This window comes from Chiloscyllium punctatum, chromosome 12, assembly GCF_047496795.1.
Source record: "Chiloscyllium punctatum isolate Juve2018m chromosome 12, sChiPun1.3, whole genome shotgun sequence".
Taxonomy (NCBI): Eukaryota; Metazoa; Chordata; class Chondrichthyes; order Orectolobiformes; family Hemiscylliidae; genus Chiloscyllium; species Chiloscyllium punctatum.
The window spans coordinates 20,827,621-21,046,351 of record NC_092750.1 but is presented as its reverse complement, the minus strand read 5'-3'; the positions used below and the strand labels follow the sequence as shown (position 1 = coordinate 21,046,351).

The window sequence follows — 218,731 nt, the reverse complement described above, 5'->3', positions numbered from 1 at the left end:
AGTTGTGATGGTATATCCAATTGCTTTAATCAGCATCCTCATCTCATCTGATTTACTCACAAGACTCCTTGCATTACCATAAATGCCATCCAACTTTGCTGAGCTCCCTTCTATGTTAATTTGACTATCAACAAAATTCTCTGCCTGCCAGACCACTTGTTTTTTTTTAACATTTGTCTGTCTATCACCCACTATTGCACCTACATTCCCTGTCCCATTTCCCTGCTAAATCAGTTTAAAACCCCACCAACATCATTAGTAAACTCCACGAGGTTCATTGACCCATTGTGGGTAAGCTATAAACTGTTGGATATGTACAGGTCCCACCCAATGATCTCTGAATTTACAGTCCTTCCTCCTGCATTAAAAATAAGCCACAAATTCAGTCGTCCTGTGCCTACACTTATGAGCACCCGGCACTGGAAGTAATTCAGAGATTGCAACCTTTAAAGTCCCGTTGTTCAATCGACTGCCTAATTCCCTAAATTCTTGTTGCAGAACTTGGTTCCTTTTTCTATCTATGTTGTTAGTACTAATGTGAACCGCGACCTCTGACTCGAGAGTGTGGTGCTGGAAAAGCACAGGAGGTCAGGCAGCATCCGAGGAGCAGGAGAATCAATGTTTCGGGCAAGAGCCCTTCATCAGGAATGAGGCTTGGGTGAGTGTCCAGCCTTCCCTTCAGAACGCTTGCAGCCTTTCAGCGACATCCATGACCAAGCCTCCGGAGGTAACAGAGGGAAGTATTTCTGCATCCACAGAAAAGCCTGTTTGTACCCCTCACTACTGAGTCTCCTCCCTCTGTAGCTCTTCCCCTCTGTTTGATCCCACTTTGTGTAGCTGAGCTGTGTCTGCGGGAATCACCATTCATATTTACCCATTGAAACAAAAAATTCTCGAGTGAGATACAATCTGGACTCTACTTGTCTCCCTTCTTCTGACTCATGGTAACCTATTCCTTCCCTGGTTGCTCTTCGTTCAGCTGCCCGGGTGACCACAGCTCAGCAAAACAACCCCCGTGTGAATATTTAACGTTTTTTCGACCTTGCTGACCCAGTTGCTCAAGGAAGGGAGTCTTAATTTCTCCTGGGTTTCCATTAGTTACACAACACGGGTTCAAGTCCCACCTGCTCCAGAATTGTGTAATAACATCTCTGAGCAGGTTGGTTAAAAATATCCAGACTGCTGCGTTTAATGATGGAGCTGCTCAGCGGGAAGACTGGAGACTCTCCTGGTTCATCTGCTGTCTCAGATGCAGAGCTCCCAATCGCTTCGCTGGAATTTGCATTTGCTTTGAAGGAGCTGGGACACCCTTGGTCTTTCGAAAGTGAATCTGATTAAGTGAAACAGGACACTGAAAACATCATCTGCAGTAATTTGCTCCTACTAAATGAAACAGAAAATGAATCAGGGAAAATTGTTTTTTTTTGCTGTTGTTGATTTCAAGGGGGTTTAAACTCACGGCAGGAAGTCCTGTTAGTGGTTTAAGATGGTGCTAAGTTAATTACAGTCAGTCAGTGTGTAAGACCTGTTTCATTTCAGACCTTTTTAGTTTGAATGAAATGTTGCAATTTGCAGCCGGACGCCCCCTGTTGGAATATGCGGTGTATTACCGGGTGAGACTGATTCTGCCTGAGAGCTTCATTTACTGGGACTGCAGTAAACCCAGGCTCATCTCTCAGGGCATGGACTCACTCTTCTGCCTGTCCTTTACTTTTGTAATTACATGCTTCACTTTACTTCTGGTAAAACACTTCTGGTCCTAATTAACGGGGGAGTCAGCAAAATGATGTTTGAAGTGAATGTCAGACGAGATTTCCAGATATTCAGTGGCAGCGCGGTCGGTTCAGGGGACTGGCGGAAATCCGAAAATCAAAAAGTTACTAAGACAGAATTGACTTTATATAACCAGTTACAACACAGCTGTAGAGGGCGGCTCGTTGGTCTAGGGGTATGATTCTCGCTTTGGGTGCGAGAGGTCCCGGGTTCAAATCCCGGACGAGCCCTGTTTTAGTTTCCTGTGATTGGTCTTGTTCTGAAATGGGGGGAGACTTTTGATATTTTTGCTGCTCTTTCGCGTAAATTCGGCTGAGATATGAGAATGAATGTTCAGAATCTTCGCGTTACTGCTAACATCCGCACTGTTAAAAGGAAAAGAAAGTGTGTCTGAACTAAATCTCCCAGATTTACGGAAAAGGAAGGGCTCGTCCGGGATTTGAACCCGGGACCTCTCGCACCCAAAGCGAGAATCATACCCCTAGACCAACGAGCCACTTGGATAGATGCAATGCAAAAGTACTACTTTATATGAAGTCAATTTCACAATTTGGGAAAGGATTCGTTTTCTTTTATCTTCTGTGGTCTCTGAGGGTGATTTCCTGATCCCTCGATTCTGGCTGGGTCGCAGTTACCGACATACCGACATTTTCCCGGAAAAGAAAAAAACAGGGCTCGTCCGGGATTTGAACCCGGGACCTCTCGCACCCAAAGCGAGAATCATACCCCTAGACCAACGAGCCATTCCTGACTGTATTGTGGAGAAATGGGATGATCTATATGGAGATTTCAAATTGTTTCAACATTCTGTTTTTTCTATTTTTATTTCACTGCACTGCTGCCATTCCCCAACTGCATTTTAATGACAACAGTCTCAAGATTTATTGAAGCATAGAGAATGCCAACGAGAATTTTTTTTTCTAGTTCCCTATTCTCAACTGTGGGTGAATGATGCAAAAATAAGAGAGTAAAGGAATAATTAAAAATTAAATACTCCTGGAATGAATATTATCATAGAATGGCTACAGCACATAAGGAGACCATTCAGTCTATGTGTTAGTGCTTGCTTGCATGATGCAAGAACACCTGTCTTTTCCTGCAGACTTCTTCACCAATATTATCTTTCTCTTTAGATAATGGTCCAAGCCGCTTTTGAAGGCTTCCACAAAATCTTGCTTCAACACATTCTTCGGCAGTGTGTTTCATATTGTATCGAGTTGCTGTGCAGATGGCAGTGAGCTTTTTGAGCAATCTTCAGATCAGTCAAGCAGAGAGTACCCCATCACACTTCCAACTTATGTCTTATAGATGGTGGATAGGTAATAGGGAGTCATAAAGGTAAAAACAATGACTGCAGATGCTGAAAATCAAATACTGGATTAGTGGTGCTGGAAGAGCACAGCAGTTCGGGCAGCATCCAACGAGCAGTGAAATCAACGTTTCGGGCAAAAGCCCTTCATCAGGAATAAAGGCAGTGAGCCTGAAGCATGGAGAGATAAGCTAGAGGAGGGTGGGGTGGGGAGAGAGTAGCATAGAGTACAATGGGTGAGTGGGGGAGGAGATGAAGGTGATAGGTCAAGGAGGAGAGGGTGGAGTGGATAGGTGGAAAAGAAGATAGGCAGGTCGGACAAGTCAAGGAGGCAATAACTGAGCTGGAAGTTTGAAACTAGGATGAGGTGGGGGAAGGGGAAATGAGGAAGCTGTTGAAGTCCACATTGATGCCCTGGGGTTGAAGTGTTCCGAGGCGCAAGATGAGGCGTTCTTCCTCCAGGCGTCTGGTGGTGAGGGAGCGGCGGTGAAGGAGGCCCAGGACCTCCATGTCCTCGGCAGAGTGGGAGGGGGAGTTGAAATGTTGGGCCACGGGGCGGTTTGGTTGATTGGTGCGGGTGTCTCGGAGATGTTCCCTAAAGCGCTCTGCTAGGAGGCGCCCAGTCTCCCCAATGTAGAGGAGACCGCATCGGGAGCAACGGATACAATAAATGATATTGGTGGATGTGCAGGTGAAACTTTGATGGATGTGGAAGGCTCCTTTAGGGCCTTGGATAGAGGTGAGGGAGGAGGTGTGGGCACAGGTTTTACAGTTCCTGCGGTGGCAGGGGAAAGTGCCAGAATGGGAGGGTGGGTCGTAGGGGGGTGTGGACCTGACCAGGTAGTCACGGAGGGAACGGTCTTTGCGGAAGGTGGAAAGGGGTGGGGAGGGAAATATATCCCTGGTGGTGGGGTCTTTTTGGAGGTGGCGGAAATGTCGGTGGATGATTTGGTTGATGCGAAGGTTTGTAGGGTGGAAGGTGAGCACCAGGGGCGTTCTGTCCTTGTTACGGTTGGAGGGGTGGGGTCTGAGGGCGGAGGTGCGGGATGTGGACGAGATGCGTTGGAGGGCATCTTTAACCACGTGGGAAGGGAAATTGCGGTCTCTAAAGAAGGAGGCCATCTGGTGTGTCCTATGGTGGAACTGGTCCTCCTGGGAGCAGATACGGCGGAGGCGGAGAAATTGGGAATACGGGATGGCATTTTTGCAAGAGATAGGGTGGGAAGAGGTGTAATCCAGGTAGCTATGGGAGTCAGTGGGTTTGTAAAAAATGTCAGTGTCAAGTCGGTCGTCACTAATGGAGATGGAGAGGTCCAGGAAGGGGAGCGAGGTGTCAGAGATAGTCCAGGTAAATTTAAGGTCAGGGTGGAATGTGTTGGTGAAGTTGCCCTACGACCCACCCTCCCATTCTGGCACTTTCCCCTGCCACCGCAGGAACTGTAAAACCTGTGCCCACACCTCCTCCCTCACCTCTATCCAAGGCCCTAAAGGAGCCTTCCACATCCATCAAAGTTTCACCTGCACATCCACCAATATCATTTATTGTATCTGTTGCTCCCGATGCGGTCTCCTCTACAGTGGGGAGACTGGGCGCCTCCTAGCAGAGCGCTTTAGGGAACATCTCCGAGACACCCGTACCAATCAACCAAACCACCCCGTGGCCCAACATTTCAACTCCCCCTCCCACTCTGCCGAGGACATGGAGGTCCTGGGCCTCCTTCACCGCTGCTCCCTCACCACCAGACGCCTGGAGGAAGAACGCCTCATCTTCCGCCTCGGAACACTTCAACCCCAGGGCATCAATGTGGACTTCAACAGCTTCCTCATTTCCCCTTCCCCCACCTCATCCTAGTTTCAAACTTCCAGCTCAGTTACTGCCTCCTTGACTTGTCCGACCTGCCTATCTTCTTTTCCACCTATCCACTCCACCCTCTCCTCCTTGACCTATCACCTTCATCTCCTCCCCCACTCACCCATTGTACTCTATGCTACTCTCTCCCCACCCCCACCCTCCTCTAGCTTATCTCTCCATGCTTCAGGCTCACTGCCTTTATTCCTGATGAAGGGCTTTTGCCCGAAACGTTGATTTCGCTGTTCGTTGGATGCTGCCTGAACTGCTGTGCTCTTCCAGCACCACTAATCCAATAGGGAGTCATAAGCTGTGTTACTTGCTGCAGAATTCCCAGCCTCTGACTTGATCTTGTAGCCACAGTATTTATATTAGTGGTCCAGTACAGTTTCTGGTACTGTAAATGATGACCCTAGAGTGTTGACAATGAGGTACTTTGTAATGAGAATACCGTTAGATTGGATTAGATGAAGATTTATTGTCATGCATATATGAAAATACTGTGAAAAGTGGTTCTTTGCATGTTATACACAAAGCGTCACCATGCTTTGGTGCCATCTTAAAGTACTGAATATGAAGCAAAATTTTACAGCAATTGAGTTCATCTTTCTCTCTTGTTCATCCTGCACTTCTCCTCTGGTCGCTGCTGACATTGGCTGGGGTCTGTGAAACAGGCTGTCGGTTCTCTATAATGGGCTTTGGGGTCTCGGTTATGGACATCTGCTACCCCAACTCCTGTGATCTGTGTCCGAGCTGGAGCCATGAAGCTGGGGATGCATATGCCCCCTCCAACCCATCCAATGCTCCTCCGAATGTTGCTGCCAATCCACTGTCTGTCCCTATTGCCAAGGCTTCTGCTCCTTCAGATGCCCGGGCCGACATTCGGACCTGGAGCCTTGGATCGGCCTGCGAGTCTGAGCTGAGGGAATTAGCCTGGGACCTATTTTTCGCTCAGTGGAGAACCCGGGCTGGGGGGTAGCCATGTCTGGCTCATCCTGGTGTTATGCTGCCAGACGCCTCCTCCTCCTCTGGGCTTTAAAGAAAACAAAGAAAAAAGGTACAAACGAGAAAAATATGTCATTACATATCAAAGAGAGACAGTTAGATTCTACAGATCCAGATCCATCTAGGCCTGTATCCTTGTTGAACCTAAAACATGCAAATGTAGGAAGTTATCCTGTATACACAAGTTACTGAATGAAAATGTGAGGACTGCAGATGCTGGAGATCAGAGTCGATAGTGTGATGAAGGGCTTATGCCCGAAACATTGATTCTCCTGCTCCTCAGATGCTGCCTGACCTGCCATGCTTTTCCAGCACTACACTCTTGACTACACAAATTACTTTCCAAATCTGCCTTTACATTATTACAATCCTATTCTATATTAAGATATTTTAATTCCAAAATTACAACTACTCCAATTTTTTCTGCAATTTTCTGCAATTCTATTCCCCTATATCTCTCCCACTAAGTGGTGGCTTGTGGAATACACACAGCAAAGTAATATAATGTCAATTATTTCTTAGCATTAGTCAAATAAGGAGACTTATTCTCAAAGGAACATGGATAATAAAGACTAATGTCCATTTAATTTGTCTTCCACCACCCCAGTAAAATCCCAATCAGTTGTTCACTAATCATAGCATCTCTATCAATTAGCTCACAACCGAACCAGAAATTACAAATAAAATATGGTGGTGGAATTTTCTGGGGGGCTATAAGTCCAAGAAAAAATCCTTTCTCCTTTAGTGCTGCAATTTGCACATCTTGCTAAAGATAGTTTATAATTTACATCCCACAGGGTAGTTTCCTGAAAATAGTTGATCTAATTTGTATTTAAGAGTGGTGATACAGCTTAGCGTGCTGAAAATGATTATCATCCTTGTTTAGAGTCAAATAGCAAAACTTGCACACAATTACTGCCAAGTTAGCATACAAAGATCTTTCATATCAATGCACTACTTACTGGAGTGAGCCACCAGGGCTTCCACTACATCCAGAATAATGCCATTGCCCAAAACAACATGATTTCATGTGCCTTTTAGCATTGTTTCCTCCATCTCATCCAGCTTCCCTCTTGAATAAATCCCAAAACACTTTCCTACTTATACACCTTCTTGTGTGCAAGCCCAACAGATAAAAGACATACCCGTTTATCTTTTCCTCTTCAACACTTCAAACATTCCTTTCAGTCAAAAACAAATTGTACTTTCTGCAAATTTGCTTATTTAACACACTGGGGACACCAAAGTCAAGTCAGGTGATCACTTTGAGGAACACCACAATTCAACCCATAAGTTTGACCCCAAGCTTCCCACCACATGTCACTTTAAATGTCTACGTCACTCTCTGGCTGGTCTCTAACTCTACACTCTTCCCATATAAGCTCAAGGAACAGCATCCCAACTATCAATAAGTTACTTCATAATTCCAAACTTGATATTGAGTTCAACAGTTAAGGATCATCACCATAGACCACTATATATCCAGACAATACCTGCTGTTGCCATTTGCACATTTTGATTTATTACATGTCCCAATACCATCTTTTTGTTGCCTTGCACCATTATTGCTTTTCATATCGGCTTGCATCCCTACGTTTCTTCTTCCTTTTCCTTTTTACTTCCCATGTACTTGCTTAGAACCTACCATATCGCTAAGAGTTTTTCCAGTACTAATGATACGTCATAAATCTGAAACACTAACTTTGTCTCTCCAAAAAATGCTGCCTGATTTCCACTATTTTCTGTTTCCTTTCTACACTTTTCTCGTTTCAATCTGCGTTACTGTACTGTTGGACCAAGTACAGCAACTGCTAGGCTACTGGAGCTTTATCACAGGACATTGCTGATGGTGTTGTCCTCAGTAATGACTAGTCTTTGGGAGTCAATTCAGCAACAATAACTTGAAACTCTTGTCCCAAGTACATTTCAGTTTGACAGAGGAAGGTGGGATTGAATCTGTATACAGGGTATTTTTAATCAATACATTACATATGACATTTAAAGTCATAATGAAGGATGGGAGAGCGTGAGGTTAGTGGTATACGTTATTAAAATTCTGATTGGAATACTTGGATTATGCGTTGTGTAGAAGATTTAGTGAATCCCTTGTGACATCGATATTTGTACTAGGAGACTTGGGGTTCAAAACTCCTAAAATAGAATTTAGCCTTTTTCCATTCTAAGTGATGTGGCTGAGTTGAAAGTCTTCCTGCAGCACAGGTGATTTCTAATGTAGGTGTATGAGTTCCTAAATTCAAAACCTAGAAATGGCTTTAAATCAAATTTAACTAATCAGTATGGCAGAGCCTCCCCTTTGCAAAATGTGTTGTAATACTAGGGCTGGATTATTAATCCAGAAACCCAGATAGCGATCAAAGTGGGGGGGGGGGGGGGGGTCTAGGTTGGAATTCAACATTGACAGATGGTGAAATTTGACTTCAATAAAAATTTGGAATTAAGAGACTGAGGATGACCATGAAATAATTGTCATTAAAAAAATTATCTAGTTCATTAATGCACTTTAGGGAAGCAAACTGTTGTCCTTACCAGGTCTGGCCTACATGTGACTCCAGACCCACAATGGTTGACTCTTAATTGTCCCACTGGTCAATTAAGGAGGGAAATAAATCCTCGCCTACTTCTTGTAAATAAAAAGCATTTGATTGCGTATTTAAAGCATAGTTCACACTGAGAAAGTAATCAAGTCGACATTTATTGAAAATTCATTACAGGAGCAGCTAATCATCAGTACACTATTGAGGAATAAATGTCACAAATGATAAAATTTACACTTGTTTCATCTTTACTCCATAAATTAGCATGAGTACAGCTGATGTGGAGACATGCATGTGAGTGGGGGTTCAGAACTAAATGGTTCCCATTCTGATTTATCACTGTTTAGGTCTGGAGAGTGTATCTAACTGAAGATTGGGAGAGGAGATCTGAGCTCTAATATTGTAATATGCAACTAAAATTATCAAAAGGATCTTCAATCATAGCCAAGCTGCAAAAGGATAACCTAAAACAATGTGAAAAAAACTTGTTGAGTCTAGGAGTATAATTATTTTGGTTCTTTTCACTTTACATTTAAAACAGTAGATATCAATGCAGTAAAGTGATTGAATTTTTCATGTTAATTTTTCCTCCCCACCCAAAACTTCTTTATTTCTTTTATATAGATAACGATTCATGCTGTGGTATGATTCAATGTGCATTTGCAGTCCACTGTTACCTTCTCCAGGTAAAAATGCTTCACTCATGAGTCCAGATTATGGATTTTATTAGATGTATTTTTAATTGCCCTGCTCAGATGTGTTATGACACATCTCTGAAGCAGGTAGAATTGAATTCGGTCCTCCTGTCTCAAGAGGTGGTGACGCTGCCATTGTGCTGCAAACGTCCTTTCTCTCTTTATCACTATTTAGCAAAGGAGTAGAGACATTGCAGCTGATCATATCTTCATTCACTAACTGGGAGGGAAAATGGCTATCACTATTTTGAACCTGAACCTAACCCCTACTACCCACTTTTCAGTTAACCTCTCAAAGGCTGGTGGATATAGCAGAGCAGAGGAGCACATAATCAGACAGTTCCCCTTAGTATGAACAAAAGAATTGTGGAATGGTCATACCACACAAAATGAAAACAAATGGAAAAAATGCATTTAATGATCATGGAAGACATCTAAGTTTGTCAGGTGACACCAACTGCATAGAAAAATCTCGAGTTGACACCTGCATTACCAGCTGGGACAATCAACTCAAATAAGCATTGTTACCATTGCTAAACTGAACGACCAGCAAACACTGGAGTATGCGCCTGCAGTCATCCGGATCTCTGAACCTACAAGCCACCAGAGTGTTTACCCAATGGGGAACAACAAAACATCTGGAACTTTTGTAACTGGCATGATCCCTTAAGGTCAGTGACATAAACCGTACCTTCTACCCCACAGTTGTATAAATCTGAAATGGATTTTCTCTTCTGTAAAAAGGATTTCTTTTGATTAAAAGTTTTTTTTGGCATCAGTATTGGCAGTATTTTAATACTTCTTCACATCGTATTATATGGCCCAGAGGCAAGTACAGAAAGATTTGAAATGAGATTAAACAGCAATTTGGCATGGCTGGATTGGGAATAAGAAGAACAGTAGTAGTGCAGGAGAAATGGGAAAAAAATAGACTACAGGTATCCCCACATTTATTTCTAAAAAATATTGTTGGGGTGGGGATGTAAGTGAAGAAAAATCTTTCTGGAAAGCTGCAAAGTGTCAGTTTTAACATCACATTTAGGAGGACTGGCAATGGCACAGCTGCCCAGGAATGCTACACTCTATCTGAACACTTGGCCAAAACACATTATGCTCACATACAGCAAAAACCCAAACTAGCAAAGCACAACATCCAGATTTCTGAAAGACAGACTTCCACCTTTTACAAACAAGATTAGTTGGCTGCAACAGAGACAGCCTGCTGGAATGCAATGTCACCAGTTCAAAACAGGCAGGGTTCAATATCACTCCTTTTGTCAGTTCAGAAGCACACCACTCAGGAAAAGATGAACATTAAGCCAATTTTTCAAAAGTAACAATGTCCAGTGTGTTTGCGTGGTTGAGTTTAACTGTCCAACAGCTTTAGGATGCTCTCTCTCTCCTTCAGTGCCTTCCACGCTTGATCCTTTTCTTTCTTTGTAGGTGTGCGTTTCTTCTGACGTGCTGCCATGATCTTTCGGAAAGCATCCATTACTTCATTGTCCGCTATTCTCACTCGCTGCCGTAGCTCCTGTTTTTTTAACTCCTCCTTGGCAAGCCTGTATTTTTTTTAAAAAGTCAGTAAGATTAGAAAGGAAGCTGAGGATATATGGATCAATACGCACGACTGCTTCTCTCATAACATGAGCTTAGTTATTTTCTAGGGGTGGGAGAAGGTGAAGGAGCTGTCTGGAAGCATGCTCATTAGACTCAATAAAATAACTTCTGAAGGTCTAATTCTCAAGGAGGAGACCTTTGAGAAGGAATTTCCCAAATAGTTCAAATGGATAATGGAGGTGATGATGTTTCAAAAGTCGTCAGGGAAAAACTCTCTACCACAAAGCATGAGCACATATTGCATGCAATTAATCTGCCTTCTCTGGTTCAACAGTAGAGCTGACTTGCTCCAGAACATCTGCTGCTTTATGTGTTGAAGTGACTTAAAGCATGTTTTTTCATAAGAAATGGTCCAATTAAAGAAACACCCAGGTGGGAGAAGACAAGGAAGTGGTCATCCGAATATTGCCCTCGTCCTTCCACTTGCACCACTGCTCCCTGACTCAGTGAAGAACACAACAGCCAATAGTTGAACAGGCATGAAATATTCAATGAAAACAAAATACTATGGATGCTGTAAATCTAAACTAATAACAAAAATCAAAATCCAGGGAATACTAAGCAAATTAAACTGCATTTGTGAAGAGAGAAAGAAATTGTCTTCTTATTTCAGGTCAATAAGCTTACACCAAAAGGTTCTGATTAAACTAAAAATCAACATGTGAGATGGTAACTCGGTTTCTTTCTCTATGTGTGTAGCTTGATCTGCTGAATATTTATACCATTTTCTCTTTTATTATGGAATATTTAATGACAGGTGCGATGGAAGCAGGTGTTAGATGTGTTAAATAAATGCCTGGTTCTGTCCTAGTTATCCCACAGTCCATGTCAGAGTTTACATTCCACCTGAGCATCTTCTCACTTATTCTAATCTAATTCTATCATCAAAACACACTATTCTTTTCTCCCTTATATGCAAAGAATATTGTTTCTTTTTATTTTTAATAGAGGGGATTGGCTCTAGAGTGGCAACATCTTTAAATACTTTTCTGTATCTCCGCAGCAGAAGTGCAGGTAATGTGTGCTTTCAGCCAATCAGAATCCATGCACTCAAATTCTCATTTAAACCTCTCCATCTCACAACCTCCTTTTCCTCTTTCAAACTCTTTCTTAAACTCTCTTTGACTAATCTGTTATTAAGTTCTGCCATCTCCTTCTTTATCCAGAGTCCACAGTTTTACCCTCATGTTTCTATATGTGACGATTATTGACGTTGAAGGAACAATATGAATGCAACTTGTTGTTGAAGGCTGCAGCAGCATGTTTTCAGTTTTCTTACAAAACCAACCTTCTTTAATCAAACTGATTCACCTGAGAGAGTAGTGTCTAAATAAAGAATCCATCACGTTAGATTGAAGGAACTGCTACCAGCCAGTTCTTTGAAGCAGATTTTTTTTTTCAATATTTCAACCCACTTGCCTTCCAAATCAGAACCAGTGCATTCACCCCACCTGAGAAGTTCCTGTTTCTTTGCTCGATTGTGTGTACTGATGGCTTTCAACTCAGCCTGCCGCTTGCGGAGTTCTGCCAGAACTTCATCTTCAGAGTCTTCAGTAGGTCGGTCCTCAGAGTCTAGCAGACCTTGAGCAATTAGTTCCTCCTTAATTCGTGCTTCTAGAGACTTTGTGTGAGGTACGCTGCAGCAGACACATTGAATATTTAATCCATCTTATTTAATAGATTATCAGAACAGTTGAACAATACATAGAAAGGACAAAACTGAAAATGTACATCAAGAAATTGGACAATTGGATTGATATTAAGCTCAAAGGAACAATCTCAGCTGAACAGCCAACATACAATATAACTGTCTGTCTGAAATTCTTTCATTTAACAGTAAGATCTGCTGAGGATCAAACCCTTATGATTAGAGTAGATTATCAGTTAAAAGTAGAAGTAAAAATGTTGACAGAACAAAATGTTTCAGTGATATTTCTCCCTCCAAATTATTTTGTAAGTGAGTGAAATGAGTCTTGTGGTGCGACAAGAGGTCAGAAGTGGATTGCTTGCCGATGCTTGAACAATGACTAGCATCGTTTTCGACTCCTCAGGTACTAAAACAGTCTGTGCCCATGTGCACTAAGATCTGGAAAAGATTCAGTCTAGGATAGATAAGTAGCAAATAACATTCACATCTCACCAAGCCAGCCAATGACCATCTCCAATGAGAGAGAATCTAACTATCATTCCACTGACATTTAATAGCAGTAACATTGCTTAATATCTGACTATCAATATCCGAAGTGTTACAATTGACTGGAAAATGATTTGGACCAGCCATATGAACACTATGACTGCAAGAGTAGGTAAGAAGCTAAGGACTCTGTGGTGAATGGCTCATCTCTTGACTCCCAAAGCCTGTGCACCATCTACAAGGCATAAGCATGATAGAGCATTCTCCACTTGCCTAGAAGAGTAAAGCTCCAACATGCTTTGAGAAGCTCAACACTTTGCAGAGCAAAGCAGTCACTTGATTGGCACCACCTTAGCAGTCACTTCCTCCACACAGTGACAGCAGAATGTGCTTTTCACATGATGCATTACAGCAACTCCCCAATGCTCCTTTGACAGCACCTTCCAAACAACCTCTACTGCCTAGAAGGAAAAGGTCTGCAGATGCATTGGGACGCTACCACTTGCAAACCACACAACTTCCTGACACGGAGCTGAGTCAAAATCCTAGAACACACTTCCAAACAGCACTCTGGGTGCAGCTACATCAAACGGATTATATGTGATTCAAGAAGTTGGCTCACTAGCACAATTAGTCCTGGCCAGCGATGTGTTGATCTTGTGAATGAATACATTTTAAAAAGCTACAAATAGGGAATCTGTCTTTATCCTAAATTGTTCATTAAATTACAGTTAAATGGTGACTAGCTTCCTATTATGAATTATTTTATACGACATTATATAATGCGAATGATAGTTGTCTCTCCCAACCTGTAATATTTCCTCCCATGGCATCAAAGAGCAAAGGATGCATTTCTGTAGATATTCTTAAATAGTTAAGAGCAACATTACTGTCCACAGAGCTCACCTGAAGGCCTTATTCTGACTTCGAGGGGAGGTGCTCGCTCCATCAGTACCAACATCTTTCCCAGTCATCTCTGGTATGGGAGAGTCTTCCATTGGTGAAATGATGTTCTCCTGAGAAAGAAGAAAAAGCAGAATAGGTCAGAAATGAAGATGATACAGGTCATGAAATTAATCCCTGAGGAAGTCAGAAGTCCTTTAAAAATAGTGGAACAAAATCAAAGAAAATCCTTTCACCTTGTATTACGTTTGAAAATTCACCAATTAAGAACATTAGGGTGACACAAATCATGAAGGATCAATTTCTTAAAATAAATTATCACTATGTTACAGCTTTCTCATTTCTTCAATGTTAAAACCAGGAAGAAGATTAAAAAGATTCAAATTATAACTTAGCCACCAGATGGTAGGGATGTTATAATTGACCTTAGCACTTCAAAGTTGACAAGATCTAAATTAGGCCTTTGGGTGCTGCAGGTTTGGATTTGACAGTGATTCTCTGCATTCTCAGTTGAATATTTCACCAAGAATTATCTTTTCGGTTATATTTGATTACTTTTATGAGACATTAGGAGGAAATTTACCATCTTTGGAACTTTACTCCAACAAAAAACAATATTTTCAGAACAGAATGGAGGACAAAAAAATTGGTTGATAAAAAGAAATAAAAAGCAAATCTTTCTAACTCCAACTTAGGTCTTTGTCACTCTTCACCACACCAGGATCAGTTCTGACAAAGGGTTGCACAAGATACATTAATCAACATTGCTTTGGCAAATTGCTGAACAACCTGCAGTATGTTGCCAGCATAACTTCTTTGGCTATTTTTTTAAAAAGTCATGCTTCTAATGATCTTTTGTCCAGTCCTGAGAGTGTATTGCTTAATCAACCACATTTCACACTGCAGAGCTAGCACAGCATGACCCCTACTCAAAAAATGGTTTTACTTTTGGATTCATGACCAATTCTTCAGTTTCATGGGGTGCGGACAGCTCTCCTTCTACCTCAGTGGACTCTCAAACAACTCAAGACCAATGAAGCAAAAGTAACAAACCACACCCAACCTTGAACTAACTCTAGCTGTTCAGTAGGTGAAAGTAGTGTGGAACTGAGATGTACAAAATTTAAGTTCAGTCATAGGTGGGGCAGGATGCATCTTAAATGAATCACTGCAAATTTACTTTTCTTCAACAGGAAAGATTTTTCAGATTCTAAATAAATCCGTATTTGCTGAACCACATACAGGTTTCTCATCTCACCTCCACCAAAGCCTGGAGTAATCTCTGAGTGAGGGGCCCAAAAGGAGATCCATCTTCAGGCTGATCGTGCTGCTCTTTCTTCAGCAAAGCATCCACATCTAACAGCAGTGATAACAAACAAAAAACATGATCTCAGTTACAACAAAAGTGAGCATTTATAGAGTAGCTTTAAAGTTAAGAAACCATGCACAGTCTTTCTCAAAGAGGTGAAAAGTAACAGATTGTAATAGATTAAAAGGATCTGATCATAAAACACAAAACACTGTCATTCCACTGTACTATTGAGGCAAATCTGAGGCTCTGCCATTCAGATAAGATATTAAATGTAGTCCCGTCTGTCCTCTGGACATAAAAGGCTTTATAAAAACAGAAAAGACTGCAGATGCTTTAAATAAGAAACAAAACCAGAAATTCCTGGCAAAGCTCAGCAGGTCTGGTGGCACCTGTGAAGAGAAATCCGAGTTAAGTGGGTTTGGGTTTGGTGGAAGGGTCACATTAACTCAAATGTCTCTTCGTAGGTGGTGCCAGACCTGCTGAGCTTTTCCAGCAACTTCTGTTTTTGGGTATAAAAGAACTCTATGGGAACTAATTCAAAGAACAGCAGTAGAATTAATCCAGCCTCCTGGCTAACGTATATCCTTCAAACAGCGTCATAAAAAGGTTTCCCAGTCAATGTTTGTGGATCTTTACTGTCTGCGAACAGGCAGCCTACACTAGTACAGTGCAGCCTACACTACAACAACGACCGGTTGTTAATATGCACTTCACTGACCATAATGTGTTTCAGGATGTCTGGGAGTTATGAAAGGGAATATGTAAATACAAGGGCCACATATCAAGAGCAGGGAAGGAGAGATTCAGTTGAATAGCTCTTTTTTGGTCAGGACAGACACACTGACTCTTCTTCAGTCCATTAAGATTTCTGACTTCTATGCTGAAGACGTCCATCAAATCTTCACTGCTCCACAGAAATCTAGGAAAATCTCTTCCATACCTTTTCTGAAACTTTCCTTCCCTTCTAATGTGTAGGCCCCAGAACTAGATTTAATACTCCAACTAGTGCCAATTAATGTTTTATATAGATTTAGAAATTTCCAGACTTTTGTACCAAGTACCTCTACCTATAAACCCATGCTTTATGACATGCTTTGTCACCCTCAATGATTTGTGCACAACCAACCCCCAATAGCTGCAAAGTTGCCACAGAAGGATACAAGGCTGAGGTGTGGTGAGGTTATCAAAGAATTTTTAGATGCGAGCAAGGAATTAACTATTGGAGTTAAGGGAATCAGTACAGATTCATAACAATGGGAGATGATGGGTGAATGGGACACATTGCAGGAAAAGATATGATTAGAATTTTAATCCAACTGTCCAGATATGTTATGACTCATGAAGCGGATGGAACTTTATGTAGTTTTAGAAAGCGTAGCATTGAGTCAGCAATAACTAGATGTTATGTGTTTTATTAAACTGTTTTCTCATCAGGAAGTCAGGGGAAAGCAGAAGGAAGCATAGATAGCAAGCTTTGAAGGTTGAGCCTGATTGCCAGTAATTGGGATGGGAATTATGTCAATCCCTGCTCAGCCAGATGCAGATCTTGTTCGTAGGCTTGACGCAGCAATTTTCCAGGAGGCCAGGAGCCTGCTCACAAAACAAAACAAGATAGAAGAGACATTTAACATCATCGACAACACCCTCACAGGCATAAAGTTCGCCAAGGAGGAAGAAACCGACAACAAACTCACATTCCTGGACTTCACAGTCGAAAGAAAGGACAACGGAGAACTACAAACCCGCGTATACAGAAAACCGACAAACACTGACCAAATACTTAACTACACCAGCAACCACCCCAACACACACAAACAAAGCTGTATCAGAACACTATTCCAACGAGCCACCACACACTGCAGCACAGACAAACTTCAGAAACAGAGGAGAACCACCTATACAATGTATTCAAGAAGAACAGATACTCAAAAAATACAGTGCACAGATTCCTCAAGAACAAACCACGACAAGCAGACCAAACACAGCCAGAAACCCTAACCACCTTACCATACATCAAAGAAGTTTCAGAAATGACAGCCAGACTACTAAGACCCCTCGGAATCCTAGTAGCACACAAACCCACCAACACTCTCAAACAAAAACTAACAAACTTAAAAAACCCAGTACAACCATGGACAAAACCAACATCATCTACAAAATTCCATGCAAGGACTGCCACAAACACTACATAGGACAAACAGGAAGAAAGTTAGCCACCAGGATACACGAATACCAGCTAGCCACAAAAAGACACAACCCTCTCTCCCTCGTAGCCCTACACCATTTCGACTGGGTCAACACATCTATCCTGGGACAGGCTAAGCAAAGACATGTCAGAGAATTCCTAGAGGCCTGGCACTCCAACCACAACGCCATAAACAAGCACATAGATCTAGATGACATCTATCAACCCCTCAGAAAATGAACAGGAAATGTCATCACCACAAACCCCAGGAACCCCATCCAGGAGAAAGATATAAATAAAAAGCAGGAGACAACAGCTTCGTTTCACCTGGAGGTCGCCACTGGTGATGTTACCTAGCCAGGTAATGAAACATCTGGATATCAAACCTACAGCTCAGTGAGCAAACCTACACCCTAAACCCAGAGCCTTTTAAATGTTGTAATTGTACCAGCCTCCACCACTTCCTCTGACAGCTCATTCCATACACGAACCACCCTTTGCGTGAAAATGCACCCCTTAAATCTTACATCTTTCCCTCTCACCTTAAACATATGCCCTCTAGTTTTGAACTCCCCTACCTGGGAAAAAGACTTGGCTATTCACCCTAGCCATGCCCCACATGGTTTTACAAATATCCATAGGTTATGGAATTACACTCCAATGGAATGTGCACAGAGTTGAATCGTTCCTCCTCAATCAATGTCATTCGCCTACGGTCATGTTAGGAGGTATAGTCGTGTTCGGAGGAATGGTAATGTTAGGAGAGCTGGGTGATTTGATCATTGCACTTTATTTTTAAAAAAAGAGCAGGGTTCTTCCCTCATGGGGGGGTTAGCTTCTGGACAGGTGCAGAAAGGGAAGGTGGAAACTGGTGTTTGAGCTAAACAATAGATGTACAATGAAGCCCTTGAAGATCTCTGAAAGTCTTTTGCTGCCTAATCTGCCACATGGATATTGGTTTATTAAACGGACAGTAGCTCATTGCAAGTTCACTTCACCTTTTGAGTCGAGTTCAGTCAAAGCTCCGAGCATGCCTTTCTTCTTCTCTGCTGCAGCTGCAGCACGGGCACCTTCCTTCTGCTCCTCGAGAAGGTCCTCCTGTGCCCATCGCTGGGAATAATGTTTCCCCAGGGGGGGGATCTGTGCAAACAGGAATGTAAGGCAAAGTGTTAGAGTTTAATATAAAGTAGTCATAGAGTTGTACAGCACAGAAACAGATTCTGTGGGCCAGATATCCTAAGATAATCTAGTCCCATTTGCCATCATTTGGTCCATATACCTCAAAATCCATCTTATTCATGTACCCATCCAGATGCCTTGTAAATGTTGTAATTGTATCAGCCTCCACCACTTCCTCTGACAGCTCATTCATACATGCACCACCCTCTGCGTGAAAATGTGCCCCTTAAATTTTATATCTTCCCCCTCTCACTTTAAACCTATGCCCTCTGGTTTTGAACTCCCCTATCCTGGTAAAAAGCCTTGGCTATTCAACCTATTCATGCCCCACATGATTTTACAAATCTCTGCAGGTACAGAATTACACTTTTATAGAAAGTGCAGAGTTGAACCGTTCCTCCTCAATCAGTGTCATTCGTCAATTGATCAGAGCTGTTAATATATAACATTCACAAGCTCATACTCCTGAACACATGTTGTGTGTTCAGCTGTGTTGCTTCACTATTCCTGTTTTTCTAATGAATACTCAATTGCCTCATTTCCTGTCCTGCTTTGGCAAAAGTAATTGAAAAATCATTCAAATTCACCTTTCAGCTCATTACACATAATGGATTCAAGGAGGCCTGTCAGCAGGATCCCAGCCTGCACACTCAGTTGGGAATAGTGTCCGAAAGAGAGACAGATAGATATCTCATTAAAGTACTTCATATGTGGTTTTGATGGGAGCTGATAACTGGGAACACCACTGGTTGCGAAGGATGTCAAACCACATTACTAATGAATACTAAATTCAGTTCCCTTATTTTTTGAGCTGATTATTGATTACACAATCAGCAAACAAAACAAAAAGAAAGAAATGGAAATGAAAGAAAGAATAGCAATATTGGTTTGTAATCACTTTTAAGCCAAGTTGGGATTTGTTGGTAAAACCTTTACATCTGGAATATCCTAATTCCTATTATGGAATGCTTGAAAACGTTACTAATCCCCTGTCTAGGAACAGTTACCCCCACATGAATAATAAAGTAGACAAACACATTCATATGTTTACCATACTCCCTCAAACAATATCTTTAAAGCGCCCCTCAAAATATTTCATCACCTTCAACCTGTTTCTGAAAATCTCTTTCAGTAGTGCTTTGGCCAACAACCCACTCTTTCCTGACCCTCTCTGTCTCCCTCTCACTTCATCTATGTTGGTCTTTCACCTTGTAATACTCTGCCTCATCTTCAGGGGGTTTCAGTAGATCCTCAAGGACACGGATCTCCTCATTGGTGATGTCAGCACAGTATGGTTCCACTGATGCCCAGAACCTGCAGAAGGTATGAGAAGATGTGAAGTTACTCATTGTTACTACAGAAAACTCACTTCTGGCATCCAGTAAATGTGAAGCTGTTGTCAACAAAGTTACTCAAAAATCAGTTTGCAGCAACTCATGACTTTAGATTCTGAACAAAAGGAGCTATAGAGTTTTGTCACTCTTCAATGTATCTATGTTCACTTGATAAAAGGTATCAAAAAACAGTGTCAAAAACAACAGCGAGAGACACAGAGCACAGAGGCGCATGGAATTTAATTAATTCCCATTAAAGTAAAACAGATTGTGGATGGTGCATGTGTGTGAATGAGAGAGAGAAGCAATTTCAGACTTTTACTTTTCCTTGCATTAATTTATCTCCCTCCAGGTAACTTGGAAAATAGTTTGCGGAGAGAGTTAGAGAGACAGAATATAAGCAGTAAATAATGTGAAGATGGGCAGACATACCAGTGCCTATTCCTGCAACATGTTCCTAAAGGAAATTAAATTCAATCAGGTCATACCTAACCTGCAGTTCCAATCTGACAAAGATACAGAATGGAATATGTGTTAAGTTCTGAGAGATCCTACCTGTTGGGGGCATCATTCTTTGGAATTCTGGGAACATCCAAGGGATCATCTGTAAATTCATATTCTTGAATTTTAGGCTGTAGGTTTTTTGACTTCGGGCGTCCAGGACCAGGTCCAGTTCCATGGCTGCCTTTTCCATCGATTTTCTGCTTTTTGGGTTTTCCGTGTTTCTGTGGTGTTCCATGCTCATGTTCCTTCCCAAATTTTAACAACCTCTTATCTCCTTTCTTATCCTGCCAGTCTGTGAGGATCTAAAATCAACAGTTTAAATGCTTTTGAAAGAGTGAAAACCATGTAACAGCTGGTGACATGGATTCAAATGAATTAACAATTTATCTACCTCAGTCAGAGAACACAAGTGGGTGGAAACTACAACTATCACAGTAGTGCATTTAAGAATCTTTTTCTGAAACTGGCGACAGGGCAAGTGATAATACCAACTTCAAAATGTAATGAGGGACAGACATAGACCATTTAGCCCTTTAAACCTTCAGTGAGATCATGATTGACATATTTCCGTTTCAAATTCCACATTCCCATCTAAACCCAATAATTTTTGGTTACCTTGGCTCATAAGAATCTATTGACCTCTACCTTAAAAACAATTAATGAACCCACCTCCATCCCTGTCCTAAAGGGTTATCCCTAATTTTAAAATAGTGTCCCCTAGTTCTGGATTCACCCATGAGAGGAAACATCCTTGTCAAGACCATTCAGCATCTTATAAACTTCAAGCAAATTGGCTCTCACTCTTCCAAACTCCAGTGGAAATAAACCCAACCTGTCTGACTTTTCCTTATAGGACAATGAATTTATTTGAGATATCAGCCTCCTCTGAACCATCTTTAGTGCAATCACATCTTTCCTTAAATAAGGGGACCAACTGCTCACAATATTCAAGATGCAGCCTCACTTTGTATAACTGAATCACAATATTCTTACTTTTATGTTCAATTGCTCTTATATGGAAGGATGGCATTCCTTCAGTCTTCTTAATCACTTGCTGTACCAGCGTTCTAATTTTCTGTGACTTATGCACTGGACCATCTAGAACACCCACTAGGGAGGCTGTGGCGTTCTGGTGATGTAATTGGATTAGTAATCCAAAGTCCAGGCAAATGAACATGAACTCAATTCTCACCATGGCAGATGTTGAAATTTTAATTCGAAACAAAGCTAACCCTAATGGCAACCAGTGTCGATTGATGTAAAACCCATCTGGTTCACAAGTGTCTTTCCGGAAAGAAAATCTGCCATCCTTACCCAGTCTGGCCTACACATGACTCCAGACACACTAATGTAGTTGTTTCTTAACTGTCCTCTGGGCAATAAATGACAGCCGAGGCAGTGAGGCCTATGTCCCATGGATAAGTAGAAAGAAAAGATCCTCTGCACTTTGGAATTCTGCGGTTGTTTTCCTTTTAAATAATACATATTTCATTCTTCTTGTCAAATTGTAAAATTTTCCAACATTATACTCCATCTGCTATATGTTTGAGTATTCACTTAACTTGTATTCTTCATTCTTTTACCTCATTCTTGTTATGCCATCTTTACATCATACATTGCTACCTTTGCATTATCTGAAAATTTAGCCTTTGGTCTCCAAATCTAATAAATCTAATCTAATCTAATAAAGTGTAAAATGCTGAGGGCCCAACACATTGTGGGACCCATTCACCACATTCTGCTAATCAAAAAAAAAGACCCATTTATGTACATTAACTGTTTTCTGTTAGCCAGCCAATCTTCTATTCACACCAGTATGTAACATTCTACATCATAAGCTCCTACGTTTACACGTTAACTGTTAATGTGACACCTTGTCAAATGCCTTCTGGATACCCAAGCATAGTACATGAACAGGCTCCCCTTTATCCACAGCACATGTTCATCCTCCAAAGAATTCCAATGAATTAGTTACACAAGATTTCCCTTCCACTAAAATGTACTGGCTCTGCACAGTAAACTTGAGTTTTTCCAAGTGCCCAGTTATAATGTCCTTACCAATCAATTTTAAAATGATACCCAGACAGACATTATGCTAACTGGCCTATAGTTTCCGATTTTCTCTCTCCCTCTCTTCTTGACATGATTTTTTTTTGCTTTTGTTCAGTTTGCTGGAAGCTTTCTAGAATCTAATTATTTTTGGAAACTACCACTTTTAAGACCTTAGGATGAAGTCCATCAGGACCCAGAGACTTATCAACCTGCAGCTCCATCCATTTGCTCAGTACTGCATTCTTAGCGTTGTATTTCCATCAAAGTACTCACTTACTTCAACCTTGTGATTTACTGGGGTATGCTTTTGTGTCCTCTACAGAGAAGACAGAAACAAAATAATTATTCATTACATCTGATATTTCTTTCTTATCAACCATTAACTCCAAATTCTCACCCTCTAGAAAAGTAACGCTTACTTTACTTTCTTTTTCTTTTCAATAGCTATTGAAACTCCTGCTGTCTGTTTTACATGTCTAGCTAGCTTCTTCTCATATTCCAATTTATTTGTCCCGATTAACCTTTGTCATACTCTGACTGTTTTAATATTCTGACCTGCTACTCATTTCATGCAATTATATACCTTTTCCTTATGTTTGAGGGCTTTCCTTAACTTTTTATTTAACCCCAAATGTTGGGTCTTCCCATTGCAACTTTTCTTTACAGAAGAAATATTCTGAGTATTCGTAAATACTCTTAAGTTTTTGCCATTGCTTCTTGACTGATTTATCCCCTAACCTAAATCCCAGTTCACTTCCACAATCTCAGATGTTCATGCCTTAATGATTCCATGCCTTCAAGACTTAGAGGAAAGTAGTGAATGTACTGTAGACAAGTTGCAGATGGCACATTAATAGTCGAAAAGTTGTGAGGAGGATACAAATACTTTACAGAGAAATTGATAGGTTATGCAAGTGGCAAAAAGTTAGCAAATGGAGTATAATGTTGGAAAATGCAAAGTTGTTCTTTTTGGAAGGAAGAATAAAAGAACAGAGTATAATTTAAGTAAGACCAAAAGAGGAAATCTGCAGAAAGCTGCAACACAAAAGTACTTGGCAGTACTCGTGGACAAAACACAACATGTTAGCACACAGATGCAGCAAGTAATCAGGAATGCTAATGGAATGATAGCCCTTATTTTAAGGGCTTAGAGTATAAGAATAAGGAAGCCTTACTACAACTGTGCAAGGTACTGGTGAAAGCACTTGTGGATTACTGTGAACTGTTTTGGTCCTCTTATTTAAGGAAACATATTATTTTATTGGAAGCAATTGAGAGAGGGTTCAACAGCATGTTCCTTAGTATTTAGGGTCTGTCTTTTGATCAAAAGTTAAACAGGTTGGGACTCTATTTACTGGAGTTTAGAAGAATAAGTGTGATTTCATTGAGACATGGTCTTAAAGGGCTTGACAGGGTCAATTTTGAGAAGACATTTCCTCTTATGGGTGATTCTAGGATCAGAGGGCAGGATCTCAGAGTAAAGGGACACCAGCTTAAGATTGAGATGAGGAGGAACTTCTTCCCCCAGAGGGTTATAAGTCTTTGGAACGCTTTCTCACAGGCTGCTGTGGAGGCAGAGTCCTTGTACATATTTAAGGCTGAGAAAGATAGATTGTCGATCAGAGGGGGACTCAAAGATTACAGGAGAAGAACAAAAAAAAGAGAATTGTCATATAATCCTATTGAATGGCAGAGCAGGCTCGAGTAGCTGAACAGCTTATTTCTGTTCCTTTTTTTATGGTTTTATACCCAAACGCTTGCCCTTACTTAGGTTTAAAATACTAGCCTAAGACCCATTCTTCTCTCTTTCAAATTGGATGTGATATTCAATCATATTTGATCACTACTGCCCATAGGAGCCATTATTCACATTACACAATACCCATTCTTGATGAAGGGCTCTTGCCCGAAATGTCGATTCTCCTGCTCCTCGGATGCTGCCTGACCTGCTGTGCTTTTCCAGCACCACATTCTCGACTCTGATCTCTAGAATCTGCAGTCCTTACTTTCTCCTTACACAATATCCAGTCTGGTATATTCGGCTCTCTAGTTGGTTCCAAAACATGCTGCTCTCAAAAGTATTCTATGAACTCATCATTGAGGGAGTACTATTGTCAATATTTTTTTCCAGATTATATGTGAGTAAAATTACTCAATTATTGTTGTCCCTTTTTCACAAGGTGCCAACATTTCTTCTTGTATATTTTGTTCTACATCAAAATTAATGGGTTGTTTTTGGGGTGGGGGTTGTTTTGAATTATTCCCACTAGTGATTTATTCCCCTTTACTGTTCCTCCATTAGAAGAACTATGGTGAGTTACCACTCCAGTCAATGCAGCCAAATAGCTTCATGCATCGTTCTTACCTGTGTTTCTGCCTCTAGTATGCGCAGTCGCCGACTCGCTGAGCTCAAGAGTGTTTCCAGCTCCAGCTGTAATGTGTCCAGCTCCTCGATTCCAATTCCATCATCCTCAGAGCGTGAGAGTACAGCTGCATAGCGGGGACACATCTTCACATGATCTACTGGCTTAAAATCATGGAACTGCAGTGGGCAGTCTTTTAGTTCACTCATCTTGAGCACGTAGAAAGTTTGTCTAATATCTGTAAAGAAAACTAACCTGATTCAAATTGTACATAGTATTTCTGAGAAATAAGAAACATAGCAAGTGCAAGGCTTATTACACACGTGCAAGAAATGAAGACTGTGAAAACTTCTCTAGTCTATCAGTGGACTGATGGCTTCCAAACAGATTTAAAAAGCAAGTACTATAATTGAAACAAGCTCTTCAAAATCATCCAGAAAAATCAGAGGGTCAACAAGTATCCCTTGGCGCAAGGCCACGATTTTTTTAAGTGATAGCATCATTAATGTGAAGTGCCATTAAAAATGTATTCAATATACCACCAATTTGTTTTTTGTTTATTCCAGTGACACCATTTATTTCCTGAGCATTTTGTCACTTCTTCTAGATGAGTTTTCTAGTCTATGAGTCATTTGAAATTATAAATACTAAACCAGTTTAACCATTTTCCTTTATTTACTCAAGATCTGCCTCTGCCTCAGGTTGGTAATGGCTGCAGATTCAGCTGCTTTCTGTTTATAAACCAACTATTCCACTATTTCAACTTTGGTATCTATAGTAAAATGCCTTTTATACAGAGCCACAGAATTGTTACCATTTAGGAGGCTGCCATTTGGCCCAGCATGTCTGTACTAGGTCTTCAAAGTGAACACCTCACCTAGTGCCATTCTACTGAATTTTCTCCAAACTCCTGCACATTCATCCTTTTCAAATAACAGTCTAATTCCATCTTTTAATGCTTTAATTGAATCTTCTCCAAAACACTCACAGGTAGTGTATTCTAGAGCCTAAACACTCATTGTGTGAAAAATGACTTCCTCATATCCCATTTGTTTTTTTAAATTAATGATTTTTTACCTGTACCCATTCACAAGTGGAAACATTCCTCCCTATTTACTTTTTCCAGGTCTCAAATGATTTTGAATACTTCAATATGATCTCCTCTCACTCCTCTCCAAGAGCTGCTCCAGTTTCTTCGATCTAACTTTCAAACTGAAAGTCCTCATCGTCCTCATTCCCAAAAACATTCTTTTTTGCAATCTCTCCTATAAGACAATCATTTCCATTTTTGTTGTTTGATCATTTTTGTGCTCATCAGGGTAAAGGATATAAACTGGAGCACTTTTTAATTATAATGAGAGACTTGAAGTGTCTTATATATACAGTTTCAGAGTAACACAGTAAATAACATAACCAAGATCCCCTTACTCTAACATCATGTTCTACTCTGAATTCACACATACAGTTTATGAACTCTGCTCTACAAGTGCAATTTTGTATTTCTGCTACAGTATTAAGAATTGGGATTGGCCAATTAATTTCATATTATGTCCTTACAGTTAGCTTTTAATTCATTGCTCTAGGCATGGATTTCAAACAGGTGGAAGGATAGTGACTTCACACCCAGGAGTACCTATTATTCAAAAAATAGCAGAACAATTTAAACGTCTGAAACTCTCATCAAATCATTTGACAAAAAAAAGTGTTAGTCGTTAATATGAAAGCGGACTTTTCAGGCGATAGTATCAAATTGCGCATATGATGTAATGCAAGTAATTTGGAAACCAGACTACACTGTAACAAAGAGCAATGGTGAGATTGCTGGATGATAATTGTATCATGGACTAAAATGTCATTCGGTTTTCCTCTTCTGTCATCTACTGAGAGCAGTAAGAAACTATTTTCTCTGTCCCACTATCTATCTGCCTGGCTTGCTATCATACACAGGAAGGCCAGGGCATTAGTGAAGATGTAAGATCAGTTTGTGTCAAGACCCCAATTTGCAAGTCCAGCTGCCAGTTCATCTTTTGCTAGTCTTGAAGTCAGCAATGGACCTGCTCCTCTTGCTTTAACCACTAGATTCCAACTGTGAAATAAAAGGTCTTTTTTTGTGTGTCCAGGTGCCCAGTGACCAAGACACAAACTACCTGTGATTTCAGGCTGCAATGCAATAAGGAGTAGTGTCTGTAGGTAGTTACGGTAACAGTCATTTGTTGCTAGATGCCGGCTCCCTTATATTTTCATCAGGACTTTGTTACATTTTACCTGGGAACTGGCTCCATCTGCGGCTTTGCCACTACTGGGAAGGAGGGGATGTCGAACATACAGTTGGTCACTCTTGTCGCAGATAGCCGAACAACCGTTTCAATCTCACCTCATCTAAGTTATCATATTAATAATAGAGCAAAGGGACAGCTACAGAATACACATTCTCCACAGTAGTACCATCTATTGCCGTCAATCACCCCCAACTCTCCCCACATTTTCTGTTACAGTGGCTCAGCCCACGTCCTTTTCCGGCGCTTTTGGACCAGCCCAATGTCACAAGCAGAGGAGGGGGGAAGGATATATAATACAACATTCGTTACATGCTTCTGCTAGGAAAGGCCAGCTGTTTAGATCAGTAATGTTTCAAATATTTGACTACATTTGTTTTTCAGCTGCATGTAAATAATATGAAAATAAAATTCATGCTTACGACAAGGTAAATGTTAAAAGTTCACCTAATCCATGGTGTGTGAAGTAGATACGACTTTGAGGGGTGTTAAATTAACAACTGTGTTCATTTGGGCTGCTTCAAAAGCTTAAGGAACAGGAAATAACGTTTTATTTGGTTAAACAAAGCTGAGTAACTTCTGTCAGTGATATCTGGTTGAAACTGCAACAAAGAAATGACGATGAAACATTAGAACGAGCGCCTATCGCCCCCTCCTCCACTTCGCAGTGTGGTACATCCTGCAGCGGGTTGGGGCGGGGTGAGCAGAGGCACGGCTGCGCACGCGCCGAGAACGTTTCCGCCTTCCGGGGAGACGATGGTAAGTGAATGGGGGGCAGCGCGGAGAGGGTCTCTGAATGGGATGGGGGCAAACGGCGGTGGGCACACTCCGGCTAGGAGTACGGTCAGGGGTGGCAGGGTTCGGGGTACGGGGTAAATAATTGGGAGCTCCGGAGTAACGGCTTCAAGCGGTACCAAGGCCCCACCCGTTCCCCGAGGACAGGGAAGAGCTCCACACCCAGCGCTTCCTGTCACTGAGCCAGGGCTGAACTGATTGATATCCGGACTGGGCCGGCTGCTGCACCGCGCTCTCTATATTGAATAGTCAACCGTGGTACTCTTCCTCTGCATTCCATTAGGAATGCCTTACATTCGGCATTCTTTGACCCAGTCGCGTCCCCGCATCCTCCTCAGTGGAGATGAGGAGGGGAAGGCATGTGGGCCTCTTTCTAGTTTTTGGTACCTGCCAAGTTGCTGATTCCTGATTGCAGCCAGTGTTTCTTGTCTGAGAACTTTTCACTTGGCTACCTTATTCCATGTTCTGTCAGTGGGGCTGCATGGCCTTGTCAAGGTTGTTTGCGGTTTAGTGTTTGGCTCTGCTTCTTTTACAGGACTGTATGTAGATGTAAAGTCTGTACTTTCCATTAAACTTGTACGAGTTTGAGGGAGCGCACACAATAGAAGTTATATTGTGCATTATGTTCTGTTACTTTTCAGCTATTACTGTATTCACATAACATGATGCTGCTTTTGGCAAAAAAATCCTATTAAAGTTGAATTATAATGAGTTAATTTTCTATTTCAAGTTCTAGGTGTGAATTCCTGAGTAATCAGACATGTTTCCCATATGAAGTGCATGCTTTACTTGTGTGGTAGCATGTTCAATTACTGGTGTTGCAATTAGAAGCTATGGCGGGGGAAAAAGTTTCTTTAAATTTTGTTAGAGCAGTTTGAGAAGTTGAATTTGATTTTCTTTTAAAAAATGGTAATAATGCTTATACTGATTTTAAAAAATACTGACTCCATTAGTTCATTAAAGGCCTTTGGGGAAGAACCTGTCACCCAAATTAACAAAGGAGTTCAAATCATATATGGTCAACAAATGGTATGATTCAGTTTACTTTTGGGTTTTCTCCCTTGGTGCTCAGTGTTTTCCACCATACATGTGTTGACTGTCTTGCTGGTCAGTGTTTTGTGACAGACGAGTTTAAAGTGGAGTGGGTGTGGTATATTTAGCAATTGTGCCTGAGCCTAGTTTACAAATAGGTGCTTGCTGTAGATTAACTAGAGCTACTCAAACCACTATTATTTATTTTCTGTGCTTTAACTATGATTAACTGGCTGTCCAGTATTGCTGTATAGTTTGGTTTACTTAATTTTATTTTTGTTCACCACTTACTGATAGTAGATATTGAGTATGGTTCTGGAAAAGCACAGCTAGTCAGGCAACATCCAAGGAGCAGGAGAATTGATGTTTCGGGCATAAGCCCTTCATCAAGAGTGAATGAAGTCTTAATGAAGGGCTTATGCCCAAAATGTTGATTCTCCTTCTCAGATGCTGCCTGACTGGCTATACTTTTCCAGCACCACACCCTTCGATTCTGATCTCCAGCATCTGCAGTCCTCACTTTCTCCTGATAGACTTTGCCAATTAGTTAAAAGGAGATAATGAAATGACATAGTCCACTATCCTGAGAGCTGTCATCCATGACACTGTACTTGTCCTAACAAATGTTTTGTCACGAAATAAATTTTAATGTACAGATTAAAATGGGATATTTCCAACATAGATGTAGTCCTTGCAATTGCCCAGATGGTCTTCTAAGCTTTATTACTTTGTTTATTTCTCCTTTCAAAAGGCAACACTCCGTCCGTACCTGAATGCAGTCCGTGCCACACTTCAAGCTGCACTCTGCTTGGAAAACTTCTCATCACAAGTTGTGGAGCGCCATAATAAACCTGAAGTGGAAGTGAGGTAGGGCATACTTGGTAGCTAAATATTTGGGTTAATTTTCAGTTTTCACTAAGCACCATCTGGGGAGTTGAGAGGGGCAAGAAAAAATTCAGTATAATTTTCTGTTTCTAGGGATAAATGTGAATATTTAGTTTTGGATTTTCTGTGGAAAGTGCAACAGAAAGCATATAATCTGCATATATATAAGCATATAAACTTTTAAGATGATTGCTAGCAATGCACTTATATGCAAAACAAATTTAGTGCTGGGGCACTAAATAATTGAAAAGCCCTTGGATGCATTCTAAGTATGGGATAATAATGCATGTTTCCTTGACCCATGATAGGAGCAGTAAAGAGCTGCTGTTGCAGCCCTTGATCATCAGCAGGAATGAGAAGGAGAAAGTCCTCATTGAGGGCTCAATAAATTCTGTACGAGTCAGCATTGCAATCAAACAGGTCAGTATCTCATTTGGCTTTTAGACTGTACTTGTTAGTAAGATTTGGAATTGGGTATGGGGAAAAGGGAGGAGTATGGTAGATGCTCAGTTAATGATCCGGTGCAGGTACAGTGGACTGATTGGCCCCCTTCTGCTAACCTGTGGAATAACATTTTCCATTCATTTCCTGGAGCAGAATTTTAGGTCAGCTCGTTAGATTAACACACAGATGGGATCCTGGCAAGTAATTCAGAAGAGTGGGTGGGAGTTAAGGTGGGAGTTAAATTAAAACATGAGAACTTGGAAAGCAGAGGAAACATAAGTTTATTAAGAAAGAAATATGTCCAGCAAGGCCAAATGGAATATATTATTAATGTTAGGATTCTTGAAAGTACAGAAGATCTGAGGGATCTTGGCGTGCAATTCCACAGATCCCTGAAGGTAGTAGGGCTGGTGGATAAGGCAGTCAAGAAGGCATATGCAATACTTTTTAATTAGTCAAGGGATAAAATACAAGTGCAGGGAAGTTATGCTGGAACTCTTTTAAAAGATGCTGGTTAGGCTACAACTGGAGTATGGTGTACAGTTCTGGTGATTAAATTACAGGAAGCATATGATTGCACTAAAGATATCACAAGAGATTTACTAGGATGCTTGGTTTTAGCAATTAGGAAAGATTAGACAGGCTCGAATTGGTTTCCTTTTGGAGCAGCAAAGGTTGAAATGGGACCTGAGAAACACAAGATTGAGGGTTGATAGAAAGGCACTTTATTAGTAGATTGGTCAATAACCATGGGAATGTAGATTTTAAAACAAGAGGATGAGAATGTACAAGGCATGGTTAGTAATTTGCAGATGGCACTAAAATAAGCAGTATTATGGACAGTGAGGAGGGTTATTGGAAACTGTGGCAGAACCAAAATCAGCTGGAGAAGTAGGCCAAGAAATGGCAAATGGAATTTACTATTGATATGTGTGCGCTCTTGCATTTTGGAAAATCAAATCAAGGTAGGAGTTTCATGGTGAATGGCAGGGCCTTAAGTGCAGTTGAACAGAGACCTTGGAGTTCAGGTGCATGGTTCTTTGAAAATGGAGTCACAGGTAGACAGGACAGTGAACAAGGCTTTTAGCACACTGGCCTTCATCAGTCAGGGCATCAAGTATAGAAGTTAGGAGAATATGTTGCAGTTGTACAGGACGTTGAGGTCGCACTTGGAGGATTGTGTTCAGTTTTGATCACTTTGCTATGAGAAGAATGTTATTAAACTGCAGTGAGTGCAGAAGAAATTTACAAGGATGTAGCCAGGACCTGAAGGTCTGAGTTATAGGGAGGTTGGACAAACTAAGTTTTTTTTTCTTTGAGTGCAGGAGACTGAGAGGGAATCTTATAAAAGTGTATAAGATCATGAGAGGCATCAATAGGGTGAATGCAGTGAGTCTTTTTCCCAGGGTTGAGGATTCGTGGACTAGAGGGGAAAGAATAGAATGGAACCTGAGCGGCAAATTTGTTTTTACAGAGGTGGTACACTTATGGAATAAGCTGTCAGCAGAAGTGGTTAAGGTGGTACATTAACAACATTTAAAAGGAATTTGTACAAATACATGGATAAGAAAGCTTGAGAAGGATATGGACCAAGTGCAGGGAAATTGGGTGAGTGTAAGTGGACACTTTGGATGGCATGGACCAGTTTGGCCAAAAGCCTATCTCCATACTGTAGGACTCTAACTGAGGCAGAATGCTGAGAGGAGAATTGAGGTTAATGGTTTTTTCATTCAGAACTGTTCCAGGAATCTAAAACTTACTGCCTGAAATAACATGGAGTCAGAACCTTTCAACATTTTAGTAGTTAGATACTCTCTTGCATTGCCACTACCTCTAGGGCTGTGAGCCAAAAGATGGAAAATGGGTTTGGTGTAGTCAGGTCTTTGGTGTGTACACAATGGGCCAAATGGCGTCCTGTGATGGTTAACATCTGAGCCGTGGTAGTCAGCGAAAATTGGCTTTAGGGAGACAAGGTGTTGATTTTCCAGCCTGTTACGAATGCTTCCTTTTATTTTTTTGGAGCAAAGTATGTCTTTATAAACATGTGGCATATTATTCCTATTTGTTTTAACGTACCAGATTTGAACTAGATTTTTGTCCCTTCTGCAGCATCCTACAAAATGTTTTCAGTGGGTGTGTTGGCAATTCCACATGTGCTACTGTGTGTGTTTATAAAAACTACCCTCAAAAGCATCACTACTTTAAAAGTGTACCTCCAGTCTTTGACTATAGAAAGGTTAGAAATTGTATCTGTTCAAGTTTTATTTTCATTTACAGGCAGATGAGATTGAAAAGATCCTTTGTCATAAGTTCATGAGATTTATGATGATGAGAGCAGAGAATTTCTTCATTCTCCGCAGGAAAGCTGTTGAGGTAATACCAATATATAGTTAAATGCAATTAACTGTTTAAGACTTATTTTTGCTGTACTTGTCTTTGATAGTGTTGAGGACCTGAGGGCACTTGGAGTCCACTGGTCTGTGGATACTCTGTGTTTGTCTTGTTCTCCATCTGTTCTCAGTGCCTCCCCTGTAGATTATAGTAATATTTTGGGTTGTAAGTCTGCTTGCTGAGCTGGTCGATTTGTTCTCAAATGTTTTGTCACCATGCTAGGTAACATCATCAGTGAGCCTCTGATGAAGCGCTGGCGTTCTGTCCCACTTGTTTATTTGTCTTGGTCTGTTGTGGTGAGTGACATCACTTCCAATTCTTTTTCTGAGAGGTTGGTAAATGGGGTCCAAATCGATGTTTGTTAATGGAGTTCCAGTTTGAATGCCGGGCCTCTAGAAATTACCGTGTCTTTGTTTAGCCTGTCCCAGGATGGATGTATTGTCTCTGTCGAACTGGTCTCCTTGTTCATCTGTGCGTATGGATACTAGTGATAGTTGGTCATGTCTTTTAGTGGCTATTTGGTGCTCATGTATCCCGGTGGCTAGTTTCCTGCCCATTTGTCCAAAGTAATGTATCTTGCCGTCTTTGCAGGGTATTTTTGAATATGACATTTGTTTTGCTGGTTGTTGGTACGAGGGTCCTTTAAATTCATCAGGAGCTGTTTATATGGTGATGGGTTTCTGTGGGCTGCCATGATGCCGAGTTGCTGGAGTAGTCTGGTCGTCATCTCTTTAATGTATTTTAATGTATGGCAGGGTGGCGAGAGACTCTGGGTGTGTTGTCATCTTGTTTAATCTGTTGTGAAGGAATGAGCGGACTACCCTCAGGTACCTGTTGTTCCTGAAAACTTTGTATAAGTGTTTTTCCTCAGCTTCTCGTAATCCCTGGGTGCTGCAATGTGTTGGCCCTCATTTACCAACCCCTCAGAAAAAGAACCGGAAGCGATATCACCCACCACAACAGACCAAGACAAATTCCTAGCAAGTAGGACAGAACATGAGTGCTTCATTGGAGGCTTGCTGATGATGTTACCTAGCATGGTGACAAAATGTCAGAACAAATCTATCAGCTTAGCAAGCAAACTTACAACCTGAACTACAAATCTTCACCAAAATCTTTTCCATGCTTCATTCGGGAGGTCCATGAATGCATCATACTATTTTACTCCATTTAGCATGATTATTTGGTCAAAAATCTAAATTCTAGTTTAATCAAAACATTGTGCGTATTATTGCTAGCAGATCCTCTTTCTTTCAGCCCCTGTTTGAAACTTAAAGAAATTCTATTGTCTTCTCTTGGACAATCCAGGGCCCCCATTGGTGATGTGTTAAGGTACTGAGAGAAAGGATGAGCAGGCATGTATCAAGAGATTTCAACCAGTCTGCTGGTTTGAGACAGACTTGGGCACCATTCTCTGCCTAGATCATGTCCTATGCACTATCAAAGCTTATAATTGAGACATCAAACTTCAATACTTTTATGTTAGATTATGAATGTTGCTGACAAGTGACATTTATAGCCCATCCCTAATTAACTCAAAAGTGATGAACAGTGTTCTGCTGCTACATTGCAGGTCCTGAAGGTACACCTTTTATCATATCTAAGGAGTTCATGGATTTTATATAAGGTAACACTGACTTAGAGAAGAACTTGTGACTGGTAGTGTCCTTGCACTTGCTGTCCATGGTCATGCGTGAATGGGTTTGTGAATGCTCTTGATGGCCATAAATTACCATATTACATCTTGTAGACAATGTCAAGTGCAACTGCAGCACATTGTTTGTGGAGGCAACAAATATTTGAGGGAGAAGTCTGCTTTGTCCTGGCCTGTGTTGAGTTTAACTATAGCTGAAGCTGTGCAAACCTGTATGAGTGGAAAGTATTCTGTCACTTTCCTGAGTTGTGCCTTGTAAATGGTGAAAGGACTTTAGAGTCAGAATACAAGTAACTTACCTTAGAATTTAGCAGAAGTGCTGAACTTTCAAATTACTTGTGGGATTGGCTGGATCTCCGTAGCATACTGCCTTCAATTTAATATTCATTAGTCCTGTATTGTAGTTTCACCATTATACTTAGGTGTATGTAATGCTCCTGTCAAGCTCCCTCAGACTACTTATTGAACTATCATTGTTTTTTTTGTCTTCATTTTATTGGTTGAGCAAAGGATCTGCAAGGCTACAAGGTGACTGATTTTTTTTTTAGTAGAATTCTGCGGATGGCACCTCATGGATACTCTTGAAATTCAAAATCTGATCAACACAGCATGATTGATGCTTGGAATAGTGATTCTGTGCTGGGAAAAGGATCGTACTATGGGGATTTAACTGTGCCCTGACCAGTATTCTAGCAAGTTGTATAACTAGGGCAGTAGCTTTAAACGAAACAGTGCAAGTAAGGAATCAGGTGATGAAAGATGTGATAAAGAGAAAGGACAAGGAGCAAGATAGCAATAAGGGACTTAATATATCTGGTAGTATATAGTCAGTGTCTTTCAAACAAAGTGCACCAGCAGATAAATTTATGCTCCACACTTTGTCATAGAGATGTACAGCATGGAAACAGACCCTTTGGTCCAACCCGTCCATGCCGACCAGATATCCCAACCCAATCTAGTCCCACCTTCCATCACCTGGCCCATATCTCCTCAAACTCTTCCTATTCATATACCCATCCAAATGCCTTTTAAATGTTGCAATTGTACCAGCCTCCACCACGTCCTCTGGCAGCTCATTCCATACACGTACCACCACCCTCTGCGTGAAAAAGTTGCCCCTTGGGTTTTTTAAATATCTTTCCCCTCTCACCCTAAACCTATGCCCTCTAGTTCTGGACTCCCCGATCCCAGGGAAAAGACTTTGCCTATTTAGCCTATCCATGCCTCTCATAATTTTGTAAACCTCTATAAGGTCATCCCTCAGGTTCCAATGCTCCAGGAAAAACAGCCCCAGCCTGTTCAGCCTCTCCCTGTAGCTCAAATCTTCCAACCCTGGTAACATCCTTGTAAATCTTTTCTGAACCCTTTCAAGTTTCACAACATCCTTCTGATAGGAAGGAGACCATAATTGCAAGCAATATTCCAACAGTGGCCTAACCAATGTCTTGTACAGCCGCAACATGACCTCTCAACTCCTGTACTTGATACTCTGACCAATAAAGGAAAGCATAGCAAACGCCTTCTTCACTATCCTATCTACATGCAACTCCACTTTCAAGGAGCTATGAACCTGCACTCCAAGGTCTCTTTGTTCAGCAACACTCCCTAGGACCTTACCATCAAGTGTATAAGTCCTGCTAAGACTTGCGTTCCCAAAATACAGCACCTCACATTTATCTGAATTAAACTCCATCTGCCACTTCTCAGCCCATTGGCTCATCTGGTCCAGATCCTGTTGTAATCTGAGGTAACCCGCTTTGCTGTCTGCTACACCTCCAATTTTGGTGTCTTCTGCAAACTTACTAACTATACCTCTTATGCTTGCATCCAAATCATTTATGTAAATGACAAAGAGGACCCAGCATCGATCCTTGTGGCACTCCACTGGTCACAGGCCTCCAGTCTGAAAAACAACCGTCCACCACTACCCTCTGTCTTCTTCCTTTTGAGCCAGTTCTGTATCCAAATGGCTATTTCTCTCTGTATTCCATGACATCTAACCTTGCTAATCGGTCTCCCATGGGGAACCTTGCCGAATGCCTGACTGAAGTCCATATAGATCACATCGACTGCTCTGCCCTCATCAATCCTCTTTGTTACTACTTCAAAAAACTCAATCAAGTTTGTGAGACATGATTTTCCATGCACAAAGCCTGATCTTGGAGTAGGATAAAGGTCTGGCACAACATCAAGGGCTGAAGGGCCTGTGCTGTGATGTACTGGACTGTTCTATGTTTATAAATGATAGTGTTTAACTCTGTCTTAATGCACACAACATTCATTGTATGGTAGTTGAATTAATAGTGCAAACAAGTATGATCCCTCCTTTCTACTTTACATATAGTACTGGGCAATGACAGAAGGTTAACTAATCTTATAAAGAAGCTTCTAGGGAAGAGTGGCCATCACCTGACAATTTATGTTGAGTTCAAAAGTAGTACAGTTCAATCTGAAACTAGAGTCTTGGTGAGGGAAGCTATGAGGGACAATAGATTGTCTTCACTCCTTTTTAATATAGTTTCCCAATGATGGGAATCAACCAGCTTTTAGGAATTAAGAGTTGACTACAAATATACATTCTTTTTGAGGTGCAGAAAAACTCAGCAGCAAAAGTGATCCAACCATGGCTGACAAGTTAAAGATTTTATTAAATCAAAGGAAGGGACATACAATTTTTTTTTTTGGAAACTTTATAAGCCTGAAGATTCAGAGCATTTTTAGATATTAACAAAGGAGGTCCTAGGAACTAAAGTAGAAAATAGAATATGAAAGTAAACTAGCAAGAAATAAAAATTGGCTATAATATCTTCTGTAGGTATGTAAAAGAAAAGGTTAGCAAAGGCATCGGTGCGACCACTATAGGGCAGAAACAAAGTTTGTAATGTTGGAGAAGCTAAACAAATACTTTGTCTTCATGGAGGAAGATACAAAAAACTTCATGGAAATACTAGAGAAGCAAGAAGCAAGCTACTAGTGAGATTGGGGAACTGAAGTTAATATCCGTATATTTTAAAAACAAAAAGTACTGCGAGAAAGTGGGACTGAAATTTGATTAATTCCCTTGATCTGACGTTCTGCATCCCAAGAAGTTGCTGTAGAAGTGATGGATATGTTGGTCATCTTGCAATATTCTGCAAATTAGAAAGTAGCAAACGTAGGAAGTGGGCAGGAGAAAAGAAAACTAGGATTAATGGGCCTGTTAGTCTGACATCAGTCGTAAGGCTAGAATATATTACAACGATGTGATTAACTAGGCACTTAAACCAAAAAAAAGGGTCAGACTGGACAAAATTAATATGAATATCTGTTGGTGTTTTTGAGGATGTAACTGAAGAATGGGGTGTACTTTTTATTTTCAAGGCTTTCAATGACTGACCACGCTAGAGGTTAATCAAAATAAACCAAATGAGTCATTTTTAACTTTGCAGTATGCTGCAAGTCATAGTCTGCTATGATGAATGCTTAGGCTCCAGCTCTTTACAATCCATATCAGTGATTTGAATGTGGGGAACAAATGTAACATTTCTAGTTCATTTGTTTTTAAACAAAAAAAAAGCAAGATGAAAATGTGAATTGAGGAGTCAAGAGTTTAGACAGATTGAGTGGGCAAGACCTAGCAAATGGAATATAACATGGATAAGTGGTCATAAGTGGTAAGTGCAGAACATTTCTGAAGTGGTGAGAGATTGGGAAATATATCCAGAGACCTTGGCTCAGAGTTACAGAGCTGATATACAAATGCAATAAGCAATTAGGAAAGTATTTTGGCCTTTAATACAAATTAATTTGAGTATAAGAATAGAGATATGTTGCTGTAGTGTTATAGTACCTTGTTGAGAAGACTGCACCTGGTCTATAGTATAGATTTATTGTATGTATTGTATGTTTTTGTCTCCTTACCTAATAAAGGACCTATTTTCCATTGAACTGTGACAGACTTTCACCAATTGAGATCCTGGGATGGTGGGATTATCTAGTAATGATCGTTTGTGGAGTCTGTGCCTGCATTGTCTAGAATTTAGATGGATGAGAGATGATCTCAAAGGCTGTAGCAGTGCTTGACAAGGTAACTGCAGGATGCATGTTTATCTTGGTTGGGGGGGCGTGGGTATGGAATTTGCAGGTTCAAGAACTGTGGTGCACAGTCTCAGAATAAAAGCGAGGCTATTTAGGCCTGAGCTGGGAAGAAAATTATTCCCTTGGTGGTGAAGCTTGGGAATTCTCTAACCCATAGAGGTTGGGAGCTCAGTCACTGTGTATGTTCAAGACAGTGATTGATAAATTTCCAAATATTAAATCCATTCAGGGAAGTAGACATACTACAGGGAAAATGGCTTACAGATAAAAGATAAGCCAGGATTTAGGTGAATAATGGAGCAAACTATTTCAGTCCTATTTCATATGATCCTGTCCTCCAGGTGAAGGCAGTTTTTTTTTTGTCTCCATAAAGGTTGCACAGTAGTCAATTGTGGACAGATGCCTCTAAAATAGTTAGGGTCACTTAAGGCTCAGTTATATCCTTTTGAAGAAACAAGTTCAGTCAGTTGTCACAAAGCTATTCTTCATGATGGACATTGAAGGCCCCCACCCAGAATAAATTCTGTGCTCTAGTTACTCTCTCGTTTCTTTCAAGTAGCATTCAACATTATGCCTATGATGTACTGCTCCTCTAACAATGACAAACATTTAAGGAGATATTCAATTCCTTCCAACTAAACTACATTCCACTGAGGAGGCAAGATTGTAAGGGAGGAAAAAAAACATCCAGGACTAAGCAAGGAAGTTAATCATAGTGTAAAGGTAAAAACTAAGATATACCATATCCATAAGCATCAGTGGCAGGCTGGAGGATTGGGAAACTTTTAAAGGCCAACAAAGGGTTGCTAAAAGAAACTAATAAAAAGAGCACAGATTAATTAGGAAAGAAGTCTAGCACAAAATATAAAATTAAAATATAACAGCAAAAGCTTCTGTAAGTATATATAAAGGAAGAGTGGCTAAAATGAATGTTGGTCTCTTGGAGGGTGAGACTGGGAAGTTCAAAATTGGGAACATAAAAACAGACACAATTGATATTTTGCCTTACCTTTCATGCTGGAGGATGCTGAAATAATTTCCCTAGTAACGGGTAATGCAGAGTTTATATAAAAGGGGAATACAAAACAATTACCATCAACGGGGGGAAAATACTGAATAAAACTAGGAGTAAAGGCAGACAAGTCCCCAAAGCCTGATGGCCTAAGTTTCCTAGGCTCTAAGGATGTGCAGCATATATAGTGGGTGCATTGGTTTATAATTTAAAATTTCTTGGAAAGGTTTCACTGGATTGAAAAAATGCTAATATTCACTTATTCAATGGGAGGGAAACAGAAAGTAGGAAACTATAGACCAAATTGTTTAATGTATATCATTTGGGAAATTGGTAAAATCAACGAGGATGTAGTAATGGGACACTTGGAAAGCGAAAATGCAATTCTGCCAAGTTGGCACGTTTTTTGTGAAGGGTACACATTTTACTAATTTGTTGGAGTTCGAAGAATTGCCAAATAAAGTGGATAATGGGGTTCCTACAGGTGTAGCATATATAGATTTCCAGAATGCATTTGATAAAGTACCAAACAAGGCTTAATACAAAGTAAGATCTGAGGGTTGGGGTAATATATTATCTTGGATAGAAGATTGGCTCATCAATAGAAAGCAGAGAGTTGGCATAAATAAGGAATCTACAATTCTATGAAATGTCTTTTTCTGGGATGCCACAGGGTTTGGTCCTCTGACCTCCAGCTATCTACAATCTATATTAAGACTATATAAATGACTTCAATGATATAATATATTCTACTCAAGTTTACTACTTAAGTTTACAGTTTACACTAAAATAGGTGGAAACTTAAGTTACAATGAAGAAATAAAACTTAACAAATGGATATACTAGAATGGACCAAAATTTGGCATGTGGGATTTAATGTGGATAAGTGCGAGGTTAAAGATTTTGATCAGAATAAAAAGGCAACTTACTATCTAAATTAAGAACAACTGCAAAATGCAGAGGGATCTAAGTGTGCTCGTGCATGTGTCCCAGAAAGTTCATGCAGGTATAGCTGGGCAAATGGAATTTGGCATTTATTGTTAAAGGAACAGAGTATAAAAGCAGGGAAGTGTTGTTGCAGTTGTAGAAGGCATTGGTAAGACAACGTCCAGAGTACCGTGTACAGTTTTGGACATGTGTAATTGCGTTGGAGCCAAGTTTAGAGAAGGTTCACTAGATTGACTTCAATGAAAGGCTTGTCTTATGAGAGATTGAGTAGTTCAGGTCTATACTTGAGTTTAGAAAGATGAGGAAATCTAATTGAGCTATGTAGGATGGTAAAGGAATTGACAAAGTCAATGTAGAGCAGATATTTCCCCTTGACGAGCAATCTAGAACAACAGTTAATTTTAGGCTAAGGAGTGGCAGATTTAAAATGGAAACGAGGAAAGGATCACAAATATGTGGACTTTGCTATCCTTGAGTACAGCGAATGTTGGGACATCAAGTAAATTTTATTTAAGGTGGTGATAAACAGATTCTTAATTGGTAATGGGCTAAAGGATTATGTTGAGCTGGCAGGAAAGTGGAGTTGAGTTTAAGATGAGATCAGCCATAATCATATTAAATGGCAGAGCAGTTTCAAGGGGCTGAATTGCCTACTCCTGCTCCAAGTTCTTATGTTCTTAATTGATGGAAGAAGGCAGGAGTTTTGCTTGCCTATTTTTCATGACATGTCATGTGACTTCATTAGGGTCTCGTGTCAGTGCTGAGCTTGAAACACTTCACTATCTTAATGGGATAGTAGAATGTGCTCTTTACATATGCCACAATTGTGAGTAACAAATACTGAAGATTAATTTGTCTTTTTTAGCACGTGAAGCTGAATGTTTCTTATTGAATATATGGGTGATGCAACTAGGTTGTGCTACAAGTTTTCATCTTTTGAATGTGGTTTTGAACCCAAACTCCGTGAAATGAAGTCTCCTCTTGATCAGAATGAGATTCACCAAAGGCTTTGCAAGATTAATGGCAGAAATGTATCAAGATAGGAAATCTCTGGAGCCCAGCTTAAATTTAATGTTTAAATTGTGTGAAAATATGTCAAGGGAAGTCACCAATTATTTTTTGTTTTGAAACCATCCTGGCCCCTTTGAATTGCTGGAGAAAGTTGAATATGTCACTATCTTTAATAAATACTGTCTCTGTCTGTTCTATCTTTCCTGACAGGGCTATGACATCAGTTTCCTCATCACCAACTTCCATACTGAACAAATGTACAAACACAAACTGGTTGACTTTGTCATTCATTTCATGGAGGAGATTGACAAGGAAGTCAGCGAAATGAAACTGTCATTAAATGCCAGAGCTCGCATTGTTGCAGAAGAGTTCCTCAAAAATGTGAGTCATTCCTGTCTTTCCCCATCTAAACCAGCAAATTTTATAGGATACTATTTGCCTGCTTTCTATGGTTGTTACACAAATTACAAAAGCTGGAAAACTGTGACTTAATTGCTCCCTGGTGTGTAGTTGCTAGGTCTGTCAACATTGCATAAGTTATCTCGATTCAGTAGTTTTTGCGAAGGCCTTATTTTGCAGTTGGTGGTTTTTGTTTCTTGGTAAATGAGTTCCTCAAATGTGTTTGACTTCTCGTTTTAGATGAACATTTTTTAAGCATCACTACTTTTATTCTGTGCGGTGACTTCATTAAAACGGAAGTGTGCTGAACTAACCCAATGACTCCAGCTTTTATTTGTTCTGGATATGGACGTCACAGGCCATATTCATTACCTTTCACAAGTTACTGAAAGTGGACCTTTTGTGCCAGTCAAGTTCTGTGGTTCTCCCAGAACAATGTTGGGCAGGGAGCTCTGGTTCAATTCAATCAACATTCAATTTTTTGCATTGGACTTAAGAATGAACATATTGGCCTTTAAGATGCTGAAGCAAAGATTCACCAGAATGAAAGTGTGGGGAGAAAAGGACTGAAATGAGGACGACATATGAACTAAGTTTGTTCTCCTATGGGTGATATAATTGAGGTGCTTAAAGATAATTTTAAAAATTTGATAGATTGGATAAAAACTGCTTCTGGTGGGGGAAAAAGAGAGGGCAATATAACATTAAAATTAAAGCCAGGTCATTTAGGGTTGATGCTAGGAAGCTCTTCACAATGAAAATGTGAAACAAATTCTCAAAAAGCTGTTGAGGCTAGGACAGTTATTGTTCAAACAGAATTAGGAGCAGGAATAGGGCACTTAGTCCTTCGAGCCTGCTCTGCATTCAACAGATATTCGACGTTACAAACCAGAGTTTTGTTTTGGCAAGGGTACTGAGAGATTAGGACCCAAATCAGGAAATGGAGTTTCAGTATAGATTTGTCAAGATTTAATTAAGCAGAATAGGTTTAAGTTGAATCGCCGCCTCCTATTCCCAAGTCAGAACAGTGAGATTTGAAGATGGTATTCTAACTTCACTACTGGCATTGTCTTTTTGCTCGTCACCTGTGGTGAAAGTGTTGAATATTGACATAGGGTTGTTAATTTAGCAAACCGTTTTGGATGGCTTCAAGCAGTTTGATTGATGTTGCAACTGAACCCATTCAAGCAAATGATGTACATTTTCATATACTTCTAACTTTTGTTATGACTACATCAAGTGTGATATCAGTGATTCATAAACTGCAAATTTATATAGCTCACTTAGACATGTTTTTAGATTTTCAATTTCAAATAACTAGCAATGCTTTAGTCTTAAAAATAGAAGTTGCTTCATTACCCAACAATTGACAGCTACTCAGTTATTGAAATGTGACTTACTTGCAAAAACAAGGATTTAAAGTATGTATGAATAGAAGATAACTTTCATTTTTAAAAGTAATAAATTTATTATTACAGACTTGTAATATGCGTGTAAATTATTTTTCAAAGGTGAAAGAGTTTGCAAGCATTGAACCCTGACTAACTTTTCAATTAGTTTTGTAGTTGAAAAGCTGGAGATTTCTCCCACAGATCAGAGTATCTGGGATGAAGATTTCTTGTTTCATTTTTATAACACTGCAGGTTCAGTACAGCAGTCATTCAGCTAGGTTTCCTTTCCCTGACTTTCTGATGAGAACATTACTTCCCTCTCTCCGCCCGCCTCCCATTCCCCCCTCTCGGTACTATTTGGAGTTATATTTAAAATGGTGTCTCAAAGCCTGTCTTATACATTAAACTTCAAGATCACTGCTATATTAATTTTTAATATTTCACTTTTTCCAAACAGCAAAAAGGACTATGGTGGAGCTTCCCATGATATTCTTCCAGTTTCGTGTATTCTTCAGAATCTTTGAATTCTTAAACCTTTTAAGAGCTCATTTGTGTCATTTCAGGGGTTAAACAAATCCTAAATGTCTTCCTTTTGTAGCTGATACTGAGAGAACACATGAGCTTCTCTGTTTTAACTGGCTGTGGTGAATTAATGAGACAGCAGTGTGATTTTTGTTCAGCTTAAAAATCCGAGCTAATTCCAAGGCATGGTATAAATAGTATCAGAAAAAATGCTTCTGGAAATAGGTGACCAGCACAAAGCATATGTTGAATGCAAGACCTGCTTTTAGCATATCTCTGATAATGAAAAATCTTGTGGTCTGTAATCATTGTGTTGACGTGTGTCTTTTACTTGGTCTGTCAATTTCAGTTGCCTTTCAAATTTAATTTGATTGTGTTGCTTAATATTATTTCAGTCATGTTGCTGTCATTTCGCTTTGAATTTGCAATTCTTATTTTCTGGCAATCACTTCCAATAATAAAGAATGTTTGTTTGGTAAGGGTTCCAGACAGGGCTGTGAGGACGTTTCAGGCTGCTAGTCCAAGAATGCATGTGACCAGGACTTTGATAGCCGCTTGAAGTATATGGTGATCCGAACAGCTCTGTCCCATCTTTCTCCACAACCTGTTTATTTCACACCCATTGTTTTCACTGGTTCATCTGCTCCAAAAACCTACTCTTCCTTGACCTATCTCCATTTTCAGTTACACTTGTGTATTGCACCTTTGTACTCTTGTGATATCCTTTCCAATGCTGTATTCCAATTTATGATCAGTCCTCTACTTGTCCATCTCCCGTCAATTCTGTTCACCTTTTGCAAAAATTTCTCCTTGGCCATTTCTCCTATCCTTCTCTATTCCTCTTCCTCTTGTCTTTTTCTCATCCGCTCCCTCAATCCTTTCTCTCTCTCTCATTCTTCCCACCTTGGTTTCCCTTGCTCCTGACTATAATTCTGTGTTCCTTTTTTCTTTTTTCTCCATACCTTGAAGCCTCCATTTCCAGTACTTTTATCTCCCTTTCTCTTTCCCTGTTGTTTCCCATTTTTCTCCCTAATTTGCTGAATGCTCTATGCTTATTATCCAATGGAGATAAAGTTGTTTCAAGGAGAAAAGCATTTAAAATTATAGGACGCCAGGAAATTGTGGAATCCAACTTGTAGCTAATTCCTGTTTGCAGCTATGCCTCTTGAGGAAAGCCAGGTGTCCTTTCTAATCATTGAGGATTAAGTTCTGCAAAAGTCTTGGTTCACACGTCAATTGCATTTAGTTTGTTGCCTTCAATCTGATCTGAAATACTAAGATTCCTTCTTTTCATGGTTCTGGTGAGTAGGAAATAAGTTATAAAGCAGATATGTGACAAATAAAAGTGGCAGTACCTGGTACTGAAAGTATTCTCCACTAAGCACATTTCCATGGTCATAAGAAGTATTCTGAATGTAATAACAATTTATTTTTGTTTTTGCAGTTCTGATACTGGGTCATTTGCTGTCATCTAACAAGACCAAGGTTACGCGAAACTATGTGAAACTGCACTGCTGGAAGGAAGCTTGGGGCGGGGGTGGGTGTAATCATCTGCTGAAAGGGGATACATACAATAAACTGACCAGCCTGCTGGTAAAGGTTTGTGCAATAACTCAACCAGACTGCTGGCTTTAGTATTATTGGATCATTTTTCAACTGATACTGTAATTACACAGCAATTCCTGCTGTTATTAGGCCTTTCATAAATTGAAGGGGCTAAGTTAATGCATTTGTATTTTGAAAAATAAAACAAAATTTCATTCGTAGTTTGTGTCAAAGCCTCTCTGACTTTACTCCTTAATCCACATCTTTAAAATGACGGTACACTTATAGGTTTAAGGCAGTAAATAGATGCAATAAACCCTGTTAATGACCATCCAGAATTCCTTTTTAATACTGGAAAGCATGAAACAAAAAGCAAAATATTGCAGATGCTGGAAATCTGAAGTAGCAAGTGCTAGAAACACTCAGCCAGTCAGGCAGTATCTGTAGGAAGAGAAATTAGATTAACTGATCTTGATAATGACAAAACTAACAACTGATCACTGACCTAAAATATTTACCTTACCTTCTCCACAAAGATTGACCAGCCAAGTGTTTCCAGTGTTTTTCTGGACTCTACTGGTGCTTGCTATCTGTCCCTAATTATTCTCTAGTTTAAAACAATAGTGCTGAAATAATTCATTTGTATGCTTCCATTGTAGTTTCAATTAGGCAGGAAAGTCCACATTCCTAGTCTTGCATTCTGTTTTTATTCCATTAATTGTATACTAATGTTTTTAATTGAACTAATATTATTGTAACTTTGGGATCACATTATGGATTTTGTTATAACATAAATGGATAGAAGTTTTGTTGCTTCTGTGACTTTATTGCAGCAGTTGATGGACAGTCACTGGCACAGGTTTCATTGTAATTGTGAAAAGGCATTTCAAACTTATATTGATCCAGGACTGAACTTTGGCATTGAATGGTCACATTGCCATCTGTACTACTGCTCTTTACATTGGTCAACAGGGTGCTTTTAAAAATACAAATGTACTAGGGCAGCACATTTAAGTAGGATGGAGGCTATCCCATATACTTGGTAAGTTCCCTATTTCAACTGAGTTGTTTAAAAAATTGAATGGGAATAATTAAACCTACATATGTTAATCTTATTGCTGTAATGCCACTAATATGTAATGCCTTATGCTTTTCAATATTAAAAACTTTTTGCATTTCATCTGCCTAGTTGTCATCTCCTGTGGATTGTTTTGACTTCGTATTTCTTTGCTTTAAATAGATTTGTTTACCATGCAACTTTAAGTCCTCAACCTTGCATGCATTTTGATTTCATTAGTTTTGTTTGTTGCTTCTGTGATATGCTTTGGGATATTTTTCCAAAACTTACATTTGTAAAGCTCCTTATCATAAATTTGTGAACAGCGGTGGCCCAAGCACTAATTCCTGGAGTACAGTTTTGCCCACTTTTGTCTGTTTAGCATTTAGCTTTTGAATAGTACGTTTTTTTGTCACTTGGTCAATTGTCCATTTTTCTTTCAACCCCAAAAGTGTTCATTTTGGAATAAGGCTGTTTTGAGTCTTATGTCCTTTTACTAGTCGTAACTATGCTGTTGAGTTTCATTTAAAATTGAAATAATATTTTACTCAAATATTTTGTTAAATCAGATTAGCTTTGAAGCCTTTCAATTATTTTCTTTTGATTTCCTGTAAACAGTATTTGTGCAGCAATTAATCATCTAACAAACATTGAAGTCCTCCAGTTTTTTTTTCACTGATCATTGACTAATTTTAGGTAATTGCTAGCTCACCAGTAATGAACTAATGTATATTAAAAGATAAGACTAGGCAGTACAAGAAGAAAGAAATAGAAGATGAGCAAACAGTTGCAGTAAGTACTGGAATAGATCAGGCTGTAACAAGGGTGGTATCTGTGCCAGGTGGTTTGCAATTAACTTATTTGTAAAATTGCAGTATTGAATCTAATCATTCCTGCACACAAGTTTCATATTAGGTAAAAATCACATGTAAGCTTTTAATTTTAAATAAATTAGTTGCACAGGTAAACCAGTCTTGGCCACAGATTTTAATTAGTCTGCAGAAGTGTTGCTAAAACTCTAGAGCAGATGGTATTTGAGCCCAGACCTCTAGTCCACACTACCATTATGCCACAAGATTCTCTTCACAGATGGTATATAGGTATTAAAGTGACCTCATGAGTTGGGAAGGATGAAGCTAGGGGCTTGCACTATTTCACTGACTCATGCTGGAAGTGTGCATGCATATCAAAGATGCAAATTAGACTACATTCTCATGGTATCATTGACACTGATCTAGAACCATGTGTAAAACTGAACTGACCATATAAATACTGTGACTCTGAAGCAAGTCAGAAACATGGGATTCTATGATCAGTAACTCTCTCCCTCTGTTCCTCATGCCTGTTCACCAATCTATCTGGCACAGGTCAGGAATACAATGGAGTACTCTTCACTAACCTGGATGGGTAGCTCCAACACTATGCAAGAAGCTTAATATCGAGATCCAAGTGGTGCACTTGATTAGAACTCCATTTGCCACTTTGCATCAGTAGTGAATGTTGAAAGTGGCAGCAGGACCTTATCAACATGCACTACAGTGCTTAGTAAATCTTCAACAGTACTTTCCAAACCTGTGACATGTACCACCAGAAGTACAGAGCAGCAGATGCACAAAAGCACTACCATCACACCCTGGAATCTCTTCTCGAATTGAATTGAATTTATTGTCATGTGTACTGAGGCACAGTGAAAAGCTTTGTCTTGTGAGCAATACAGGCAGATCAAAATTAACTATCATAAATAATAGGTAAACAATGGCAAAACCACAGGTACAGACGAATATTAAGAGTTTGAGTGTCCATTCAGTATTCTAACAACAGTAGGATTGAAACTGTTTCAAAACTGGCTGCTGTGTGTGTTCAGGCTTCTATACCTTCTCACCGATGGTTGAGGTTGCAGAAAAACATGCCAGGCTAGGATGAATCTTTGAGAATGCTAGCAGCCTTTCCTTGACAGCAGGCCTGGTAGATGGGAGGTTGGCCTTTGTGATTGTCCAGGCAGAATTCACCACTCTCTGTAACCATCTCTGATTTTGAATAGTACAGTTGCCGTACCAGGTAGTGATATGTCCAGCCAATGCTCTCAATAGTGCACCTATAAAAGTTGGCAAGGGTATTTGCCATCATGCCAAATTTCCTTGGCTGCTTGAGGAAGAAGAGATGTTGGGCCTTTGTAACCAGTGCGTCCACATGAGTCCAAGAAAGCTTGTTGTAGATGACCACTCGCAGGAACTTGATACTCTTCACTCATTCCACCTCTGTGGTGTTAATGTGTAGGGGGCATGAGTAACATCCTGTTGAAAGTCAATAATAAGTTCCTTGGTTTAGCTGGCATTGAGAGCTAGGTTGTTACCTACACCATTTTTCCAGGTCTTCCACCTTCCGTCTGTAGTCTGTTTCATCGACTACGGTAGTGCTATCAGCGAACTTGTAAATGGTATTTGGTGATGCAGTCATGACTATACAGTGAATAGGGGGCGGAGTACGCACTCCTGGGGGGGGTCCAGTGTTGATTGTTAGGGAGGATAAAATATTGTTCCCAATCTTCACTGATTGTGGCCTGTGGGTCAGGAAACTGAGGATCCAGTTGCAGAGAGTGGGGCTTAGTCCAGGGTCACTAAGCTTAGTAATCAGACTCGAGGGAATAATAGTGTTGACTACGGTTCAGCCTTCAATGAGTAGGATTCTTATGTAGCTCCTCTTGGTATCAAGATGTTCTGAGGAGGAGTGAAGGGCAAGTGATATGGCATCTGACGTGGATCTGTTGGTCTGGTAGGCAAAATGGAGTGGGTCAAGAGTAGTGGGGAGGCTGGAGTTGATTAATGCCATGACCAGCCTTTCAAAGCACTTCATGACAACCATGGTTAAGGCCACTGGGCGGTAGTCACTGAGACATGCTACATGAGCTGCCTTTTGCACAGGAATGCAGGGATAATGGCCTACTGCAGGGAGAGGTTGAAGATGTCCGAGAAGACCTCTGCCAGTTGATCTGCACATGCTCTGTATGCATGACCTGGTACTCCGTCTGGTCCCATCACTTGGATTCACACAAAGGAAAATTGATCTGACCTCTGATGCAGTGTGTGTTGTGATAGGCTTGTCAGAACTTGTCGAAATAGGTGTTACCTCTCTGCCAAATTTCTGCTCAAAGCGAGCATTGAAGGCATTGAGATAATCTAGGAAGGATGTATCATCGTCTGCTACCTTGCACTGTTTCTTTTTAAAATCTGTGATGTCATTCAGTCCTTTTCATAGTCGCCAGGGGTCTATCTGAGTTTCTGGTTTGGATCAGTATTGGTCCTTGGCTGTCTTAATGGCTCTGTGCAGGTGATACTTGGATTCCTTATATTCTCCAAGTCACACGATCATCCTGACAAGACTACATTGCTATTCCTTCACTGTTGTTGGGTTAAAGCCCTTTTTCACAGCATTGTGGCTATCCTTACACGACAAGGACTTCAGTTTAAGAACGTAGTTCAGCACCATGTCCTCCAGGGAAATAATAAATGTTCGCCTAGTTGATGATGCCTACATCCCATGAAATAATTAATAAGTCAGTATCTCACAGTACAGTGCACTTAAGGACAGAACATAAGGGAAGTTTTCTACTTTGAAAGATTAGAATAAGTTGATGTATGAATTTTCAACAAGTGTAATTCAACAACTTGTTAAAGTTCTTCTGAAATAAAACTGCAATTGTCTTATTGGATGGCCTAATTCCAATACAATAAATATTTAATCAAACTGGCCAATTTCCTGGTACAACCCTTCTCACACTCCTTTTATGCGCTATGGATTTATATTGATGTAGCTGCTGCACACATTAGTATTTGAACACCAGATCTGTCTGTACCATGCAAAATACTATTGGATCCTGGTATCCTGCCAAATTACTCACTGGGCAAGATCATTTTGAATGGCAAAGATAATTCCTGGCTTTACTCTTAACACAAAGTATCTTCTTAAACTCCCTCATTCCTATCTCTTCCATATTCAACTTCAATAGTATTAGGAAATCATGTACTGCTTTGCTAATAAGATTGAGACAATGTGATCAGCAGCCTCATCCCTTCTTTGCGCTAGCCTACAGGGCCAAGGTTTCTTTAAGGATGTACCTTTTGTAACCGTGACCAGGTATCTTCCTTTAGTTTCTCTCCGATCTTCTCTCATGCGTTCTGAGGTTTGAGCTGGATTTGTTCATGAGACCAATTGCCTGTTCACTCAACCCTATCAACACTAAACTACTAGCCGCTCAACTCCCTTTCTTGCTTTCACTAGCTGAAGTTGACAATTCTGTCTTCTCAGGCACTGTACCCCCATCTCAATCAAATTGATGATACCACTCATTTGATTAAAGAAAAATCCTTGAATCATCCATCCTGCCAAGCTATTGTCCCATTTCCTTTTAAATACTTGAATAAAGCATTCAGTTCCCAAGTCCTTACACATTCTCAAAACTACAATCAGGATTTTGAATCAGAGTACTAAAATGCCCTTTTTAAAGCACAGATTATATTTACATGCCTATAACAATATAAACAATCCTACCTTGTACTTCTTGATCTGTCTGTAACATTTTATATGGTTGACCATACCATTTCTCCAATGCCTCTCCACTGACATCCAACTGGTATACATTCTATTTGGTTCCAACATATTTAACTGTAACCAAAGATTCACCCCCAGTAGCATGATTTCTCATAACTACACTGTTCTATCTTGTTCTTCCATCAATCTCTATTCACACTTATATTAATTTGCTTGGCAGTGTCTTGTAAAACAATATCAGTTTCCACACGTATGTGAATGATGCCTAGTTCTACCTCTCTGCCAACTCTTAATTCTTATACTGTTTCTAACTTGCCAATTCCCTGTCTGATAGCCAATTCTTGATGAAACACCATTTCTTCCAACTGAAGTATTCAAGAAGGCATTGTGACAAATTCCACTCCTTAGCTTCTGAGTCATGGGGTCATAGCAATATATAGCACGGAAACAGACCCTTCAGTCCAACTCATTCATGCCGACAAGATATGCTAATCTAATCTAGTCGCATTTGCCAGCACTTGGCCCATATCCCTCTAAACAATTCCTTTTTGTATACCCATCCAGATGCCTTTTAAGTGTTGTAATTGTACCAGCCTTCACCACTTCCTTTGGCAGCTTATTCCATTCACGTTTCACCCTCTGTGAAAATGTTGCTCCTTTGGTCTCTTTCATATCTTTCCCCTCTCACCCTAAACTTATGCACTCTAGTCTGGACTCCCCCACCCCAAGGAAAAGACCTTGTCTATTTATCCTGTCCAAGCCCCACATGATTTTATAAATCTCTATAAGGTCACCCCTCAGCATCTAACACTCCAGGGAAAACAGCCCCAGCCTATTCAGCCTCTCCCTATAGCTCAAATCCTCCACCCCTGGCACCATCCTTGTACATTTTTTCTGAGCCCTTTCAAGTTTCACAATATCCTTCCAATAGGCAGGAGACCAGAATTGCACTTAATATTCCAAAAGTGGCCGGTTCCTGTACAGCCACAACATGACCTTTCAACTCCTAGGTAAAAACAATGACTGCAGATGCTGGAAATCAGATTCTGGATTAGTGGTGCTGGAAGAGCACAGCAGTTTCAGGCAGCATCCAAAGAGCTTCAACTCCTATACTCAATGCTGTAACCAGTACAGGAAAGCATACCAAACCCTTCCTATCCAATCCCTTCCTGTGCAATTGTCTGAGATTAAGCCAAACAGTTTACAATCTCGCTGTTCTTATTTGATCTCAAGATGAGACTTTTTTTTTAAAATGGCTCTGTAATCACCAAGAATAATATTTCCACTTCTGTAATGTTGCCCAAATCTTCCTGTCTCAGCTTATCTGCTGTTGGAACCTCTTACATTTCATTGTAACAAATGGACATAACTATTAAATTACGCACTTGGATAGTTCTTAATGTTGCCCAGAACTCACCATAACTCTCATTAAATCCTGTTCACTCATTATTTCACTATTTACTGACCTACGTTGATTCCAGATTAAGCAAAGCCTCAAATTGAAAGTTCTCATCGCCATGGCCTCTCCATCTCCAAATGGCAGCAGAGCTCATTTTTTTTCTCTCTTTTTTTCAGGTTTCTTTCTCTTTTTACCTAACATCCTTGGGCAGCATCTGCAATGTCTGGGTGAAAGCCAGCATGGACTTGAACTTCTGGCTTCAGCATGGACTTGACTCAGCCTCATGGTGAAGGCCAGCGCAATCTAGGTTGGGAGGACTGTTATTCTGAAGTCTTATTTCTCCATTTTTCTAATTTATTGGTGAATGTTTTGAACTTTTTTCCCCCTAAGAATTTGTACTCAAGAATCTGCACATAAATACCTTGGTACTCTAAGTGGGGACTTGTAAACTTTTCACGGTACTAAAGTGAGTACATGTGACAATAAAGTTAATTCTTGTTATTCTTGTAATCTCCTCCAATCCCCAATCCACCCCCAAAGATATCTAAGCTCTTCCAATTCTACACTTTTCAGCTCTCTGAGTTTAATCACTCCAGTATTAGTGGCCATGCATTCAACAGTCTGGGCCACTATGAAATTATTTCGTTAAGCCTCTCAATCTCACTATTCATCACTAAGAATCTCAAGAAAACTTGTTTTTTTGACAAACCCTTTGATCGTCTTCCTTAAGATCTTCTCATGTGGCTCAATGGACATTTTATTTCATCAAAAATACCTTACATATAGGAACATAGGAACTTAAGAATTAGAAGCAAGAGCAGCTAATTCAGCTCTTTCAGCCCACCCTGCCATTTAACATGATCATGGCTGACCTTATCCTGGTCTCAACTCCAGTCTCCTGCCAGTCCCCATAGCCCTTTATCCTGCTTTTCATCAAAAATTCATTTTTAGAACCTGCTTTAACTCTGCCTTCACTGCACTATACAGCAGTGAGTTCCACAGATTCACAACCCTCTGACAGAAGTAATTTCTCCTAATTTTAGTTTTGAACCTACCTCCTCTCACTCTATATCTTGTTCGAAACTATCCCACAAGGGGGAACATCCATTCAACGTCCATCTTATCAATCCCCTTTAAAATTTTATATACCTCAATCAGATAGCACCTCATTCTTCTGAATTCCACAAGTACAAGCCCAAGCTGTTTAACTACTCATCGTACAACAACCCTTACATCCCTGGAATCAATTTGGTGAACCTCCTGTGAATTGTCTACAATGCCACCACATCCAATCTCAAGTGAGAAGATCAAAACAGGACACAGTACTCCAGATGTGGTCTCACCAACCTTATGTAATTGTAACAACTCTACTTTTATAATCCAGTCCTTTTGCAATAAATGCTAGGATTCTAATTGCCTTTCTTATTACGTGCTGCACCTGCATACCCACTTTCTGTAATTCATGCATAAAGACGAGCAGATCCGTCTGCACTGATGCACTTTGTATTTGCTTCCCATTTAGAAAATAACTTGCCTTTTTTATTTTTCTGGCCAAAATGGATAACCACATACTTATGCACTTTTAAATCCATTTGCCAGACTCTGGCCCATTCTCCTAACTTATCAATATCCATCTGTAAACTCTTTATCTCTTCGTCTCAGCCTGCTTTCCCACCTATTTTAGTGTCATCTGCGAATTTTGCTACGTTACACTCTGTACCTGCTTGCAGATCATTTATATAGATTGTGAACAGTTAGATTCGATTCCCTACAGTGTGGAAACAGGCCCTTCGGCCCAACCAGTCCACACCGACCCTCCGAAAAGTAACTCACCCAGACCCATTGAGTGAGTTGTATTGCACTGATATATATGTAAGTGGTACTGCACTGATGATTTTGGATCTTGACATGAAGAAACAGCTACACTTGTTAATTATAAAATAAAGCAGTTCATCAGTTCAGGCACATTTGGAATATTTCTGAGATAAGTTATAAATTAATGCGAGTATTTCTGTAAAGATGGATCTACAAAGCATGAAAGGATTCAATCCATTGTGCATGTGTCATGTCTTGAAAGAGGTATCAAATTCATTCCATGTCCTTGTTTATTGGCTATAGCCCTGCAAAACTTCTACTTTTCAAGTGCTTACACAATTCGTCTTAAAATTATTGTTCCAATGTACGCCCACTACCTTTTCAGATTGTGCATTCCAGACCATGACAATTCACTGCATGAATAAATGTTCTGACTCTTCTCCCCAAAATATTTTATATATTTGGTTACAGTACTGAGTGACATCAAACAACATTTGTCAATCAGCAGATACACAAACCTGGTAAGGTATCTATGTAATTTACATTGCTTCCTCATTTAATAGCAGTTGTGTGAATCTAAATTTTTACATGTTCCTGCAGGAATCTAATGTCACTTACAAGAACATAGGCCAATCTGCTTGCTTTGCTCTACATTCCCATTCTTGTTTGCTGTCACTACTGTATCCTGGCAATAGTGAAACCAATAATCTTCCATTGTATTTTTTGTGTAGTCCACTTTCATCCACAATGCAGCCTTGATCATGAACGCTTGCCCTCATGCAGAGTCATACAGATGTACAGCACGGAAACAGACCCTTCGATCCAACTTGTCTATGCTGACCAGATATCTGAGTCCCATTTGCCAGCACTTCGTCTATATCCCTCTAAAGCTTTTCTATTCATATACCCATCCAGCTGCCTTTTAAATGCTGTCATTGTACCAGCCCACACCACCTCCTTTGGCAACCTATTCTATACACATATCACCCTCTGTGTGAAAAAGTTACCCCTTAGGTCACTTTTAAATGTTTTCCCTGTCACCCTAAGCTTATACCCTCCAGTTCTGGACTCCCCCACCCCAGGGAAAAGACCTTATCTATTTACTCAATCCATGCCCCTCATGATTTTATAAACCTCTATAAGGTTACCCCTTGGCTTCCGATGTTCCAGGTCAAAAAGCCCCAGCCTAGCCAGTCTCTCCCTATAGCTCATATGATGACCAATAAAGGAGGAATAAGTTAAATATTCTCCTAATCAACCTGTTCAGACATGTAATTGCACACCTCAGAAGCAAGGGGGGCGTCAACATAGATCTCCTGGCTTAGAGTTATGGACACTACCACTGCACCACAAGAATCCCAAGGAGGTGTAGTGTGCATTGTTCCAATCAGCCAACACCTGAAGTCGTCACTTGAAGCCCCCCCAGATTATGAGTAAACTAAGTAATAGTAGCAGTATTTTCCAATGGTGTTTCAGTGAGCAATGAATATTGAGCAACCTGATTTTTGTTTGCGAGAATAACATTGCCAGGCCCGGCCTGGAGGGGGGTAGTGCAATTGTGAGATCGGTTTCCCTGCCAACGTCGTCTTTTGATTGTGGAAGAATGGCATCCACTCCTCTACGAGTAGGCGGGAGGGAGTGGGAGGAGGGGGCTGCCTTTATCATCAGCGAAGGCCTGTTGTCAGGCGCCAAATCTGTGCGAAAGGTGTTGGTCACACCTGCTCGATTCTTAAACACCTTGGGCAATAAACACTCAAACATGGACACATACCCCCAAACATATAAAACCATGACCAAAGGATGAAAGGTAAACAGGTACTTGACGTAAACAATGAATTGGCTCCTGACTGATGATGCTCTCCCGATGATGATCTTCAACAACCTGAACAAACATGGCGGCTGACGTCCCGGGCAACCGTCACCTTGGCAACTGTAAACAGACGGCTTCGGCGCCTGCGCAGTAGGCTGCAGGCTGCGGGACGGTCAGAGGAGCCCAGCTAAAGCTGCAAGGATCAAAGCAGTGAGACAAGGCAAGAGCTGACAGTGAACCTGCATCAGGAAGAGTGAGTAGCAGAGTGGAGGGGGCGCAAACACACACAAACAGCGAGGGGTAATGACAGAAGCAACGGTTGCTGTGTTGGGTGAGCGTGCATTTGACAACAAAAATATCTCAATAACACCCACTGTGTCTGTCTGGCTGTGTGTGCGCGTTCGTTGCAGTTCAGGACCAGTCCTGAAGAAGGGGTACACCCGAAACTTCAACTTCTCCACCTCCTGATGCTGCTTGGGTTGCTGTGTTCTTTCAGCCTCCTGCCTATCTACTATCTTAAATGTAGCCAGTCTACTTGCAACCTTGATGTCCAAAATGAGCTTTCAATCTCGGATTATGAGGAAATCCACCTATCTGATGACAGCTGCTTCTTCACTTCCCTAAAGGCTATGTGTTGGCTACAAGACCATTTCCAAGGATGGGGTAGAGCCGACAACTCAATAGTGAACGTGTGTTCTATCTTAAATGTTGCCAGTCTGTTTTGCAAACTTTGTGTCCGAAATGAGCTTTCACTCTTGGAGGATCATGGAATCCACCTATCTCATTGAAATAACACCACATAGGTCAGTGTTCCATCACCATGTCACCCTTTATTTACACGTGCATAGTACTTGACACTGGTCAGGCTTCCTCAGAGCCAGACCTTGGAGTGAATAGAACTTCTGTTTATGTCTGTCGACATAGGCTCCCAGATTGGACCAGATTAACAGCCCCAATCAGGGAACTCATATTCTGTGAGTTCCATTTGGCCAAATCTTGTTACAATCACGACATCCCTCTCCTTCAAAGTCTGGGAACACAGGCTGGTTCTTTTTCTTATAGCCTCTCCTAAGGCATTTTCACACTGGGTTTTGTTCCTCCAATTCAGCCTAGGATACGTGTGGTGTGTACTGGACCATAACTTGCTTCTTGGAAGGTTGTCTTGGAAGAAATTCATCATCCTCAGGTGGTAAAGCCATCGAATTCTGTCCACCTCAGAATCTGAGGTTTCTTTGACACTAGACAGATGGGAAGAACCCATGGGTTCTGACAGCCTTTCCGGGTGTTCTGAGGGGCTGGGTATGTTTTACTGCTTCCCTATTTGCGAGTTTGCAGTTTCATGTGGTCCACATGCTTGTTCAGGACTGCCTCACCTACCTGAACTTTGATTATCATGGACCTGACCTTGTGTTGACCATGCTTCATAGAAGATAGAACATTACAGTGCAGTAAGTCCCTTTGGCCCTCAATGTTGCACCACTCTGTGAAACTATTCTGATGCCCATCTAATCTACACCATTCCATTATTATCCATATGTATGTCCAATGCCCATTTAAATGCTCTTAACGTCATCAAGCCTACTACTGTTGCAGGCAGGCCATTCCAGACCCCCTACTACTCTCTGAGTAAGGAAGCTACCCGTGATATCTGTCCTAAATCTATCACCCCCCACCCCAATTTAAAGCTATGTCCCCTCTTGTTAGCCTTCACCATCCAAGGAAAAAGGCTCTCACTGTCCACCTATCCAACCCTCTGATTATCTTATATGTCTCAATTAAGTCACCTCTCAATCTTCTTATCTCCAACAAAAACAGCCTCAGTTCCCTCAGCCTTTCCTTGTAAGACCTTCATACCAGGCAACATCCTAGTAAATCTCCTCTGAACCCTTTTCAAAGCTTCCACATCCTTCCTATAATGCGGTGACCAGAACTGCACACAATACTCCAGGTGCAGCCTTACCAGTTTCTTGTACAGCTGAAGGATGGCCTTGTGGCTCTGAAACTCAATCTCCCTACCAATAAATGCCAAAACACCACATGCCTTCTTAACAACCCTATCAACCTGGGTGGCAACTTACAGGGATTTATGAAACTGGACACCGAGGTCTCTCTGTTCCTCTACGCTGCCAAGAATTTTACCATTTGCCCAGTACTCTGCATTTCTGTTCCTTCTTCCAAAGTGAACGACCTCACACTTTTCCACATTAAACTCCATTTGCCACTTCTCAGCCGAACTCTGCATCTTATCTAGGTCCCTCTGTAACCCACAACATCCTTTGGCACTATCCACAACTCTGCCTATTTAGTGTTATCCGCAAATTTTACGAACCCATCCCTCTGCACCCACATCCAGATCATTTATAAACATGACAAACAGCAGTGGCAGAAAAACAGATCCTTGCGACACACCAATGTAGTGCCTCTTACCCATGCAGGGCCATTTCCATGTTTTAGCACCAAACTTTGTCCCTTGAAGTAAACTGTCTCTCGCTTACAGGAGGCGTGTATCCGACAATGGCCTTCCTGATGCAATTTGATTCTCCACCCCAGGTCCAGGAAATCTGCTCCCCACTAGCAACTCTGCTGGTGTAATCAATTTGTTGCATAAGGGGTGGTCCGATAATCAAATAGGATCTGGGACAGTTTGGTATCAAGTGAAGAGGCAGGCTACGTCTTTAAGCCTGCCTTCAAAGTTTAGACATAAATTTGGGGGAGCTGCTGGCGATAATTGTTGTCCTTGTCGGCACTCTGGACATTCAACATGGCTATGTCTACATCCAACGCTGTAACCTCTTACAAATATCTTCATTTTGGACAGGTGTTCAGCCAGTGTCTGGCAATGATCTTTGCTCAGGACGGTCACTCTTCCTTCTCGATGATAAAATTGATCCGTTAGAATTTTCCACAGTACAGACAGATCTGGTGGACAAATACTAACGTGTGCAGCTACATCAATATAAATCCATAGCACTTAAAAGGAGTGTGAGAAGGGCTGAAAAATGGCATAGACAAATGACACCCCAAATGGCAGTCACATATATTGGTACAAACCCTTACGGGTATTAATTGTAGCATACTTCTGGGAAGCTTCATCTCACTGCAATTGCAGGTACGCATTGCTCAGGTCCAGCTTTGTGAAGGAAAACCACTGCACCAGCTTTGTGTATGTCCTCTATGTGAGGGATTGGGTATTAATCCAGCAGTTTACCATTTGTTACCATTTGACCCCTCAAAGGCGAACCGACCCATCGGGTTTCACATTTGATATAACCAATGCTACCCATTCCATAAAGTAGTTGGTTTGATAATTCCTTCACTTCCAGCCTTCTTATTTTTGCCTCTCCTTTTGCATGTTAAGTAACTGGCACTGGCAGGCCTTGCAGAATTGTGGAATTTCTTCCTGGTCAACTTGCAATCCTGAAAAACTCCAGATGTTTAATTAGGACTTTACTCAGGCAGCTATTTTTGAACTAAAAAAAGTTGAGCCATTCAAGTTGAATCTTTCTCAACAAATTTCACCCCATCAAGCTTGGGCCCAAGTCTTTTACTGCAATCAGTGGTAACTGAACCAGCTGCTTCTCATATGAGAAATTCTACCCTTAATCTGTAAAGTTTACCCAGTATAGCTTCTCAGTCTAGCCAAGGTCTTGCACAAACATAAGGGCTGGAGTCCAGATCGAATATTGTTAGAGACTGGTTCTGCAATTACCGAAACATCCATGGTGGTATCGACCTCCATGAGAACCAGGTGACCATTTAACTAAATATTTATTTTGATTGGTTCTAATTTGGATGTTGCTATGCAATTTAACTATCCTGGATACCACCCTACGAGTTCTCGTTCTCAATTTAGTGGGACCCTTTTTACTGTCTTGAGTTCACATAATAGCAGCAACTACAATGACTTGCTGTCCTGAACCCTAAACAATATGTTAACTCTTTGGCTGAGACTTGGCTTTGTTTTGGGGTTTTGCTGTGGGCTGACCTGTTCAAGATATGTCCTGAGTGAGACTATGCTATTGCTTTCAGTCAAGAGGTGTCCCTCAAGCTCAGTTGGTCTGGCGAGGATGTCCACTTCCATTGGCATACCCTATAATTCATATGCTTCACTTGCTGCATTTTCTAATGACAAAGCCAGTTGTCATTTTGAAGTGCAGTGTCTGTTTGAAGTCTAGTTGGGCTTCAGCTAATAGGTGCTTTTACATGGTTATTAATTCCACATACCAAACAGTCTGTCAACATCTCATTAAAACATGTCTCTGCCTGTCTTCTTAACCTCGTCAAAAATCAAAACAGGGATTCCCTGGTTCTTGAACTGCCAAGTAAAACACATAGTAGAGATTATTCTTAGAATTAGAGGAGGCTTGGGGCCATAATATTCCTTAACTAAATTTGTAAACTCTTGAAAGCTTTTAGCATCAGGTGATGTTAGGCTCCTAATAACCGAAAAAACGCTGCGGGGCCACAAGCTGTCAGGAGAATTATTCGTTGCTTTTCATCTGCTCCAGTCTCATTTGCCTGGAAAAATATTGCCTTTCCGCATACTGGGCCCAGCCTTTGACGGCGGGATTGAACGAGTCAAGCTTCCCAAACAATAGCATGGTGCCAGAAATGCTTACCCCAACTCAAAGACATCTGTTGCGAGCGAATTTCTTCAGGAATGTACTTTTTTTTCTCATTGCCACTGAAATATCTAGACAGAAGCTGGTATCCTGTCATCACATCACCCTTTATTTACATGTGGGTAAAAACAATGACTGCAGATTCTGGATTAGTGGTGCTGGAAGAGCACAGCAGTTCAGGCAGCATCCAACGAGCAGCGAAATCGACATTTCGGGCAAAAGCCCTTCATCAGGAATAAAGGCAGTGAGCCTGAAGCGTGGAGAGATAAGCTAGAGGAGGGTGGGGGTGGGGAGAAAGTAGCATAGAGTACAATGGGTGAGTGGGGGAGGGGATGAAGGTGATAGGTCAAGGAGGAGAGGGTGGAGTGGATAAGTGGAAAAGGAGATAGGCGGGTAGGACAAGTCCGGACAAGTCAAGGGGACAGTTACTGAGCTGGAAGTTTAAAACTAGGGTGAGGTGGGGGAAGGGGAAATGAGGAAACTGTTGAAGTCCACATTGATGCCCTGGGTTTGAAGTGTTCCGAGGCGCAAGATGAGGCGTTCTTCCTCCAGGCGTCTGGTGGTGAGGGAGCGGCGGTGAAGGAGGCCCAGGACCTCCATGTCCTCGGCAGAGTGGGAGGGGGTGTTGAAATGTTGAGCCACGGGGCGGTGTGGTTGATTGGTGCGGGTGTCCCGGAGATGTTCCCTAAAGCGCTCTGCTAGGAGGCGCCCAGTCTCCCCAATGTAGAGGAGACCGCATCGGGAGCAACGGATACAATAAATGATATTAGTGGATGTGCAAGTAAAACTTTGATGGATGTGGAAGGCTCCTTTAGGGCCTTGGATAGAGGTGAGGGAGGAGGTGTGGGCACAGGTTTTACAGTTCCTGCGGTGGCAGGGGAAAGTGCCAGGATTGGAGGGTGGGTTGTTTGGGGGCGTGGACCTGACAAGGTAGTCACGGAGGGAACTGTCTTTGCGGAAGGCGGAAAGGGGTGGGGAGGGAAATATATCCCTGGTAGTGGGGTCTGTTTGGAGGTGGCGGAAATGTCGGCGGATGATTTGGTTTATGCGAAGGTTGGTAGGGTGCAAGGTGAGCACCAGGGGCGTTCTGTCCTTGTTACGGTTGGAGGGGTGGGGTCTGAGGGCGGAGGTGCGGGATGTAGACGAGATGCGTTGGAGGGCATCTTTAACCACGTGGGAAGGGAAATTGCGGTCTCTAAAGAAGGAGGCCATCTGGTGTGTTCTGTGGTGGAACTGGTCCTCCTGGGAGCAGATCCGGCGGAGGTGGAGGAATTGGGAATACGGGATGGCATTTTTGCAAGAGGTAGGGTGGGAAGAGGTGTAATCCAGGTAGCTGTGGGAGTTGGTGGGTTTGTAAAAAATGTCAGTGTCAAGTCGGTCGTCATTAATGGAGATGGAGAGGTCCAGGAAGGGGAGGGAGGTGTCAAAGATGGTCCAGGTAAATTTAAGGTCAGGGTGGAATGTGTTTGTGAAGTTGATGAATTGCTCAACTTCCTCGCGGGAGCATGAGGTGGCGCCAATGCAGTCATCAATGTAGCAGAGGAAGAGGTGGGGAGTGGTGCCAGTGTAATTACGGAAGATCAACTGCTCTACGTAGCCAACAAAGAGACAGGCATAGCTGGGGCCCATACGTGTGCCCATGGCTTTATTTACATGTGCCTAGTACTTGACATGGATCCAGCTCCCTCACAGCCAGCTGTCAGAGTCAACAGAATCTCTGACACTTCTGTTCATATCTGTCAGATAGGACTCCTTGATTGGATCAAATTAACAGGCCTCATATTCTATGAGGTCCACCTGGCTGACTTTGTTATAATCACTACAGTCAAATCTAACAAAACCCAAAACAATATAAGCATAAAAGCCAAAGGTTTGCATGTAGTAACATTGCCCTAAGCAAATTTGAAAACCTTTGTGTTCACAGCCTTGAGTAAATGTATTAGACTGTCTGCAATGTTCAATGCAATGTGAGGTCCTCTTATCCTGAGGGCATGTTTAAAATATTGACAACAAAGTTGCTTGCCTTGTACCAGTCACAATAGGAAAGTAAGTCCTCTACAAATGTTATACATACAACTATTTGTGGTATGTGAATTCACAGTAAGTCCGTAATGTTGTTGCTCAAAATGAAAAATAATGCAGTAAAGACAACTATTATATTAATGCATAATGGTATGCATGCCAATTTTGTAACTGGATCATGTTTGGAAACAAATACTGTTGCTATTTTAAGTACAAACTCTTGTCATTGTTAGGTTTGATCTAAATATGAATTCAGTACTTGTGGACTGTGCAATGTAATTAATTAAAATACAGTTGACTGATGACAATTTAATATTTTTGCACAATCACTCAAATTATCCACTACTTTGAATTAAGAAGCATAAAGAAAACTTCAACCTGTACATTTGGTTGCAATTGTTTCAATTGTCAGATAATTTGAAAGAAGCAACTTAAAATTAAAAGTTAATTCCATGGAGTATAACTTGTTTTCATTGAATTTTCCCATAACAATGAGCTCATTCCGCGCTCTTAGTTTACTGGTGAAGTATAAAGGTTTGCAAATTGTAACATATTAATGTTATTAAAAAGTAAACCTAATATCAAAACGGCTGTTATCCACATATAGTCCAGAAGCCCAAAAGTGTAAAGTGGAAATAGGATACTAAAAGCTGAACTTGCAAGTCATGGAAACAAAATATTAAACACAAATTAAAATCAAGACAATAATAAGCAACAACAACAGTATAAAAATAAGATATGAAACAAAGGAACTAAGTACAAAGAGATAATAGAAAGAGATTAGCTTTCAACTCCCAGTAATTCCAGGACAAATCTCATGCAACATCGTGGTAATGATATAAGATATATTGTAACAAGATAGCATATAAGGTTATCAGAGACAACAAAACTAACATTCGATTCTTGTTGAATAAACAGCAACTGCAGCCAAACCTCCTGGATTCAACACACAAGATGAAACTAACTGAGAACCTGTTGGAATCAGTGATTGAAGCACATACCTTCTAGTCATTTGTACTGATTATCTTCTGAATAAACATTTATGAACAGGTAAACTTTATTCTTTCTTTTCACTGTGTTAACATTAGTGTTTACTTATTTTGTTCTTTCTGGTAAGGGAAAGCATAGTTCAGCTGCAGAGTAATTTACCAGACTATTACGCATTAGCTAGCCGGGCACTCACTCACAGGTCAGTGAGCGGGTCAGGGTTAAGGTTTCCCATCTTCACAAAAAAATACTCCAGCAATGTGAAATATTCTTTCCACAAAAGACTTAATGACACTAGAGGACAAAAAGGAATGGAATGAGAGACATCAGTAGCAAATAGGTAGGCATCAGTGTGACTGGAAAAATTCATAATGGTTGGATCAGTTTTTCCATTTAAATTTACCAGCAATATTTCAGTATATTTTTCTTTAAAATTACATCCTAATAAAACTAAATGCAATATTACTAAACATCTTAGTTACATTTGAATTTTTAAACTTGAGTTTAATTGTCTTTGTGCATATGTTTTCCTGATTCTTCTAAAACAATACACTTATATATCTGTAGGTAGCATACCAGAGAGAAGATGAACAAAAATGTTGCATCCAAATTGGATACCATCGCCATGTCCAGCTGAAAAAGGCACACACAACCAAATGTTGTGAGAACCAAGAAAGGTGATTTTTTTAAAACATAAAATGCATATTGTCAAATTCGATAGTTCTCAGGACCAAATGACTAAATTCTGACGTAGATGCTGTGAATAAAGGGATTTTACATTATGTGTAGAAGGAAATTCACTCTTGAACATAATGAATAAAAGCAAAATGCTGCAAATGCTGGAAATCTGAAAGATCAACAGAGAATGGTAGAGTTGCTCATTAGATTTGGCAGCATCTGAGGAGAGAGAAACAGAAATTAGTGTTTTGACTCTTATTCACAACTCATAACTAATACAGTATCACATTAGGGTGGCAAGGTTCCAAGGATGCTCTAAGGATGTCTATTTTCTTGGAACTCAAAACACTTACTGTACCCTTTTAGTGTTTGGAGTCCAATATGGCTTGTCTTCAGAATGTAATTGAAATGTTAACTGTGTTAGGTGCTATCAGATCTACTGAGTCTCTACAGCATTTTACTATTATTTCAGATTTCAGAAATAAAAGCATCTGCTTTTATTACTGTGCCTTGTTGTCAAAGGATGTTCTGAGATTGACAGCAATGTCACTGACGGGTCAGCCTTGAATTCCAGTCTCTTGCACATTTCTGATTTTTATTATTCCACCGTTGACAGGTATGCCCTTTACTCATAGCTTTGGAAGTTCATCCATATCCCTCTCCATTTTGAACTCCTACATAATCTCCTCATAACCTCCTTGTTTGGCAAAGCTTTTGGTCACCTGTCCTAACATTCTGCTGAATAACTCAAATTATGCTTGATAACTGTGAGGTGCCTTTGGATATTTTGCTATGTTAAAGACACTATATAAATGCAAATTTGTTGTTGTAGATTAAATCGGGTTGCTGCTCTTTGATCAGTCAATGATTTCAATGCTTAATTAACAGCAAACTCTTTTGGTAAAAGAGGAGAACCATGAAATTGGCAGCTGTTTCCATCAATTTGAAAATGATAAATGTCCTTGCCAATGCTATGGAACAAAAATACTTCAGAGAACAGAACAGTGCCCAGTTTTTAAAACGGAATATTTTTACTGTAACAAAATAAGTCACGTTCAGAAAATATGCCACAGCAGAACACAGCTACAGAAAAGCAAAAGGTTGAAGAACTACACACAAATAGATGAATGAGATCAAACCATTAGAATAAGAATGGAATTTGTAGGAGACAGTCTTATGTTTCTAATATTCTGCTTGGTTTATAGGTGCTATTCAGGTCATCTGTAAATATTTGCCGTAATGCAATAAATGTCATATTGAGTACTCAACAAAACTCTTCTAGTCAGACCAGAAAGGTAGATATCCAAATCACACCAGATTCCTTTAGGGTGAGGAACACATTCACAACAATCTTGTATGTCAGAAAGGAGGAGGGAGAGTTTACAAGTTAGTGTTTTGACATGATAAGTGGAGATCCATGTGTATTGAGAGGTGAGAAAAAATAAGATGAAATGAGAATGGGAAAATTATTAACTCAGAATCAAAATGAGGAAGAAACACTGGAAGTAACTGGTTGTTACGCAAGTTTTGATCATTTATCAGTATATTGGTTTTTTTGGTCTGTAATGATGTGGAGCAGATTGATTCAATACTTCAGTACCATGTGGAATACTAACATGAATTCTTTTGCAAAGCTTGTTATTAGCAAACCTACTGAAGTGAGGTGTAGTTAGTTACAAATTTCAAAAATTCTTGAGTTCCAATGGTAACTCTGTCCATTTTCCTCTTTGCAATTTTTTCTGTGACATTGTGCACTGTATTTTTGGTTGTTTTCACCACATTTCCTAATACCTACCTTTCTAATGAGATATTTTAGTGTCATTCAACTAATTTACAGGAAACTCAAAAAGATCTCAGCAAAACTGGAGGTAAACTTGGAACCTGATACCATACCGAACAGGATATTATAAACTATTTAGTTATGTCACCATCTCAGACACCTGGAACTGAGTCAAAATCCTCTTATTCTGCTTGATAAGTCATAACAATCTCATAGGAGTCTTAATAAGCACTATAAAAAGGGACATTTTTGCAATTGAATAAGACAAGATCTTTAGCAATTAACAAACTGAGTATAAAGGAAGAATTAGATTCCAATCCTTGGCCTGAAAATTATTCAGTTAGCTAACAACCTCAGTCTATAAGGAAGATCCATCCACCTTGATCTAGCAACCCAATCTCTGAAGAGGCCATTTGCACTGGCAGAAAGTCACAGGCTACTTAGACCAACTATGTAAGTCTCTTGGCTACAAACAATTCCTTGAGGAATGAAGTAGAATTAACACCGATATACTTCAGATCGTGTCATGGAATCCTTTTATGTAATTGACTCATTGGAGTAGAAACTAAATTAACATCTAATGCAAAAAAACTTTAGGATAGATATTTTCCCACTAAAGCAGTTAGGTCAAGCCTGAACGTTGCTAATTTGGCAAACAAGTCTTGCTTTAAATCGCCTCATTACATCTAGCTTTGGTTCAAGTATATTGGAGGTGGGATAGGGAACTTTGTCCACCAACCCTGGAAGGTGATCAAAGGCAGACATGTGGATACAGGCTGATTGAAAGGCCCATCTTGGTTCTCTGGCACTTTGTTCCGGTTGTTTTAGAAGCTGTTAGGCCTTCTAATCTTCATCCAATGGGTCCAAATTGTCTTTTCAACCATCCATATAATTCAAACTGTCAAGTTATTTCAATTATTCTAGGTACAGAGCCGCAAGGAACACAGCCAAATTAGAAGCTGCATTTAAATCATTTTTGTTTGTCTGTGTGCTCTCAAAGTTGGCAGGTGTGGAGAATGATAGTTGGGTATTAGACATTGTAAAATTTAAGGCAGAGAATGTACCAGTGGTTGCTACATTTAATTTCACCTAGGAATGGGAGAAGGATTATGTTGGAATGTTTCGTTAGATTAAATGATCAGTTCAAAGGTTTATGTACGGCAGGTGAACAGTTTGTCAGAAGCAGGGGAACAGACCTGTGTCCCAGCTAAAGTGTTACAGTATTAAGTACTGTGCTTGTCTCATGGGCTCAGGGACACTTGTTAAGGGCTGAGTACATGGTGGCTTTATGTTGCTGTTCAAATGGGTCTCTAGAAAGCTCGGGAATACTTTTCGGCTCAGTGAAGCTAATACGAAGCTACCTGCTGGAGAACTGGCATGTGGATCAATAAGAAAACCTACATTGGTGAAGCTGGCAGTTGGAGCAAAAGATGTGCTGGTGAGCATTGGGGTTCTGCTCATAGCAGCTCGTTTGCTGAAATTATGCAATGCTTAGATGCGAGACTACAATCTTTTTAATCTATCATGATGCAGTCTTAGTAAAAAGATAAAAATCACACAACACCAGGTTATAGTCCAACAGATTTAATTGGAAGCACACTAGCTTTCGGAGCATCACTCCTTCATCAGGTGATAGTGCTTCCAATTAAACCTGTTGGACTATAACCTGGTGTTGTGTGATTTTTAACTTTGTACACCCCAGTCCAACACCGACATCTCCAAATCATTAGTAAAAAGAGATTGAGTAATTTGGAGGCCAATATTTATTGAGGCAATCAAGTTGGAGTGACATTTAATAGAAATCAGAGGCTAGATCTTTGAAAGAGAGGGAATTAAATCTGTCACGAGCGGGACAGAGTTGTAAAAAGTTGTGATTCACTGAAGTCTTGGTGGCTTGCTGAGAAATTAGTGGAATGTATCTTGCTGTGATTTTCATTTAAAATGCAGTTTGTACTCCACTTTGCCTGAGTAATTCATGTTTACTTCATATTAATACTGGAGGTATGAAGCTAAGATAGGTATTTTTGATCGTTGTTTTCTAGACTAATCAATGGAATGAATAGATTGTCTGATGAGGAAAGGCTAAACAGACAAGGCCTGTATTCCCTGGAGTTCAGAGAATTAGAGATGACTTAACCGAAACATATAAAATCCTGAAGGGACATGACTTAGTGGATATCAAAAAGGTGTTTTCTCTTGTCAACCTAAAACTAGGGGTCATAGTTTAAAAATAAGGTTTAAGGCAGAGATGGGAAACATACTTTTATCTCAGAGGGCTATGTGTCTTTGAATCTTAAAATATTTTTAAGGCAGAGGTAGATAGGTTCTTGATTACCAAAGACATGTAAGATTATTGGAGATATGCAGCAATAAAGCAAAATCAGATCAGCCATGATCTTATTGACTGGTTGAGCAGGCTCGAACGGCCGAATATCGTACTCTTGTACCTTGTTGGTATGTTTGTACATTTTGCTCATATTTATGTAGAAATTTGTTTTGTTTTTTTGTAACTATGGAATCGTGTGACTTTATTCTCTTTGAATTAACTGGGAATTTCAAATTTTACCCACTTTAGACAAAAGTTACTGGCTCGTAAATGGATCACAACAGATTTGTCAGTCTGGTCTGTGATTGTAACAGAGTTTCAAGTCAAAAAGAAAACAGATGCTTCCATTAGACTTAATGAAAGGAAAGAAAAAAGTGGCCTCCTTTCCTTTGCCTAATCAAGTATCTTCATGGAATGAGATGAGGAAGTAAGGGTTGCTGTTGAAGGAAAATGAAAACCGGAGGAAGAAATAAAGCAGTGTTATGTGGAACTGGAGCTTAGCACTATTGAAATAGTTGTTAGTAGAGAGGGGTATTGGCATAACCATCCAATAAACATTCGTATGTGATCATTCGGTTTATTGAATTGTTGTTTGACAGACTACCACCCCTCTATAGAAGTTGATTAGAAATTTTGCAGTTCCTTTAACTTTACAAATCTGTCAAGAAAATAAATTAAACTCAAAAAAACCCTCTAGCTTTAATTTGTGGGCAGAATTATTATTGTGACACAAATATCACATAGCTCTAAATTTCTTATACAAGCTGCTAATTTTGTTGGGACAGTTCATAATTCTAACAGTTCTGTTACTTTCAGAACAGAGCAAAAATACCTATAGGATCAAGGACAAGATGGCTGGTGGAAGCTGTCCCGAGGAGAATGGTAAGGTGGAACGTGTTGTGGAACTACTGCAGGGCTTCCCAAAGCAGTGGGTCAGAGACCACAAGTGGGATCCTGAGTAAAATTTGAGTCCTGGGTCCTGACTCGGTAAAAGCCGATGTGGAGCTCCATCCAATTTTTTAATGGCTGTGCTGCCAATGTAACTGGCCCTTCCTATTAAGTTTGTTCTTATCTCATTCTCACACTCTCACTGAGGGGTCATGACAAAATTTTCAAGCCTCAATATGAGGGGTCACAATGAGAAAAAGTTGGGAAAGTACTGAACCACTGCATTGCAGGTATGGCTCCTCTCAAAATTTATTAAAACATCACACTTTTCCTTCGAAAAATTGACCCACTTTTGGTAATTTCATCATCAGCCCACCAATTGGCTCTATCAGCTTTTAAAAGCACCATAGCTGGTCACATTCAAATTCACACCATTTTTCAAAAGATCATAAAATTCATGAGCATATTATGATGTTTATCCATTAATGTTATTTCAGGTGATGATTTGATCAATACAAGATTTGTACATCTATATGAACCAGAGTGGGATTGATCGCAGGTTTTAATCAGGGGTTAATAGTTGTTGTAATGTATTGTATTTAATGTGATTTCGTGCATTATAGCTAAGCCACACCTGAACAAAGCCTCATACTGCCAATAATTATGAGTAAATTAAGAAATCAACTATGCATAATCTATTAATTCTTGGATGGATTTAGAGAGTAATAACAGATAGGAAGGGTGAATTTCCATCCTAAGCACTGCACAGCAACTTTGATGCATCGTCAAAGCAAAGTTGCGTAGAACATGCATTTTAGCCCCTCCACTGAACCAGAATATTCGAAAAAATAACACTGTTATCATAATCATGCACTCATTATAGCTTTATGCACGTCATGTTTGATAGGAGACAGGGTTTTGGATGAGGTAAACAACTACTTTTTAGAAAGTGAGCCAAAGTAATATGCAGCTCTCAAACTTAATGAATAAAATCCTGCTAAGTAATTTTATGGAAGCACATGAAAGGGTAGGAATCGAAGCATTAGAAGAATGGTGATTTACTTCCCTCTGCCTGATTTAGATTTCACAGAATTGGGAATCTATGTGTATCCATGTCTTAATTAGATTTCTCTTTTCATTGACCCAGTTCCTGCAAAACAGGATGACCCAGTTCAAATCATGGATGGAATCAGTTTGAAACAGAATTGCAAATCCCATTATACTGAAGCCAAAGGGACAAACAAGAGTTGTGGTGAGAAAAATATTGCTTCAGTATTGTTGTAGCCATATCATCTGTAACTCAAACTGATTCTTAATTTGTACATCACACTGATTCACATTGTATCTGAAATTCACAAGGACTTTTGATGTTCATGTTACGTTTCATTCACATTGCACATTTGCTATATTGATAGGGTGAATGCAATGCTTATAATTCACTATGAATCACAGACACTCAAATTGTACTCTTAGACCACTTGTGCTTTCATCTGTAACTTCTCACAATACAAACAACTTCTACACAGTTGCATTGCTTTCATTATAACTACAACTCTCACTGGTTTTGTGTGGTTTGGACATCCTCACACATACTCATGCTTTGTATTCCTGTGACAGACACTGCCTGTATTTTCCATTGTGCATATTGCATTGATATTGCACGGTAGACCTGTATTCTTCTGCTGTAAGAGCATAAGAACATTAGACATAGGAGCAGGAGTAGGCCATTTGGCCCCTCAACACTGCCCTGCATTCAACAGAACATGGCTGAACTACCCCGGGCCACATCTCCTGTTTGTGCAAGCTCAGCATAGCAATCAATTCTCTGACATCTTGAAAATCTATCTACCTCCTTTTTAAATACTTCTAGTAGTCTACCTTCCCTGACTCTCTGGGATAGAGAATTCCAGACACTTATTACTGTCTGGCAGAAGAAATTGCTTTGTATCTCAGTTTTAACCTAGTCTCCCCTTATTCTGTAACTATGTCCGGTAGTCCAAGATTCCCCCACTTTGGAAAGATCTTCTCAACATTTATTGTGTCAAGCACTTGCAGAACCTTATATGTATCTACCACATGAACGATGTTACTTTCATTCTCTCATGGTATACCTGTATCACCTTCAGGTTACACATCATCTCATTATAATTGTAATTTTCATACTATACATCTGTATTATTTTTGAATTGCAGTTTAAAGTGTACATTTTTATATTATTTTATTAGTTGATATTACTGATACTGTTTATCTGGATTATTCTCTCACTGAAACTTTTACATACACTGTACCTGTATCTTTCACATTTAATCAGTTTTGATATTGGATCAAAATGGAAAGAACTGCAGATTCTGTAAATCAGAAACAAAAGCAGAAATTGCTGGAAAAGCTCAGCAGGTCTGGCTGCATCTGTGGAGAGAAATCAGAGTTAATGATTTGGGTCGACTGACCCTTCCCCTTGATATTGGATCAATTTTTTTTAGTGAGAGATCTACCACAGTAATCTCACAGAATGTCTGCCCACTCTATTGTCTCCACATTTAAATTTGCAGACAATGAATAATGCCTGAAATAGAAACGTTTTGCTTTGAAAGGTATTTGTAAGATATTTTAAATGCAACAATATGAGATAATTTGTAATCTTGCAGTATCAACTGTATTTCTTAAGAACAACTTCACAATTCAAGTAGCATTTAGACATTCCTTGGAGTATCGCATAGACCATTATTATCTATCTCTTTGAAACTGAAGCTAAGATAATTGTGTTATTACCAATCTGCTGACATTTTGCTGTTTATGCAGAAATTATTTATAGTTTAACAGGGAGATTATTTTATTGTGGATTTGGATCCTATAACTTGCCAGAGCATTTAGACCCAATGCAAGTTGATGTTAGATTTAAGAATTTCTTTTAATTGATTCCACAGAGAATCTGGTAACCAAAGAGATTAAATTCCAAAAGCCTCACATGACTGGGTCAGAGCTAAATCTTGATAGAATGAAAACCTGCAAGCGCCTTGTGGAGAAAGCTGTTAAGGTAAAAGCCAAAATTTGGCAAAATTTTAAACTGTTGTTTTGCTCAGAGCTATCCAATGCATTAGAAGGTAAAGTCTGGGTTGTAACACCTATAGTCAAGGGCCAGCCTTGATGCTAAAACTTCAGTATTCCATTTGTTACAAATCAAAAAAGGTAAAGTGAATGCAGAACCATGATTTGACTTGACTCTGGACTGGACTACGTTGCACTTCTTAAAAATATTTCTCACATCACTTGTGTTTGACACTGTATGGTATGTAACCAGACATAAAAATGTGCTTTGAGCTCATTGTACCTCACAAACACATTGTAGGCACATTTCTGATTCACTTAACATTCAGTTAATTCTCTTAATTAAACAGCATCGCCAGTCCTGCATATGCTCTCTATATATTTAAATTTTAACCCATGGAAAAAAACACCTGCCACTCTCTGCACAGTACTGTTGGCAAATGCAGCAAAACATACAAACATATAAATTAGAAGCAGGAGTTGGTTCCTCAAACCTGCTCCACTATTCAGTAAGATCATGGTTGATCTTATTATTCCACCTTCCCACCTGTTCCTGACAACCCTGCATCTCTTTGTTTAACAAATGTATATCTAATTCTACCTTAAAAATATTCAAAGGATGTGCTTCCACTGCCTTTTGAGAAAGAACATTCCAAAGATTCACAATATCTGTGTGACATAATTTCTCCTATTATTTGCTTTAATTTGGTGACTCCTTCGTTCTAGATTCTCCATAAGAAGAAACTGCCTTTCTACATGCACCCTGCAAATTCCATTTAGACCATAAGACTATAAGACATTAGAGTGGAAGTAAGGCCATTCGGCCCATCGAGTCCACTCCACCATTTAACCATGGCTGATGGGCATTTCAACTCCACTTACCTGCATTCTCCCCATAGCCCTTAATTCCTTGTGATATCAAGAATTTATCAATCTCTGCCTTGAAGACATTTAGCATCCCGGCCTCCACTGCTAACATTCTTATCATTAGAGATATTGGAAGGCATAAGATGTCCTAAGTTATCCTTCCTTTTTGTTGCATTCCTAATCTGCCTCAAGGTTAAATCCACCTGCATACATGCTATTCTCCTGCTTATCTTTCCATTTAACTCCATACTCCCTGTTGCTTTCACTTTCCCTTCCCCCCAACTCAGAAGTTTAAAGTCCTACTGACCACCCTATTTATCCTCTTCGCTAGAACATTGGAACCAGTTCGGTTCAGGTAAAGACCGTCCCAATGCTACAGATCCCCCCGGTTCCAAAACTGATGCCAATGCTCCATGAAATGGAATCCCTTTTTCCTACACCAATCCCTTAGCCACGTGTTTACTTCCCTAATTTTCTTATCCCTATGCCAATTGGCACGTGGCTCGGGCAGTAATCCGGAGATTATGACCCTTGAGGACCTGTACTTCAATTTCCTTCGTAGTGCTTGATAATCCCGAAACAGGATCTTATATGTTTGAATCAAGTCACCTCTTACTCTAAAACTCCAATGGATACAAGCCTAGCCATTCAAATTTTTCCTCATAAGAGAAATCACCCATTTCAGGTATTACTCTAGTAAAGTTTCTCTGAACTTTTTACAATCCATTTAAATCCTTCCTTAAATAAGGAGACCGATAGTGTAAACAGTAGTCCAGATGTGATCTCGCCAATGCCTTGTACATGACAATCATAACTTCCATACTTATGTGTATCATCCCTTTTGCAATACACAATCTCAATCTATTACCTTTCCAAATTCCTTGCTGTACCTGCATACTAAACTTTTACAATTCACGCACAAGGACACCAGGATCCCTCTACATCTCTAGGCACTACAATTTCTCAACATTTGGATAATATGTTTATTTTTGTATTTTTCCAGCAAAAATCAATAATTTCTCATTTTCCTGCATTTACTTCATTTACCAGATCTTTGTTCACTTAATTAATCTATCTATATCCCTTTAAAACTTTCTTATGTCTGCTTCACAACTGACTTTCATATCTATCTTTATGTCATCAGGAAATTTAGCAACCATGCTTGTCATTCAAATCATTTGTATAAAGTGAATTAAGTGGAGGCTTCAGCACTAATCCCTGTGCCATGTCACTGGTTACATCCCGCCAGTTAGAACATTAACTATTTAAAATTTTCTCGCTTTCCTGTTAGCTGTCATTCATCTATCCAAGCCAACATGTTATCTCCCTACACCATAAGCTTTTATTTTCTGCAATAACCTTTGATGGGGCACTTTATCAAATCTGGAAATCCAAGTACAGTACATGAGTTCCCTTTTACTGACAGCATGATACTTCCTTAAACAACGCCAATAAATTTCTAAAAAAACATGATTTCCCTTTCATAAAACCATATTGGCTCTTCCTGGTTGCCTTGAACTTTTCTAAATGCCATGCTATAACATCTTTGATAATAGTTTCTAACATCTTCCCTATGACTGGCTTGCAGTTACCTGCTTTCTGGATGTACAGCATGGAAACAGACCCTTCAGTCCAACCCGTCCATGCCGATCAGATATCCCAACCCAATCTAGTCCCACCTTCCAGCACCCGGCCCATATCCCTCCAAACCCTTCCTATTCATATACCCATCCAAATGCCTCTTAAATGTTGCAATTGTACCAGCCTCCACCACTTCCTCTGACAGCTCATTCCATACATGTACCACCCTCTGTGTGAAAATGTTGCCCCTTAGGTCTCTTTTATATCTTTCCCCTCTCACCCTAAACCTATACCCTCTAGTTCTGGACTCCCCAACTCCACAGAAAATACTTTGTCTATTTACCCTATCCATGCCCCTCATAATTTTGTAAACCTCCATAAGGTCACCTCTCAGCCTCTGCTGCTCCAGGGAAAACAGCCCCAGTCTGTTCATCCTTTCCTTATAGCTCAAATCCTCCATCCCTGGCAACATCCTCGTAAATCTTTTCTGAACACTTTCAAGTTTCACAACATCTTTCCGATACAAAGGAGATAAGAATTGCACGTAATATTCCAATAGTGGCCTAACCAATGTCTTGTACAGCCACAACATGACCTCCCAACTCCTGTACTTTGTACTCTGACCAATAAAAGAAAGCATACCAAATGCCTTCTTCATTATCCCTATCTACCTGCGACTCCACTTTCAAGGAGCTATGAACCTGCACTTCAAGGTCTCTTTGTTCAGCAGCACTCCCTAGGACCTTATCATTAAGTATATAAGTCCTGCTAGTATATATAGCACCCAAAATGTAGCACCTTGCGTTTATGTGAATTAAACTCCATTTGCCACTTCTCAGCCCATTGGCCCATCTCGTCAAGATCCTGTTGTAATCTGAGGTATTCCCCTTTGTTGTCCACTACACCTCCAATTTTGATGTCATCTGCAAACTTACTAACTGTACCTCTTATGCTCGCATCCAAATCATTTATGTAAATGACAAAAAGTAGAGGGCTCAGCACCAATCCTTGTGGCACTCCACTGGTCACAGGCCTCCAGTCTGAAAAACAACCCTCCACCACCACTCTCTGTCTTCTACCTTTGAGCCAATTCTGTATCCAAATAGCTAGTTCTCTCTGTATTCCATGAGATCCAACCTTGCAAATCAGTCTCCCATGGGGAACCTTGTCGAACCCCTTACTGAAGTCCATATAGATCATATCTACCGCTCAGCCTCATCAATCCTCTTTGTTACTTCTTCAAAAAACTCAATCAAGTTTGTGAGACATAATTTCCAATGCACAAAGCCATGGTGACTATCCATAATCAGTCCTTGCCTTTTCAAATACATGTACATCCTGTCCCTCGGGATTCCCTCCAACAACTTGTCCACCATCGATGCCTGGCACGCTGGTCTATAGTTCCCTGGCTTGTCCTTACCACTCTTCTTAAACAGTGGCACCACGTTAGCCACCCTCCAGTCTTTCAGCACCTCACCTGTGACTATCAATGATACAAATAACTCAGCAAGAGGCCCATCAATTACTTCTCTAGCTTCCCACAGAGTTCAAGGGTACACCTGATCATGTCCTGGGGATTTATCCACCTTTATGCATTTCAAGACATCCAGCATTTCCTCCTCTGTAATATGGACATTTTGCAAGGTACCACCCTCTATTTCCCTACAGTCTATATCTTCCAAATCCTTTTCCACTGTAAATACTGATGGAAAATCCCCCATTTTCTGTGGCTCCACACAAAGGCCACCTTGCTGATCTTTGAGAGGCCCTATTCTCTCCCTAGTTACCCTTTTGTCCTTAATGTATTTGTAAAAACCCTTTGGATTCTCCTTAATTCTATTTGCCAAAGCTATCTCATGTCCCCTTTTTGCCCTCCTGATTTCCCTCTTAAGTATACTCCTACTGCCTTTATACTGTTCTAAAGATTCACTCGATCTATCCTGTCTATGCCTGACATATGCTTCCTTCTTTTTCTTTACCAAACCCTCAATTTCTTTAGTCATCCAGTATTTCCTATACCTACTAGCATTTTCTTTCACCCGACCAGGAATATACTTTCTCTGGATTATTGTTATCTCATTTCTGAAGGCTTCCCATTTTCCAGCCGTCACTTTACCTGCGAATATCTGCCCCCAGTCAGCTTTTGAAAGTTCTTGCCTAATACCGTCAAAATTGGCCTTTCTCCAATTTAGAACTTCAACTTTTAGATCTGGTCTATCCTTTTTCATCACTATTTTAAATCTAATAGAATTATGATCGCTGGCCCCAAAATGCTCCCCCACTGACACCTCAGACACTGCCTGCCTTATTTCCCAAGAGTAGGTCAAGTTTTGCACCTTCTCTGGTAGGTACATCCACACACTGAATCAGAAAATGTTCTTGTACACACTTAACAAGTTCCTCTCCATCTAAACCCTTTACACAATGGCAGTCCCAGTCTATGTTTGGAAAGTTAAAATCACCTACCATAAGGATTCTGGGTAATCCAAGATGGAGGACGGGAAAAATTTCTGGCTGTAACAGCTGTTCCTTTTTTTGAGGTAATTTAGGTCTTGGGGGTGATTTCCTCAAATTCCAGGAGCAGCAATTACTGTTGCATTGTTTTGGAACTTTGGGAAAAAAAAGTCAAAACAACAGCAGTTTTAAAAGGGAGAAAAACAGACAAAGGAAGCACATGGTGAGGACAGAGCAGGAGAGACAAAGAGAGAGAGAGAGAGAGAGAGAACCTGCACAGTTACTGCCTTTGCTGTTTTTGAATTCATGTATCGCTGGACATCGGAGTGCGTCTGGGAAAATTAAGAAGCAAGTTCCCTCTGACTATTCGGGGGTCTATAATACAATCCCAATAAGGTGATCATCCCTTTCTTATTTCTCAGTTCCACCCAAATAACTTCCCTGGATGTATTTCCAGGAATATCCTCCCTCAGCACAGCTGTAATGCTATCCCTTATCAAGGACGCCACTCCCCCTACTCTCTTGCCTCCCTTTCTATCCTTCCTGTAGCATTTGTATCCTGGAACATTAAGCTACCAGTCTGCCCATCCCTGAGCCATGTTTCTGTAATTGCTATGATATCCCAGTCCCATGTTCCTAACCATGCCCTGAGTTCATCTGCCTTCCCTGTTAGGCCCCTTGCATTGAAATAAATACAGTTTAATTTACTAGTCCTACCTTGTCCCTGCCTGCCCTGACTGTTTGACTCGCTTCTGTTCTCAACTGTACCAGTCTCAGATTGACCTCTTTCCTCACTATCTCCCTGGGTCCCACCTCCCACCCCCCCCCCCCCCCCCCCACCCCCGCCCCCAAGCCCTCACCTTACTAGTTTAAATCCTCCCGAGCAGCTCTAGCTAATTTCCCTGCCAGTATATTAGTCCCCTTCCAATTTAGATGCAAACCGTCCTTCTTGTACAGGTCACTTCTACTCCAAAAGAGATTCGAATGATCCAAAAATGTGAATCCTTCTCCCATACACCAGCTCCTCAGCCATGCATCCATCTGCTCTATCCTCCTATTCCCGTCCTCACTAGCTCGTAGCACCGGGTGTAATCCAGATATTACTACTCTCGAGGACCTCCTTTTTAAATTTCTGCTTAACTCTCTGTAATCTCCCTTCAGAATCTCAACCTTTTCCCTTCCTATGTCGTTAGTTCCAATGTGGCTCCTCTCCCACATTCTGCACCCTCTCTGAGACATCCTTGATCCTGGCACCAGGGAGGCAACACACCACTCTGTTTTTTCGCTGCTGGCCACAGAAATGTCTGTCTGTGCCTCAGACTAGAGAATCCCCTAACACAATTGATCTCTTGGAACCTGACATACCCCTCATTGCATTAGGGCCAGTCTCAATACCAGAAACTTGACTGTTCGTGCTACGTTCCCCTGAGAATCCATCACCCCCTACATTTTCCAAAACAGCATACCTGTTGAAATGGGTATCGCCACAAAAGACTCCTCTCTTACCTTTCCGGGAGTTAACCCATCTACATGACTGTATCTGAGACTTTCCCCCTTTCCTATAACTGCCATCCATCACATGCTATAGCTGTTGCAAATTCCTCATTACTTCGAACTGTCTCTCCAACCAATCCATTTGATCTGATAAGATTCGCATCCAACAGCGTTTATGGCAGATATAATCTGCAGTAACCCTTAAACTCTCTTTAAACTCACACATCTGACAAGAAGCACATATCACTCTACTAACGGCAATTTTTGATCTTTCACAATCTACAGACCCAGCAAATAACACCATCTTATTCCTCTACAGACACTGCCCCAGGTTAAATTAATAGTTATGGCTTATATTTTAAGTTTAATCAAGAGGCATATCTCCAAAAACATACAATCAAGAAAGGACCCACTCTACTCACTACTGCAGACTTTCTGTAGGCCACCTAAAACAATTAACTTATCTGATTCTGTGCTGTGAACCTCTCCCAACAGTTCCTTTAAGATCAGTTGTGAATTTCACTGTTTGTTAAATTTCCAAGATACACTCCGATGTCCAGCGATACATGAATTCAAACAGCAAAGGCAGTGTCAGTTTCTTTCTTTCTCTCTCTCTCTCCTGCATTGACTTCACTATTCTTAGATTGGTGTGCTCATGATTCTGGACTCCTTCGTTATCAGGAACATTTGATATGTTTGATCCTGTTAGAATTAGATTAGATTACTTACAGCGCAGAAACAGACCCTTCGGCCCAACAAGTCCACACCGACCCTCCGAAGAGCAACCCAGACCCATACCCCTACATTTACCCCTTCACCTAACACTATGGGCAGTTTAACATGCTCAATTCACCTAACCTGCACATTTTTAGACTGTGGGAGGAAACCAGAGCACCCAGAGGAAACCCACGCAGACACAGGAAGAATTTGCAAACTCCACACAGACAGTTGCCTGAGGCAGGAATTGAACCTGGGTCTCTGGCGCTGTGAGGCAGCAGTGCTAACCACTGAGCCACTGTGCTGCCCAAACTATGTAGGTTTTTCTGAGACCACCCCCTTCATTCCTCTAAACTCTGTGAATATAGTCCTCATTTATCCAGTCCCTCTGCAAACACGCATCTTGCCAGTAATCAGTCAAGTAAATCTTGGTGGCAGTCTCTCTGCAGCCAGAACATCCATCATCAGATAAGAAGACCAAGATTGACACAGTACTCCAGATGTGGTCTCACCAAGGCTACCAATTGTAGCAAGACATCCCTGCACTCAAACCCTCTCACTGAAGGCTAAGATAGTGGGCGGCATGGTGGCACAGTGGTTAGCACTGCTGCCTCACAGTGCCGGAGACCCGGGTTCAATTCCCGCCTCAGGTGACTGACTTTGCATGTTCTCTGTGTGGGTTTCCTCCGGGTGCTCTGGTTTCCTCCCACCATCCAAGGATGTGCAGGCCAAGTGAATTGGCCACGCTAAATTGCCCGTAGTGTTAGGTAAGGGGTAAATGTAGGGATATGGGTGGGTTGTGGGTCAGTGTGGACTTGTTGGGCCGAAGGACCTGTTTCCACGCTGCAATGTAATGTAAACCATTCGTCTTCTTCATTGCCTGTTGTACCTTCATGCTTACTTTCAGCAACTGGTGTACAAGGACATTCAGAAATAATATGCCTTCCTGCTTTTCTGTCAAAGTGGATAACCTCATAGTTATCTACATTATACTTCATCTGCCATTTATTTGCCACTCACACAACTTGTCAAACATGCAATCCCTAGTTCCTACAGGCAATAAAACTTTGCCTTCATTTGTTACGAAATGATACCAAAATTGCAACCTTCCTCCGAAAGCGCAATATGTTAGTGAGGAAAGATTCACACTGGTTTCGTGGGTTGCTGGGTATTGTGGAGTCTGTGCAGATTCTCCTTTCTGCTCTATCATAGATTCAAAAAAATTTGACACTGAAACTGTGAAACAAAAATAGAAATTATATTTTTCTGTCAGCTCTGAAATACTTAATATAATTGAAGATAAATCTATTTAAAAATGACTGCAGCATAGTCAGAGAAATGATTGGCATAAAAAAGCATCACTATAGAATGACATGCATAACGAAACTGTGAAAATCATTGCGCTGCGCAGAGGAAATATTTGTTCATTTGTTTGGACAAGTTATGCTCTGCAATGAGATATGTTATGATCTAGCATTGTTTTCTGTTTTAAAAAGCTAATAAGAAGTAGATTTTCAGTAAGTAGTAAGTAATTGATAAACATTCTCATGACTTAGCTAAAAAAGATATTTACCATCTACGGTCCATATCCACTAATCCGACAAAGTCTACGCAATAGAGGTTGGTTAGAGAAGAAGGTGCCTAAACCCCTGAGGAGCCCTCAGAAAAAGGATAAGATAATCAACGGGGAAAATGACATAGATGATGGCGTTGGCGATTCTGATGGTTGCGATTTTGATGGTAAGTAGGAACTTATCACAAAGCTGGAGGAAATTGTCCAGTGATGTTACAACAATCACATAGACATGACTTGCAGTGTGGTTCCTTTAATCTAATACAAATTTCACCACAGGTTTCTATTCAGCATCCTACAGATAAAATATAGTAATTACAAGAAGATCCACACATTGTGCCGTATTGGAAGAAAGTGAGGACTGCAGATGCTGGGGATCAGAGCTGAAAAATGTGTTGCTGGGAAAGCGCAGCAGGTCAGGCAGCATCCACAGAGCTGGAGAATCGATGTTTCGGGCATAAGCCCTTCTTCAGGAATGAGGAAGGTGTGCCAAGCAGGCTAAGATAAAAGATAGGGAGGAGGTACTTGGGGGAGGGGCGTTGGAAATACGATAGGTGGAAGGAGGTTAAGATGAGGGTGATAGGCCGGAGAGGGGTTGGGGGCGGAGAGGTCGGGAAGAAGATTGCAGGTCAAGAAGGCAGTGCTGAGTCCAAGGGTTGGGACTGAGATAAGGTGGGGGGAGGGGAAATGAGGAAGCTGGAGAAATCTGCATTCATCCCTCGTGGTTGGAGGGTTCCTAGGCGGAAGATGAGGCTCTCTTCCTCCAGGCGTTGTGTTGCCATGGTCTGGTGATGGAGGAGGCCAAGGACCTGCATGTCCTTGGCGGAGTGGGAAGGAGAGTTAAAGTGTTCTGCCATGGAACGGTTGGGTTGGTTGGTGCGGGTGTCCCAGAGGTATTCTCTGAAACGTTCCTCAATTAGGCGGTCTGTCTCCGCAATGTAGAGGAGGCCACATCGGGTGCAGCGGATGCAGTAAATGATGTGTGTGGAGGTGTAGGTGAATTTGTGACGGATATGGAAGGATCCCTTGGGGCCTTGGAGGGAAATGAGGGGGGAGGTGTGGGCGCAAGTTTTGCATTTCTAGTGGTTGCAGGGGAAGGTGCCGGGAGTGGAGGTTGGATTGGTGGGGGGTGTGAACCTGACGAGGGAGTTGCAGAGAGAGTGGTCTTTCCAGAACACTGATAGGGGAGGGGAGGGAAATATATCCGTGGTGGTGGGGTCTGTCTGGAGGTGGCGGAAATGACGAAGGATGATACGATGTATCTGGAGGTTGGTGGGGTGGTAGGTGAGGACCAGTGGGGCTCTGTCCTGGTGGCGATTGGAGGGGTGCGGTTCAAGGGCGGAGGTGCGGGAAGTGGAGGAGATGTGGTCTGAGGGGAAATTGCGGTCTTTGAAGAAGGAGGCCATCTGGGTTGTTTGGTATTGGAATTGGTCCTCCTGGGAGCAGATGCGGCAGAGGCGAAGGAATTGGGAATATGGGATGGCGTTTTTACAGGGGGCAGGGTGGGAGGAGGTGTAGTCTAGGTAGCTGTGGGAGTCGGTTGGTTTATAGTAAATGTCTGTGTTGAGTCGTTTGCCCGAGATAGAAATGGAGAGGTCTAGGAAGGGGAGGGAGGAGTCTTAGACGGTCCAGGTAAATTTGAGGTCAGGGTGGAAGGTATTAGTAAAGTGGATGAACTGGTCAACCTCCTCGTGGTAGCACAAGGTAGCGCCAATACAGTCATCGACGTAGCAGAGGAAAAGGTGGGGGCTGGTGCCAGTGTAGCTGCGGAAGATGGACTGTTCCACATATCCTACGAAGAGGCAGGCATAGCTGGGGCCCATGCGGGTGCCCATGGCTACTCCTTTGGTTTGGAGGAAGTGGGAGGATTGGAAAGAGAAGTTGTTCAGAGTGAGGACCAGTTCAGTCAGTCGAAGGACGGTGTCAGTGGAAGGGTACTGGTTGGTTCGGCGGGAAAGGAAGAAGCGGAGGGCTTTGAGGCCTTCGTGTTGGGGAATGGAGGTGTATAGGGACTGGATGTCCATGGTGAAGATAAGGCGTTGGGGGCCGGGGAAGTGAAAATCATGGAGGAGGTGGAGGGTGTGGGTGGTGTCCCAAACGTACGTGGGGAGTTCTTGGACTAAGGGGGACAGGACCATGTCGCGGTATGCAGAGCTGAGTTCGGTGGGGCAGGAGCAGGCTGAGACAATGGGTCGGCCGGGGCAGTCAGGTTTGTGGATTTTGGGCAGGAGGTAGAAACGGGCGGTGCGGGGTTGTGGGACTATGAGTTGGAGGCGGTGGATAGGAGATCCCCTGAGGTGATAAGGTTATGGATGGTCTGGGAGATGATAGTTTGGTGGTGTGAGGTGGGGTCATGGTCAAGAGGGCAGTAGGAGGAGGTGTCCATGAGCTGGCGTTTAGCCTCAGCAATGTAAAGATCGGTGCACCAAACTACCACCGCGCCTCCCTTGTCTGCCCATTTGATAGTGAGGTTGGGGTTGGAGTGGAGGGCTGCACGTTGTGAGGGTGAGAGGTTAGAGTGGGTGAGAGGGGTGGACAGGTTGAGGCGGTCAATGTCGTGGCTGCAGTTGGCTATGAAGAGATCGAGGGCGGGTAAGAGGCCAGCACGGGGTGTGGCAGGTGGATGGGGTGTGTTGGAGGTGGGAGAAGGGGTCGTCAGAGGGTGGGCGAGAACCCTGGTTGAAGAAGTAGGCATGGAGGCGGAAGAAATGCTCGATGTCTCGCCGCGTGTTGAACTCGTTAATCCGGGAGCGCAGGTGGACGAAGATGACGCCTCTGCTGAGGACTGATCTTTCATCCTCAGAGAGGGGGAGGTCTGGAAGGATGGTGAAAATACGGCAGGGCTGGGAGCTAGGACCTGGTGTGTGCCTGGAGCTGGGAATGGGGGGCAGGGTTAGGCATGGAGGCAGAGTTAGGTATGTTGGTGGAGTTGGGCGTGGGGGTGGGGTTAGGCCCCCACGTCTAACTCCGCCCCCACACTGATCTCCACCCCCATGCCGATCTCCGCCCCCATGCCGATCCCCACCCCCACGGCCAACTCCACCAACACGCCCAACTCCACCCACATGCCTAACTCCGCCTCCACGCCTAACCCTGCCCCCCATTCCCACCTCCCACCCCACCAACCTCCAGATACATCGTATCATCCTTCTTCATTTCCGCCACCTCCAGACAGACCCCACCACCAAGGATATATTTCCCTCCCCTCCGCTATCAGCGTTCCAGAAAGACCACTCCCTCCGCGACTCCCTCATCAGGTCTCTCCCCCCCCCCCACCAATCCAACCTCCACTCTCAGCACCTTCCCCTGCAACCACAAGAAATGCAAAACTTGCGCCCACACCTCCCCCCTCATTTCCCTCCAAGGCCCCAAGGGATCCTTCCATATCCATCACAAATTCACCTGTACCTCCACACACATCATTTATTGCATCCGCTGCACCCGATGTGGCCTCCTCTACATTGGGGAGACAGGCCGCCTAATTGCGGAACATTTCAGAGAACACTTCTGGGACACCCGCAGCAACCAATCCAACCGCCCCGTGGCGGAACACTTTAACTCCCCCTCCCACTCTGCGAAGGACATGCAGGTCCTTGGCCTCCTCCATCGCCAGACCATGGCAACACGACGCCTGGAGGAAGAGCGCCTCATCTTCCGCCTAGGAACCCTCCAACCACGAGGTTGAATGCAGATTTCTCCAGCTTCCTCATTTCCCCTCTCCCCAATTTATCTCAGTCCCAACCCTCAGACTCAGCACCACCTTCTTGACCTGCAATCTTCTTCCCGACCTCTCCGCCGCCACCCCCTCTCCGGCCTATCACCCTCACCTTAACCTCCTTCCACCTATCGCATTCCCAACGCCCCTCCTCCAAGTCCCTCCTCCCTTTTATCTTGGCCTTCTTGGCACACCTTCCTCATTCCTGAAGAAGGGTTTATGTCCGAAACGTCGACTCTCCTGCTCCTTGGATGCTGCCTGAGCTGCTGCGCTTTTCCAGCAACACATTTTTCAGCATTGTGCCACATTGCACTATTTTGTGGAAACAATATATTGATCTCATAGCTATTTCACATGAAATCACTATCATAACTAGCTGAAAGATTATATAATCTGGTGCAAATTTGGTGGCCTGTGACCAGTGGAGTGCCACAAAGATCGATGCTGGGTCCACTACATTTCCTCATTTATATAAATGATTTAGATGTGAACACAGGAAGTATAGTTAGTAAGTTTGCAGATGAAACCAAAATTGGAGGTGTAGAGGACAGCGAAGAAGGCTATCTCAGATTACAACGGGATCTTGATCGAATGGGTCAATGGGCTGAGGAGTGACAGATGGAGTTTAATTTACATAACTGCAAGGTGCTGCGTTTCAGTAAAGCAAATCAGAGCAGGACTTTACTCAACGGTAAGGTCCTAAGGTGTGTTGCTGAACAAAGAGACCTTGGAGTGCAGGTTCATAGTTCCTTGAAAGTAGAGTCACAGATAGATAGGATAGTGAAGAAGGCGTTTGGTATGCTTTCTTTTATTGGTCAGAGTATTGAGTACAGGAATTGGGAGGTCATGTTGCAGCTGTACAGGACATTGGTTAGGCCACTTTTGGAATATTGCATGCAATACTGGTCTCCTTCCTATCGGAAAGATGTTGTGAAACTTGAAAGGGTTCAGAAAAGAATTACAAGGATGTTGCCAGGGTTGGAGGATTTGAGCTACAAGGAAAGGCTGAACAAGCTGGGACTGTTTTCCCTGGAGCGTCGGAGGCTGAGGGGTGACCTTATAGAGGTTTATAAAATCATGAGGGACATGGATAGGGTAAATAGACAAAGTCTTTTCCCTGGGGTGGGGGATTCCAGAACTGGAGGGCAAAGGTTTAGGCTGAGAGGGGAAAGATGTAAAAGGGACAAATGGGGCAACTTTTTCAAACAGTAGGTGGTGCATATATGGAATGAGTTGCCAGAGGAAGTGGTGGAGGCTGGTACAATTTCAACATTTAAAAGGATGAGTATATGAATAGAAAGGCTTGAGGGGGATATGGCCAAGTGCTGGAAAATGGGACTTGATTAGGTTAGGATATCTGGTCGGCATGGACGAGTTGAACCGAAGGGTCTGTTTCTGTGCTGTACTTCTCTCTGACTTTATGACTCAACATTGCAGCCGGCACATAGTCACGTACAATTAATCATAATGCAACGAAAGAAATGATGTTTCAGAACAGAAAAAAATTAGAATTGAACTCGGAACATTAACTCTATTTCTCACTCCTGTCAGACACAATGAAAGGATAGTCTTACACTTGCCTGTGCATTTAATATAGTTAACACGAGACATTCAAAGTACTTTTTGTGAACTTTTTTTGAATACTTGCTTTCCCACCATGACAGTCTTCCACGTTTTCATATTTTTTTTAGATTAGATTACTTACAGTGTGGAAACAGGCCCTTCGGCCCAACAAGTCCACACCAACCCGCCAAAGTGTAACCCACCCAGACCCATTCTCCTACATTTACCCCTTCACCTAACACTACGGGCAGTTTAGCATGGCCAATTCACCTGACCTGCACATTTTTGGATTATGGGAGGAAACCAGAGCACCCGAAGGAAACCCACGCAGACACGGGGAGAATGTGCAAACTCCACACAGAGAGTTGCCTGAGGCGGGAATTGAACCAGTGTCTCTGGCACTGTGAAGCAGCAGTGCTAACCACTGTGCCACCATGCCAAAGGAGTTAATTATTTGCTGGCAATGGCTTCATTGCTTTATCGCTTCATCAAAGTATACATTATTTGTTTGCTAAACTTGGTGTTTCAATTGTAGGGAACATCAGAGCAAATCCCGTCTTCACCATCTTTTGTATACACTCAGTTCAAGCAGAAGCTGTGATCAGGAGTAGGACACCTAACTATTCTTGTTCTTTCCAACTCAGAAGCATTGAAGCAACCCTAACTGAGATCAGTTAACTTGACATAATCCAAGAATCTAATGTGGAACCTTCCTGGACTGCATGGGCAAACTCATTGAGCAACCAATGGAGCCTGTGACCATTGTTATGCCAATTAACTGTTGAATTTTAGGAAAATCATTCTACTTTGTGTTGTATAAAATATATTTCAAATGAATAGTCTTGAAATTCTCTGAAAGAGACAACAGATTTCCCTTGGGCTGTCTTCAAGGAGTGGGACACCATCCATGACATTAAAATTAGATGCAAGTGCTGGCCCACTTGGCCATCTTGCCCTGTAGTCATTTAATAGCCATAAAGCAGGCAGAAAGTCTTGGAGTTGGTTGTTGAAAGGGCACAAATCAGCAGTGATTATCTAAGTCATGGTATAAATCAGGAACTTAGAGATGAGTGTAACGTAGGTAATATAATAATCATGAGAGAATTCAACTAACCTATGGAGTGGCAAGCTTAATTCGTATTAATTTATGGAAGATGAATTCTTGGAATGGTTGCAGGATAGTTTCCAGGAGTAGTACATTGCGGACCCAACTAGGGAATTGACTATTTTTAATTTACTCTTGTGAATGAAGAAGGGCTCATTTAATACTGAGACTGATAGATTTCTACATATTAAGATCATCAAGGGATATGGCATAGTGCAGGAAAATGGTATTGCAGTAGAAGGTTAAACATAATCTCACTGAATGACAAAGTGGGCTCAAAAGGCTGAATGGCCTATTCCTGTTGATTATATCAGATATATAATTGGTTTGAGATAGGTTTTCCAACCTCACCTGGGGGGGGGGTTGGGTGGGTACGTGCCACCTCAAAGAGCTACCGACCAATCAAATGACCTGGAAGAGCATAACCAGGATCATTGATGCAGTTAAATGCAATGGGAAGTGGTGGGTTGAGGGGGCTGTTTCAGGCTGACCTGGTGAGAGCCCTAAGGAGGGTAAGATGCTAAGGTGGAATGCTAGCGAGGAAGGGTAACATAATCCTGAAACGACCTTTGGGAAGGGGCCTCCAATGAGCATCCTCAATCTTGACAAGCTAGTGGCTTCCATAGTGTTTGGGGTTGGCCTGGGCTCTCCAACCATGGGCCTCTCCACCCATGGGTTAATCCAAAGGCAGCAGGATGGAGCAACCTAAGTGGCCACTTTATGACCTGAATTGAAGATGGAGGAAGGGGAAGGGTGGACTATGGGGGAGCGGCAGCACTGCCAAAGACCTCCAAAATGAGTCGGCAATAGGAACAACATCCACAGCATGCTCCCCAATTTTACAGCAGCAGCACCCACCACCTGCCCAACTGCGCCTCTCAAATCTAGCACCTTTTCATGTGAAGTATTCCATATCCAAGTTAATTTCAGTATTCCATATTCAAAGCTGATGTATGTATGTAAGTGAGATTAACATTCATCTATAATTGTTTTATTTTATATCATAGATAAACAGGGTGATGATAAAGACAACTCTGATGAACCAGATAATATCTATAACATCACGGTTAGTGCAATTTGCATATTATTTTAAGTTTATTGTCAACTTTAGTGCTGGAAAACTTTGGGATAATTGAGACATTTTTAGATTACATTACGTTACAGTGTGGAAATAGGCCCTTCGGCCCAACAAGTCCACACCGACCTGCCAAAGCGCAACCCACCCATACCCCTAACCTAACATTCAGTCAGTTGACTGAGGCAAGAATTGAACCCGGGTCTCAGGCACTGTGAGGCAGCAGTGCTAACCACTGTGCCACCCACTGCACTTACTGCAGTGTTAATGGAAACAGGAAGACCATGTCACCAAAAGCAAAAAAATGTTAATTTTTATTTTTATTTGGTGACAATGTAGTGACCTGCCATTGGTAGGAATTGGTTACCACGTGCTGACTAGGTAACACTGCTGCTATCTATTTTAGACAGACTAGGATTAGTAAGATGAAACTTCAATTTACTGAATATAGTGTATCAATTTATCTTGACTGATAGTGGAGTTGGGTAGTTGAAATATTTATGACAGCATGGCAATCTGTTTTGATTACTTTGGGGTGGGATGGTGCACCAAGTTTGGGGATATCAAAATGCTGCCTCTGGAAATAAACAGGGAAATCATGTCAGAGCAACTGCATATTGATCAGTTAAATGCACTCCCTCACATTCCTAGGAAAAATGCATAGTTCATAGAACATAGAATCCCTACAGTGTGGAAGTAGGCCATTCGGCCATCAAGTTCACATCATCCCACTGAAGAGCATCCCAATCAGCCCCAACTCCCTACCCTGTAACCTTGAATTTCCTATGGCTAACCCATTCAGCATGCACAACCCCGAACACTACGAGCAACTTAACGTAGCCAATCCACCAAATCTGCACAAGTTTGGACTGTGGGAGGAAACTGGAGCACTCGGAAGAAACTCACATAGACACAGGGAAAATGTGCAAGTTCCACACAGTCACCCAAGGCTCGAATCCAACCTGGGTCCTGGCACTGTAAGACAGCAGTGCTACCACTGAGAAACCATGTCACCCCATTGTGTGTGGTAGTCCCTGAGAATGAGGATGACACTTGCTCATAGCAGATACCTGTGCTGGATTCTTTAAACATGGAGTGGATGTTATGTTGCATCTCCTATACGTGGTTCTGGTTGACTCGGAAAATCTCTTCTCTTACTCCCTGCCCTAGGCATGTGGGAAGGATTTATGGATTGATAATCAACACCCTAGTTGGCTGTGTTATGATCATAGCCTTAAGCTTTGGCTCTCACTGCATCACAGAGTCTCCAAAAAATTGGGTCAAGAAATGAAATGAAATGGTGGCAAATAAATTATATTTCATGTAGTTATTTCTAATAAGAATATAAAAGCATACAAAAGGTGCATTACAGATTCATCTAAGTGCAATGTTTGCTGAAAATAAACAGCATTTTATCAGTGGATTGAAAAGCTACAGTTGTAAAAAGGCATGAAATCACACTACTTGGAAAATTCTGCATAGTGTATTGGACATTCATGCTAAACAGCACCGCAAGTGTACCTACACAACATGTACTGCAGTGTCTCAAGAAGGCAGCTTACCACCACCTTCTGTAGGATATTTAGGGGTAGTTGGTTAGGGCAGTTAGAACAATAAATGCTAGCTTTTTTAGAGATGCATACATCACATACATTAATATGAAAATAAGTATTGTGCATCAACATAATTGGTGCACTATGAAACAATATATTAATATCAACATATGTACTTGTATTGCCATTTTATATATAGATAAATTCACTTAGTTTTCTATTGCAGTCCCGACTACTGAAGAATGAAACTACATTTTTTCTCTGGACAAATGGAACTGATGCTCAGAACCTCCAAAAAGATCAGATTTTTAACCATTTTGTTGGGGCTAGCTCATTTACTACTAAGGTAGGCTCTATATTATAGGACGGGTTCCTCCATCATAAGATGGTGTCTCCATTGTTTGGTGACTGACAGCTTTGTACAGCAATAAGAGTTTCACTATATGGCCTATTTCAACAACACTAATAAAGGATCTCATGTACTGAAATTTTGCCAATAGCTGTCTATTTTATGCCACCTAGACCCTTCTTTTCCAATGTAAGGCTCCTGTTATGGTCAGATGAGGAGACATTGAACAGCTCCCCTCTCTTCCCTCTTCTCATTTGACTGCAACCATTTTTTAAAGGGAGTGAATATACTTGCCAGGTCTGTGAGTGTTTAATTGTTTATGTGCTATGACCATTAAAGACTCAATAAAACAAATTTTTTGAGCTTTTAAAAGTAAAAGAGGATAGTTTTATTTAATCTTTAGTTTTAAGTAAAATAACAAAATCAATCTCTCTCATACACAAAAACAGTTTACAGAGTGGGAAGATAGGTTATGTAATTTGAAGTCGGGTAAAATAAAGGGGAATTTGGTTCTTGAAGGTTGGTGACTTGAATGGCTTCAGGCTGAACTAAGTGGTTTAGTTGTTTAGATTAGATTACCTACTGTGTGGAAACAGACCATTCAGCCCAACTAGTCAACACTGACCCTCCGAAGAGTAACCCATTCCCCCTACATTTATCTCTAACTAATGCACCTAGCACTATGGGTAATTTAGTACAGCAAATTCACCTAACCTGTACACCTTTGGATTGTGGGAAGAAACCCACGCAAACACAAGGAGAACGTGCAAACTCCACACAGACAGTCACCCGAAGCTGGAATTGAATCCAGGACCCTGGTGCTATGAACAACCTTGCCACACTAACGCTTTCAGCAATGAGCCAATTTTGAGATGTAAATGGAAAATGCATCTGTTCTTCAGGAAACACTGGCATTGGTTTGAATACTTTCTAAAATCTATGATTGTGATACTTGGATATCACAATCAAGAGCAGGATTCTAAACTTGCCAGATGGAAGGAACTCACTCAGGTGCATATTTCTTTAGCATCTCGTGTGCCCTCTTCTATATGTTTAAACATACAAAAGGCACGTGACCATCTGTCTTCAACTGCCCAGTGATCTAAATATGGTCATGGCTAATGCATTCAAATAGGAACTTAATTGGATCATGGCCAGGAATTCCTCTCTCAGCCAAGATCCCATTGGCTAAGTGATTATGTCTAATGGTTTATTTCTGCCTGGTTGAGTATTAAAGTGTTTGTCAGCACATTTTATTAATGGGATAGGCAATGGACCCCATTATGTTTTTCAAGACAGTTGTTCAAGTGCAGCTTTCCACACTGTCTCTATTTAAGCATTTTTTTTTCGAATGGAGAATGTCTTAGTGATGCAAATGTGAAGCAAGCTTTGACAACTCATTGAAATGACGCTTTCAAAGTCAACTTCCGAAATAACCTATAAATAGGCCAACTAAAAAAGGCAGCTACCTAACAGTGGCAGTTATCTATCAAGCACTTGAAATCCCTTTTACTAAAGGAGGTGCTGACCACTGAAGTTAAAATGTGACTCATAGCAGCTGTACATAAGAAAGGGATTTTAAAACACAGGCAGTGTGACTGGAGAGATCGCCTGATTAGATAAATTCAGCAAGTATGTCTAGGAATTTGGGTCAAATGGGAATTTGGGAAAGGGAGGAAAGAGCTATACTTATTATGGTTTACCACAAGAAGTGTCCAGAGTGAGAAGTAATGGGGAAGAGGATAGAAGACACAGATTGAGAGGCTGATCTGCAGTGAGACCAGCAGCTGATGAATATCATAGACCATAATGTTAAATGGATATAGGAAAAGAAGCAGACTGGTAAGTAGTACACAGCAGGGATTCTAGAGTAATTAATGAATAAATTAAATGAAATATGGTAATGATGGCAGGAAGGGTAGTGTATTGTTACTGCTGCAGCATGGGGGGGCTGCTGGATACCAAGGTGATCTAGGGCAAAGACAGTATTTTAAGTGTTTACAGCTCGAAAGACCTTGGATCTGAGTTGAAGAGCTGGAGTGCAAGCTTCTTAAACCACATCAGGAAGGTGAACAGTTACCTGGACATGTTGCTACAAGAGTTGGTCATCCTCATCATCGTAGGTGATTAAAATTTGATCTGAGATTCTGACAGAAGTCTATAACTGCAGGTGAAGCAGATATAGAGACCCAGAGGATAATATTTGAAGAATGTCAGCACCTGTAATTATTCAGCAATTGGAAAGTTCTTGCAAGCTGTGCAAGATCTTGCAAGATGAGAGTGAGAACTGCAGGGAGGATGACTGAGCTGACCACAGCACCATGGTACAGGGAGCCAATCAAGTGAGGGTAGAAAATAGGAATGTAGTCATGGGAGGAGACTGTAGAACAAAGGGGTCATATACATTAACATGAGCCCTGAAGACTGTGTTGTTTGCCCAGTTCCTATCTCCTCATTCTATGACTGTGGCTGAAGAGGAACTTTGGAATGGGAGGGAAGGAATTTAGTTGTCATCTATGTTTCTAACAACAATATTGAAAGGACTAGAAAGTAAGTTCTGCTTAAAGAATTAGAACAGTTAGGAGCTAAACTAAAAAGCAGATAGTAATATTGGGATTCCTGCCTCTGGCATGGACAACCTAGCATAAGATTAATAGAAGTCAAGGAATTAAATGTATGGCTGCAAGACTGGTGTGGGAGGAATGGATTTCAGTTTGTGGAACACCAAAACTAGTAATGGGGTAAAAGAGCTGTTCTGATAAGATGGGCTTCACTTGTCCCATGCTAGGAACAGTATCCTGACAAGTCACATGTCTAGGGCTGTAGGGAGTACTTCAAACTAAAGGGCAGAGAGTTTGGGAAATATAGTTTTAAAGGTACGGTAGTGATGCAGGGTAGCTATTTGGATAGCAATACCCACAATGGAACAGGAAGAGCTAGTGTGCAAACATAGAAAACAACAAATAGTGTCAAAGAGGGAAAAATGATAAATTAACATTATCTTAAGTCCACATAGAATGTGGATCAAAATAAATGAATTAACTACTTAAATAGAAGTTAATAAGGTGATCTTATTATCATTACAGAGTTAAAAATCACACAATGCTAGGTTACAGTCCAACAGGTTTATTCGGAAGTACTAGCTTTTGGAGCACTGCTCCATCAGATAGCTGTGGAGCAGGATTAACCAGGACCTTTGGTTCATGTGATGCTACAGGTGACCCCACTAGGTTCTACACTCTCACACACACTCACACCAATACACATAAATGCACAATCTCACACAGACCCTCTCTCATACGCACGCTGTCTCGCAGACGCACACATATACCACCTCTCCCCCGCGCCAAGTGGTACACATACGCAAACATATTCTCATGCACTCACAATCACGTGCACACACTCACATGTAGACACATACTCTCTGTTTCTCTGTGAGTCTCTCTCACACACATATTGGTCTATGGGGTGAATTATCATTTGCAGAAGTGTAATTGCAGGTACATTCTATTTTGTTGAAAAAGCACACAATCCATAGACAGTCAATCCATGTAACATTTTATAAATTCCTATTTTGGAAACAGAATCAGTCTGACTCAAGATTGGGGGATACAGACAGACTATACCCTCGCACTTTTAGTGCATTGTCTGAGCTGTTGATAAAGCCTTAAGTTATCTCGAGAATGTGATTTGAAAGAAGTTCTGGGATTTACATATTAATGAACTGAAACCTGCAACCCATTCCAAAGGAGGAAAGACTTAACAGCAGTAAAGGTTTGTTCAATATCTCGTATCAGTTACATGCATGACATTGTGATCTTTTTGTTATAAATTCTGTGTCTTATAATCCTGCTCCACACCTACCTGATGAAGGAAAGCTAGTCCATCCAAATAAAGCTGTTGGACTATAACCTGGTGTTGTGTGATTGTTAACTTTGTCCACCCCAGTCCAACACCATCATATCATTACAGAAACACAGCTGGGAACTAAACATTCAGGGATATGTGGGAAGGAAAGAGTGGTGGGGTAGCTTTGTTAGAGACAGAGTAAGTACGATAGCAAGAAATAATTTTGGATAGGGAGACACAATGAGTGGAAATAAGGGGAAGAAGACAGTTGTTGAAGTCTCCTGGAATTTAGAACTTTGGAATATTGCTATTCCTAATAATTGTTCATTAATCATGATGAGAACTTGAATGTGGATGTTCGCTTGACAATAAGTATGTAGAATTGTCAGAAATTGGTTGAAAGGTAGAGAATTATATAGTTAGTTATAAAATTATATTTAATGCTGAGACATTTTAAAAAACTTCTATTTTGGGAGAGCGACAGATAGGAGTGGACCTGCAGCCATACACAGACCAGGGACTGGATAACATCAGTCTAAGGAGCAAAGTCTGTAGCAAGTACCTTCCAGGAGAGAGGAAGATAGGAGTGGGAAGTCCAGGAGCGTACTGAGCTTGGGGGGGGGGGGGGGAAATACATGAATCATACCATCAAGAGAAAGTTCTGAGTTGATTAGTTGGTGAGTAATTGCTGTGAGGCAATGTGTGCAAAATGATGGAATTTAGAAAAATGTAAACTTTTTAATTAACCCTTAAATATCTAACTACTAATGAAGAGACACTAGCAGAAGGTAAATCAGGAACTAACAATTCTATTATTTATTTTAATCTTAATTTGTAAGGTTTACATTATTTAACTAGTACAGAAGGTGGTTATGAGATGAAGCATTTTAAGAAATCGACTAATTATTTAATTAAGAGAGTAAACATGACAGGGGAGATATCATGTCTTACAAGTGCAGAAGGTGGGATCTCTGGACAACAGTGTGATCCATTGCCAAATATGTTAAGTCTGCAACTTGAGCTAGTGATTATGAGCTAGAGCCCAAGCGGAAGACACTGAGACAGCAAGCATGGGGGTCATTAACTTGGTATCATATGTTGGGAGGGTGTGATGACATCTGTTCAGTTCTGATTAAGGATCACTTGACTCAAAGCCAACTCTGCTTATCTCTCTACAGATGTTAGCCAACCTGCTGAGTTTCTCCAGCACTTTGTTTTTGTTAGTGTCAAAAATCTGGTTCAAAGGAAGTGCGAGAGAAATGAGTTTTGTTTCATGGAGCATTGGCACTAGCTCAGGGAAATGTGAGCTGTACCTTTATGGAATCATCTTGCCCTGTGCTGGTAGAAGTGTTCTGGTGAGTCATACAGCTAGGCTGGCACAGAGACTTTTAAGCTAAATGGTAGGGAGTGGAGAATCTAGTTTGGGAAAATGTGGTAAATTGAATAGTGAAAACGAGGCAAGAGAACAAGTTGGCAAAAATGGAAAGGATGATCAGAATGTGACAGGAAGGAACAATGTGTAAACCTAAGAGAGCACCAGCAGATAAGGCTAGAGGTCACAAATATCATAGAAATACAGAACAAAAGGCTCCGTATCTAAATCCATTTAGAATTCTTAACAAAATAAATGATTTGACATTGCAAATAGAAATAAATATGAGTGATTTGGTAGTCATTAAAGAGACATGGATGTAAGTTGAGAAAATCTGGATCCTGAATATTCAAGGATAAATTAATTTAGCAAGAATAGAATGTGAGGAAAAGGTGGAGAAGAAGGTAGTTAATTAAAGTTGGCCTTCATATAATGGAGAGAGATGACCAAAGTTCTGGAGATCACGATGTAGAATTAGTCTGAATAACAGAGGAGAAACAGTAAAGGTAAGAAATTGATATTTGAAATGGAATATAGGCACCCAATGTTAACCAAATTATAGAATTATAGAATTATAGAATTTGGGACAAAGAGGGAAAAATAATGGAGACTAGTGAGAAATATACAGCTTTAATCATGGGTGATTTTAATCTACATTGGATGAATCAAATTAGCAAAGGTAGCCTGGATTATGAGTTCATGGAGTATCTTCAGGATAGTTTCTTAAAACTAAATATTTCAGATCCAACCAAAGAGCAGGTTGTATTAGATCTGGTTGACATGTTTTAGAAATTAGATTACTTTCAGTGTGGAAACAGGCCCTTAGGCCAAACAAGTCCACACCAACCCACCCCCCTACACCTAACACTGCAGGAAATTTGGCATGGCCAATTCACCTACCCTAGACATCTTTTGACTGTGGGAGGAAACCCACACAGACACAGGGAGAACATGCAAACTCCACACAGACAGTTGCCTGAGATGGGAATTGAACCCTGCTCTCTAGCACTGTGAGGTAGCAATGCTAAACATTGTGCTACCATGCTGCCCCAACTATACTGTATCTTTCAGAGAGATGTTCTGTTTCACTTGCAGAAGGGTGTTATTAAGTGGTGCTGAAATGTTTCCTCCAGAGAGGCAGTTGGTAAACAGTTTTAAATTGTCCCTGGGTTTTTTTTTTAAAGACAAAAGAACCATAAGTCAGTGAGGTCAGGCTCACACAAACCGAAAAGGATTTTGGTTTTCCTTTTAGTTAGTGGGTTTTGCTGGCTGTTGTTTGAGGTGTAAGTTTGAGTTCTGTGTTGCAGAAGTGAAGTGACAGTATGTGAAAATAATAACCGTGTTGCTGAATTGCCTTTGCCAAAGGTGTGTTTATGGGAAGCTGCCTATATTGGAACAGTTGATGATTAGTGGGTAAATAATATGCTGTCTTGTTAAGTATTTCAAGAGAGTAAAGTTACGCCAATTCTTCTTTTATTTTAACTGTGTTGTAAGAACAAAGTATTTTTGATTAAAGCTTAGTAGTGCACCAGTCATATCCTATCTAAATCACAGAGCCTTACACTTCATTTTAAAGAGATATATGATGAGGGTCGAGGCTATCTCCGTAATTTATGGGGGTGGGGGGGTTGGAGTTGGCGGTGTCCCTGGTCTGGTCCGGTCCATAAGGAGTGAAGGTATGCAAGTGCACTTAATACCACTGAGCATCACATTCAGATTGAAGGAGAGGAGACAATCTAAGACTAGTTTTTTAAAACCTAAATGACAGCAGTTATGAGTGCATGAAAACAGAGCTGGCTAAAATCAACTTGAAAATTAGGTTACAGGATAGGTCAGTGTAGATACGGTGGTAGACATTTAAAGGGTTTAGGACCATTCGGCGCAGCCATTTTGGCGTGAGTGATTTGGCGCGACCTGTTTGGTGCAGCCCATTTTGCCACAGACCCATTTAGGCGCAGAACTACTTCGGCGCAGCTCATATTTATTCCTTTTCAGGCTTAGTTAAAAGCATTAATGAAAGCAGTAGAAATAAAAATAATGTTTATTCTGTTTAGTAAAAATGTTAAAAAGTAAAAAAAGAAATAAGTTAATTACGAAAATCTAAAATATGACGTTTATTCAAAATTATGGGCAATCCCTCATAAATACCAAACATCATTTCTCTCACTAAATCTTCTCACCAGTGTTTGTATTCTAGTGTCTGCTTCCCTGAATTTCTTTAACTTCAATGGAATATCGTACCATCCAGATAGCTTTAAAACTTATTCTGCTAATAAATATAATGAAGAACAATTTTTACTAGCCGACAGCAGTAGCACCCCCTGCAGAATTCTTACATTTGGAAGAAAAAGGAATGCCAAGTTTCTGAAACAATCAAAAAAGTTGTATGTTGATGGAACATTCAAAATTTCCCCACCTCTATTTTCACAAGTTTATGTTATTTCAGGGGAAATACATAAAGGTGTGTTCCCACTGTTGTATGCTTTACTCCCAAATAAGTTACAAACAACATATGATAAATTATTTGAAATGGTTCCGGAAATACAGCCTGAATGCCGCCCTGACATTATCAACTGTGACTTTGAACTTCAGGGAAAGAAATTTAGGGAAGCAGATGCTGGAATACAAACACTCATAAGCAGATTTAGTGAGAGAAGTTATGTTGAGTATTTACGAGGAATTGCCCATAATTTTGAATAAACGTCATATTTTAGATTTTTCATAATTAACTTATTTCTTTTTTTTTCTTTTTAACATTTTTACTAAAGAGAATAAACACTATTTTTATTTTTGTTGCTTTCTTTAATGTTTTTAACTAAGCCTGAAAAAGAATAAATATGAGCTGCGCCAAAATAGTTCTGCGCCTAAATGGGTCTGCGGCAAAATGGGCTGCACCAAACAGGCCGCACCAAAACTATCAATGGGGTAGCACAGTGGCTCAGTGGTTAGCACTGCTGTCTCACAGCACCAGAGACTCCAGGTTCAATTCCAGCCTTGGGCAACTGTGTATGGAGTTTGTACATTCTCCCTGTGTCTGTGTGGGTTTCCTCCCACAGTCCAAAGATATGCAGGTCAGGTGTAAATTGCCCATAGTGTCAGGTGCATTAATCAGAGGGGAGTGGGTCATTCTTCAGAGGGTTGGTGTGGACTTGTTGGGCTGAAGGGCCTGTATCTAATCATAGATGACTTAAAGGTTAATAAGGAGGTGGAAATTACTGTTCAGGAGAACAGGGCTAGAAAAATTATTTTCCATAGATATTTTAAAAAGAGTAACTAAAATCAGTGTTGCACTAATATAAAAACTGCAGATGCTGGAGATCTGAAACAAAACAGAAATTGTTGGCAAAACTCACAGGTCTAGCAGCATCTATAAGAAGAAAGCAGAGTTAATATTTTTGAGTTGATGATTCCATCAGTTCTGATGAAAAGTCACAATCTCAAAACGTTAACTCTGCTTTCTTCCCACAGATACTGCCAGACCTGCTGAGTTCCACCAGAAATGTTTGTTTTTGTAAAATGAATGTTGGTTCACTAAACTTCGAGTTTGGGGAAATAAAAACAGAAAATAAGGAAATGGCAGATGAATTGAACAGGTATTTTATCTGCATTCGTTATAGAGGATGCAAATAACATATCAGAAATAAGTGTGATTCAGGAGGTGGAAGAGGGAAGGAATTTAATCAATTACATTGACCATAGAAAAGATACTGAGAAAATTGTTTGAACTAAACACTGACAAGTCCCCAGGTCCTGATGCATTTCATCCAGGGTCTTAAAAGAAGCGGCTGCTGAAATAGCAGATGCTTTAGTTTTATTTTCTTTTTTTCAAAATTCCTTAGATTCCCATCAGGTTGGCAAATCATGAATGTGGCTAGTGTATTCAAGAAAGTGATAAGACTGAAGCAAGGGGCAGAAAGTTACTGGCGTGTTGGGGTGGGGGAGATGATGTCTTGCTCCCCCTGGAAGAAAAGTGAGCAATCAGCCACGAGACCAATAATAAAAAAAAAGACCAACAACAGATTGCCTCCTATTTCAAGGACTGCAGTTTCCCCTCCCATATGATCAACAGTGCCCTCCCGCACATCTCCTTCCTGCACTGTTGAACCCCACCCATCCAACCGCAATATTGGTAGAAATCCCCTCTCATCCTCACTTTTCATCTCACTAATCTCTGGATACACTCATTATCCTCTACCATTTCCGCCACCTACAATCAGACCCCACCACCAAAGATATTTCCCTCCCCACCCCTATCTACGTTCCGCAGAGACTATTCCCTTCATGACTTCCTCATTAGGTCCACACTCCCCACCAACTACTCTGCATTCCCAGCACCTTCCCCTGCCACTGCACAATGTGTAAAACCTGTACCCACACTTCCCCGCTTACCTCCATCCAAGGCCTCAAAGGATCTTTCCACATCCAGCAGAGATTTTCCTGCACATCCAAACACCTAGTCTACTGTGTCCATGCTCTCGATTGTGGTCTCCTGTACATCCGGGAGACAGGACACCAACTCTCATTTCAGAGAATATCTCTGGGACACTTGCACCAAACCCCACTGCCCTGGGGCCAACCACTTCAACTCTGCCTTTCAATTCCCCAAGGACATGCAAGTCCTGGCCTCCTCCACTGCCAAATCCAAGCCACCCGAGGACTGGAAGAAGAATGCCTCATCTTCCACCTTGCGGCCCTTCAACCACATGGCATCAACATCGACTTCACCAGAATCCAAATCTCCCCTCCCCCCACCTCATCCCAGTTCCAACTCTCCAACATGGTACCATCCCACTGACCTGAGCTACCTGTCCATCTTCCTTCCCACCTATCATTACCTCCCACCTACATATACCTATCGCCTCCCCAGCTATCTTCACTCCCACTGCCCCACAGGCCCACACTCAGCCCCCATTTATTTCTCAGCCCCCTTCCCCCATCCTCCTATTTATCTCTCAGCCTCCTTTCCCTTCCACATTCCTGATTTAGGGCCGAAACGTCGACTCTCCTGCTCCTCGGATGCTGCTTGAACTGCTGTGCTTTCCCAGCGCCACACCTTTCGACTCTGACTTTCCAACATCTGCATTCCTGACTTTCTCCAAACCAACAACAAGCCTGCCCTGCAGCCATAAGGCACTTTTGGGTGGGTAAACTGATGGATAGTGGGAACACAACCACTCAGAGGGAGGAAATACTATCCTCTGAAGCTGCAGGCTAAACACATTATAGAGTCCTGGCAGCTCCAGGCATCGATAGTGGACACTGCCAGCATTGTAGGCAGGCCCATTAAGGAAGTATTCCAGAATAAGATATGAGTTTTGAGCATTGGCGTTTTGGCACCTTTAGCTGGGGTAAAGGGACGATAACGGGAGTTCAAGTATATGACGATGAGGGGGAGGAGTCTGCATATTCTTGCTGGGCGGGCACAGATGGACAAAAGACACGAACCTGAAGACAGTACCCTCTTCCTTCCCACCATTTTGCACTTTTCTTTTATTTAGAAAAGTGAACCCACTCCTGCTCACTACCAACATCAACAGTTTTATGTCATTTGAAACATTGAACAAGCTCAGGTGACAATCAACTATCCATGTATATGTGGTGAGCTTATTGCCAATTTCAGATCATTTTTTGGGGGCAAACGCAGAGATGGGCTAGCATGTCGTGGGCTAACCCATGACCTGTATTACATGCCAATCATGCCGTCATCATGCCACCATCCCCCCAACACCCCACACCCCACTTACCTCACCAAAAAGAAACATAGGGACATATAATATTCAGCCCCAGGAAACCACAGGCCAATTAGCATAACATCTATCACAGATGAAATGCTGCAATATTGTATTAAGATTAATATAGTGGGTATATAGTAAAGCTCAGTGCAATCAGGAAAAATCAACATGATTTTTGGGAAAAGGAAACAATATTTAACTTATTGAAAATGTTTGAAGTGATAAAAAACATGAAACCTGTGAATGTGCTGTACTTAAATGTCCAGAAGGTACTTGACAAGCTGCCACATCAAAGGTAACTGGAAAATGAGCTTATACTGTTGGGGGGTGGGGGGGGGGGCACGGTTACATATTAGCATGGATAAAGGATTGGTTAGTTAAGTGGAAACAGTAGACATAATTGGATCATTTTTGGGTTGTCAAGATGTGACAAGTGGAGTGCCACAGGGATCAGTACTGGGGTAATTTGTATTAATGACTTGGTTGAAAGAATCAAATGTATTGTTGTGAAATTTGCTGGTGATATAAAGATAGACAAGAAAAGTTATCAAGAGGACATAAGAAGTTCTGCAAAAGGATTGAGTTGGGTTAATTGGGTGGACAAAAATCAGCAGCTGAAGTACAATGTTGGAAAATGTGAACTTGTCTATTTTGACAAGAAGAAAAGAAAAGCAATATTTGTTTACATGGAGAGAAATTGCAGAACTATGAAGTCAAGTGATCTTGGTGACTTAGTACATGAATCACATTAAATTAGTATGCAGGTTCGGCAAGTGATTATAAAGTGAAGTGAAATGTTCTTTAGTCTAGGCGAATAGAATATAAAAGTAGGGATGCTTTGATATGGTTCTACAAGACAACAGCTGGATAACTATATTGTTATTATCTCATTATTTAAGAAAGGATATAAGTGCATTAGAAATAGTTCAGGGAAGGTTAACTTGGCTGATGGCTTGAGTTTGGGGAATTATGTGAAAAGATTGAACCAGGCTGGGCCTGTATCCACTGGAGTTTAGAAGGATAAGAGGTGATCTTACCAAGATGTACAAAGTCCTGAGAGTGCTCTAGTCCCTCCCACAAGGGACTAGAGATAGGGAACAGAGTTTAAAAATAAGTTGTCTTCCATTCAGATAGAAATGAAGATTTTTTTGTCCCCTAAGAAAATTGAGTTGTTCCCCAGAACAACTTAAACATTTTTAAAGGTAGAGATAGATAGTTTACTTGATAATTGTTATTTGGGATAAGTAGGAATATGGAGCTGAGGCCACAATCTTATTGAATGGTGGAGCAGATTCAAGAGGCTTAGTGGCCTACTCCAGCTCCTAATTGCATGTATGTATATGTAAAGTAAGGTTTTGGAATGTTAAAAACACTAGGGATGAAAATTCTGCTTCTACACTCACCAGCTGTCAATTCTCCACTCCATCAAAAAGGAATTCCCACCTTGATTGATTCAGCCAATCAAATACCTGGCAGCTCTCTTATCCCAGCAGTGCAACCATGACCTGTGGTCACTGTTGGGACTGCATGTGGACCCAAAGAGGAGATGTCAAGGGGGCCTTAATGTTCAAGATAAATCCAGGTTTCACTGGGGCCAGCATGTAGATCCCAATCAGACAGTGGGACTGGAACTGAAGGGCAGGGAAGTAGAAAAAATATGGTGAACAAAAATACCTTGGTGGTATCTCAAATGAGACACAGATGCCTGAACAGGAAACTCCACCCATGGCAACCTAACTCCCACTGTAAAATTCAGCTCACCTTCTGACACTCAATATGAATGCTGTAAATTCAGATCTTTGTGCAACCAAATTCCAGAGCAACCTTGAGTCAGATTAACTTCCCTTCCCCACAAATTTCAGTCCATTTCTCTTCAGTCGGTTTGGACTGACCCTTGAGATTCAAGTTGTGTTCTTACGAACTGCAATACTCATGAAGTAAAACTGCTTGTTACCAAAAGTAATACTAGAATGGAAGTGTATTTTAATACTTCAGCTGAGTAACTGTTGTATAACTTCTGTCTGTGTATGAAGAATCATGAATTGTAAAGAGTTTCTAAGTGTATAATAGTTATATTGTTTCAGTCCTTGTACAAAATATTTCTAAATCTTTGTGTACACTGATCTCTTGCTGTGTGTATTTATTGCTTAGATTATTTTTACCAAGTAAAACTTATATTGCCCAAAATATAGCTCATGTCCACCAGCCATGATTAAATGGCAGAGTGGACTCGATGGGCCAAATGGCCTTGCTTCCACTCCTATGTCTTATGGTCATATATCTTGCTATTTCAGTTCATATACACATGTGTAATGCTGCTGTTTCTTTCCAGGCAGGACTTTGTGTAAATCTCAGAAATTTCCAGTGGTTTAATGGAGTGAATCCTGACACTTTTTTCCCACGATGCTATAGAATTGCAGTCGAAGAAGAAAAGCAATCATTTATCGGTATGTAAGCAAGGTGATTGTTTTCCACTTGGAACATAAGCTTTTATAGGAATATTACGAGGCTGATAAATTGAACAAAGCTATCCATTTGACTAGATCAACTATAACCAACTTCCTTATTACAATATTCCTTAATCCTTTTACAGAAGCTCGTGCAATTTCTGCTTGAACAAGTTTATACTGATAACTTCAATAGTCATCCTTGATAACTTATCCTCAAGTCTATTATTCTCCAGGGAAAATATGTTCTATTGCCATATTAATTTTTTTTAGATCATCTTTGTCAACTGTTTTCATAACCTTGTGAACCAATTTTACGTTAGAAGGAAAGCGTTGCATTATGTCTTGCAGTAGATATGCCTATACCTTTTAAGGGACATGCTCATGATGTCATTACCATATCGTGGCATGTGACGTAATGGCATAAAATTCTCAGTGTCCATCTTACTGAGCTATATCCTCTTCCAGCATGATATGCTGAGGAAAGCATGCTACAGTACATTCAAATTGCTTAGCTTGAGCCCAAAAACACAAATGCCCATGTTTGTAGTGTATGTATATAAATACCAGGAGCTACAATAAAAATTAATTGAATTCTTCAGTACTACATGGCTCTCATCTCATTTATTATGGGAGCTAAGCTAAGTATCACAGTGTAATATTGCAGATTATCTGCTACCACACCTTACTATCACGTCATGGTAGCATTGCAGTAGTAAGCACCAGTAATCGCTTTTAAAAGAATCCCCACTGAAGACTGGACAGCCCTGGATTGCAAAGCATTCAAATGACCATCCATGAGTATATATTCACAGGAGTATAGATCACCAAAATAAAGAGACGGGAGGCAGAGTTAGTGTCTCTACACTTAAAGGTTAGACTTGTCAAGTTAGAAGCCATTTTATTTTTTTCACACAAAAATAAAACAACAATTTTCAGCCTGTTTGCTGGCATAAAATTTAAGTACAGCGATTAAAGACTTCTTATTGTTTTAAAAGCAAAATCCACAACTAAAAGATTTCTTACAGGCTTAAAACTGACATTGGCAGTCCAAGCTGTGTAGCCTATTTAACTATAAGCCGATCCATTCAGAATGTCAGTGTTGTAGGCACTAAAAAGGGACTCCCAAACTGTGGAAGACTATCTGTGTGCAATAGTCAATTGTTCTGCCATTTTATTTCCTTCAATTTAGCACCAAAGCTGATGTGTCTTCATTGGCCCTTATTTAGTGCGAACTCCCTCATGTGACTGAAACCTGCTACAGGCCTTTATCACTTAAAGGTGAACTTCCTACATTCAAGGCTTTTTAAAGAGTCCAGACATGAACAATAAAGTGAAGCAGAAGGAAAAACGAAAGTACAGGATAAAATCGAAACAGAGAAAGGAACAAAACCCTGCATTCTATTTTAATAAGGCAAAAAGTCACAGACAAGCCAACCAGAAATGGAAGGCAAATATTTGACTATGGATTGGCCAGCAAGTGACATCTCCATTGAACTGCAGCTATTTAAGCAACTTATGCAGTTTTACTTTGCAGATCAAGCCATAAATGATCCTAAGAGCAGAGCTCTTCACATATTTTGTCATTGGCAAGGAAAGGCTTCACAAAATAAATACATCCAATTTTTCTACGGAGGATATTAAAGATCTAGATCAAAATAGAAATCAACTTCTGAATTAACAGATTCCAACTCATATCATACAATCAGAAACCCCAACAGTCTATTGATGACAATGGGGCCAGGTGCCTCAGCAAAAGATATGAATGTGGTTTCTCTGAAGAGCTCAGAGACTAATCAAATTGGTCAACACCTCTACACCATTCCAAGTGTTCGGAAAATCTTCTAGGCAAGAAAAAGTGTCACATCATTGGTACCCGGACCAGCAGCAAGAAGCCATAATAGCAGACAACACTTGCTATAGCCCACAAAGTGCACAAAGCCAGCAAGTGTTGTCATAGATGTGGTTTGTCGCACCTACCCAGCAGATGTACGGCACTTCTTTACATACAAAAAGCACACAGCACCGAAGAGTATTAGGCATGTATGTGCAGAAAATCTGGTTTTAAAAGTCCAACTGTCTCACCAAAAAGGTAGCACAGTACAGAAGATGGTCCAAGTATACATGATTACTTCAAGAAAGTGGGCAATCAGCAAACCGAAAAACAACCTTTGGAAGATGTTTCAGCCATTCATATGTTGTCAACGTGGTGTGTTGGGTTGATAATATGATAAGCACAAGATTTTATGACTGGATTTCTGACTCATGCTCTGTCAGGTGTTTAGTTCTGGTAGTTCTCCAATCTGCTCACTGGTGGTTTACTCTGTCTTAGATGCATACCCTGTGGCTCTTTTACTGTCATTACTGTGAGTGTGGTTTGAATCTCATGAATGGTTATGATGCATGAGATCGCATGTCCCCAAAAGGTAGGCCAATACACCCTGAAAGCCAAAACTGATACAGGAGCCAGTGGCAACATATTACTAGTACGTGTTCTAAACGACATGCATCTGAACATGCTCTGAGCATGAACATCGGGTGCACTATGGTGCAATCTACAGAAGACTGTCTCTGTGTATAATGGATCACCAACAATCACATTGCCTTACTAATATACAAGTTCAGCTTGGATTCACAAAATCTTCTGCCTGATAGGTAGCGATTGTCCAGAAGTAGCAATGCTGCCAGTATCTCATGCAATATAGCCATTCATCAGATTCAAATCACACCTACAGTAGTGAGAATAAAGGGCCACAGGATTTTCTTCTTCTAAGACAAAGGAGAATGAAACTGTTACAGTTTGGAGAAGTACCAGAGCGTGAGAGTCAGAAATGCAGTTACATATATCTATGTAAGAACAAAGTTTTGAAGATAAGCATTGGACCCAAGTCATGCAAAGTCATTAGCTATCATGGTGCTACATTGCAAAAAAATGGAAACCAGCTCAGGCCAATGTATGATGCAACAGATACTGCACAACCACCAGAACTTTCTTCCTTGCTCCATGGTGGAACTGAGGAAGAAAATATTGGTGATTGTGCAATGACGGTGTGTGACAACAACTAAGTTGCCAGCCAAGAGCAACTGAGAATAACACACACCTCTCAGACAGGTATGTGATCATCAGATCAGGATGCATTGTTAAGCCTCAAATGTTATATTAAATTTGCATTATTAATGTTGTTAACTCTCTTTGAATTGACAACGTGTCTATGTTTGCTACTTTCTTTCCTTTGGAATAAGTAGGATATTATGTCTCGGAGCAAATATGCAATATACTTTTTAAGGGACATGCTTGTTATGTCATCACTGTACCATCTCTGTCTCTGTCTTCTTGACCTCAGATGTCTGCAGCATGACAGGCTCAGAAGTGTGCCCCATCACATTTGAGTTGTTTAGCTTAAGCCCAAACATGCAAGTCCTACGTGTAATATACATATGTAAATACCAAAAGCTGTAATAAAAGTTAATTGAATTCTTCAATTCTGCATGACCCATTCATCATTTATATTACTGCAGCTAACATCAATATCACAGCATGATCATTGCAAGTTATTGCCTATTACATCATGCCAAAACTGATTTTAATGTCTTGAAATAGATATGTATCCAGAATAACAATGGACAGTTTACATAAACAGCAACTCAAGATGAGCAGCCAAAGCGATGGATCAAATATGTTTGATTAGCATCTCAGCTTCATAATATTATACATATCAGGACCCCTGGTCTCATCTCGTGGAAGTGAGGCACAGATCCCAAAGTTAATCCCCTGGTCCAGACTCACAGGCAGGGCCAAAGATCCGTTTGGTACCAGCGCAGGACCCTGCAGCAATGGCAATAGCTGCGTCAGTGAGGCCAGCCGAGTGTGAACTCATAGTGGTGGTGGTATTGGTTGTGGCGAGATGGCACAGGAGAGCACTGACTCTTTCTTTCAGTAGAGTGGTGAAGTGCAATTGCAACAGTGTTGTCAGATTAGCAGCAGTGACTCAAGGCTTTGGGGTGGAGGAGCCTAAATCCAGGCCCATGCCTGAATTAGAAGGGGGAGCTGTTCCAAACGCCACCAAGCTCTATTGAGATAGGACTATATTGTTTTATTGCTTTATTTTTCTGGCTTCATATTCTATATTTTTAAGGTGGTGCCAGAGAGTGGCAACACTAAATACTTTTCAGTGTTTTTGTAATAAATACATGAAAAAATAAATCAAATCAAATCATACAAGTGGGCGGCACGGTGACACAGCAGTTAGCACTGCTGCCTCACAGCACCAGAGACTCGGGTTCAATTCCCGCCTCAAGTGACTGTGTGGAGTTTGCACATTCTCCCCGTGTCTGCATGGGTTTCCTCTGGCTGCTCCGGTTTCCTCCCACAATCCAAAAATGTGCAGGTTAGGTGAATTGGCCATACTAAATTGCCCGTAGTGTGAGGTGCAGGGTTAAACATAGGGAAATGGGTCTGGGTGGGTGCGCTTAGGTAGGTTGGTGTGATCTTATTGGGCGGAAGGGCCTGTTTCCACACTGTAAGTAATCTAATCTAATCATAGAAAATACTGGATTTCTAGTCAGAGAATTATGAACCCCTTATCTCTTTGAGGAGTTTGGGTGATGTTACACATACGGAGAGTAATGAATTCATGGTAATATCACTTGACCAATTATCCTAGGCTAATGTTCTGATAGCCTGGGTAACAGATGGTGAAACTTGAATTTAACTTTTAGAAAATTGGAATAAAGAGCTGGCCTGGTGGGAACCTGTATATTGATTGCCATAATGTCTCATCTGGTTCACTAATCTTCTTTAGGAAAGGAATTCTGCCATCCTTGCCTGATCTAGCCTCTCTGTGATTCCGTACCCACAGCAATGTGGTTGACAATTAAATTATCTCTGGGCAATTAGGATGGGCAATAAATAATGGCCTAGCCCACATCCCATGAATGAATAAAAATAAATGAATAAACTAAACTATTTCACACTCATTACCTGAAATTACTGCACTGAATTCTTGCTGTTAATTAATTGACAATATTCTCTTATATGAAAAACTAATATGTTTTTAAATAATAAGTACTGTACAATTGCTTTGCTGTGCTGCAAACACAGTACTCAGAATATGATAAACAAAATTCGTAACCGATAATTTGTCATGCACCTCAGCATAATTTCACCCACTTCAGGGTCTGCTACCAAAAGTTGCAATATTTTCTGAATTTTTATGATTCTTGTGAAGCAGGATACCACTTCTACCCTATTGGAAACAACTTAAAATCATGCCAGATTTAAACAACAAATCAAATTTCTGGGATCTACATGTGATTTGCTCGCAATGAAATACATTGTTTCCTAGCAACTACATACATCGATAATGATAGTGGTGCAAGCAATGAACAATCTTTAGCTGTGAATAAAAAAAATTTGATTACTCCCACAATTTTGTGAACACAAAAATTGTACAATCCTCTGAAGTTATATGCATAGATTGATCTCATTAATACTTGAGTTGTTTATGCTAAAGAAATGGCAGCAGCATGTTGTATGTCTTCCCTTTTAGACATAGGAGGGTCATAATCCAGGGAGATAATAGTGGTGGTCGATTGGGGCAAAGGAGGGGAGAGAAGGATGGGAAACATTATCTTGTCTCAGATGTTTTTTTTAAAAAATAGTAAAAATAATAAATAACAACACATAGGAGAGTGATGGATCGTTGAGTTATAACAGCTATAGAAGGAGTTCAGTCTGTGCAGATTGTCTAATGCTTCAGCAGCATGACTCATTACAAATTCAGACAATATTTTAACTACATAATCTCCCAATTTCTGTAAATTGTCATACAAGGTCATATCTCTGAGGCCAAATTTTTTACAAAAAGTAGGGTGTTGACTTAAACACAAGTAACATTTTCAAAGGTTGATATCCACCCTCTCCCATCATTTCACTACCTGAATGTTTATGATGGCACACATCAACTGGTCTCAGAGCTGCCAATTTGGAGACTATTTCTGTCAACCTTTCCCTGCACAAGAAACAACAATTACTTTTCTCCTTACAATTTTTATTTACAAATAAATAACTTCCATGGAGGCAGATATTAGTTTCTGTTGACTAAATTTATCTAAATTTAAGCCACAAAATTTAATTCAGTTTTTAACATAGAACAGAAAAGAATGCCATGTATCACTCAACGTGTATTAAAATATTCTCTTGTCCTCAGCATGAATTAGCTCAGTCCAGTCCAATTCTTGAATTGCATCATTATATGGATCATCAACATCATCACCATCGGCAATCATGTCATCAGTCGTATAATTTCACCAGTAATCTTCTGTATCTTCAAATGCATTGGATATCCCACATTCTTTGAGCACAATTTCTATATAGATTTCACCCTAGGTGCTGCAACATATTAGTTCAGTCTGACTACTTGCATTAAATAAATAAGACATACAGGAACCTGGTCCACATTTTCTTTGAAACTGCATCTGAAAATTAAGTTGCTTTGCGATTTTATAGACTTCTATTAACAAGTTAAATTTTGTGTGACAACTCCAGGAAAAGTATGGCTTGAGCTCCTGAGTGCTATCCCAGTGAGAGTAATAAGGTTCTGACGGGAGACACTGAAATCTTGGTTTTCTGTCACAGTACAAAATTGCTTCTTTTTCATAAAGCTTGGCACACTACCTAGGAATGGCTTTGAACTTTATTGGTGCCTATATTTTCCATTTAGTTAGATTAGATTCCCTACAGTGTGGAAAACGGCCCTTCGGCCCAACAAGTTCATGCCGACCCTCCAAAGAGTAACCCACCCAGATCCATTCCCCTACTAATGCACTTATCACAATGGGCAATTCACCTGACCTGCACATCTTTGGGAGAAACCCCTGCAGATAGTCACCTGAGGCTGGAATCAAATCCAGGTCCCTGGTGCTGTGAGGCAACAGTGCTAACCACTGGGCCACTTTGCCACCTTAGTTTTAGGGCAAAGATTTGAATAGATCCTTCAGAATGCATTCTGATGATTTTCATTGATGTATTTCATGATTTGATATGGCTGTATGCTCATTCATTTATCCTAATCATCAACCTAAACTGTGTAGTTAACTTTCTTTCAAGCTCTAACTTTCTTCTCCACTATCTTGAATATTCTAGCTGCAGCACAATTAGTTGTCTGCATTGCAATCTCAATGACTATTTTTTTCTTGATATCTTATCACTATATTAAAAGACAGATTGGAGTGAACACAATGGAAACACTGGTAACACTCCAGGAGTTAGTAACATTGTCAGTGTGTGTTAATGTACACAGACTCAAGGAACTAAATAGCCAGCTTCAAAATTGTGTTATTCCATGTTTGCATGAATGAAGAGGTTTGCACGAGAATGGATTTGACCCCAGTAGCATGGTGGCTCAGCAGTTAGCACTGCTGCCTTAGAGCATAAGGGATGAGGGTTCAATTCTACCCTTGGGTGAGTGTCTGTGCAAGATTGCATTTCTCCCTGCATCAGTGTGGGCTTTGAGTCCAAAGATGTATAGGTTAGGTGGATTGGCTATGCTAAATTGCCCATAGCATCCAGGGGTGTGTAAGCTAGGTGAATTAGCCTTGAGAAACACAGGGATAAGGTGAGTCTGAGTCAGATCCTTTTTGTGGGTTGGCATGGGCTGAATGGCCTGCATCCACACTGTAGGAAATCTATAATTCCAGCTGTGGTACAGTAAGGACGTATAAAGCAAAAGATAGGTGCTCATCATAAAGATGGCATTGTAAAGACATGAAAGCATACATTATAATTGTGAGTGGGAGAGTTGTCAAGAGAGAGATAGTTGAGCTGCAGGAGATGTAGCAAGCAGTGGTAAGTAGACAGAGCTTGGATCTTTTGGCCAAAAGTTGGGAGTCAACTAATACACAAATCAGCTATTATTCAAGAATATATGGTAGACTGATTTTTGAGAAGATTTGTAGCTCAGGTTGAGGATTTGGATGTAAGTTTGCTCACTGAGCTGGAAGGTTCATTTTCAGATGTTTCGTTGTCAAACTAGTTAATGTCATCAGTTAGCCTCCGGTGAAGCGCTAGTGGTATAGTCTGCGTTTTATTTATATGTTTAGGTTTCCTTGGATCGGTGATGTCATTTCCTGTGGTGATATTATTTGCTACTATTTTTCTCAGCGGGTGGTAAATGGGATCTAGGTCAAAGTGTTTGTTGATAGAGTTCCAGTTTGAGTACCATGCTTCTAGGAATTCTCATGCATGTCTTTGGCTTGTCCTCAGATGGGTGCGTTGTCCCAGTCAAAGTAGTGTCCTTCTTCAGCTGCATGTAAAGATACTACTGAGAGTGGGTCATGTCTTTTTGTGGCTAGTTGATGTTCATGTATCCTGGCGGCTAGTTTTCTGTCTGTTTGTCCAATGTAGTGTTTGATACAGTTCTTGCAAGGTATTTTGTAAATTCCATTAGTTTTCCTTGTTGTCTGTATAGGGTCTTTCAAATTCATGAGCTGCTCTTTTAGTGTGTTGGTGAGTTTGTGGGCTACCATGATGCCAAGAGGTCTGAGTAGTCTGGCAGTCATTTCCATGATGTTAGGACAAGGCAAACAGAGATACATACGAGAATTCCTAGAAGCGTGGCATTCCAATCGGAACTCTATCACCAAACACATTGACCTGGATCCCATTTACCACCATCAGAGAAAAAGAGCAGGAAATGACATCACCACAGGAAATGACCTCAATAGGAAATGACATCACTAACCCAAGGAAACCTAAACACATAAATATAAAGTGACCATACCACCAGTGCTTCACTGGAGGCTCACTGATGATGTTACCTATAATGGTGACAAAACATCTGAAAATGAACCTTCCAGCTCAGCGAGCAAACTTACATCCATATATGGTATAGATTACAGAATTTTACCAAAGTGAGTCTCCTACTTTGTTCTACTTCGTATTGTCTCAGCTTGACAAATGGACTGTCTTAATCATTATCCTTCATTGTCTTCAGAGGATTTCAGAATGACAGCAGCCCGGAGTATACTGAAGTGGGTTGTGGAACTGAAGAAGAAGAGTGATATGCCTCACAAAGGACATGATTGGAGAGACAAGGCACCAAGATCTTCTGTGATGGAAGGTAGTAGAGAAAGGGAAGTCCCACATTTCACTGTTACAAAATATTGAGGAGAAAGGGACCTTTAGGCTCATGATGACACAAACTAAAGAATGCAATTCTGAAGTTCATTGTGGTACGAAGCAGAGAAAATAAAGTGAGCGTGGGTTTCAACATTATACACAATTGTATATATTGACTCTTTTGTGAAGCAAATATACACCTTTCAAAAACTTATTTTTACAGGACAGCAATAGACCCAAAAAGATGAATGGTGAAAAAAATCACGTTTGATGGCCCTTTTAGTTTCATGTGTTATATTCTCTACTTTGATGAACATGATGATGTTAGGTAAAATGCACTTGGACAGTCTCAATCCAGTTCTTCTGGACTGAGCCAATAGTGGAAAGACAACTCACAATTTGGCATAAATGTTTGAATCATTTTAAAGGGCTTTGAAGTGGAAAGCTAAAATGGTAGACCACTACACTTTGGACTTCCAAGAGTAGAGATAATTTTTTTTTAGGGACATAGAAAACATGGATGCACTTTTATTCTGTATTTAACTTGGAAAGTATCAAACATAAAATTATCATAGGATTGCAAGAAATGTCTAAACATTCCTTTTCCCAGTAATGATTTATCCGTTTAAATATTGTTGGAGTCTGAAGACCTCCTATGAATTATGGCATCAGTCTTTCATCTGGTTTGTTATTTAAGGTGAACTAGTTGATCCTGTGCCACAGCCATTTACATAGTACATACAAGACATAAGGTATTTTAATTCAGGGTATGCTGGCATGATTTTTCATTTATGTTTAAAATTTCTAAATTCTAAGTAGCATGTTACTCATTGAGGCCAGGTGAAGATGAGATGTGGTATGTCAGATCCTCAGTGGCATTTTGAGTACCAATAAAGCCAGTTTAGCAAATGGCGATGCATATTAGAATGATGGCATTGAAAAAAAAATGTATTGTGAGTTCCAATCTTCAAAATTCCTGGAATTTGATGTTGGAGGACTCTTCTGCTCATCAAGACTTGGATAACTCAAGATGTAGGATGCCCACACTGAGCAATCTTTAATTTATTGCCCCTTTATTCAATTATCTATTAATTTAGTTATTTTCTAATCTCATGTCAATGTTAATAGTTAGATTCTAACATTATATTGACAAGTACCAGATGAACCAAATAATTTATACCCTATATATCTTATAACCATATCTCTTAAATTATATTGTTTTGTGCAAATCTAGTCCAAAATGAATGAAAACATTTTGTTGACAATTGAACTGATTGCACAGCAACATTAATTTGATTGGAAGAAGAGTTACGAGATATGTAACCAAACTCTAATCCGTTGTCATGGAGAAACCCAAAATGCATTCTAACAATAGTAGACTGTTATGAAAATACAACTGTTGGTAGAATTTGTTCCAGCAGTGTGAAGAATTCCCACCATTTGATATGTTTAAGGATGAAATGAATGTTCTGTATATTCTGCAAAAGTCAATTTATTCTACTTGTGGAGGTGGTAATGCCTTTGTAAAAACTGTTGCTAAGTCACTCACAAAACGGGTAAAAAAAGGCCAATAATGAAAGCTTCAATGCCGAAACTAGAATATTTATGAAAATGGAAGTTGGCAAGAGTTTCTCCTTGACTGTATCATAAATAAAGGCAGGGCATCGGTGAGCCATACAGATTTGGACTATCTCAGAGAAAAGGTAATAAAAATAGAAACAGATCATTCGGCTTTGACCTAAGCATTGTCATATTCAAATATGTGAAACAGACACCCAACCCAGTCAACTCTGCGAAGTCCTCCTCGCACCACCTTCTCATGGACATCTGGGAAAGGCCAATAACTGTTGGCCTTACCAATGATACCCAGACCTTCGCAATGATTTTTCTTTCATTTTTATTATATACTGATGGCACAGGACCTGATATCATATTCTCTGAGTAAGGAAGAAAAACCTGTTTGCTATCCACTGACCCACTCTGTTGAAAATTTACTTACAAGGATGTTAGATGTACAGAAGAATCAGCTTAGTTATGATGCCTGCTAATGCCTAATAAAAGCAACTACGTAGGTCATATAAGAAGGGCTACTAGAATTGTATGTCATAGGGCCTTGGTGCCTACATAATGTACAGTTTTCCAAAAAAGCATCCATGTCGTCTTGAGAGAATAAGGGTGTAGAGAAGCTGCAGTAAAAAGAAGGGGAAATAGTAATACTAAATTTTAGTTTACTTTTCATTGTGAGTATAATTATTAAACTGGTTACTGACAGACAGTGACAAATAGAAACTACATTTTTGATTTTCTTAGCTTTTCACAGGCAGACTCAAAAGAAGGGTGGTGTTGTTCCAGTTCAACTAGTCGAGACAGCACTCCGTGCCTGTGAGGAATATTTAAACACCATGGACCACAAAGACATTGATGTGAGTCTCGATACACCACCGGCAGTGACAGAAAGATGCTGGGAGGAGACCATCCAGCAATACTATGAGGTCATTCAGTAAGTAGAACTGGTTCATCTGGCAGCATTGTTACCCAGAACTAGAAGCATGAATTTCCACACTTCAGGATTAATTCTTAATAGCTGATGCCATCTAATAATTTGATGTCTGCTTTGAAAGGGTCGGTTGCCTTTCTTAGAAGTCAGTTTGTAAAATATATTGACAGCACTTGCATTTTATTCACTCAAATGAACACATTCAAATACTCGGCTAGCATTTATTGCCCATCTCTACTTGCCTGGTAGGCAGTTAAGAGTCAATCTTATCACTTGCTACAAAAGAACTTGTCTTTATCTTAGATATGTTTCAGACCTTTAATTAGACCACATTCATTTACAATAGAGTTTGAAATGATTTTGCCGGATAATGATCAACTTGCAGTTGTTAATGAACTGTGTCATAAAGATTTTAGTTAACAACCCACTATGAATTTGACCCAGTTCTTTTTGACTTTTGGGTCATTATGTATGTGGCAATATCCTGGTGACATTCTGATCAGCAAAGGAAAGCCTACCATTCGAGGCAATGGTAAGGCACGGCTACTGCAGCAACATCTATAAAGATACAATCCGTAATGAATAGACCACATAACCCCAACTAATGAGGAAGTACATTCAAAGAAGGCCTTAGTCAAAAGCCATGCCTTCACTTAGTAAGCAAATGGAGGAAGAAGAGGATTCTTAGGTACACTGTTTCCCTCCAATTGATGCATATCTGGCAATTCCCCTCATTGCCCCATCATTAGTCACCACTAGTGTGTGGCAAATCTTGGTGATAGAAAAAAACCCAGCATTTATCTGAATGAGGCAGTTCAGCATCCCAGCATCTGAATCTGAGGAATAAGGAATGTGCAACCAGCATGAGTCTTGGCAGAAGTGGGATTTGGGGAGGCAGTGATGGTAGGGTGTAGATGGGTATCTTCAGGTCAGGGTGGTGAGGCAGTAGTAGGCCCCACCACATAATTTACAACCCATTGTCCCTTCCCTACCTCTTCCTTTTGCTTTAATGGACCAATGTTAAATTTACATCTGGCCAGTTTTTAAATATTTAGGTAAATGCTCAAGGCAATTGTCTTCAACCAGTAATGATGGTTCCATTGAAACATAGGATCACTACATACTTATGGAGATGTACATGACCAAAGTGTCAGATTTCAGTCACAATGCGGTAATTTTAGCTTTTAGTGTAGGTGAGTTTTGGTTGGATAAAAAGTCAAAACGTTTTGAAATTTTCAAACACGAGCCCAAGCCACCTCAAACCCACCAACGTACAGTTTTAACAACTGGGACCCAAGGGTTGTTGGTGGACAAGATAGTGGAAGTCATCAACCTCCCCTCAGGAGGAAAGCACCTTTTCTAAAATATTTTAATGAAAATGTACATCACAGATTTTTTTTTGTCTCTGTTCTACATGGGCTGGGTGGGTTTCCAGTCTCTTGAGGAACTGAGCAGCTACAGAGTGGTGAGGACCAGTGGAAGAAACAATTAAGTGGCTCACGTGAACTGGTCTGGACCAGGGACAACTGGGAGTGTTTCACTGATTTTCTGAGGAAACCTATTACCGTCCCCATTGATCATGTCCAACCTGGGCCACCACAATCTAACATTCTCCTTGCACACCCATGTTGTCTTCATACGTCCTCCAAGGCACCCTATCACAATCTACCGCACAAATTCACTTGGATGTCTCCCTGTCTCCCAGTTTCATGCCCCTTCCTCTCTGATTTCCCGCATCTGTGATTCATCAACGTTTCTTCAAACCCCTCCTTCCCCAAAGCCTAGCTCAAGTTCCTACTCTCACCCCCTTGTCCTCGGATTTCAGCCATTTTCTGCAAGGATAACATGCCAACAGATACCCAGCATCTTGATCTGGCTGCCTGGGACTGGGGAACAGAATGCAAACACAATAAGCAATCTTTCTCATTAAATTCCACCAGGACCGAAGGGAAGCCCATTCTTCTTGAGATTACTGACCACGAAACCTTCTGCCTCCGTATAAGTAAATATATTGCCTCAAAATTGCAACAAGAAACTTGGTAATCAAGAGAATAACACAACTTAAGGAAGTTGGAATTTGATGTGAGTTTTTAATTTTAATTTTGATGGAGAGTGAAGGGACAATGCGTACATTGCAGGGCAAAATCAAAAGTAAAAAGCGTAGAGATTTAGAAATCCAGTAGTAAAAGACTGTTCTGGTCCAGTGATAGAATCCCCAAATCTGGGCCAGGAAGGTCTGTATTCAAATCCCACCTCCGGATGTAATGGCCATGGAGGTGTGTCATAACATATCCAGATGGTTGACTTAAAAAAATTTAAATAATTAAAATATGAAATTAACTAAACATCATATTCTATCATAACATGTTAAAATTTCATCTAGAAATAAGCCTCAAAAAATAGTTTTTGTTTGCTTCCAAAATGCTCTCAATCTAAAACTATAAAACGCAACAGTCCACTTGCCACAGTAAAGACCTGCATAAGTTGGTATCTGGAAGCTTTTTTTGTACTTTTATATTGCATTGTCATATACCTCTGTCTCAGTGAGGGAGCAACAATTCAGAATTGGAAGATCTATGCTGCGGTTTGTGAAAATATGCTGAAACAGCTACAGGAAGTGAATACACAGCTGAAGATGGAAGGAATGCGGAACATCTGGATTGTGAAACCTGGAGCCCAGTCTCGTGGCAGAGGTATGAGAACAGAGTCTGATCCAAAGTGACCTGCAACCTTTATGACTTGAAACTAAGCTATAAGATCTAGTTCTATGTTCTCTGTATTGTAAAGGAGGGGAAGCATAAATTGCTTGGTCATCTCATGTATTGGAAAGGATCTCATGACTAATATACCTTTAGAATGCCCTTTATATGGGAGGGTCAGCATTATTTAGCCACACTTTTTATTTCTCTTTTACAAGGAAAGATTAACATTACTGACGCATCTTGTTACCTTTCGAGTAGTTTCATGCCAAGGTATTAATTGTTAAGTCAATAGGTACTTAAGCAAAACCAGATTCTTTATGAATTGAGGCTTGCATTTCATTCACTGCTATGTGACTACAGATTTTATAACTTCTTAACTGCAGTACTTTTTTCACGGGAGATTATCCAAATTTTATCATGCCCGCTCAACAGTTCTTAAGACAGAAAAGATCATGTCACCAAATCAATGCATGCAGTCTGACAATATTTAGTTATATTTATGTATTTGTAAAACATAAGAAGCAAAAAAGACATGCTGCCATGCTGAAAACAAAATAGCCAGATTTATACAATATATCAGCTCTTTCAAAGCCAAGAAAAATGTCAAAAATTTGTACGTCTTTGTGAAAGCTTTTGTGCAATGGTTTCCATGGCAGTTACATGGGATACAGTTTCTTCAGTGAATTTCTCATCGCTTATCCACGTTAAGAATAAAGTGGGAAATTCCAGACTCCAGGAAACAGTACATTTTCATTACATTTTCTCTGCTGTTATAGAACCATGTGCTAGTAATCTGCAAAATGGACATCCACACATTGACTGGTATCCAGTTCTACCTTATTAACCCCAGAGGAATAAAAGTGACAGATTCATTCATGTAGAGGGGGTTCCCCGGCAGAGTTAGACAATAATAATTTGTCGTACAGCCACTGAGCAAAGGCATTACAATATATTGTGAAAATTTCACTCTGTAAAGGAAATCAAATATCCATGAAGACATTTCTGTCATGCATCCATCAGTTACAGACCATATGAAGGCTTCAACTCTGTCGGTAGAATCTTTTATGCTTTTCTTGAGTTTGGAAAGTTACATTACTTCAGTATATTCCTTGTAGAAAAATATTACTGATCTGTCCTTCAATGAGTCTCTGTTTTGAAGGCTATTTCTTTTTCAGATCAGAGGAACTTTAGCAGTTGTGTTGCCCAGGGTTCATATTGGAGTCCCTGCTCTTTCTGAAATGTATTAATTACCCGGATTTGGATAAACAGAGGATAATTTCAACATTTGTAGATGGCACAAAACTGGGAAGTGGAATAAGCAATGAGGAGGATTGTAACATGTTTTAAGAAGTCCATTGGCAAAGTGGTAAACTGGACAGAAACATGACAGATGAAATTTAATTTGGAGAAGCATGAAATTTTACATTTCTGTCAGACAAATAAGAGAACAATATAAACTAAATTATATAATTTTAAAGGGAATGCAGAAACAGAAGAGCCTGAGAGTGTATCTACCCAAAATTTTGGTGGCAGCACAAGTTGAAAAGGCTACAAAAAATAATCAGATGTGATCCTTGCCCTTACAAATGAAAGTGTAGAGCACAAAGGTGAGGAATTTATGCTAAACCTTTATAAAATATTGGTCAGGCCTCAGCTAAAACACTTGCCTGGAAGCAGGATGGGAATGTTGGGTGCTAATTAACAGCTTAGTCTTATTCTCCCAGCCAGATTGAGAAGATACTTGCCTGTCAAACAAATAACATTCAACATTAGAGTTGATCGGCAGAATTGGCCGTGGTGATATTTGAACCCACGTCCCTGTCAAGACTGGAATCTGGATCCAGTGCCTTAGACTGCTCAGCCACACTATTGCTGCCTGAACTGCTGTGCTCTTCCAGCATCACTAATCCAGATAACATTCAACACCAGCCTTCAGGCGTGGAGTGGAGAAGGTTGGGGGAGTGAATACCTTGAGAGCTTAACAATCATAGATCTTGAGGTAGATGGAGGATTTGGGCACTGAGGAGGAGATTATTGGTAGGATCAAGTGTCATTTGGAGATTGGACAGACCATAAAGGCAGAGATTGGAAAGGTCTTAGAGTGGTGGGGAGACATAAAAAGAGCCTTGAGATGGGGTGTGTATCAGAAGGAACTGATGGTGATGGAGATTGCAAGACTTGCATTATAAAATATCACTAAGGCCTCAGGGGGCATAGATTGAAAGGGCCTTGGAGGTAGGAAGGAGAAGGTTGGAAGAGTTAGTGATGGAGGAGATCTCATGGACTAGATGGGAAGAATTGGCAGTAGGTCATGAAGGCTCAGTAAAGCAGAGAAACTGAATCAGGAGTTAAGACACTTATGTGAATGCACGAATTGAAATGATGTCAAAATGGTAACTTTCAAAAGGGAATTAAGTAAATATGTGAACAAATTTACAGGACTCTAGCAAATGAGATATTAAATAGTTCTACCATGTATCCACAGTCTGCATATGTGCTGTACTACTCTGTGATTCTTTGAGCTTATTTATAAACATAAATATGTCTCTCAGTTTGTTCCTCAATTGGAGGGTAGAGAGAGTATATTTCCAGTACAACTGTCAGTGTTGTAACCTACACCTCTTTCTGACTATTTGCCTGAAGTGTGGTTTCAGTTGGGTGGAAAGTGAGATTTTTATTGTCTATCTCTGCAGGAATCACCTGCATGAACCGTTTGGAGCAGATCGTGAAGCTAGTTTATGGCCAGACAACTCTCATCACAGATGGCAAGTGGGTAGTGCAGAAATACATTGAACACCCGTTGCTTATTTATGGGACAAAATTCGATATGCGGCAATGGTTTTTAGTGACAGACTGGAACCCTGTGACAATCTGGTACTATAAAGACTGCTATCTACGCTTCTCATCTCAGGCATTCTCATTGGACAATCTAGACACGTATGTATCACCATGACAACTCAGGCAATTTCTCTTGAATGGTAGTTCATTGAGAATGAAATCTCATTAACAATAAGGGTAATAAATGGGGAACATGTGCACTTGAAGACAGTGCCATTAAAGAACTGGGACTTTGGGTTGTTGGCCACATTGGGTTGTAAGGGCTGTAATATTTTTGACGCTCAGCCATAGGTCAATGCAATGAACAGTAGTTGTGCCAGAGTGAAAATGGTGACTGACAAACGAGAAAAATTTAATGATAATTGCCTTCCCAAAATATCTTACTCTGACCCCTAAATTTCAACTTGACTTGAACTCTCTTACCCTCTTCTCAGCCCCATCTGATGGAAAACAGGCAGGAAGAGAGACTTAAAACGGATTGTAGAACTTAGCTTCTCCTTTCTCACCTAAATATGACTGACTATAATTTGAAGTTGGAGAAGGCAATGAGTTCCCAAGATTCATTGGAAATGTGGAAATCAGGTCCAGTGATGGCAGATCAGGGAATTATGCTTTGCAGCCTACCAACTTATTATATGCAAAGCGGAGTGACAGTTTTGCTGCACATTTATCTGTTGAAATATGCTTTCAATAGCTGTTAGGTTTTGCTTGGGATTGAAATGATCAGTTATGGAATTTTAGCTTTTCATTGTTCCACATAAGATTGCAAGTCAGACATATCTTACAGATATTTTCCCTTACAATACTAAAGCAATGCTTTATGTTGTGCAATGTTAGTCATGTCTAAATCCTCTATGTAAATGGTCATTCACCCTAAAGATAACTGCAGTTCATCTTATTGCAGCTAACAAATCTCTCTTTGTTTTTTAGAGCAATTCACTTGTGCAATAACTCAATCCAAAAACACTTTGTGGCCTCCTCCAGTCGCCACCCGTTAGTTCCAAGAGACAATATGTGGTCCAGTAACCAGTTCAAAGAGTATCTGAACAAAAATGGCTTTGAAAACATCTGGGACGATATCATCTCTCCAGGCATGAAGAAGGCAATTGTGAATACCATGCAGGTAATGCAGGACATTGTAAAACCTCGCAAGAACAGCTTCGAGCTGTACGGGGCAGATTTCCTGTTGGGAGAGGACTTTAAACCATGGCTGATTGAAATTAATTGTAGCCCCACAATGTCACCTTCAACACCAGTGACAGCCACATTGTGCAGCAATGTTCAGGAGGATACAATAAAAGTGATTATCGACCGAAGAACTGAGAAGACCTGTGACACAGGCGGATTTGAGCTTCTGTATAAACAGGTAATATAAATGCCACTGACTATAGGGAAAAGCAAAGGGAAATAAAGGGAAATGATTGCTTCCTGCTCAGAATACTGGACAAACATTACAATCAAATAGGAATGTATAATCCGGTTGGTGGCCTACCGCTACAGGAAATAGATTAAAGAAGAAGAAACTATCTAAAAAAATCTCTTATCTTCTCGGCTTTAAACCTGAGAGTCTCAGATACTCAGATGTTGGATTCTGAAAGCACGTGATACTGAAGTTGAACAATAATAACTCTGTTTCTCTCAATGCTTTTCTCCAGCACTTTCTGCTTTTATTTCAGATTCTCCAGTCTGTCACGATTCACTTTGGAAAGTGCACTGATTCTGAAACCTCGCCTCTCCCAGTCACCATCAAATTTAATGATTTAATTAAAGCACGCAAAGTCCCTAATTTACTTGTCTAATGGAATCAGATTAATAGAAAACACTGCCCAAGTTCCTGTACTCAGCAAAAATTACTGTTTATTGCAATAAATAAGTTAATGCAATAATATACAATAAATAAATAAGTTATAGCCATAAATAAACAAAACAGTGAACAACCAACATACAACTCCACCAGTTGAAACTCTAACTCCCTTTTTAAAAATCCCTAAACACACAAATAAATAGGAAGACATTGAAGTTACGGGTGGAGGAAATAAGCAGTAGGGAAGCACAGTTTAATACCACCGGTCCACAGGATTGAGACAATGTTCTTTTTGCTCCCCAAAATTTTTTATTGCCTGATCTCCTTCTACTTTTTTCACTTTTTCACAGGAGACTCAGGGTGACTGGTACACTAATTATAAAGCTTTGGAGTTACTCATTAAGAGTAATCATAATTGTTGGCTGGCTGACGACTTCGAGGTATAAGCAGGAGGCTGGAAGAATACAGCAAGCCAGGCTTTTCTGAACCCTTTCAAGTTTCACAGCATCCTTCCGATAGGAAGATCAGAATTGCATGCAATATTCCTAACCAATGTCCTATACAGCCACAACATGACTGCCCAACTCCTGTACTCAATACTCTGACCAAGAAAGGAAAGCATACCAAATGTCTTCTAAACTATCCTGTCTACCTGTGATGCTACTTTCAAGAAGTTATGAACCTGCACTCCAAGGTCTCTTTGTTCAGCAACACTCTCTAGGACCTTACCATTAAGTGTATAAGTCATGCTAAGATTCACTTTCCCAAAATGCAGCACCTCGCATTTATCTGAATTAAACTCCATCTGCCACTCCTCAGCCTGTTGGCCCAACTGATCAAGATCCTGTTGTAATCTGAGGTAACCTTCTTCACTGTCCACTACACCTCGTATGGTCTGCGTGAGCTAAATTGGCTTTTTCGGAGCAGAGATGATTCAATGACTGATAATTGTGCTGAACGCATCTTATTATTCCAAGATCTGTTGTACCCCCATCCATACCCCCTCCCCCGCAATCCACAGCCCGCAACTCCCCCACCTCCTCCTGCCCCGACACTTCGCTGACCTCCACCCTTCCTCCATCCACTAGTTTCTGTAACCTCGTGGAAGAAGCACACTGAACATTTAAGCAAATCCAAGATTAAATTCAGGAAAAATAAGTGCTAACATTTTCTCTGATTATCCCTAGATTTTTGAAAACATCAAATTAACTGTCATTTATTTTACCCAATTTTCTACATATCTTTTACTTGCCACAATTGGATTTGCATCAAATCCAATAATTTATTGTTATCCCCATAATGCAAATGTTCAGGGATTTTATGATAGCATAAATGCTGATGTGCGATCTTGCTTTGTTTTGTCATTTACAAGTAATTTGGTTTACTTTCTTTTACAGTGTTCTATGGCCATTCCCCTTTACTTAGGAATCAATCTGCTCGTTGAAGGATCAAGCATCAAGAAACCACTGGCACTTATTCCGAAGAGCCAGAGCAATGGATTGCGTAACATTTCCCAGATCTCTGAAACCGTGCAAAAAATATGTGGTCTCACATCACAAAACCGCCAAGTAGCCCTGAATGATGATGTAAATAAAGCAGCTAACACCGAATCTGCCAAAACTAGAGACTATCCCAAACTATGCAGCAATCCAATCAAATCAAAACTTGCCACAATTGACAGCAATCCTGAATTTGCAAAACGTCCTCTTAATTTACCAATTGCAAAGAGTTCCAATATTAGCAATATAAAGAATCTCATCTATTTTGGTAATGAAAAGAATCCTTTACTTCCAATTCAGAGCAAAGTTCCACCTAATCTCAATAATACCGGCATTGCAAAGAATCTGTTAAATTTCAATAATTTGAACATGGTAAGGAATTCTTTAATTCCCAACCACTTCAGTATCACAAAAAATGTATTATACTCAATGAATTCCGGTGCGATAAGAAATCCTTTGAATCATAGTAATTCTAGCAATACAAGCAATTCTTTAAATACCAGTAATCCCAGCATCACAAAAAGTCAATCAAATTCGACTAATTCCAGCATGGCAAAATATCTATTAGATTCAAATAATTCCAGTACTCCAAATGATTCATTAACTGCTAATAATTCTAGTGTCACAAAAAATCCCTTAAATTTGACTGATTCCAACGGTGCAAAGGACCTGTCAAATTCCAGTTCTTCCAGCACTACAAACAATTTGTTAAATCCCAGCCATACAAAAGATTCTCCCATTCCCATTCATTCCAATGATCTAAACAATTCCACAGCTCCCAATCCTAATGTTGCAAAGAATCATAATATTTCCCAAGATCCCAACCATATTCAAGACCATGGCAGTTCCAACACTTGTGGGAAAGAGAAAACTGTTGACAATACCAATAACTCCAGTAAAATAAAAACTTCCAGCATTTCCAAACATCATCACAAGCCAAGGAATTACTCTTCTTATAGCCGTAAAAAAGCAAAGAAATTAAGCAGCCCCAAAGTTCTGGGCACCAGCATTGTAAAAGCATGGGATGAAATGCAAGAAATGAAAAATAATATTGCTGAAACAACTCAAGCTACTGAAACTGAAAACAATACCAAACTTGACCCAGGTGACCAAGTGGAACACGATTATGAAGTGCCAAAGTTTAGCAAGACTGAAGCAATTAAGAAAGTCAACAAGCAGCGTTTACAGCCTAGATCTAAGATCACGCAGATGAGTATGTCCGTAAAACATCTAATTTTGCCCAATCGACAGATGCTCAGAGATCCCCTCCATGTAAATTTGAAATGTTTGAGTCTTGATATGTTGAACTTTAAAGATATGCAGCATTCCAGATCCTCACCTGCCACAGATGCAAACAGAGTTAGAACTGTCCATGAGAAATCTGCTCCATTGCGATATTCCTACAATTCACCAAGGCTACACCTAAAAGATCCGAATATTCCACAGCTTCATATTACTGGCTTGCAGCCACAATTTAAAGCTTCAAGTGATATCAGCAACAAGTACATTGAAACCCATAAGAATGCAACTAGCAACCTGTTCAACATTAAGAAGCATCTGCTGACCAGCTCTTTCCCACTCTTTCAGTAACACAGTTATTGTGCTGACAAATTGTTCTCAGATTATCCAATAATTTCTCGTGGATGTTTGTGCTGTCAAGTCCTTTCAAACTGTTTCACTACACCAGACTAAGTTTTTGCACTACCTCTTGGCAGGTTTGTGCCCTCTGAAGTTACCTTTCGATAAAATGTAGCTTTTACTCTCTCGACAATATGCATCATTTGGCAGCCATTGTGTTTTGAAAAGAAGCTTATTTTTAAAAGATATATCATTTTATAATCGTTTAAAAGCCAACTGCTTGCACGTCAGATTTCGCAGTTGGATCTGAAAAATTGAAAGTGATTTTAATAATGAATTGGACATTGTTCTCATCATTGATCATAGTTTGATTTGTTTCTGTCTCTTTACATAAAATAAAACTACCTCTGCTTTTGTCAATCTTCCAGCTAAACTGAAAACGCCAGTGGAAATTTGAAATACAAAACAAGTACTAAAGCAACAGAATGTGTGGAATAGATCAGATACAATAAACATTGAACTTAACAAATAAGATGCAATCAAGTACAATAAATGTGAAATGTAACAAAATATCTCGAGATCTGAAAGTATCTATACTGTTAATTTTATGCTTATGTGTTTTCCCTGTATGCAAATCATTGTTTTCTACTGGTGTGTTATTATCACAGTTCTGTCTCAACTTTTCCATTATAAATTACTATGACCAGGTTTACAATGAAAATTGTGGCACTGGAAAAGCACAGCAGGTTAGGCAGCATCTGAGGATCAGGAGAATCGACGTTGATTTTCCTGCTACTGGATTAGTGGTGCTGGAAGAGCACAGCAGTTCAGGCAGCATCCAAAGAGCAGCGAAATCGACGTTTGTCGGGCAAAAGCCCTTCATCAGGAATAAAGGCAGTGAGCCTGAAGCATGGAGAGATAAGCTAGAGGAGGGTGGGGGTGGGGAGAGAGTAGCATAGAGTACAATGGGTGAGTGGGGGAGGAGATGAAGGTGATAGGTCAAGGAGGAGAGGGTGGAGTGGATAGGTGGAAAAGAAGATAGGCAGATCGGACAAGTCAAGGAGACAGTAACTGAGCTGGAAGTTTGAAACTAGGATGAGGTGGGGGAAGGGGAAATGAGGAAGCTGTTGAAGTCCACATTGATGCCCTGGGGTTGAAGTGTTCCGAGGCAGAAGATGAGGCGTTCTTCCTCCAGGCGTCTGGTGGTGAGGGAGTGGCGGTGAAGGAGGCCCAGGACCTCCATGTCCTCGGCAGAGTGGGAGGGGGAGTTGAAATGTTGGGCCACGGGGCGGTTTGGTTGATTGGTGCGGGTGTCTCGGAGATGTTCCCTAAAGCACTCTGCTAGGAGGCGCCCAGTCTCCCCAATGTAGAGGAGACCGCATCGGGAGCAACGGATACAATAAATGATATTGGTGGATGTGCAGGTGAAACTTTGATGGATGTGGAAGGCTCCTTTAGGGCCTTGGATAGAGGTGAGGGAGGAGGTGTGGGCACAGGTTTTACAGTTCCTGCGGTGGCAGGGGAAAGTGCCAGAATGGGAGGGTGGGTCGTAGGGGGGGTGTGGACCTGACCAGGTAGTCACGGAGGGAACGGTCTTTGCGGAAGGCGGAAAGGGGTGGGGAGGGAAATATATCCCTGGTGGTGGGGTCTTTTTGGAGGTGGCGGAAATGTCGGTGGATGATTTGGTTGATGCAAAGGTTTGTAGGGTGGAAGGTGAGCACCAGGGGCGTTCTGTCCTTGTTACGGTTGGAGGGGTGGGGTCTGAGGGCGGAGGTGCAGGATGTGGACGAGATGCATTGGAGGGCATCTTTAACCACGTGGGAAGGGAAATTGCGGTCTCTAAAGAAGGAGGCCATCTGGTGTGTCCTATGGTGGAACTGGTCCTCCTGGGAGCAGATACGGCAGGGGCGGAGAAATTGGGAATACGGGATGGCATTTTTGCAAGAGATAGGTTGGGAAGAGGTGTAATCCAGGTAGCTATGGGAGTCAGTGGGTTTGTAAAAAATGTCAGTGTCAGTCGGTCGTCACTAATGGAGATGGAGAGGTCCAGGAAGGGGAGCGAGGTGTCAGAGATAGTCCAGGTAAATTTAAGGTCAGGGTGGAATGTGTTGGTGAAGTTGATGAATTGCTCAACCCTCTCGCGGGAGCACGAGGTGGCGCCAATGCAGTCATCAATGTAGCGGAGGAAGAGGTGGGGAGTGGTGCCGGTGTAATTACGGAAGATCAACTGTTCTACATAGCCAACAAAGAGACAGGCATAGCTGGGGCCCATACGTGTGCCCATGGCTACGCCTTTGGTCTGGAGGAAGTGGGAGGATTCAAAGGAGAAATTGTTAAGGGTGAGGACCAGTTCGGCCAAACGAATGAGAGTATCAGTGGAAGAGTACTGTTGGGGACGTCTGGAGAGGAAAAAATGGAGGGCTTGGAGGCCCTGGTCATGGCGAATGGAGGTGTAGAGGGATTGGATATCCATGGTGAAGATAAGGCGTTGGGGGCCAGGGAAACGGAAGTCTTGGAGGATGTGGAGGGCGTGGGTGGTGTCTCGAATGTATGTGGGGAGTTCCTGGACTAGGGGGGATAGGACAGTGTCGAGGTAGGTAGAGATGAGTTCAGTGGGGCAGGAGCATGCTGAGACAATGGGTCGGCCAGGGTGGTCAGGCTTGTGGATCTTGGGAAGGAGGTAGAACCGGGCAGTGCGGGGTTCCCGGACTATGAGGTTGGAAGCTGTGGGTGGGAGATCTCCTGAGGTGATGAGGTTCTGTATGGTCTGGGAGATGATGGTTTGGTGATGGGGGGTGGGGTCATGGTCGAGAGAGCAGTAGGAAAAGGTGTCCTCGAGTTGGCGTTTGGCTTCAGCGGTGTAGAGGTCAGTGCGCCAGACTACCACTGCGTCCCCTTTATCCGCTGGCTTGATGGTGAGGTTGGGATTGGAGCAGAGGGATTGGAAGGCTGTGCGTTGTGAGGGTGAGAGGTTGGAGTGGGGGAGGGGGGACGACAGGTTGAGGCGGTTAATGTCCCGGTGGCAGTTGGAAATGAAGAGGTCGAGGGCAGGTAATAGGCCAGCGCAGGGTGTCCAGGTGGATGCAGTGTGTTGGAGGTGGGCGAAGGGGTCCTCGGAAGGTGGGCGGGAGTCCTGATTGTGAAAGTAAGCTCGGAGGCGGAGGCTTGTTGATTTTCCTGCTCCTGGGATGCTGCCTGAACTGCTGTGCTTTTCCAGTGCCATGCTTTTCAACTCTGATCCCCGGCATCTGCAGTCTTCACCTTCTCCTTATAATGAAAATTGCCTGTGTACATTTGCCACTGTATAATCACTGATGCTTCAGAACCTCAGTTTTGAGTTCTTCAACTCCTCAGTTGAGAATGCTGTGCTCCAGTCAGCTCTCATTTTTCTTATCAGTTTGCGGGATGTGGGCATCCCTGACTTGGTCAGCATGTATTGCTCATCCCTAATTGTTCAGTGGATCTGGAGTCACATGGTGGCCAGATCTGGTAAGCAGAACAAACTTCCTTCCCTAAAAGACATTAGTGAACCAGATGAGTTTTTAGCAACAACCAACATCATCATCATTAGACAAACTTCTTTTTAATATTGAATTCAAGTGTTACAATCTGCCGATGTGGGATTAAGACCGATATCACCAGAACATTAGTTTGAGGCTCTGGTATGTTCATCTATAGACACCATCTCCCCTAACTGCCACGTTTTGCTATTTAACTATTCATTATATTTAATCAAAGTAAATCAAAATAAAAAAGAGTGTATGGCTTCAAAATGAGCATGAATTAAATCGAAAAATCCTGGTCCAATAATGCCCTTTACCCTTACTCCATTTTATTTGACCACTATATTTAACCTTGACTGCCTGTGCACAATGTTATGGATGATCAACCAGTCTGACTAACTCAGACCATGGTCAGAGATTATCATTACTCAAATGCATGAATGATGCTGCTCATTTGAATTCCAACATTCTTCAGTATAGACCAGGCAAGTCTAATTTTCCTAATTTTCGGTTGCTTTCATTCTCCTTATCAACCGTAAATCACATCTAAATGAGTTGTCAGGAGGCCATCTGTTCTGATGTATCTATTTCTATCACTGAGCAGGCTGTGCAGAAAAATGAAAGAGTAGATAGAAGATGATTGAATATTTTATTTCCCGAGAGTGAAGGGAGGGAGGATGAGACAAACAGCAAGAAGCACAGACACAGATTGTAAATTTTGTGCAGGTTTTTGTTTAAAAAAAACACGACAATAATTTTCCATAAATGTACTTGCCTTTTCAAAACAGTTGCTGATTTTTTTTTGCGATTAAGTATATAGATGGGCCTAAAAGTAGGGGGCACTTCTACTCCTAGTGGAGATGTTCTTTAGCTCTAAGTCGATCGCTCAATTATGACCTCAGATCATTACTTGTGCATGAATTGGTGAAATACCAAATTTTATGGACAGGTGGTCAGGAAGGTCTGCCCTCTCCCTCTCTGGTCTCTACCATCTGGGCACTGTATTTAAGTGGCATCCAGTCAGTACTTCACTGCCTGCAATACAGAAACAATACTTGACCTCTGCTCATCAGCCTCACTCATCCCGAAAATGCTAGAGCCTCGGCAAAATGTGACACTGCACTTTAGAGATGCTGTTCGGAGAAAAGGAATTAGCTACATGGGTTAACAGCCATAGACAGCTGAAGAGCGCCAGCCACAAGAGGATGAATGAAATGCTGTACTCTGCCAAGCTGTGTACCACTTGCCACTCAATGCTTCATACCTCCAAGTACAAGTTAGCCTTGCAAGATTGCTACTTGCAAGAACGTCACATAGTGGGATGGGTCCCAGGCATCTCCATCAAATGGCTCATGTGCAATCAATTGCTGTTATTTAATTGCACCATAGTGATGCTATATTTCAAATATCTATCAAGGCTCACACTTAAAACATAAAAGGAGCTACAATACCCAGATCCTGTGCACCATCAGCCTTTATCACAACAGGGATAACACATACGTCTGGTAGCTTGCATAGGAAACCACAAAGGATGGCTTTGAGTCAAGTACCTCTTACTGTATAGTCATTGAATCATAGAGTACAGAAGAGGTCCTTCAGTTTGTTGAGTCTGCACTGACCAAACTACTCTAAATGTAAGCTAAACACGCTTTCCAGCATTAAGCTCATTATCTTGAATGGGGATAATGACATTTTAAGCATTAATCGAAATACCTTTTATAGGTTGTGAGGTTTTTCATCTCTACTACCCTCCCAGGCAGTGCATTCCAGATCCCCTCACCCTCTGGGTGAAAGTAGTTTCTTCAAAACCCCTCTAAACCTCCTGGCTTTCAACTTAAAATTATGTCTTCTTGTTATTAATCCTGTAGGTAAGGGGAACTGCTGCCTCATTTTCACCTGTTTCTGCCCCCCATAATCTTATTGTCCTTAATCCCCCTCAGCCTTCTCTGCTATAAGAGAAACAACCTGAATGTATCCAACCTATCTTTACAGGTAAACTGCTCCAACCGGACAATGTCCAGGTGAATCTCCTCTGCACCCCCTCTAGTGTAATCATATCCTTCCTATCGTGTGGCAACCAGAACTACACCAGATGTGGCCTATCTAAAGTTTTGTCCCACTCCAAAATAACCTCCCTCCCCGTATAACCTATGCCATGGCTGATAAAGGCAAGTATCCCATGTGCCTTTTTGACCATTTTGTAAACTTGTCCTACTAACTTCAGAGTTCTGTGGACAAGCATACTCCTCCCCCCAAAAAAATCACTTTTTCCCTCTGAGCTTTGTAATGTCCTGCCATTGATTGAGTACTCCCTTGTATTGTTACTTCTTTCAAAAACATAAGCTCTCATTTTTCAGGGTTAAATTCCATCCACCACTGATCTGCCCTTCTGGCCAATCCATCTACATCTTCCTGTAACCTAAGACCATCTTCCTCGCTGTCAATCATCCATCCAACCTTTGTGTTATCTGCAAACTTACTTATTACCCTTTGTACCCTCACTCTCTGTCTCCTGCCACTAAGTCAGTTTTGGGTCCAACTTGCCAAGTTACTCAGGATCCTATATTCTTCTACTTTATCAGTGTCCCTTGTCAAAAACTTTACTGATCTTTCAGGCAGTCAGATCATTGTTGTCTCTCACCAACAATGGTTCTTTGATGAAACTGAACCAACTTTCATTCTGATATCTTTAACACCTGATTAACCACATACCAGATTTTGCATCCTGCCAGCGCACATAGACACTAATGAGGGATCAACATCTCTATCAGAATCCATTAATAGAGGGATCATGCTCAATGTATTCATATAAATTATTTTTTTCCTACAAGAGAACATGCACAAATAAAGCACAGATCTGTCCACACTGGGAGTAGCACTAGGTCTGGGGAAACAAGGGGAGTAAGCTTGACATGAAGTCAAATTAGATATCTGCAGCCCTCCAGATGGAAAAACCTCCAATCTGCTATTCCCAATTGCAACATTGAGCGCCATCCTCTTAATTAAACCTTGGGTAAGGATGGTGGCTCAGCACACCAACAAATCTTTGCTTTTCTCTGCAGCCTCCAAGTCTCATTCCCAAGTCAGGATAATAAAAAGGAGGTTGCAGTCCCCAGGGCTATCTCTAACATGAAGGAACAATTGGGAACCTCAAAGGATGCACCATCGGTACCTTCTTGCCCAACCTTCCAGCAGTGCAGAGTCATTCACCACAGTTTATAAACTATCAAGAATAGACTTGGATGTTAAGACCAAGAGTAGTGGAATAGACACACAGCATTGGCACATGGATCAGTTTCTTTTGAAGGATGGCAACTTTGCACAGTACATTACAAGGGAGTTCAGGGCTTTTTGGGACATCAATTGGATTACGTCCAGTAATCCATCAGTACTTTGGGACACCACCAAGGCATTTTTAAGAGGTCTGATTATTTCATACTCAACAACGAGAAGGAGGCAGAGAGGACAGCAGCAGCTGATGCTTGAGGCCTGGCTAAAGGCAGCCTAGTCAGCATATTATAGCAGAACATCTGTGGTTAAGTTACAGCAGGTCATGGCTCTCTGGGCTGCTCTGGACTCAGTGCTCACATAAGCGGCAAAGAGAGGGGTCTCCTTTGCAGAACAAAGGCTGTTCAAATATGGGGATAAGCCAGGTAGATACCTGGCTTACCTGGCTAGGAAGAAAAGTGCCGTGTAGTCCATTGTGTCTATTAGGGAGAGAACTGGCAACATCACTTGCAAGCTGAAAAAGACTAATGCCAGATTTTGGGAAGTCTATGTAGGAAAAACAAACACAGAGAATGTTGGAGAAACTCAGCAGGTCTTGCAGCATCTGTGGAGAGATTCAATGTTTCATGTCTGGTATTATTCTTCAAAGAAGTCTTCTTCAGTATTTTGCTTTAATTGGCGTAATAGAAATTTTCTCCAACTAAATTTAAACAAAGTTTGTGGTTCCTACCACAAACACAGCTCCCTGGTCACTAATCCCATCCATCTGTCAGAGGTTGACACAATTTTGATATTATATTCAACCCCTAGAAGAGCTTTCCAAAAGCATATCCACTTAATCATTTATCTTTTTCCACCTCCATAATATTGCCTGACTCCATCCTGCCTCAGCTCATCTGTTGCTGAAACTCTCTTCCATGTCTTTATTGTCTCGAGATGGGATTATTCCGGGCTGGCATTCCCTTCTTTCATCATCCATTACTATATGATTATCAAAAGTCCCGTTGTCCATATCCAACTTGCAACAAGTCCTGTGCATCCATCATCCCAGTCCTCAATCACAAATAGTGGCTTTCAGTTAATCAGACATCAATTTTAAACAAAAAAAAACTGTGGATGCTGGAATTCTGGAACAAAGACATAAATTCTGAAGGATTGGATGCATCTGTGGAGAGAAAGCAGAATCAACAGTTTGGGACCAGTGCCTCCCTTCCTTCTAGATATGTTCTTCTACTTTCTAGTCTGTTGGAACAATTCCTGAATCAGGGAAATTTTGGGAAATATACTGCATTGGATGGCCTGTGACATGATGAGGATGAAAGAGATGATTATGAAGAAAGTGTGCCATGTGAATTGAGGTTAGTTTGAACATATTAAAGGGGGATGAGATAGGGAGTGTTAAGAGGATAGAAAATTGGGAAGTGTACACTGACTGATGCCAGAAGGTCCAGGTTCAACTCCTACCTGCCCCAGATGTATCACAATGTGTCTAAACAGGTTGCTTGCTTGTATTTTCAAGTAAATCTGATTGACTATAACCTGGTGTGTGATTTTTAACTTTGTCCACTCCAGTCCAACACAGGCACCTCCACATCATAAAGAAAATCTACACTGACTGATGGATCAATTGGGATCTAGATTAGAGTGGTGCTGGAAAAGCACAGCAGTTCAGGCAGCATCCGAGGAGCAGTAAAATCGACGTTTCGGGCAAAAGCCCTTCATCAGGAATACAGGGAGAGAGCCTGAACATAGAACAAAGAACAATACAGCACAGAACAGGCCCTTCGGCCCACGATGTTGTGCCGAGGGGTGGAGAGATAAGTGAGAGGAGGATGTGGGGGGGAGAAAGTAGCATCCTGAGATTCTTGTAGAGGAGGAAAACTTCTTCAAGGCAGGTATCCTTGCAAGAGGATTCGCAGTAGGGTTAAAATCAACTAGGTAAAAACAATGACTGCAGATGCTGGAAACCAGAGTCTAGATTAGAGTGGTGCTGGAAAAGCACAGCAGTTCAGGCAGCATCCGAGGAGCAGGAAAATCGATGTTTCAGGCAAAAGCCGATGGATCAATTATGGAGTATTGGATACGCCTATGAAAGGATTTGGCAGATGTTAAGGAATATATGTTAAGAACTGTAATTGAGATTGATTTTTGTACCAAATCTCAAAAAAATGTGGTTCCTAAGATGCTGGACTTGCCAAATTATCATTTTAACAGTCACCATTCTTAAATGTCTGCAAAATATAACAATCTTTCTGCATGCCACTTTTAAAAATACCCGCATAGCTGGGTCACTTTATCTTGCAGCATAGCAATGAGCAGAAAGAGGAACTTGCTAAGTGACATGAAGTCAATAGTCTGTAAATTTGAAGTTGCTGTCACTGCATCTGGAACTGTTTGGTGGGAGGCGGGGTGGAACCAATCTTCGAAGCTCGTGTTTCCGGCCGGCGCTGAGGAAGTGGAAGCGGTAGAGGGTAGAGGGAGGGTTGGGACCATTGGCTGGTGATCGCTGTCGGCCGGTGGGCCATCGGGTTCAGGGGAGGTTCGGGATCCGCCTGTTGATGTCAGACAGTCCCGGAGAAACCAAGGACGGGTTTTTCAGGGTTGGAGCCGCACAGGAGGAGGGCCGGCCTCGGGAGCAACTCCAAAAGTCATCCCCGCCCCCCCCACCCCGACCCTGACCCCTCACCCCGACCCTGACCCCTCACCCCGACCCCTCACCCTGACCCCTCACCCCGACCCCTCACCCTGACCCCTTCCTGTGCTCCAAACAGTGATCCAGCTCTCTCCACATCTTATCACTAAATCTGTGCTCATCCTTTAAGGTCAGCACCTCTCTATTGTGATATATTACGTCCATTTGTTTTTCTACTTGTCTAACTTGGAAAGTGTATTTCCTCTCACTTGTTCACTGCATCTGCCAGTGTCCATGACCTTCTGAAGTCTACACTACCTTCAGTGGTCACCTGCCAACCACCTTTTCATTGACTAAGATGACCAGACATCCTGGCTTTACCAGGACAACCCCTGTGTTTCGTTAAGTAATCTGGTGTCTGATAGTTTCCTTAAACAATATCATTACGATGAGCCAGTTTTCAGCTTCTTTCTTTTTGGTCAAATATAACTCTGGATCTAGGCAAAGAAGTGTTTTAACCTTATTCTGGTGAATTCCTGTTGCATCACATCGCAATAGATATGCGCTTCCAAAGCCCCAATCACACCACAGCTACATTTGTTTAATGTTCACTTATGGGGTGTGGGTGTCACAGGCTGGGCCAGCATTTATTACCCATCTCAAATTGCCCCCTGAGAAATGATCAAGGGGATTGCTCCCTTTATTTAGTGTTCATTTAGCGTAGGTACAGCCACAATGGCATTTGGGAGAGTTTCAGGACTTTGATCTAGTGACACTAAAGGAATGGCAAGGTATTTCCAAATCCTGATGGTGAGCAGGATTTCTGCAGGGTTACTAGTTTTCATCACCAATGACTCAATTGCTGCTGATACCTTTCAGACAATCTATGGTAGTGTTCCCAGACCTTTTCCCACTCTGGCCCCTTTTTGGGGCTTAAAATTGTTATGATCCCTCAATGAGCCTGCAATTACAGGATGGAGGGGAGCAGTCAATTAAAGATGATACACAGCTGTTATTAACTTGACTGCGGTTTCGTGGTGGTCAGTGCTGTTTCGGAGCTCACAATCCCATTTGTGGCCCTGACCTACAATTTGGAAACCTCTGTTTGATGGAAGAGCTTTGCCAACTTTGACTGGACACAATATGTGAGATGTCATCATATGTAGAAGTTTATAAAATCATGAGGGGGCTGGGAAGGGTGAGTAGCCATGGTCTTTTTCCCATGGTTTGGGGTGGGGTGGGGGGAGTCCAAAAGTAGAGGGCATAATTTTAAGGTGAGAGGGGAAAGATTTAAAAGGGCACCTAAGGGGCAAATTTTTCATGCAGAGGGTGTTGTGTTTATGGATGACCTGCCAGAGGAAGAGGTGGACAAGGGTACAATTACAACATTTAAAAGGCATCTGGATGGGTACATGAATAGGAAGCAATAAGAGGGATATGGACCAAATGCTGGCAAATGGAACTACATTAATTTAGGATATGTGTCGACATGGACAAGTTGGACCAAAGGGTCTGTTTCCATGCTGTAAAACTCTATGACTGTGACTCCATGTGACCTTTTGCCAGACTCTTCACACCAGTCATTCAACAGGTCAGCCCTACCTTCACATGGGATTCCACTATCTGTTGTTACATTCATTCTCAGTGTCTATCAGTATTCTCAATGCCTTTACAGAGAGGTGAGTACGTGAGGGGTGCAGCACTGTATCTCCCCATCCAATTCCATTTCAATTAAGCTCTTTTCCTACCTCTCCCCCCAGCCCCGTCCTCACTTTTGATGGTTCACATTGTCCATAATGGGCTTTGCATGTAAATTCCTAAGTGGCTGCACAAATGACGACTGGTAGTGGTTAATAGTTTAAAAACAAAAGAAAAGTCTTGGTGATTTGGTGGTGGGAAAAAAAGTATTCAATTGTGTCTGAGAGCCCTTCTGGACTTAAAAAAAAAGAAAAAAAGGCAGCTCACCACCAGCATCTTGAGGGCATTGAAGAAGGACAATAAATGCTGGCCCATCCAGTGATACCACAGTCCAGGAGTCAATATTGCAACCAAGTTGCTGGTGTAAAGCCTGGTGATTAAAGCAATCTATTTTCTGCTAGTAGTGATCTGATAATAATTATCTACGTAAGCAATTAAAGAAACCTAGAGGAGACAGTTGTGTGATGGTAGTATCTCAGAGTAATTCAGAGGCCTAGATTAATCGCGTGTTCAAATCTCAATGAGACATCTGGATTTGAAAGCTAATCTTAACAATGGTGTCAGTGGTGACCGTAGAAACAGAAGAGCAGGAGTAGGCCATTTGGCCTTTCATGTTTGCTGTGTCATTCAGTATAATCATGGCTGATCATTCAACTCAGTATTTTATTTGTACTTTCTCTGCATACCCTTTGGTCCCTTTAGCTCCAAGAATCATAACTCCTTGAAAACATTTAATACTTTGGCCTCCATTGTTTTCTGTGACAGAGAATTCCACTGACTCACCACTCTCTGGGTGCAAGAATTTCTCCTCATCCTCAGTGGCTTACTCCATATCCTTCGACTGGGATCCCTGGTTTTGGACTCCCTGGTCATTGGGACCTTCTTCCTATATTTACCCTGGCTTTTTCTCTTAGAATTTTATAGGTTTTGATGAGATCACCCCTCACTCCAGTGAAAGTAGTCCACATCAATCCAATCTCTCCTAATATGTCAGTTCTAACATCCCAGGAATCAGTCTGGTAAATCTGTTTGGCATTCCCCTTGTAGCAAGAATTTTCTTCCACAGATAAGGAAACCAAAGCTGCACACGGTACCCCAGGTGTGTTCTTACCAAAGCCCTGTACAATTACAGCAAGACATCCTCGAATCCTCACACGATAAAGGCCAACATACCACTTACCGTCTTCACCACCTGTTGTAACTGCATGCTTACTTTTAGCAACTGATGTACAAGGACACTCAAGGACATTATTTCCGCCTTTCCAATCTATTATTATTCAAATAATAATCTGTCTCCCTGTTTTTTGAGTTAAGTAGATAACCTCACATTATCCACATTGTACTTTATTTGTCCACTCACTGAACTTGTCCAAATCACACTGAAGCATCTCTGCATCTTCCTTGCAACTCACGTCTCACTCAGCTTTGTGTTGGCTGTGGACAATTACCAATATCATTAAAAACCCAATAGGTTCACACACCTGTTCTCATGAACATGTGTAGATGCTCTCTGAATTGGCCCAACAAGCCATTCACGGGCAATTAGGAGGTGGGTGACAATCGCTGCTCAAAGGCTGAATTGCATAGTAACTTATATTCATTTGTAAGTAATATATAGTAATATTAATGTAGATAAAAAATCATGTTAAAACATTGAAACAAAAGTCAACAAACAAGTTAGCAGGTAACAGAGCTGGCAGATCAGTGCATTAAAAGGAGGAATATATTCATACTAAATTCAGTACACCATTCCTACATTACAGTAAATGTTTTAGCGAGTTTTGAGAACATGTTTTCATTTTTAATTACTTTATTGTGGACCCAACCCATGGAAGGAATAGTACTTTTACATCAGGACTGTTGTTGAAACCCTGAGTTTCCTTGATTGCTCTGGGCAAGGGAGGGGTGGTAATCGCTTTTGAAAGTGCAACAGGCATGATGCAAACTTAGTACAATTATTAGCTCCTCTTTGTTTGTAGAGTTGTTATAGAGTTAATGGTGACCTCTCTATACTGGAATTTGATTTAAAAAAACGTTATTGGAATTCATAGATTTTTCAGTCTCTCACTTTGGACATAGAATATAGTCATATGCAAAATCTCAGAATGATGCAGCACAGAAGGAGGCTTTTCAGCCCATTGTACCCATGATGATTCTTCAGGTAGAGTTATCCAATTTGTCCATGCTCCTTTTTAAGGTCGATGGAGACTTAACTTTGGGTGATTTGAGCTTTGTGTGTGAGTTAACAGAAAGGTTCTGAGAACATCGTGTGGCCTTCATCTGTGCTCGAGATGTTGATGTAGTTGTGGTTTTGTTTTAGGATGAATCACATATGGAAACAAATATGGACACGAGGTTCAACTCAGACAGCAATCCTGCATGGACACTCCTGTTGCTGCATACAAAGACTCGTGACTGACTCAGCCTCGCATTTCTCCAGTATGGTATCCTGGTGAGGGGGAAGTTGTTTTGTTTTCCAAACTGAAGTATTTTAATTAATCAAGGGATAGTCCGTTCTTAATAAATTTTGGATATAGTTCCATTCTTCAATAGGATGTGCAAACTGAGGTGTTTAACGTATTATCAGTGCAAAACTATGATTGTGGTTTTCAGTGAGAATATTCACAGTCAGAGAATCACAAATATATGTGAATCACAAATATGTATAAACCACAAAAGGCAGCTGCATAAGATGTTATGGGTAATGGATTAGCATGAATAGAAGATAGGTTAACTAACAGAAAGCAAGGATTAGAGATAAATGGATTTATTTTCTGGTTGGTGATCACTGGTAGGACTGCAACTGCTTACAATTTACATAGATGATTGGAATACCTAGTGTAGTATGTCAAAGTTCACAGTTAACACTGAGTTGGGTAGTAGAGCAAAGAGTGCAGAGGACACTGACAGTCTGCAGAGGGATATAGATAGGTTTGAGTGAGTGGAGAAGAGTTGATAGTTAGAGTACAAAGTCATCTATTTTAGTAGAATAATAGTGAAACAGACAATTATTTAAATAGTGAAAAATTGTTGCTGTGCAAAGGGATCTGGGTGTCCTTGTGCATGCATCACAAAATGTTGGTTTTGCAAGTGCAGCAAGTAATGAAGAAGGCAAATGGAATATTGTCCTTCATTGCTAGAGGGATGGAGTTTAAAAACAGGGAAGTTATGCTGCAGCTGTACAAGGTGCTGGTGAGGCTACACGTGGAGTACTGTGTACAGTTTTGGTCTCCTTACTTGTGGATGTACTGGCACTGTAGGGGTGCAGAAGATGTTCACTAGGTTGATTCCAGATTTGAGAGGCTTGGCTTGTGAGGAGAGATTGAGTAGACTGGGACTATACACATTGGAATTTAGAAGAATGAGGGGGTATCTTATAGAAACGTATAACATTACGAAGGGAATAGATAAGATAGACGCAGAGAGATTGCTTCTACTGGCAGGTGAAACTAGAACTAGGGGGCATAGCCTCAAACTAAGGGAGAGCAGATTTAGGACTGAGCTGAAGAGAAACCTCTTTTTGCAAAGTGTTGTGAATCTGTGGAATTCCCTGCCCAGTGAAGCAGTTGAGGCTACCACATTGAATGTTTTTAAGGCAAAGATAGATTTTTGAACAGTGACGGAATTGAGGTTATGGTGTGCAGGCGGGCAACTGGAGCTGAGTCCATGAAAAGATCAGCCTGATCTTATTGAATGGTGGAGCAGGCTCGATGAGCAAAATGGCCTACTCCTGCTCCTATTTCTTATGTTCCTATGTTCTGAGTGCATCTACACAAAAGGTCACTTTAAACAGTAGAAATGTGAAAGGAAAGGTATGTATGCTGGTTAATAGTCATCTCACAATGACAAAAGCAAAGGTAGCTAAGAGTGCAATATGTGGATGGAGGTGGAGATGAAGGTGATAGGTCAGAGAGGAGGGTGGAGCGGATAGGTGGGAAGCCAGTCTTCCTTCCCACCTATCCGCTTCAACCTCCTCTCTGACCTATCACCTTCACCCCACCTCCATCCACCTATTCCACTCTTAGCTACCTTCTCTCCAGCCCCCCCCCCCCCCCCCCCCCACCATTTATCTCTCCACCCCTGGAGGCTCCCAGCCTTATTCCTGATGAAGGGCTTTTGTCCGAAACGTCGATTTTCCTGCTCCTCAGATGTTGCCTGACCTGCTGTGCTTTTCCAACACTACTCTAATCTTGACTCTGATCTCCAGCATCTGCGGTCCTCACTTTCACAATAACAAAACCCAAGTTTCAAACCCTGTCTCAAATGATATTGGGTAGTTGGACCTGCCAATGGGAAGTTTGCTGTTGTAAAATGGGTTCTTAACAAGGATGGGAATTCATTCTTGGTAGCTTCCCCAAAAAGTGATACAAGAACACGCCATTCTTCTAATGAGAATGCTGTAAATTTGAGCTAATGAAAATAAGTACAGGCAGCGTTGTGAGTAGAGTGATGGGCAGAGTCAGGATTAACCAAAGTAATAGTATGGGTAGAATTAAGCTGGGAATACCAGAGGAATAGCTGCTCCTGGGACCTAGAAGATGACCATTGTTTTATCTTTCATTCCATGTTCCTACTTCCTCTTTAGCTCTGATATACAGCTCAAGAAGCAGATACCAAAACACAGGCAGCGTTTGAAACAAGACAAAGCTGTTAGTATCCTTCTAGATCCGGGTGTCCCAGTGCTTGAAAAGCTGACCAGAGAAGACCTTTTGGAAATGCTAGCTACCAGTGTGGTATACCAAGAAAGTGAGTGTCAATTTCATTAAAGTCAACTCAATTTTCTTTAAGTTAAACAGAAGGTGTAGAAGCACCTCATGCAGCTGTAAATGGGTTAGGACCCTTATCTAGGGACAAATAATGTGCCCAAAGGTGTGCCTAGTAGTCTCAGCTCTTCTGGATCCGTGGTTAAATGCCACGTTGTGAGTCACTTTTAACACTACTTTTGGGTGTTTGGGCCAGATACTTGAAGATTGCTTTATTGGGGTGTTCGTGCCTTCTGCTGTGAGTAGCAAGTATGGCACGTGTTATTAATATTCAGCATTCCATTGCATTGTCTTAATAAATATGCATCTTTGCATAGCTTGCACAGTATCATTTCTAGAGTCATAGAGATGTACAGCATGGAAACAGACCCTTCGGTCCAACTTGTCCATGCTGACCACATATCCCAACCCATTCTAGTCCCACCTGCCAGCACCCGACCCATATCCCTCCAAATCCTTCCTCTTCATATACCCATCCAAATGCCTCTTAAACATTGAAATTGTACCAGCCTCCATCACTTCCTCTGGCAGTTCATTCCGTACACGTACCAACCTCTGCGTGAAAAAGTTGCCCCTTATGTCTCTTTTATATCTTTCCCCTCTCACCCTAAACCTATGCCCTCTAGTTCTGGACTCCCCGACCCCAGGGAAAAGACTTTGCCTATTTATCCTATCCATGCCCCTCATAATTTTGTAAACCTCTATAAGGTCAACCCTCAGCCTCCAACGCTCCAGGGAAAACAGCCCCAGCCTGTTCAGCCTCTTCCTGTAGCTCAGATCCTCCAACCCTGGCAACATCCTTGTAAATCTTTTCTGAACCCTTTCAAGTTTCATAACATCTTTCCAATAGGAAGGAGACAAGAATTGCACGCAGTATTCCAATAGTGGCCTAACTAATGTCCTGTACAACCACAACATGACCTCCCGACTCCTGTACTCAATAGTCTGACCAGTAAAGAAAAGCATACCAAATGCCGCCTTCACTATCCTATTTACCTGCGACTCCACTTTCAAGGAGCTATGAACCTGCACTCCAAGGTCTCTTATTTCCTCAGTAAATCTTCTCTGCACCGCTGCAGTGCCAGTACATTCTTTATGCAAGTAAAGAGACCAAAACTCTACACAGCACCCCAGGTGTGGTCTCACCAGCATCTGATACAGCTGCAGCATAACCTCCATACTTTTAAATTCCATTTCTCTAACAATGTAGGACAATTTTCCTTTTGCCATTTGGCTCTTCAGGCCAATTCCACCATTCAGTAACATCATGCTCTTCCATTTCTGTTCTGAATTTTACGTTCCCAGCTATCTCAGACAGTCTTCAAGCCTCATTCCTAAGAAAATCTATCTCTGATTTATATGACCCTACCTCCACCATTTCCGAGACACTCAATTCCAAAGTCACATAACCCTCTGAGAGGAAAATATTACCCTAATATCTGTACTAAAAGGGAAACCTCTAATTTTACAATGGCTGTGTTTTCTGACACCAGTGCTCGAGAATCATGGTTCAGTTTAACTTCGCACTTGGGACCCTAAATGTTGGAGGAAGGTGAGTCCCAAAAGGTGGAGGGAGAGAAGAATAGGATCTCGGAGAGAGGGGGTGGATGGGACCCAAGAGAAGGGGACGGGAATGCGATCTGGGAGAAGTGGGGTGAGGAAGCAGGAACCTAGGATCATCCTCCTCATTCCCCACCCCACCCCACCCCTGAACCCTATTTCAGAAACAGTGCAGCCTTTGTGCATGATAGAACATAGAACATAGAACATAGAACAATACAGCACAGAACAGGCCCTTCGGCCCACGATGTTGTGCCGAACTTCTAACCTAGATTAAGCACCCATCCATGTACCGATCCAAATGCCGCTTAAAGGTCGCCAATGATTCTGACTCTACCACTCCCACGGGCAGCGCATTCCATGCCCCCACCATTCTCTGGGTAAAGAACCCACCCCTGACATCTCCCCTATACCTTCCACCCTTCACCTTAAATTTATGTCCCCTTGTAACACTCTGTTGTACCCGGGGAAAAAGTTTCTGACAGTCTACTCTATCTATTCCTCTGATCATCTTATAAACCTCTATCAAGTCACCCCTCATCCTTCGCCGTTCCAACGAGAAAAGGCCGAGAACTCTCAACCTATCCTCGTACGACCTACTCTCCATTCCAGGCAACATCCTGGTAAATCTTCTCTGCACCCTCTCCAAAGCTTCCACATCTTTCCTAAAGTGAGGCGACCAGAACTGCACACAGTACTCCAACTGTGGCCTAACCAAGGTCCTGTACAGCTGCAACATCACTTCACGACTCTTGAATTCAATCCCTCTGCTAATGAATGCTAATACACCATAGGCCTTCTTACAAACTCTATCCACCTGAGTGGCAACCTTCAAAGATCTATGTACATAGATCCCTCTGTTCCTCCACCTGACTAAGAACCCTACCATTAACCCTGTATTCCACATTCTTATTTGTTCTTCCAAAATGGACAACCTCACACTTGGCAGGGTTGAACTCCATCTGCCACTCCTCAGCCCAGCTCTGCATCATATCTAAGTCCCTCTGCAGCCGACAACAGCCCTCCTCACTGTCCACAACTCCACCTATCTTCGTATCATCTGCAAATTTACTGACCCACCCTTCGACTCCCTCATCTAAGTCATTAATAAAAATTACAAACAGCAGAGGACCCAGAACTGATCCCTGCGGAACTCCACTTGTAACTGGGCTCCAGGCTGAATATTTACCATCTACCACCACTCTCTGCCTTTGACCGGTTAGCCAGTTTTCTATCCAATTGGCCAAATTTGCCTCTATCCCATGCCTCCTGACTTTCCGCATAAGCCTACCATGGGGAACCTTATCAAATGCCTTACTAAAATCCATGTACACTACATCCACTGCTCTACCCTCATCCACATGCTTGGTCACCTCCTCGAAGAATTCAATAAGACTTGTAAGGCAAGACCTACCCTTCACAAATCCGTGCTGGCTGTCCCTAATCAAGCAGTGTCTTTCCAGATACTCGTAAATCCTATCCCTCAGTACCCTTTCCATTACTTTGCCTACCACAGAAGTAAGACTAACTGGCCTGTAATTCCCGGGGTTATCCCTATTCCCTTTTTTGAACAGGGGCACAACATTCGCTACTCTCCAGTCCCCTGGTACCACCCCTGTTGCCAGTGAAGACGAGAAGATCATTGCCAACGGTACTGCAATTTCCTCTCTTGCTTCCCACATAATCCTAGGATATATCCCGTCAGGCCCGGGGGACTTGTCTATCCTCAAGTTGTTCAAAATGTCCAACACATCTTCCTTCCTAACAGGTATCTCTTCTAGCTTAACAGTCCGTTTCACACTCTCCTCTGCAACAATACGGTCCCTCTCGTTCGTAAATACTGAAGAGAAGTACTTGTTCAAGACGTCTCCTATCTCTTCCGACTCAATACACAGTCTCCCACTACTGTCCTTGATCGGACCTACCCTCGTTCTCGTCATTCTCCGGTTTCTCACATACGCATAAAATGCCTTGGGGTTATCCTTGATCCTATCCGCCAAGGATTTTTCATGCCCTCTCTTAGCTCTCCTAATCCCTTTCTTCTGGTCCCTTCTGGCTATCCTGTATCCCTCCACTGCTCTGTCTGAACCCTGTTTCCTCAACCTTATGTAAGCCTCCTTCTTCCTCTTTACTAGACATTCAACCTCCCTTGTCAACCAAGGCTCCCTCACACGACCATTTCTTTCCTGCCTGATAGGTACATACATATCATGGACACGTCGTATCTGCTCTTTGAAAAAGTTCCACATTTCCACCACATCCTTCCCTGACAGCCTATGCTCCCAACGTATGCTCCTCAAATCCTGTCTTACAGCATCGTAATTTCCCTTCCCCCAATTGTAAAATCTACCTTGTTGTGCGCACCTATCTCTCTCCATAACCAAGGTGAAAGTCACAGAATTGTGGTCACCATCACCAAAATGTTCACCCACTAACAAGCCCACCACTTGTCCCGGTTCGTTACCGCGTACCAAATCCAATATGGCCTCCCCTCTGGTTGGACAATCTACATACTGCGTTAGAAAAGCTTCCTGGACACACTGCACAAACACCGCCCCATCCAATCTACTTGATCTAAAGAGCTTCCAATCAATATTTGGGAAGTTGAAGTCGCCCATGACTACGACCCTGTGGCTTCTGCACCTTTCCAAAATCTGTTTCCCAATCTGTTTCTCCACATCTCTGCTGCTATTGGGGGGCCTATAGTAAACACCCAACAAGGTGACTGCACCTTTCCTATTTCTGACTTCAGCCCATACTACCTCCAGAGGCAGATCCCCCTCAAACTTCCTTTCTGCAGCCGTTATACCATTTCTAATTAGCAATGCCACCCCCCCTCCTTTTTTACCACCCTCCCTAATCTTACTGAAACATCTGTAACCAGGAACCTCCAACAGCCATTCCTGTCCCTCATCTATCCATGTTTCCGTGATGGCCACAACATCGTAGTCCCAGGTACCGATCCACGCCTTAAGTTCACCCACCTTATTTCTGATACTCCTTGCGTTGAAGTATACGCACTTGAGCCCATCTCTGTGTCCGCAAGTAGTCCCTGTCAGTGCTACCTTCTCCACAGCCTCCCTACAGTCTTGGGCATCCTGACACACAGCTAGCTTACTTGCTGGACTACAAGTCCGGATCCCATCCCCCTGCCAAATTAGTTTAAACCCCCCCCCACCGAAGAGTGCTAGCAAACCTACCCCCCAGGATATTGGTGCCCTTCTGGTTCAGGTGCAACCCGTCCTGTTTGTACAGGTCCCACCTTCCCCAGAATGCAGTCCAATTGTCCAAATATCTGAAGCCCTCCCTCCTACACCATCCTTGCAGCCACGTGTTCAACTGCACTCTCTCCCTATTCTTTGCCTCACTGTCACGTGGCACCGGCAACAACCCAGAGATGACGACTCTGTCTGTCCTAGCTTTTAGCTTCCAGCCTAACTCCTTGAGCTCTTGAATGACCTCCCCACCCCTCTTCCTACCTATGTCGTTGGTGCCAATGTGTACCACGACTTCTGGCTGCACACCCTCCCCCTTAAGGATTCTGAAGACACGGTCCGAGACGTCTCGGACCCTAGCACCCGGGAGGCAACAAACCATCCGAGAGTCTCGCCCATGTCCACAGAACCGCCTGTCCGTCCCTCTAACTAGAGAGTCCCCTATAACTAGCGCTCTCCTCCTCTCCCCCTTTCCCTTCTGAGTCTCAGAGCCACAGACCCCTTCACTGCAGCTTACACCTGCAAGGCTGTCCCCCCCAACAGTTTCCAAAGCTGTATACTTATTTTTTAGGGGAACGACCACAGGGGAACCCTGCACTGCCTGCTTCTTCCCCTTCCCACCTCTAACTGTTACCCAGCTACCTCTGTTCTCCGGTGTAACTATGTCCCTGTAGCTTCTATCAATCACCGTCTCAGCCTCTCGAATAATCCTCAGCTCATCCAACTCCAGTTCCAGTTCCCTAACTCGTTCGGTGAGGATCAGGATCTGACTGCACTTCGTCGGCAGGAGTATCGGTGGTCACCCCTACCTCAAACATCCTGCAGGAGGAACATTCCACCGCCTGCACTGCCATGACTGTACACTTTGTCTCCAAAAACAAGAACACTGAGTCAATAACACTGAGTCACTTACCTGTGGACTTTAAAGTTAGGTTAGAGGAGGAGGGTGGGAGGGAGGCCCTACGAAAGTAGGACCTGGGGTCTAGAACACACCCACTCAAATACTAATCACTTACCTTCCCGCCCAGCTATGCGCTCCAACCTCACTTCCGCTGCCCGCTATAGGTAAGTAATTTTGAAACAAACTGTCTTACCTTAGCTGTAGTCTCCCAGGTTCGCTTTTACTCAGCCGCTGCTCCCACTCAAATGACCGTTGGTGATTAAAGGGTGAGTATTTATACTCACTGTTCTCCTTCCCGGCTGCCCCTCTGTTTGCCGTCACTTCCTCTGCTGCTCCCGCTCTTTTTGTGAAAATAGAGCAAAAAAAAACACCGCTGCCCGCTACAGGTAAGTAATTTTGAAACAAACTGTCTTACCTTAGCTGTAGTCTCCCGGGTTCGCTTTTACTCGGCCGCTGCTCCCACTCAAATGATGTGATATGTAAATTTGCTGTGATATATTAGGTTGGGAATTGTGTGCAATGCAGTTTCCCACAGGTGTCAGCAGACACTGCCTTTTCAAGTGTCCCCTTGTTCTAGACTGACATATAGGAATAAACATCCTTTCCACATCTGCCTTGTCAAGACCATTTAAGATTTTATAACTTCCAGTCAATTTACCAAATTTAGCACAGTTTGCTTCTTACAGTAAACCTTACTTAAAGTACCTCTTTCCACCTGTGCACCAAATTCCTACTTTGAACCAAGTTCCCAGCTGTATTCACTCACCCTGTCTCAGTCATGGAATGTCTTCCTCACCGATTGTGCTTCCTTCCTGACCAAAATCTTAATGGACTACTGTGTCACAATGGCAGTTTAGAAGGCAGATATTCTATACTATAATTTCCTGACTCATCAATGCCTTTCCATCACTTAGAAGGCACAAATTAGGAGTTGGTTGGAATACTGTCCACTTGCCTGGATTTGTTCAATTCCTTCGAAAGCTTCCACATCATTTGACTGTCACCCTATCCACTGTCTTAAATATTCACTCCCTCCACCGCTGGCACACAGTAACTGGTACACAGTGTGTATCATCTAAAAGTTGCACTGAACTAGCTGACTGAGATTTCTTTGAAAGCACCTCCAATTCTTGTGACAACTTCTATTTGAACAGGGCAAAACTGGCTGATGTATAAGAACACCAGCACTTGCAAGTTGCCATCCAAGTCTAACACTACTGATTTTGAACTCATCTCACAATTGATTTAATGTTCCTGTGTCAAAGTCGTGGAACATGTTACCTGACAGCAATGTGGTAGTTCGAGAAAAAGGTGGCAGTTCAAGAAAGTAGCTTACCACTACATCCTCAAGGGCAATCAGGGATGGGCATTGAATGCTGGTCTCGCTAACAACATCCGCATGACATGAATAAATCAAAAAATAAACAAAACTGCTGAGATTGGAAGGACTCATTTGAACCCCCGCAGTTAAAGTGCAGTATGGAAACATTTACCACCCGATTCCTTAAGCGCCGGAAAACTTAAGCTTATGAACATAAGCAATATGAAATAAGGGTTAATCGTATAGTATATTTTTGTGTGATGAATATTTGTCTTTGCAGTGTTGAAATGTCACATTAAAATTAACACTAGTCAATACTGAAGAGATTTCACTGTTCCAGACCACCTGGGTGAAATATTGGTTTGATGTACATTTTGTTGGTCATATGGCACGTTTTAAGGAACTTGGGACATATTAACATTTAGAGTTTGCAGTCTTAATGACTGTCATAACACACTTCAACAAATTTCAGATCAATGTTTCAAATCCATGTGAACAGATTTGTTAAGCAATGAAAGCAATGGTTTCTGTATCACTGCATGCAGAGCCCTGCCTTACAACATTTCTCTGAATGTATTGACAGAATAAATTGTTTTCTAAGAGTAAATTGGTTTCTAACCTCTTTTAACTTCTTTACCAGATCCTTTGATTGGTATCAATAAACCAGCAGGACTTCCCATCACAGGTAATGGTGTGCATTTTCATGAATTGTCATGTTTCTCAAATGATTATTTAATTAAGAATTACACTCCAGTGTGTCATTCAGAAAGTTGCAGGATATGTTTTCAGATCTACTCTTACCTTTACAGTAATTTCAAAATTGTTGTCATACACTGGCACTAAATAGATGCTCAGTGCTTTGTTGTGGAGGAAGGAAGAACTGGGTTGAGTCTTAACTTTCATCAAACTTTTCTAATGCAGCTTTTGGTGGCTGGTTCCAGAATGACTTTGGTGAATTCCTGGAAACATCTATTTAGCTTTCCTCTTAGTTGAGCATTATGTGGCAAAGTGGCAACATAATTAGTGTTCAGAAATGGATGCTTACTGTGTGATAGCGTGCAAGTTTGAATGATTAGACTGCTCAGTGCCTGTTCAAATAGTTGATGAAAATCATGTAGCATTGTTCACTGAGTCAATGGTCCATGTTAGCCAACAGAGACAATGATAGAGGGGTAAGTTCAACTAGACTGACACATGTAAAATGTATATGTTCATTCATTTGGTAAGCACAGGGAGAGCCTCAGCAGTGAGTCTTTTGTTTAACACTCACTGTCACACATGAATAACAGACATATGACCAAAAGACCATGAGAAATAGGAGTGGAAGTAAGGCTATTTGGCCCATTGAGTCCTCTCTACCATTCAATCATGGCTGATGGGCATTCCAATGCCACTTACCCACACTCTCCCCGTATCCCTTAATTCCTTACAAGATTAAGAATTTGTCAATCTCTGCATTGAAGACATTCAACGTCCCTGCCTCCACTGCGCTCCATGGCCCACCACACTGTGGCTGAAGAAATACTCCTCATTTCTGTTCTAAATTGACCCCCTCTAATTCTAAGGCTATACCTATGAGTCCTAGTATCCCTGCCTGATGGAAACAATCTCCCAGCATCCACCTTTTCTAAGCCATATATTATCTTGTAAGTTTCTATTAAATCTCCCCTCAGCCCAGTTACAAGTGGAGTTCCGCAGGGATCAGTTCTGGGTCCGCTGCTGTTTGTAATTTTTATTAATGACTTGGAAGAGGGAGTCGAAGGGTGGGTCAGTAAATTTGCAGATGATACGAAGATTGGTGGAGTTGTGGATAGTGAGGAGGGCTGTTGTCGGCTGCAAAGAGACTTAGATATGATGCAGAGCTGGGCTGAGGAGTGGCAGATGGAGTTCAACCCTGTCAAGTGTGAGGTTGTCCACTTTGGAAGGACAAATAAGAATGCGGAATACAGGGTTAACGGTAGGGTTCTTAGTAAGGTGGAGGAGCAGAGGGATCTTGGGGTCTATGTTCATAGATCTTTGAAAGTTGCCACTCAGCTGGATAGACCTTGTAAGAAGGCCTATGGTGTATTAGCATTCATTAGCAGAGGGATTGAATTCAAGAGTCGTGAAGTGATGTTGCAGCTGTACAGGACCTTGGTTAGGCCACATTTGGAGTACTGTGTGCAGTTCTGGTCGCCTCACTTTAGGAAAGATGTGGAAGCTTTGGAGAGGGTGCAGAGAAGATTTACCAGGATGTTGCCTGGAATGGAGAATAGGTCGTACGAGGATAGGTTGAGAATGCTAGGCCTTTTCTCATTGGAACGGCGAAGGATGAGGGGTGACTTGATAGAGGTTTATAAGATGATCAGAGGAATAGATAGAGTAGACAGTCAGAAACTTTTCCCCCAAGTACAACAGAATGTTACAAGGGGACATAAATTTAAGGTGAAGGGTGGAAAGTATAGGGGGATGTCAGGGGTAGGTTCTTTACCTAGAGAGTGGTGGGAGCATGGAATGCGCTGCCTGTGGGAGTGGCAGAATCTGAATCATTGGCGACCTTTAAGTGGCAGTTGGATAGGTACATGGATGGGTGCTTAAGCTAGGACAAATGTTCGGCACAACATCGTGGGCTGAAGGGCCTGTTCTGTGCTGTATTGTTCTATGTTCTATCTATGTTCTATGTTCTATAACCTTCTGAACTCTAATGAATACAATCCCAGGATCCTCAGCCATATTAGGCCAACCAGGATCCTCAGATCATATATTAGGCCAACCATTCTAGGGAGCATCCTTGTGAATCTCTGCTGGACAGCTCCAGCACCATTGTGTCCTTCCTGAGGTGTGGGGCCCATAATCTAAATGGGGCCTAACTAGAGCTTTATAAAGTCTCAGAAGCACATCACTGCTTTTACATTCCAACCCTCTTGAAATAAATGACAACATTACATTTGCTTTCTTAACCACGGACTCAACCTGCAAGTCAACCTTTAGAGAATCCTGTACTAGCACTCCCAGATCCCTTTGTACTTTGGCTTTATGAATTTTCTCACAATTTATAAAATAGCCCTTGCCAGTGTTCTTCTTTCCAAAGTGCAAGACCTTGCATTTCCTCACACTGAATTTCATCAGCCATTTTTTGGACCATTCTCCTAAACTGTCTAAATCTTTCTGTCGCCTCCCCACTTCCTCAGAACTACCTGCCTGACCACCTAACTTCGCATCATCAGTAAACTTCGCCAGAATGCCCTCAGTCTCTTCATCTACATCATTAATATATAAAGAGAACAGCTGGGGCCCCAACACTGAACCCTGCGGGACACCACTTGTCACCAGCTGCCATTCCGAAAAAGAACATTTTATCCCAACTCTCTGCCATCTGTCAACCAATCCTCAATCCATGCAGTAGCTCACCTCGAACACCATGGGCCCTCACCTTACTCAGCAGCCTCCCATGAGGCACCTTATCAGAAGCCTTTTTGGAAGTCTAGGTAAATAACATCCACTGGGTTTCCCTGATCTAACCTACTTTTTACCTCTTCAAAGAATTCTAACAGGTTTGTCAAGCACTACCTTCCCTTACTAAATCCATGCTGACTTGTTCTAATTCGACCCTACACTTCCAAGAATTTAGAAACCCCATCCTTAATGATGGATTCTAGAACTTTACCTACAACTGAGGTTAGGCAAATTGGCCTATAATTTTCCATCATTTGTCTTGATCCTTTCTTGAACAATCGGATTACAACAGCAATTCTCCAGTCACCTGGGACTTTCCCTGACTCCAGTGACTTTTGAAAGATTACAACCAGAGCCTCCACTATTTCTTCAGCCACCTCCCTCAGAACTCTAGGATGTAACCCATCCGGGTTAGGAGATTTATTAGTTTTTAGATCTTTTAGCTTATCACATACTTTCTGCTTTACCATAGTCAACTCTGCCCCCTGACTCTCCTTAATTGTTGGGATATTACTCATGTCTTCTACTGTGAAGACTGATGCAAAGTTCTTCAGCTATTTCCTTATCTCCCATCACTAGCCTTTCTGCATCAATTTGAAGTGGCCCAATCTCTACTTTTGCCTCTCATTTGTTTCTCATATATTGAAAGAAACTTTTACTATCATTTCTAACATTACTGGCTAGCCTACCTTCATATTTGATCCTCTCCTTCCTTATTTCTCTCTTTGTTATCCTCAGTTTGTTTTTGTAGCCTTCCCAATCTTCTGATTTTCCGGTGCTCTTGGCCACATTATAGGCTCTCTTTTTTTCCGTGATACATTTCCTGAGTTCCTTCGTTATGGTGAAAGCGTTACTGAAGGTACCATGGAACCTGACACTGGAATGACATTTATGCTTTCAGGAGAAAGAGGGAGGAGAAATTGACTAGTAGCAAAGACATATGTGAAATACCACATTATTTTCAAGCACATCATTGCTAGCTGCCTTCCCTTGGCTTGCTATGACCCACAATCTTTATTGTTACATTCAAACAGACGATCAGTACGCAGTGATATTGCACACAGCATACATCTGTGCTACTACAGAAATGCCATTTTGAGCCAAAGTATCCAGATTATGTTCTTTTTTCATGTTTTACATTTGGTTCACTAGTTTGATTGGATGATTATTCACATCAGTAGTACAGTATTCCAGTTGCTCAAAACATCACAAATTTTATTAAAAGCTCAATGAAATTTTGTGAATACATAAATACCATGACAATTACTTGGAAAAGAAGTGTAATTTTAGCTTTTGTTTTGAAAAGAACTGGAATCCCCTGTGTAGAAAATTCAGAATGCTTTTCTGATTGGATCCCTAAAGAAATTGGAACAGTCAGAATTCTGTTGAAGAGGTACTGCATGTAAACTGGAATCAGACATCCTCTCACTCCCAGGATAGGCACAAAAACTGGGATCTACATCAACTCTCCTTAAGGGCACCAGAGAGAAACCACTTGAATTTCTTTCAGTTAGTAATTATAGACATTATGAATCCTGACAGTCAAACTTGTACCTTTGGCTCAGTGAGTTCCCCTATTTCCGTAAAGAAATAAATAGTCAGGGTAGAAAGAGAAGAACTGGACCAGAGATGGATGAGATATTAGTGCCGGACCAATTCCAACCAGCCTGCAAAAGCAGCTTGATTACTGCTGACTGAATGAGAATTAGATTAGATTAGATTAGATTACTTACAGTGTGGAAACAGGCCCTTCGGCCCAACAAGTCCACACCGCCCCGCCGAAGCGCAACCCACCCATATCCCTACATTTACCCCTTACCTAACACTAGGGGCAATTTAGCATGGCCAATTCACCTAACCTGCACATCTTTGGACTGTGGGAGGAAACCGGAGCACCCGGAGGAAACCCACGCAGACACGGGGAGAACGTGCAAACTCCACACAGTTAGTCACCTGAGGCGGGAATTGAACCCGGATCTCAGGCGCTGTGAGGCAACAGTGCTAACCACTGTGCCACCGTGCCGCCCACGTTGCTTTGAAAATACAAAACATTTTTTCTTTTATCCTTAACAGGTAAGGAACTCTCCTTTACCTCACTGCTTCCAGAACTTCAACAGCGACTGCATCTTTCCAAAGAACTCCATATTGTAAAAGCAAGTAACAGGTAAATGATTTAACTGTTGAAATCTGCCAGTTCTTCAGTACAAGCTGTCAGACTGGGACTGTAAACTGGATTTGAATGTAATTTGGAGTAACATCTAGGAACAAAGCATGATGGATTTGATTTTTGTGCAGGAAATATTTACGCCACAATGGTATAATTACAGGATTAAATGCACGTTGGAGTAATGCAAGCCCACAAATAGAATCAGAGTACATGCATAGATACACATATGACCACAATATAGGCTAGTGTGACTCAGATAAACGTGGAGCTGGACTCCTTGTGTGATGGAGTAGGTTTGATACATGTACCATACCTAAGTGGCATGCTGGAAGTAGCACTGGATTTCTAGGGAAAGCAGAATGCATTACAGCCGAGCCTAGCTATAATTAGGGGAGTAAGGCAATTGCTAGTGTAGTGATGTGATAAATACTGATTTACAGCAGCATGCATAGAGAGATGTCAGTGATAATCAAGGGGTTAGCTTCAAGTCCACCTTTACAATACAAATGTAGACACGTAACTCCAGACAGTTCTTATAATTCAAAGTATTATCAGTTCTCATATTTAGAGCACTATCACTATCAACACATAAATGTAAAGCTGTCACTAATAGGAATCTCACATATAGTACAGCTATGTAATCTGTATATGCATACATGTGAGTAAGTCAACGTGTGACTGATAATGCCCTCTAAACCATTGTTGATTGTGCTGTTTCTTCACAGGGACCATTCTGGCTTGGTTCTGCTTTCCACCTGTCACCAAACTACCAAGTACATTGAGAATGCCTTCATCCAAGCTCGGAGAAGGAAGGAGGCACTCACCAGTTATTGGTAATGTTTGAATTATTATACAACACTGAAGTAACTAAATGATAGAAATTTATATGTGCTAACCTGGGATTCTTATTCATCACATAAACAATTTCTCCAATAACCGTTTAATAGAAACATATTTGGGGTGGCACGGTGGTTCAGTGGTTAGCAGTGTTGCCTCACATTGCTAGGGACCCAGGTTCAATTCCCGCCTCGGGCAACTGTCTGTGTGGGGTTTGCACATTCTCCCCGTGTCTGCGTGGATTTCGTCCGGGTGCTCTGGTTTCCTCCCACAGCCCAACGATGTGCACGTTAGGTGAATTGGCCACGATAAATTGCCCATAGTGTTAGGTGCATTAGTCAGGGGTAAATGTAGGGGAATGGGTCTGGATCAGTTGCTCTTTGGAGGGTTGGTGTGAACCAATTGGGCCAAAGAGCCTGTTTCCATACTGTAGGGAATCTAATCTAGGGAATCTATTACCTTTCAAGTACTCAATTAAAAAAAAAATGAGTTGGCCTATAGATATACCCAAAAATGGGCTTAATGCACAGACTTTATCTTGAATTTTCACCTGAGATTTGTTATGCTTGGGTACCAGTATTGCAGCTGTTAGTGACTAAACATTACTGAGCCCTGTGAGTAACTGGGCAGCTATTCTTTGACTATTAATGAGCTCAGGGCACAACAGGCTTGACAGTGGCTGATTATCAATGAGGACAGGGCTTGTGCAAACTGAATATTAGTGAGCACAGCGCAGTCGCCAACTGAATTTGATTTAGGAATATTGCTGCAGTCAAGTCATAGAGATGTACAGTTCGGAAACAGACCCTTCGGTCCAACTCGTCTATGCCAACCAGATATCCCAACCCAATCTAGTCCCACCTGCCAGCACCTGGCCCATATCTCTCCAAACCCTTCCTATTCATATTCCCATCCAGGTACCTTTTAAATGTTACAATTGTACTAGCCTCCACCACTCCCTCTGGCAGCTCATTCCACACACACACCACCCTCTGCATGAAAACGTTGCCCCTTAGGTCTCTTTTATATCTTTCCCCTCTCACCCTAAACCTATGCCCTCTAGTTCTGGCCTCCACCACCCCAGGGAAAAGACCCTGTCGGTTTACCCCATCCATGCCCCTCATGTGTTTATTAACCTCTATAAGGTCATCCCTCAGCCTCTGATCCTTCAGGGAAAACAGCCCTAGCTTATTCAACCTCTTCCTGTAGCTCAGATCCTCCAACCCTGGCAACATCCTTGTAAATCTTTTCGGAACTCTTTCAAGTTTCACAACATCCTTCCGATAGGAAGGAGACCAGATTTGCACACAATATTCCAAAAGTGGCCTAACCAATATCTTGTACAGCCGCAACATGACCCCCCAATTCCTGTACTCGGTACTCTTACCAATAAAGGAAAACATACCAAACACCTTCTTACTATCCTATCTACCTGCGACTCTACTTTCAAAGAGTTATGAACTGCACTCCAAGGTCTCTTTGTTCAGCAACACCCCCAGGCCTTACCAATAAGTGTGTGAAACTCCCAATCATTGAGGTTGGAACATAAAAGTTTATTGTACTTACAGTTTTTGATGTCCGACAAGGTGTAGACAAAGCATTTAAGTGTGTGGATATGGTGTAGAAAAATTCCTGATGAAGAGCTTTTGCCCGAAACATCGACTCTCCTGCTCCTCAGATGCTGCCTGATCTGCTGTGCTTTTCCAGCATCACACTCCCGACCCTTACCATTAAGTGTATAAGTCCTGCTAAAATTTGCTTTCCCAAAATGCAGCACCTCGCATTTATCTAAAATGGGTTTGATTGAATCTATTTATTGCTATGCTTTCAAATGCAACTTTGTTTTGTTTCAAAGATAGTTTTATTCTTTTTCAAAAATCTGTGTCTTAAATATATAAATGCTGATGTGGTGGCCTGCTGCCAGCTGTTCGGCGCAACAGATGTCCAAGTGTTGCTGAGGGGTGATGGCAGGGTATGACTGTGGGTGGATATGTCTAAGGGTGATTGGGCGGGCAGCAGGGGAGATGTTAGAATGTAGCAAAGAGGTATTGCAAAACTTTGAGAATGCCCAGGAGGCAGAGTAGGAGGATGTTCATCAGTGACTGGAATGCAGAATAGAAAACATTGTTATGAAAATGAGGTGACAGTGGAGCTGTAAGAATGATTAATCTTCTTCTATTTCTTGGCTTTCAACACAGTTATTTCTGGCATCTTTTAACTTGCTTGCATAACAACAGTATTTAAGAAGTATTTCACTGGATGAACATTATTTGAAGGTGTAATAAGTCAATAATTGCTAAAGTTCTTTGATTGTTTATTTTTTACTGTATTTGTATACACATTTATTCTATCTTACAGTGTCAGGTTCAATGATTTTAAATTATAAATTTATGACACATGAATGTGGTGTGAATCATACTATATCACTCCAGGGATCTGTGCATATCTCCTTCTGATTTCTTGAATTTATTATATTTTTTTTTCTGTAACAGTGCTGTGACAGTGGGCATCCCAGAACCTGCAGAGGGAGAAATCAGTGTGGCTCTGACAAAGCAGAACATTGGCGAGCATGAGCTGGTAATTGTTCTATTTGACGCATCTCCTTCCACTTTCTCCATCAGAATAAGCATGATTGGTTAGTGACAATTAATTGGAAAACCAAATCAGGTACAGTAGAACCTCGATTATCTGAACATCAATTATCCAAATTTCAGATTGTCTGAACAAGATCTCAAGGTCCCTTTAAAAATGGCATTAGGCAACTCAGCATTCGGTTATCAATTAAACGGCATTATGGCGTGCATCGCCAGATAACCAAGAAATGTTCAGATAATCGGCACTCAAATTACCGCTTGTTTCCGGTTATCCAAACAATCAATTATCTGAACAAAATACTCCCCGCCTGTCTCATTTGGATAATCGAGGTTCTGGGTGTTGTTCATGCACAATGTGTGGATTCCCTCGTATGACTGTCTATTAGGAGATCCTAATGTTGGCTGGGCTGTTGAAGGTGAGTTAAGTGTTGAGAAAGTTCCCTAGGAAGAGGGACAAAAATCTAACCCACAAATTTCTAACTGCTAATCTTAACAGAATATCAGCATTTGAAATGGTCATTTGATTACTGATTCTTCTGTGGAGGGAGGCTGAGGGGGAGCAAATTAATGCCCTTTTGCCTTTGATAATGCAGACTACATTTCTCTGTTTTAGAAATAATGAGAATGACATTCCAGATAGTCGCGTGGTGAGGTAAATATGGATAAGATCTGTATATTTACTGCCTGCCTGGGCCTTTAAAACTTACAGTGATTTTACTTTTATCGTGCTTTGTTACGCTAATATAGGTGGTTCCAGTGTTTCATCCCACTCCTGGAAACTTTCGGCGGAAGGAAGCAAAGAAGGCTGTTACAAGGTATAAGGTTCTCGATACTGCAAATGGCTGTGCATTAGTACAGCTTCAACCTCTCACAAGTGAGTTAATGTAGTCTGGGTTTTCTTTAATTAAATTACTGTCGGCTGGTTGTATCCGAGATTTACAATTTTCCAATGTTTGTTCACTTTCCTCCCGCATCAGCCTTTGAAAGTGTGTTACAGGTCCACCTCACTGTCAAACTCTCTGCGGTTCTTGGGGATCATGTGTATTCTTCCAGGCTGGGGAAGGTTCTGGGAATTCCCTTCTATCTCCCAGTGGAATTAGCAATTCCTCGAATTCAGGTAAATTAGAGTATCATTATAAGAATAGCATGCTGAAAGAGGATTGGATCTTGTTAAGGGTGAGCAGGAGTGAAGTGGGTTTTACTAGCTGGGGTGTTATTAGCAGTTGGGGAAGAACCTGTGTGTGAGGGATTTGAGTGTTCTCATGCTTGTTTTTAAAGCCTTCCATGCTATAACCCTCCCTGTCTTTGTGGTTTCCTGTCACCCTACTGCAGTAGAAAATATCATTACTCTTCTAATTTAGCCCTCACGAGCACTGTGATTTTAACTGCTCCATGATTATCCGCAGCTCTTTAGCTACCTGAGCCCCTATGTTCTGGAACTCCCTCATTGAACCTGTTTGTTCCTTTAAATAAATTTAGTCCACGTTGCATCTCCGTGTTCTTCGCATGAAAATCTTTTACTTCACACTTTGTTTTACTTGCATGTTTTTGTTCATTTCACTAGTTTGCTCATGTCATCTTAAAATCTATTACTATTCGTCTTATTTCTTTGCAAATCTCACTATTAAATGAGCTCATCAGATATTGCTTCAGCCTCGTAGGTAATCGTTGATTCATGCTAACATCAGCATATTTCCAGACTTAGATTACATTATATTAGATTAGATTACTTACAGTGTGGAAACAGGCCCTTTGGCCCAACAAGTCCACACCAACCCACCAAAGCGCAACCCACCCAGACCCATTCCCTTACATTTACCCCTTCATGTAACACTAGGGGCAATTTAGCATGGCCAATTCACCTAACCTGCACATTTTTGGATTGTGGGAGGAAACCAGAGCACCTGGAGGAAACCCACGCAGACACGGGGAAAATGTGCAAACTGCACACAGAGGCGGGAATTGAACCCGGGTCTCTGGCACTTGGAGGCAGCTGTTCAAGATATATTAAGCATTTAACTTTTCAACATATGGAGTTCAGAAAAGATTTACAAGGATGTTACCAGGGTTGGAGGATTTGAGCTATAGGGAGAGGCTGAACAGGCTGGGGCTGTTTTCCCTGGAGCGTCGGAGGCTGAGGGATGACCTTATAGAGGTTTACAAAATTATGAGGGGCATGGATAGGATAAATAGCCAAAGCCTTTTCCCTGGGGTCAGGGAGTTCAGAACTAGAGGGCATAGGTTTAGAGTGAGAGGGGAAAGATATAAAAGAGACCTAAGGGGCAACTCTTTCATGCAGAGGGTGGTACATGTATGGAATGAGCTGCCAGAGGAAGTGGTGGAGGCTGGTACAATTGCAACATTTAAGAGGCATTTGGATGTATATATGAATTGGGAGGGTTTGGAGGGATATGGGCCAGGTGCTGGCAGGTGGGACTAGATTGGGTTGGGATATCTGGTCGGCATGGCCGGGTTGGACCGAAGGGTCTGTTTCCATGCTGTACATCTCTGTGACTCTATAAATTGATTTAGTCTCGTATGTGTGTCCTGATACCAGTAGGGTTTGAAACCATGGTGACATTTTGCTTAACTCATTAGGTCTTGGATGAATTCTTGCTGCGGAAGTTGCATTTTGACCAGAAACAGATGTGGAAAATGCCTCTTCACCTTCACCTACACAAACTTTCAATTCCACCATTTGAAACTAAGAAATTAGAGACACTGATTGTGGCTGCTCCTCCAGCTTACTTTTTTAGGACTCTTGATCTCTTAGGCTTAAGAGTTAGTGAGTTTCCTGAAGCAAATGTAAAGAAAAGAAGAAAATAAAGAAATGTGTTCCATATAGTTCATGCCAGTCCCCTGTGATAGAGAAAATTCACTGCTTCAGTGAAGTTTATTTTGTAGTAAAATCCAATTAGAAGCGCTGTTTCAGAATCTGTAATATCAGAGGATGTTTCCTCACTTGTGGGTAATACAAAGGAATGCACCTAAATAACGATAGGTCCAAAGGGCATCGTTCCACAGAGCATTGGAAACAGTTATCAGCAAGAATTACTCTATAAATTTGCTATGATATTTACCAAAATATATCTCTGTTCAGAAATACCCTTCGTTTGCCATGCCTCAATGTTTTTGGAAACAGGGAAGTGAAAACAACCAGGGTTTCTCATGATGGGTGTTGACCACAAATTTATGATGGGTCTGTGTTTGCTGTGGGAAAATAAAACCATGATCACGTATGCAGTGGGGTCCTGGAGCCTGTTGACACTCATTGGCCAAGCTTGGATGAATAATCATGACATGACGGACATGACCTAATTCCACATCCCAGCAAAACAGCAAGTCCTGGATTAAAAAGGATTAAAAAGCAATAGGCCATGGTGGCATACCAGACTGTGATGCTGAACCAGTGAATGGTACACACCACTCACTGCTGGAGAAAAATACTGAAGGTAAAGAACCTATTCAGTTGCAGATTGGGAGCAATTCACTTTACCCCTCGCATCCACATCCTGGTTGACATATTTTACATAAATATATTTATACCCAAATAAAATGTCCAAGTGTAGGCAGAGTTCATTTGACAGTAGCCAGATTGAAGTTTTTTTTTTGTAAAAAATGTAAGTGGACAATCGTCCCCAACTGAGTGTGCTAACATTTTGACAGAGGTGCAATTTAAAGTTAAAATTGAGAGTTTTAGGTAGAATAAATAAAGAAAAACTGTTTCTAGTGAATCAAGAATCAAATGCCAGCAGGAACAGATTTAAGCTGATTTCCCTGGTTTTCTCTGCCAAAGACAATCTTGGTGAAAGCAGATTCAATAGTTCATTTCATAAATGAATTAGATAATATTTGAAATTTGAAAACAGGGATGTGGGGAAAGAGCAGGAGTGTGGTACCGACTGGATTGCTTTTTGAAAGCTGACAGACTCAATGAGCGGAATCATCTCCTTCTGGACAACACTATTCTATGAATCTGTCAAGAAAAGAATTCTTAACCTGTCGTACTTGGACACTGGCAGGTCATGGTTACCATTGAATGTGTCATGCGTTTCTGTGATGGTTACTAAGTTTATAAGTGACTATAAGCTCCTAGAGTATTAATTGCTCATGAAGATTGTGAAATTATTAAACAGTTCTATTAGTTTTAAAATAATGGTGGAAAAGGATAGATCAGATCTAAGCTGGAGGAAGGCTAATTAGGCAAGAACTTTCAAAAGTTGATTGGGGGCAGGTATTCACAGATAAAGGGATGGCTGGAAAATGGAAAGCCTTCAAAAATGAGATGAGAGTCCTGAGACAGTATGTTCTGTTAGGGTGAAGGGCAAGGCTGGTAAGTGTAGAGAATGCTGGATGACTGGAGAAATTGAGATTTCGGTCAAGAAAAAGAAAGCAGCATGTCAGGTATAGACGGCAGGGATCGATTGAATCCTGAGTAGAGTTTAAAGGCAGGAGGAGTATACTTAAAAGGGAAATCGGGAAGGTAAAAAGGGGACATGAAATAGCTTTGGCAAATAGGATAAAAGAGAATCCAAGGACAAAAGAGTAACAAGGAGAGAATAGGGCACCTTAAAGATCAGCAAGGCCACCTATATGTGGAACCGCAGGAGATGGGGGAGACATTTTGCATTAGTGTTTACTATGAAGGAGGATGTGGAAGATAGTGAATGTGGGAAAACAAGTAGCAACAACTTGAAAAATGTACATATTACAGAGGAGAAAGTGGACTGGATTTTGTAAAAATGCAGAAAGATGGAGCAATCCCCTGGACTTGATCAGATTTATCCTAGAACTCTGTGGGAAGTTAGGGAAGTAATTGCTGGGCCCCTTGCTGAGATATTTGTATTATTGGTAACCACAGGTGAGGTGCTGGAAGACTGGAGGTTGCTAATGGGTTCCCAGTATTTAAGAAAGTTGATAAGGAAAAGCTGGGGAATGTTCAGCCTGACATTGGTGGTGGGCAATTTGTTGGAGGGAATCCGGAGGGACAGGATTCACATGTATTGAGTTTTTTGAAGTAGTAATGAAGATGATTAATGAGGGCAGAGCGGTCAATGTGATCTATCTGGACTTCAGGAAGGCGTTTGACAAAGTTCCTCACAATAGACTGGTTACCAAGATTAGATCACATGGAATACAGGGAGAACTTCAAACATAGAAAAGAGGGTGGTGGCGGAGGGTTGCTTTTCAGACTGGAGGCATATGACTAACAGCCAGCCACAAGATCAGTACTAGGTCCATTGTTTAATCATCATTTTTATCAATGATTTGGGTGTGACTGTACAAGATATGGTGAATAAATTTGCAAATGACACCAAAGGTGGTTACCAGAGTACAACAGGACCTTGATCAGGTTGGCCAACTGACCAAGGAATGACAGTTGGAGTTTAATTTACATAAATGTGAGGTGATGCATTTCAGAAAAGCAAATCAGGGCAGGACTTATACCCTTAATGAAAAAATCCTGGAAAGTGTTGCTGAACAAAGACCTTGGAGTACAGGTTCATAATTCCTTGAAAGTGGAGTCACAGGTAGATAGGATAATGAAGGCATGTTTGGTATGCTTTTCTTTATTGGTCAGCACATTGAGCAACAGAGTTGGGAGGTCATATCGCAACTTTAAAAAGGACATTAGTTGGGCCATTTGTGCAATTCTGGTCTCTGTATAGGGAGAGGCTGGGGCTATTTTCCCTGGAGTGTCAGAGACTGAGGGGGATCCTTATTGAGGTTTACAAAATCACAAGGAGCATGGATAGGGTGAATAGCCAAGGTCTTTTCCCTGGAGTGGGAAGAGTCCAAAATTAGAAGGTATAGGTTCAAGAGGAGAGGGAATAAGATTTAAAAGGGACTAGAGGAGAAATCTTTTCACGCAGAAAGTGGTGCATGTATGGAATGAGCTGGCAGAAGAATCCAAAATAGAAGTTTTTTTTTAAAAATGTGTCAGTATTACATATAATTTTATAACTAACTACATAATTCTCTACCTTTCAACCAATTTCTGACAATTCTACATACTTATTGTCAAGCAAACATCCACATTCAAGTTCTCAATGATTAATGAACAATTATTAGGAATAGCAATATTCCTAAGTTCTAACAACTGTCGTCTTCCCCTTATTTCCACTCATTGTGTCTCCCTATCCAAGATTATTTCTTGCTATCATACTTACTCTGTCTCTAACAAAGCTACCCCACCACTCTATCCTTCCCACATATCCCTGAATGTGGAGTTTCCAGCTTTGATCTCCTTGTAAACTATGTTTCTATAATGATATGATGTGAAGGTGCTGGTGTTGGACTGGGGTGGACAGTTAAAAAAAAAAAATCACACAACACCAGGTTATAGTCCAACAGGTTTATTTGGAAGGACTAGCTTTCAGAGCACTGCTGCTTCATCAGGTAGTTGTGGAGCAGGATCATAAGACACAGAATTTATAACAAAATAGAATGTATCTGCAAGTACACTTCTGCAAATGTTAAATTCACCCCTTGACCAATATGTGTGAGAGAGAGACTCACACACTCTGACAACATTTTAAAAAGCATCTGGACTTTTAAAAGTATATGGGGCAAATGCTGGAAAATGGGACTAGATTAATTTAGAAGATCTGGTTGGTGAAAACAAATGGATGGAAGATTCTATTTCTATACTGTAGAGATTAGATTTCTTTAGATTACTTAGTGTGGAAACACACCCTTTGGCCCACCAAGTCCACACTGACCCTCCCCTACATTTACCCCTTCACCTAACACTACAGGCAATTTAGCATAGCTAATTCACCTAACCTGCACATTTTTTGGACTGTGAGAGGAAATCCACGCAGACAGAGGACGTGCAAACTCCAGTCACTTGAGGTAGGAGTTAAACACGGGTCTCTGGTGCTGAGGCAGCAGTGCTAACCACCGTGCTGCCCAGCTTGGAGATAAAAAGTTTCATTCCTCTACTTACCAGACTACAATATATAACTCTTAAAAAGACAGGGAAAAATCCAATCAGAGCCTCAACCACTGTTCAACTGAAAGTCTCTTGGGATAGATTACAATTCAACATTGACACACATACACCTCCAATGCATCTGCATTGGAGGAACTTTATGCAAGATAAATGGAAATCACATGGGATTTTGAAATCATATCAGTGGATGCAGTTGGCTGAGTAGTATCAGATAAATCAGCCATTGCTACTTGGATAATATTCCAAAGTGGCCACACAGTCCAGGTTCAAGTCCTAGATGCTGTAATGCAGGTTAAAAATAAAAGATTGTGCTGATTTACTATATACGAAGACTAAGATTGGAGGTGAAAAATTAGAACACTACTAGGTTATTAATAGTTGTCTTTCAGGCTATGAAGTGATTTTTATTACACCTCTGAATTAATGATTGAAGTGCTGGAACAACTTAGATTTGGGGCTGTGAGATTTACTTATTGTGCTGACAATCATAAACGTGCTCAAGAGCTACAGAAGCATAAGGGATGGAGCAGGATATTGACCCCTTGGATTTTTTTTACTAGAGGACCTCCCCCTTGAAAACAAATGTTTTCTTTCTCTTTCTCCTCCTCCTCCTCTTCCCACCACCACCACGGAGTATGCAGATCTTATTAACTGCTTCAGAGTTTGGCAATTTTATCAGATTGTTTAATCTAGATAACAGTCCCACTCAGGCATCTCCACATCACATCAAACCAAGCATTTAGTTATTCTTCCACTAGAGGGCACACTATTTCAACTTCGGCTTTTTAATGCATTCAAAAAGTTCTGAAGTCAAATTTGACTTGTGCTTCTCACTGTCCTCCACCACAAAAAAGGCTGCTACTAAGCTGACAGTATTTGGACATGATGCATTTGGGGTTCTCTTTGCCAAGCCAGGAATGAACTTGCTGATGTTTGTCTCAAATACTGGGCAATGAGGAATAAATTAGAACTGGACTTGTGTTTTCTGTAAGGAAGGAGGAACAAACCTAATCGACATGATCTTGACCAATTCCCTTCCATGAGAGAAACAAAGCCACAACACCTGGGAGCACCACAGGAGGAGTGGTAACCAAGGCATCATTCAATAAATATCTGGAAACCCATGTATCTGCTTAGTGAAATACTAAATGGGATTTGTAAGATTGTGTGGGTTCTCCATTTGAAAAACTGTTAAACCTTTAAACACAATAGTGCAATGCTTACAACTAGAAGTTGAATTCTTTACCTATACCAAGTTCCAAGTATCAGTGCTAGAAATAATTCAAGATTTAGATATTTCCATTTGGAAGTTCATTACTAAATTTCACACCAACTATTTCTGAAGTAATTCAGAGTCATAAACAACTCAAGTCCAGATTCAAATGAAATAAAGGATTGAAAAGTGTCCTACTGAAATTGGATGTTTATTTTCTGCACATCCTAGCATAGCATGTTGGTGTTGAGCAGTGTATTTCCAGATACATTAATATGACACCAAATTGATTACTTTGCTGTCAGTTTCCCAAAACCAGAAATTATGCACAATAGAAAACTCAAACCTTGGGAAACCAAGTGGATTAGAATCAAGTTGCAGATGTAAACAGAAAATACTCAGGATACCAGTCAGAGTTATTTTCAGCAAGTCACAATACAGTCAAGATTTGGTTTAATGATATCCTGCAATTACAAGCATTTTCATTTCAACTGCCAATTTTATACATATGCTTTAGTGCTAAGGTAGCATAAGGTAACAAATATGCATGCAATCTCTTAAAAAAAGTGATCAGCCACATTTCACCAAAATCAAATCTTCCTGGTTATTTATGTTTATTGCCATTACTTCCTCAAAACAAAAGGGAGACCGGTCCCTGATGTAGCCAGTTTATATTTAGTTTTCGGTTATCTCTATAATATAAACCTCAAAAAGGAGTTATGGGGAAAATAGTTTGGACAAGTCTTGTAGTCTATCAATTGGTGATATTTCCACTTTGCAGTCAAGAATAAATTAAGTAATTTAGTCATAAATAGTCATTTAGCCATTCTCATTTTAGAGAGTGTGGCTGAATCATTGCCTTTGCAGGTTTTTTTAAAAGTGGGGACAGGGAAGAACAAAAAATTAATATGGTCTGCAGGTTTTACTGATGTGCTGTTTTGCTGGACTATCCTCAAGATTATTTATCACGTTAAACAACACAAGTTTACTTTTACTATAGACATAGGCATTGTACAAGGAGTGGGCACTTCAAAATGTCACTGCTTACAGAGGGTATAACAATAAAACTAGCCCCTGAAGGTGATTAATAGCCCACTCATTAGGTGGTGTATCTATATCTTGCAGAAAACAAGTGGTAGCTTTGTTTGGTGAACATTGCAGCCTGCGGTATTGCAATTATTCCACAACACTTGAGCTGTTCTCCAACCACTACAGTATTATCCTGCATGAGTATAGTCTCTTGGTCAGGTTTGCTGCAATAAAGCAGTTACATTAGAGTTCATTAGAGTAAAATACCCTGAAAGTAGCAGATGCAAGTAATTTACTGCATTTTTTACTTTTATATCATATCAACCCAGATGCTATTATCTACTCATGCACAAATTGACCATAAACACATTGCAATGACAAACTTTCAGGACAACTTCATGCTGTTGCTACAGAAGTGTAGCAAACACGAGTTGTGGTTAAAAGTTCATTTGTAGAAAAAAAAAATAAGTAGATTTGGCAAACAGTTCATTCAAGTGCACAGAAAGGTTTGACTGCTGCCTGTGTTTCATCCTCATCCAGTAGATGCTGCATATAATATGAAGTTCCAAGTAGCACATGGCCTGTAGCTTGCATTGTGAACATCGTCAAACGCAAGGCTTCCCTAAACAGGAATAAAAACATTAATGAGGCATTAGAAAGTAGACAGCACTATATAAAATTCAAGTAATAGTGCAAGGATTACTCTGGGAACCAAGTCTCCATTTAATGTCATAGACTCATGTACAGCACAGAAACAGACCCTTCAGCCAACCTGTCCATGCCGACTAGATATCCCAACCCAATCTTGTCCCACCTGCCAGCACATATCCCTCCAAACCCTTCCTATTCATACACCCATCCAAATGTTGCAATTGTACCATCCTCCACCACTTCCTCTGGCAGCTCATTCTACACACGTACCACCCTCTGCATGGAGAAAGTTGCCCCTTAGGTCTCTTTTATATCTTTCCCCTCACCCTAAACCTATGGCCTCTAGTTCTGGTCTCCACCACCCAAGGGAAAAAGACCTTGTCTATTTACCCTATCCACACCCCTCATGTGTTTATAAACCTCTGTAAAAGGTCACCCCTCAGCCACCGACACTCCAGGGAAAACAGCTCCAGCCTGTTCAGCCTCTCCCTATAGCTCAAATCTTCCAACCCTGGCAACATCCTTGTAAATCTTTTCTGAACTCTTTCAAGTTTCACAACACCTTTCTGATAAGAAGCAGACCAGAATTACATGCGATATTCCAACAGTGGCCTAACCAATGTCCTGTACAGCTGCAACATGACCTCAACTCCTGGACTCAATACTCTGACCAATAAAAAGGTCACTCAGTTAAACAGAAAGCTGCTTTTTCAGTGTGAAAAAAAACATTACGTAGAGTGAGGTAGAAGCTAAAAGAAGTTCTTGCTTCTGATTAGAGTGAAGAAAATCTCCCCAAATTTATGGGAGATGGCAGGGGATTGGGAACAAGCAGGTAGTATTATAATAGAAGTTGTAACTTTGCAGTCACAACAAAGTTACAGCGAAGAAACAGGCCATTCATCTCAACCGTTGTGTCATCATTTAAATTTTCATCAGTTGTTTCTAGGTCTCAGATTATATAGAGTAAAGCAATTATGATAGAAAAGCATCAGACAATAATTTGGTGATTAAGCTAAAGCTACCCAATATATGGAGGTTTCATTAAGGGAGAACTATATGCCAAGTAATGGAAGTGGCATTGAAAAAAAAAAATGAAGGAAGCAAAGACAGAAGATATTTGTTGCCCTCAAAAAAAAGAGACACAAGAATCATTCATCGAGTGATTGAATTTGGAATTCCTTTTTCTTACCTCATTATTTTCTTTGCTCCCACACATTGGACATCATATGATAGGGAATACGAACCATACAGTGTCGCTTTCACGCTCAGGCAGCCAATAAAATCCTGAGGATTTTCTTTGTAGAGATCAAAGGTTATTCTGGCAACATCTTTTCTTCGGCGTAATTTATCAGTGAATCCAAGGTGAAAGCCACCGTTCTGTTTTAAAACAAATTGCAATTCTCAGCAGGTTTATGAAAAGGAAGCTCCAGGATTATTACAAGATTATCAAATTGTAACTGTTCCCTTATGGACTCGTACCGTATGCATTTAAAACAGTAGTCTATACAACCATGTTCTCCTGTTCCAGCCATGACAAAACATGGAAGGACATTAAACTGCTAGACTAGTTGAGACTGGAGCTGTGCTTTGTGGCAGACTGAATCAGTAACAAGTTGGAAGAGCATTTGAGGTAAAGACATACTTCTACAAGATTGGAGAATGCAAATATGTTCCACCAAGTAAACACAATACAGTCCTCACCTCTGATGGTGTCCATTTCTGTCCTTTCTCAAGCACCATCAAGAGTGTATTATCAAGTACAGTCTGAAAGAATTCTTCTGTTTCAATGCATGTCCCATCTTCTTCCAGTAGCAGTGAGGCACTAGATGTTGTATGTAACGAATCTTGAACCTGTAACACAGGAGAAAGATTGTTTTAGATAGCAGTGACAACAACAGGAAAGATGGCAAAAGACGCTTGGTCACAAATTATTTCCCAATTAAAGAAACCTAACATTACATTAAGTAATAATAAAAATGTTACTGCACACAAGATTAATTAGCTTTGGTTTCAAAAGGTGAAACCATCAAACTGATATTCAGAGACCAAAAGGCTGGCTGTGAAAAGGAATCTTCTCTGGCACCCTCCCAAAAAAGATGATGATCTTAAGGACTATAATCCCAGTTGGTTGACTGTAATTTGATATAGTTGTACTTCATAAATTCTGATAAAACAATTGCCTTTTATATCAGAGGTAACCGTCATTGTGAGAAGTCCACCCAGAGTTTTGGGAATCACTAGCAAACAAACTTTTACATCAATATTCAAAAGAAACCATGCAAAAATTGACTGTGCATCACTAGTTACATTTGCAACAGATCTGCAGTGTAGTTTTATTCCACATTTGGGTTTTGTTACTTGGCTTCCAGTCAAATTCTATGGGCACTAATTTGCTTTACTTTGAGTCAGAGATGTACAGCATGGAAACAGACCCTTCAGTCCAACCCGTCCATGCTGACCAGATATCCCAACCCAATCTAGTCCCACCTGCCAGCACCCGGCCCATATCCCTCCAAACCCTTCCTATTTCATATACCCATCCAAATGCCTTTTAAATGTTGCAATTGTACCAGCCTCCACCACATCCTCTGGCAGCTCATTCCATACATGCACTACCCTCTGCATGAAAAGGTTGCCCCTTAGGTCTCATCTTTCCCCTCTCACCCTAAACCTATGCCCTCTCATCCCCAGGGAAAAGACTTGTCTATTTATCCTATCCATGCCCCTCAATTTTGTAAACCTCTATAAAAGGTCACCCGCCGACGCTCCAGGGATAACAGCCCCAGCCTGTTCAGCCTCCTCCTGTAGCTCAGATCCTCCAACCCTGGCAACATCCTTGTTAATCTTTTCTAAACCCTTTCAAGTTTCACAACATCTTTCCAATAGGAAGGAGATCAGAATTGCATGCAATATTCCAACAGTGGCCTAACCAAATGTCCTGTACAGCTGCAACATGACCTCCCAACTCCTGTACTTGATACTCTGACCAATAAAGGAAAGCATAGCAAACACCTTCTTCACTATCCTATCTACCTGCTACTCCACTTTCAAGGAGCTATGAACCTGCACTCCAAGGTCTCTTTGTTCAGCAACACTCCCTAGGACCTTACCATTAAGTGTATAAGTCCTGCTAAGATTTGCTTTGTGAGGCAAGATGCAATTCATTTAAGTGAGGGTCACTTCTATTCTGGTTCTAGAAAGTTAACAGTAGTTAAAGCACAGATAGGAAATTGGGTTGAATTTCCGAAAGGTGAGCGTGCCTTCCCTTTTGCCATTCCCACAGCCCTACAGGTTCTTTTTCAGTTTCTCATTCAACTCCCTCAACTAAACCTGCCAGGTACTTTATTCCAGATCCTAACAGCTTACTGTGTGGAAAAAGAAAATCTCAAGTGGTTGTTGCCATGTCTTATGGCCTGTTCTACAACTGCACTGGATTCTCCTGGAAAGGTGTCCAGGTAAGCCTAATTGCAAAAAAAAAGACACATTTAAATCTGGACAGTTTCCACCTCAAACTTCTCAATGCAACAGTACAAATCAACCACCACAAGAAACAGGTTTGGCCAGAGCCACTTCATAACACTTATTTTCATGTCTGGAAAATGCAATTATTGGACATTACTGTGATTTTCAACCAAACACACCCATCAAGCAGCATTACGGCGATAGAAAATATTTAAGTAGCTAGAGTCAAACAGTCAGAAGATGGTTGACAGAATCATATACTTGCAATCATAAAAGTTCCTCGGGGACCAAATATTCTCTATTTTAAGAACCTTCAAATTCCTCAAAAGATTAAGAACAAGTGCAACAGTCAGTCAGTGACTGAACACTGTTCTTTAGCTCCATTCAATCCCAGTTTAGGGCAGAACTTAGACAACATCTGGACTGCAGTCAGCAGATAATGGTTAGTACATCAGATAACATGTTAATGGGGCTTATGACAATCAGAACTTTAACAATACCATGGTGTTTCCCACCATCAACATTTTGTTTTGGGACAGGGAGTTAGGAAGGGAGAACAGTCAAAAATTGACTGGAAGTTAACTAAACCATCATGCTTCAACAACTGCAGAGGAGTTAGACTTCACCTACCACCTTCAGAGTCCCTATTCACAGATAAATCAAAAATGGAGTAATGGATACATGGGATTATTCCACAACCAGTTTAATCCCATCTAGGTTAAAGGTTTGATGAGTTCTCCTACCACTGTCCAATATCACACCTGGCTACAGTATCTACGAACATTACTACCTCAGAATTAAACACCATTTATTGTTACAAATCAAAATCCCAGAATTGTTCATTTTACACAAGTACAGGAACACTTTCACCACAGTTGTGTGGCAACTCAGGGTCCACTTATGTGGATGTTTTTAAAAAATCAATCCACTTCCAGACCTTTTTTTTTTGAGGGGGGGGGGGGGGGTGGGGAAGAAAAGAGAAGGGGGGCACAAAAGGACAAGACTAGCTTTCAGTGGCACAAACAACCAGGAAGTTGGTACAAGTAAATTGCATCCGCATTGTTGGGGTATGGATCAGAAACTAAAAATGTGAACTGAAGAATTGGGACTTGCTTGGGCAATCGGTGTCTCAATGAATATTGCCAGCCCACACCAAAAAATAAAAAAGTGTCACAAAAGTGGATTAACAAACTAACGTTCACCTTGTCCATTAAATCCCTAAGACCTGTCGCCATGATGCCCTTCTTGAGGCTCCGATCCCAGTTGCACACCCGAAATGGTCTTTGCTGTGGAGTACAGTTTAATAATTGTGATGTTGCTGATGCACTAGCTGAAACACACCTATTTGAAGAAAAAAAGCAGATGTCTTTACAACCTATTCATTAATATTCCTGTCATAAAGGAAGATTCTCCTGGATTAACTACCAAGGAATAAGCAACAGCACGTTGTGCTTAATTATGTACAAATCTTGACAGTAATGAAATGGTTTGTTTCCAGGGCAACAGCAGTTTAAAGTTTGTGTTAGAAAGTCTTGCTTTCCTGTCCATTTCTGGTATGGTCCAAGAGACAGACCTTGGCATCGCTTCTATGGAAAAAGAAAATCTTTCAGGTAGGCCCATTCAAGGTACACCATTCAAATTGAAGGAACGAGCACCAATCAGCACTTTGTCAGCTGTTGAAGTATCATTTTGAATAAGGCCAATGACTCAGAAGCAGAATCCCTACAGCTGAGTAATAGGCCATTTGACACCAAGTCTGTGCCAACCCTCTGAAGAGCATCCCACCTTATGCCCATAGTTAACTCACCTTGCCTGCACATCACTGAACACTACAGGGCAATTTAGCATGGCCAATTAACCCCACCAGCACATTTTTGGACTGTTGGAAGAAACTGGAGCATCCATGTAGACACTGAGAACATACAAACTCCACAGCCACCCAAGGCTGGAATTGAACTCAGGTCCCTGGTACTGAGAGGAAAAAGTGTAACTACGGTGCCAACTTAAAGATGATTTTTGTTTCTACCAAAAAAAAAGTCTAGGCAAGAGTCAAACCGGTTATTTAGACTTAACTGTGGAAAAGCACAAATTTAAATATTGTGTCTAACATGGAAAGAAAGCAATGAGGGAGAATGCCATATGGTTTCATGTGCTATTAGGTATGGGAGATCATTGTTGTGGTACCAGCTTCTTGAAATGATCGTTGTTCATGATGTAACACATTCAAGAATATTCATGCAGTAAATATATAGAGAATGGCTGCAATCATTTAGTGGTTATTACAGATGATAGTAATCTGGAGGATAAGCACAAAACTCCAAAGCACTGCTCAACAAACCAAACTGTTCAATTTCTTGCGAGAATACAATAAAGTCAATGACAACCTGATAAAGGAAATTGTATTTTACCCAAATGCCAGGTAAGAATTTACCATTTAAACAGGTCAGGGTTTGTTTGAAAATATCAACATAGAGGACAGAATTAATCTAGACATCATATATATGCACATTTGTGACATTTCCTCTGCAAAGAGGGTCTTTTCATTTTGTATTTTTGATTGTGCAGTGAAGTGAGAAAATAGTTTGAAATACCAACTATTGCAGAAGGATTACTGCAAGGTTTTGAAAGTAAGTAACCAGAAACTCATTGTGAGCACTGTTTGCACAGCTACTGGTTCAAGCGGGAGGAGAAGGTGCAGCCAAACTTGGAGCCAAAGATATGGACAAGTGGAGATTCAGCTGGCAATAATGAACTGATCAATCTGGACTAGTGATCAGTTAACAGGTATCTGAATAGCTTGAAACGATCAAATCTTCACCAGCTCAGCAACTTGTCTGTTCTGCAGCAAAACCCATTGTGTGAAGAATACCAGTTTTCTCCTCCCTTCAGTAGTTGCTGTAACTTGTTCATTAATAAGCCAGATACTGTGAGAAGTGTGAATTAGCCACCCTGCTCCTCCTGCAAATGAGTGAAAGCATCTGGAAAAGGAAGACTAAGAAATAGTGTTCTGTTCAGCACTAGAACCATCTCAGCAGATCCTGTGAACAGAAACGGTTGGTGGGGGGGGGGGGGGGAGAAAAGAGGTGTTGTGGCAAGAGTTGTAGCTAACAGTTAAACAATGAATAATTCTTTACTTGAAGCTACGCCATGTACTGATTAACAAGACAGACTATTTATTATAATGGAAATTTTGACTATCCTGTCAATCAGAGTCTGAAAATCATACAATGTTAATAGAAATATTGAATTTTTAATAAAATCATTACATTTGCAATCACTCCACAGACAATGGAGCTTGATTTCCAATGCACTACCAGAGTGAAACATAGCACCTCCCTATTCTGTGGGAAGATTGGAATGGCTTAATGTTGCAAACTATACTCACTGTCAGCAGGTACACAGGATACTCTAACATGACTGGTATGTTGTTCAGCAAGAACTTTGGAAGTATTTTAGAGTTTATCCTGGAGGGTCAGTAATACAACCTCTTGATCAAATAATTAAACAACATATCATTTTCGCCAAGTGGCTTGGTAGTTCCACAAATGGAAGGGTCACAAATATTCCCCACAAGCCAGTTCGCAATCCAAAGAGACAGGGAGAAAAGCAATGCTTAAAGAATAGCATTAGCGATGATCTTACCTGGAGATCGAACTGGGAGAGAAGAAGCTGAGAGATTTCTTTGCATATTCCATTTTCAGCTTTCACAAAAGTCTAACCTGCCAATTTTTTAAAATAAGAGATTAAAAGATTGATTAGTGAATGTTTACCTGGATTCAAGTTGTGAAGTGCAAAGTTTTGAACTCCACTATCACCTTGTCCCAGTCAGTTTTCAACACTCATACATGTGCAAAAGTTAATGCATTGTTGTAGAAGAAGTGTTACAATTCAGAGGAATATCCACAACCTTAATATTACCACCTCAAAACCACCAGGTCACCATTTAACTTTGGAAAACAACCATTCCTCCCCCGCCACCACCCAATTTCCTTGATTCTTCAAAAGGATGTAATTTTCACCATCCCCTTCATGATCAAATTCCAATAATCAGGTTTCTGTCACTGTACCAAAGCAGTGAGCTCACAGAGGAGATCCTTTATGGTTCTAAAAGAAAAAGTAACAGCCTCTTTGTTTTGCCTCGATTCAGATGTAGTCTTGGACAGGATTGAACAGCAACCTCTTACGTTTCCCAGCACCATTGGATGGTATGGCCCATGCTAGCTTCTGTCCTTTAGGATAGCGAATCCCCTTGTCAATTGCTATGCCCTAATCTCATGTCCATAAAGGATCTATCCTTGGTCTTCTCCTACAAGTAGCGTCCCAGGGACATGTTTCCTCACAGGTACTGACCATAAAACATTTCACCTCACCACCACCATTCCAGACCCTCCCATTCAATTATCTGACAGCGTGCAGTATTTGAGGAGCAGAAATTTTCTGCAGGATTGGGAAACACCATTTTGATCTCCATCATAAGGGCTTTCAAAATCCAAGTTTCTAAGCAGTTTTACCTTCACTAAAACTGCCCAACTCCACCTTTTTGGGAGTCTCATTCCAATTCAGCTAAAACCTTCACCTATGCTCTTGCTACTTCTAAAATTGGTCTTTCCATTTAACCCTTGGCCATCCTCTCTCATCCTAAAGCTTCAGGAAATGCCAAACCTCAAATGTTTCCTTTCTAATTTGCACCAAGTCTGCATCCATTGTGCTGCCTGACTTACATTGTCTTCTGGTCAAATCAGCATTTTTGATTTTTAAAATTTTCATTATTGGAATCTCTCCATGGTCTCACTACTTCCTATCTCTAACCTTCTCCAGCTCCATGAGTCTCATATCCATACTCTTAGACATTAAGTTTATTGGTGTACCATTGGTAGCAATGCTTTCAGTTGGCAATAAACCAAGCTTTGGAATTCCCTCCTTAAGCCTTTGTCTCTACCTTCAAAACTTCCCTTCAAAATAAAACTTCTTTGGCTAAATATTTGCTCATCTTCCCCAATATCTCCCTATGTTGGTTGATCAAAACGGTTTCACGATGACTCTTTTCAGCTTCCTTGGGACATTTTAAGTAGACAATATGTAAATGCATGTTGTAGTTTAAATAGACATCCACACTGGGATTAAAAAACACTCCCAATGCCCATCCAGTCTTTTAGGTCAAAAGAATCTACTTCTGATTCATTATAAATTTGGGGAAAGCTTGCATCTTGTGATGACATTTTAACAAATCAATAAATGTAGTTTGTAAGCAAGATACACACTTCACTCTAAAGCATTGCCTCCCAACCTTTGTCACTGTAACCATCTACCAGGACAGAAAATGGAGAAAACTGTGGGACCATTAAAAATGTGAGGATGTAACAGAAAAACAGACACAAGAGGCCTTGCTGCTGACCAGTGTTCCAGCTCTGCAGCAGCCAATGCTGCCTTAGAGTTTGCAACCTATTGGGCACCATGATCCACACAGTCTGGGAAACTCTGAAATTTGTATAAAGTGACAAGTTTTAATACTATGTTTCAAGGAAAATGGTTTCATAGAACTATTTCATATGTGGACAAGCAAAATAAGTATTAGCTCAGTAATAATCTCACTAGACTGGAAATTCTTAAAGGTCCAGACTAACGTTACAAGAACATGGTTTAAAATCAATTCAATTTCAATTAGCTTTCAAATTCTGTATTTTTAGACACAGAGGACAAAAACCTCATGTAGCTCACTAATGCCCTTGAGTTAAGGGAATATGTCTTTAGTCAGTCTGCCCCCCATGTAACTAGATCCACAGCTATGTGGTTGACTCTGTTTCAGAGGGCAGTTCAGGTGGTTACTCAGTTCACAGCAATTAGAGATGGGAAACAAACACTGGCATTCCCAGTGAACCCCCACATCCCATCATGGGGAAGCAGAAATCTCAATGCTGTATGGGAAGTGATCAAAATTTAAAATCAAAGGAAAGTTTTATAAAAATCTACAACATTCCAATTCAAATGGAGCAAAATACATAAATAGTTCAAAATGAGAAAGCAGAATCAAAAGAAAGGTGGTACTCACTTTTCAGTTAATCTTATAAATTTAGAGCTTCGGGTGCACTCTAAGCCTTTTCTCACTCTCTGTAGATTCTGACCAGTTTTTATGAGTTCAGATTCCAACAAGTAGGTAAATGACACATATGGGTCAAAGTTTTACAAACAATCCAGTTATTGCTCCACAGCGGCACAGAGGGTGTGTCAATCAACTGGTATTTACAATCACATTTCAACATTTCTCCTTCCTTACTCCCTTAAATTGGGACAATCGAGTGTTGAGCCATATTTAAGCACTGCGTAGTGTCTTCAAACAAAGCTAATTCACTTAGTTTGGAATAATTTTTGGAAAAGCATATCAGACATTTATAAACTATTGACCCATTATCTGTGGCAAAGGAAAAAGTTGCTTCTCCACCACGGGAATTTCCAAACAAATGAGAACTTGGCACATCCTTCTGTTGATTTTTTTACATTAAAAACATTTGAAAAAGTGACTCTCAGTGACCATAAGGGCTACATGAAAGGAAGCCAGCTAAATCTTTATTCAATACCTCAAGGACTAAAATAGAAAAGTGTATGAACACAGGGCAATTTATCTTGTTTACATACAGCATTTTAATCCTGGACCAGGCCACCAAATTTTAATCTAAGAAACAGCAAGGGAGAGATCCAGGGACTTAGTGAGCAAATAAACCAAAAGATTCCATGATTTTGAACACAAGCCTGTCTTAACCATGGATCAGAACACTGAATTACTTAGACTTGTAGAAGGAGGCACTTTTTCATTAAAGAGGAAGAAGTCCGTGACCCAAGTCTGTCTGACAACATAACTGCTCAGCATGAATTTACTGAGTACTGAACCATTCCCTGTTTGAATCTTTGGGACGTTGAGTGCCATTGGAAGCTTTAAAGATCAGAAGTAAAAGGGAATCTAATTACCTTCTCAGCAGGAAAGAAATCTCTCAATGGGTTCAGTCCAAAATGGGATAAGTCAAGAGACTTAAAAAAACCCTTCTTCACAGATTCAAAAATAGAGAGTTTTGAAAAAAAAAAGGGAACTGGCTGTAAGAGCAGGTCAGAGGTTAGGCATACTGCAGCAAGAAACTCACTTCCTGATTCCCCATAGCCTGTTTGCTATCTACAAGGCAGAAGTTAGTGTGATGGAATACTCCCTGCTTGCCTAGATAGGTGCAGCTCCAACACTACTCCAGAAGCTTGACACCATCCAGGACAAAACAGCCCTCTTGACTAGCACCACATGCACAAACATTTACTCCCTCCATCACCGACGCTCAGTAGCAGCAGTGTGTACCATCTACAAGATGCACTGCAGAAACTCAAAGCTCCTCAGACAGCACCTTCCAAACCAACAACCACTTCCATCCAAAAGGACAATTGCAGCAGATACATGGGAACATGACCTACAAGTTTCCCTCCATGCCACTGACAACGCTGACTGGGAAATAGATCGGCATTCCTTCACTGTCACTGGGTCAAAATCCTGCCATTCCCTCCCCAATGGCATTGTGGGTCTACCCACAGCAGGTGAACTGCAGCAGTGGTTCGAAAGGCAGCTAGAGACAGGCCAGCCAGCAACACCCACGTCCCACAAAGTGAATTTTAAAAGTTGAAACTCTGTTTCAATAACCCCTTTAACAATTTGACTTTTGAGAGAGGGGGGAATATGGTGGCACTAGCTTAATAACAGAATCCCAAGCTTAAGCTGTGGACATCGATTCAAATCCTACCAAGCCAAATGGTCTCATTTGAATTCAATAAAGTTCCTGAATTACAAAGTTGACATAGTAGTGATTGTATAGCCTTTATCATTCAAAGGCCCATCTGGTTCACTAGTATTCTTTAATGAAGGAAATTAGCCATTGGTACCTGGTCTGACCAACATGTGAATTGAAAACCATAGCCATGTGTACCACTCTTAACTGCTCAGAGGGCAATTAGGAATTGGTGTTAAATTCTTATATACAAAATTAATTAAATTTATTACTGAACAGAAGGACATATTAGAGCAGAATAGGTCAGAGATAGGTTGAGGTGGAACAGGGAAAGGGGAAATAAAGAGGGAATTCTAGAGCTTAAAATTGAAAGAGTAAAATGCAGAGGTCAGAATTGGAAGGGAGTATAGCACCCTGTAGGTGTGCAGGAGGTTACAGAAAAGGTTTGAAAACAAGGTGGTGAATTTTTTTTAAAAAAAAACAATCACCAAAACACATTACATGGTGGCACAGTGGTTAGCACTGCTGCCTCACAGCGCCAGAGACCCGGGTTCAATTTCCACCTCAGGCGACTCTGTGTGGAGTTTGCACAATCTCCCCGTGACTGCGTGGGTTTCCTCCCACAATTAAAACAAAAATGTGGAGGTTAGGTGAATTGGCCACGCTAAATTGCCCGTAGTGTTAAGTGAAGGGGTAAGTGTAGGGGAATGGGGGTCTGGGTGGGTTGTGCTTCGGCGAGTCGGTGTGGACTTGTTGGGCCGAAGGGCCTGCTTCCACACTAAGTAATCTAATAACCAAAAATCAAATGTAGTTCAATGACTATAGGAGCAATGGGTAAACGAGGTTGAGACAATTAGCAAAACAGAACAAGTAACAGCAAACAAGAGCATGCACAAACGTTTTCTGCACCAAGTAAACAGAGCAGAGATGAACGTTGCAAAAGTGATACAAGGGTTCTTAATGACAGTGCAGCTATGGGGCTTAACTTGGTGTGAAATGTGAAACCGTTTTCTGTTGGGTCAGGGGAGTTTTGAGAGAGCAGCTTACATTTGGCACAGTTTGTATTAGGAGGGCACTTCCACCAGTGTTTTTTTTTAAAAAAAGAAAGCTCGCTGGATTAAAGTTCAGTCCTTAAACCGAGAACTCCGTTTTAGTTGGTTTTTCCAAACCCAGCTAGAACTCAGACGTTGGGAAAAGAAAACAATGCAGGTTTCCAAACCGCCTAACAGTCTAAGTGATGAGGCAGCAGCTATATTTGTTGTGTCCCAGAAAAAAAAAGTCTAAAATTGCCAACAGTTGCCCCAATTACATGCTCAGAGGTAAACGAGTCCAAGGCTGCCGTCAGCAATCGTACATCCCCGGGTTTATCATTATAAACTCATAGGCTACCAGCATCTCCTCTGCATTAAATTTACACGATCTAACAGTATTATAAACCAGGCCCAAATTAAATTACGGCTTTCCCCCTTATATACCATTTTAATTTCTATTTACCATTAGAACACAGAGTGGAAAAGGGTTCGTCTTTTTTCCCCCGGTCACATGTTCCTTATTGATAAGGATCAAGTTGAAGCTAGTGTGGTTTTAAAGGAGGGTGAGACGTCGCATATAGATCCAAAGGAAACAGTCGTCAAATTCAGAGAGTGTTTGGAGGATCTGCATTGTAAAACATTAATTTGTTTAAGTGATAACTTTAGTCAAATTGACCTTATTTCAACTGTTTAACTAAACTCCATTAATCGCCGTAATCGATGGTGCGCAACCATTATCTGGTTCCAGGGAGCGGGACTGGGCTCCAGAGGTGAGGATATTGTTGAACCAACTACAACCGCCCGAATCCCAGCAGCAACTCCGAAGAACACATGACCTGGTGAACTTGCCAATCCCTCGTCCTATCTGCTTATTGAGTCCCTATACTGGGAAACAGACACTCTAAATCTGAGCTCAGGAATTCTCCCTGAATACAAGATACACACTTAGTTTAGTCGAAACTGTACTCACCCGGGACAAGCCAAATTTTACATTAATACATTCTCTCCCACTAAGAACATTAAACAGAGACCTTTCTTTATGCGCTCTCTAAGTGCACAGCCATCATCTGGTTACTTTGCCCCTTTATTAACAATGACCCTATCACAGACAACGGGCCACCCATTTGACAATTAGTTTTTCATCATTGGTTAATCTTACACAGAGTATCAACACGAACATCTGCAAAGATAGTTTGTGCAACTTAAAATCTTGAGGTAACTATAAAGTATTTTAAGAAAAGGGGCCACTAACCGAGGTAAATATTTACCAATATGAAAATACAGTAAGTAAAGAAAAGACTTCAAGTGAAAGACATTGAAAATGAGTCACATTTCTGATGGATTGCTAAATGCAAAACCTTTGAAATCATGAAACAAAAGGATGTTGCAATGATGGACTTTAGAAGGGTGCTGGATGGATAACCTAGCAAATTGTTGGCATGATTTTGTAATCGTACAGTTATAGCTCAGGCAGAATGAGGTCATAATTTTCACAGAAAATATTCATTGTAACATGTACATGGAGAACCTTATACCTGTCCTGCAACGTCACATGGATGTGTGTCAAGAAGATACAGGCTTCCAGTCATATCTTACTTCCCCCACTGCAAACTGAACAGTTCCAAGTTCCTGTTAAAATCCTGCATTTATTTCAACCAGCTTTTGGCTCCAAAGTTTACAATGTCCATTTAGCTCATTAAATTATTTGTCAGCAACTTAGGGCTTTTGTTCAATCTAACTAAACCTAATTATTTTTATATAAATATGTATGAAATGTGAGTGTCACTGGCTAGGCCAGCATTTATTGCCCAGAGGCCAGTAAAGAGTCAACCACATCTCTGTAGGTCCAAAGTCATATGTAAGCCAGACAAGGTAAGACCATAGGTTTCCTTCCCTAAAGGACATCTGTGAATTTTCTATGACAATCAGCAATGGTCACATTGTCACCATTTCACTAACTCATAATTCCAGATGTTTAAAGAAATTGAATTCACCTGCTTTGGTGGGATCCAAGCCCATGTCCTCAGATCACCGAGGAAGGGTTATTCAAACCGAAACGTTAACTCTGATTTCTCTCCACAGATGCTGCCAGACCTGCTGAGCTTTTCCAGCAGTTTCTGTTTTAGTGCCCCTGATCACTGGTCTGGGATTACTGGTCCAGTGACACTGCCACTACACCACTGTCTCCCCTTAATTAAAACAGGTGGCAAGCCAGGCAGCAGTGCTGGTTTAAAAAAAAGTACCGTGGATGCTGAAAATCTGAAACAAACGCAGAGAGTGCTGGAGAAATTCAACATGTCTAGCAGCATTTGTGGAGAGACAAAGTTAACATTTCAGATTCTGTATGACTTCTTCAGAGCAGTATTTTAGTTGTTTTAATCAATCTGTTCTGGCAAAACTCTGGAATAGGTAGGAGTTGAATGCAGACCCTCTGGCCTGGATGTAGGGTCACTACCATTGCACCATAAGAGCCCCGATACCTATGTTATGGCATGTATAGGTTGATACCATCTAGCCTGCACCATTCTCTTCCCTAGTGGACAGTGGACAGTTTGTTAAGTTTTATTCTAAGACTGAGTTAGGTAGATTGATGATTGAAAAGGGAGGCAAAGGATATAGGAGCTAGTCAGGAAAGCAGGGTTGAGGCCACAACCAGATCAGCCATGCTTTTATCAAATGGCGAATCAGTCCTGAGGGACAAAGTAGTCTACTCTTGTATGTTCCCATAATAAAATTGCAGGTCACCATTGATGGTTTCCATTGCCCATAACCGGATTTGTTAGTAAATACTCATTTGGAGACATGGGTGTTTTGATTGGTGGTGGTTACTAGTTAAAAAAAAGCAAAAAGAAAAGTGACAGTGATTTTGGTGATGGGAAGGCACTCTGTTGTGTGTGATAACATTTCTGGTAGCAAAGAAGGAAGAAAATTGCAGAATTGATGCTCAAAGACATTTCATTGACATATGACTCAGGCAAAGAACAACAGATCTGTTGAATTTTTTTTAAGTGTCATAATCTATATTTGAGTTAGGCCATGACCCAATGTGTGTTCAAGGAATCTTGATTTGACAAATAATTCTTATCTCTAAGTTGATAAGAAATAATTCCAGGTGCTGATGGTTTTAGAATTGAGATCCGCAGGTACATGAAGCACTTGTAAATGCTTTCAATGATATTCTATGAACTGAATTTCAGAGAATGTAGCAACTATTGGGATCCAAACATAAAAATGGATATCTGATTTGGGTGGTTGTCATGCTGCTTTGGACAAATAGACAAATGAACTAACTCTTGGATATAGAAAATGGACTTAGCATAAAATAGTCAACCATCATCAACATCAGGGACTTTAGACAACAGATTGTGGAAAAACCAGAGATTGCTTGGCTCTGCAGTCAAAAAAAGGTATAACTAGACAAATATCATGTTTACAGAACTTTGAACCTGCTGATAAAGTCAATGTATCAGCTTTCTTCAGAATGTGTACCTTTTGCTAACTTTTCCAAAATGAGTTGGATATGGTGACCATGTGAGAAAAATAAACATTTGTAACTCACAAACTTTGCTTTGTTATATGGTAACGCCATGGCTAGTTGTTCTTAATTGGCCTTTTCAGTATTGAATTAAAAATAGCATCATGCCTACTATACAAATTGCCCCATATATACTTGTTGTGATAATTATTAGTTTGCCTTTCAAATTGAAAGTTGGCCATTCTTGCAGGAAACTGTTGTCCTCATTAAAGGGAAATTATTACTCTTAATATCTGATACTCAGTAGATAAATACTTGGAACGGTTACCCAACCACACTTCTGTGAGTATACTTCTGCATTAGGAAATATCAGTTGTAAACCTCTATAAGATCACCCCTCAGCCTCTGACGCTCCAGGGAAAACAGCCCTAGGATCTTACCATTAAGTGTATAAGTCCTGCTAAGATTCACTTTCCCAAAATGCAGCACCTCACATTTATCTGAATTAAATTCCATCTGCCATTTCTCAGCCCATTGGCCCATCTGGTCCAGATCCTGTTGTAATCTGAGGTAACCCTTTTCACTGTCCACTACACCTCCAATTTTGGTGTCATCTGCAAACTTACGAACTGTACCTCTTATGCTTGCATCCAAATCATTTATGTAAATGACAAAAACTAGAGGATCCAGCACCGAACCTTGTGGCACTCCACTGGTCACAGGCCTCCAGTCTGAAAAACAACCCTGCACCACTACCCTCTGTCTTCTACCTTTGAGCCAGTTCTGTATCCAAATGGCTAGTTCTCCCTGTATTCCATGAGATCTAACCTTACTAATCAGTTTCCCATGGGGAACCTTGTTGAATGAGTTATAAAACTATAATTAAATAGATTCCTATTTATAGAACAGGATATGTCTTCCCTTGGTGCCCAACCAAGAACACCAAAATAGATTAGTTTGTCATTATCTTAGGGCTGTTTGTGGGATCTTCCTGTGCTATGCTTCAGTAATAACAAACTGGTAATGCGAAGTAGTTATAATGCAAGCTTTTCTTTCTGTTAACCTGAAAGCTTACTGTTGCTTTGATGTAGGAATGTGCTGGTCATTCACATTTCAGTACTGAGGGGAGATTATTATTGACAAGCGAAGAAGATATGACTGGTACAGGAGGAGCCAAATAGCATTGGATTGAGCAGGAGAATATTGGCAATAGCAAAGGCATTCTGGCTGTCACTGATGAACAAGGTTCCCAACAGAACTGTTGAGTTCATTACATTTTTCGATATGCAATCTCCTAAATGATGTTAAGCATTTTGTGAAAATAAGTTGTCTTTTTTGTGGTCATTAAGGTTGTAAACACAAATGCAAGTGTGAACAGAAAACTGTTACTTTCTCACATCATGCTGTCTATGCACCACCATGATCGCATATGCTTTTCACACACTTTACCACAGAGCTATGTGACCACAACTCATCCAGCTATACAGAATGCCATGAGATCATTATTTCGGTGCTCTTGCCATCATCCCAGTCATAGAAAACCATGAGAAGTATCTTAGCACTATTCACTTGAAGGCTGCTCAGCAGTGTGAAACATGTCAATTCTGAATGGATGTAATGCATTGAGATGGTCTTCAGGAAGGTGAAGCATTTAGTTATAACGTAAACATAAACAAAAATAGGATGCCGATGCATTGTAAATATAATGCTGTTTTTATAAAAAAATTGACTGCCTTCATGATTGCATAAACTTCAACTTGTCAAAACTTCTGTTGCCTTTATTCTGTTCCAAGTCAAGGTCTGCTCAATCATCATGCCTATTCTCATTGACCTATATCTCGTCCACTAACAATTTAGAAGGTTCATACTAGTGTTTAAATCCTTTCATGGTCTACACCCTCTCCATTCCTTCAGATTAATTCTACAACTTCTCTCCCTAAACATCTGGCTCACCATCTCTTTTAATATACAATGGTGTATTTAAATACCTCCGTTTCCCTCTCTTCCTATTACCCCATTAGACCAAGTTCTTTTTCAAATTTCTTAATATCACCTTCTTAAACTCAACACCAATTCTTTTGGGATTATACTTCTGTGGAGCACATTGAAAGTAGCACAAGTAAAGGTGCTATTTCAATGCAAGTGGTTGTTGCTACTGAGTTGCTAATGAATGCTTAGTTACATTTAAATTCTGTGCAGAATTACCAAAAATCAATGCGGAAAATGAGAGCCCTGAATGTAATTTGCAGCCAGGAGTCCTCTGAGTGAAACCTGAGGAGTTAGCAAAGCAGCTGAGGCTGTACAATGTAAGGCTACATGGTAGATTTCCTATTGGTTTGCTGTATCACAGTGATACTGTCAAGAGGGAGAGTGATTCAAGTGGCAGGAATAGACTGTAGAACTAAGTGACTGGAAAATGTGTCAATCTTTAGATGAGGAGGGAACAACAGGGCAGGGGAGGCCTATGATTTCCTTGTAGGGACTGGAGGCTTACACCTTTTTGCCTCAGAATACCTAAGAGAAGTAACTTGCCTTTCAGGTCTCCTTAAATCTCATTTTGGGATATAGCCACAATGTTCTCCTTTGCAGACCTCCTGTTTACACTAGATTCCAATAACGTCACCACAGCACAGTCTATGTATCTAAAGAAGGACTATACTGTCTTCTGGTAGTTATCCCTCAGAGAACAGGTTAAGATAATATCCGCAGGAGAACCAGCAAGTTGCCTCACTCATTTTCACTGCACACCTAGATGCAACCCAATAGGCAAGCTTAGAATCAGCCCGAGAGATATCAGTGAGCTTTCACAGACTAACTGCAAACTGTGGATTCAGAGAACGAGAGAAGGTGAAGGAACAGAAAATTCTAATATCAACAATATCAATATTATATTCTGAGGTTTCCTGGTGATTTTGTTTGGAACAGTGAAATCAATAATTAATACAGCTACAATATTTTCGAAGATTGTAAGTTTTAATGGCATTGGCTATAGTTTCAGATCTGATCATCATTAAAGTGCTTACGTATTGAATGATTCATTCAGTGGTTAAGAAATATTTTCTACAAAATGATGTCTTAATCTATCCAGTATCTACTCTTCTGCTTCTACCACTAGTAGGAGCTGTAGTGAATTCAGTAATTACCTGACCACATAAATACTGATATCTCAATAATAATAGGAGGTATCTTGGGAGGAGGAAGGACAGTTAGTGATTACTTTAGTAACTGTAAAATGCATAAGGTTTTCAATTAAATTGTGGGTAGTCCTTATAGAGAAAAGTCTTTTGGTGGAAGCTAATCTCAAGAATAATAAAGTTCCAAGTCTGCAAAGTCTCTAATTTGTTTTCGTCTTTATCTGGAGGGTTTTTCTGTAAATGGTGAGCATAAGCTTAAATAGTTTCTCATTTACTGAATGTAGTTCTTAGTCACTATCTCAGTGATGTGATGGTAGTATTTTAGAAGTAATTGTACATCTGCTTTCAGGCTTTTTCAGTGCGTCTCCTACAAGTACGTTTGTGAGTTTTTACTTCAACAATCCTTTGAGGTGTTTCAGGGGCCTGAGGCTTAACACACAGAATTGGCCTTTCATTATCAGATGTTTCTGGAGTCACTTTTTTGACTTCTCTGATCAGAATGATATGTGTTGGTAGTTTATCAGCGCTTGGCTCCTTCTTCTGTACCTTCACTTCTCCCTCTGGTTTCTTTAGCCATATTGCCATATTTTTTATTATTGATGTTTTAGCAGTATTTTGTCCCTCCTGGTGCATCTTTTCTTCTGTTTCCAATTTTTTTTGAACAGTCGGGAGATTTTTGAGATCCACTAATGTCAATGTTACATCTAAATTAGAATTTTTATCTTTGATGGGGAAAAGACTCCTTGATGTAATTCTCTTGATGTGCCACTGAAGAAAGATGTGAAAAACTATTGCAAATATAAAAGCTGACAAACATTTACACTTTGACAAGCTGATAATACTTTACTAAAATTCCTGTCTTCCAGTCTTTTTCAATACATTATTTGAGTTACATCACACTGTAAACCTTTGCTATAAATTCTGTGTTTTACAATCTTATACTCCACAACCACGTGGTGAAGCAGCAGTGCTCCAAAAGCTAGTGATTCCAAATAAACCTGTTGGACTATAACTTGGTGTTGTGTGAGTTTTAACTCTTCCTGTTACAGTCTTGTTCCAATATTTGTTGTATTTATTTATTTATTGGAACACCATATTCACCATATGAAACATTGTTCAGGGAATCTTCTGAGATTCATCAGCTGGTGAAGTCTGTGGATTCCAGTTCCATTTTAGACTTAAGCAGATAAACCCAAGGCTAATTCTCCAGTGCAGTACTGACAGAGTGCTACATTGTTGATTTGGATGCCAGCATAAGAGGTACAGTTAGTATGTTTGCAGATGACACCAAAATTGGAGGTGTAGTGGACAGCGAAGAGGGTTACCTCAGATTACAACAGGATCTGGACCAGATGGGCCAATGGGCTGAGAAGTGGCAGATGGAGTTTAATTCAGATAAATGCGAGGTGCTGCATTTTGGGAAAGTGAATCTTAGCAGGACTTATACACTTAATGGTAAGGTCCTAGGGAGTTTTGCTGAACAAAGAGACCTTGGAGTGCAGGTTCATAGCTCCTTGAAAGTGGAGTCACAGGTAGGTAGGATAGTGAAGAAGGCATTTGGTTTGCTTTCCTTTATTGGTCAAAGTATTGAGTACAGGAGTTGGGAGATCATGTTGTGGCTGTACAGGGCATTGGTTAGGTCACTGTTGGAATATTGCATGCAATTCTGGTCTCCTTTCTATCGGAAAGATGTTGTGAAATTTGAAAGGGTTCAGAAAAAATTTACAAGGATGTTGCCAGGGTTGGAGGATCTGAGCTACAGGGAGAGGCTGAACAGGCTGGGGCTGTTCTTCCTGGAGGCTGAGGGGTGATCTTATAGAGGTTTACAAAATTATGAGGGGCATGGATAGGACAAGTAGGCAAAGTCTTTTCCTGGGGTCGTGGAGTCTAGAACTAGAGGGCATAGGTTTAGGGTGAGAGGGGAAAGATACAAAAGAGACCTAAGGGGCAACCTTTTCACGCAGAGGGTGGTAAATGTATGGAATGAGCTGCCAGAGGAAGTGGTGGAGGCTGGTACAATTGCAACATTTAAGAGGCATTTGGATGGGTAAATGAATAGGAAGGGTTTGGAGGGATATGGATCGGGTGCCGGCAGGTGGGACTAGATTGGGTTGGGATATCTGGTTAGCATGGACGGGTTGGACCGAAGGGTCTGTTTCCATGCTGTACATCTCTGTGACTCTAAGTCATGATTTTTCAGGTAAGCACAGAACTACTTCAAAGAAGAGTAGGAAAATTAGCCCCAGGAATCTGGTCAATGCTAATCCCTCAACCAGCATCACAAGAAAGAGATTATGTTGGTATCACATGGCTGATTGTGAAGTTTATTTTACTGAAAGTTCTGGCATTTTCCCTAAATTTCATTTCCTATGTTATTAAGGTGATTGCTATGAGGTGCATTAAGCTATCCCAGTGTTGTGAAAGATGCTACATAAATGCAAATCTTCCTTTATTTAGGAGAATGGACCTTGGGACAATACTAAGGTAATGAATGGTTAGCACTGTTGCCTCACAGTGCCAGGGATCCGGCTCTGATTCCAGCCTTTGGTGATTGCCTGTGTCGAGTTTGCATGTCCTCCCTGCATCTACACGGGTTTCTTCCGGGTGCTCCAGTTTCCACCCATATTCCAAAGACTTGCAGGTTAGGTGGATTGGCTATGAGAAATGTGGGATTACAGGGATGGAGTATTGGGTGTGGGTCTGGGTGGGATGCTCTTCAGAGGGTCGGTGTGGACTCGATGAGCTGAATGGCCTGCTTCTATATTGGGTTCTATGATTCTATGATCTTTAAATTGTTGACTGGCTTTCTGGTAGTAATCATCAACAGACACATCATTTTTAATGTAATCATTATTTCATTTAACTTATGGAAATTCCTTTGAACCATTAGAGTTCATCAGAGCTTCAAGTATTTCAAAGGATTAAATACCTTAAATACCTCATGGTGGGGGGGGGTTCTACTTCATAGCTTGGTTAACAGTTTAAAGAAGCCTTTAAGGAATTTTCTACCTCTGATGAGGGGTCTGAAAAATTAGTTTTTACATTGTTTTTAAGGGAATAATCACTTGAGACTTTTAGGCTTTGAATGGATTTAATTGAATGGAAATTTCATTTATGAACATGTCTAAGTAGGAATTGTATTAGAATATTAGACATAATACAGAGGTGCCAGTGTTGGACAAAGGTAAAAATCACACAATGCCAGGTTATAGTCCAACAGGTTTACTTGGAAGTACAAGCTAACAGAGCGCCTCTCCTTTCTCAGGGAGCTAGCTAACTAATGAAGGAGCAGCACTCCAAAAGCTTGTACTTCAGAATATTAAAGGATTTCTTTTTATCTCCACATGGTACCTGAGGTGTCCACTGGTGCAAACTGAGTGATTGGCTATGAAGGTGAGAGGTAAGAGAGGACAGAGAGGTCGCATGTGGGGCATGAGTTGACAAAGAAGGTATAATGGGCTCTCAAGGGTGATTTGTTGGGGGTGAGGACATGGTTGAGGTGAAGGTTATGGGGCCTGACAGCTCTTAAAACAATTGGGAGGAATGGAGCTAAACTTGCCGTCTCCCCGCCCACCCCCCCACACACACCTCATAGGACGTCTGCTGCCTGTGGTGGTGGACAGTTGGCCCAAAATTGTCTTCTCCCAAGGGACAAGCCATACTTGGAGGCATAACAGATATTGGCAGCTTTCTCTGGATAGCTAAAGAGGCTAGAGAACCTCATTTTCACCTGAACTAAAATGTATCCCAAACTGTGTGACACTTCGCTGCACGAGGAGCTGAATCAGTAGAGCAACAGGCCAGAGAGGAAAAGCAGCCTTGATATTTCCATTGAACTGACAAGATAAATAAACATGATGGAATTGCACTACAGTTATACCAGCTTACTCACAAGCAGAAAGTGTATCATTTGGGCAGAATGAGTTGGCATCGGGTTAGCTCATTGCTCCATGGGAAGTCATGTTAAGGTTGTACAAGTTGTTGGTAAGGCCTCTTCTGGAATACTGTGTCCAATTCTGGTCGCTCAGTTATAGGAAGGATATTATTAAGCTGGAGAGAGTTCAGGAGAGGTTTACCAGGATGTTGCTGGGTATGGAAGGTTTGAGTTATAAGGAGAGGTTGGATAGACTGGGACTTTTTTTCACTGGAGCATAGGCAGTTGAGAGGTGACCTTATAGAAGTTTATAAAACCATGAGGGGTATAGATAGGGATAATGGGAGGTCTCTTTTCCCTAAGATGGGGCATTTCAAGACTAGAGGGCACATTTTTTAAGGGGAGAGGAGAGAGAGATTTTAAAAAAGACATGAGGGGCAGTTACTTTTACACAGATGGTTCCCATGTGGAATGCACTTCCTGAGCAAGTGGTGGATGTGGGTACAATGACAATGTTTAAAAGATATTGAGATGAGTACATGAATAGGAAAGGTTTGGAGGGTATGGGCCAGGGGCAGGCAGCTGGGACTAGTTTAGTTTGGGATTAAGTTCATCATGGACTGGTTGGACCAAAGAGTCTGCTTCTGTGCTGTATGATTCAATGACTCTATGTAAACTAGCCACATGAGAGATAGGAAGTCTGAATAAGGAAGGGTGGAGCTGGAATAAATAGAACATTAATATGAGTTCAAATCAATGAAGAAAAGCAACGCACAGGTGCACAGAAACACTTCTGAAGAAACTCCTCCAGTGGGATTGTAACTTGCCAGCGGTCTATGGAAAAGAATCTCCACTTATGAGCTGAGCATTGGATCACTGGCGTCTTCACTTTCCAAATTTTGCTTGCTTTCAAATAAAATGTTCTTTGATTAATTCTTCTTGTATCACCTATCAGTGTGGTGAACGAGCTGTAGGGAGTTTGAATTTTGACCTTATATTTTTTTGCCAACTTCCCAGATGGCAAATTTTTGTAACCATGAATAGTCACTTGGATAGCTGGAACTGGGGTGGATACCTTTTCTTTCATCTTCTATCATACAACAAGAGCCATTTAACTTAATGTCTTAGTGACCGATCACACATTGACTCTGTAACATGCAGTGCAAGTGGCAGTTTTGACATTGTGGCATCACAATGCTGCTTGTTTTGTGATTGCTCGTTAGGCATTAGATAAGAACATGTCAACAATTGACATTATGCATTGTACGATTGTAGCACATAGGAAGAGAGAGGTGAGAATGACTGCTCTTGATATTCAATGGCATTACCATTGCTGCATTCTCTATTGTTAACATTCTGAGAATTACCATAGTCCAGGAACTCAACTAGACTAGTCATATAAGTGTAGTGACTACAAAAGCAGGTCAGAGAATGGGAAAGCTGCAAGAAATAACTCACTTCCTGACCCTCCCCCAAAACCACTGTATCATCGACAAAGTACAAGTCAGGCACTTGATAAAATAGTCATCACTTGCCTGGATAAGCACAGCTCAAAATATTTTAAAAACTCAACATCATCTAGGAAAGCAGCCTGCTTGAGAGGCATCCCAGTTATCAAATTAAATGTTCTCTCCTCCAATGCTAAAGCATAGTGTGAGCAAAGTGTACTATCTACAAGATGTACTGGAGATACTCACCCCAAGCTCCTTCTTCAACACATTCCAAGCCCAGTGAACCTGTGCCACCTAAATGGGCAGCAGTCACATGCAAACACCATCACCTGCAAGTTCATCTCCAAGCCCCCACCATCCTGCCTTAAAAATAATCACCATTTCTTCACCGCCATTGAACTAAAACCAGACACAAGCAGCATTGTGGGTGTTCCTGCACAGACTGTAGCTGTTCAAAAGAGTCACTCATCGTCACCTTCTCAAGAGCATTTATGGATGAGCAATAAACGTAAACCTTGTCAGTGACATCCTCGTCTTGGGAAACAGTTCTTAAAAATTGAGAGTTTATTTACACTGGAGCTTCAAGTTCGACTTGCATTTCAACTTTCAGCCAGACAAAACCTGGCTGCACTGCACCTATGTGACCAGAATTTTAACAGTCCTCTTAAGAAGAGCTTTGGCTAGGCCAGATTTCACATGTGGGCAAATCTATTAATCAGAAATTAGATACTTAAGTGTTGAGAGAATGAGAAAGGGAGAGTCACATTTTTCGCTAACAGTTAATTTAATTGCTTATGTTTGGTTGCGGGTCTCAATTCAAGGTAAAATCCGAGCATTAGTGTGAATCAAAATTCTGTTTGAACCTTCACTAAACCTGTAGTGTGAATACCTTAGAACTGCCAATCCTGTGTTAATTCGGTTTTTTCTCAGTCTGTTTCAAAAGATCAAATCACTGATTAAAGATAACTGACCCTCCTGTGTTCCATATACCTCAAAGGTATTGGAGCAAGCATTTAGAAGAATCCTTGTTGATCAAAATTATGTGATGTGAGAAATGTGTTGAGGCTTAATTTAGTTTAAAACATGAGGAATAGTTATGAATGACCTCCACAGTTTTTAAAAGACAAATTGATTTATTCTGCAAAATGTGTGGGTTCTGCGTGTTAGAAAGAGAGGAAGTAGATATGTATCGCTGTCAGTCAAAGAGTTGATAAATATCCCCGTGACGTTAAACTGTGGAAAGACAATTATCAGGGCATCTTAAGTGGGTTATGATTAACTTCAGTTAATTAGATATGATATCACAGCATTATCTATAGATAATTCAAATCAGTTTCTTGTTTGCAATTCAGAGATATGTGACAGGCAATTACAGATTTTTCTTTGCACATAATCAGTATTATATGAAACATAACAGAGAATTTGCACACAGGATGATTCCATAGACAGCAATGTAATAAGTTAATAATTTAATCATATTTGGTGCAATTGGCTCAGTATCAGATGTGCGTACTATCTACAAGATGCACTACAGAAAGTCACCAAAAATCCTCAGACAGCAGTTTCCAAATCCACAACAACTTCCATCTAGAAGGAGAAGGGATGCAGATATATGGGAACACCGCTACCTTCAAGTTCCTCTCCAAGCTACTCACCATTCTGACTCGAAAGTATATTACCATTCCTTCACTATCACTGGGCCAAAATCCTGGAACTCCCTTCCTAATTGTGGGTCATTGGGGTCAACCCACAGCAGGTGGACAGCAGCAGCTCAAGAAAGCAGCTCATCACCACCTTCTCAAGGGCAGCTAGGGACTGACAATAAATGTTGGCCAGCCAGTGATGCCCACATTGCACAAAAATGAATAAATTTTAAAAAAGTTTTAGCCAACAACTATAAACAAGCATTGGCCAGGACAGTGGGAAATTTTGCCTTGCAGTTCTTAAAACTAGTGCCAAAGAATGTTATATGTCCACCTGAGAGTCATAGAGTCATACAACACACAAACAGCCCCATCAGTCCAACCAGTCCATGTTGAACATAATCCCAAACTAAATTAGCCCCACCTTCATATCCCTCCAAACCTTTCCCATCCGTCTATCTATCCAAATGTCTTTTAAACGTTGTAATTGTACCCCATCCACCACTTCCTCAGGAAGTTCATTCCTCTGTGTAAAAAATTGTCTCTTATGTCTTTTTAAAATCTCTCTCCTCTCACCTTAAGCATATACCCCTAGTCTTGAAATTTCCATTTTAAGGCAAGGACAACTACCATCAACTCTTTCTATAGCTCTCAATATTTTATAAACTTCTATTAGGTTGCCTCTCAACTTTCTATGCTCCAGTGAAAAAGGTCCCAGCTGACCCAAACTTTCTTTATAACTCAAACCTTCCATACATGTCAACATCTTGGTAAATTTCTTCTGAACCCTCACCAGCTTGATAATATCCTTCCAATAATTGGGCACAGTCTTCCAAAAGAGGCCTCACCAATGCCCTGTATAACCTCAATATGGTTTCCCAACTCCTATACTCAAAGGGCTGAGCAATGAAGGAAAGCATGCCAAATGCGTCTTTAACCATCCTGTGTATCTAAGTGTGACAAAAACTTTAAAGAATTATGTACCTTTACCCCTAGGTCCCTCTATTTTACAATGCTACCCAAAGCCCTACCATTAATTGTATAAACCCTACCCTTGTTTGTTGTACCAAAATGCCATACCTCACATTTATCCAGATTGAACTTAAAGAGTCATAGAGATGTACAGCATGAAAACAGACCCTTCGGTCTAACCTGTCCACGCCGACCAGATATCCCAACACAATCTGGTCCCTTCCTATTCATGTACCCATCCAAATGCCTCTTAAATGTTGCAATTGTATCAGCTTCCACCACTTCCTCTGGCAGCTCATTCCATACACGTATCACCCTCTGCATGAAAAGGTTGCCCCTTAGGTCTCTTTGATATCTTTCCCCTCTCACCATAAACCTATGCACTCTAGTTCTGGGCTCCCCGGCCCCAGGCAAAAGATTTTGCCTATTTACCCTATCCATGTCCCTCATAATTTTGTAAAACTCTATAAGATCACCCCTCAGCCTCCGACGCTCCAGGGAAAACAACCCCAGCCTGTTCAGCCTCTCCCTATAGCTCAAATCCTCCAACCCTGGCAACATTCTTATAAATCTTTTCTGAACCCTTTCAAGTTTCACAATATCTTTCCGATAGGAAGGAGACCAGAATTGCACGTAATATTCCAAAAGCGGCCTAACCAATGTCCTGTACAGCCGCAACATGACCTCCCAACTCCTATACTCAATACTTTGACCAATAAAGGAAAGCATACCAAATGCCTTCTTCACTATCCTATCTACCTGCAACTCCACTTTCAAGGAGCAATGAACCTGCACTCCAAGGTCTCTTTGTTCAGCAACACTCCCTAGGACCTTACCATCAAGTGTATAAGTCCTGCTAAGATTTGCTTTCCCAAAATGCAGCACCTCGCATTTATCTGAATTAAATTCCATCTGCCACGTCTCAGCCCATTGGCCCATGTGGTCCAGATCCTATTGTACTCCGAGCTAACCCTCTTTGCTGTCCACTACACCTCCAATTTTGGTGCCATCTGCAAACTTACTAACTGTACCTCTTATGCTCGCATCCAAATCATTTCTGTAAATGACAAAAAGTAGAGGGCCCAGCACCGATCCTTGTGGCACTCCACTGGTCACAGGCCTCCAGTCTGAAAAACAGCCCTCCACCACCACCCTCTGTCTTCTACCTTTGAGCCAGTTCTGTATCCAAATGGCTAGTTCTCCCTGTATTCCATGAGATCTAACCTTGCTAATCAGTCTCCCATGGGGAACCTGTCGAACCCCTTACTGAAGTCCATATAGATCACATCTACCGTTCTGCCCTCATCAATCTTCTTTGTTACTTCTTCAAAAAACTCAATCAAGTTTGTGAGACATGATTTCCCACGCACAAAGCCATGTTGACTATCCCAAATCAGTCCTTGCCTTTCCAAGTACCTGTACATGTACAACTTCATCTGCCATTTTTCAGCCCATTGACCCATTTGACCAAGATCACTTTGTAATCTTAGAAAATCTTCTGCACTGTCTACTATGCCACCAATTTTGGTGTCATCCACAAACTTACTCACCCTGCTTTCTATATTCTCATCCAAATTATTTCTAAATGACAAACAAAAGAGGACTCAGAACCGACCCTGTGGAGCACCGCAGTTCACAGGCCTCCAGTCCAAAAAGCAACCCTCCACAATTACTCTGTGTCTCCTGCCGTTAAGTCAATTATGTATCCAATTAGCTCGCCCTGAATCTCATGTGACCTAACTTTATTAATAATCTACCATGCGGAACCTTGTCAAAGGCTTTACTAAAATCCAACTAGACAATGATTATTTCTCTGCCATCATCAGCCTTTTTGGTAACTTGCTCAAACAATTCAATGAAGTTTGTGAGACATGATTTTCCTCACACAGAACTGTGCTGACTATCCCTAATCAATTTATGCCTCTCTAAATGTCCATAAATCCCATCTTTTATAATCACCTCAAACAATTTACCCACAACTGAAGTCAGACTCACAGACCTACAGCTCTCTGGTGTCTCTTTACAAGCTTATTTAAACAAAGGTGCTCTGACAGATCTTAACCAATGGTTTATTTGCCTAACTGAGTATAAAACAAATATCAAGTCAGCAACTTGCATTTGCGTTAGTCCTCAATTTTCTTTCAAAAATCTTGATGCTTCACCAGATCATTCATACACGAAAATTGAAACTAAGCTATTTGAAGAGTAAAAACTGAAATGGAAATCAGAACCAAAAACAGAAATTGCTGGAAAAGTTCAACAGGTCTGGCAGGATCTGTGGAGACAAATCACAGTTCTCATTTCACGTCACTGGACCCGTAACATTAACATCTGACTTCTCTCCACATGTGCTGCCAGACCTGTTGACCTTTAACAGCAATCTCTGTTTTTGTCTGTGAGGGGTGACTTGTACATGTGGTCAAAAGCATAGCCAAACAGTCAAAAAGTCACACAGCATGGAAACAGACCCTTTGATTCTTGCCAACCACATTCCCAACTAAACTAGTCCCATTTGCCTGCACTTGGCCTATATCCCTCCAAACATTTCCTATTTATAAACTTATTTAATGCCTTTGTAACTTGAACTGCATCCATCACTTTCTCTGGGAGCTCATTCCACACACACAAAGCACTTTGTGCCGAAAAAGTTGCCCCTTATTTCCTTTTTAAATCCTTCTCCTCCCACCTTAAAAATACGCCCCCTAGTTTTGAACTTCCCTACCCTAGTGGGAAGACCCTTGTCATTCATTGTATCTACACCCGTCACGATTTTATAACCTTAATAACCTCAGCCCTCAACCTCCCATGCTGTAGTGAAAAAAGTCCCAGCCTTTCCAGTCTATTTTTATATCTCAAAACCTTCCATTCTCAGCGACATCCTGGTCAATCTTTTCTCAACCCTCTCTAGTTTAATAATATCCTTCCTATAACAGGAAACCAGAACTGCATGCAGTACCCCAGAAAAGGCCTCACCAATGTCCTGTACAATCTCAACAAGACATCCCAACTCCAACACTCAATAGTCTGAGCAATGAAGCTCAGTGTGCTAAGAGACAAGTTTCAAGGAGTGACTTAAAGGAGGAAGGAGTGGTAGATTTGCAAAAAGATTTAGGAAAGGAGCTCTAGGACTTAAGGTTAAGGAATAGAAGACATGGCCCCAAGTGTTAGGCAAATGTTGACTCTCATCCTCATTCAATCAGACTGGATCTATTTTCCTCCAAAGTGTTACATTATCTCTAAATCCCTCTACAGCCCTCATTCAACTAAACAAGGCATCTTTGTCAGCATTGCACCTCTTGCATGTCTCTCCCAAATAAGTTTGGTGTCTGCTTTCTTTTCCCAACTGTAAGTTCTTTTTACTATAACTTAGAAGTGAACACCTTGGCATTGGTCAGTATACATATTGTCCCCTCCTCAGGTTTTTCTCAACTTGTCTGAGAAGTTGTTTTATTTCCATTATGTTGTGAGGTAAGTATTAGATGTGGTTTCTGAAGGCAAATCAGTTTGGTATTCTGATGGAACATGTACATCAATACTCTTAAAAGGAAGTGTGACTCAATGAACTGCATTCCAGATAATAATCTTTTAGACTCAGTGCCTCATTTTGAATCTTGGAGACATGGAGAGATGACTCTCATCAGTTTCTGGTCTGAGCCATTTTTCACAGATGCTTTTAAAATGTCAGCCACCCCAAGCTTACTGTTTGTTTTAGTTTCTCTGTAAACTCAGCCACAGGCTTGACACATAATGAGTCGTCAACATTCACAGAATCAAAATGCCAAACTACTGAAGAGAACAATGTGTAAAATGGAAGACCCTAATTTTACATTAAATCACTCTAAATAACAAAGATATGTGGAGGTTAGAGTACATAACAACACATCCCTCAAAGCAGGAGGTAATGGAAGATTCTGGTGATGTTGCTGAGATCCATGAGTTTCTGATTATGGTTCTGAATGATCATCTCATTGAAATTGATGATCAACATCACAATCACTCAATAGAAAAGGAACTGTATCCTCTGAATCACTGTCCCCAAACTCAAAATCAATCATCTGGTGTTCCAATTGTGTAATCACTTAGTCTGCTTCAGTCCAGGCAGGAATGATGGGAGTTTGTGATTGTAAATTGGCCATTTCACACAAACCCAATCTCCAACTTCAAACTGTGGTCTCCTTCCACATGTTCATTTATCAATGTGCAATTTATTTTTACCTTCTTGCTCTGTAATTCCATTTGCTTTCATTTCGACATTCTTGCTGGATAGCTGTGGTGGCTTAAGACTGGTCACAACATGCATTAGTTGCAACCAATCATAAACTTGGATAGTGTATTTTTAGTCAGACAGTGTGGGATGGATCAATATATGCATAGAAGGTGAATAAGATCAACATTCAATAAGGTGAATAATACTTTGGACTCCCATTCACAAGGCTGGATTCCAATTGTGCTTGAATTATACAGTCAGCTACACTGGAATTACAGAATTGTATTGCATAGAAGGAGGTCATTTGACCTATTGTGTCCATTCTATCATTTTGAAAGAACTGTTTATTTGTCCTACTCCCTCATTACTTCCCCACAGCTCTAGCACAGTAAATAGTTATATTTTGGAAATGCGTAAGCGTTCCATTGGATAGCTGGGGAGATTTAAAAGTCAGCACAAAAACATTTCAGTGTTATTAAATGATGCATTTGCACTGTTTCTGCTTCATTGTTAATTACTTATGAGGAAGCAGTGCTGTGCACTTGAATCAGGCAGCTTCTTGATTGGCATTGCTGCTATCTGAGAGATGTACACTGATGTTCCAATCTACAATTTGTGTGTCACCTTGTCAGACTGAGCTGAGACAATTATAATTAAAGTTTCTTGCCTCATGACCTGAACTCTTCTCAAAAGGAAAGCATTGTTCTTTTGAAGTCTTCTCTCTAGTACTAACTCGATAGAAAGACACCGCATGCTAGTTTGAGATAAGGCTCTGATATATTGCTAGTCAAAAATAATTCTATCATAGCTATTGTCACTGGCAGAATTGCAGTACATGGAAGTGAAGGTTTGGAACAATATTTTATGCATTCGCATATTTGCAAGCTCTTCTTGTAATTTGCATGGAATCGAGATGCAATATTATTTATAAATTCAGTTTTGAGTTTCAAATGCTGTAATGATGTAACAAGTATCATTTTAGTTTCTGCTTATGTAATTTACTCAATAGTTTTCCATTTAAAAAACTACAGAATGAGAAATGCAGCTAATTAGCAGCCAATATTTGAGTCCTAGAACTGCTCTTCGTGCTCCAGGTGGAGAGAGTGAGGACTGCAGATGCTGGAGATCAGAGTTGAGAGTGTGGTGCTGGAAAAGCACAGCAGGTCAGGCAGCATCCAAAGAGCAGGAGGATCTGGTGGTCAGTCACTGAACATATTCACAAGAGACTGCTAATATACATATAACAAAAGAACACAAAAGTTTATTACATATAAAAGAAAACACAATCTAGGGCCCATCATATAACATTGCCATGATAAATAACAGAAATAAAGATTCCACCCATTTATCTCAACAGCAACTTTACAGACATTCAAACCTCAGAGAAAGACCTTTGCTATTCCAACTTTAAAGCTCCATGTTCAGTTGGAATGGCTATAAGTGTTTTCTTTTTGCAAATTGCTGCATTTACTTGATAATATTTCCCTTAATTAATTTATCTTCCTCTTAAACAAGCTGAAAGCACAACTCATTTACTTCTAAACACATGTTCCTCAAACCCATGTCTTCAGCAGCCTTCTGTTTCTGAAGTTTTGCTCTAAATCACCTCTGGACTTCTCTTCAGTCTAAATCTGACTGCTTTGAAGTCTGCTATGAACACCTCTTCTACTGTAGATGAAAAATACCTCTCTGACTGATGCATATATGAATAGGTAGGGTTTAGAGGGATATGGGACAAATACTAGAAAATGAGATTAGATTCATTTAGAATATCTTTTGGCAAGTTGGACCGAAGGATTTGTTTCCATGCTGTACCGCTCTATGACTCTATGAGCTCCTCTCTAAATTAATTTATTTGTCGATATCTCCTTGTGTCATTGGGCACCTTATTGCAAGAGAGCAACCCAACTTTCTTTACCTTTGTTTAAATACAAGAACCATGAGATCTACTCTATGGTTGCAAACCTTCCTTAAAAGTACATACATTAAAAACTTAAGACACCCCAGTACAAAACCTCACAGACACAACCATGAAAGTCCAATCACGCTCTCTATTTGTAATACACAAAGTTAAAATGTCAATCAAAGCTATGCATAATTCTTTCTCTTTTGAATAAAAGCTCTCAAACAATAATACTGCATATTATAACTGTCAACACAGCATGCTGATTTGATGGCAGCAATGTTATTTTGGAGCTCAACATTCCAGCCAGACCTACTCTTAACATTGCAGAGATGTAGACACAGCAGGATCATCCACACCAGCCAAAAAAACATCAATCACATACAGAATGGTTGCCGGTTTATTTTTTCTGGCTGTTGCTATGATTTTAGCAACATAGAGTCATAGAGATTTACAGCATTGAAATAGACCATTCAGTCCAACCCGTCCATGCCGACCAGATATCCCAACCCAATCTAGTCCCACCTGCCAGCACCCAGCCCATTTTCCTCCAAACCCTTTCTATTCATATACCCATCCAAATGCCTCTTAAATGTTGCAATTGTACCAGCCTCCACCACCATCCTCTGGTAGCTCATTCCATACACATAACACCCTCTTTGTGAAAAAGTTACCCCTTAGGTCTCTTTTATATTTTTCCCCTCTCACCCTAAACCTATGCCCTCTAGTTCTGGACTCCCTGACCCCAGGGAAAAGACCTTGTCTATTTATCCTATTCATGCCCCTCATAATTTTGTAAACCTCTATAAGGTCACCCCTCAGTCTCTGATGCTCCAGGGAAAACAGCCCCAGCCTTTTCCTGTAGCTCAAATCCTCCAACCTTGGCAACATCCTTGTAAATCTTTTCTGAACCCTTTCAAGTTTCACAACATCTTTCTGATAGGAAGGAGACCAGAAACTGGGGTGGTAGGTGCTGAAGTCAGTTTTTCTTTGCTGCCTTTAAGGTTTTGCAGCAACCTCCCCCCCAGCTGACCCAGACATGGGTACACCTATGTGCATTCCCCTTGGGTAACAGCTTATTTCAAGAATGAACTGGGTCCACAGAGAGAAGAAAAAAAGCTGCTGGAGGAAGGAAGAGACACGTGATAGCAAGCTGGGTGCAATCTGTTAGGTGATCTGGCTGTCATGATTGAATTGCTGACAGTCTGTGCTAGCTATGAGATGTGGCTGTGAGGCTTACAGCCAAACTAAATGTGAGGATGTGGTCTAGCAATATATGGTTAGATAAGGGCTTTCGTGATGGGGGTGGTGTGAATTGAATAGTCCTCAGGCTAGTCATGCAGTGGGTATAATATGGCATTTGAAAATGCTTTCATTGACCTTGAGGTCATTAAACCTCTTGTGGCATTGCATACAAGTCCTCAGGGTTTTAATCTCCAACAGCATGTAGATCCATTGAAAGTGAATCCACAGGACCTCTGCTTTCTACCAGATTCACTAATGTCGCTGGTTCAATGTGCATTGGAATCCTCTCTCACATATTGTGCCACTTTTTAATGTTTCATAAGATAGACTCGTTCCTTGACTCCCAGCACCAGTAAGAACAATATAAGGCACATGCAAGCCTAAAGTGATGCTAACCACCAAAAATATTGGCCGCCACTTAACTTTCACTTTATTTCAAGGTAGAACTTCCCACAAAAGAAATTCATTTTGGGTATATTGCTCGTATTCTTTTTAAAGTTACACTTAAGTAAATAATATCAGTAATGAAAAAATACTCTATCATGGAAATCTAATTTTTATTAAATCTTAAAACTATGCTGATATAATCAGATTAATCAAGTGATTCAACTGTACTGTCTTATTCCCACACTGTTCTTCCAGAGCATACTGCCTTGTAAATAGTATAAAGTAGCAGCAATACAGTATAATACTTACTTTGGGTGTCTTAAGAGTTATATCGATAAAATTTCAGAACCAGATTGAGATGATGCAGACCATAAATACTGGGGGCTAAAAAATTAAATTGAATTCAAATAATTAGCTTTTTTGCAGGGATCATTGCAAAATGTCAATGAAGGATAATTTAAGGCAAGTCTAAAAATGTAGAAACACAAGTATGTCATTGCTTTTTGGTGATTTAAAAAGGCAGCAATTTGAGATTATGAATAGGAAAGTGATTATGGTCTCTCAGCAACAAAGCTTTCCTCTCTTGTCAAATGCAAGTGAGACACACACACACACACACACAGCCAACAATCTATGTGGTCGGATGATGCCTGTGGTCATTTTAAGTCATGGTTTTTGTCCCTTTATAAAACTGTCCATGAATCCTAAATAAATTGGCCAGTTCATTGTAATTGTGACAACATTTGACCACATGCTCTATCACACTGCACCCCATGTCCATGGACATTAGCATCTGACTTGTTCTAACCTCTCTGCATCATCATAGCATCATCATAGCATGTTGTAATACAGGTTCTGCATTTGCATGGGAGAACCTGTCATTGCACTATCATTGGAATGTTACTGCAAGGATACATTGAGCACAGGAACAGGCACTAATCTTACTAGGTGGAATCTCAAGGCTGCTCACTCGCTCTGTTGGTGCTCAGTAACTTGTACCTATGGGATTGGTCACAGCATTCCTAACTTCAGTTGTTGTGGTATGATTGCAGAGCTGGAAAGTTGATTTGCAGATGTTTCATCCCCTTTCTTTGTCCCAAACCACTTCCCAGCACGGTGAACATACCCACAACAACTGCAACCAGCACCCGAGCTACAAATCTTTACACAAACCTTGAATCCCTACCTTCACTCTTGGCACTTTGGCCCCTAAACCAGAGCCAACAAGCTCTCAATACTCAATTATTCTTTTCTTTTGCAAATATTTTTATTGAGAAAAAGATTTAACATTATTTTACAAAATTACGAAATCACTACAAAACAGAATTGCAATCTTATAATATAACAACAATAACAGTAAACAAACAACTACGCTACTCCACAATACTGAGGCAAGAGAAAAAAAATCCCTACAAAAACTATAATTCAATAAATAATAAAAAAAATTAAACCATGTTGAACCAAGGTAAATTAGATTACATTCAGTAAAGTTACCGCACTCAGTGCAATCCCACCAAAGCTCCCCACTACTGGGAGCATCAATAGGCAAACGTGTATTTGTTTGGAATTCTTCCTATCTGGGGCCCCCTGGTAACTACCAGATATAGCCCTCGTGACTACACAAAGGCCCTGACCAACATAGCTGACAAGTCTGCTTCTATATAATTCAGAAAGGGCTGCCACGTTCTATAAAACAGTTCTGTTTTCTAGTCCACCATACTTGTAAGGAAGTCCAAGGGGATGTGCTCCATAACTAAGCTGAACCACCCCGAGATCCCTAGGGGATTCTCCGACACCCAACTTATTAGAATGTTCTTCCTCTTACAGAATGAAAGAATATTAAGCAGTTTCTTCCCATGTGCATCCAAAAAAGGAGATTTGGCAAACCCAAGAGGAGGGACACTGGATCCACCTTGACGTCAGTTCCCAAGACCCCTTCCAAAATACTCGCTATAATACCCCAATGCCTACGAAGCTTGTGGCATGATCACAAGCAATGAGTAAGAGTACCAACATCTGTTTTACACTTGGGGCACATTGGGGATGCTCCTGTTTTAAATTTCGCAGGCCGCTCTGGTGCTAAATGAGCCCTGTGGAGTACTTTCAGTTGCATAGCCTGCGCCGTATTGCAAATCAAAATCTTCCTTACATTCTCCCATGCCTCTGACTAGATCTCCACCCCCAATTCTTGAGTTCAGATCCTGCACAGCTGCTCAATGTCCTTCGAGACATTACCTCCTAATAAATGATAGAGGGTGCTGAATGAGAGAGTACCCATGGATGAAGTACTCTCCCCTCCACCTCAGACTTATGGGGACTAACCATTAATGTAGTCTTTCTCTGCATAAAGTCCCTGATCTGAAAATAATGATAGAGGTCCCTCCTAGATTGTTCATATTTCAGGTTCAGATGCACGAAAGACATCAGGACCTGCCCGTCAAGTAAATCTCCCAAACAGAAGATTCCTCTAGACTCCCAGAACCTAAAGCCGGAGTCCATCGATATGGCCAGAATCCTAACGTTCCTACTATGGGAGTGAAAAGGGAAGATGTTTTTGTAAATTTCCCTCACCCTGTTGCATCATTCTCCATGCTTTAACTGTGTTAAGGACAATTGGGTTTCTGCAATGGTCCATGACAGTCCTCATCTTGTCCATGCACAACAAAATGATGAGGGGGCATTTTGCCTAGGAGGCCTTGATGCCCACTCAGATTGACTGCATATCCTGGCAAGCCCAGTCAGCCACATAGGATAGTAGGGAACTCAATTGATATTTCTTAAAATCTGGGAAATTCCCTGAGGAAGCTGCAAATTATCCAGCTTAATAAGTGGCCGTCTGATGTTAAGACACTAGATGAAAGATCCGCACCAACTGTCAAGCCTCCGTAGTGCTTGCCTAGGCAGCATCAAAGGGAGCATTGCATAGGATATAATAAATGCGGAAGAACATTCATTTTGACCAGATCTATTCTACCCAACCAGGATATTGGAAGATCCTCCCAGTGCTGAAGGTCCTGTCTTATCTAGCAACTGCACAAAGTTAACTTTATATAATTGATCAAAGTCTGGGGTGATCAAAATGCCTAAATACAGGAAACCTCTCTGTGATCACCTGAAAGGGAAACGGGTTCCATCCCCAAGATCGGATATTCTAATAAGGCCCCCCCACAGGCCTTGCCTCCGACTTCATAAAATTAACTTTATACCCCAAGAACGAACCAAATAGATTGATCATTGTATTAAACAGGGCACAGATATCATCAGATCAGTTAAATAGAGAAGAATGTCATTCGCATAAAGGGTGATCTTATGCCCACCTGACCCTACCTCCGGGGCAATTCTGTTGGGGTCCTTCCGGATGGCCTCTGCCAATGGTTCAATCACCGATGTAAATAGTAGCGGCGAGACAGGGCACCCTCGTCGGCTGCCTCTGCCGATACTAAAATTATCCGACCTTATACCATTAGTGAGAACCGCTGCTTTCGAGTCACTAAGTAACACTGCCACTCCATCTTCATCAATCTGTCCTCACAGTCTTCTGACTGGTACAGCTCAGAGTAGAACTTCCTAAATACTGCGTTAATCTTTTTGAAATCACAAGTGAGAGTACCAGCACTGTCTCGAATGGATGTAATAGTTTGGGAGCATTCTTCTTTCTGGCCAGGTAAGCTAGATAGCTACTCAGTTTGTCACCATACTTGATTCACCTCTGTTTCGCAAAGGAGATTTCCCTCTTTGCTGTCTGGGTGAGCACAGCATTCAAAGTAGCCCTGAGGGCTGTAATCTGCTGCAATTTAGTTAAAGACAGTCTGTCAAAGTATGCTGTCTTAGCTGCCTTCAGGCAAGCCTTGAGCAAACGCTGCTGCTCTCCCTCTGTCACTTCCGTGTTGCCGAGTAAGAAATAGTCAAACCCCTTGCATAGACCTTGGCAGTCTCCCAGAGCACCAACGGATTACTGGCCGTACCTAAATTAATATCCCAAAAAATTTTTAATTCCTGTGAACTTGCTATCGTGGGGGATCCAAGATGGCGGCGATCCAGGAGGATCATGTTGCAGAGCTCAGCACCGCAGCACAAGCGGGACGAATTTCTAACCCGCCCAAACCTGACCATTGCGATATCCTGAGACTCTAGAAAGCTCATGGAGTCCTAGGAAACTGTGAAAAATTGACTTACCTGCGTTTCCGGCCATCTAGAGATGCCAAAGAAGGGAGGAGGAGCTTCCGAGGCCGGGCCTGTGGCGGAAGATTGTTATGGAGCATATCCCCTTGGATTTCCACGCAAGTATGGTACACCACAAAACTGAGAATTTTTATAAAGACATGCCAACCCTTTTTGTCATACCTGGACACAGATTTATCTGCCACACTAATAATGGGTTGTATAAAGCCATAACATTACAAGTCCAATATCCAGGGAGGAGGAACTGTGAACGTATGAGTGTCTTGTTTGGCTGAGTTGAGTTATTACTATTTATTAGTTTGTTCTTGGTTATTATTTATTTATTTAAATAGTTAGTTGAGTTTTTTAACATTATATATTTTTCTATACATATTTATATATTTGTATATGAGGGCGAGTTGCGTTTTTTTAACCGTTTTTTTCTTGGTTTTTTTTGTACCGTTTTGAATTGTTTTGTATTTGTTGCAATATTTTTTAAAAATCTATTTTTTCAATCAAAATATATTTTTAAAAACTTGCTCTCCTTCAGGAGGAAAGGATCCATGTACCAGTGCCGCGTGCCTGTCCCGTTACCACCAGCCTTAATGTCCAGGTACACTGCTGCATGATCAGAAATAGCAATGTTCCCAATTCTGCAAGACAGCACCAAATTCAAGAAGGTTGACGGGGCAAAAAACATGTCAATCCTGGTAAAGCACTTACGTGCGTTAGAGAAAAAGGTGAAATCCCTACCTTTGGGGTGAAGTCATCTCCAAATATCCACCAACACCAGCTCCCTGTTCAGGTCTACTAACTGCGTGGATTGCGGGGACATACCCACAGGACCCCTAGACATCCTGTCCACTTCAGGGTCAATAAGTCGATTAAACTCTCCCCTGACAATTGTATGATGCGCCCCAAGGGCCTTCAACCTGGATAGCGCATCCATTAAACATTTGAGGGGATCTGCTAAGGGGCAACATACATTCAAAATCCCATACTCGTCTCCATGTATTAAAGCTTTAAGAATCATAAACCGCCCATATTCATCCTTAATTTGGTCTAACAGTTGAAATGGGAGATTCCTCTGGATGAGAATAGCAACTCGCTACCTTTCAAATTAAAGGATGAGAAAAACACCTGTCTGAACCGTCCCTGCTGAAACTTCAAGTGCTCCTTATCAGTTGGATGTGTTTCTTGCAGCAAGGCTACATCGACCCTCTCTTTTCTAAGGCTTGAAAGTATCTTTTTTCTCTTAATCGGTGAATAACTCCCCTTAACATTCCAGGTGCACAATTTACACAAATGGTTAGCCATGGCTGTCCACAACAGTCCGTGACTTCCCCCCGCACCCCCCACCCCCCACCCCCCGGAGGAAGAACCCCACTCAGCGCCAAGTGAAAACAGCAAACAGTTTGTATAAGTTTGAAAATACAACAACCAAAACTACCAAATCAAAACTTCTAACAACTACTTTTACAACAAACCAACATATAACACAAATGAAAGGAGACTTTCCCCCTTACCCACGGGGGTACTCATATGACCGACAAATCGCTCCATGGCTCCCTGTTACCCCCTCCCCCCCCCACTCCAGACAACACAAAGAAATAAAAAATTACACACATCTTATAAGAAGAAAATTAAAAGTGGGCACTCAACCCGTTCCATCTATACTTTAACCCGAGACACTCCTGGTAAAAAAAAACAACCCCCACCGCCTCTCCCATCCCATACTAAGAGAGAGAAACGAAAAGAAAATGATGAGAGAAACAAAACCAAGGGTAACGGGAGGGGAGAGAGCAGGGAGAAGAGAGAGAAAAAGAAAAAAAATTAGGACACCCACATATTTTAAAAACCCTGACAACCAGGTATACCAGGTAAACTGCGGAGAAAAATAAAGTAAACAATACTGTCCATATTATTCGAGACAGCCAGTCTATGTTAAGGTGTCCAGGAAGCCCTTTGCCTTTTCTGGTGAGTCAAAATTAAACACGGACTCTCTGTGGCTGAAACATAATATTACCATATATCTTACCGCGTACTGGATATTCAAGTTCACCTTTTTACCTCATCAAAGACCTTCCTGTTGAGGATCACGGCTGCAGAAAAGTCTTGGAAAAACATAATTCATGATCCTTTGTATACCAGAACCTGTGAATCCTTCCCCAGTGCTCTAGGGGCTTCCAGCAGCATTTGCTGATATTTGTATTGCTGAGGTTGCACCAGGGCCAGGGCGGGGGGCACTGGTCTGACCCAGGCCTGTGCACTGTGACCTGGTGGGCCCGCTCAATCCGCACTTGGCCTACCTCGACTTCCAGCTTCAAAAGCTGCTGGAGCCATTGCTCTAAGACACTGACAAGCTGGCCTTCTTCCTCCCGTTCTGGAAGCCTAGCCAGGCGGACGTTCTTCCGACGACCTCGATTTTCAAGGTTGTCGAACTGCTCTATCAAGGCCGTTCCAGGGCCTGGACCTAATCCATCGAGGATTCTGCTGCAGCTTCGGAGGCCATGGTCTGCTGCTCCATCTCCACGGTGCGCTGCCTGAGACGCTGGATCTCCTGGTGATGCTTCTGCAGCAGACCTGGTCCAGGTCTCCTCCATTGCTGAATCGATCTTCTCTCGGAGTTTCACAAACTCCGAGACCAGGCTCTGCTCTGCAGATAAGTCCCCAGGAGCGCTTGGAGAGACCGGCGCCGTGGCCACAGCCTTGTCTATTGCTGCAGGGGTGCCCTGTTTGTTGTGATCCTCACAGTCCTTTCCCTTTAGTAATTTTTCTAACACTCTTAAACTAACACACAGCAAATCTGCGGGTCAAAAACTCCCAGTTTCTACCACAATGGGTAATAAAGGGAGGGTGAGTGCACCACTTTGTCTGGGTTCTGGCGTAGAGCTGAACAGGACAGACCTATTGGATCACCGCCATCTTGAATCTCCCCTGAATTATTCTTGACTTGCCTTTTAGGGCAGACACGAAGCCAGGAAGCTTGTGATGGCTTCCAACAGTCATCAGTAAAGAGGATGGACATGTTGCTGTCTGGCACTGTTCCCCATCCCTGTTACACATGCTCCAATTGCCAGCAGCATAATCTGTATACATTTGTTTCAAGCAGTCATATCTTGAGGTCTAAGTGTCAGAGTCATCAGACAAGTTCATGGTGACAGCCTTCAGGTACAGTAAGTCAAGGACAGCCTCATATCAGTCCAGAGTCTTGGGCAAGATTAGTCAACTGGTTGAGGCAGTCCGGGTCGAAGGGCCTAAACTTCTACAGTCAGCTGTTTGGGTCTGGTGCAGCCAGTCTAAGGAATCGAGGGACACAATTGGAGAGCTATTGAGATATCATTCAGAGATCTTGTTGCTCGTGGATGTCTGGCCAAGTTGCTCACCAGGAGAGACCACAACTGTTGGGGAGTGCAGGAAGCAAGCTTTGCCAAAACCTCCCCTGAGGCTCTCTTCTTCAGAGGTGCAGGTGTCTTGTGGTGCCCTCATCTTGACTGCAGAGATGGTCAGGACTTCTGCAGAGATGATCAGGATTTCTCCAGGAAACAATAGAGAGAATGTGTTGCAACCAGCGAGTCAAATACATTCACACTGTGGGCAGTGGGACAATAGCACAGCAATGAACAATGCATCACATTTGGTTATTGGGATATGGGAGCTTCCTCATCTCCACAGAACTTGTCTGGGTCTGTGCTAGCAAGGGCCAAGACCCTCTCCTGTTGGGGTACGAGGTGCAGAATGTCAGGTCACATCTTCATTGGTCCTGGCTCTCTCTCTTTTGGAATGAGAGAAAGTGGGTATTTAGTTAGGTGAAAATGGCACAGCTGTTAGTATTGGTTCAGGTGGGGATAAGTGGTGAGGTGCCCCAAATGAGTGAATAGGCAGCACAGAGGCCATAAAGGATGACTTAGGTGGAAGGTTGGGTGGGTGGGAGTGACTGAGGGATGATATTGCAGGCAATAGTAGAGCTGGTAAAACACAGACACCCATACACACTCACGTAAAGTATGAGCCTTTAAACCTCATTTTGACTTTTACAAAGCTTTTTGAAAAATGGAAAAATTTAATGTTTGACTTTAACCATGTTCAACCCTTACTTCCTTCAAATAGCCCAACAGTTTCACAGAGTCACTTACTTCCTCCAACACAATAACAATACTTCCAAACTACTTCCCTTCCTATTCACAAAAAATACTTTCACTTTAGCTCCCATCCATCACCAAGAGGTTTTTCTTTAAAAGTAGTGGGAAATGGGTACAATGGCAGATGAAGAGTGAGTGTGAGGTGGCAGAGAGAAAATGTTGGCACTTATCATGTCAAAGCTGAGAAGGTCATTGACTTTCTTGTGGCATTGCTGACTGTTTCTCTGGATCGTAAAAAAACTTCATTGACCTAAACTGCATTGTCAAAGCAGGCAGGGAGTGTCCGATGTCTTGGCATCCTCTGTGAATCTTAGTTGGGGAATGGGTACACGCAGTGCTCTGCACTACTCTGTCCACTAGGATGTCCAGGGGTTCGTCCACGGAGTGGAACACCATGTTTCCCTCATTTACCATGTCCAGAGCCACTAAATACAAAGGTGCAGCACAACTCAAGGCTATTGTTGCTTGACTGGGTGCAGAATGGTCTTTTAAATATGGCTGCATTACCAGGGATCCTGGATATGCCAGCATGCTGAGTACTTCTTCCTGTGGCAAGTGGGAGAATCAGACTTGGCGGAGGGGCTTGGTACCTAGTTAATGAGGCAAGTCTGGAATGATAGCAGAAGAAACTTGTTCGGCCTTGGAAGAGGAGCCTGCCATGAAACTCAACAAAAAAGATACTTTGTTGATTCTAGTGAAGTTTAGCCATGAGTGTAGATTGTCAAGGACTGAGGAAAACCCCTGAGATTATGAAGGTAGAACAAAGCTCCTCTTGACTTGTGATTGCTGATCAATACAAACACCCCATCTTTGTTTGCCTGGTTTGTTCCTTTAAAAGTTTGAACTCTTCCATTAACACTTATCAGCTTAATTGTCTTAATGTGCGCATAAATTGGATTTGTTAATTCTTACAATGAGATAAACCACAGTCACTTAAGAAAGTTTATTATGATGATAAGTAGGTTGTAACTTGGGTGGAAGTGAACTTATGTGTCATATTTAAAGCAGATTTCTGCGATAAGCATTATGGTAAATGCAGAGGTGGAAACTTCAACAAATCACTTTGCTACAAAATGCATTCTTCTAAATACTGCCAGTTTCTATCATAACCCACACACGAAACAAAACAGTCATCATTTCCACTTACATAACCAAATTCCCTTTGCAAGATGACACACAATTTTATTATTTAATTCATTGTCCAATGCTCCAGGGTTGCAAAACTGATGTCTTGTCAGAAGTGGTTTCAAACCTATCTGAAAGTTCAGGGTACTGGTTAAGAAAGAGAGTCCATTGCTTTTCATCATTTATACAAATGATTTGGATGTGAATATAGGAGGTATGGTCAGTAAGTTTTCAGATGACACCAAAATTGGTGGTGTAGAGAGGAAAGTTAGCACAGAATATGACAGAACGTTTATCAGATGGGCCAATGGACTGAGGAGTCACAGATGGCTTTTAATTTGGATAAATGTGAGGTATTGCATTTTGGTAAGGTGAACCAGGACAGGACTTATATAATTAATGCTAGGGCTCTAGGGAGTATTGCTGAACAAAGAGACCTAGGGGTGCAGGTGCATTGTTCCTTGAAAGTCGATTTGGTTTGATTTGACTTAGGTCACATGTACCTAAGTACAGCGGAAAGCTGTGTTTTGTGGGCAGTACAGGCAGATCATAGCAAACAAAAGCATATAGATCATAGGGTGCTTAGACAGATTGAGGAATACAAGGTTACAGCTGCAGAGGAGGGCACAAAGCAAGATCAACATTAGCAAGATCAGCATTATTTAAAGTTAGAGAAGTCTAATAGAGAAGAACTGATCCTGAACCTGCTGGTGCATGTGTTCAAGCCTCTGTATCTTCTGCCTGATGGAAGAGATTGTAAGATAGCATTGCCAGTGGGGAGGGGTCTTTGATGATGTGTGAAGCCTTTCTGCAGCAATGAGAAGGGTAAATGGAGTCCATAGATGGAAAGTCATCTTCTGTGATGGTCTGGGCTGTGCATACAACTTTCTGTCGTTTCTTGAGGTCCTGGGCAGAGCAGTTGCTGTACTAAGCTATTATGCACCCAGATAGAATGCTTTCTATGGTCCATCTGTAATAGTTGGTGAGGGTTCTTATGGTCATGCTGAATTTCCTGAGTGTCCTGAGGAAGAAGAGGCATTGTTGTGCCTTCTTGACCATTGCATCTACATGGGAAGTCCAGGACAGATTGTCAGTTATTGTCACTCCTAGGAACTTGACACTCACGACCCTCTCCACCTCAGCTCTGTTGATGTAGATAGGAGCATATCCTCCTCCTTTCTTCCTGAGAGTCAATGATCAGTGCTTTAGTTTTGCAGACATTGAGAGGGACGTTGTTATCATTGCACCACATCACCAAGCCCTCTATTTCCTTCCTGTATCATTGTTGTTTGATACCTGTCCTACTACATGGTGTCATCAGCAAACCTGCAGACGGTGTTCATTCAGAATTTGGCTGCACAGTCGTGGGTGTACAGGGAGAACAGTAAGGGTCTGAGAATGCATCTTTGTGGGAGGACCGGTGTTGAAGGTTATCATGGAGGTTGTGCTGTTGCCTATCTTCACTGATTGCGGTCTGTGAGTTAGGGAGCTGAAGATTCAGTTGCAGAGGGCAGAGCTGATTCCTAGGTCTTGGAGTTTTGAGATTAGTCTGGACAGAATAGTAGTTCTGAAGGCAGAGATAACATAGATGTCCTTGTTATCCAGATGTTCCGGGGTGAATGCAGGGTTAGGGAAATGGTGTCTGCTGTGGACCTGTTTTGTCGATAAGCAAATTGTAGGGATCGAGGTAGGGTTGGAGGCTAGAGTTTCTTCCCTGCTGTTATTAGACTGATGAATGGATCTCTTTAACTTCAAACAATGCTGATCTTGCTTTTGTGCACCTCCTGTGCAACTGTAACCTTGTGTGCCTCGTTCTATCTAAGCACCTCAAGATCTATATGTCCTTTTTGCTATGATCTGCCTGTATTGCTCACAAAACAATGCTTTCCACTTAGGTACTTAGAGCCTTTTGAAACACTTCATGGTTATGGAGATCAGCGCCACTGGGTGGTTGTCATTCAGGCACATTGCATGTGCTCTCTTAGGTGCGGGAATGGTGGTGATCGTCTTGAAGCAGGTGGGGACATTGGCTTGTACGAGGGAGAGATTGAAGATGTCAATGAATACCTCCGCCAGTTGGCCCGCACCGTATCTAAGTGCACGGTGGACATCTCCGTCTGGGCCCGTTGCTCTTCTTGGGTTGACTCCCAGGAAGACCAATCTGATGTCTGCAGCAGTGACAGAGGGCGTCGCAGGTCATGAAGAAAAGACTTGGTACGCTTGCCTTCATTGGTCAGTGCATTGAGTATAGGAGTTGGGATGTCATGTTGTGGCTGTACAAGGTATTGGTGAAGACACTTTTAGAATACTGCATTTAGAATCATAGAATCCCCTCAGTGTGGAAACAGGCCCTTCGGCTCAACAAGTCCACACTGACACTCCGGAAAGTAACTCGTCCAGGCCCATTCCCCTACCCAATTATCCAATATTTACCCCCAACTAATGCACCTAACCCACACATCCCTGAAAACTTTGGGCAATTTAGCATGGTCAACTCACCTAATGTGCATGTCTTTGGATCTTGGGAGGAAACCCACACAGACACAGGGAGAATGTGCAATACAGACCGTTGCCCAAGGGACCCAAGAGCTGTGAGGCAGCAGTGCTAACCACTAAGCCACCATGCCGCCCCAAATAATTCTGGTCTCCCTGCTATAGGAAAGATCATAGAATCCCTACATTTGGCTTAACGAGACCACACTGACCCTCCGAAGAGTATCCCACTCAGACTCATTCCCCTACCCTACTACTTGAATTTCCCCTGACTAATGCACCTAACCTACACATCCCTGAACACTATGGGCAACTTAGCGTGGCCAACTCACCTAACCTACACATTTTTGGATTGTGGGAGGAAACCGGAGCATCTGGAGGAAACCCATGCAGACATGGGGAGAATGTGTAAACTCCGTACAGACAGTTGCCCAAGGCTGGAATCAAACCTGGGTCCCTGCTGCTGTGAGGCAGTAGTGCTAACCACTGAGTCACTGTGCTGCAAAGATATTGTTCAACTTGAAAGAGTTCAGAAAAGATTTACAAGCATGTTGCTGGGATTGAAAAGCTTGAACTATAAGGAGAGTCTGAATGGGCTGGGACATCAGAGGCTGAGCGGGTGACCTTATAGAGATTTATAAAAACATGGATAGGGTGAGTAGACAATGTCTTTTTCCCAGAGGAGAAGAGTCCAAAACTGGAAGGCATAGGTTTAAGGTGAAAGGGGAAAGATTTAAGAGGGACCTGAGGGATAACATTTTTGCACAGAGGGTGGTGCGTGTACGGAAAAGGCTGCTAGAAGAGGTGGTGGAGGTTGGTATAATTTTAACATTTAAAAGGTTTTTGGATGGGTACATAAATAGGAAGGGTTTAGAGAGATATGAGCCAAATGCTGGCAAATAGGACTAGATCAGTTTGGGATACCTGATCGGCATGGACAAGTTGGACCAAAGGGTCTGTTTCCATGCTGCATAAGATTATGATTCCATGACTTAACAGTACCCAGACTCCTCACCAATGTTGCACCTTATTGTGCTTGTTTGCACATACATTTCTAAAGGTGCTGAATATACCATCCCTCAGAAAATATAAAATGCAATGTGGTAATTTAAATTTTAAACTTGATTTTGATTTTAAAAGTTTTGTAACAAAAATGTAAAAATCTGATGTTTGACTTTACCCATATTCATCACACTAACTGGACCATTACTTCCTCCAAATTCTCGCCCAACAATTAGCTCCCTTTCACAGAGTCACTTACTTCCTCCAATACAGTAACATTACTTCCCATCTAATTCCCTCCCATACACAAAAGCTTTCACTTTAGCTCCCACCCAGCCTTGAGGTGTTTTTTAGTTAATCTTAGGATCTGGTCGTTGCTGACTAGGCCAGCATTTATTGTCCATCTCTAACTGCCCTTGAGAAGGTTGTGCAAGCTAAGATTTTGACAGGGTTATTTTGACAGTAAGTATTGGTATGGTATGTTGCTATCAGATACCAGCTGGACAATTTGCATTGTTTTGCTGCCCAGTTGTGCACAAATAGTACTGTGTCTCTAATCTCTAAGAGTTGGAAATCCCATAACTTTACCCATAATGCCAGTCAGCTACAATGAGCCTGGTTTGCTTTCCATTGGTCTGTTCAATATGAGACAGCATGAAATGAGTAAGCCACCTTGAAATGAAGAGAAAAGTAACATGCAATCAGCTGTTGAGCAATCGAAGATCCGAAAGGATGTTGACAGGGGCATATGGACAGGATGTTGCTTCATGTGGGAGAATAGAACTAGGGTTCACTGTTAATAAATAAAGGGTGACCCACTTAAGATAGAACTGAGCAGAATTTCTCCCAAAGAAAGTTATATGTTTTGGGAATTAATGTCCTGGAATATTTTATAGAAGAGGTTAATTCTTGTTGAGCAAGAGCATAAAAGATTTTTGGGTGTTGGCAGGAATCTGGAGTAATCAGGTCAGCCATGATCTTATTAGGTAGCTGAGTGACCTACTCCTCCATTTTGTCCATACATATGTCCTAATGATGATTATCTGATGGTGTAAGTTCTGAATGGCATGACAAAATATGATTTGTCCAAAGAGTACTACTAGACACAAAATACAAACTATGCATGCAAATTCAGTTGCAGTCTGATAAAGTCCCGTTTGGGACACATGGAATCTCACTCCTGCAAAGAGTCAGGAAAACCTCAACAGAGGAAGATAAAATCGGGTCGGGAGGGGGAGGGGATGATTATTTTGCCCCTCTGCAGCAGAAAACCACCTATTACAGACTTTTTTTATGATTAGCCCTTTCAGAAATATACAAAAAAGGATTAAAAACTAACAGTAACCATGGTCTGTGTGTGCTAGTGAACCATGTAACAATTTGGATTCAAGTGTTAGTAAGCAGGGAAGGTCAGAGTCAAAGAATTGGCCACTAGTCACCTCTACATTGCAGGTAAAAGGATTCCTTTGCTGAATGTGAGAAGCCAACTAGCCAGCAAGCCAATTAGATGGAACCAGATAAGATGGACTCTACTCCTGACTGCTACCAGCCAGCCGCCAATAGAAACAACAAAGATTTCAACTGTAATCAACTTCAACTATCAACGTTCCATGATTTACTTTCAAGAATTGCTCAAAGAAACTGATTCAAATGTGTTTTTACTTTATTTTTGGCTCATTTCTTATTCTTAATCGATGTGTGTGTGTGTTGTGTTATGCTATTACTTCTTGTATTTAAGCAACTAATAAACTCGCTCTTTTGTTGAGCCAAGGAAACATTGTTAAATTGGCTCCTTTAAAAATATAAATTGATTTGGTCTGGGAAAAAGGAAAATGGAGTTTGAACTAAGACAGCTTGAACTGAGGAATAGCAACCATGCTGCATCCCAGGGAGATACCCCTAGTTCAGGCTTAAGGATGGAGTTTGTAACATAGCAGTTAAAGTGGCCAGTCTAACAATACTACATAGCCATAGAGATCAAGAGCAGGAAGAGGCCATTTGGTCCTTTGAAACTGCTCCATCATTCAATATAGTCATGGCTGCTCTTCTATCTCAAAGACAACTCTTTGGTTCAGAGGCTAAGAATATGACGGTGGATAATACACCTCTTGACCCTCCAAAGCTTAACCATCATCTACAAAGGCACAAGTCAGGAGTGTGATGGAATACTCCCCACTTGCCTGGATGAATACAGTTTCAACAACACTCAAGGACTTTGACAGCATCCAGGACAAAGCAGCTGACTTGTTCACACTATATCCACAAACATTCAATCACTCCACCACTGATGCTCAGTAGTAGCAATGTGTCTTATCTAGAAAATGCACTGCAGAAATTCATCAAAGATGCTCAGACAACACCTTCCAACCCATGACTATTTCCATTTAGAAGGACAAGGGCAGCAGATATATGGGAACACTACCATCTGCAAATTCCTCTCCAAGCCATACTCTACCCTGATTTGTCGCTGTTCCTTCACTGTCGCTGTGTCAACATTCTGGAATTGTCTCCCTAATGCATTGTAGATCCACCTACAGCCCAAGGACTGTTATAACTCAAGGTGGCAGCTCACTACCCCCATCTCAAGGGCAACTAGGGATGGACAATAAATGCTGCCCCAGGCAGTACCACAAGTGAATAAAAATATACATCCCACTTTTTCTCTTTATCCCTTGATGGCGTTAACATCTAAGAATTTCTCAATCGCTTTCATGAATATACTCGGTGATCTGCTCTCCATAGTGGAGACATTTGCAGAGTAGGCTTTCGGAGACAAAGTACCGCTAAGTTTTTAAAAAATGGCTATTTTAATCGCATAGCCTTAGTGCACCTGCAACAACATCAGGAAACTGCCTGACTAGACTCACGTGGAATTTGAAAGGTTCTAGCAGCTTGTTTTTGACCAGTGGGTACATGCATTTAAGGCTGAAACCTCTTACAAAGGCCTCCATGAACTAATTCTTTTTGAGTAATTCAAAAACTCCATACTCTTCTCAATAAAGTCATATCCAGAGAAACAGAGAGTGACTGGACCAGGCAAACAGCTACGCTGGCTGAAGATAATGAGCTGATTCACAAACATTGCAGGTTCTGGTCTTCACATGATGGTACGAGGTCTAGAATTCTGGTTACTCTGCTCACTGGCCCATGGGGCTTTAATTGGTTAAGATGCACACTGATGGGCAATTTAATCCGTTAATGTTATAGTCAGGCTGCAGCAACACACTAATCTTTTACTCATTTCTTCAACTCATTAATCAGTTACCCAACACCATAATGACAATTATTTTTACCTCTATCCAGTTATTCCAACAAGATCATTTAATTTAAACAAAGCACCAATCATTGGTGCCCAATTCAGATCACTGATGAAAACTTCTGTACACCCGGTGCAAAAACATTCTTGGGAAGACTCCTAAGTTTTGGTACAATTAGGCCATTTCAGAGGGTAGCTTGGAGTCAATCACAATACTGTGGATCTGGATTCACATGTAAGCCAGATGGTAAAGATTAAAGATTTCCCTCCTCAAAGGGAGTCAATTTCTTTTTCATCATTTTTTATGACAAGATAGTCAATCAAATATAGATAGGTTGAGCAATTGGACAGAATTTTGACAGGATACACGATAGGAAAATATCAACATGTCCTCTTTGGCAGGAAGGATAGAAAAGCAAATACTGTTTAAATGGGGAGAGACTTAGGAGGAGAATTAGGCCATTCAGCCCATTAAGTGTGCTCCACCATTTGATCATGGTTGATATGTTTCTCAACCCCACTCTTTTGCCTTCTCCACACAACCCTTGAACCCCTCACCAACTAAGAACCTATCTATCTCTGTCTTAAATACATTCAATGACTCAGCCTCCTCCATAGCCCTCTGTGGCAATGAGTTCCACAGATTAACCACCCTCTGACTGAAGAAATTTCTCCTGAACCTGCAATGTTTGTGAATCA

General features: G+C 41.2%; 5 protein-coding genes and 3 non-coding genes across 16 annotated transcripts; 4 read left to right on the top strand and 4 right to left on the bottom strand.

Moving 5' to 3' along the window:
* Positions 1-1,931: 1,931 nt before the first annotated feature.
* Positions 1,932-2,003, top strand: trnap-ugg (transfer RNA proline (anticodon UGG)). Its single transcript has one exon. It is a non-coding gene; the product is annotated as a tRNA-Pro (tRNA).
* A 194-nt stretch (positions 2,004-2,197) lies between these two features.
* trnap-ugg (transfer RNA proline (anticodon UGG)) lies at positions 2,198-2,269 on the bottom strand. The gene has a single exon. It is a non-coding gene; the product is annotated as a tRNA-Pro (tRNA).
* Positions 2,270-2,444: 175 nt separating this feature from the next.
* trnap-ugg (transfer RNA proline (anticodon UGG)) lies at positions 2,445-2,516 on the bottom strand. The gene has a single exon. It is a non-coding gene; the product is annotated as a tRNA-Pro (tRNA).
* Positions 2,517-8,625: 6,109 nt separating this feature from the next.
* tada3l (transcriptional adaptor 3 (NGG1 homolog, yeast)-like) lies at positions 8,626-27,250 on the bottom strand. 3 transcript variants are annotated; one of them, XM_072582034.1, is made up of 9 exons: positions 27,035-27,250; positions 24,772-25,007; positions 20,406-20,656; positions 19,725-19,830; positions 18,336-18,477; positions 15,099-15,196; positions 13,844-13,953; positions 12,255-12,440; positions 8,626-10,745 (listed from the first exon to the last, which is right to left on the bottom strand). In XM_072582034.1, the coding sequence occupies exons 2-9, from the start codon at positions 24,976-24,978 to the stop codon at positions 10,553-10,555; spliced, it is 1,293 nt and encodes a 430-aa protein (XP_072438135.1). In that variant the 5' UTR covers positions 24,979-25,007; positions 27,035-27,250; the 3' UTR covers positions 8,626-10,552. The 3 variants fall into 3 exon arrangements, with proteins under 3 accessions (XP_072438135.1, XP_072438134.1, XP_072438136.1); XM_072582033.1 differs by having other exon boundaries at positions 26,917-27,037; XM_072582035.1 differs by lacking the exon at positions 27,035-27,250 and adding an exon at positions 26,968-26,989.
* Positions 27,251-27,659: 409 nt separating this feature from the next.
* On the top strand, positions 27,660-46,331 carry LOC140483671 (actin-related protein 2/3 complex subunit 4). 4 transcript variants are annotated; one of them, XM_072582036.1, is made up of 7 exons: positions 28,105-28,223; positions 28,794-28,869; positions 29,624-29,739; positions 30,066-30,177; positions 32,479-32,574; positions 41,505-41,675; positions 45,051-46,331. In XM_072582036.1, exons 1-7 carry the CDS (start codon positions 28,126-28,128, stop codon positions 45,054-45,056), a joined length of 675 nt encoding a protein of 224 aa, XP_072438137.1. In that variant the 5' UTR covers positions 28,105-28,125; the 3' UTR covers positions 45,057-46,331. The 4 variants fall into 4 exon arrangements, with proteins under 4 accessions (XP_072438140.1, XP_072438137.1, XP_072438139.1 ...); XM_072582037.1 differs by lacking the exon at positions 28,105-28,223 and adding an exon at positions 28,307-28,335; XM_072582039.1 differs by lacking the exons at positions 28,105-28,223; positions 28,794-28,869 and adding an exon at positions 27,660-27,804.
* A 9,668-nt stretch (positions 46,332-55,999) lies between these two features.
* Positions 56,000-126,151, top strand: LOC140483669 (tubulin tyrosine ligase 3-like). The gene is made up of 16 exons (XM_072582032.1): positions 56,000-56,111; positions 63,343-63,474; positions 63,979-64,088; positions 69,012-69,077; positions 70,231-70,335; positions 72,008-72,117; positions 80,798-80,981; positions 88,205-88,263; positions 90,052-90,171; positions 103,460-103,574; positions 112,568-112,693; positions 115,003-115,192; positions 117,734-117,882; positions 120,585-120,828; positions 121,660-122,095; positions 123,931-126,151. Exons 4-16 carry the CDS (start codon positions 69,047-69,049, stop codon positions 125,620-125,622), a joined length of 3,561 nt encoding a protein of 1,186 aa, XP_072438133.1. The 5' UTR covers positions 56,000-56,111; positions 63,343-63,474; positions 63,979-64,088; positions 69,012-69,046; the 3' UTR covers positions 125,623-126,151.
* Positions 126,152-134,828: 8,677 nt separating this feature from the next.
* On the top strand, positions 134,829-173,992 carry LOC140483667 (mitochondrial mRNA pseudouridine synthase RPUSD3-like). Of its 2 annotated transcripts, XM_072582027.1 has the most exons (11): positions 134,829-135,163; positions 138,992-139,123; positions 141,257-141,417; positions 149,072-149,116; positions 153,940-154,030; positions 154,759-154,866; positions 157,363-157,447; positions 158,212-158,338; positions 158,442-158,581; positions 170,664-170,767; positions 173,442-173,992. In XM_072582027.1, the coding sequence occupies exons 2-11, from the start codon at positions 138,993-138,995 to the stop codon at positions 173,542-173,544; spliced, it is 1,095 nt and encodes a 364-aa protein (XP_072438128.1). In that variant the 5' UTR covers positions 134,829-135,163; position 138,992; the 3' UTR covers positions 173,545-173,992. The 2 variants fall into 2 exon arrangements, with proteins under 2 accessions (XP_072438128.1, XP_072438127.1); XM_072582026.1 differs by lacking the exons at positions 170,664-170,767; positions 173,442-173,992 and adding an exon at positions 160,063-163,795 and having other exon boundaries at positions 134,831-135,163.
* On the bottom strand, positions 166,011-180,297 carry cidec (cell death inducing DFFA like effector c). 3 transcript variants are annotated; one of them, XM_072582031.1, is made up of 6 exons: positions 180,026-180,297; positions 174,417-174,493; positions 171,977-172,115; positions 169,014-169,163; positions 168,502-168,689; positions 166,011-167,283 (listed from the first exon to the last, which is right to left on the bottom strand). In XM_072582031.1, the coding sequence occupies exons 2-6, from the start codon at positions 174,467-174,469 to the stop codon at positions 167,148-167,150; spliced, it is 666 nt and encodes a 221-aa protein (XP_072438132.1). In that variant the 5' UTR covers positions 174,470-174,493; positions 180,026-180,297; the 3' UTR covers positions 166,011-167,147. The 3 variants fall into 3 exon arrangements, with proteins under 3 accessions (XP_072438132.1, XP_072438131.1, XP_072438130.1); XM_072582030.1 differs by lacking the exon at positions 180,026-180,297 and adding an exon at positions 177,738-177,849; XM_072582029.1 differs by lacking the exon at positions 180,026-180,297 and adding an exon at positions 176,824-176,916.
* Between the last annotated feature and the right edge of the window lie 38,434 nt (positions 180,298-218,731).

What these genes read in the sequence shown, in the direction of transcription:
- LOC140483671 (XM_072582036.1), top strand. Translation starts at nt 28,126, where the DNA reads ATGCCTTACATTCGGCATTCTTTGACCCAGTCGCGTCCCCGCATCCTC. An exon ending in AAACCTGAAGTGGAAGTGAG is followed by an intron (nt 29,740 to 30,065) that starts GTAGGGCATACT and finishes GACCCATGATAG; the next exon opens with GAGCAGTAAAGAGCTGCTGT. An exon ending in TCAGCATTGCAATCAAACAG is followed by an intron (nt 30,178 to 32,478) that starts GTCAGTATCTCA and finishes TTTCATTTACAG; the next exon opens with GCAGATGAGATTGAAAAGAT.
- tada3l (XM_072582034.1), bottom strand. Translation starts at nt 24,978, where the DNA reads ATGAGTGAACTAAAAGACTGCCCACTGCAGTTCCATGATTTTAAGCCA. An exon ending in AAGAATGATGCCCCCAACAG is followed by an intron (nt 19,831 to 20,405) that starts GTAGGATCTCTC and finishes TACCTTCTGCAG; the next exon opens with GTTCTGGGCATCAGTGGAAC. An exon ending in AAGAAACAGGAACTTCTCAG is followed by an intron (nt 10,746 to 12,254) that starts GTGGGGTGAATG and finishes AAAAAAATACAG; the next exon opens with GCTTGCCAAGGAGGAGTTAA.
- LOC140483667 (XM_072582026.1), top strand. Translation starts at nt 138,993, where the DNA reads ATGAATCACATATGGAAACAAATATGGACACGAGGTTCAACTCAGACA. An exon ending in TTCTCCAGTATGGTATCCTG is followed by an intron (nt 139,124 to 141,256) that starts GTGAGGGGGAAG and finishes CTTCCTCTTTAG; the next exon opens with CTCTGATATACAGCTCAAGA. An exon ending in GAGGCACTCACCAGTTATTG is followed by an intron (nt 154,867 to 157,362) that starts GTAATGTTTGAA and finishes TTTCTGTAACAG; the next exon opens with TGCTGTGACAGTGGGCATCC.
- LOC140483669 (XM_072582032.1), top strand. Translation starts at nt 69,047, where the DNA reads ATGGCTGGTGGAAGCTGTCCCGAGGAGAATG. An exon ending in AGGGACAAACAAGAGTTGTG is followed by an intron (nt 70,336 to 72,007) that starts GTGAGAAAAATA and finishes TTGATTCCACAG; the next exon opens with AGAATCTGGTAACCAAAGAG. An exon ending in TTGAGCTTCTGTATAAACAG is followed by an intron (nt 122,096 to 123,930) that starts GTAATATAAATG and finishes TTTCTTTTACAG; the next exon opens with TGTTCTATGGCCATTCCCCT.
- cidec (XM_072582031.1), bottom strand. Translation starts at nt 174,469, where the DNA reads ATGGAATATGCAAAGAAATCTCTCAGCTTCTTCTCTCCCAGTTCGATC. An exon ending in TCTCCCAGTTCGATCTCCAG is followed by an intron (nt 172,116 to 174,416) that starts GTAAGATCATCG and finishes TTCTTCAAATAG; the next exon opens with GTGTGTTTCAGCTAGTGCAT. An exon ending in AGAAATGGACACCATCAGAG is followed by an intron (nt 168,690 to 169,013) that starts GTGAGGACTGTA and finishes GTTTTAAAACAG; the next exon opens with AACGGTGGCTTTCACCTTGG.